Raw genomic sequence first — 288,358 nt, forward strand, 5'->3', positions numbered from 1 at the left:
AGAAAACGTGTAACAGTTAGCTTCATAATCGTTTTCTGTCCAATAGGTCATATATCAGATGCACAGTGTAGGGTGATGTTGGCGATTTGTTTGTGGTTGGCAAGCTCGTCGGTTTCCCTGCTGTAGCCTGTTGGTCTGCTGTAATAGAAGCTGGTATATCCAGTCAACGTTGCTGATATGCAGGGGCTTGCTGACGTTTGTCGCTTGTTGGTGTATATTAGCTTGCCATAGGTGGTTGTGCCCTAGCTATTAATGTCTTTGGCCGCTTATGCTTCCACCTATGGTTGTGATCATGGTTTCCCAGAGTAAGGATGAAAGGCTTGTTCGAGTGTCTCGAGTTCCTGTATAGTCTTTTGGCGTGTTTTTTCAATACTTCCTTGATGGTTTCAAGATCAAGATCATTGTGGAGATCTGCCGTGTGTGTGTAGAGTGAAGCGTTGCTAATGATGCGTAGCACTTTGTTCTGTACGATCTGCAGGCGGCGCAGGCGTGTAGGAGCTGCATATCCCCAGACGGGAGCTGCGTACGTCATCAGAGGTCCTGTCAGTGTCATGTATATGGACCTCGACACCCTCCTATTCAGTGTACTTTCCCTGTTGAGCATTGGGTAGAGTGGTTTGAGCCTCGCGTGCTCTCTGTTGGCCACGTATTCACTGTGGTCCCCCCATGTAAGTTTCCGGCTCAGCCAGACACCGAGATATCTGACTTTCTCTCGGAGACTTATTGAGCTTCTTTGTAGTGTTATCTGTCTACAGTGTTGATGTTTGTGCAGTAGTTTCGGTCTGCATGTGAACAGAACTGCTTCGCACTTGTCGACGTTTACTTTAATACGCCATCGTTCCAAGGCCCGGAAGTTCTTCATGTCGTCTGTACTCGTGAATTAATGTTCGACGGTTTCCAGTCTTCCGTAAAGATGGCCGTGTCGTCCGCGTAGATGGCTACGTCTTTTTTTGTGTTGCTGGGAAGTAGTTAATGTACAGGTTGAACAAGATGGGCCCTGGGATGCTTCGCTGGGGTACTCAAGCTTGGATACTGTGTTGTGTCCGTTCGGGAAACCAACTTCGCTTAGTTTGCGTATAAGGCCGTTGTGCTGAAGACGGTCGAAAGGTTATTCGATGTCCATGAACACGGCCCCTGTGGCTTTGTTCATGTTGTAGCCGTGTGTTATATGTTCGACTACGCGAAGGAGGTGTTTTATTGAATGGTGGTTCTTAAGGCCGAATTGCTCTGGTCTTAGAGTGTCACTGGCGATGCAGTGCCTATTGATACATTTTAATATTACCTTCTCAACAATCTTGCTGAGCGAGCTCAGCAGACAGATGGGTCATTAATTTTGTGGGAGTGGTCTTTCCCTGGCTTCCTGAACATCACGACCTTGGCCGCCTTCCAAAAGTCAGGGAAGTGTTGGTGTTTTAGGGTGGCGTTCGTTATGTGTGCAAGGTATTCTACGGCTCTGTCCGAGAACTCCTGGAGGACAAGGTTTGGAATGCACTCCTAGCGTTGGTATGGTTGATAACCCATGTAATTCCACTTGTACTAGTGCGTCTAATTTCGTCGCGCGTCGGCTGGGCTAGAACTCGTGTAACCTCCTGGCCGGTTGCCAGTGTGAATACTGGATCCGAAGGAGCCAGATTCGGCATGAAAGACGCTGCAAGTGTTGTGGCCATAAGCTCTGTCTTTTCCGTCTCGGAGTACGCTGGGCCATGTGGTCCTTGGAGGGTGGGGATGTAACGTTTCTCCCTGGTGAAATGTCTGTCTAGCTTCCACACTCCAGGACGTGTTATATCTAGCCATGCGTGTTTCTGTCCACATTGTTCATTTCGAAATGTTTGTATTTTGTCCCGCATTATACCCTGGAGTATGTTGACGTGCAGTTTATAGAACTGGCGCCTGAGGCTGTTACTCATTGAGATAAGGTTAGGATTTCCTGGAGCAGGGCCGTCGAGTGTTGTTTTGGTGTTGTACGTGGAATGGTGTCAGTCATTGCGTCTTGAACGGTATTAGTAAAAGCCTCCACAGCCTTGTCAATTTGTGGCGTGTTGTTAATTTCGTAGGTGTCCGGAATGCGACTATCTAGCGTTTCCTTGAACAGTATCAAATTCGCGCGCTTGTGGTTAAGTATCTTGCGTGGTTCTGTGTCCTGCAGTGTTTCTTCCGTGTGCAGTGTTACAGGCATGTCGTCTGAGTCCAGATAGTTTTCAGCCATAAGGTTGACTCTGCACGTGACGCCATTGATGAGGGCTATGTCTAGCACGTCTGGCCTGTGTCGAGCATGTGTAGGCACGAACGTGGGGACGTCGGGCCCAAGTAACTATAGCAAACGTCGTTAGCTATCGTCCGCCACCAAAAATGCTATTACCACTCAAAACCTTCATGAGTCAACAAGTTTCAAACGTTTAGGTATAGTTTTCCACATCTTGTGCCAATGTAACTTCTGTATTTTTCCAATACAATTGTTGTTAAAAAAATCAATGCTCGCTCCTCATTTTCGTGATCACCATGTATACCTCTATTTTTTATGTGTTGTTTCTGCGATTTATTACGTAATTTCGAAGTATTCTGGTATAGCCATTACTCGACATACTGAGTACACAGCCGTCTTTGACATATACACCAACAACTCTGTCACAACCGTTCATATCACTCCAGGAAATCCAAACAACAGGTCTCTTCCTGTCCATCGCCAGTTCACCGACTGCCCTTCCCCAGCTGGGTCACCTCGCGTATGTATACACTACTCTCGGCAAGGGGCCCTATCTCAGAACATCTTACGCACAGGTTATTCAAACTCTTTGCATAAACGTCCAGGGCTGACAGATCACGTCATGGGAAACAACGTCTGTTGACGCTGTCCTGCGATACTAAGCGTCTTTCGTAGTTAGTCACGCCCGTGAGAGGCAGTGGCACTCTGCATCGTTCGCGTGCGACGTGTGTTGCAATCGTCTGCTCTGTGTGAAAGGGCTACGTCGACCTTCTGAATTATCGGTCTCCACTTAGGGACGTTCATTCTTAAGGTTTTGCTGTCGAAAATCACTCCATCAATTTACTGTGGAAGGTAGTATGCAGATAAAACAAACCTGAGTATCAGACGCCACTAGTTTGACAGAATCTCATCGTCCAAGGCCGGAGAATTCAACAAATACACCTAACGTAGCTAGTAACCGTCATGGGACATTCTTTACGCTAACAGAAGCTGTGTTCCATGATGTAATCTATCACTTCTAGACATTTAATTCAAGACTTGCTCGCCATGTAATGAATTTTACCTTCTTCATGGAAAAGTAGCCACCACATCATTCCGTAACGGCCTCAGTCAAGGGAGTTTATATCTGAGTTTGTAAAAAATGAAACAAAGGATAATGATGAAAAATACCATCTAGTGAATTTTACCCTCTTCATGGGCATGTAGCCACCATGTCACTCCATAACGGCTTAAGTCGAGGAAGTTTATATCTGAGTTTGTAATAAATGTAACAAATGAAGGAAAATGAGAAATAACAACCATGTAAATTTTGGTCAATATTGAGTTATTGGGGCCGTTAGATGTGAATTATGAGTAAATTCTGATAGGTCGGGAGGGAAGGGAAGAGCACGTAGGACAGAAGTTACGTACGGTGAAACTCTTTCTGTAGTGCGAAGAAATCTGGAGTCTCAAGCAGAGGTTGAAAATATGCAAGGAAGTGATGTAACCTGCGATAGACGGTTGCCCAATAGCAGTATTTGCCACATGTTCATGGTTTGCTGCATATTCTATGGCCCTTTGACAATTTTGCTGTTAGTCATATAAGCGTTCTCATAGTGCAAACGTTATGTGCACGACTTCAGAAGAGGAAGCAAAAATCGGCGAATGGAGAAAGGAAAGGTCAAGATCGCTCAGATGCCCGAGTTTAGAGATGAAATTATCCATGAGAAGGTAACTCCTGCGAGTAGAAGCGTCTATCTAGATTTGTTGTGGTAAATATAGTAACAGTACTGGAAATACTCCTCAGTTTCATTTTTCCTGGATCATATAACGAGCATAACCAGCAACAGTCAGGTTCCATTACGTTACTGACAGTTAAACAGAGCGGACCTCGACGTGGCAAAACGTTGCTTAACTCTTTGAGTGAAGTTATAGATGGAAAGTTCGGATTTTCGACTTTCGAAAGATTCTTGTTATTACGCAATAGGAAACTGAATACATATAAAAGGGAGTGAAGTGAGCTGGAAATGCCTGAATTGTTAAAGAAAGCAAACACTCTTCGTTACGTAGGATGCTTAACGCCGAAATAGATCGAGCGTGGATGACCACATTAAAATCTTTAATGGTCGTTACAGTAAAATTACGTAATGAGTCTCAGGGAGTTCTCCGAGGATAGCAGCATTTTTACAACAGTCTTCTCCGTGACAAGAGAAATATTAGCAACCCGTTCATCAGTACATAATTCAAGAAATAATTAATATCCTAACGTAAGGCATCCTTAGTTGACTCACCTTATTCATTATTTTCATAGGACTTACCTGGTTTCATCAGAGGAAAAGTGAGAGACTAAAAGCAGTTCCTGCTATAGGTCATACTGATCAATAACAACTGAATAATTTAGTTATATATTGATAATCAATTATTCTGCATTTTATGTCACTACATGGCTACGTTGTTTTCCACATACACTTATGAAGTTAAATATGTTTTTAGCTATTATGTCGATCGCTTGCGTACCGCTTATTTGTAGGTAGCCGTAACGTTTAGAAATGACCGCAGTTACTGCTTACATTAGCTCAAGGTAACTATTTAGCTGATCAGAATAATCTAGGCAATATTAAATTCCTGTGCATGGTTGATTTCGTCAGACATGGTATTTCTATTCTTTTCTTTACTGGCTAAAACGTGACTATTAAATCGACTACGCTAGAGGTGCCGGAATTACATCAATTTAAAGAAAGTAAGGAACCCAATGAGAAGAGTAGTGATATAAAGCAGCGGACAGCTGGTACTGTAAGGTGTTACTAGTCAAATAAAAAGAGTCACGTGTTTTAGTTTTGGTATAATAAGAAGAGCAGTTATGAACTTCGATTCTTACAAACGTAGCGTTAACCGTAACCGTAATTGAAAAGGCTGATAAATGATGATATTTGATATAGAAACACTCTTCTCTTCATATATATGATTTTTACAGTAAATTCTCGTAATTCTTTTACATTCAACATCGTCACAAAGTTGACATCGTCGTCAGATGTTTGGTTTCCCTTCTCTTACGACAAAATTCCTAGTTTATTGACGATATAAAAGCTTTTGTGACCGTCGTTTTGGTATTTTTTTTTTTACGCTGTCTCGTCGTTTTATAATCGTAGCTGCACAGCAGTGTATTTCCGACCAAACGTTACGTTACACGGCATATTTCCGACATGACGTCCCGTACTATGAACTGACAGGTAGAGTTTTTCTTGTTTTTGTAGTAGGTTACTGAAACCAGTCATACAAAGAGTCATTCGGAATCAGGGATAGCATCATTTGTAGCTGTCGTCAATCATTAAGCGGTATTCTGTCGTTATTTTAAACAGTCAGTTACCATCCTAAGCAACAAATCTGTATTGTGATGAAGCGCTTTAAACACGCTCCATTGACGTAGCGGTGGAGACTCATTATTGTATACCATCTCCTTGTAATGAAATATATAAACGACGGAGGAAGCTTTTACTAACAGTCTGTATATTCAGAACATTATATAAAATAGTAAAAATACATAAGATACAGAGAAAATCGTTGTGACAGCAAGAAGTGCTACCAGAAAAGTTTAGAATCCAAATATGTCTTCGTTAGTTTTCTGGAAAATGGAGGATACTAGTTCTGAAGAATGTCCCTTTCCTGTGCCCATCAATAATGCAGTAGAGTCAGTGAACTTTACAAACTCAATGCAGTTTAACTTCATACATATATCCTCATGTTTTTTCAGACATTACCGACTGTTTAAAAGTATTAAGCTTTCACAATTGCATCCTCGGACAACTTCTAAAAAGGATTCCAAGAATGAGACCAAGTAGGATTTTGCCTTAAACAGTACAGAAAATTATTCCGACAAATTTTCCTTTTACTTATAGGCGGAATTCTTACCCAAACCAATTCAGGTCCACTCGTGATATTCCCGGCCCCTTTCATGCTTCTTTTTAAAACCTTAAGTGGTATCTTCAACGATTTGATTTTCACGTCTATATCCAGCTGCTCACTGTAGTTCCGTCACCCAACGACTGAATGCCACATCAGAAGAATACGATAGCCCAAAGAAGCAGTATGCGTGCACCGGACCTTTGCGGAATGAGCTGGGGCGACGTCGTGCTGCAAGACCTCCGCAATGGACATCTTCCCGCGATGTTTCACCTCGACTGCTACCTGTAACAAAGTCAGGAAATTACAGTATTATGATGTTGTGGATGTTACAGCATACAAGGATAATCTGTCAGAATTTCACCATGTCCTGTTCCTGAAGTCTTCAGCCTGAAGACTGGTTTGATGCAGCTCTCCACACTAACCTGTGCACGCTTGTTAATCTCAAAATAACTACCGTAACATACAACCTTTTCAATCAGCTTCCTGTATTCATCTCTAGATCTTCTACGATTTTTGGCCCCACACTTCCCTCCAATACTAAATTAGTGATCCCATTATGTGTCAGAACGTCTCCTACCAACTGATCCCTTCTTCTAGTCGGGTCGCGTCGCATATTTCATTTCTCCACAATACTGTTCAGTACCTCCTCATTAGTTACGTGACCTATCGATCTAATGTTCAGAATGCTTCTGTAGCACCACGTTTAAAAAGCTTCTATTCTTTTGTCGTTAAAACTGTTTATCGCCCATTGTCACTTCCATACATGGCTACACTAAATACCAGTACTTTAGAAAAGCCTTCGTGACACTTAACTGCATACCCTGTGTTACAAATTTCTCTTCTTCGGAAATGCGTTCCTTGCAATTGCCAGTGCACATTTTATATCACTCTGTTCTGTTGCCCAAATAGCAAAACTCATCTGCTACTTTAACTGTGAAATTTCCTAATCTAATTCCCTCAGCATCACATGATTTAATTCAGCTACACTCCGTTCTCCATGTCTCGAGTTTGTTAATGTACGTCTTATATCCTCAATTCAGGACACTGTCTATCCGTTCAGCTGCTCTTCCTAATCCTTTGATGTATCTGACAGAATTATAATGTAATCGGCAAACCTCAACGATTTTTCTTCTTCCCCCTGGATTGTAATTACTGCTTCAATTTTTTTTTCCGTTACTGCCCGCTCAACGTACAGATAGAATAGCGTCGGGGATAGGCTACCAACCTCTCTCACTCTCCTCTCAATTACCGATTCCATTTCATGCCCCTGTCTTCTGGTTTCTGTGCAAGTTGTAAATACCCTTTCGCTCCCTGTATTTTACCCCTGCTACCTTCCGAATTTCAAAGAGAGTACTCCAGTAAACATTGTCAATAGTTTCTCTACTTCTACAAACACTATAACTTCAGCTTTGACTTTGTTTTACCTATTTTTCAAGATAAAACGTAAGTTCCATATATCGTAGCTTGTTGCTTCATTTCATCGAAATCAAAACTGATCTTATGCTAGGTCGACTTCAATTACCTTCTCCATTCTTCTCTGAAGAATTCGTGTTACTATTTTGGAAACATGGCTTATCAAACTCACAGCTAGGTAATATTCCCACCCGCCAGTACTTGCTTTCTTTGCAACTGCAAGTATTATATTTTTCTTGAAGTCAGAGGGTGTTTCATCTGTCTCACACGTCGTGCACTCTGGATGGAATAGTTCTGTCATGGCTGGCTCTCTCAAAACTGTCAGTAGTTCTGACGGACTTTCGTATATTCCCAGGGACTTCCTTTGAATTAGGTCTTTCTGTATTCTGTCAAATTCTTCTCGCAGTATCATATCTCCCATCTCATCTTCACTTGCCTCCTCTTACGTTTCCATAATGTTGTAGAGACCCTCTATATCCTCCTTCCACCTCTCGGCTTTCGCTTCTTCGCTTAGGATTGGCTTTGTTCAAATGGTTCAAATGGCTCTGAGCACTATGGGACTCAACTGCTGAGGTCATCAGTCCCGTAGAACTTAGAACTACTTAAACCTAACTAACCTAAGGACATCACACACATCCATGCCCGAGGCAGGATTCGAAGCTGCGACCGTAGCGGTCGCGCGGCTCCAGTCTGTAGCGCCTAGAACCGCTCGGCCACTCCGGCCGGCGACTGGCTTTGTGTCTCAGCTCTTGATATTCATATAAATGCTTCTCTTTTCTCCAAGGGCCGCCTTAATTTTTCCGTAGGCGGTATCTATCCTTCCCTGGCGATATAGCTTCTAAATCTTTACATTTGTCCTCTAGTCATTCCTGCTTAGCCATTCTGCACTTACCTTCAACTGAATTTTTTGACGTTTGTATTCACTTTCACCAGCTTCATTAATTGCATATTTATATTTTTTCCTTTTATAAATTAAATTCAATATTTTCTGTCTTATCCAAGGGTCTTCATAGGTTTTGTCTTTTTACCAATTTGATCTTCTTGTGCCTTCCCTATTTCATCTCTCAAAGCTCCGTTTAGTCTTCTACTGTATTCCTATCCCCTGTCCTTGTCGATTGTTTCCTAATGCTCCCACTGAATAAATAACCTCTGGTTTTTTCAACTTATCCATCTCCCAGATCCTTAATTTCGCACCTTTTTGTTCTTCAGTATTAATCTACAGTTCGTAGTCAATTAATTGTGGTCGGAGTACACATCTGTCCCTGGAACGTCTTACAATTCAAACTCAGGTTTCAAAATCTCTGTCTTTTGATTATATGATCAACCTGAGACCTTCCGGAGTCTCCAGGTCTCTTCCATATAAACAAGCTTCTTTCATGATTCTTTAAAAAAATGTGTTTACGGTGATAGAATTATGCTCTGTGCAAAATTCTCACCATGGAATTGCGAAATAGCACTCAGTAAAATCTTGGCCGCAGTTGAATCTTCACCTGCTTCGATTGTAGTAAATGCACGTGTTTCCACTCCTTGCTTTACTGCTTCGGTTAGAGAAATTGTGTTACATAGAGCGTTCGTCCATGATTTGTTCAGAAGTTATCTGTATTGGCCGATCGTGCCTCCGTTCGGCGTGTTTTCTGAATAGGTGCGAGGAGTCGCGAAATACAGCTGGTGGAGACTTGTGTGATATTCATAGCATAGTGCAAGAAGTTGCAAACTGATCCATGAAAAATTTTTCGCTGTTTGCACTATCACCTCGTGTGAGATAAGGTGATCTCGGACCACCAGAACTATGATTTCTCTTGCAATTCCCGATTCTAAACAGAAAAATGGCCATCACGACTGTAGTCATGTAAAATTAAATTAAAGAATTATTAGGTAACTTATATGATTGGCAATCTTAGCTTAATCACCTCAGAAACATTTTTCGATTGTGCTGAAATGAGATTAATTCTTCACCTATGCTGAGAATTTTAGTAACTTTTTTCATGAATAATCACAAGGACGTACATCACTGTTGAAAACAGACACTTGGAAGATCTTTGGAAATTTCTAAGAGTATTAGGAAATCTGGCAACAGGGGCATTGTTGTACTTAGAAAATGGTGCCTGGAAATTAGGCTTCCAGCTGATCACCGCTGTTTTACATTTAACAAGATACCCGACTGCAAATGAAGTATCTGACAGTCCACCATATATGAACTTATTTGAATGAGATGCCACCGTTATCAAAAATTCTGTGCCATTGTGGCTTACATTAATGGTGCCGCCCATAAAAGCATGTGTTGACATGGTACCTCTATATCAGAACACTAGTTATGGATCAGTGTTGGAGGTATTCCAGTGTCTACCCCCACAATCCTGCAATGCTGTGGCTGCATCCTCGTATTCCTTACTGGCTGCATCCTCGTATTCCTCACCATTCAGTAATCCTTATTGATAACCACAGACATCTTCAACTACAGAAGAGATAAACTGACTATAAATTCTCTTTTTGAACGATTCCAGCAACCTTGATGGCTGCAATAAATAGCGGGAGAGCAATATGTAATTGACTGAGAAGCTCAGAATGTAGGTTGAGCAGTGTAAGTGGAAATAAATTTCTTCCTCAATGTGTCGTGGCATGTTTCCACGCGGTTTTAGGCTGTTTGTAAACAGTAACTGCTGAATATTTTATTATGTCATCAGTCTACTGACGGTTTGATACAACCCGTCATGAACTCCTGTCCTACGCCAATCTCTGAACCGCACAGTAACAGCTGAACCCAACACCCTAAGTTATATGTTGGATATATTCCAATCTCTCTTCCCCCTTCTGTTCTTCTTCTCTACAGTTCCCTAAACTGAGATGGAAGTTACTCTTCGATTTCTTAACAAAATACTATCATCCTCTATCTTTTTCATATCAATGTTTTATAAATAGACTTCTCTCCGCCCCGAAATTGCGGAGCACCCCTCCATCTCTTATTCCACTATTCCACCTGATTTTCAACCACCTTCCACTCGTATACAACTCAAACGCTTCGATTCACTTCTTTTCTGTCGCCCCCAATAGCTAATGAATTATTTCTACACAATGCTGTCCTCTAAACGTACATTAGTATATTATCATAAGCATATTCATCTAATTAATGCCGATGTTTGGAGCGGGTAATCTTCTTTTAACCAGGTACGATATGTACTCAGATGTCTCTCCATTTCGTTCAGCGTGTCCTGCAATTCTTTCTCGTCTCCACTGAGATTAGTATTTTGTATTGGTGCATAAGTTCGAAACGTTTTTCCATAAGTTTAATAAACACAGCAGATACACACAACAGAAACCACTGTCATCAGTAATATATTCACTTTCTTTCTTTGCAATAGTCTGCTAGCGCTGGTGTAACTTTTCGTCTCCACGACTAAAGAAATAACAAGATTCTGAGGCGAAGAACTCGTTGAGCCATGTACGGAGCCCATTTTCTTTCACAAAGAGGGTTTCTTGTAGGTTGTTAGACAGACAGCGAAAAAGGGGCAAAACTATGACTGAAATATTAGACGAGTATGGTGGGTGCGGAACGACTTCCCAAATCCTGTTGGTGTTTTTGACAGTCTAGGAGAATGGGGGTGGGCGTTATCCTGTAGTAGCGTAACTCCACGGTGGCTTCATGGTTGTTATTGGACTGCGTCTGCAAGACGTCTCAGTTGTTGACAGTAGATCTTAGCAGTGACGGTTGCACTCTATGAATGAGTTGGTAGTTCACCACACCGTCGCTGTCCTACCAGAGGCATAACTTTATTTCTCGTGGATGCGCGTAGATCTTACTACGTTTTTTAGGCTCAACCAGTCCTTTTTCTTCATATCTTAGCATAATGAGACCATTTCTCGCTATCATAAACGATAGAGTATACGAATGATTGGTGTTGCTCATGAGCCAATTGACGACGAACGAGAAGAGATACATATAAGTCCGTCAGCTGATTTTTTGTAAATTTGGCTTGGAGCATGAGATACCAAAACACATGATTTTTTAATCTCTCCCATTCCATGGAATAATCACAATTCATCACATTTGCCAGCTTTCAAGCACACCGACGAGGATCACTATGGATTAATGCGTTCAAACGATCTCCATCAAACCCCGATGGGCTTTCTGAACGTGGAGAGCAAAATGTGTCGGAAACGTTCGGCGTTCTCCACTTGTCAGTCCATTTTCTAGCGTCCACAGCTCCACTCGCTACCTCCAAATAATAAAATTACAATTTACGAACTGAAATACCAACAATGAATTACAAATAAGATATGACAGTCGCTAATGAAACCCACAGGAACCGGAATTCAAAAATGCAAAACAGAAACGCAATAAACTTATGCAGCAATCTATAATTTTATCACCTGATCTTATCACTGCTACTCTTTTAATCTCTCTTATGAATCTTTCTTTTATTTCGTCATTTCTTCTTTAACCACTAAACTGAACAGTAGGGGCGAAAAACTATATCACTCCTTATAACTTTTCTAAATGTGCAACGTGTTCTTAGCCGTCCATTCTTATTTTTCACCGTGTGGCGTAGGATAGAGGTGCATTGGGGTTCGGGTTGGATGTTGTAGAGCGTGGGCTCAGTTTCACAAGTACCACGTCATAAAGAAAAATATCTTCCTTTACAATTAACAGCAGAATAACAAACTGAATTCAAGTATACACCTCAGTTATCGTTCGTGAAGCACTGGGCATTAGAACAGCACAATTAATTAATAAAAATTTCTTGAGCGTAATAATAAAAAAGTTGAAATTAATACCTCCCAAAAAATGCTAAAACTATAAGCAATAGTGGAACAAAACTTTTGAGTACTCAGACTCTTGGCCCGAAATATATTGTGCACAAAATGATAAATAACCATCAGTCTAAACCAGCTTAGTAAAAGGAGTAAAATCAGAATACCTGCTCTCAGAGTTTATAAAATACAATACGTTTACAATAAAGATAATACCACGTCTGTTAATCACTTCCTTCACCAGCTACTCACTACTTGCAGCAACTGTGCCAACCAACTAGAATATTACCTATGCAAACTCAATAACATCAGTTCTCTGTGCAAGTGTATATATAGTCTTGGTTATGCTTACAGCTTAATAATTACAAACAGGGTTTACAGATCCCTCGTTTTGAGTCAACCAACGCACGCCCAGGGTGTAGGCAAACACATAACACCGTGCAGACAGTCCTTCTGTGTGTAATATGACTGTCTGGGTCTTTACACTCAGTACAGACTCCCTGCACGACACACTGTACTCTTCATATAATCAATGCGTCTCTTGTAATACAGAAATCCTTGCCTCCGGTTCTTCTGGAACCGCCGTTCTCTCCTCCAGGAAAGACACCAACCGCCCTCCTGGCCTGTTGCGACAACATCCTGCAGTCTCACCACAAGACGGCCGTCAGTGAATTCAAAGTCCTGGTCCCCCGCCACACCAGCCTTGCAGTAGACTCTGTACTGACTGGCTGTCCACTGACTCACTCCCAGTTCCGCTCGGCAGAACATACTGTAGCTACTGTGATGTCTTCGGCCTGCTACACTGCATCATACAAGTTGAGCCAATGCTGTAATTCAGGTACCACGCCACCGCCTGACTCATCAGTATCTCGGACTACGGCTACCGGCGGAGGCTAACCTTGACGTCATAGCATTTCCAGCTGTCATGCCCACACTTCAAAGAGCGCCCAACCTCGACCGCAAACAGGAGCTTGGTTGTACCCCGCAGGCTTCTCGGCTGTTCCACCCCGGCCACAGCGGTGCCTTCTGGAACCTGTTTCCTTGTGCAGAGCGGAGCAAGTGAGTGGTTTGCGATCCTTCGCGCTGCTTCAAGCCACCTCCTCGTGGCATTAGCTGCGCTGCAAACGCTGCCGAGCCCGGCCTCAAGCAGAAGACATGCGTCCAGCAGAGCAGGGCCACCGTGGCCGGCTGGACAGGCTGGAAGTACACTCTGCCACGAATTTTAAATTCGCTACACACTTCCTGGTTTTTGTACGTATTCAGTATCACTCTTCCATTCTTTGTAGATTACACCTATTTTCATGAAAATTTCAAGCACCTTGCAGTATGTTACCCTGCCAGAAGTTTTTTCTAGGTCGACAAATACCACAGATGTATCTAGAACTTTCTTAAAACTCGTCTTGCATGAAGTATGGTTCACCGTAAGATTACTATATGGCGCTCTTGACAGCCAACAAGGAGGGGAAACGGCTACCTAGCGGCGACAGGGTGTATGATTCAGCACTTAGGCTAACAGACTCCCTGGACTACGTAGAACGTACAAGCCGGAAGATCCGCAGCTTTTTTTTCTTTCAAACGATCGTGTAGAAACTATCCCGTAAAACTAAATCTTCAGATAGAAGTTATCAGTGACGAGTTTTGAGTAATATATAGGTTCTCTCCTTCGCATACTGAAATCTGATTCATCGCCAAAAAGCAGCAGAACTTATAAAAATCCATCTCACTAACATCCTAGTGCATCTGAAAATGCAGCAGAATCATAAAACAGCAGCGGACGGAAAAGCAAGTCAATAGTTCATGAAAATGACCATTCTCGGTAGCAAAATTAACCGTAATTTCTTCAGTTCTATTGATCCAAACGAACAGCAATTCTCGATTTAACAGCTATCTGTGCCCCTTAAAAATTACATTATTTCATAAAGAAAATCTGTGGTCGCATGAATATTGCACTAGATATGGAAGGTGACATATTAATCATATGTCGAAATAGTCTCATCATTGCGTACTATCACTTGCCAAAATCTTGTTTAGAAATCTCAGTCCGTTATGAGATACGAGGATTGCTATGAATATTTCATTCTGGCTTTTTCGCTGACTCTTGTTTTCGGTACGAAGCGCTTTATGTAGAATCTATTTTCTCGAGAAAGTTGTTTAAGTTTCAAGAATGGTTCAATATCTTCATTAAGTTTCACACACAGCCACATAGGTCATATTATTCACAAGAAGCAAATTCATAGCGACCTCTAATTTTCATTGGAAACTTCAAGAATGTGTTGCAGTACTTTACCTAATCTCGAAATGTCACAGTAACTATGTCCATTAATGAAATAAGAGACAGTTAATCATAAAGCAGACAAATTAAGTTATAAGATATGCGAGAATCGATTTTTTACTGAATATTTCCTTTGCGGTCGTTTGGGAAAAATTCAAAATCGGCCGGGAGCCCATCACGTTCTGTTTGGTCTTGAAGATTTTCTGGCGTTGTCTGGGAGTTCCAACCTATAGGCAGTAACGTCAGCCGTCAAACAGCACTCGTAACTGGCCAGCGTAGGTAAGATTCATGGAACCTTACAAAGACTCACGAGGAAAATAGTACAGGAGCTATCAAGGAAACCATGCACAGCTGCCCACAGGACAATCGGCTAGCAGACGACATAGCCTTCGAGGTAGCTGTTCTGTGATCCACCAAGTAAGCTTAAAGCGAAACACGCTCCATGTGATATCGGCTAACGGGTCACTTCCACGACGAAATACATCAGAAGCGTATCACTTTTCTGAACCCCAACTGACTGTTATTTAAGAGTCCCAAGACTTTATTTTTCCTTACTCTGAATATTATTCTCGTCAGCAACTGCGGTGCGTGAAGTGTGAAGCTGATTTTGTGATAGTTCTAGCTCGTATCTGCCTTTGGTATCTTTAGGGTAGTGTGGACGATATTTTCCTGAAGAATGATGGTATGTCTCCAGTCTCAAAGAGTGTACATTCCAGCTTGTATAATCATCCGGTAGCCACTACTTCCTGTGACCTCAGATATTCTGAAGGGAAGTTATCTATGCCTTCCACCTTACTTGAACACCAGTTTTGCAAACCCCTGTTAGATTATTATACTAATACTGGATTCTCATTTTTCCATATCGATTTCTATTTCTTTCTCTATCACATTATCGGACATTTCGTCTCTACCGTACAGGCGTTCAGCGTTCTCCTTCCCCCTATGTGATCTCTCCCCTGCGTTTAGTAGTGGAATTCTTCTTACTATCTTAGTATTGACACATTTGCTCTCAAATTCACCCATCGCTATTTTGGCTTTTCTGCATGGCGAATCAATCTTTTCGGTGACAATGTTTTTTTCGATGTCTTCACAATTTCTTCTGCATGCATTTGACCTTGGCTTACCTGAACTTCCTATTTGTATCATTGCTATGTTGCTTTTATTGCTGTATTCCTGTCTTTTCCTCAACATTTTTGTACGTCCTCGTGTCATTGATCGACTGGAGTTATTTTTCTGTAGGCCAAAGTCACAATTACTGTCCTTGTACCTTTATTTGTCTGTTCCACTTCTGTGACTGCCGTACAATTATATGGCTATAAAATCCAGAATCTGTGTGCTAATCAGACAAAATCCGCGTGAGCATTGAGGCAATCATCGTACCGAATGTACCAGGTTAAAGATACATGTTTGATAGAGGGTGGCCGGAATCCCTTAATGTCACCAACCCCCCCCCCCCCCCCCCACTTACGCCGCCACCAGCACCCCTCTCATCCACCCAGTACGGAATTTTTGTAACCCAACTGCCCGAGTTAAGTGTTGATAAACGTAAGGCAATCCCTCGTATGCCTCTCCTAACTTTGTTCTCATTCTGATATGCAAACCCAGTGGATAGTCCGACGAATTACGTCAGATCGATCGAATCATTCTCTGATTTAATAAGAGAGTAATAGCATTGGTTGTAGAGGTCTCATAATCATCTTCTTCTCTAATGAACTAAATCGGATTATGTAGGCGATTGATTCCGCATCTGAAACAGAATCCCTGGTGGGCACCCATAACAGTGCACGCATATAGTGGCAGGGCGGACCGCTGGGGTGCGTTAGCGGACGAATGGACGCGTTGCACCATCTGGTGTCATGGCAGATGATTGAGATGTAGCGTCACGGTGCACTTTCGCCAGGGATTATTTTGACAATACCTGGTATTTCAGCTCAGTTACTTTGGCATCCAGCGAAAACAGGGAAGACGGGAGCAAAGAGCCACATTTCTACACATGCCTGTTCTTTCTGATTATTCTAAAACAAGTAAAACATTCAGAAAGGCGTCGTATGTGCTGACGGTTACCACCAGGTGCAGATGCAACGGGTGGACGCAAAAAAAGTGGGAGGCGAGAAATGTGCTACCGACAGAAAGAAACATCCTAGGAACTTGTGAGAAAACATAGACCTTTCAGTATTTTTCAAGCACGAAATCACGCACAGAGAATATTTTGGAAACACGTATCTTCACTTAGCAGACAGACAACTCAGCAGGCAGACGACTTCTCAGGAAGATCACTTCATGAAGAGACACATGAAAACCTCTGCCGACTCAACCCCAGACTTTACATGCAGAGACCGCGGGCCGTAGTCGACTTTGAGATGCAGAGCCGTGAACGCAATATGTACAGCTAGATTGGTCGCAGTCGATATTCTGGTGATCTCCGTCTACACATTTGCAGCCATCTTGTCCGCTCACACGTATGATAAGCTCGGATAGCAGATTTGGAGAATTAAGTTGCTAGACTCAAGTAAATTCACGCATTCTCAGCATAACAGATTTTACAGGCATAGTTTATGTGTGTTTCTCATTCTTTTTCTTGAACAAGCCGTCAGTGTTTTCACGTGATGCCTTTTTGTGTAATGAATCTTCTAGGAACTGGTTTATTACTGCCATACACATCCTTATCGGAGAACCCAGATGGTTACTGTATTACTTTTTTACAGTTGAATTCACGTGTCACGTGATTGTTCAAATGGCTCTAAGCACTGTGGGACTTAACATGTGAGATCATCAGTCCACTAAGAACTACCTAAACCTAACTAACCTAAGGACATCACACACATCCATGCCCTAGGCAGGATTCGATCCTGCTACCGTAGCAGCAGCGCGGTTCCGGACGGAAGCTACTAGAACCGCTCGGCCACAGCGGCCGGCAAGTGATTATTATTGAAGTGTGTTTAACGAAATGTTGTAACGTTTTCTATTCATCTGTGCAAACACAACAACAAATAATAATACTCGGATTTACCTGGACCGTGCACTTAATTTCGGAATCAGTAGAAAATTCTCACGAAATTAGTCAATATAACAAAACTCCGTACTTGAAATTCAGTGCCAGGGCCTCCTTGTTTTTAAAACTGTGGTAAATTCAACTTCGTTGTGTAACTTTAGTTAGCATTGCGATTTGAAGGAGTGATCTGCCCCTCAGTAAGTTAAGTTGATGCAGATCAGGGACCTCACATTTCCTAGCTTCATCTTATGTGGAATTGTGCAAATGGTTTCTAAATATTTGAGACTCGTATACCTGAGACGAAATTCGGGTCCCAGTCCCACTCTCAACGAGACGGATGCGGGAAAACGCTAAAACCACATCCAAGCAGGCCAGCCCCGTGACCCTCGTCTTTTGTCGTTAATTCGCCCCTGTCCGATCCGGGACCATCGAACCAGGCCGACTCCTGGAGGCGGCGTGCTAGCACATAAGGCGCATCTTCATTTTAGAAAACTGTATTAGTTATTACCATCCGAATGCTTTCTTTCCATTTTTTTAACTCAATTTCATTCCTACTACAAAGAACCTATATTATCCCACAACTGTGTCTTCTGTTCCTTCCATTACTACACTGTTCAAACCGCCCACGATTACTAGCTTCTTCTCCCCTTTACGTACCGTACTATACGTTCAACACCGTTTTAAACTTTCTCTATTTCTTCATCTTCTTCTTGAGAGGTCCGTATGCTTAGCTGAACTATGGTTGTTGGCTTTGCGTGTGATGAGAGTAATCCTGTTACAGTTCAGTATGATGCACAGTCCTCTGTCCGATCCTCCACACTCTTCAACAAGTCTATTAACAGAACGATGTTGGCTATCATATCCGATGTGTACTGCCAAGATTACCAACTATTATTATTCAAAGTTTAAACTGTGGCTGGGTTTTTCTGTGCGATATAGCTTACTGTTACAGATGTGTGTACAGTGTGGATTCACGTTTATCTAGTATGACGAGAAAAGTCCCCATTACCAGCAAATGCCATACTCCTCGACTAGAACCAATAGGTGCGGTGAACATGAAGTCCCACACCTTCTTTCCCTACTTAAAATGAGGTTCACCACCACGCACTGTCACATGCCTTTACTACGTAAGGCACTGAGAATTGCATAATGAATCACCCTTCTCTGACATTACCTTTTTTTATACAGATAACCGATACCATGTATGCCATCGATTTTTGCGTACATTAAATTTATCTAAGCTGTTTCATTAACAGAATTTATATCATTTTGTATATGATGTATTACATTTCAGGCTAAAAAATATAAAAAGAAATTAATGTGTTACAGTCGATAGTTACTAACAGTTAAAATTACTCTTCTTTTAAAAATATTTGAAATTACCAAATTTCATTTTATTAATTGCACAATCTAACGCTAATTATAAAATTTATTTCTAGATTACTTTAGAAAATAATGACATATTTTAGCGAAGATTCTTCTGTGGTAAAGAAAGTTTGTAAACTCTTTGGAATAATGAGAGTACCGCAGAATGGAGGAAGTGGTGGGCATGCCTCTGCTGGAAGTAGACGTTTTCTAAGTTTGTCACCTACAATGTAATTATTGTTTGTTTTTATTAATGTAGAACATGTGAAAACGGTGTGATGTTGAAAGACGTAACAAAGAATAAAATACCAAAATAATACAGGCAAATCTTCATTAGTTATTTAGTCACCAAGAACGTACTAAATCGAACGTTCAGCTGCAAGAATGTACCCCTAGACAAGGCTTTGAGCCATCGACAACAACAACGACATAACGAAGATAAGTAAAAAGTTTTTCTTATGTGTGTCTTACCTCTCGAGGCTTTCAAATTTGTGCAAAGACAAAATTGTAATAGTAATTTGTCGGAGGATAAGATTACTAGTGGTATGGAATTTTCGACATTGGCACAAAGTCTGGTTATCAGGAAGTTTACGAAATTGTTTTCTCCAAATGCCGGCGAAATACTGGCAGTGGGAATATCATCCTCCATTAGGATTTGTAATACCTACCTGCGTGTCGAGCGCCAACATGTAGTCGTGCTTTAGTCGCCTTGTAAACTGAGGCAGATTTGGGCTGAGTTCATTGTGTTGTAGGTACAGGGCGGAATTGCAGAGCGCCAACGGCAACTCTCAGCTTCTTTATGTACTACTGTGGTTTGGTCATACACCCACCTCTTCACATCAACAACTTCATCAACCACACTAACGCCTACAACCACTGAACGCATCTAGAATATCGTTCATTGATGCCGTTCTCACAGCAATTGGCTAGGAGCCAATAATGCTCCAACCTAGACTAGAATTGAGGATACGTTTTGTATAATTTTTCATAGGCTTATTCAAACGAGTTTTGCTCCGATGACACGTCGCGTAGGCAGAACGGAGCACTATTGACGAGTACTAATGTTGAGCGGCTAATATTGCCTTATTGCTATGATAATTTATTCATACATGGCTTCTATTATCTGAAACAAGATACAAATTTTACTAAAGCCCTCCCTCATATTTTAAGTTTTCAGACGGAAGAATAACCATCTTCTATTCACAGTACGTTTTATCGTAACACTAACGCCACAGACTACAAAGAGGAAAGAAAATAGAATTTTCAACACAAAGAAACAATATTTTTGAAATAATTGGCTTCGTCTACGAAGACATGGACTGAGTATTGGGCACTGCAGGTTCAATAACTGACGGAAACGTGACCATCTGACATGTTTAGAAAGTATTTACTAACTCCAGTTTCTACCTTCTAGTCCTGAATTCTTTCTAGAAGATGGTCATTTACTAAGGCAGTAAGTAATTTAGCCACTGCTGTTTCTTGCACTTGGGAACACTGTTTTCCAAGTAAACGTCTGCACGCTGCAACACTTAAGTGACTTTAGAATTTGCTGCCAGAATATTTCATTGAAATGCACTATCTATTCGAGTCGCAGAAAAGGTAACGCTTCCGTCAGAAGACTTTTCCAATCTATTTCCAATCATATTGCTTATACATCAGCCAAAGAACAAAGAAGAGTCGAAAATGGCAAGTTTTATAAAAACTTCTGTGTGGGCGTAATATAAACCGAGAGCTACTGCACACAGTTCAGCCACTTTCATCTCAGTGTTTAATGAGAATAGATCGTTGCTTCAGGCGGACGATGAACTATGCAATCTGGTACTGCACACCCTCAGCAAAGTCAATTAAATGCAAATAGCGCTTGTAGCAGTCGTTGACCCCGGCCTTTCTAAGTCCAGTGCTCGGAGCATCACTCGACTACAAATGTGCTGTGTCTCGCTTCTGGCAACCCTTTCGTCGAACGTAGATGAAAGTTACACGATAGTACTAAATAAATGATCATTGTCCAATCGGTAATTCAAGCTATGCATTAAATTCTGTAGTCTTTAATCCCACACTAATGTATAAGCGTAAGGAAAACTTATTCTTTGTCACTGACATTCATAAAACAATTTATTCACCATCACGCGTCTCAAATGCCAACAGAGACGTGCTGCAGAATTTGCCATACATCGCCTGACCGCTATTCTCCCACGCAGATTCTGCTGTGCTGCATAGTATTAGAAAAGTATCTATTATAGAAAAATTGTTCATCATGTCTTCCTGTGCAATTTGGTCTGTGTAGTAGTTGACGACTGCATCTTGAAGGCAGAAGCTGCTATGAATTTTACTACGTGAAAAATTACAGACCTCCTCGGGCTTCATTTTGTCGATTTAATTGTTCATATAACATTCCTGAGTGACTGGAATATTCGTCTCATCACCTGACGTACCTAGGATACTGTTGGCATCATTATCCAATCAACGAGATATATTCATTACGTACTAGCAGGAGTTTCTGTAGTTTTCCCTGTTATCTATAAAAGTTTTCTGTGAAGCAACGACAGTCAAACCCATTCTCTTGTAAGAGGTCCGAGCAGATGTAATTTCGATGTATTGCTCATACGCTGCCTGCGATATGCAAGGTCTCTGACCAGAGAGCAGTGTTGACTGCAGTAAGAACTTTGTAGCTGTAGCAGTAAGTTGTTGCTAGTCTGCAGTCTGCTCTGCTCTGGTATGGTGTATCGTCTTGGGTGGCCCGGTCGCGGGGCAGCGATGCCGGAGCCTGAGTATTATTGTATAAGGTAAAAAGCAGCCTCGCGCATATGTAGTAATGTTATCTCAAGTGGCATGTAAATGTTTTAAAACTCTCGTAATAATAATCTTCCTCATAAAAAGTAACTTTTAACAACCATACATTTCAATTTAAGAATTTAAGAATTTCTCCCATCCATGATCATCCCGATTATTGCAATAGAAAAATCAGTTGCTCCCTTTCATAAATGACAGATAGGTCGGTCAGCACTGCACAACGCTGTGCCGGAAAAATTTATTGTAAGAGCAGATATATCCGGCGACTTCATTGAGGTAAGAATTTTTCCTTTTTTTTATTCAGAATGATCTTTCAGGGCCATGACGCAGCACTGCTGCCGTCCAACATTTACCAGGTTAAATTCACAGTGAATTATTGAAAAGTCATAAGTGAGCGACAATTTAATTGAGAGGTTAGTTACATTGTTTTATTACCAGGTTACTGAATTTTTTTTTTTTTATTGCGACGTTACACTGATTGTGAACGACATAATTATAATTATTACTGTTGAGAGGTTTAGGAATTTTTCTGTTTTGAGGTTACGCTAAATGTGAATGAATTTTGAGCATAGATTAAATCAGAAAGAATTTTGTGGGTGGATTAAATGTAAACGAATTTTGTGTGGAGGTTAATGTGAAAAGAACTTTGTAGGGAGGTTACAAATGAGAAAGAATTTTGTGGGGAGGTTACACTAAATTAGAATCATACTCATATTATTTATTTTAATTTTTGTGGGGAAGTTACACTTGGCAACACCCGGCCAGGATCGTGTTTCTTTGTGAATCTCTGAGAAGTAGTCATATATCAGCTCTTATTTACTTAAATGTAGTTTGCATCTGGCGCAACGCATTTACTAATTTGTCACTCTTTCTTTCACAGATCATCGGCAATTTATTGCTCTTTGTTGTAATTATATTTGTTCCATTTTTGCTTTGACTTAGTGTCATTTTGTGCTTAATTTTGATTAGTGAAAAATGCCGCGAAAAACTGTTAACAGTACATCGCGATGTGCAATGAGTGAAATAGCCGACTCGAATAATTTGACAGATAATACTAGCGACACTCAGTGTAATAGTGATAATCCCCTAATTACAGATAATCAGTGCGTGCCGATCACTAGTATTGAGTTAAATCCTAATGATGTGCAAACAAATTCAATAATGTCCACAGTAAATTTAATAATTGATGACGCGGCACGTTCCGATACAATGAACACTGCCCAGTTTGACACACCCGGTTTGCAAAATTTGCATAGTGAACAGATAAATTTTTCTCTTGAAGATGAACAATGTAGTCAAAATACGTCAGATTTATTTGATTCCGAGGTAGTGACTAACAGTGCACATCCAATTGGCGAACCTTTTCAAGAATCAGAAAATGACCAAATGGTTACACAAAACGTGACAATTGCAGGTACGCCATTAAACAGCACAGAGAATAGAGTAGGTAATATTGGCATGGATCAAGTTATGGCATTATTCCTACAACTTTATGAATCAAACAAACAACTTAGTGAAAATCTCAAACAACAACTTAATGAAAAACTAGACAATAATTCCAAACAGTCAAATGAAAAACAAGACAACAATTACAAACAACTTAATGAAAAACTAGATAACAATTCCAAAGAGCCTAGTGAACAGATTACAGCCGTTGCCGTGCAATGTCATTGTACTAAGAAACAATTACGTGAGGAAATTAAGGCTTGTGCTAGGAACAGTAGTGAAGAAATTAGATCTGTGGCACAAGAATTAAGTAATACACATGCAGCCACAACTAAATTACTTAGAGATGAAATTAGTGCAGTCGCTAAACAATGCTCTGAAAACGCAACACAGTTACGCGACGAGTTAAAATTAATGTCAGCAGAACTTTCACACACGCTGGATGCGAAAGTAGACGCGAAATTTGACCAACAGAACAGCCAAATTGACGAACGTTTTAATCACCACCTACACAACAGTGAAACGCGTTACAGTAAATTTATACAGGAACAGAATAAAGTAAAGCAACAAGTCATGGAAACAATTACTGTACAAAGACAGGAAGATAAGCGTAAATTGTTTACGAAAGCAAAAACATACGTAGATAACAATATTGCTACAGTATCAGACGAAATCAAACAGTTGAACACTGAATTGCGTGATGAAATCTCCGATCTTAAAACAGAAACAGACACACACACATTATAGTTTCCGATAATGACCAACAGACTTGAAAAGTTGGAACTAATACAGGATCCAGATGCCATCAAAGCAGACGTTAAAAAATTGAACAAAAACACACGTAAATTACAAAAACTAATTAATGCTTGTGATACCAAAAACGATGATCAGGTAAAAGTACTGACTGAAAAATATGATGAATTGGCGAGTCGTATTGACGTTATCGAAAGTAATAATGACACCAAATCAGACGATTCTTCACCAGTTTCGTTTAATCAAACACCCGAATTCCAAAATTTACAGCAGACAATCAGTGAGATAGGTTCGTCCAATAATACATTACGTAGAAAATTGTCATCTTTACAGCACGAAGTGACGGAGATGAAATATATTTCAGCCTTTAACACATCACAGCATACGCCATTTTCCGAACATTTGTCAGACTCACACAGCCAGTATAATTTAGGTAATTTACAGAGAGTACGTGAGTTAGATTCCGAACAGTCACAGACAAATAGATTATCGTACAATCCTGAACCTTTTCAGACATTCAGAGACGAAAATTTTAATTACAAGCACTTTCTAACCGTGAGAAAATTTAAGGTATTTAAAAATGACAGAGCACAGGTACACGCTTTGGACTGGATACGACAATTTGCTTCTTTATTTTCACCAGCTTGGCCTGTAATGCAGAAACTAGAATTGGATTGAATACAACAACTTGCTTTTGAATTTTCACCGGCATTGCCTGTAACGCAGAAACTAAAATTTGTTAGCAGCGCGTAAGCGACCTCAGGGGATTCATTACGCTTCGATGAATATGTGCCGTAGCGTGCACAGGGCCCCGAGCCGTGGGAGTGCTATTTCATCTTTAGTTTTCTGCACTGCTGCCTTCTCTTCTACTATCCTTTATTTCTATCAAAACAACTCTTCAACTATCGATCTATCTAGAATGAGGAATGAGTAAAGAAAACCTGATATGACAAATTTTACCGAAAGTGACAGTTTTCTTTAGACACTCCCGAAGCGACAAGAACTACCAGCGTAATTCAGACAAAATTTTAATCATCAGTATGTACAAAATTTTCAGCAGTCGCAAACACATTTTGGTAACAATACAGGTTTTTCCCAACAACAGCAACAAAACCAGCTGGTCAGCATAGCTAACCAAAAATGTAATGTGCAAGGTCAACCAAGCTTTAATGTTTCGTCGCCTACACGTATAGCGTCGGCTCCGCCAAATAGTAACGCGCAGCAACAAGGAAATCAGTACGTACAGAAAACACGCCATTTCAACTCATATCGCAATGCACCGTATAGAAATGACTATCATGACAGACGTAAAAGTAATGAGCACAATTTTCAGCGTATGTTTAATAACAGTCGGTCTTACCAGCAGCAAAATCATCCGCTACAACAGATTATCATGAATGAAACAGACAGTCGGTATCATCCCGAACCTAATGCGTCAGGACGAAACAACAGAACAGTACAAATAGCCGAAATGCAACAGCATCCTCCCGCAAATAATAGCACGTCAGATAGAATTTGACTAGATACAGTACAGGTCTTCCAGCAACGCAAGCAATACTTTTGACACACAGAATCTTGTTCACGAATATGTTATTACTTTTGACGACATCCGAGACACTCTTTTGCAGGAAAAACCAGTTATTCAAAAAACCATTTCCCACCCTGTCATTGAAGTAAAGATTGGATCATCCAAATTTTCAGCAGTAATCGACTCTGGATCACCAATGTCAGTTATAAATGAGGAAACTTTTAACGAATGTCACAAAGAGAATACCTATCCTACGTTACCATTAGGCAAAACTAAAGTAAAAGGAGCAATATCTGGTAAAGGAGTAAATGTAAAATTACAGACACACTTATCGTTTTTTATTGCAGGTCATACGTTTCACTCAAATTTTTGGATTGTTCCCTTATTGACAACAGACGTTATTTTAGATACGAATTTTCTGGTACAACAGGATGCAATTATTGACTTTCAAAATTCCTATTTAATGTTAAAAGATGAAAATGTACAACTGGCATTAGAATTTCAGCACTTTTTATCTGCAGAAGAACAAGCAATTAATCGGACAGAGGTCATTTCTACATCACGTAACACGGACTGTCATTCCACATTGTTCACGGATACGTAAGTTCACAACTATTATACACCAGACGAAGCCGACTATGACGTTATGCAGATGATTTCTGATAAAGTTAAACAGAGCAGTGCAAATACAGACGACGAACGCACGCAACTACACAAAATTCTTTTACAGCAAGCTCCAGTTTTTGACAACGACGCTGGTACTATGTCCGGTTTTATGTATGAATTTCAAGTTAAACAGTACGACACATTTAAAGCCAAACATTATCCCATTCCGTATATTCACAGAGAACAAGTTAAGAAAGAATTGCAAGCTATGCTTGACCAAGGAATTATTGAACCGGCAGTTAGTCCGTACATAAACCCGCTCCATATTGTTAAGAAAAAGGATGTTTCACTTCGCCTCGTACTTGATTAGCGTCACATCAATGACATTATTATTAATTAAACAGATCGCCCTCAAACACTAGAAGAACTTCTACAGAAATTTCATGGTAGTGTTATTTATTCCACATTAGATTTGAAATCGGAATTTTGGCAAATTCAGCTCCATCCGAACTGCAGAAAGTACACGGCATTTCTCTGTTTTGGTGACTGTTATCAATTTTGTAAATTACCGTTCGGTTTAACTATTTCTTCAGTATGTAGACGACATTCTTATTGCAGGAGCTAACTGGTCTGAACACAATCTGATTCTTGAACAACTGTTACGAACTTTTCGTGCACAAGGACTCACAGTTAATCTCAGTAAATCGCACTTTGGCAAAACTTCTATAAAATTTCTTGGACATGTAATTTCAGAAGAAGGCATTGCGCCTGACCCGGAAAAACTTCAAGCTTTACGTGACATTACTGTTCCTACGACGAAGAACCAACTACGCAGCTTTTTGGGTTTAATTAACTTTTTTCGTAAAATTATTCATTACTCTGCTTTAGACACCCCTAGATTTTGTCAATTGACGGGTAAAAACACTATTTGGTCCTGGGATAGCCAAGCACAGTCTGAATTTGTCTATCTCAAACAAGCTTTCTTGAATGCACCACTTTTATCACATCCAGATCTTACTAGAAACTTTTTCATTGCCACCGACAGTTCTAACACCGCTTTAGGCGTTCACATTTTTCAGGAAATTGAAGAAGATGGTTCTACAGTAATTAAAAACATCGCCTTTGCGAGTCGCACTCTGTCACCTGCTGAACGCAATTATTCTGTTACAGAACTTGAAACTTTATGTGTTGTATGGGCATTTACGAGATTCAGGCATTTCCTTTATGGAAGACATAAGACCGTTTACACAGATCATAGAGCGATACAGTTTTTACTTTTAGCAAAATTTACACATGACAGAGTAAGCAGATGGAAACTTTATTTACAGGAATTTAATTTTACAATTGTTCACATTCCCGGTACACAAAATATTGTAGCAGACGCACAATCCCGTTCTCTCAGTAACAATCAGCAAGACATCGCAACCAACTTCTGCCAAGCAAATTTTAGCATCATGTATATCCAACAAGTTGCTTTGGAAAATTTTATTTCGTAGTCATTACGAGATATAGCACACGAGCAGAGCAAAGACAACGTATGGAAAGAAATTAAACACCTTTGGCAAGACAGGAATAATGTTACCATTAGAAACCATTACACTGTACGCAATAATATTCTGTTTCACCGCTTTCACCCTGACAGCAACAATTGGTTACTATGCATTCCTGACGAGTTTGTTAACAAATTAATTTGGTATACTCATTTAAGTTACGCTCATTATGGAGCCAGAAAATGTTTTCTTATACTGAGACAGAACTGTTATTTTGCCAACATGGAGAAACGTATTCGACGAGTTTTAGCGTCATGTAAAATCTGCCGGAAAGCTAAGTCAGACACGACTTCACATATTCCTCCGTTACATCCCACTGTATCTGTTAAATTGAGACACATGGCCGCTGTAGACATTTTTGGTCCGATTCCCAGATCTAATAGAGGTTTCTGTTACATCTTTGTCGCTGTTGAACTCACTTCGAAATTTGTTACCTTCACTCCGTTACGCAAAGCTACTGCATTTGTAAAACATTTTCTATTTCATGTAGGGCATGTATTGAAAGTAATTTCCGACAATGGATCACAGTTTCGATCTGCTACATGGACACGTATGTTACGAGCTAGAAACATTTCTCCGATCTATATATCCAGGTACCATGCTTCTTTGAACCCTTGTGAACGATTAATGACAGAAATTGGTAAACTCTGTAGAATATACTGCTATAAAAAACATATTGATTGGGATACACACATACTGTCATTCCAGGATGTAATTAACTCCATACCAAATGAATCTACTATGTCAACTCCGACAGCAAAAACAGGTTTGTACACACGGTGACTTTCACATTGGACAGAAGATATTAGTACGCACACATTATTTATCCAACAGAGGAAAGAGTAGATGCAGTAAATTTGAGCTTCTATACGCAGGTCCATACAGAATTCGCAGCATTCCTCACCCCAATGTTGTACACGTCGAAACTCTGAGAACCAGAAAAAGTAAAGGCAATCACCATGTCTCCAATATTAAACCCTTTATTGAATGAACATACTATATGATTTATCACACTGTAATGCCATTTTCTGATTTTTGTATGACCACTTATGCAATTATATTTATATGACTACTTACTGATGATTATTATATTTTTTCTTGGCAAGTGCCCGGCAAGGTAAGGTTATCAGGTCGCTTTTCTTGTCGTTACACATCAGACCGTGCGCATTTCTCCAGATAAACTTTCATATTTTATGACCACTTAAGCAATTATATTTATATGACTACTTACTGATAATGATCGTATATTTCTCGGCAAGTGCCCGGCAAGGTAAAGTTAGCAGGACGCTTTTCTTGACGTTATGTATCAGACCGTGCACATTTTCCATTTTTTGTGTATGTATGATTGTTTTCCTGTTTTGTTTGTATGCACTACGAAATCTTTGAGATATAACAAACACCTGTTGACTTTAACATTTTTCCTTATGATATCTCAATATCTTGACTATTCTACACTTTTGGCTACTGCATTATAAGACTGTGTGTACATTTTTGCACCTGAACACTCTCAATGTTTTTAACATAATACGTTTTCTGTCATGCTATGCTGTATGCTTAATTATATCACTAGAAACCAGTTTTTATTTAATGGGTATATGATTTAAATGGAAGATATTAATCCTTATTCATCATTTTCAGAAAGCAATAACGTGTAAAAGAAATAACTTAAACAAACCACAGTGGATTATTATGAAATGGGAATATCACCTTCGGAATGAACGAAAGAAAATGGAATACCTTGTGATGAAGAGTAAATGGATAAGAATTAACAAGCATTAACAAGAATATACTATACACATTGTATGATAGCAGTCTTAACTAATTATTTTTCTTTCAGAATACGAGGCAATTGATGCAGGCTGTCAGACAGAACTACACATCTAAGTATTAGTGATGAAATATGCGAGAAATAAGAAACTCTATACTATGAATAGTTGTATGAGTAAATGGTAATATGAATAATGAATAATGAAGTGTCATTTTTGCTGATGATAATGAATGATGATGAATAGTTATATGAAGAATATGATAATATGAATAATGAGGTTTTTCTTTGCAGCTGATGATAGTGATGAAGTTATGGTAATATGAATAATGAACTTTTTCTTTGCAGATGATGATAATGATGATGTTTATATATTTACACTTAGTTAAGAAATGCTATGTAGTTATTTAAGTATTTGTTGCAGTTCGTTTTGACAGTATGTCTTATATTGCATGGTATAATGACTGAATGTTTTGGAAAGGACAGCTAGAGTACATACATATTGAGTACACGTTTCATTACCTGTTAATTCGAAGTTCACTACTTTTCAGCATAATATGCGTTTCTTCTTTCAGCTTAATAATCAATTTTGTATTTTTTTCCAGGAGAAGCTATTCGTGAAATTAATGTGCTATAAGCAGTTAGTTATTAAACCTGTTCTAGTACTTGCATTTTTTACCCATTTGTGTGTGTCATTCATGAATGTGATCGCATGTACTCTACTTGTTTCATAACCTTGCTACAGCTGACTCATGACGAATGACGTTACTAATCCTTATTTGCAGCAATAAGTCAAAAGCAAATATTTTCATGCCCCAGCAATTAATTATCGATCCCAACGCAATGCACTGCTGGCACAATAAAAATGTATTACCAGTCCCAAATAATGCTACTAGTTTAAGAGATATTTATAGTACTAAATATAATGCAGATTTCTGAGATGTATTGAATCCATTATGTCTACGTATTATTGGACCACGGACCTTGAGTAATAGTTACAGAGTGTTACATTTTAAATATGTCTTATGTCACTTGAATGATGAGTTCTGAGTAATACTGAATGATGTTTTCTAACCAGAGACCTTGAGTAATAGTTACAGTGTGTTATATTTTAAATATGTCCTATGCCACTTGAATAATGAGTTCTGAGTAATACTGAATGATGTTTTGTAATAATGCATAAATGCTATGCCAATAATTTCAGTAAATAATATTTTTGTTATACTCTATAAATGCTATGCCAATAATTAACTCTCATTTTGAATGATGACTTCTGAATAATACTGAATAATGTTTTATAAAACTATATGAATACTTTGTAACTGGCCAATGAATGCCACTGTTTCTTATATTTTAAATTTGTTTTATGTCACTTACATGCTATTATATATGAATACCAGTAGCTTAATGCTACACTCATTAACTCTTGTTTTGAATGATGACTTCTGAATAGTGCATAACAATGGTTTGTAACTGGCCAATGAGTGCCAATGATTACTATAATTAGATGAATTATGTTAATACTATGCCATTACTTAACTCTTGTTTTGAATACTCACTTCTGAATAATGCATAAAAATGGTTTGTAACTGGCCAATGAGTGCCAATATTTAGTGTAATCAGATGACTTATGAATAATGTTCTGTAATACTCCATACATAGCACAGAAATGTTTAGTAACTAGGCAATGAGTGCCAACAATTACTCACATCGGTTGATAGACTAGTGTAATTCTCTATGATGAATAGCATAAGACTTAATGTCCTTCACCTTCTGACATAATTACCAGAAATTACTGCAATATCCGTTTGGAAACAGACTGCTGCACATTTGAAGTGAGTGCTACCTTTTCATAATGAAATAAGAAAATTTGTTAAACTACTGTTGAAGGGCTGGGCCTGGTAAGTGCACTGAAGTAAAACATTCTCCGCTACTTTCTTTTATGTGCATTTAGGGAAAAATCCTGTACTTTGTGTAAAATACAAATGAAATAAATGACAGTTGTTTTTGGCTAGTAGTGAGTTAATCATATCTTTTAGGATTGGCCAAGTCCGGCAGGTGTCGTTGTGCTGTACCCTGTAATTAAACGACAGATACACTATGTGATCAAAAGTACCCGGACACCCTCAAAAACATAGGTTTTTCATATTAGGTGCATTATTCTGTCATCTACTGCCAGGTACTCCATCTCAACAACCTCAGTAGTCTTTAGACATTGTGAGACAGCAGAACTCCCTCACTTCGAACGTGGCCAGGTGATTGGGTGTCACTTGCGTCATTCGTCTCTACGCAAGATTCCCACACTCCTAAACACCCCTAGGTCCACTGCTTCAGATGTGATGGCGAAGTGCAAACGTGAAGGGTGCGACGGTGCGTTAAATAAAGTGTGGTTGCAGAGTTCACAGGAATATGCATACACAAATGTTCGTTAAAAATATTAGTGCAAATTTCTCTAACAATTACATTATCTTCTCGAGGACCCATTTTAGTATGCCATCTTCAAAATTAGAGCTGGTTTCTACTCTTTAAAATATTTGTTTTAAGTACTGTCAAGTTTTGTAGAAGGTATTTCTTCTACTTGTATATTTCTCTGTGGACTATTCCTTTTTAAAGGTGGCATTTGGTTTGGTACCAACTGTAGTGGTTCTTGTATTGTACGTAATCGGTCCTGAAGATTGTTTATGTGGATATGCATGGAGTTTAAACTCTGTGTAATAGCAATCTTCCTGTTGAAAAATTTCTTCGCTACATCTCCAATGGCTGCTTCCTATCGGGTAGTATATTGATCAGAGCTGTAGTAACTGCTCTAAGCAGATCATCTACTTGAACGTATTTTCCGTCAATGTCAGCTTCCTCTGTAACTGGTGTACTGACTCAGTGCACTTTGGCAGTTGTGTCAATCGATGCGGCTTCTTTTGGTCTCTTGGGACATCTAAAATAGGTTGCTAGGTGGTCTTCTCGACATGTCTGACATTTTGGTTTTACGTTTTTAGCTGTGCAGCTACTTTTAATGTTGACCTGCACATTTACCACATTTTTGTGGCTATGTGCAGTTGTTAGTAGAATGTTCGAAGCTACAGTATTTTACACATTGTACTGGTTGTGGAATAGGAAGCTTTGAAGTTTCTACTGTATATACCTTATAGAACATGTTCAAATGATTTTTAAAAGATAATCTACTGTATGCATTGCAATTTCCTTTCCTGTTTCTTTGGATTTCATTGTAACTACCCTGACAAAATTGAGATCTAGTTCCTTGACAACTTCTTCAACGTCATTAATTGTAATATCGAAGTCAACCTTTGTTACAATTACACTCAAACTTGGGAGAAAATTCCCGGAATTTCTTTGCTGTTGTTGTCTAGGACTATAATTGGGTCTCATTGCTGGAACTTTCATATCTGGTCGGAAATTTGCCTTTAGTTTTGTTACTATTAGTTCCTCAATATTTGAGTTTTACCAACAAGAATTACACTATCATTTCGACTGAATTTTAAGTCCTTTATTTCTTGCGCCAGATTTACTTGTTTTAATTTAGTGTACAATGTCTTTGTTGTTTCACCTTTTTCTAAATTTGAAACGCGAACTGCATGCTCACGATCAGTAAATTCTTTTGTAATTGTCTCTTCGTTCTGAGACTCAATGTCTGTTAAGTGGCATTTTTTCTTCAGTTTCGTGTGGGTAGTGTAGTCCTGTTCTTCGTTACCTCGAATAACTATGTTATATGTGTGTTGATTGTCCTCTTGAATGGTGTCTGTATCATTTAAGTGTTGCTCTCCATTTTGGTCAGTAACTGTTAGATCTTACTGTATGTTATCAGTTGGCTGTTGTGTTAGTGTTTCTTCATTAGTTGTCTCATTTTCGACTAACTTGTGATTGCGTTTTAGTTTTTGTGTGTCTGTTTTCTTTGTCATACTAGCATAAGGTGAAGTGATATGTCTGTTTAATTCTACGCACGGATTATTCTTTGCCTTTTTCAGGGCCTTGGCCTCTGCAAACGCGGGCTGATGGGACATGAACGGGGCCCTGGCTATTTCCAGCTGTCCAGACTACTCGCCTACTGATTAACGGATATAAATGCAGAACATGACAATTTTGCGTAGCAAATAAATTTGTTAATTTGCTTCAACAGACTTTGCGAGACTGCCTTGCGGCCTTGACAGCGTGACTGCCTGTGCCTTGACTGACCCCTGGCCAAGATGGCCACTCGCTTAAATAGGCTTGGACGTCTACGTCTGTGCTGCAAAGTTTTAACATAGAACTGCATTTAGAACCGTTATTAGACGTACTCTATAGCGATCTACACATTTCACTGCTCAATATCTTCATATCTATAATAATTAATTAATTATGGGCGATAAATGTTAATAATAATTAGCAAACAATGAAAAGTATTGCAAGTTAAGTCGTTAGTATAACTTAACTAGTTTAAAATACGTGTGAAGCCACGCAAAATATTATATAGTGCCGTTCTTTAAGTCATGAATTTTCTATTGAATTTTATAAACAGTTTTCCATCACACTTTGTTTACTGCTCTTTACGGGCTTAATTATTAATGAATCTTAACATATGACTATGGCACCCGATCCGCTAAGACGAAACGTTTTCAATGAGTACTCGCTCATCCCTGTAAGCTGTTATTTACTATTTTTATTAATCTTTCAGTATTCGTGATATAAATCGATTGTGAGGTTACTGTAACTTTTGCGTCTCGTGACTTGAAATAAAGATCGATCTTTCAGAAGGTGCATTTTGCTGACCACAATCCACTGCCGCATCGCTCTTCACCGTAACTTACATAGTTTCCGCGTAATGCGTGAAAAGCAAAACAATGCCACAAGCTGCGGGCCACGTGGCCGACCGACAGTGGAGACTTCCCACCGACCGTTGCAAATGTCGCGCGGGCGCGCCACGCGCTTCCGCGAATCGCGCATCAAGTCGCGCGCTCGCTGTCCACAAAGCAATCCTTGCATACTAGATCTGTTCGTCTAGTAACTGAGGTTTTTACCGTCACAATGGACACGTACAACACAAAAGCGTACAGGCGGACCTCGTCTGTTGACTGATAGAAGCTGCCCACTGTTGAAAAGGGTCGTAATGTGTAATAGGCAAACATTTATCCAAACCATCACAAAGGAATTACAAGCTGCAAGTACTATAACAGTTAGGTGGGAGTTGAGCCACTGGTCATAAGCAACACATCACGCCAGGAAATGCCAAACGACGCCTCGCTTTGTGTAAGGAGCGTAAACACTGGACGACTGAACAGTGGAAAACCGTTGTGTGGAGTGACGAGTCACAGTATACAATGTGGCGATCCGATGACTGGGTGTGGGTATGGCGAATGTCCGGTGAACGTCATCTGTCAGTGTGTGTGGTGCCATCAGTAAAATTCGGAGGCGTAGGTGTTATAGTGTGGTCGTGTTTTTCCCCCATGGGGTTTCATCCCTTGATGTTTTGCGTGGTACTATCACAGCACAACACCTTGTTGCTCCCCACCGTTGAAGAGCAATTCAAGGATGGCGACTGCACCTCTTAACACAATCGGGCCCCTGTTCATAATGCACGGCCTGTGGCTGAGTGGTTAAACGATAATAACATCCCTGTAATGCACTGGCCTCTACAGAGTCCTGACTGGAACCCTATAGAATATGTTTGTTATGTTTTGGAACGTCGAGTTCGTGGCAGGCCTCACTGACCGACATCGATACCTCTCCTCAGTGCAGCACTCCGTGAAGAATGGGCTGCCATTCCCCAAGAAGGCTTCCAATATCTGATTGAACTTATGTCTGCGAGAGTGGAAGCTGTCTTCAAGGCTAAGTGTGGGCCAATACCATAATGAATTTCCGCATTAGCGACAGAGGTTGCCACGAACTTGTGAGTCATTTCTAGCCAGGTGACCGGATACTTTTGATCACATAGTGTGTAGCCGATCAGAAAGCAAGACATAACGTGCAAGCGTCAGAATCAAAACCAGGAAAAATACTGTGCCCAGTAATAGTCATCTTAATGACTACTGCCCCGTTACAGGAGACTATATATGCTTGCTTTCTCATCGACTATATCAGCCGTTTGATAACAGCACAATACTGCAACACATCGACAACTGTTGCGCTTGATAATGGACTGCGAGGCTGCAGTTCACCAATCGTGAATACTTGTCAAAAACACCTGAGGTAGAGTACTTCAGTATGTCTTCTAACTAAAATATAAGGCTTTGGTCCCTATACGAAGAAAATGAGCAATTGAGGTAGACTGTAAAAGTTCGATGAAAGGATTATCATACTGTAATTTATAGAAGTTTCACAGCTGTCAAGACAAGAAAACGTTGTGGAGCATGATTTCATTCTGTAAAACTTGATGTGTGTGTTTTCATTCTCAATGGAACATCCCCCAAACCATGAAAAAATGTATGCCGATGAATATGGTGTTTGTTTTTTATGGGAACATGATCCTAATCTACCACACTGAAGTTGACTGGTGAGTAAAGGTTGTACCATTGAAGCTATCAGCTGATAATGGTCAATTTATTCTGTGAATGTAAAAGACATATCTGTAATGTGATTTGTGGATTAGTTTGGTTTTGAGTAAGCAGACGTTATTACTAAAAGATGGTTTTTGTTTCACAGCAGTTAATTTAATTCAGCGGATGTTGAAAATAAATCAGTACTCGTAGTATGTTTGGATCCTAATACTGGCAACGTAAAATTATTGTAACACCTGTCCAGTGAATTTGGGAGAGTTAGTAACAAGGATTCTAGTGACAGTATAATGTCTGCTTTACTGTAACTATACGGTATAACACTGTCTTTCAGTGCTCCTGTACAAAGCACATCTTCAAATTTCGGTGAAGACTATCTTCAATATTTGCCCTTACTTAACTGGTGTTGTATGCGAAAGTAAAACATCAGCTTTCAGATGAGCCTTCTTGGCATCGGAAGTAGCATCTAACACTCGTCACAAGAACTTCTGCTTCTGGGGAGGTGGATAAACACTGAAGAGGTGACAGGTAAGCGACATGTGTGAAATATGGATAAACAAAATGAAGTTTCAGTCGAGTCAGTACTGCATCTCTAATGTGAGTATAGGATTTTGTAGTATAAATGAAAAAAAAAGTTTAACAAGTAGGCACACTTTACAGAATTTCGCTTCTTGCCAGTTCTCTAATAAAAGGTTAATATATTTTAATTTTTTTCCGAAGTTACAAAATTTGCTCCAGAAAAGTAAGTTTTTCGAATTGTGAAAACATGTTCCAACGTACAACATTCTCATGTACCTAGAAACAAGCATTCTATTGAAATTTAAAAGCGTTGCACTTGAGGAAATCTTAACAGTGCCGGACCTAATCGCCAATCTGTAATTATTTTGGAAGCAATACTTACTGGAAACTAACATAAATTTCCATTTTCAAGACATGTGAAATTATGAAGACATTGTAGAAACTCAATTTATTTGCTACTGTCGCTTGTTCCATGCTGAAAGACCTTCTGTTTCCAGGTGGAAGTTTATTCAGGACCGATGAAGTATAGCTTAACTGTCCATATGTTATATGAACAGTTTTAAAAATACATAGCATTTTACTCATCATAAAAATTTGTACCTGAAGAATCCAATCGTCGAAATAGCTTTGGTACATTGCACAGCACAGAATAGTGTACAACGCGAAATATTTACAAATGCTGCACAGAGCACAACCTCATTTGCAACATCAACAAAATCTACAGAAAATAAGGTGTAAACTTCTTATGGCGTTCTCTAGTGCTCCTTGCTTCTTGTGATCCTCAAATCAGTCACTACACTGAAATACTGAGCAAAAGACATTACGCTTTCCTAGGTTCACTACCTTCTGTGGGCAGTACTCTTTCCGGTTCAAAACTTGCTTTTGCTATTCGAAAGTGGATCACGAATGGATCTTAGTTTATGAGTGCTACTTTAGTAATAACATTCAGCATCTCTCATAAGAATACTGACATTGTATTCTCGTGGGGACGGTGAGTATACAAGAAGAATAAAAGAACAAACTCGCGCAATTATGGCCCAATATGCCTAACATCGGTTTGCTACAGAATCCTTCATCATATTCTCAATTAAAATATTGTAAGTTTTCTTGAGACCGAGAAGCTTACGTTCACAAATCAGCATGTTCTTAGAAATCATAATTCGTGCAAAACTCATCTTTCCTTTTCTCACGAACAATGGATTCCTTACTTCTAGATTTCAGAAATAGCATTTGGGACCGCGCCCCATCCAGGCTGTTAACGAAGGTACGATAATGTGGAATAGGTTCACAAGTATGTGAAAAGGTCGAAGAATTGTTACTGTAGGATATAGAATCCAGTATGTTGTCCTCGACGGAGAGTGTTCATCAGAGACAAGGATATCGGCTGGAGTGAATCAGAGAAGTCTGATAGAACAGCTGTTGTTCTCTATAACATAAACGATTTGGCAAACTGGGTGCGCAGCAATCTGCGGTTATATGCTGATAGTACTGTGGTGTACAAAAAGGTGTCGAGGTTGATTGACTGTAGGACGATACAAAAGATTTAGATAAAATTTGTAGTTGGTATGATGAATGGCAGCTAGCTCTGAATGTAGAAATATGTGACTTAATGCGGGTGAGTAGGAAAAGCAGATCCGTAATGTCTGAATACAGCATTAGTAGAGTTGTGCTTGGCACTGTCACGTCGTTTAAACATGATGGCGTAACTTTGCAAGGCGATATGAGATGAAATGAACATATGGGGACTGTGGTAGCTGAGGCAAATGGTCGGCTTCGGTTTAGAGTGCGAATTTTAGGAAAGTGTAGTTCATCTGTGAAAGAAGCCGCATATTGGACCCTGGTGCGACCTATTCGTGAGAACTGCTCGAGCGTTTGGCATCTATACCAGGACGGATTATAGGGAGACTTCGGAAAAAGTAAGAGGCTGTCTACTAGACTTGTTACCGAAATGTTCGAACAGTACTCGTGTGTTACGAAAATGGTTCAGGTACTCAAATGGGAATCCCTGGAGGGATGACGACACTCTTTTCGAGGAAAACCGTGAACAGGATTTAGAGAACCGACGGTTGAACCTGACTGTAGAACGATTCTACCTCAGCCAACACGCATTGCGCGTAATGAACACGAAGGTAAGATTCAAGAAATTAGGCCTCGCATGGAGGCATATGGATAATCGATTTTAACTCTCTCTATTTGTGAGTGGAACAGGAAAGTAAATGACTAGTGGTGGTGCGGGATACCTTGCACCACAAGGCGTATGGCGGCTTGTCGAGTATCTACTTAGATTTACACGTAGAGTACACTCCTGGAAATTGAAATAAGAACACCGTGAATTCATTGTCCCAGGAAGGGGAAACTTTATTGACACATTCCTGGGGTCAGATACATCACATGATCACACTGACAGAACCACAGGCACATGGACACAGGCAACAGAGCATGCACAATGTCGGCACTAGTACAGTGTATATCCACCTTTCGCAGCAATGCAGGCTGCTATTCTCCCATGGAGACGATCGTAGAGATGCTGGATGTAGTCCTGTGGAACGGCTTGCCATGCCATTTCCACCTGGCGCCTCAGTTGGACCAGCGTTCGTGCTGGACGTGCAGACCGCGTGAGACGACGCTTCATCCAGTCCCAAACATGCTCAATGGGGGACAGATCCGGAGATCTTGCTGGCCAGGGTAGTTGACTTACACCTTCTAGAGCACGTTGGGTGGCACGGGATACATGCGGACGTGCATTATCCTGTTGGAACAGCAAGTTCCCTTGCCGGTCTAGGAATGGTAGAACGATGGGTTCGATGACGGTTTGGATGTACCGTGCACTATTCAGTGTCCCCTCGACGATCACCAGTGGTGTACGGCCAGTGTAGGAGATCGCTCCCCACACCATGATGCCGGGTGTTGGCCCTGTGTGCCTCGGTCGTATGCAGTCCTGATTGTGGCGCTCACCTGCACGGCGCCAAACACGCATACGACCATCATTGGCACCAAGGCAGAAGCGACTCTCATCGCTGAAGACGACACGTCTCCATTCGTCCCTCCATTCACGCCTGTCGCGACACCACTGGAGGCGGGCTGCACGATGTTGGGGCGTGAGCGGAAGACGGCCTAACGGTGTGCGGGACCGTAGCCCAGCTTCATGGAGACGGTTGCGAATGGTCCTCGCCGATACCCCAGGAGCAACAGTGTCCCTAATTTGCTGGGAAGTGGCGGTGCGGTCCCCTACGGCACTGCGTAGGATCCTACGGTCTTGGCGTGCATCCGTGCGTCGCTGCGGTCCGGTCCCAGGTCGACGGGCACGTGCACCTTCCGCCGACCACTGGCGACAACATCGATGTACTGTGGAGACCTCACGCCCCACGTGTTGAGCAATTCGGCGGTACGTCCACCCGGCCTCCCGCATGCCCACTATACGCCCTCGCTCAAAGTCCGTCAACTGCACATACGGTTCACGTCCACGCTGTCGCGGCATGCTACCAGTGTTAAAGACTGCGATGGAGCTCCGTATGCCACGGCAAACTGGCTGACACTGACGGCGGCGGTGCACAAATGCTGCGCAGCTAGCGCCATTCGACGGCCAACACCGCGGTTCCTGGTGTGTCTGCTGTGCCGTGCGTGTGATCATTGCTTGTACAGCCCTCTCGCAGTGTCCGGAGCAAGTATGATGGGTCTGACACACCGGTGTCAATGTGTTCTTTTTTCCATTTCCAGGAGTGTATAGTGTAGAGATAGCTTGTCCAAAACCACCAATACTGTTCATCAACTATTAATAATCAATTGTGACGAAGAATTATTAGCATTGCGTATTACACGTAAACCACATGAATTGCAAGGCGCGAGAATTATAACAATGGAAGTGCTTAAAAACAGGAAAAAATCGTTTCAACACATAGTACTGTGGCGTCAGTATCAAAGGCTACTGAAATTCCATTCAAATACTCCAAATATGTGGTCCAGATTCTTATGAAATGTCTGAAATACGTTTTGAGTTTCCACAACTTTTCTTACCAATTTCACTGTCATATCCAAAAAACCTCACAAATCTTTACATAAAATTTGGCAAAATCTTATAAAACATACTGTAATACCATAAACCATTAGTTTTAAAGCCTTACAATAGTAACACGGTCAATAACGTAACCACCACTCTGATCAACAACTCTCTCACCCTTGGTGGCAACTTACTACCAAAGACAACCATGACACAATGATATTCTTCAGAGATGTTACATTGATATGAGAAAGCAAATTATTACATTCATTCATGTCCTTTACTTCATCATATTACACACATCAAACCATCTGCAAAATAGTGATTTTTTTTATTTTTCTCAGGTATTATCATCTTGAAAACGATAGAATTAGGGTAATTCCGTGAAATGTATGTAATTTTGTTGCATAATATGACTGTTACTTAGCATAGCTACTGCATTGTGTGAAACTCTGCAACACACAATTATTGGTACACCAACATATTTTTCGATGCTTACTTTGTATGGCATTTTGTGGTGACTGGTATCTTGCATTTTTGTGATGACATACTTTGCCTTAGTTGCTGCATTGATTTGATGATGAATGTTTTTGTGTGTGAGTTTTCTTAGTTCAAGACAGTGTACTTCATTTTGTTTACTGGTTTACCATGGTGATTTTTTGCGTATATGCATAAGATAAGATACTTCGCTGCACTGTGTTACTAACGAAGTATTTGTCATATTCAGATGTGAATGAAAATGGATTTGCTTCCATTGCTTTTCTGATGTACCATTTTTGTCAATATATGTATAATGCCATGGCTATAGTTTCATGAGATCTCACTTAGGTTAAGTATTTATTGTTAAGTATTACAAACAGGGTAAAGAATTATGAGAAAATATACGAAGACAGTAAATCGAGAATATAGCAGTTACATCTAGAAATGAGAAAGAAAAAAGTACACGGATATGGAAATAGTAAAATGTGTGAGTAGGTAGGTTGAATGAAATTGCATATATACATTGGTCGAAAAACGCTGCTGATTGCAATGTGAATATATATTTCCTTCGGTTAATAGTTCTGACAGACGAACAATCCATTCTTACGCATCAGTTGGTTGCCTTGAAAGATTCTTCCAAAAAATCTTCTCCATCAATAGAATCAGTAACACATGTTTACAAACAAGTTTTATCTCCACAAAAAGTATTGCAGATAATTTCGCTGAGATTCAAAAATATCAAATCTTCTTCCCTAAAGGCTCGACTGATCGCTACGGTACCTCAAATAAGAATGCCAGAGCCTGCACAACTGACTGGTGACCAAGTGCACCACAAATTACATTAAACCCAGAGCCAAGAGTCCTATTCACTGCTATTGTAGCACGCTCGTTCATCTCTGTCCAGTACAGTAAAGGTGAATTACTTACAACGGCAGAAAACGTACGAAAACATCACGTTACCCCCTGCCCCAAGAAAAAAATTCGTACAGATTGTCTTAGCTGTGTTATGGCAATGGAAATGAATTTCTTTTTGCAAAAATTACAAAGATGTGTGCACAGTAGACTATAGTTATGAATAACATTACCAGTGTCAGGACTTCTGGTTTCAAAACGTACAAGAGAATACTCTGATTTGTGTTTCACATATGAATACTTTGTTTGAACAGGGAGGGAACAGACACAATATTTTCCGAGTTTTGTAGACTGTAGATAAATATTTCATCACTTACAACCATCGAAGATTTGCTTTAATGTCACTTGTCATTAATCCAGAGTAGTATGGGAATACAACTGAAGATAAAATTTTGCATCACTTAGCATCAACGAAGATAATGTTTAACGTGTTTCGCCATTAATCCTGCGCCTAAGAAAAGGAACACGACTAGCACATACTGACACGTTTCTTGAGGCTTTGTGAAGTTATATCTGTGGTAGACCCAGTAATGCAGCTGATGGTCCATTACTGACAACACTCCGGAGACCAGTACTCAATGTAGAATCAAATATGAGTAGAGTCAGGAGAGTAATTTTCCACAGCCAACTCATATGTACATTTGAAATCTAGGAGGTATCTTCGCACTGAGTACTATTACTTCATTTACGAGTGTGCAAGAATTAGTTAAAGACTTGGCAAATTCATTGAACGTTTTTCATTTTCCTTTACAATTCATTACAAAAATCTGAATTCCATATGCAGTATTGTCTCACTAGAAATGACCTATGAATATCTACAGGGTGTTACAAAAAGGTACGGCCAAACTTTCTGGAAACATTCCTCACACACAAATAAAGAAAAGATGTTATGTGGACATGTGTCCGGAAACGCTTAATTTCCATGTTAGAGCTCATTTTAGTTTCGTCAGTATGTACTGTACTTCCTCGATGCACCGGCAGTTGGCCCAATTGAAGGAAGGTAATGTTGACTTCGGTGCTTGTGTTGACATGCGACTCATTGCTCTACAATACTAGCATCTAGCACATCAGTACGTAGCATCAACAGGTTAGTGTTCATCACGAACGTGGTTTTGCAGTCAGTGCAATGTTTACAAATGCGGAGTTGGCAGATGCTCATTTGATGTATGGATTATCACGGGGCAATAGCCGTGGCGCGGTACGTTTGTATCGAGACAGATTTCTAGAACGAAGGTGTCCCGACAGGAAGACGTTCGAAGCAATTGATCGGCGTCTTAGGGAGCACGGAACATTCCAGCCTATGACTCGCTACTGCGTAAGACCTAGAACGTCGAGGACACCTGCAATGGACGAGGTAATTCTTCCTGCTGTACAAGGTAACGTTGACCACGTCACTGTATGGAGAGTGCTACGGGAGAACCAGTTGTTTCCGTACCATGTACAGCGTGTGCAGGCACTATCAGCAGCTGATTGGCCTCCACGGGTACACTTCTGCGAATGGTTCATCCAACAATGTGTCAATCCTCATTTCAGGGCAAATGTCCTCTTTACGGATGAGGCTTCATTCCAACGTAATGAAATTGTAAATTTTCACAATCAACATGTGTGGGCTGACGAGAATCCGCACGCAATTGTGCAATCACGTCATCAACACAGATTTTCTGTGAACGTTTGGGCAGGCATTGTTGGTGATGTCTTGATTGGGCCCCATGTTCTTCCACCTATGCTCAATGGAGCACGTCATCATGATTTCATACGGGATACTCTACCTGTGCTGCTAGAACATGTGCCTTTACAAGTACGACACAACATGTGGTTCATGCACGATGAAGCTCCTGCGCATTTCAGTCAAAGTGTTCGTACGCTTCTCAACAACAGATTCGGTGACCGATGGATTGGTAGAGGCGGACCAATTCCATGGCCTCAACGCTCTCCTGACCTCAACCTTCTTGACTTTCATTTATGGGGGCATTTGAAAGCTCTTGTCTACGCAATCCCCGGTACCAAATGCAGAGACTCTTCGTGCTCGTATTGTGGACGGCTGTGATACAATACGCCATTCTCCAGGGCTGCATCAGCGCATCAGGGATTCCATGCGACGGTGGATGCATGTATCCTCGCTAACGGAGGACATTTTCAACATTTCCTGTAACAAAGTGTTTGAAGTCACGCTGGTACGTTCTGTTGCTGTGTGTTTCCATTCCATGATTAATGTGATTTGAAGAGTAGTAATAAAATGAGCTCTAACATGGAAAGTAATCGTTTCTGGACACATGTCCACATAACATATTTACTTTCTTTGTGTGTGAGGAAGGTTTCCTGAAAGTTTGGCCGTACCTTTTTGTAACACCCTGTATATGAAATAACCAGACAAATATGAAGTTTGCATATGCAGTAATAATATGACCTTATTCCAAGCAAATGTGCGAATTCGTACTAATATGTTGGATGAAAATGTAAGATGAAGCTTTTGTACAAAACATGAACATTTGTAGAGTACATCAATCAATATGATCAGGTAACAGCTACATACATCGATAATTATGTAATATTTTGTGTAAGATACAGAATTGTAACAAGTAGAGCAGGTAGCAGAGCATCAGTAATTTCTAATGGTGACAAAAGGCCATGAAAATATACAAGAGAATCTAATGTGCTCACAGTAACAGATCTTATGTTACCTAATCACTCAAAAAATGTCTGGTTACACAGAACTATCGATTAACATGTAAAACATAGGAACAGTGGTAGTAAAAACACATACACAAGAATGTATATAGACCAGAATTAAAGGACAAGCAAACAAATGTATCATAGTACCTGTAAAGGAACAGGAAAGGGAACTGAGTGCCTTTCAAAGTCACAGTTTATCTGTGTGATATTTTATCTTAGTGTCGTATGCTACTGTAACGCACTGATCAGCGTTCTAACTTCTGTGCTTTCGGCATACTTCATGGATTTACTTTTTCGCTGAAATCTCATACTTTTCTCATAAGATATTTTATCTCAGTTTGCTTTTAAAATCATTGTATCCACATATCACTTTTCATGTCAATTTATCTGGCAAAAACATTATGTCAATTTACCTGCAAAAACATCGTATTCAAACTACCTGCAAATATTTCGCTATCACTTCATCAGAACCATACAATATAACCTCTATTAAACCTGCCTATACTCAAATCTTTGTCCCTCACACAGCTAATAGCATTCATTATTCGAGTTAATCCGATCCCTTGTTTTCATCATCTCATAAATAACGCAATTAGTTGAAATGTCTGTAATTTTTGTATTAAGAGTATCTCGTAACCGCTATGGTCTTCTTATGTTTGGTATTCTTTGACAATAATCTGAGTTAAGTTTATCAGGAATGACATTCTTTAATGTAAAAGCCTCCCTAATCATTCCTAGTAAAATTTTGAATATTTTGTCGTGTCCCCGTTGCACCTTACGCCACTCGAACTGCGACAGCATCCATCAAAAGTGTATCCGTTTTTGACTGCAGCCCAGCGCTCAACTCAACAATTATTGGAAATGAGCTTTTGTTATTCGAATATGATTTATTTGCGAATATTCGTCCTCGAATCTTAATTATTTTATAAATGTATTTGTAGCCTTCATTTTATTCTTGTGCGAAATCCATTTTCGTATTGTGACATTACTTTTATGACACATGTTGCAGTGACAGCTCAGACCAAATACTAGGAGCACGAAATATTGCTACCTAGAAGTAGCTTCCTTGGTTAATTATTCTGCGACGTGAGTTTTAAATAACTCAAGCGCGTCAATCTCGATCGCGCTGGCCAGTCGGACTTCGTAAGTCATATTGGTATGTGGGTCTGTATAAGTACTACAATTAGTAATCATGTCAGTGAGTTAGCCATGAGGGGGGCTAAACAGATCATGTCCTAGCCGGCTTTTTCTGATCATAAAACAAAACTCAGTGACGCTTCCAAAGCATGGGCTGTTAAAAAAACATGTTAGGCATTAGTGTCAGAAAAAAATGTTAAGTGCAATGCGATATGTCTATCTGATGGTAATTACTATTATCACAAAAAAATTGCACATTTACGTAAATAGGTACAAATAGAAGCTAGGGGGAGAACGGATAAGAAAGTAAGAAGAGGAGGAGGAAAGAGAAAAGAAAAAATATATATATGACACAGGTATTTCCTTTGCACAGCTTTGGACTCAATCAGTATTTCAAGTTCATACACTATGTGAGTCTTCCCCTTATCATAAAAGAAAATCTGATCATTCGAGAAATTCATTACAATTGTCCATGTGAAATGATTCGCAAAAAATGTGTGTTTTGAGTATCCAAAATTCGGGTTTTGTTTTCTTTGCATTTAACTCGTGGCTATGTTCCAATGCCACATTCTACTACATCACCACCTGCTCGAATCATTTCAGTTGACGCTAGTGCTGACGTTATATTTAAAACAGAGCAGCTACGTGGAATCTGTGGCCTCCTGAGTGAAGGCAGATCACGCTGAACACTGCATAATATCGGGAGCTGTGGTATAACTTCAGCTGCGTGTGTGAACACGTCTGTACTTTGCAAGTAAACAGGCTATTTGAGTCATGAACAGCTACGACAAACGCTACAGCACACGGCAAGGTTGCACATACCTATGGGCAAGGAGAGAGGTGGGTGATCCAGGCCTGTCCAGCTCTCAGTCAAAAGAGAAAATATAGTACATTCAGTTGTTTTTCCTTCAGGAAAACAATTTAAATGTCAGCATTGCAGGTGTATTAAAAATAGGTGCATCTGAATTCTTTTTACGGTTTCTTACAAGCCGCCATTCCTCTTCCAAAATTTTTTTAAAATACGCCGTACCCCAGGTCGATCCCCATCCCCCCCACAATGTGTCGTATGGGCGCCCATGACACGCGGGGCCTTCGCACGCTATCGGCCGTCAACAGCAGCGCTACGCGACGCGGTGCGCTGGACAACGGAGCGGCCTGGGCGACTCGGCCACCCGGGGGTAAACGCTGCAGGCGCAACTGCTGTCGACAGCTTAAGTGCCGTCCGCTGGACCCACGCTCGCTTCCATTGACCATCAGCCGGGCCTGGTGAAAGACACCGTTATTTTTCATAAAAAAAATGGTTCAAATGGCTCTGAGCACTATGGGACTTAACATCTGTGGTCATCAGTCCCCTAGAACTTAGAACTACTTAAACCTAACTAACCTAGGGACACCACACACATCCATGACCGAGGCAGGATTCGAACCTGCGACCGTAGCAGTCGCGCGGTTCCGGACAGAGCGCCTAGAACCGCTAGACCACCGAGGCCGGCTATTTTTCATAGTTTTACATGAAAGTTAAGGGCACATTCTGACTCAGTCGCTTACAATTCAAGGTATTTGATACATTTTAAGGTGGAGTATAAACTGCTGATTAATTTTCAACCATATTTTAATTGAAAATCAGACGTGATTTAATTTATTAACTACTTATATATTTATTTTAGGTAGCACAGAACTATAACCTAAAGTTCACTGTTCTGCAAATTACTGAACAATAAAAATTGAATTAGGGAAGTAACGTAAACAGAAACTAACGTAAGTCATTTGATTTTTTTACTCATTAGACCAAAGAGAGAATCTAGAGACACCTCTAAAGTAAAATCCTGCACTCAGTACCATGGTAAAATGTACATATTTTATACGTATGGCGGTACTGCTGAGTTTAGCTCTTAACTTTCGACATGTTACCATCAAGGGGAGAAAATAAGAGAAATCTCTTTTAAAAACCCCAAAATAAGCCTTCTCCTAAGTTGGAGATACACACTGTTGGGAATTAAATTTGCTACATCTTTAAAACTGCGTTCTACAAGTAAATAAATAAAGTTTACTAACTGAATGGGTCCGCGAATGAAGAGCATTTCAGTGCAACCTTAGAAAGCCAAAGCCAACTAGACAACTTGGTCTTACATGGCGAGTGACCACACCGGTTTCTAGCCGACAGGCAGCGTCACCCAGCTGCTCGAGTGTCATCTAGTTGCCCATGGCAATGCTAGGCTGAGCTGTCTACAGGGTGATAAAAAAAACTGTCCACCTTTTGAGAGACGGTGGTAAGGGTCAAAACAGGACAGAAAGGTTCAGTAAATATGGCCTCTGAATTGCGTGCTTCGAGAGCTACGTAAAATATTTAATCTTCGTTACTGTGACAAATATTTCTTATGCTTAAAGCTCTTTGTTCCTACGAGCGACCTAAACATTTTTACTGGTTTTACTGTAATCCGTTTTCACAGTTCTGCATAAATTTAGCACATACATTAGTTCTAATGGATTCACTTTTATTTTTTATTTCATTATTTTTGCATTCGTGAAATGGAATGTAGTGCCGTCTTTGCATGTACCAACCTATTGAAATCCTACGAGATGGGAAAAAGACGACACGATCTTCTGTTGTGGTCTGGCAAATTGAAGCTTCTATCGACCCCGTGTCGTGTAAGCCGAAAAATGTCCAGATAACTGGATACCATCTTCACAGCTATTCAGCCGTCCTTTCCAGCGACTAGTAAACCATGGCTCCGTGCCTCTAACAACGGCGGATCGTGACAGACCATTCTAGTCCTATTACAGAGGGGCGAGTTTTGCCATGGATGGAGGAACATCCTGGCACTAGCGTATTTAAGAATTCAGCGTGTATCGGGATTTTAGTTTTGTAGTGTCAGCAATCCAGCACGAAAGATTACTAGACCGGTATCAAGTACAGTGTGTCCATGGCCGTCGGTCACATGATTACTCAACCCGAATGCAGTTCTGTCGGTGTTGCAAGGAAGAAATTGGTTTCTTGCGAGATGAGATTGTCTATTTCAATAACCAGTATGCTTGGGCGGAAGCAAATCGACACACGTTTGAAGAAACAATACACCAGCGTCGATTTACATTAAATGTATGGTCAGAAATTATTGGCGATAGGATAATAGGACCTTGCACACCACGAAACAGGTTGACTGGTGGATGGTATCTTCAGTACCTATCAAACGATTTACCTGTGCTGACAACGGCTGGAGATGTTGTTCAAGTATGATAAAACACTAGCGCATGTCCTCCAATGCGTCCGAGGACATCCCACACATACATTCAATAGGCAACCGATTTGTCGGGAACGTCCAGTAAGGTGGCCAGCTTGTCCCCTCACGTTAATCTCTTGGATCTTAGGCTCACGGGGTAGGTGTAGCCGCGCGGTCTGGGGCGCCTTCCAACGGTCCGTGCGGATCCCCCGCTCCCCCCGCCCCCATGTCGGAGGTTCGAGTCTTCCCTCGGGGCATGGTTGTGTGTGTTGTCAATAGTGTAAGTAAGTTTAGTCCGGAACCGCGGGACTGCTACGGTCGCAGGTTCGAATCCTGCCTCGGGCATGGATGCGTGTGATGTCCTTAGGTTCGTTAGGTTTAAGTAGTTCTAAGTTCTAGGGGACTGATGACCACAGATGTTAAGTCCCATGGTGCTCAGAGCCATTTAAACCATTTTGTAAGTAAGTTTAAGTTAGATTATGTAGTGTGTAGCCTTAGGGACCGATGACCTCAGAAGTTTAGTCCCATAAGGCCTTACCACAAATATCCAATTTCTCTCGGATCTATGTTGTGTGGACACTTGAAATCTTTGGCGTATCCAAACCCAATTAATTATGTACATACACAACAGCAACGTAACATCAACGCCCTCTAGCGCATCCGTGATCAGACGAGTTTTCCCTGAGTCGTCACACAGTAGCTTGCCTTACTACGAATTTTTTATTCAATAATTTTTGGCTGTGGGTTGCAAAGACCATACGACCAACGGTAGTTAAAAGAGTGCAATATTAACATAATATTGCCATTTTCACATTGTATAAATAAAAGAAGTTCGATGTCCAAAATTAAGTTCTTAATGTAAAATAAAAAGTCAGACACCAGCTAGCCAGCAGTTGTACAACAGCGCCAAGTTAATATTAGTGCAATTTTCGCAGTATAACAATCTCAAGGGTGCGAATTACAGAGACAAGTTAGTATTAAACATTAAAACACAAAAATATGACACAGATTTCGAACGAGGCCGATTCCATAGTAGAATGATAGTCAAAGCAGCTTATAACTGAAAGCTGGACAACACGGTAGTTTACAAATATAAGTTCTTAATGCAAAGTAAAAACACAGACATCCCAATTTTTGAACCAGGCTAGTTCCGTGGTAGGACAACTGGTGTAGTAAAGCAGTTATACTCGTAGGGAGCGGGGAACCTCTCCCAACCAAATTTTTGTACAAGATCGCCTGTACGACCGAGTACTTCGTACACACCAATATGACGTAGCTCAGATCCGCCACCGCCGTTGTATCCTGATCACTGTATACAGAAGCGATGAATTTCAACGGTATGGGTACGTGGGGTAACACACATGTCCCAGTTTCATGCTAATGAGAGAGGCCACATAACGTCTACTAAGTTTCATCGAGGAGAACCATGACCGATAAGAGACGTTAGGTTGTATAGCCGCCAGGTGATATTGGGAAAGACATTTTACCCTCAAGACAAATACACGGAGTAAAGTAGCTGCTTGGTAGCGTCGTGCAGTAAGCAACCTCAGGGCACGCTGTGGGGAACTGGTGCACAAGAGTGGCGGCCAGCACGGTCTACAACGGGAAGATGAGTAGGTGTTGTCCGTCACTGGACGCATGGCAGCATTGGGCAGCTATGCACGTCAGTGCTCTCACGATCGAGCCGCCGGCCCCTTAGGTGATTGCAGCAAAATGCCCGGTCCAGGACGACGGTTTTAGTGAAGAACAGGGCCTTGTTTCCCACCATGCGAGACCAAGACTGCAGCTTGTGCTCATGGAATGGCCAGGTGCTGTGTGGACGCACCACTTCTAGGCAGTGTGTGGATGACTGCTTACAGGCCATCCACGAGAGACCCACGGTTGGTGGAGAGCTGGCAGTCCCCTCCTCATCCGCCAAGTAGGCTGCACTGTGTGATGATACAATCCAATTCTAACTGCAATGTCTAAAAATGTTTCTTTATTGAAACAGTATCGAGAGAAAATCGACAGAGTAAAACGATCGATCTTGTACAAAAGATTATTGTTAAGGAAACCTCTCTAACTATGTCAGTAAGAACAAGTGTAAAGTCTGTGATAAACGGTCTTTGGAAGGAGAGGGCGTTTTGTGAAAAATTAATAATTTTATGAAAAACAAAATATAAAAATGAATGTAAGTTATAATTGTACCGACTGTAACATTCTAAGGGTTTTGAAACATGTAATTCAGATGAAGCAAATGGAATCATAAAGATAGGGAATCTGCTATAGGTTTTGACCTTCAGTCATTTGGATGACCTTGGTGTGAGCACCACAAGGGAAGAAAGAACGGAAATCCAGGGAGTTGCAGTCGAACATTGACAGTGTACATATCGTGGCGTGCCGTGTCTGGCGATATGATCCTTAAGCAATAACAGTTCGGACTGAAAGTGCTTAATATTTGGTGTGGGTGAAGTATACCGTTCCTGAAGTAGTCTCCAGTTTATTTTGTATCGAAAAGCAAAAATATCCGACTGGTTTTATATTAAAGAATATGGATTAGATGATGCAGCATGTTAGTATGGTTACCGCAATTGGGTGTAAGTTATTAATTAATTCCGTAACTGGAAACGTTAAGAGCCTATCCTAATTTTCATGCAGCGAGCAACAATTTTAACACCAATACGACTACAACGAACCAGTCAAGACATTTTCGTATTAACAGTATGTAGCAGTATATCAGAATGTTACAGTCAACATCATGATTTGCCAACGCTCTAATCTAGTTTTCTTAATAGCAATTGTTATAATCATTCTCCAAAGTTATATAATGATCTAAGGTTCCCAGGCCATTTTGTTAAATGTAAACTTTGTGTCACTCGGTACGGCCGGAAGTTTGTAGTGATCGGTGTTACAATACTCTAGCAGAGTCATAAAAAAGTGACTTCCAATAATAATCGTTTACTTTCAAATTGAGGAGACAAAAAGTGTGGTCGCTTTGCTACCTCATTGTAAAGTTCAATTTAATGAGATTTCTGACCTTTAAATTTACTTTATCAGAATTTTTACTTTACGTAATTATTCAAAGTAAAGATGGCAACCATTAAGCGATGTAAGAATATCTCAGTCTGCTTCCATCTTGTTTCTAAGTGAAATTGTTACCCTAGATGTCGTTAAAGTAAATTTACTTCCGGCACTTTTAAAAAATCAACTGTACCAACGTATTGAAATTGCTCCTTCATAGCTGGCGACCAAAAGTATCTTCATAAATACAGTTTTCCATCAGTGGATCTGTCGTAAGGTAAGGCACATAGCTGCAAGTTGTTTGCTACAGGGGTGCGAAATAAACCAAATCCAGGTAGACCATATAAAGTTGTGTGTGTAATAACTTGTGTGGCATACCAGCCCTGAAAATCAAACCCCCTTATCCATACTTCGGTGTGGAGAGAAGTTTAAAACATAAATTAGTGCCTTGGTAATAACAGTATTCTGTTAGGTAGCACGTGCCAAAATTTGTGTCAGAGCTTGTTGTTAATGCTAATAGTGACAGTCTAACGTTGTGCAGTTTTAATGAAAATGCTCTACTGAGAGAACTAAAAGATGGATTATTCTGAGGTTCGACACGCAGTCAGCGTGGGAGGAGCGAAATTTCTTTCTTGCATGGTCGTCCAGGCAGACCGTGGTGTACGCGCGGGAGTGGGGAGCGTAGATCTGAGCACTAAACGGATTCACTTTCCGTAGCGTTACAGAACGATACAGAAATCATTCTGCACATTAAGCTATATTAGCGAGTCATCCAACTATATATCGTTGTAGGTAAAAAGCATCCCTTTCCCTGCTACGTAACGTTATAAACGGTTCGACTACACGCGGTTTGTACATTTTAAATACAAAGGCGAATCGCTCACACGTGAAATCTGTGCGTTCTGCTACAACTGACAGAACACGGTTGTGTCTTGCTTCGGAATGACTGCATTTCCGCATCAAAGTCAGCAAGCAGGTACCTGCAGACCATAGCCCAGTCGAAAGATTCTTTTATCTAAATGCCATGCAGTAACCCTGTGTACCTGACTAGTGTTGACATTAATGCATTATTATTTTTGTCCTACTCATGCAACTACTCTTACATTTTCTATTGTTTCTGGTTACTAGTCTTTACGCAGCAAATCGTTAACTGAGTAGAAGAAATTTTCCAGGAGAAATTATTTTAAATTAGAATTAAAATTAGTTTCACTACATTTCACACATTTTATCTTATTCCCAAACTGATAAAAAAAAATTGTTGTTTCATACTGAACTCCTTTCTGAGCCACTGACAGCCTTAACAATGGGTAGTGAAGGTCACTCTTCCCTCTAATGTTTTAGGCATGGACATCAACTGTTCTTTTCTAATTGTGACGGATTATTTATAATGAATTTGATTAGCAAATATATATGTATTGTCGTGGTGTAGCTAAAACACCCAATTTCTTGAACATTATTCGAACTGCTCGCTTTTGGGCAATGAGTACTTTGTAAGTGATGCGTTACCCCATAAAACTTTACCGTATGATATTACTGAGTGAAAATATGCAAAATATGTCAGGCGTTTGATATACTTGTTTTCGAGACTAACAATTATACGAAGAGAAAAGCAATTGAACATGTTTGAGAAGCTCAGTGATAGGCTTCTTCCAGTTGAAATTTTCTTCGGTATGTACACCCACAATTTGGTATATTCTTCTGTCTTTACTGTTGGTATGACTATTTGTTGAACTGAATACAGTGAGTTTCCTTCAAAATTTAGGAAGAGTTCACTCTGAGAGAAACACTGAATAATTCATTGGAAAATATCATTTTAACAGCTTTTCTGTTGCTTTCTCTCTAATGGGTATTATTGTAACACTAATATTATTTCGAAAAATTACCAATTTTGTTTGTTGAGTGTAAAGTTAAAGGTCTTCCCGTATATAAGGAAAAGGAAAGGACCAAAGGTTGAGCCCTGTGCGACTTCCTTAGTGATTTTTTTCTCCAGTCACTGAAATTTGGTATCTTTAGGACATTGTCTGAATAATTCAGGATTACCTGTTGCATTCTGTGTGACAACTGTAATTCAAACCAGCTGTGTGTAAAGCCATCCATTCCACAAAACTTGCGTTTTTCTAAGAGTACTTGATCTACACAATAAAACCCCTTAGAAAGATCACAAAAGGTACAAACTGGAGGTATATTATTATTTGAACTTCGTACTATTTGATGAATGATTCTATAAATAGTACTCTCAGTTGAGCAACCCCTCTGGAATTCCAAATGTGATATGCTTAGTAAATAATTGTTTCCACAGAAGTGTGTGCGTACTCTTGAATACATTACCTTTTCGAATACCTTGGAACGAGATGTCAGTAAGGAAAATGAACGTTAAAGTTTACATCTGTCTTGTCACCTTTCTTATGAAGAGATTCAACAATTGCATATTTTAACATATGTGAAAAAATTTCCTGTGCCAGTAATGCACTGAATAATACGTGACTCAGAACATTACTTATTAAGAAGGAACAACTTTTTAAAATTTTTTCTGAAAGTCCATTAACCCTTCATATACTTCCGTTTTTTAGAATTCCTATAATTATATTAATTTCAGTGAAGGAAGTTGGTGCTACTTCTAATTGCTTTAAGTTTTTTGAAATGACATTTGTAATATATTTTCTTGCTTCTTCAACTAAACCATTTAATCCTATACTAGCTGCTACGTTTGGATGCTGAATGTTAAAAGAATTTGCAGTTCGTCATTTATCAGTCACAACATTGTTATTTGAATTATTTAGTCTTCTGTACTGGCTGGCTGTCCTGGCTCCCGTATAACAATGTCCATATAGTTTAATTCTATTACATATATTATTTATTGTTGTCAGGAAGTGACTATTTCTGGACATTTTAATGACTTTCCTTAACATGCTACAGCATTTTTCGTAGTATGCAAGTAATGTCGGATCTTGACTTTCTCTTGCCTTTACAAACATTTCCCTCTTCCTCCTTCATAAAACTTTAATTCCTTTAGTTATGTATGGATACCTCTTCTTTTTAGTAGACCTTCTTGACAATATTTTAGGAAAGCCCCTTTCAAGTATTGAGAGAAATTTTCTGTGGAATAAACTGGATTTGATATTAGCATCTCTTTATGTATACCTCATTACACACCATCCCTTTTAGATTAATCACAAAAAACTGCAGCTCAGCTAGAGCCTACAACGCGAAATTGCCCTGGTTTATTAGACACGTCATCGTTCTTAGCTTCACTGAGGTGGGTCACTAACTATTCCTGACTGTCGAGCTCGGGTCTTTCTGCAACATTTGGCTGTTGCAGTGGCATTCTAGTGTTTGGAGTTACGGAGTTTTGCTTCATACTGTGTTGTTGTAATGTATTGTAGTGTTTTCTCTTATTCTTCAGTTGTTCAGAGGTTGTGTGGAAACGCTCTACTTGTACCTTCTCTTCTGCTACATTGGCGGTACGGTGTGTTGACATATCAACTGACAGTCTGGTTCCGAGTGAGCCTGCTTTGCCCTGAGTTCGCCGAGTAGAATTCATTCTAAGGTGCAACAGTGGACACACTACGATTAACAACTGAAAATAGATCGGTATATTTTCAAGCAATTACCCATTTTCGTTTCGTCTAACTGCTCTTAGTAAATATGTGTAACTTAATTCAGAACTTCTTTCGTTTGACTGTAGTGGTTATTACAAGTCGTGATCTCAGGGCAAACCATTAGTTACTACTGAAAACAAATCAAAACATTCAGAACTCGTCAATACACTGATGGGTGTAGCGTAACTGAGCACTTAATAGTTAATCGCGGATGATGGTGACATATATAATGCAGTCGCAGCGCTAGAAAATTGCAGCGAAGTGCAGGATGACCTGAGGAAGGCCGAAGCTCGTTACAGGGATTGGCAGTTGACACTCAACATAAGAAAATGCAGCGTACTCCGCGCAAATAGGTAAGAAGACAAATTATTGAGTGATTATGCGGTTGCGGAGCGACCACTGCAAACAGCCACATCCATTAAGCAACGTTATATCCACTGAGACACACAATGATAACACAGCTACGGGCTAACGAGTAATGTCGGGGTTGGCTCATATGTCTGTGTCAAGGGCTTCTGCTGGTCACTAACCACATGGGAGCTACCGTTTATTCTAGTAATGGCGGCACAAATTAAGTAAGACTAACGCCGTTTAGACCCTGTATATAAGGGAATATTTCGCAAAAGTTTCCTAATTCAGAAATCACACTTGAATTTATTTGTCAGAAGATTGTATTATGTCCCGCACAAGAAGGAGCAACGTCTAACATCAAGTGTGACAATTCAACACTGACGCAGGGTCTCATTACGTTGTCTTTTCAGGTGATCCGTGATTCTGTGCACAGTATCATTATGGATGTATGCGAGTGAGAGCCTCTGAGAAGCAAAAGCGTTGCAGACTGAACTGAACATCCACATGCACTTGATGCCATAGTATAGGAGTGAACTGGGTAGACAACACGATCTCTCTGTTCCGCAGAGCCGAATTTTTTGACCTGTTAAGGCTGGTGACTGTGCCCCGTCTGCAGAGTCTCAGAGATGTTACCTTTCATAAAAGTAAGACTGCATGTTGCTTGTGCTGTTCTCACGCAGGCCCCACCTCAGTAGAGACGCTAGATGACTGTGGCCCACGCCAGCAAATTTTTCATATGTTTCAAACATTAAAGACCACCAAGAGGCTGACACATGACTGTTAGCCAGCTTATTTAGCAGGTTGGAATCGTTGTGTCAGCTCTGTGTAGTAACTTGAACATTCTTTAAAAGGCAGAGTGGTGTACCGGGAAGATAGTATATCCAGGAACACAATGTTTCCTATTCGGTATTCCTAGTGACCAATTTTAGAATCACATGGAGAAACGAGCACTAGAGACTGTCATGAGTAGCTTATAGAATTTTCTGTTGTTTTTCTTTTCTTTTGTGAAACGTGAGACTGACTGGTGCAGCGTTTGTAAATATTAGCAGTTTTATAAATTAAGTATTGTACAACGTATTAAAGATGTTTTTACCAGAGAGTTAACTCCTCAGTTATAGAATTTAGTGCTGAATGAAGTCTTCTATTATATACAAATATGTAGCAGAGTTGGGTGTGAGTATGTGCAGGAAATCGCCGTAGCTCCTTGACTGGTTTCAACCAAGTTTCGCATAGAAACAACAGGCCACACAACTGTGGGTTTTATAACCTTATAGCTCCAAGACGAACAGAGATATGAGAAAACCATGTTTCTTACAGTCACAAGTGTAAGGCTGCCCTGCACGCCATACATTGTGTAGGAAGAGTATCAGCTGCCAGATCGATCTGCTTTGTATGACAGGGCAAGAAATTTGCTGTGTTGTATTAGTATTGACCTGTGTTATGGGCATGGTTTGCATGGCGGCATGTATTTCAGGGGCAAGAAATGATTTTTCCAATCCCTGATTGTAGGCTGCCCTGCATGGCAGGCATGTTACAGTGGTATCAGCTTTGATTTAGGAATGGACAGGGAGAGAGAGAGGTGGGCGGCAGAAGGGGATGAATGGACAGAAGGGGGAATGAGGATAGAGACAGAGATTTGGGGAGGAGGAGAAGTACAGCGAGTGGCGTAGGAGAAGACACACAAGACATGTGAAAGAGTGATAGCTGGACACCAAAGAGATCGGGTGGAGGGAGATAGACAAAGAAAAGAATTGGGTAGAGTGAGGGAGAGGAGAAGATGGTAAGAGGGTGCAAAGGACATTGAGAGAGGAGTACAGAGAGAAGCAATCGTTGGTTGGTTGCCTGGATGGTTTCAAGGAGGGGGCCATACATCGAAATCGGACCCTTCGGTTTAGGGAAGGATGGGGAAAGAAGTCGCCCATGACCTTTCAAAGGAACCATCCTGGAATTTGCCTGAAGTGATTTAAGGAAAACACAGAAAACCTAAATAAGGCTGTATGGACGCAAGTTTTGAACCGTCGTCCTCCCCCTCGCTCGGTGAGACGGAGGAAAAGGAGATGAAGAGAGAGAAGGAGAGAGAGAGATGGAGAGGGAGAGAGAGAGAGAGAGAGAGAGAGAGAGAGAGAGAGAAGGTGGAGGTGAAGAGAAGATGGACAGAGGTAGGAGGATGAGATGCACAGAGTGACGGAGGTAGATGTGTATGTTTGAGACCTACTTTCGTTATTCGTAAGCCATCCTGAACAGTGGAATGGAAGCTCTTTCTGCCAGAGAACACAAAATATTTCCAAATCAACCCATTTTGTTTAACGACTTAACAATTTTCCATGTCCCGAAAATGGAATTTTCATTTAGTTGCCAACAATTTTCATCCATACAAGTTTTTAGCTAGTAGCTTCATCTTAACTTGATTTTACTTACTTATTATTAGCATACAGCACAGTAATTATGTAACTCATAGACTATTAAATACATTAGTGACAAAATTTTCTCGTTTATAACACTTTTAAATGGAAATAGATTGGTTGGTTGGGTCGTTGATTTAGGGGTGGGACGAACCTTCTGACATAAGCGTGTTCCTAGGTAGAAGACGATGTTGTACGTTGGAAAAGTCTGGCACATTAGGAAACCCATTCTTTTCCGGGGAGATTTTTCTACTTTCAGAAAATGATTGCCGTACGCATAAAGTGAATGTTATCGCTTCAAAATGGAATAACAAATGTAGTAAATCTCTATTACACTGCTGGAAATAGGCTGAAGTCTGAACAGAAAAAAAATGTTCAAATGTGTGTGAAATCTTATGGGACTTAGCTGCTAAGGTCATCAGTCCCTAAGCTGACACACTACCTAACCTACATTATCATAAGGACAAACACACACAGCCATGCCCGAGGGAGGACTCGAACCTCCGCCGGGACCAGCCGAGTCTGAAAAATGTTCCAGTGTTCAGTACGTTCCCCTACCCCCAGACCCTCTACAAATGTAGTCTTGTCTCCTTCTTACTACACGCACAATAAGGAAAATTTCCTTGTTTACTGTCCTTCCGTGTTTAGCTTTTTAATAATGAGAACGACTTATACAGCTTGTATAAGATAGTTGTAAAGACGTACGACAATGTTAGATCACGACATGGGAAACAACTTTCGTTAGACAGAAAGTGTTCACTGATGTTTCGTTTTATTCCATTCTCCGGCCCTGGAAAAACTAGATTTCACAGAACTAGCAAGATGTCCTATGCAGGTATGTTGCACCTCCTTAAAGGGAGTCCGATATCTTGGTCAATGAGCACTCTAGCTCAGTTTCACATTTATTACGCAGTAAACAGTAGTGACATCCTAAAGTCTATTTTTTATCACGGTGTCCATGTTATTAAGTTATAGCCGCATTAGAGGACAATACAAGATGGTCCAAGTACATAAGCAGAGTAGTGGCCATCCCTTTGTATGATTTTCTGTGGAATGTCATGGACATCTTTCAAATAATCGTTAACAGAGCCCTATACAGAGCACAAAGTAACGTACATAAACGATTACCGCGCCCTTTGAATAAATGTCACGGGAATGAGTAAATGTCACGGGATATAAATGGAAATTGCCAATATATGTACAGCATCATTTTTCGACGCTAAATAGAGATTGCAATTTCCAACAACGACAAAAGCATAGTAGGCGTAATGGGATAAATAAGTGTTACAATATATAATTTGGAGAAATAGTGACATAGCTACTGATCATTATGTACAAGATAGAGCAACGTATATCAGTAAAATATAGCGGGCTTTGTTGTTACTGCTATTTTCACAAATGTTAGGTTATTCTGCGTTCTGTGCCAGTATTATTACTCGTAAGAACAGCGTGTTTCTTGCAGAATAACATTGTAATGTCTGAGTTACATAACTGGTTTGAATCATGGAGATATGGTATAATTTGAAAATTACAGAGTAAAAAAACTGCACAAAGAACAGCTGCATGTATAAGATTCTTCTTGAAAAACTTGTGAGCTCCGTATCTCCGGGGACCACTTAGAGAGCAGTCTCAGAAAGCTCGTCTTCTTGCTGTTATGCAAATGCAGGGGCCAGTCCCGTGGAGGGCACTTCGCCTGCACCCAAGCGTATCCCGGTTCAAGCCATTGCTGCGAAAGGAGAGGCAGGCAGGCGGTTTTAAGTGCTGCCCTCAAGCGCTTCTGCCTTATGGTACCGAGCGTTATGGGGGAGGCGAAGTTTCTGAAAAGTGTATTGAATGTCTCACACAGCACTGCGGTACTGCAGTCAACAAAACGTATTTTATTTTCATTTTCCTGGACACACGAAGATTAACTATGCGATAGAGGTACAAATCTAATAAAAGTGGAAGAAATTTGAGTGTCAATAATACGTCGACGAAGTTACGAAACAAATGTCTTCCCTCCTACTCTCAACGAGTCATCTACTTCCCCATTCTTAAACATGTAACTGCTCCAATCACACAGGTGACTGGCAGCGTCAGTGCATTGCAAACGAAATTTCTTCTGTAACAGAACAACACTTCTAGACCTACGACTATATAGGTTCCATAAATATTGCTGGTCTTTATGAATTTCTTATGCTCCATTATGAAAAACTAGGTTACCAAACCAGCATTGCTAAACTATTCATTTTGCCACTTTTCTATTAGAAACGAAAACAAAAAATTGAACTTCGTATGTAGTGTAACACTGAAAAATATTCATTCCAATGTATTCGTGAGAATACCTTTGGAATTATGAAACAGACGTACAAAGAAATAGGCATTATTTAGAAATGTGTACGTACAGTATTACAGGTAGTTTTGTACACTGTGCGCAGCTGCTTCGAGTGTCTACAATGCAGTTTTGTAAACGTCCCTAGGGCAACACCTCTTCGTAGCCTTATAGACGGCTGTTATTTTCGCCTACAGCCGTTTGAACTTAGGAGCTGAAAGCCGTCGAAAGTTCCGCAGGTGTCAGCGGTTCCCTTAAGCCGAATCGACTGTCGGAGTGTTTTAGTAACAAACAATAATGTATTAGAGTTTCATGCATGATGCGGTATTTTTTCACGTATCTCAGTGTTTATGACGTAATATCTCTTGAACCATATGTCGCACAACGATATATTTGTGCAGGTACAGCCGGCCGAAGTGGCCGTGCGGTTAAAGGCGCTGCAGTCTGGAACCGCAAGACCGCTACGGTCGCAGGTTCGAATCCTGCCTTGGGCATGGATGTTTGTGATGTCCTTAGGTTAGTTAGGTTTAACCAGTTCTAAGTTCTAGGGGACTAATGACCTCAGCAGTTGAGTCCCATGGTGCTCAGAGCCATTTGAACCATTTTTTTGTGTAGGTACATTCAGAGGCATATGTGGGTATTGTCTGCGATGTTTATGGCGACTAGAGTAAGTAGTTTAAAAGAAAATAAACTCTGTCCAAACAGGACTGGGAAAGCCCAACGGTGCCGACCGGCCGCCGTATCATCCTTAGGCCAGAGGCATCGCTGGATGCGAATCAGGAGGGGCATGTGGACAGCACACGGCTCTCCCGGTCGTATGTCAGAGACCGGAACCGCTACTTCTGAATCAAGTAGTTTCTCAATTTGCCTCACAAGGGCTGAGTGCACCTCGCTAGCCAACAGCGACCGGCAGAACGGATGATCATCCATCGAAGTGCTAGCCCAGCCCGGCAACTCTTAATTTCGGCGATCTGATGGGAACCGGTGTTATCACTGGGGCAAGGCCGTTCTCTGAGTAAGTAGCACACAAGTAATAAATTTAAACGCTATGCATGATGAGGCAGTTTTTCACGCATCTAATTTCTTATCACGTCACATTTCGACAACAGTGACAGGTAGGTGGCTCTTGCCCCAACAGCGAATGTTGTTTGGCATAAAGGGACGTGTGTATCGAGTTTGTGGGAAATCGGTCCAGTGATTTAGAAAATACACGGAGACATATAGACAGACACAAGCACACACATACATACATTTTATAAAATGTATGGCTTGCAATGAGGAACAAAATCGATGAACTTCCCATGAAGGACAATACATCCACATATTTCAGTCGTGATGAGAAATAGATATGGAAAATATCGATGTCTGAGATGTGCTTGCCTGCAATGAGTCAATGCTTACATCGACTGAAAAGGGATAATCAGGAAGAGCTGGTGGTAGAAAAAGAAAAGAGATGAAATCTTAGCCGCGCGTGATTAGCCGAGCGGTCTCGGCCGCTGCAGTCATGGACTGTGCGGCTGGTCCCGGCGGAGGGTCGACTCCTCCCTCGGGCATGGATGTGTGTGTTTGTCCTTAGGATAATTTAGGTTAAGTAGTGTGTAAGCTTAGGGACTGATGACCTTAGCAGTTAAGATCCATAAGATTTCACACACATTTGAACATTTTTGAACATGAAATTTTAAGGAAATGCCCTACATCCCGAAGCTCCAAGGGCAGTGAAGAACTGTTCCTACAGAAATGCAGCAAATGTGACTCTGGAAACAATTATGGAAGGGCGATTTTGCTTACATCTTAATGATGACTTAGGGAACCAATCGAGACTGATTCCCGCCACCAATCGAGACGTACATGACTTGCAGCTGTTAGTATCCCTGAGGCAAATACTTGTTGAATGACTCTGTGAGGTAGAAATATGGATGAGCTCCTCACCAACAGTACTACAGACAGAACAGTGAATCAAACAGTTGTTAACCGTTCGAGTAAATGTATTGTGGATGACACAATGACTGACTGCCGAACAACTGGAGTGTTGGTGATGCTGCTTACAACTTTTGAGCATGCGTACAGGTCGTGTTGATCCCAGGCTCTGAGATTTAAAACAGAGCTGATTTGTGTCTCCTTTGGGTATAGTTCTGTGGAGATTCAGCGTTGTGCACGTGTCTCTTTATACTGGCAGTCAGTGTAGCACGGATATGGTTTCCGATGACCCTAATGACAAATATGACTTCCATAGATATTCCTATTCCGACTCGGACGAAGGAATATTACGACTATAATCCAAGGGGAAGTATGTCAGCGACACTCGCAAGCTCTTTATCTGCTCATTTTAACAGGAAGTTTCGTTAAGTGCGTATAAACTCGGGATATTGTGGTCCAACAGTTTATATTACTTTTAGCTAGCGAAAATAAATGGCAGAACTCTTGGATACGAAAATACAGTTGTGTGCAAAATAGGATGAAAGTAACTTACGTGTGATGTGTCTCTGCCGAGTAACGTAGCCACATAGAAAGTACTGCTAATGCATATTGTTGAATGTAAATGAAAGAAATACGCAATGAGAGAAAAGGAAATGACATGTTTATTCACAGGCAATTATTACACTGAAGTAACCGCTCTTTATGATGGTGTCCTGGACGTTACAAAAGGCGGAACATCGTTCTTGATGGGGAGTGTGATCGCCACGGACGGTAATGCATGCTCTGCTACGTGAACCGACGCTGGGAGGAAGTTGTAAGGCGTTCGTGTGGTAGGGCGTTTCGTTTCTCGACCAGTGCAGCTGACAATTGCTCAACGGTCGTTAGTGTATGTGGACCACATCTGTTTGATGGGATTTAAGCTGGGGAGAATAGGAAAGCCATTTTCCGAATTTTCTCTCGTTCCAAGAGCTTCTCCACCTGCATAATTCTATACGGTTGCGAAATGTCATCCATAAACGCACCCTTGTAAAGAGGCACGTGGGGAAGGAGTGCAGTATGCATGAGCATTGACTAGTCAGTGTACCGTGTTACAAATGTGGAGCTCAGTACGCCCATGCAACATTATGTCTCACCATACCGTAACACCTTGACCATCAACAGGACCATATTCGATTATGTTCCTGGTTGCATTACTTGTCCGTCCAGCATTCTCGAACAGGATAGTTTCGGTGGTTAAGGTGTTACGGTGTCAAGAGACATAATGCTGCGTGATCATACTGACCTACAAATCCTTGAATATGCTACACTCACCGGCCAGTGTTCTTCTGACTCTGTGTTCTTCCCCATGTGCCTCTTTTCAAGTGTACATTCTACCCTTACTCAATTTTTATGGATGGAAATGCGCGATCGCATCGAGCTGTGCAGGCTGACAAGCTCTTTGATCGAGAGGTAATTCGGCGAACGGACAGGAAAGTTCTTTCCTCGACTTAAAAACCGTCGAGAACGTGTGGAATGCGTTGGGGCCACATAGTGCTGGATGTTCACATGTACCAACGACCATCTAGCACTTGTCAATCGCACTGGTGAAGGAATGGAGCTCCATACCAGCCTTGTGGTCAGAATGGGAGCACGTTGCAGAGCATACATTTCAGTCCGCGGTGATCACACACCATATTAACTACGATGTTCTGCCTTTTGTAATGCCAAGGGGAAATTAATGTGTGGGAACTTTTGTGAACAAGAAATTAATGAAAATAAATTCCAAATATGGAAGTAGTCTCCGTCAGAATAGCTAAACGTGCTTCAAAAACAAAAGTATACAGGTCCCAAGGAAATCACACTTATCTACGTAATAAAGTTGTCAAATTCAGATGACTATGTAGAAGACGTCTATGAAGAATTACGAAAGCTGATAAATGACAGAAAATCCCACTACAAAATGATAAAAGTTGAGATTAATCCGAATGTAGGCCTTCAACAAAAGCATCATTATTCTCTGGAAAATGCTGATAAGATGCAGGAAATGTCAGAGGACATATGATTAGTATCTTGCACTGCATTAGCGCTAATAATTCGCTACACATTTAAACACTTAATTTGAAAAGTAGAACTCGAGATCAAGTTTACGAATCCATGAACGGCAGCATCCGTTCTTGAATGTTCAGCAGTGCAAATATATGCTAATGATTTGGATAGAATACGAACTTTACTTTGACTCTACCATATTTACATACGTTGGTTCGATGTGACCGAAAGATTGTCTGTACTCGGATCTGAATATAGTCACTACTGAATGACATATGCCGGATAAATATTTAAAAAAGTCTTCCCTGAATCGCAGTGGACTATGACGCAACTCATGGAGTGAGTGTCCAAGCCTGTATGTGAGAGCAAGCTACATCTTAAAGGAAGTAGTGAGTCAAATTACTAGAACAAATGTAATAACTAGTAAGGACCACGAACATTAAATGGTATACAAACTGAAATCCATGAGGGGAGAAAAAGTCAACTTAACTGCCATCATTTCTAACTATATAAAGCGTGATTCAACTGACTTTTATTCCGTTTTTATTTTATTCTCAGTGTGTATAACTCTTCCAGAGTTCGCACAAACGGTAAAGTAAGGAGGATATTTACAGCAAAATAACATACCGTTTGTTAGTGAATCATAGGGAATAATTATGGATACCTGAGAGGAGAATTCTGCCTAGGTATTTGATTTACAGCTTAGTGAAACTTACCCAAAATGTTGCTCAGAGCTGGGGAATGTGAAATCTTTTAAATTTTATTGCTGGGCAACAGTTATGTCGCAGATGAAAATTAAAATTTCCATAAAATACTCCTGAACAACAGACTGCAGCATGTAAAAAGTACCAAAGATCCGGTAACTATTGCAAATAACCTTAATCTGGTCATATAGTGCTACATGTCAGATTTCCAAAACTTTGGTGTACATTACAACATGAAGCGATCGACAACATAGAAAATTTTAACGGAAATTACCTCGTGCCGCGAAAGAATCGTGCTCATTTCGAGCCGGAGTTTATCACTGAAGGCAATCCACGCCGAAGACATGTCCGGAGCTTCAACTGCTTGCGTTCGAGCTTTCCAAACCCAACAATGGCTAGCAAGGTCGCCGGATGTCTCCCCAGTTGAGAACGTTTGTAGCATTTTTGGTAGGGTCCTCCGACCAGGTCGAAATTTTGACTATCTGACGCTCCAATTGGACACAAGTTGGAATGATGTCAGTCAGGCAGACATCGAGCAACGCTGTCAATCTGTGACAAGCTGAATAACAGCTTGCATATGAGCCAGATGTGGACCAACGCGTTATTGACTTTCCCAATCTGTGAAGCTCTTACTCTTGATTAATTCACTAAATTTTTCTGAAATTGTAATGATTTGTTTGTCTCAACATCAAATCTATAGAGTTCCCCGTCACGTTCAGATAATTCAGTCCTTTGTTTTTATTTTTGGGGGGAGGGAGGGCGGGGTTCGTTGGTGTATACAGAGACTCGCTCGTCGATAGCGGCTCGCACTCTTGCGCCACTTCTACCACGTGTGATGCCGGTAGGACTGAACTACACTCCTGGAAATGGAAAAAAGAACACATTGACACCGGTGTGTCAGACCCACCATACTTGCTCCGGACACTGCGAGAGGGCTGTACAAGCAATGATCACACGCACGGCACAGCGGACACACCAGGAACCGCGGTGTTGGCCGTCGAATGGCGCTAGCTGCGCAGCATTTGTGCACCGCCGCCGTCAGTGTCAGCCAGTTTGCCGTGGCATACGGAGCTCCATCGCAGTCTTTAACACTGGTAGCATGCCGCGACAGCGTGGACGTGAACCGTATGTGCAGTTGACGGACTTTGAGCGAGGCCGTATAGTGGGCATGCGGGAGGCCGGGTGGACGTACCGCCGAATTGCTCAACACGTGGGGCGTGAGGTCTCCACAGTACATTGATGTTGTCGCCAGTGGTCGGCGGAAGGTGCACGTGCCCGTCGACCTGGGACCGGACCGCAGCGACGCACGGATGCACGCCAAGACCGTAGGATCCTACGCAGTGCCGTAGGGGACCGCACCGCCACTTCCCAGCAAATTAGGGACACTGTTGCTCCTGGGGTATCGGCGAGGACCATTCGCAACCATCTCCATGAAGCTGGGCTACGGTCCCGCACACCGTTAGGCCGTCTTCCGCTCACGCCCCAACTTCGTGCAGCCCGCCTCCAGTGGTGTCGCGACAGGCGTGAATGGAGGGACGAATGGAGACGTGTCGTCTTCAGCGATGAGAGTCGCTTCTGCCTTGGTGCCAATGATGGTCGTATGCGTGTTTGGCGCCGTGCAGATGAGCGCCACAATCAGGACTGCATACGACCGAGGCACACAGGGCCAACACCCGGCATCATGGTGTGGGGAGCGATCTCCTACACTGGCCGTACACGACTGGTGATCGTCGAGGGGACATTGAATAGTGCACGGTACATCCAAACCGTCATCGAACCCATCGTTCTACCATTCCTAGACCGGCAAGGAAACTTGCTGTTCCAACAGGACAATGCACGTCCGCATGTATCCCGTGCCACCCAACGTGCTCTAGAAGGTGTAAGTCAACTACCCTGGCCAGCAAGATCTCCGGATCTGTCCCCCATTGAGCATGTTTGGGACTGGATGAAGCGTCGTCTCACGCGGTCTGCACGTCCCGCACGAACGCTGGTCCAACTGAGGCGCCAGGTGGAAATGGCATGGCAAGCCGTTCCACAGGACTACATCCAGCATCTCTACGAACGTCTCCATGGGAGAATAGCAGCCTGCATTGCTACGAAAGGTGGATATACACTGTATTAGTGCCGACATTGTGCATGCTCTGTTGCCTGTGTCTATGTGCCTGTGGTTCTGTCAGTGTGATCATGTGATGTATCTGACCCCAGGAATGTGTCAATAAAGTTTCCCCTTCCTGGGACAATGAATTCACGGTGTTCTTATTTCAATTTCCAGGAGTGTATGATCCGTGAGCAGTTTGATGCGCGATGAGTTTCCTTTGAGTGTGCTTCCTCCGTCTGGTGCCTCGGCCTGTCATACCTTCGATGGCCGAGTATTCTGGTCCGCCACGCAGCATTTTTCAGCTGGCTACCCTTTCGTCCGGCAGCGACGCTGAGGTCCATCTAAAGGTGCGTTGTCGCCTGTGTAACTTGCTATGCTGAACTAACACTAAGAGGCCTATCGTTGTTGAAAGATTCAATTATTTGAACGCATTGAAATTTGCCTTCTTGTGACGTGTTAACACTAGGCTTTGTCCAACGAGAAACATTTGAAAAGTATTTTTGTGGATTTCCTTGTCTGTAGTTGGCTAATTACGAGGATTGTAAAGACAGAGTGCAGCGAAACGACTGTTTCCAGATCCTCACTAACATGGATAAACTGGCATCAAAAACCGTAAACTGGCAATAATAGAAGGGCTTCGTTGGTGCTTACGATGAATTGTGGTTGTAGAAGAGGTGTGATTCTGGTCCGTTTGCTGTATTGAAGCCGTCGTGGTTCCTTGACGAGCCGCTTTCATGCATAAATTGCTAGCGGCGGCGACAGCTAATAAAAGAACGCTGAAGTTGTTCTCATAATAGGAATACCTGTTTCCACTGTTATATGGGAACTCCGTAACCAAATTTTTGCCGTGAGCAGACTTCAGGCAGTGCGGAAAATTCCACTTTACTACAAAATCTCGCGCGACATGCACCCACTCTTTTCTAGAGTCCGGAAGCTGGAGGTAGACAAAAAAGGAACTAAAAGTCTCACTTAAAAGCCTTTGACATCCATCCCACACACACGCACACACACACACACACACACACACACATACACGCCACTGACGGGCTTTCACTGACATATGTGTAAAAGGACACGAGTTACCTCACAGCACTTCCTTTCTACGCCTCAAAATTCAGAGGTCAACACATATTCTTGTGCTGTTCACTGTAAACGTTAAGCTGGAAATAAATTTTTAGTTCTCCAGAGAAGTAACGTTAAATGGTATTCAACCTAATAACACAGGCTGCTAGCACGAGATCACGATGAAAAGCGGTATTCGACATGCAAATTGGGTTAGAGGTTATTGTTACTAAGTGCAACACGTTTTCTTCTGGGATACTACTGATATTGTCTAATGCAGTTTGCCTAGAAATTGTGCTCCAGGTGTTATACTGTCAGATCACTTTGTCATATTGAATAGTTGAAGACTCTTAAATCACTTCGGTGTTTCGAGAGCTGTGGAATCACGTAACTTCAGCGAGAAAGTGATTCGTTTTACCTAAAAAGTACAGTAATAAACACAAATATTTACGAAACAAGTATGAACGTACAGTAAACATATTTTCGTATACTCTTCTTTTTCGCAGTTCACAGTTAAATTTGTCTATGTGTGGAATATGATTAAATTTGCAGTTCTGTGAATGAAGTAAAAAAGCATACAAAAATAATTCATGGATGTCCATGCTACTGCGTGGACGAGAAACGTCAACTGATGATATATATGAGAAAAAGTACCACCACAGCTATATATTGAGACTCTCTTTATTTTCTCCCACGACTAGTTGCGGCGGCACATTACCGCCGTCCTCAGGTTGCATCACTGCCGAAAAAGTAATACATTTCTTTGGCGCACTTATTGTGGAGTCCTAGTCCTAGTACACATGGGCTATCTTTCCTCAGAAGTCTCTATTCGCCACCTCGTTGTCTACAATGCCTGCATGTAGTAGTAACAAGGGCTCCACAATAAATGGTCCAAGGAAATCTATTACTCTTATAGCAGTGATGGAGTCTGAGAATGGTGGTAATGTGCCACCGAAACTAGTCATGTAAGACAATAAAGACGTTATCAAGATACAGCTACGGTAGTACTTTTTCTCATATATTCAAAAGTAATATGAAGATTAAGAATATGTCTTATACAGAGGCGCAAATGTAATAGGCGGAACACAGAAAACACTTTGGAACAAAGATGGAATTACATTATATTAACTTAATTACCTTTTTCAATTTTTTTATTTTAATTTTCACTGTGAAGTACACTACTCTGACTAGATGAGATGGCGCGGCAGTCTCTAATGTCCTTGTGATTATCAATTAATGAAAGTAACAAGTCGATGGGTTAAGGCTGTGCTACGTTCAAACTTTTCACTTTTTTATGCATTGTAGGCTCAAGATTATCTGTATGGCTTCCAGCTTGCCACCAAAACTGTAACATGAAAACAACGATGGTACCATAACGCTACAGACCTGTAAGGGGTTTTTCATGGCACTGAAAGAAAGCTGTCCCAGTAAGACATTCATACTTCTAGGACAAGAGAAGAATTTCTGTGCGTCACTGATAAAAATGGCCAAACGTAAAGGATGTGTGATAGGCGAAAATCAACAAAAACGATGCAAAAGTCCACAGTGACGGAAAGTGGACGGGAGACCGAATTTCTCGAAGCTGATAAGTACATAAGTACATAAAGTTCCCGTCATATTAGGGGAGTTAAATTGCTCTACCGAACGGGGACTCGACTACAGGTAAGATTTGCTTTTTGCATACAGTCCTTTTCCCACAGAGCAACTTGACCATTTAAAGTAAAGCAAATTCATATTCAAATTGCCAACCCTCCGTCTCTTCCTCAGTTACACACATACAGGCCCTCATCGACAGTTCCAAAGATACTGGTCCTCTCTTGTCGTAGCTGTATCAATTTTTTGATGGCTGGTCTGAACTTGGAACCGTATTGACAGAAAAGCGCAATTGTCGACCCATTGCTTAAACGATCTGCTCAGCAACGTAAGGCTGGCCAAAAGCAAGACAGTTTCAGGTCAGACCTGAAGAGGGATCCTTCACATTGGACAGAATGGAAGCACATTTCATTTTACGACATGTCCGTAAGTGCAGAATTATTTTGGGATGGTAGTCGCCGTCCACAGATATCGATATGAGTGGCTAGTATTTGGCAGGGAGGTGAGAGTTAAGCCATGAGTCTGACGGAGAGGGCGGCGACACAGGTGGCTGTCGACGCAACCAGACCCAGGCGGTTGATCAGCAGCGCCAGGAGCGCCGCTGGAGCGGGTGTGGCTGCAGTCACTGGCTCCTCCTCGCTCACCAGGCCCTCAGCGTCGTCTTCTTCCTGCAAACAGACCAGCCGGGAATAGGCATGCCAAGGAATATCTGTATAACTAAGTACAAAACGGTGCTGCAAATGGACACCACAAATAAAGAAAAGAAGAAAACGATGCACCCCTAAGGAAATATGCGAATGGGACGGAAATCGGCAGATGTGATGTACATACAGAGACCAAAAAATTATCACAATATCAGAAAAATCGGATGATATGTTCAGGAGAAAGAGCTTCTCAAATTGAGCATGTCAATAACGCGTTGGCCCATCTCTGACCCTTATGCAAGCAATCGTTTGGCTTGGCTCTGATTGGTATAGTAATTGGATGTTCTCGTTACAGTTATAGTAACAAACTATGTGCACTTAACATGTTAGATCGTCAAACTCCCGAACTAGTCGGAGGCCCTTGTCCATAATGTTTCAGTCGTTCTCCATTGGGGAATGATCTCGAGACATGTGCTTCGTTTGTGATGTGGCAAAACTAAGTTCGTGATTGTAGGTAGTTGACACGATGTGTGAGGGAAGTTGAGAAGGCAGTCTGCTTTGCGAATCTGATAACTGTGTTGCCTATGTACACGTACGAACAATGTCGTTGTGATAATACAGACACAAGTTCTAACAATGAAACTTCACGACGACGCAAACTACAGCAGCGATTTGTAGTTACAAGAATTCTGCCAACCATTAGTAGGTTTCCCTATACATCTGGGACAGTGACACTTAGCAATAATATACAACAAATTCTAATGTATTCTCTGAAAACCTGTCATCGGGCACATATGTCAAGATGACAGTCAAATGTATCAACTGTACGTCCCCCTTCCCTGGTTGAATGACGGTGGTGAGTTGAGAACAAGCTATTCGATGGAGTGCCGTCCAGTAGAAAGAATTGCACCAGGCCATTTAGCAACAGAAAATTAACATATACACGTAATTATGTTTATACAGAATAGGCTTACTCGCACATACCTGGTTTTCCTTGTTCTGATTAGAAAAATGATTTACCAATCCATAAATATGTGTTGTATACGAAAACCTACATAATCATTAGGGTGCTGTCAGATGACACATTGACCGTCAGGCTCTCCCAATGACTAGACCTCGATGTGTTTTGTTCTTCACTTGCTGTTCAAAGGGAACTTCATCAATCAATAAAGGACAAATTCAGGGATGGAAAAATGACGTATCTGTCTGTCTACCAAGGAGAAGACCATTTTCTTCTCTCGGAACTGTAATGCTTATATGATGAATTCAATACAAATACCAGTGCTAAGGAACTCAAGTTTACAGAAAGCGTTGTTGCAATGGAATACGCATCCTCTATGTTGTACGAACTGTTTGTCAAGGATCTTACCGATAATTTTATCATATGGAACAGTGACCATAAGTCCAAGAAGAGGTATTTAATTCTTCCGCAAATCGAGCTAATGAAAATAATCTGACTTAAAACATAACTACTCTTAACAGGCATCACGAAAAGTAATTATGTCACATTGATGTTAGCACAATAAATGAGTTTCCAGGTGCAAAATGCCACTTTTGGGCAATTTGGACACAAACCAGCTAGCAGTCTATTTTCTCTTGCCCTACCGAAGACTTCCTCGAGCAAACGTAGTCAGCGCTTACAGTGTGCGTTGCTTGGTCTTACGTGCCCCGCTGACATACTGCCAAGGAAATGTATCTGCACACGGCAAATACGTTGATAAAAATGGGAGGTAAGTAAGGTACCTTCATGAGATGGATACCAAATGAGACAGAAGGAATTCGGCAACAATATGAAACTACAGAAAGTAACAAAGAGGTCTGTAACGGAAGCAGAGTTTTTTATCGTTTCAAATCGCCAGATAGATGGACGGAAAGACATAGATTTACCTAAGCCGTGAGTTGCAAATTTACTCTAAGTCAAAAATATGAGAAAAGGCGCACCATGAAGGAATTATCTGAATGTAATGGAGATCTGTGGATGTGATGTACATGTTCAGACAAATAAATGATAGCAGCTTCAGAAAAGCTGAATGATGTATTGAAGAGTAAGAACTTCAAAAACTGTCAAAATTCAACAACGCGTTGGTCCGTCTCTGGCCCTTATGCTAGCAGTTATTCGGCTTGGTATTGATCGACCGAGTTGTTGGACGTCCTCCTGGGAGAGGACATGCCACATTATGTGCACTTGGCACGTTAGATCGTCAAAATATCGATATGGTTGGAGGTTCATGACCATAATGCTCCAAACTTTCTGAGTTGCGGAGAGGCCTGGAGATCTTGCTGGCTGAGTTTGGGTTGACAATCACGAAAAATCGTCGTGTGCTCGCGCAAATTGTCGTTCTGGAATGTAAATACAGGATGGCTTTTCATGAAGAGCAACAAAACGGGTCATAGAATACCGCTATGCTATGAGAGTTCCGAGGATGACAACGAAAGGGGTTCTGCTATGAAAAGAAATGGCACTCTAGACCATCATTCTTGGTTGTCTGGCCATACAGCGGGCGATGTTCAGGTCGGCATCCCACCGCTGTCCTGGGCATCTCCAGGCACGTCTTCGATCTGGAGTCTTATTGACTGGAGCAGCAATGTCTTCAGTAATGAGTACCACTTCGAACGGGGACCCTGATGACCAGCGAGTCCTACCTGGGGTCATCCCAGACTGTGGTGGGATCCCAGCCTGATCGTCGCCAAGAGTGATGGTCTGAAGAGCCATTCAATTTCATAGCACCATTTCTTTGGTTGTCATTCGCGGGACTCTTACATGACAGCAGTACGTCGACGATATTCTGCACCCCTTATGTTGCCCTTCATGGCAAGCCATCTCGGGCTTACATTTCAGTAAGATAATGTCCAGCTGTAAGCAGCGAGATCTCCTACTGCTGATCTTCGTGGTTGCCATTTCCTTCCACAATATCAAACGTTCTCATGTGAAATATGAATTACGCCCAGGGAATATGCACATGCTGGAAAAATAGATCATTGTATAATTTTCAAAAAATTTTTCTGGCGTTTTGACTGGATCGTCTTCGTAAAGGGATCAACGTTTCAGTGTATAAATTCACGTTGAATTCGGCAGTGTCTATCACTACATACCCTGATCAAAACCACTAGCACTAGTGGCCGAAACGATGGCTTAACAGCAGGACACGGTCTATAGCCCATATTAATTTTAGGAATACTCTATTCGTCCACGAAAGCCTACAGACGTACAAGAATACTCAAATCCCGACAATTTAAGACTCCCCTGAACAAGATATAGATACCACATTAAGTTACAATAAATTTAAAATACAGGGTGAGCACAAAGTCTTGCCCTGATTATAAAAATTTATAACAGAATAACCGTTTGTCAATATAAGTTACATATGATGCCATTACATAGGTTAGTGTTACTAGTTGTTGTGATCAATAGACGGCGCTAGTGCTCCACAACACCGACGCGGTCTGTTAGGTGACGTTAGTTGCTGGCGAAATTGCGCCGGAGAAAGAGAAAGCGCAATGTGTGCTTTGGTTTCACGAAACGAAATCGACCATAAGCGTTCAGCGTAAATTTCGAGCTTCTTACGGACGCAGCTCTCCGGACGTTAAATCAGTAAAGCGATGATATGCAAAGATTAACGAAACATGCAGCGTTGAAGATCTTCCTCGAAGCTGCAGGCCTCGTCTAAGTGATGCAACTGTTGATCGTGTTCGGCAATCGTTTCACGGGAGTCCGTCTAAATCAACTCGTCAAGCATCACGCGAACTTCAAATACCGCAAGCAAGTGTGGTGAAGATTCTTCATGAAAGGCTTAGGTTGCATGCTTACAAAGGGCAAATCATGCAGGCCTCGACATTCTCCGAGCTACCAAGGGAGCACACGTTGAGGTTTACTAACGTACGTGGTCTTACAAAAACTAATAACACTAACCGATGTAACGGCATCAAATGTAAATTATTTTGTGAAACGGTTAATCTGTAATAAATTGTTGTAATCAGGGCAAGACTTTTCGCTCACCGTGTACATTTTGAGGTGGTATATTGCATAGTTGCCGACGGCCTTTCCGCAGTGGTAACACCGGTTCCCATCACATCACCGAAGTTAAACACTGTCGGTAACCCATCCAAGTGCTAGCCAAGCCCATCTGGATCTGCCGAGTGTTGTTGGGAAGCAGAGTAGACTCAGCACCTGTGATGCCAATTGAGGAGCTACTCGACTGAGAAATAGCGACATCGGTGACGAAAACTGATAATGGCCAGGAGAGTGGTGTGCTGACCACTACATCTGGTGACACCTAAGGACTTGGGATGAAACGCCGGCCGGTCGGTGCCGTTGGGTCTTCAATGCCTATTAGGACGGTGTTTGTTTGTTTTTATACCGCTTAATTGGCTACAGGAAATGCGATGGAATGCACAGTTTCACTTCATCAAACCACATTTTTAATGACCCAACAAATTCATCGTACTACGTATGATATTTCGATTAATTTCGTTCAAATGGAGAATATTTTTGGACTACTTGTGGGACTTTTGTCGTCTAGCATTATCCAATTTGCACTTCCTTCTCTTTGATTTATTACCCGATCTGTGATAAACTGGCCGGCCGGAGTGGCCGAATGGTTGTAGGCGCTTCAGTCTGGAACCGCGCGACCGCTACGGTCGCATGTTCGGATCATACCTCGGGCACGGATGTGTGTGATGTCCTTAGGTTAGTTTGGTTTACGTAGTTCTAAGTTCTAGCGGACTGATGACCTTCGTTGTTAAGTCCTACAGTGCTCAGAGCCATTTGAACCAATTTGTTTTTGATAAACTAGTGGACAATTGGTTCCATCAATAATTCAGTGTAACGAAGTCTAACCAAGGTACTGTATATCAACATCATGGTAACATCCGTAAAATGAATTTGGTGCTATGGTGCCCTCCCTCGAAGCCTCTACTTCAAGTGGCTCTACTTATTTGTGAATAATATGAAGAACAGCGGTATAATAAAACGGGTGGGAAGGACACGTACAATTATCTCAAAACAGAATCCTCTTAAAGACAAATGCAAGTCAAAACATAGTAGCACGATATACGAGCCTTCTCTCCACTAACAATACGAATCGTTGTTGTGATATATTTTGCTATAAACTGCACAATTAAGAAAGCGTTCACGTTAAAGAGTAGCGCTTTTTCGGACAATTCTTAAGAGTGTCACCATAATCCGAGGTGAGGTAGATACATTTAGTAGTAGGCTGAATAGCTGTGTTCATTTTATGCGTTGGACCTTCAAGCTCATGCGTGCTGGTATTTATTCTTGCCGCCTGAAGTGCTTTACGAAGACGTATTCCAGCGATAAACGTATTAACGGTAGCGGAATTTCCAAATCGGAAATTTATTGGAAATGGCCATTGCAGCGTCGCCACAAAGCCTCTGGGAGACCAATAGTAATATCTGCAGACGCCGTCGGACACCTCAGCAATATTCACGCAGCCTCGGGCAGCTCCAATAACGGCTGCCTACTGAAAGTGCAAGAGTAGCTGTGTGCCTCACTTCTTTGCGCAGTACGGCGTTCGACAAGGCAGCAGTAGCCTGCGGCAGCTACAACTTAACATTTTACGTGTCTTTTGTGCAGCGTGTTTATTTCACATAGTCACTGATCCTTAGAAAGTATCAGTTTTAGCAACGGGAGATGTGTACTACCTAATGGCCTTTGTTTTCCTGTCTTGAACATTTGTAAATGGCTTCAAATGGCTCTGAGCACTATGGGACTTAACTTCTGAGGTCATCAGTCCCCTAGAACTCAGAACTACTTAAACCTAACTAACCTAAGGACATCACACACATCCATGCCCGAGGCAGGATTCGAACCTGCGACCGTAGCAGTCGCGCAGTTCCAGACTGAAGTGCCTAGAACCGCTCGGCCACAACGGCCGGCGAACATTTGTAAGGTTAAGGATATCATGGGTGCAGCTAATCACACCGTATTCTCACATTATAAGAATGTTAGAAGCTACATGACACACACATGTAAGTACAGCAACGGTAAATACTCCATTACAGTCGAGCACTGTATACAGTGTCGCCAGAATTGAGGCCATTTACAAACAAAAACTCCAAAATAGAGAACAAATAGATTTCAACGAATAAATGTTTACAATCGACAGTAAATTTTCAGCTATATTTAATGAAATGGAATTACATGATTCCAGACACCTTTCCAACTCGTAAACATCTGTCATGTATGTATACAGACGAAGGAGACCAATGAAAATTTGTACCAAGGCGAGATTCGAATCCAGGAATCCGGTTCCCTGGGCAGATGCATCAGTCACTACTCCACGCTGACCTAGCACAGTGGTCTAGAGAGCAGAAGACCCATGTTCGAATACTGGCTTTGCCAGAAATTTTCATTGTTCCCTCAGTATGCAGGCATGCATCACGAATGTCTGAGACTTGGAAAGGTCTCTGAACTGTATATTTACATTTGATCAATGCACCTGTGTTTGGGTTTCAGGCAGGATCTCACGTTTCGTTCATTGCTGAGATACTATTACAACACAGTCGGAGATCCTGTGTAATATTCTTTGAATGTAGGGGGAGTATAAAGTCGACTGAAGGGAGAATGCGAATATGGTGTGCGGAGGGAATCGTGTTACGGTAGCCTGTGCAGTTTTGGAAAGCCACTGTGCCAGGGTGACGTAGTGATTAGCGCATTTGTCTAGTGGGCAGGACACTCAGGATGGAATTCCAATTTAGTACAAATATCCTTCGTTGCTTGAGTCTGCATGTTGTAGTGGCACTATCCACTATTTTAGGTTAAAGTATCAAACCTTTCGTGTCAGTGGCTGAATGTAGCATGGAGGCCGCCGCAACTATTGCGGTAACAGTGCTGGCTGTCAGCCACTCTACGTCCACACGAAGGGCACAATAACAATGGGCAAGTGAGCTGCGAAGCGAGGACAGGACAGTTATCTGGTCGTGACGACCACCCTCGAACGAATCTCTTTGATGTGGGCGACGTGACTAGAGTCCAGGTTTTAGAGAAACAAATTGACATAAAACGAGGCTGAATTTGAGGGAAGAACGTCATTCGACTCTGGGACTGGGTAATAGACGAGTACCCGCATTAAGACACAAAAGCAGAGGCAGACTGCAAGATGACTGGCAGCGCCAGCAACAGCAGCCGGTTCGAGACCAGGTTGCGTCTGCCACCACACTGGGTCCCTCGTGAGACTTGGCGCCACACCGCCGCCAGCCCGCTGCATGTGTCTGTTGCTGGTGAAACTGGGGCGCAGAGAGGGATTGGCGTAACAGCGTTAAGACCCTGTCCGCCGCCTGTACGACCTGCTGTCTCCGCCACAGAGGAGCGAAGAGCTGCGGGACCACCACCTGGCGTGTTCCTCAGCTGAGAAGAGTCACTGTCGCAACTGGCCGTGGCCTCGCCTTCGCCGCAGGGTCAGGGTCCTGACACAGCATCGCCTGGCGTCGCCCTAGCAGCCAACGCCAGCTGCACCGTCCAGAGCTCACGAAGAGGGGCGTGCATACCTCATGTAGAACAGGAGATCCTTTTTTCATCAATATTCCGACTGGTTTGATGCGACCTGCAACCAATTTCTATCCTGAGCCAACCTCATCTCAAAGTAGCACTTGCACCTCCGTCCTCAATTATCCGCCGCTGGATGTATCACAGGTCTTCCTCTACAGTTTTTACCCACTACAGCTCCGTCTAGTACCGTGGACGTTATTTCCTGATGCCTTACAAGATGTCGTACCGTCCCGTCCCATCTTCTTTTTCATACATTTCTTTCCTCGCCGATTACCTGGAAAATCTCTTTATTTCTTACCTTATGAGTCCATCACATTTTTAATATTCTTCAGCAACAACATATCTCAAATACTTCGATTGTCTTGTTGTAGAGTTTTCCTACAGTCCTTGTTTCAATTATACACAATTATGTGCTCCAAACGTACATTGTCATAATTTTCTTCCGCAAATTGTGGGCTATGTTTGATACTGGTACAATTCTCTTAACTAGGAATTCTTTTTGCCCACGGCTAGTCTGTTTTATATGTTCTCCCATCTACACCATCATTGGTTATTTTGCTGCCTGGGTAGTAGAATTCCTTAACTTCATCTGTTTCGTGACCATCAATCCAGATGTTAAGTTTCTCGTTGTTCTCCTTTCCTGCTACTTCTCATTACTTCCGTCTTTCTTAGATTTCCTCTGAAGCCATATTCTCTACTCATGAGATTGTTCATTCCATTCACCAGATCATGTAATTCGTCTTCACTTTACTCAGGATAGCAATGTCATCAGCGAATCTTATCATTTATATCATTTCACTTTGAATTTTAATTCCACTCCTGAACCTTTATTTCCATCATTGCTTCCTCGATGTTCAGATTGAACACTGGGGGCGAAACAATACATCCATATCTCACACCCTTTTTAGTCCGGGCACTTCGTTCTTGGTCGCCCACTTTTGTTATTCCCTCTTGGCTCTTGTACGTATTGTATATTACTCGTCTCTCCCTATGGCTTACCCCTGTTTCTCTCAGAATATTATTCTTGTCTTCAATTTGGATGCATGAGCTGTTAAGATGATTGTGCAATAATTCTCGCACTTGTCAGCTCTTGCAGTCTTCGGAATTCTGTGGATGACATTTTTGCGAAAGTCAGATGGTATGTCGCCAGACTCATAATTCTACACAGTAACGTGATTAATCGTTTTATTGCCTCTTAATCCAATTATTTTAGATATTCTGATGGAATGTTATCTATTCCTTCTGCCTTATTTGATCTTACGTATTCCAAAGCTCTTTCAAATTCTGATTTAATACTGGATCCCCTATCTCTACTACATCGACTCTTGTTTCTTCTTCTATCACATGAGACAAATCTCCCCGCTCATAGAGGCCTTCAGTGCACTCTTTCCCCCTATCCGCTCTCTCCTCTGTATTTAACAGTGGAATTGCCGTTGCACTCTCAATATTCCTATCTTTCCTTTTAATATCAGCGAAGGTTGTCTTGACTTTCCTGTCTGCTGAGTCAGTCCTTCCGACAATCATTTCTTTTTCGATATCTTCACAATTTTCATGCAGCCATTTCGATTTAGCTTCCCTGCACTGGCTATTTATTTCACTCCTCAGTAACATTTATTTCTGCATTCCTCAAATATCCTGAACATTTTTGTACTTCCTTCTTTCATCGATCAGTTGAAGTATTTTTCTGTTACCCATCGTCTCTTCGCAGTTACCTTCTTTGTACCTATGTTTTTCTTTCCAACTTCTGTGATGGCCCTTTTTAGAGATGTCCATTCCTCTTCAAATGTACTGTCTACTGAACTATTTCTTATTGCTGTATCTATAGCCTTAGAGACCTTCAAGCGTATCTCGTCATTCCTTAGTACTTCTGCATCCAACTTCTTTGTGTATTGATTCTTCCTGACTAATCTCTTAAACTTTAGCCTACTATACTTCACTACTACATTGTGATCTGAGTCTATATCTGCTCCTGGTTACCCCTTATAATTAAGTATTTGACTTCGGACTCTCTGTCTGACCATGATGTAATCTAACTGAAATCTTAATTTGTCACCCGACCTTTCCCAAGTATACCTTCTCCTCTTGTGATTCTTGAATAGAGTATTCACTATTATTAGATGAATTTTATTACAGCACTCAGCCTTTGTCATCTTTCATTCGCAGCACCAAGCCCAAATTCTCCTGGGACTCATTCTGCTGCCCCCTCCCCTACAACCGCGTTCAAACCTTCCACGACTATTAGATATTATCTCTCTCCAAGTACTGAATTACTCGTTCAGTGTTCTCTCATACTTTCCCTATTTCTTCATCTTCGGCTTGCGAGGTCGGCATGTACATCTGAAACATTATTGTAGGCGTTGGTTTGCTGTCGATTCTGACGAGAACAATCCTGTGACTGAAATCTTCGAAGTACCTCAATCTCTGCTCTACCTTCCCATTCGTAATGAATCCTACTTTCATTATACCACTTTCTGCTGCTTTTGATATTACCCTATACTAATCTAAGATGAAGTCCTAGCTTTATTGACCCGACACTATATCTAGATTGAGCCTCAGCATTTTACTTTTAATTTTTTTTTAGATTGCTTACCACGTTTAAACTTCTGACATTTCACGCCCCGACTCGTAGAACATTATCCTTTCGTTGGTTATTCAATTTTTTTTCTCATGGGCATCTCCCACTGGCAGTTCTCTCCCATAGATCCGAATGGGGGACTATTCTGGAATGTTTTGCCAATGAAGAGATCATTATGACATCTTTTTCATTACAGGTCACATGTCATATGGATATACAGCACGAGTGTTTAATGCAGTGGTTCTATTGCCTTTTGCATCCTCACGCCTTTGATCATTGCTGATTTTTCCGCCTTTAGGGATAGTTTCCCACCACAGGGGCCAGAGTAAGAGAGTACCCTCTTTCACAAGCGCATTGACAGAATGAGGGCGTCTTCCTATTTTTGACGTCGGCCGCAATTGCTGACGATTTTCATTCAAAGTTTAAACGAACCCGCGACCGAGGGCCGTTTGATTAGTAATCAAACACGATACCTCCCCCCACCCCCCTACAGAGGCACCACTACAGAGTGGTCCATACAGATTGGTGTCAGAAGAGCCGACGTCGCAGTAATCGACAGCGGAGGGTCTCCAACCCCTGAAGCACTTCGTTCCAGGCACATCTCGAAGTACGGTGACTGGAGTGAGTTAGACAACTTGGTTCTTGTGTGGTGGTAACCATGAAGTCGAAGTTTGGAAGCTGTGTTTTATGAAAATTACATTTTGAAAGCAGAGAAATTTATGAGTAATGGTAAAGATGAATGGTTAGTACCGTACGTTACATTCATTGTAATTTAGTTGGGCATTCTGCACCTTGTGCCGAATCAGTAGCGGAACAACTTTACTTGTAACCGTTTTGGGCACACGGCTAGGCAGAGTTCAGAGTACAGGTGTCTCAAGACTAGACAGATTAAATAATGTTGTAGAAGACTTTGGGGCTTACGATTCTGTGTGTATTGTTTTGTTGTAGTTAATTTTTATCGTGGATAATGGACGCAGAGGCGAAATCAGAGACGCGAGGTGTTACCAGCGAAGAAGCGATCCAGTCATTAATGGATCAGGTGGCTCAGCTGAGAGTGGCTAATGTTAAATGTATTAGGAAGAAAGAGTCGCGAGACAGAAGTGTTGCAGTCGCAGAATCTAGGAGTGGATGAGACTGTGGTGAATCTTGTATCTCCTGTCTCTGGTAGAGCGTCTGACAATATATTGGCATTGATAGAGGATCTTAAGTCATCAGCTGACATAAGGGGTTGGTCAGATGAACAAATGTTGCAGATCGCAAGTTTACGTTTTTGATGAGAAGCAAAATTATTCGTAAGGTGCCTTGACCAGCTGATACAGATGTTGGAACAACAATGCAGGAAGAAAAATAGTGCACGGTCTTTTACGAACAATTAGAGATGGCATCCAGGGGACATAATGACACAGTTGGTGACTTTGCGGATAGAATTAGGAAAATGAACGTTCACATGTACGAGCTCTCATTAAAAGAGGAGGTAAATAAAGTGGTGCTGCAGGAGGCCGAGTAACGTGCGCTCAATCGTTTTTTAAGGGGTTTGACACTGGAAATGTCTAGGAGAGTGCGCAAGGCGCCGCCTAAGGATCTCAATGAAGAGGTTGGGTGAGCTCTGGAATACGAAGAAATCGACAAGGGTAAGGGAGCGAAACAGGAGTTTACATCGAATATTACGTATTTTAATTGCCGTGAAACAGGACATGTACTAATACAATGTTACCATTACCGGAGCCCGCAACACGAGTAACGAGGGTCGCCAACAGTTTGGTAGATATTACAGTAGAGGAGGTTTTGATGAACTGCAAAACTATAGGCATAATGGCAGAGGTAGTCCAGGAAATAAGAAGGGTCCTTTAAACTTAGAAGGGAGCTCCAGGGCCGCCGACAGGAGTTCCTAGTAGGAATAAGTTCACTCAAAACGAATGCAAAGGTGGAGTGTGCCAAAGTGGGTGCTGTGGATGGAAGAGAGTATGAAGTGTTGTTGGAAACGGCAGCATATGTGTCAGTATCCTCGAGAAAATTACTGGGTAGGAGGCAGTGGAGCCCACCACGATAGGATTTGCGTGTTGTAGGAGATATTGATATACGACCTCTGAGGTCTGTAGTGATGAATTTCATAGATGGGACAACCACTTTAGACAGTGTGTGGAAGTGATGTCAGATGTAAGCGACGGGTACTGCATGGTCCTGGGGTTAGATTTTCTGCGTCAACATCATGCCACAATGGACCTCCCAGGAGGTATAGTAGAACTGAGCATAGCGCGATGTTCTTTGGAGGCATTACCTTTACAAATAAACAGACGTGCTGTTGAGTAACAGCCTTTTTTTCAACTTTGTAATGTGGCGACCGCTCACCTGACTGCATATTCATACGATTCTCGAGAGAATCTGGCACATTACATGATAGGGAACTTGCTGCGTGCAGTGGCAGGTGCACATTGATGTCTTGTGACTGCCACAGGAACGCTGCCGAGTCCAGTTACACTGTGTTGGCCACTAGTCAGAGATTTCTTGAGGAAGAGGAGATTAGTGTTTAACGTCCCGTCGACAACGAGGTCATTAGAGACGGAGCGCAAGCTCGGGTGAGGGAAGGATGGGGAAGGAAATCGGCCGTGCCCTTTCAAAGGAACCATCCCGGCATTTGCCTGAAGCGATTTAGGGAAATCACGGAAAACCTAAATCAGGATGGCCGGAGACGGGATTGAACCGTCGTCCTCCCGAATGCGAGTCCAGTGTGCTAACCACTGCGCCACCTCGCTCGGTGAGATTTCTTGAAACTGGATCGAAAAATTTGTACCTAATATCCAATGCTGTCAGGGTGGAGTTGCCCAACACTGACTCATCATTGGTGAAAATGTACTTCATAGGGGCTAACAACTGCAGGCACCGGATCTGGGAGGGGAAAGGTTGGGGGGCGCAAACCGGGTTATCTGCCACGGGCAGCACTATTGGGGGCGCCAATTTCATATTCTTGAAGGAAAAAGCCTCGTTTCACGAAGCGCCTAGCATACACGGAACGTTGGTCTATTTGTCATGTGATTTTGAAACGCCTCCCCGTATATTTGAAAATTTTGGAAGCTATCTAGGTTGATATCTGAACGATTCATAAGTTTATTTTTGAATGCGTGATGCCTCTGCCGGAGGAATCCCCGTCGCATCTAGAAATGAAAAAACTTGGGTCAGTCCTAACGGCCGATTCCACCCGTCGGCTTTGAGCAATGACGTCAAACCTAAGTCAAAGACTCTATACAGAGGCAATCTTTGAAAGCAACCATCATATTCGTAAACAAACGAATGTAGTATACGATAAAATTACAATCACAATTAACGGGATTAATTACTCAGCCACGAATTATATCGAAAGGATACGAAGGTAATGAAAGTAAGAAAGAATAAAGGAAGAGGAATAGACGTGTCTGAAATAAATTATCATTGCAATTTATGCGAGTGAGAAAAGTACATGGAACCTTTATATCCATTACAGTATATGACATTGTGAAGTTGTAATATTCTGATATAGCATTAATTTATTATTAAATAATTATTGAATTAACTATAGTAGGAAAGAGGGGGTTTTGGGCTGAGAGAAACTAAAATGTAACACAGCAACGAAAGAGGGGGTTTTGGGCTGAGAGAAACTAAAATATAACACAGCAACGGGAAAAATTAAATCAACAATAACATATATAAAATAATTTTAAAAAAACAAGAGCTTGAAAAGTTGAGAAACCGACACATAAATCGTAAACGAAACTCCACTACACAAATAATGAAAATTCACAAAATGTAACAAATATTGGAATCGGTAACTAGAATTAAGCTGTATAGATCAACTGTAGTTACCGATTACAGCCATTCCACATTTGATATTTAGAACATTTTTGAAACAAATGTGTGCACTACAATGCTAATTGTTTTATACATTCGGTATTACTCTCTTCGGTAACCTAGTTATCGACTCCAACATTTCCATGATTCATTAGTTAGATTGTTTTTCTAGCAGGTGTGTACACTGAAATGTAATAGGATTTCTAAGTTTGTAACTGCTCTCGAAAATAGTGGGATAAGGAAGAAACATTGGAATCGGTCACTAGAATTAAGCTGTATAAGAGGTCAATTCTAGTTCTTCTAGTTCTAGGACTTCTAGAGGTATGTGCACTGAAATGTAATAGGATCTCCACACTTGTTACTGCTCTCTGAACTCCTGCGAAAAAGGGAATAGTATTGGAATCGGGAACTATAAGTAACGTTTATAGGTCATTCTCGTTTTCCAGTCCAATAATTGTTACTTTTTGTGAATTTTTTAATTTTTGTACTCGCTTCTTTTAGGATTTTTGTGTCAGTTTCTCCAAATTTCATGCTACAATTTCAAACTTGTTACTTATTTCATTTTCCCGTAGTTTTGCATTTTAGTTTCTCCCGGCCCAAAACCCCCACTTTCCAGCGGTAGCCCTGTTAGATTCAATAATTATAGTTATAAATTAACGCTATACTAGTAAGGGCTAGTTGTACAGTCCCCGGTTAGTAGCCGCTTAGTTCTATTCACGGAATGACGCGGAAAACGCGTTGCACGAACGTGTGATCACACATAACAGGTGAAAAAACGCGGGATAACTAAACAGGTGATTCTGTCATGGTTTGTGAAGCTAATAGGAGTATAAGTTCTGACAATAGCAGGAACAATTACAGAATCAGTGATTCCAAGATTGTTTGTTAGAACGAGTAAGGAGAAGAAACGGGGACTTTAAACATATTATGTGGAAGAATATGACGATTCGAAGTTTATATAAATATTTCGTACTACTACTAATTTTCCATCTCATCCTTGAGAAACTGGAGCGTATGAATGAAATGTGAAACTGTTTCCTAAAATAAAACTTATTGCTTGTAGAAGGATTAACGCGCATTTGATATTGGTACTTCGCGAACTATAATCTGTCGTGTTATTTATGCAAATGAGGTAGATAAAAATGACCATTTGTGCCAAAACAGTCACGCTTATTAGGAGTGTGTTAGAACTGCCGTAATTTTAGAACGGGCTACTTCGTTTTAACTGGCAGTCAGTGACAAAATAGTCGTAATCAAACTGAGAAACCACACCATTCTTGGGTTGTTGATGTTGTGGTCTTCAGTCCTGAGACTGGTTAGATGCCGCTCTCCATGCTAATCTATCCTGTGCAAGCTTCTTCATCTCCCAGTACCTACTGCAACCTACATCCTTCTGAATCTGCTTAGTGTATTCATCTCTTGGTCTCCCTCTACGATTTTTACCCTTCACGCTGCACTCCAATGCTAAATTTGTGATCCCTTGATGCCTCAGGACATGTCCTACCAACCGATCCCTTCTTCTAGTCAAGTTGTGCCACAAACTTCTCTTCTCCCCAATCCTGTTCAATACCTCCTCATTAGTTATGTGATCTATCCATCTAATCTTCAGCATTATTCTGTAGCACCACATTTCGAAAGCTTCTATTTCCTTCTTTTCCAAACTATTTATCGTCCATATTTCACTTCCATACATGGTTACACTCCATACAAATACTTTCAGAAACGACTTCCTGGCACTGAAGTCTATACGCGGTGTTAACAAATTTCTCTTCTTCAGAAACGCTTTCCTTTCCATTGCCAGTCTACATTTTATATCCTCTCTACTTCGACCATCATCAGTTATTTTGCTCCCCAAATAGCAAAACTCCTTTACTACTTTAAGTGTCTCATTTCCTAATCTAATTCCCTCAGCATCACCCGACTTAATTCGACTACATTCCATTATCCTCGTTTTGGTTTTGTTGATGTTCATCTTATATCCTCCTTTCAAGACACTGCTCTACCAAGTCCTTTGCTGTCTCTGACAGAATTGCAATGTCATCGGCGAACCTCAAAGTTTTTATTTCTTCTCCCTGGATTTTAATACCTACTCCAAATTTTTCTTTTGTTTCTTTTACTGCTTGCTCAATATACAGATTGAATAACATCGGGGACAGGCTACAATCCTGTCTCACTCCCTTCCCAACCACTGCTTCCCTTTCATGCCCCTCGACTCTTATAACTGCCATCTGGTTTCTGTACAAATTGTAAATAGCCTTTCGCTCCCTGCATTTTACCCCTGCCACCATCAGAATTTGAAAGAGAGTATTCCAGTTAATATTGTCAAAAGCTTTCTCTAAGTCTACAAATGCTAGAAACGTAGGTTTACCTTTCCCTAATCTTTCTTCTAAGATAAGTCGTAAGGTGAGTATTGCCTCACGTGTTCCAACATTTCTACGGAATCCAAACTGATCTTCCCCGAGGTCGGCTTCTACCAGTTTTTCCATTCGTCTGTAAATAATTCGCGGTAGTATTTTGCAGCTGTGACTTATTAAACTGATTGTTCGGTAATTTTCACATCTGTCAACACCTGCTTTCTTTGGGATTGGAATTATTATATTCTTCTTGAAGTCTGAGGGTATTTCGCCTGTCTCATACATCTTGCTCACCAGAAGGTAGAGTTTTGTCATGACTGCCTCTCCCAAGGCCGTCAGTAGTTCTAATGGAATGTTGTCTACTCCAGGGGCTTGTTTCGACTCAAGTCTTTCAGTGCTCTGTCAAACTCTTCACGCAGTATCGTATCTCCCATTTCATCAACATCCTCTTCCATTTCTATAATATTGTCCTCAAGTACATCGCCCATGTATAGACCCTCTACATACTCCTTCCACCTTTCTGCTTTCCCCTCTTTGCTTAGAACTGGGTTTCCATCTGAGCTCTTGATATTCATACAAGTGGTTCTCTTTTCTCCAAAGGTCTCTTTAATTTTCCTGTAGGCTGTATCTATCTTACCCCTAGCGAGATAAGCCTCTACATCCTTACATTTGTCCTCTATCCATGCCTGCTTAGCCATTTTGCACTTCCTATCGATCTCATTTTTGAGACGTTTGTATTCCTTTTTGCCTGCTTCACTTACTGCATTTTTATATTTTCTCCTTTCATCAATTAAATTCAATATTTCTTCTGTTACCCAAGGATTTCTAATAGCCCTCGTCTTTTTACCTACTTGATCCTCTGCTGCCTTCACTACTTCATCCCTCAGGGCTACCCATACGACTTCTACTGTATTTCTTTCCCCCATCTCTGTCAATTGTTCCCTTATGCTGTCCCTGAAACGCTGCACAACCTCTGGTTTAGTCAGTTTATCCAGGTCCCATGTCCTTAAATTCCCACCTTTTTGCAATTTCTTCAGTTTTAATCTACTGTTCATAACCAATAGATTGTGGTCAGAGTCCACATCTGCCCCTGGAAATTTCTTACAATTTAAAACCTGGTTCCTAACCTATCCATTTCCCTTTTTAAATTTTCTAACCTACCTGCCCGATTAAGGGATCTGACATTCCACGTTCCGATCCGTAGAATGCCAGTTTTCTTTCTCCTGATAACGACGTCCTCTTGAGTAGTCCCCGCCCGGAGATCCGAATGGGGGACTATTTTACCTCCGGAATATTTTACCCAAGAGGACGCCATCATCATTTAACCATACAGTAAAGCTGCATCCCCGGGAAAAATTACAGCTGTAGTTTCCCCTTACTTTCAGCCGTTCGCAGTACCACAACAGCAAGGCCGATTTGCTTAATATCACAAGGCCAGATCAGTCAATCATCCAGACTTTTGCCCCTGCAACTACTGAAAAGGCTGCTGCCCCTCTTCAGGAACCACACATTTGTCTGGCCTCTCAACAGATACCCCTCCGTTGTGGTTGCACCTACGGTACGGCTATCTGTATCGTTGAGGCTCGCAAGCCTCCCCGTCAACGGCAAGGTCGATGGTTCATGGGGGGAAGCATTCTTGGGTACTATTCGTATTAACAGCTTTTTTTAGTGCTGGACAGTGACATTTTGATTTTTCATGATGCAAAACGTTTGAAGAACTTTGATGGCGTAATAGATGATCTCGCATAAAGAAAAGCACGCCGTCTAAAACTGTAGCAAGATTAGAGAGAAAAAATGCTGGGACCTAAGGATTGAAGAAATGTGCACTGTCCTGCTTGTCTCTTGTCTTTACTGATTTTATGTTTGCTATATTTAATTTTATGTCACACGAAACGTAAGTTTTTAGATAATAGGCAGTAAATAGTACACATCTTCTGAAGAATTCTCATTCTCCCGGTCACAAGATATCACACCCATTATTAATTGTGAGTTTTTTTTAAAGGGGCTAGGATGTCAAAACCAATTATTGGATGCAGTAGAGGCACCACAGGGCATATTAATTTCCACTGTCCTGAATGTAGGTTTGGTGGTTTCCATTAAAACATATACATATTTGAATTCCACAGAGCGATATACGGTGACGTGCGATAAAAGAATGTGAAGAAGCATGGCACGGTACTTGGGCTCATCTATGACCAAATACATGTCTTACATTTCCGCGTGACCGCTACGGTCGCAGGTTCGAATCCTATCTCGGGCATGAATGTGTGTGATGCCGTTAGGTTAGTTAGGTTTAAATAGTTCTAAGTTCTAGGGGACTGATGACCTCAGATGTTAAGTTCAATAGTGCTCAGAGCCCATTTCTTACATGTTTTATACATTAAACTCATCAGGAATATGTGCGCTACAAAATGAACACATTTTTGAAAAATCGATTTTTCGTAAATTGTTGAGGTGGTATCTCAAACGCGCCAAAGGTGGGTGGTGGAGAGGGCGGGGGGGGGGGGGGGGTGCCACTAAAATGTCATAGCTCCGGGGCTGAACAATTGTAAGACAATACGATGATGAATTGGGTCCCTGAGGGACAAGAGATGATATATAAGAAAAAAAATCCGAAACAGCGACGTTTGGGAGACTAATTAAGTTGACTGGAGGTCATACTAAGGTATGATGTGATTCTGTTTCGTACAGGATATTCAGACTTTGCGTTCGTGGTGCATGTTAGTCTGTCTTCTTCTTAGTCTTCAGACTTCGAGTCTGATTCCTGTATCCATTTCGAAGTCTGTTATTATTTTCTGACATTCTAATTTTACAATCCGTGTTGGACGGTTTTCCTTGTGTTCCAATGTCCACGTCCATGAACATTCAACTGTGTTCCTGCCACCTGACCTACACTTCGAAAAATATCTTCAACTTCACTTCTACAGTCTAATTACCGTAGACGAAAGATGCCGCATGATCATTGGGGCACAGATTTTGTCCACTGCAGTTGTAAAAATAGCGCAGTTCTGACCTCCAGGTGACGGTTTAATTGGAGAGCAGTTAAGGAGGAAGCAGTGGACAGATTCTTAGTTAAGTTGCTCTGAGCGTCTCCTGTAAAACCACTGTTACATAGGGATGAGGAGCTACAGTCAGTGGGTGTCAGTGACGACCACACGACCCTTTGCCAACCCACTTGAAGATCGATATGTCGCACCACGCCAGACATCTAGAATTTGGTGCATCGCTGATGGCATCATAGAGGTGGAATAGGATTAATCTCTCTATTTACCTGCCATTTACTGAGTCATGTCTACGTCCAATCTAATCATCTCAATGAAATTTTTATATTCCGATTGCGCCTCCTAAGCGTCGGCAGGGGCATTTTCTCCGGTGGTTCAGCAGGTATTTGCAATTTCGTTTCTGCATTGTGTAACGAGAGTGAGCCAAAATACGATGGCAGTTCAATAAGTAATGCAACACATTTTTTTTCTCGGCCAATTTTGGTTGAAAAAACCGGAAATTTCTTGTGGAATATTTTCAAACATTTCCGCTTCGTCTCGTATAGTTTCATTGACTTCCGACAGGTGGCAGCGCTGTACGGAGCTGTTAAAATGGCGTCTGTAACGGATGTGCGTTGCAAACAATGGGCAGTGATCGAGTTCCTTTTGGCGGAAAACCAGGGCATCTCAGATATTCATAGGCGCTTGCAGAATGTCTACGGTAATCTGGCAGTGGACAAAAGCACGGTGAGTCGTTGGGCAAAGCGTGTGTCATCATCGCCGCAAGGTTAAGCAAGACTGTCTGATCTCCCGCGTGCGGGCCGGCCGTGCACAGCTGTGACTCCTGCAATGGCGGAGCGTGCGAACACATTCGTTCGAGATGATCGACGGATCACCATCAAACAACTCAGTGCTCAACTTGACATCTCTGTTGGTAATGCTGTCACAATTGTTCACCAGTTGGGATATTCAAATGTTTGTTCCCGCTGGGTCCCTCGTTGTCTAACCGAACACCATAAAGAGCAAAGGAGAACCATCTGTGCGGAATTGCTTGCTCGTCATGTGGCTGAGGGTGACAATTTCTTGTCAAAGATTGTTACAGGCGATGAAACATGGGTTCATCACTTCGAACCTGAAACAAAACGGCAATCAGTGGAGTGGCGCCACACCCACTCCCCTACCAAGAAAAAGTTTAAAGCCATACCCTCAGCCGGTAAAGTCATGGTTTCAGTCTTCTGGGACGCTGAAGGGGTTATTTTGTTCGATGTCCTTCCCCATGGTCAAACGATCAACTCTGAAGTGTATTGTGCTACTCTTCAGAAATTGAAGAAACGACTTCAGCGTGTTCGTAGGCACAAAAATCTGAACGAACTTCTCCTTCTTCATGACAACGCAAGACCTCACACAAGTCTTCGCACCCGAGAGGAGCTCACAAAACTTCAGTGGACTGTTCTTCCTCATGCGCCCTACGGCCCCGATCTCGCACCGTCGGATTTCCATATGTTTGGCCCAATGAAGGACGCAATCCGTGGGAGGCACTACGCGGATGATGAAGAAGTTATTGATGCAGTACGACGTTGGCTCCGACATCGATCAGTGGAATGGCCCTCATTTCAAGGTGGCGTAAGGCCGTAGCATTGAATGGAGATTACGTTGAAAAATAGTGTTGTGTAGCTAAAAGATTGGGGAATAACCTGGTGTATTTCAATGCTGAATAAAACAACCCCTGTTTCAGAAAAAAAATGTGTTGCATTACTTATTGAACTGCCCTCGTAAATAGGGCTCATCACGTCTTTCATGCGACGCCCCGTATCGACGGAAAATGTATGTTTGTTTTCCGTTACAAACAAAATGGTTTTCCGTTCGCATTCGATAGAGGGGTCCCTAATTAGTCTATTTCGATATTCCTATCCTTGATATGTATTAACAGGGCAGTAAAACATGAAGAATAGACAACAGTCCAGCTGCGACTCACTGTCAGTAGCGCTGCAGGGCGGTGTTGTTGCTGCTGGAGCACTGGTAACTCTTCGAGTTACAAATCGCCTATTAACACATAACGATAAAACAGATATCGCCCTGGACTAATCAGGACCGCTCTATTGAGTGGGCACTTAATATTACGATTTAAAACTCATTTGTTTCCAAAGGAAAACAAACCTAAACTGGGCGTCGCATGAAAGACGTGATGAGCTCTGTTTATTTTGTCTGACTAGCTACACAGTGCAGAAACAAAATTGTAAACATCTGCTGGAACACCAGAGAAAACGCCCCTGCCGACTCTTAGGAGAGACACCCTATGTAATCTATATGTTGGAAGCAAAGAAATAAACATAATTATGTTTTACAACCTGCCTGTGTCATTTTATTTGAATTTACAACATTTTAGAGACCAACATAAGAACATAGCACTACTTTTGCATACTGAGTTATAACAGTACACTACATTAAGAATAAACTATTGCAGTACAGCTTAGTGCTGTACATGCTTACATAGGCTTCATTTAATTTAGTTAATTAGAAAGAAAGCTGGTACATTGAACATATTGGTTGTCTCCTAAGTTGTAGCATGTGGACTGTTTATTTGACGTTATCAGTGTAATATTACTTGATTATAATTGTGTTTTTCAAAGGAAAACCTGCATCTGCTAAGAACTGAGACCTATTTACAGTGCATAAAGCCGCGCAGTCTTAACAATAACACTACCACTTGCCAAATAGCATACTCAGTTTTTTTGAATCCTTCGATCTACATATTCAGGGAATTTTGTAGGTTGGTTGATTTGAGGGAAGGGACCAAACAGCGAGGTCATCGGTCCAACATTTGATTCAGAAAGGATTGGGAAGGACGTCGGCCATGCTCTTGCAATGGAACCAACTTAGCATTTGCCTGAAGCGATTTAGTGAAATCACGGAAGACGTAAATCAGGATGGCGGGATGCGGATTTGAACCGCCGTCCTCCAGAATGCAAGTCCAGTGTGCTAACAACTGCGCCACCTTGCTTGGTCAGAGAATTTGTAGACTGAATGAAGTACGTTTTTTTTAAACGGTTACGGAAGCAAAAGGCTATCTTTATATTAGATGAAAGCTTGTTAAGCACCTATGAAAGTACGTAGCTCCATTCTGAGACCCAGTTAAAGGTGCCTGTCTTCTATTAGGCATGTGTAAATCAGCTGAAAATAATTTTCATTCTCAACGACAAAACTGCTAATGAGTAAAAGTATTGGGAAAGGAGTATAAGAATTATAACACCCTTCTAACAAGTGAATCGCATACAGCATTCTTGTTGTTTGTGTGTGCTAAATAATTTCATTTACGACTACTTTTGTCCACATCCCCAGAAAACATACAAAGTAAGAAAAAAATCGTGTCTTCAGGTAAACACAATGGCCTACACGTCTAAAGGAAAAACTCAATGAACTTAGCTTCGTCATTATTTGATATACATGTCAAGTACATTTTAACTTACTGGAACGCAATGACTTTTAATTGCAGTGATCCACTTGGAAGTGCCTACTTCTGGTGGGTACTCCTCATAGTAACAGGTCTGAGACCTCGCGATCAGCTTCGAACCGCTTAAAGGGATTTTTAGCTATCATCTGATCCCCCAAAAGTGAGTTTGCACTCCTGATTCATAGGCTTGTGTCACCATCAAACATTGCAGTGGAAGAACCGCTCTTTAAGGACATTGTCTGAAAATTTATCTAGATTATTAACTAGAATGGACCCAATAGCGATCCTTCTGCGACCACCACATGCTATGCTCCTTCATTTTTAAATTAGCTCCATGCATGTAACAGTTTGTCAATGAGACCCTCTGTTTCCTGTTATGAATGTAAGACTCCATCCATGGAAAAGAATAGTAAATAATGCTGTAAAACTTCGCTAAGTACAAATTTGTGATCCTGTTTTTGGTGAAGTTATAAAATATACTTACAGGAATTTTTTTCTTCTTTAGCTCTGCATCGCCAACACTTGAGGGAGCATGTTTTGCTTTCACTATCGAGAATCATTTACGAAAGTGAAACGGAGAAGCAGTTAAACGTTCTGCTCATCCAAATGAGTCAATTCACTTTTCAAATTACTTTGGAAATGACTGGGCGGAATGAAATAAGTCTGTAAACAGAAGTGGCATTTTTATCTTCCAGTTTTATTTACAAGCGTCATTACATAACACTTAAGTCTGTAGGGAAATGTGACGTGTCTCACTCACTGAATACAAAGGTAACTTGAGGGTGACTGTGCCAATTCAGCACAAGCTTTTGATGTTCTGATAGTCTCCTCAAGTTTGCTACCGGATTCTAACGAAATTTCGGCGCTCTTTCTATTCGCCATCTTCCGCAGAACGTAGCTGCTGCTTAGTCTCGCTATCAGCTTCCAGTGGCACTCAGCAGCAGAAGCAGCATTCCATTAAAGATGACGGAGAGATGGATCACTGAGATATCGAATCATGTTGATTTCACGATCCGGCAGGATATCTGAGGAAGTTATCAGGCATTATTTAGCAGAGAGAGTCTAGGAAGTCATTTTTAATATCCCGTTAGAAACACCACTACAGCCATCCCCTAAGTGATATGATGAACTTTTTAACACTTTCGCTGCCATGTAGCTTATAGGACTGTTGCACTCCAGGCCAAGAAAGAAAAAATATTTTTTGTTTATAACTATGTACTGAATATTTTATAGCGTTGCGAAGTGTACCCCGAATGTATAAAAGCTCGAAATGCTTCAAAAGACGGCTTAAATTGTGGGGTAGCCGGCGTCCTAATGGGTCAGAGGCGAAACCAGCTTCAGAGAGATTGACATTGTTAGCCGTGAGGACGACGGCTACCTCACTTTCTTAACAGGACATGATACAGAAACTGGGTACAAATTATTTAAAAGCGCATCCAGTTTACTGTTATTTATTGGGTGTGTGTAATCAATAGCAACTAAAATTGTTTTTCTTACAATCTGTGTGTTTTTTTAAAAACGGGAAATGCAGGAAATTCATGACATTCCTTACAGAGTGTGGTTGTTGTGGCTGCGAGTTTCTGCCTTTCATTTCTTCCTTTATTTCTTGAAATCTTCAAATAGCAACTTCTGTACGTCTTCCACATTTTCAATTTCGCTTGTCTCACTGCATGCTCTCTACAAGTGTATGGCTCTGGAAACATTTAGAAGATCGGATGGGAGTCGGTGTATCGATGTTGCTCTCCAAGAGACTCGTGATTATTTCCTCCCTAAAATTCTATAGAGGAATATTTTTCTCGGTAAATATTTTGTACATAAAAGGAGCGTTTACTACTGCTGTGTGGAACATAATTTAAAAAGCCACTTTATGGTACCATCTTAGTGTTTTCCTCAGTGGCAAGAAATAGCTTGACACCTGGTCTGACACATCGATTCCTTGGTTTGCCGCATTATAATCCAAAATGGCAGCTGGCTTAAATATTTCCCGTTTTTAAGTCTAAAGCTACTATTTCTCAGGATTTCTATTGACACTGTACAGCCGTCCTGTGTAAACAATTTTTCTCATCGTATAACCAGCCTGGTTACAGTCCGCAGCACGTGGTTTAGTAGCTAGCGTTGCTCCCTCTGGATCACGGCGTCCCGGGTTCGGTTCCCGGAAGGGTTGGGGATTTTCTCTGCCCAGAGACTGGGTGTTTGTGTTGTCCTCATCATTCCATCATCATTCGTGAAAGTGGCTAGATTGGAGTGTGTACAGATTGGGAATTTGTACGGGCACTTATGACGGCGCAGTAGACAGCCCCCGAATCCAAACATCATCATTATCAACATGATCATCAGCTTGGTTACCAAGTTTGAGTATCTTGGTTCCATATCCATGGGTCTTACTGCGGATGTACTGACGAAATAAAAGTCATCCGTGAAAGGGCACTATCGACTCGTCCACTGTTAGCATTTTTCTCGGTTCATATTGCGACCAAAATTTACTCTCGATCCTATCAAGGAGTTTTCGGATCTTCAGTACAATCATTTGTATGTGCAGTTGCGTTTTTCTCGAAATGGACGAACCTCAACAGCAGGAGAAATCGATTATGGGACATCGGCCTAGCGAATGGGTTGTGCCTGTAAAGAACACTACTGCTCAAATAGTTGGTAAAGTGTGGGTAGTGAATAAGCCCCATGTACATAATCACACCAAAGAACCTCGGCATCTCATCAGCGTTTGTCTCCTTCCAAGCCGTAGCCCTCGCTTTATCACGGGTCTGAGCAGTAGACAAGAACTGTACAACATTTTTGTTTCTTTTTAAGTTACAATTAACGTTACAGTATCGTCCCCGATGAAAGCTCTGAAGATTTGTATAGGCTTCAGATCCTTCCGATTCTAAGGGTAATGTGGATCATTAAATTCAAAGGTTTCTATCCTTTTGAATTGTATGTTCCTCAACGTGATACAGCCGTCCCAGCTTTCATTTTGACTTCCTTTTAGAAATTGAGGAGAAATAAGTATTGTAATGAATAGCTCATTATGTCCTTCCAATACCTCGTCACATTCATTCTCAGGCACCAATTGTTGCTTGGGTGAGGAAGTTTCATTGAGTGCGTAATGATCATCACTGTCGTCACTCAAATCACAAACATCAGATAAATCACCATCATCAGCACTGAGAATTTTCAACAGCTCTTCCTCTGTCGAAATATCTGACTTACCTTTCAGTCGCTGTTTACCATTAGAGGGACTGGGGCTTGTATCTCCACCGCGCTTCGTCCGTGGTCTACCATTAGACCGCGCCATTTACTGTACAACAGAGGGCAAACTAATGGTGTTAAAATATATTTGGTATTTAGCAAGTGATTACAGAATAATTCGTAGCCTACCAAATAATTGCCTGAGATTTTCTTCAGTTTCTTATACCTGACTTACAATCTCTCTTCCGCATAGTTATTCACGAGTGTTTCTAAACAATTAAAACCAAAGTATGAAAACAATGAATCCTAACCATGTCACACGGAGGGCAGAGTTTTACAAGTAAATGAATCTGTGATCTAGCGGCCATTGCACGAACCATTACTATGTTACCCGTAAGGCCATTGAAAAGGCAGATTTTGGTTTCCTGCCAGGCCAGCCTGTTTCAGAGCTGACTGAAAGCAAATGAAGCTGAAGAAGCCGGCACCCTCGTGGCCTGTGAAGAACACACTTCTGAGGTTACCGGCGCCCTCACATCTGTACTGCGATCTAGCGGCCATTGCACGTACTATTACAGTGTCACTCCATAAGGCCACAGAAAAGGCAGATACGGGTTTCGTGCAAAGCCAGTTCCAGAAATGACAGAATGCAACTGAAGCTGAGGGAGACGGCGCCCCCATGGCCTCTGAGATACCCACTTCTCAGGTTACCGGCACCATCATGGCAGCGAATGTGTTTCGCCTCAGCTCTTGCACTCCTGAAACTGAAGAGACTTTCTAAGCGTTAGACATATATTTTGTGTTAACAAATTTCCAGTCTGCATTTTATATCCTCTCTACTTTCATCATCATCATTTATTTTACTACCTGATTCAATCCATCTACATTACACTCTTCTTGATTTTGCTTTTGTTGCTGTTTGACTTATGTGCTCCTTTCAAGAAACTGTCAATTCCATTCAGGTGTTCTTCAGAGTCCTTCGTTGACTCTAACACAATCAAAATGTTACTGGTGTATTTCAGCTTCGTGTAATAGTTTCAGTTGCAAAATTCTACATCGAAAAAGATATGATTGTCGGAAGGACAGAGTCAGCATACAGGAAAGTCAAAACAACCTTTGGTGACATTAGAAGCAACGGTGGAAACATTAAGAGTGCAACGGGAATTCCACTGTTAAATGCAGAGGAGAGAGCAGACAGGTGGAAAGAATACATTGAAATCCTCTATGAGGGTGAAGATTTGTCTGATGTGATACAAGAAGAAACAGGAGTCGATTTAGAAGAGATAGGGGATCCAGTATTAGAATCGGAATTTAAAAGAGCTTCAGAGGACTTACGGTCAATTAAGGCAGAAGGCATAGATAACATTCCATCAGAATTTCTAAAACTATTGGGGGAAGTGGCAACAAAACGACTATTCACGTTGGTGTGTAGAATATATGAGTCTGGTGACATACCATCTGACTTTCGGAAAAGCATAATCCACACAGTTCCGAAGACGGCAAGAGCTGACAAGTGCGAGAATTATCGCACAATCAGCTTAACAGCTCATGCATCGAAGCTGCTTAAAAGAATAATATACAGAAGAATGGAAAAGAAAATTGAGAATGCGCTAGGTGACGATCAGTTTGGCTTTAGGAAAAGTAAAGGGACGAGAGAGGCAATTCCGACGTTACGGCTAATAATGGAAGCAAGGCTAAAGAAAAATCAAGACACTTTCATAGGATTTGTCGACCTGGAAAAAGCGTTCGACAATATAAAATGGTGCAAGCTGTTCGAGATTCTAAAAAAAGTAGGGGTAAGCTATAGGGAGAGACGGGTCATATACAATATGTACAACAACCAAGAGGGAATAATAAGAGTGGACGATCAAGAACGAAGTGCTCGTATTAAGAAGGGTGTACGACAAGGCTGTAGCCTTTCGCCCCTACTCTTCAATCTGTACATCGAGGAAGCAATGATGGAAATAAAAGAAAGGTTCAGGAGTGGAATTAAAATACAAGGTGAAAGGATATCAATGATACGATTCGCTGATGACATTGCTATCCTGAGTGAAAGTGAAGAAGAACTAAATGATCTGCTGAACGGAATGAACAGTCTAATGAGTACACAGTATGGTTTGAGAGTAAATCGGAGAAAGACGAAGGTAATGAGAAGTAGTAGAAATGAGAACAGCGAGAAACTTAACATCAGGATTGATGGTCACGAAGTCAATGAAGTTAAGGAATTCTGCTACCTAGGCAGTAAAATAACCAATGACGGACGGAGCAAGGAGGACATCAAAAGCAGACTCGCTATGGCCAAAACGGCATTTCTGATCAAGAGAAGTCTACTAATATCAAATACCGGCCTTAATTTGAGGAAGAAATTTCTGAGGATGTACGTCTGGAGTACAGCATTGTATGGTAGTGAAACATGGACTGTGGGAAAACCGGAACAGAAGAGAATCGAAGCATTTGAGATGTGGTGCTATAGACGAATGTTGAAAATTAGGTGGACTGATAAGGTAAGGAATGAGGAGGTTCTACGCAGAATCGGAGAGGAAAGGAATATGAGCCGGTCGGTGTGGCCGTGCGGTTCTAAGCGCGTCAGTTTGGAACCGCGTGACCGCTCCGGTGGCAGGTTCGAATCCTGCCTCGGGCATGGATGTGTGTGATGTCCTTAGGTTAGTTAGGTTTAAGTAGTTCTAAGTTCTAGGGGACTGATGACCTCAGTAGTTAAGTCCCATAGTGCTCAGAGCCATTTTTGAGGAAAGGAATATGAGGAAAACACTGATAAGGAGAAGCGACAGGATGATAGGACATCTGCTAAGATATGAGGGAATGACTTCCATGGTTCTAGAGGGAGCTGTAGAGGGCAAAAACTGTAGAGGAAGACAGATATTGGAATACGTCAAGCAAATAATTGAGGACGTAGGTTGCAAGTGCTACTCTGAGATGAAGAGGTTAGCACAGGAAAGGAATTCGTGGCGGGCCGCATCAAACCAGTCAGTAGACTGATGACCAAAAAAAAAAAAACTACTACACTGCGATTAGCTGCATCAATTGAATATTCAGCTGAGATTGGTTGTACAGGGTGGTGGAAGGGGATAAAGGGTGGAGAAGTGGAAGGGGAGGGAAAGGGCGGGGGTGGAGAGGGGGCATAGCCTGTCATGTGTCGATGATGATGATGGTGATAGGATTCACAAGTCTGATGATGCCACTCATGTGTGGTGACATCTTTGATATAAGTGGAGTGGGGTTTGGTATATCATTGGTGGGGCAATGACCTGGAACACATATCAAAAATTGAAAATAAGTGGTGTAGTTAATTCCTAGATATACTACATGCTATGGTCAGACTGGATGTTTCTAGCAAGCAAGTAGTCTCTTACAAGAAGCATTCACGTGACACTTGACCTGTTGAGGGATGATGCCTCAAAAACACCATCTTAAAAGTATCTTTCCCATTTCCTATTCACAATCTCTGCATTAATATGTTCCACAGAATGGTTCATGCAGATCTACATCTACACCTACATCCACATGTACATGGATACTCTGCAAATCACATTTAAGTGCCTGGCAGAGGGTTCATTGAACCACCTTCACAATTCTCTATTATTCCAATCTCGTAAAGCGCACGGAAAGAATGAACACCTATATCTTTCCGTACGAGCTCTGATTTCTCTTATTTTATCGCGGTGATCGTCCCTCCGTATGTAGGTCGGTGTCAACAAAATATTTTCGCATTCGGAGGAGAAAGTTGGTGATTGGAATTTCGTGAGAAGATTCCGTCGCAACGAAAACGCCTTTCTTTTAACGATTTCCGCCATAAATCCTGTATCATTTCTGTGACACTCTTTCACAAATTTCACGATGGTACAAGCTGTACTGCCTTTCTTTCAATTTTTTCGATGTACTCCGTCAGTCCTATCTGGTAAGGATCCCACACCGCGCAGCAGTATTCTAAAAGAGGACGGGCAAGCGTAGTGTCTCCTTAGTAGGTCTGTTACATTTTCTAAGTGTCCTGCCAACAAAACGCAGTCTTTAGTTAGCCTTCCCCACAACATTTTCTACGTGTTCCTTTCAATTTAAGTTGTTCGTAATTGTACTACCTAGGTATTTAGCTGAATTTACGGTATTTAGATTAGACTGATTTATGGTGTAACCGAAGTTTAACGAGATCCTTTTAGTACTCATGTGGATGACCTCACACTTTTCGTTATTCAGGGTCAATTGCCATTCAGATATTTTTTCTAAATAGTTTTGCAGTTTGTTTAGATCTTCTGATGACTTTATTAGTCGCTAAACGACAGCATCATCTGCAGACAACTGAAGACGGCTGCTCTGTCTCCAAAATCGTTTATATAGATAAGTAACAGCAAAGGGCCTATAACACTACGTTGGGGGAACGCCAGAAATCACTTCTGTTTTACTCGATGACTTTCCGTCAGTTACTACGAACTGTGACCTCTCTGACAGGAAATCACAAATCCAATCACATAATGTAGACAATATTCCATAAGCACGCAATTTCAATACGAGCCGCTTGTGTGGTACAGTGTCAAAAGCCTTCTGGAAATCCAGAAATACGGAATCGATCTGAAATCCCTTGTCAATAGCACTCAACACTTCATGTGACTAAAAAGCTAGTTGTGTTTCAAGGGAACAATGTTTTCTAAACCTATGTAGGACTGTGTGTCAATAGACAGTTTTCTTCGAGATAATTCATGATGTTCGAAGACAGTATATGTTCTAAAATCCTGCTACATATCGACGTTAACAATATGGGCCTGTAATTTAGTGAATTACTCATACTACCTTTCTTGAACATTGGTGTGACCTGTGCAACTACCGAGCGAGGTGGCGCAGTGGTTAGACACTGGACTCGCATTCGGGAGGACGACGGTTCAATCCCGCGTCCGGCCATCCTGATTTAGGTTTTCCGTGATTTCCCTAAATCACTCCAGGCAAATGCCGGGATGGTTCCTCTGAAAGGGCACGGCCGACTTCCTTCCCCATCCTTCCCTAATCCGATGAGACCGATGACCACGCTGTCTTGTCTCCTTCCCCAAAACCAACCAACCTGTGCAACTTTGCAGTCTTTGGGCGCGGATCATTCGTCGAGCGAGCGGTTGTATATGATTGTTAAGACAGGGTTGTAGCCTCTCCCCGACGTTATTCAATCTGTATATTGAGCAAGCAGTGAAGGAAACAAAAGAATAATTCGTAGTAGGTATTAAAATCCATGGAGAAGAAATTAAAACTCTGAGGTTCGCCGATGACAATGTAATTCTGTCAGAAACAGCTAAGGACTTGGAAGAGCAGTTGAACGGAATGGATAGTGTCTTGAAAGGAGGATACGCTGAACATCAATAAATGCAAAACAAAGACAATGCAATGTAGTCGAATTAAGTCGGGTGATGCTGAGGGAATTAGATTAGAAAATGAGGCAATTAAAGTAGTAAAGGAGTTTTGCTATTTGGGGATCAAAACAACTGATAATGCTCGAAGTAGAGAGGATATAAAATGTAGACTGGCAATGGAAAGGAAAGCGTTTCTGAAGAAGAGAAATTTGCTAACATCGCGTGTAGACTTAAGTGTCAGGAAGTCGTTTCTGAAGGTATTTGTATGGAGTGTAGCCATGTATGGAAGTGAAACATGGACGATAAATAGTTTGGAAAAGAAGGAAATAGAAGCTTTCGAAATGTGGTGCTACAGAATAATGCTGAAGATTAGAAGGATAGATCACGTAACTAATGAGGAGGTATTGAATAGGATTGGGGAGAAGAGAAGTTTGTGGCACAACTTGACTAGAAGAAGGGATCGGTTGGTAGGACATGTTCTGAGGCATCAAGGGATCACCAATTTAGTATTAGAGGGCAGCGTGAAGGGTAAAAATCGTAGAAGGAGACCAAGAGAGGAATACACCAAGCAGATTCAGAAGGATGTAGGTTGCAGTAGGTACTGGGAGATGAAGGAGTTTGCACATGATAGATTAGCATGCAGAGCTGCATCAAACCAGTCTCAGGACTGAAGACTACAACAACAACAACAAGTATGGAGTTAATGCATCAGCATACTCCGAAAGGAACCTAATTGGTATACAATCTGGACCAGAAGACTTGATTTTATTAAGTAATTTAAGTTGCTTCGCTACTCCGTGGATATTTACTTCTACGCTACTCATCTTGGCAGCTGTTCTTGATTCGAATTCTGAAGCATTTAAGTCGTCTTCGTTTGTGCAGGCATTTATTGTCATACAGCTTCCATTGTGACGGATCCGACACTAGTGTGAGTAGCAGTTTCAGAAATGTTAATAAGGAGGTTAGGCGTTGTGAGGTTCAGATATAGCGAACTCACCTGCAGCCTGAGAGAGCCATGGGGCGAGCAGAGCAGGAACCGCGCGGGCCCGGACTCCAGCAGGGAGGGCAGCCACACGGGGGTGTCCAGTGTGCGCAGGCTGCTCAACCTCCGCAGGCCCACGGCAGCCATGAAGGACGCACACGCCACTACCAGCAGGTCGCGATACATCAGCGCTGCCCAACACAGACAGATTCAAACGTACACTAGAATCACAAGTTAGAACACGAAACAGTGGATATCTCAGTGTTGTTGTAAAATAACCTAATGGAAGTGGAAGCAAATTATGAGCAAAAAGGCGAAGAAGCGCTAGAAGTGAGGGACAATAATTTACAGTCATAAATGTCAACTAAGCGGTTGTATCGTACCTCCTTGCATATGTAGAAACGAGATGTCATCCTTCTGAGTCTACCTCGTATAGAATACGTCATTATGGTGCATGGATTCTTGCTCCAGCGAGAAGACTCTCCAATGTGCTGTGCTAGTGTGGTAGACATAACGGTTCCCCATAGTTCTCTGTGTTATATTGTCGAACTAGAGGGCAATGGAAGACCGACATTATTTTAGCTAACATTCGTATGAAATAGATAATGGGGAAAGAAAGGGAAAAGATGAGTGGGAATTCATGACCTCCAACCGCACAGGGCACTGTGGTAATGCAATGCCAAAAGTTGAAAATTTGTACCAGTCCAGGAATCGATCCCATACGTACATCTCATGACCAGTTACCTCAACCGCACCGGGCCGCCGGACATCGTCCATGAACAACTCAAATTTATAATACTGCAATACATTCTCCCTCATGTATTATCTCTCTATTCCCAAATTATTGATTCCCATAAAATTCGCACGATATTACTGCAACCGAACTGAAACAAATGTCAAGGAACTGTTGACGTCTTACAGGAGTTTGAGTGGTGTCTTCTGCCAGACACTTACGACAGAAAACAAACCACTAAACTATAAACATTTTACATAACGGTAAGAACGAATGTGGTATTATTCTTAAGACTCTTTGAGATCTCTCAATTGCTCCATAAAATGTCACGGAGTATTTCGTAATCACTCATTGTGTGGCTGGCCTATCAATGTGTTTTGCTAGTGATCGGTTAACCATGTGTATCTTTGTAGATATTTTAGACCCCTTATTGTCCTATCTGTGTTTCAATAGAACATTTTAAAATATTTTACAAAATTTGTAATATTTTCTAGGATTAGTCATAATATGATTGTGCTGGTGAACATGATTGAGTTTGGGAAACAGAGAAAGCAGTTTTAAGTAAGGTTATCTTTTCTATCTTTCTAATTTTTCATGTTATTAACCATATTCGTTTCTACTTATTTTAAAAGGGGCTTTGATAACACCATCTCTGACAACCTGCGACTGCAGCGAATATATTCAGCAGTGTTTCAGCGCACTACCAACCTCTCTGCACGCCTGTGGCGTTGTCACACACCAGTGAAGGTTCCATTTTTCGTCACTTATCCAACTATTTGACTTTATATGGACTAGGCGTCCTGCTAACAGGTAAATCACGTGAAATTTATTACAAAGTGTGAAGATAGCTGTATATCTAGTCTACAAATTTAGACAATGGAATGTTATCTCTCTAGGAAGACCACTGAGTTAAAAATTTTGTATCTGCCATCCATTATTGGTGCTCGTTTATACACTGATGGAAATGGGACATGTCGCACGATAATCAACTTGACCAACGCTAGCAAATTGACTATACTATGCATTTGGGATATTTTAATTACAATTCCATCCTTATTTTCAGACTTTTCAGCAGAGGAAAAAGTCATTCCTACCGGTTAAGAGTGGTGTGAATACATGGTGGCTATTAGATGTGTCTAAGGGTATGGGAAATTTTCAGGTTGATTCTGAAACACAGTGTTCCTGGAGAAAGTGTTAATTTCGGACTTTTAGAATGATAGAATAATAGGAATGGGGAACATAGGATCATCATACCAGCAGATCACATAGATGGTTGGTTATAAGGCAGTGACGGCAGAGATGGAATCGGGACAACAGTTTTGACCCGTACGAGTGTGTGTATCGATGGTCATAATGCTCGCTTATCTTTGATGAGAGAGACGTGTGACTTCTCTGGCCTGCCAGGAAGGATACTGACGGTGATGGCGATTTAAGCGACTACGCCGATTAGCAAAAGGAAGTCTGGGACTGCAGCGAGTATGATCAGTTTTCTTCATTCCTTCATCACAACATCGGATGGCGCCTTGGGTGGTAACAGTGCTTATGACCGCATATCAGCCTTGCATCCACTTTCGTATTGTTAATTAATGTTGTTGGCTTTATAATTACCCTTGTTTTGAAGGTATTGGTGGCCGACTATCAAAGTACCAATCAGTTTGATGTTGCCAGTGTTGATAAGCTCATGAAAGGTTATTGGTTGTTATTCATGAATTCGAATGAGGTTTTGTGTTGTCTGTAACAAGGGAATTCCAATTTATGGTGAGTGGGTCCTGAACGAAAAAATATTAATAATTTTACTATTCATCTTCACTTGTTATGGCATTTTCACTTCAGCTTGCTGCAAGTTGGTATTTCGCATAATTATTTAGTATCTATGCTATGTTTCCTTGCAAAAATAGAGGTGACTAAGTTCTCTGTATTCATTTGTTACATTCGTAACATAATTCCTTAACACAATAAGGCACTTTCTCTGCACACCTTGTAATTTTGCACCTAACGAAATTTGTCTTTTAAAGTATTGTTTATTTTCTTAAATATCATTCCTCGTTTAATTGTTATTGGAATTCCAGTGCCTTCTTTCTCATTTGATAGCCTTCAGCGTGATCAGTTATTGCTTATTTTTAATTTTCATTAGTAGTTTATTTTTTAGATTATAGCTTTCTTTAAATTTTTTGTAAGTGTGTTAGAACAAATATCAATAGAATCTTGTATAGTGTTTCTGGCAAATAAATTTATCCCTGACAGTACCCACTCCAGTTCTCTTCCCCTCTGCCATTCGCCTTACGAATGATAACAAGCGCTTATATAACTGACCATATCAGGAAAAGCGCGGGATCTGTGATAATTGTTTAAAACAAATTGTGATTTTATATTCTTTCGTAGAATTTGGTTCACAGGTACGTCTTTTATCATGTAGGCTCATAACACTGAAGGACATCTCAGAAGAGAACAAATGGCCTATGAATTGAAATTACTGGAGTGTAATGTTGCCAGAACCATTGCTGAAATGAGTGAATATTTGAGAAGTGCAGTCAGCCGTCTGGTACAATTTAATGTCCAGGCACTCGGCAAGGTGAGTGACACAGTTCTTCTTTGCTGGGAGTCTCTTGCTGGTGGCCAGGCTTCTATAGAATTTTTGCATAGTAGTTCCACGTCAGTTATTCAGCTTGTTCAGATTAATGCACTGCTAGACTATATCTACATTGTATATGAGATATATGAAGGGCTTATTTCAATAGTGGTACAAGTCCATTACCTCCACTTCACTGTCTATAATTAATGAGCCAAACAAACAGAAAGAAAGGTTCATCTCTAGCAAGAAGCCATATACTTGAATATTTCTGGTATCTCAACTGCAGATTTTTCAGCGCTCATTTAACTTTACGACTCTGTATCTCAATATGAACAAATGTGGACTGGTACCACTACTGAAATAAGCCCTTCATATAGTAGATTACTGGCGATAAGAGAAGAAGAGGACGTCTATGAAATTTCTATAAGCCCATTGAGTGGTCCACGGGCAGTGGGATATAGTGATGTTGACCTGCGGCAAAAGTTTAGTCTTAGAATGGTTTCCTCATGTAAATTCTGCAAGGGCTCCACGAACTATGTATTAGTGGATTTCAGCTTGTTCTTTTTAAATTCATCAGTGGAGATGCATCGAATTTCTGGTTTTGTGTAGAGTGTCTGAAGTTCTTTTTTCTTTTTTTTTTCGTGTTCTATATATTTACTCTGGCTAAAAGGCGTTTATGAAATATTCTAGAACAGGTAATTGGGGATGAAGGTAGCTTGAAGAAGTTGAGACAAAGAATTGTTTATATAATTTGTCACACGGGTTAAGAAATCAGCTTGTTAATAAAAAAATACTTTCATGTGCAAGATTGCAAAGAATATCTTTTTCGCTGAGTGTAGAGTCTTAAGAAAGCTCATCTTGCTTTTCACACTGAAGCTAATGAGAGGGAGGTTCAAAAAAAATGTTCAAATGTGTGTGAAATCTTATGGGACTTAACTGCTAAGGTCATCAGTCCCTAAGCTTACACACTACTTAACCTAAATTATCCTAAGGAAAAACACACACACCCCTGCCCGAGGAAGGACTCGAACCTCCGCCGGGACCAGCCGCACAGTCCATGACTGCAGCGCCCTAGACCGCTTTTTTTTTTTTTAATTCTCATTTTGTTCGCTTTTGTTCGTTGTATCTGCTTGGGGCGGACGTCGTAAGACATCCGATTAAGTTCGTTGATGATCGATTAACTCAGTTTTATCCCGCACGGCCAGAGTGAGGTGGTTGACACTGTTCATGACATGCGACCTTAGGGTCGCTCTTGAGTGGTATTTACTAACAAACCTACAACCTTCACTGGACTTAATGAAATCCCTGTTGATTTTGATAGCATTCATTTTTCTGATCAACAATAGTAAAAACTGACACGTATTGGAAGTATTCAGCAAAGTGAATCTCCGGTACGACAGGAGAGCAGAGAAAAACGATTCAGGTGCTTTGACTGTGATGGGATCCGCCATTTTGCACGCAGTTGTAATATGAGCCGACAAGGACCAAAGAAAGTGTTGTGTACATAGTTCCGCGTAGTCAGCGCGTACACAACTTTCCCACTAGAGCGCATCCCGCTAAGCACAACAGCATAGGTTCAGCGCTCGTCCGTCTCTGCACTACGAGATGGCGCTGCCATAGAGACGGACCAAATTCAGCTTCCGCCGATCCGCGTATTAATATGTAATGCAGCCAATGAGATTGCTGCTAACATAGAACCTTTTCTCCTCGTGGATCACACTCGCACAGTGATACATGAACGCGCGAGGTATTATAACGAGTGTACAGACCTCCGATTAGCCAGCTGCATTTGTCTGCACCAGTGTGTACCAGTCTGCATTAGTGTACCAGTCTACAGTCAAGTTTCAGTCCGTGCCTAATAAGATTACCATATCCCTGTACTGTACATAGCCATGAAGAGAAATTTATAGACGCCGGCCGGTGTGGCCATGCGGTTCTAGGCGCTTCAGTCTGGAACCGCGTGACCGCTACGGTCGCAGGTTCGAATCCTGCCTCGGGCATGGATGTGAGTGATGTCCTTAGGTTTGTTAGGTTTAAGTAGTTCTAAGTTCTAGGGGACTGATGACCTTAGAAGTTAAGTCCCATAGTGCTCAGAGCCAGAAATTTATAGACACTTTTGTCAAGTCTCAGAGATATGTGAGAATAAGATTACCGTACCAGTACCAAGAGAACTTCAGATTGTCAATTGTAAATAGCATCCAGAACCAAGTTAAGTAATTTTTATACTTGTTATTATTTTAATAAATGTGTCTGAAAATTAATCAAGTTCTGTTGAAAGTTGGTCACCGACAATCTGCTACTCTAAGCGTGCAAGTGGCATTTCTATCGTCTGACCTAACGGCAGAAGATAAGCACGCGACGATAAGACAACGAGACACACTGCTGACACTCGCCTACTTGGTTAGAGCGACAAGTCAAATAATTTGATGGTGTGTGTACTGAAGATCTTACAGTACGCACACCACAGAAAGTAAGGCGGTTTCGGAAACGGAGCCTAAATAGAGGGGCGCGCAGAGGTTGTAATAACCTTATGGAAAACGGATGACGGTGGCAGTACACCGATCCTTTCCTGGGAAGCGGGCTGGGAACCGCGCTGCGGTACTCACCGACCTGCGGCGCGCTGCGTCCGTCCTCTGGCATGGCGTACGACAGGCTGTCGATGACGGCGCAGTGCAGGAAGACGGAGAGGGTCGCCAGCAAGAGGCGCTCGTCGCAGCTGGTCGGCAGGAACCAAGTGCTCACCGTCAGCAGAACCAGCACTGTGGACACAACATTGTGAGAGACATCTACATCTACATCTACATTTATACTCCGCAAGCCGCCCACCGGTGTGTAGCGGAGGGCACTTTACGTGCCACTGTCTTTACCTCCCTTTTCTGTTCCAGTCGCGTATGGTTCGCGGGAAGAGCGACTGTCTGAAAGCCTCCGTGCGCGCTCGAATCTCTCTAATTTTACATTCGTGATCTTCTCGGGAGGTATAAGTAGGGGGAAGCAATATATTCGATACCTCATCCAGAAAGGCACCCTCTCGAAACCTGGCGAGCAAGCTACACCGCGATGCAGAGCGCCTCTCTTGCAGAGTCTGCCACTTGAGTTTGCTAAACATCTCCGTAACGCTATCACGGTTACCAAATAACCCTGTGACGAAACGCGCCGGTCTTCTTCGGATCTCCTCTATCTCCTCCGTCAACCCGATCTGGTACGGATCCCACACTGATGAGCAATACTCAAGTATAGGTCGAACGAGTGTTTTGTAAGCCACCTCCTTTGTTGATGGACTACATTTTCTAAGGACTCTCCCAATGAATCTCAACCTGGTACCCGCCTTACCAACAATTAATTTTTTATGATCATTCCACTTCAAATCGTTCCGCACGTATACTCCCAAATATTATACAGAACTAACTGCTACCAGTGTTTGTTCCGCTATCATATAATCATACAATAAAGGATCCTTCTTTCTATGTATTCGCAATACATTACATTTGTCTGTGTTAAGGGTCAGTTGCCACTCCCTGCACCAAGTGCCTATCCGCTGCAGATCTTCCTGCATTTCGCTACAATTTTCTAATGCTGCAACTTCTCTGTATACTACAGCATCATCCGCGAAAAGCCGCATGGAACTTCCGACACTATCTACTAGGTCATTTATATATATTGTGAAAAGCAATGGTCCCATAACACTCCCCTGTGGCACGCCAGAGGTTAGTTTAACGTCTGTAGACGTCTCTCCATTGAAAACAACATGCTGTGTTCTGTTTGCTAAAAACTCTTCAGTCCAGCCACACAGCTGGTCTGATATTCCGTAGGCTCTTACTTTGTTTATCAGGCGACAGTGCGGAACTGTATCGAACGCCTTCCGGAAGTCAAGGAAAATAGCATCTACCTGGGAGCCTGTATCTAATATTTTCTGGGTCTCATGAACAAATAAAGCGAGTTGGGTCTCACACGATCGCTGTTTCCGGAATCCATGTTGATTCCTATAGAGTAGATTCTGGGTTTCCAAAAACAACATGATACTCGATCAAAAAACATGTTCTAAAATTCTACAACAGATCGACGTCAGAGATATAGGTCTATAGTTTTGCGCATCTGCTCGACGACCCTTCTTGAAGACTGGGACTACCTGTGCTCTTTTCCAATCATTTCGAACCTTCCGTTCCTCTAGAGACTTACGGTACACGGCTGTTAGAAAGGACGCAAGTTCTTTCGCGTACTCTGTGTAGAATCGAATTGGTATCCCGTGAGGTCCAGTGGACTTTCCTCTGTTGAGTGATTTCAGTTGCTTTTCTATTCCTTGGACACTTATTTCGATGTCAGCCATATTTTCGTTTGTGCAAGGATTTAGAGAAGGAACTGCAGTGCGGTCTTCCTCTGGGAAACAGCTTTGGAAAAAGGTGTTAAATATTTCAGCTTCACGCGTGTCATCCTCTGTTTCAATGCCATCATCATCCCGGAGTGTCTGGATATGTTGTTTCGAGCCACTTACTGATTTAGCGTAAGACCAGAACTTCGTAGGATTCTCTGTCAAGTCGGTACATAGAATTTTACTTTCGAATTCATTTAACGCTTCACGCATAGCCCTCCTTACGCTAATTTTGACAACGTTTAGCTTCTGTTTGTATGAGAGGTTTTAGCTGCGTTTACACTTGGAGTGAAGCTCTCATTGATTTCGCAGTAGTTTCCTAACTTTGTTGTTGAACCACGGTGGGTTTTTCCCGTCCCTCACAGTTTTACTCGGCACGTACCTGTCAAAAACGCATTTTACGATTGTCTTGAACTTTTTCCATAAACACTCAACATTGTCAGTGTCGGAACAGAAATTTTCGTTTTGATCTGTTAGGTAGTCTGAAATCTGCCTTCTATTACTCTTGCTAAACAGATAAACCTTCCTCCCTTTTTTATATTCCTATTAACTTCCATATTCAGGGATGCTCCAACAGCCTTATGATCACTGATTCCATGTTCTGCACTTACAGAGTCGAAAAGTTCGGGTCTGTTTGTTATCAGTAGGTCCAAGATGTCATCTCCACGAGTCGGTTCTCTGTTTAATTGCTCGAGGGAATTTTCGGATAGTGCACTCAGTATAATGTCACTCGATGCTCTGTCCCTACCACCCGTCCTAAACATCTGAGTGTCCCAGTCTATATCTGGTAAATTGAAATCTCCACCTAAGACTATAACATGCTGAGAAAATTTATGTGAAATGTATTCCAAATTTTCTCTCAGTTGTTCTGCCACTAATGCTGCTGAGTTGGGAGGTCCGTAAAAGGAGCCAATTATTAACCTAGCTCGGTTATTGAGTGTAACCTCCACCCATAATAATTCACAGGAACTATCCACTTCTACTTCACTACAGGATAAACTACTACTAACAGCGATAAACACGCCACCACCGGTTGCATGCAATCTATCCTTTCTAAACACCGTCTGTGCCTTTGTAAAAATTTCGGCAGAATTTATCTCTGGCTTCAGCCAGCTTTCTGTACCTATAACGATTTCAACTTCGGTGCTTTCTATCAGCGCTTGAAGTTCCGGTACTTTACCAATGCAGCTTCGACAGTTTTCAGTTACAATACCGATGGTTGCTTGGTCCCCGCATGTCCTGACTTTTCCCCGCACCCTTTGAGGCTGTTGCCCTTTCTGTACTTGCCCGAGGCCATCTAACCTAAAAAACCGCCCACTCGACGCCACACAACCCCTGCTACCCGTGTAGCCGCTTGCTGCGTGTAGTGGACTCCTGACCTATCCAGCGGAACCCGAAACCCCACAACCCTATGGCGCAAGTCGAGGAATCTGCAGCCCACACGGTCGCAGAACCGTCTCAGCCTCTGCTTCAGACCCTCCACTCGACTCTGTAGCAAAGGTCCGCAGTCAGTCCTGTCGACGATGCTGCCGATGGTGAGCTCTGCTTTCATCCCGCTAGCGAGACTGGCAGTCTTCACCAAATCAGATAGCCGCCGGAAGGTAGAGAGAGTTTCCTCCGATCCATAGCGACACACATCATTGGTGCCGACATGAGCGACCACCTGAAGATGGATGCACCCTGTACCATTCATGGCATCCGGAAGGACCCTTTCCACATATGGAATGACTCCCCCCGGTATGCACACGGAGTGCACATTGGTTTTCTTCCCCTCTCTTGCTACCATAGAGCCACGTCACGACGTAAACACCTCGGTCCACGTGTTACTGTAAATTATCTACTGTTTAGGCTGTATCGTTTATAGTTGCTTATTCATCACATTACAGCCTATTGTCTAATAAACCAACATACGTTATGTGATGTCACCGCCAGACACCACACTTGCTAGGTGGTAGCCTTTAAATCGGCCGCGGTCCGTTAGTATACGTCGGACCCGAGTGTCGCCACTATCAGTGACTGCACACCGAGCGCCGCCACACGGCAGGTCTAGTCTAGAGAGACTCCCTTGCACTCGCCCCAGTAGTACAGCCGACTTTGCTAGCGATGGTTCACTGTCTACATACGCTCTCGTTTGCAGAGACGACAGTTGCTACGACCTAGCAAGGCGCCATATTCAGTTGCTATAATTACTATCTTTAAGAAAATATTCTGAACAGATAGTATTGCGAATGATATACCGTGAAGAGCGACGTTCATCATTAATGGATTAAAGTTAAGTATCAAACTAATTACGTCCTCTTTCTGGATTCTCATTCCTTTTCATGTTCCAGACCTCACGTCAGTGTAGTTCTTCCCTCCTCACGCCAGCCTGCATGAGCTAAAACGCGTGCATTTCCGCCTCCACCTCAGTCCGGAACCGCGCGACCGCTACGGTCGCAGGTTCGAATCCTGCCTCGGGCATAGATGTGTGTGATGTCCTTAGGTTAGTTAGGTTTAAGTAGTTCTAAGTTCTAGGGGACTGATGACCACAGATGTTAAGTCCCATAGTGCTCAGAGCCATTTGAACCATTTTTCGGCCTCCAATCGTAACACGGTGTTGGCTCTTCTGCTAACACAAAACGTTATACAACTCACATTTTTGTGGATGATAATAAGTGTCCATATTAATTATTTATTTCTGATCAAACAATGCGAAGAAGAATAGCTAATTCTAGAAAATGCTTACACAACAACTACATCGTACAACTACAAAACTTCAGTAAAATCGCTTAAACAGTTACTGAACTACTGCTGTTAGTATTATAGATTTTGTTCTGTTTATGTTTATTTATTAGAGTGCATATTCATTGTAGGTGATTTATTTCCGTTAATTGATCCGCGCTAGTACTATGCTAGTGAACAGCCATTGTCTGCTGTATTCCGTGGCCACAGGACAGCACGTCAGCGGTATGTTATTTCAAGTAGGCTGTAACGCCCCAGAAGCGGCATTCCGGCTATCACTTGGCAGCAATCCAATATAAACTCTATATACCATTTCGTTCAGTGGCCGCTGACCTCAGTTGCCTCCTCTCCATCTACCGAATGCACTGAGGTGACAAAAGTAATGGAATACCTCGTAATATCGTGTCGGACCTCCTTTTGCCTGCCGTAGTACAGCAACTCGACGTGGAATTGACTCAACAAGTCGCTGGAAGCCCTCTGCACAGATACAGATCGACGATGCCTCTACAGCCGTTTTTAATAGAGACAGTGTTGCCGATGCAGAACTTTGTGCACGAACTAACCTCTGGATTGTGTCCCACGTATGTTCGCTGGGAATAATTCCGGGTGCTCTGGATGGCCGAATTATTCGCTCGAACTGTCCAGAATGTTCTCCAATTGCGAATACTTGGAGCCCGTTGACACGGCGCATTGCCAGCCATAAAAATTGCATCGTTGTTTGGGAACATGGAGTCCACAAATTCAAATGGTCTCAAAGTAGTCAGACATAACATTTGCAGGCACTGATCGGGTCAGCTGGGCCAGAGAACCAAATCTATTCCATGTAAACACAGCCAAAATCATTACGGAGCCACCACTGCCTCGCACAGTGCCTTGTTGACAATCTGAGTGCATGGCCTCGTGGGGTCTGCGGGCAGTTCTTTTTTTTTTTTGGTCATCAGTCTACTGACTGGTTTGATGCGGCCCGCCACGAATTCCTTTCCTATGCTAACCTCTTCATGTCAGAGTAGCACTTGCAACCTACGTCCTCAATTATTTGCTTGACGTATTCCAATCTCTGTCTTCCTCTACAGTTTTTGCCCTCTACAGCTCCCTCTAGTACCATGGAAGTCATTCCCTCATGTCTTAGCAGATGTCCTATCGTCCTGTCCCTTCTTCTTATCAGTGTTTTCCACATATTCCTTTCCTCTCCGATTCTGCGTAGAACCTCCTCATTCCTTATCAGTCCACCTAATTTTCAACATTCGTCTATAGCACCACATCTCAAATGCTTCGATTCTCTTCTGTTCCGGTTTTCCCACAGTCCATGTTTCACTACCATACAATGCTGTACTCCAGACGTACATCCTCAGAAATTTCTTCCTCAAATGAAGGCCGGTATTTGATGTTAGTAGACTTCTCTTGGCCAGAAATGCCTTTTTTGCCATAGCGAGTCTGCTTTTGATGTCCTCCTTGCTCCGTCCGTCATTGGATATTTTACTGCCTAGGTAGCAGAATTCCTTAACTTCATTGACTTCGTGACCATCAATCCTGATGTTAAGTTTCTCGCTGTTCTCATTTCTACTACTTCTCATTACCTTCGTCTTTCTCCGATTTACTCTCAAACCATACTGTGTACTCATTAGACTGTTCATTCCGTTCAGCAGATCATTTAGTTCTTCTTCACTTTTACTCAGGATAGCAATGTCATCAGCGAATCGTATCATTGATATCCTTTCACCTTGTATTTTAATTTCACTCCCGAACCTTTCTTTTATTTCCATCATTGCTTCCTCGATGTACAGATTGAAGAGTAGGGGCGAAAGGATACAGCCTTGTCTTACACCCTTCTTAATACGAAGACTTCGTTCTTGATCGTCCATTCTTATTATTCCCTCTTGGTTGTTGTACATATTGTATATGACCCGTCTCTCCCTATAGCTTACCCCTAATTTTTTTATAATCTCGAACAGCTTGCACCATTTTATATCGTCGAACGCTTTTTCCAGGTCTACAAATCCTATGAAAGTGTCTTGATTTTCCTTTAGCCTTGCTTCCATTATTAGCCGTAACGTCAGAATTGCCTCTCTCGTCCCTTTATTTTTCCTAAAGCCTAACTGATCGTCACCTAGCGCATTCTCAATTTTCTTTTCCATTCTTCTGTATATTATTCTTGTAAGCAGCTTCGCCGGCCGCGGTGGTCTAGCGGTTCTGGCGCTGCAGTCCGGAACCGCGGGACTGCTACGGTCGCAGGTTCGAATCCTGCCTCGGGCATGGGTGTGTGTGATGTCCTTAGGTTAGTTAGGTTTAAGTAGTCCTAAGTTCTAGGGGACTTATGACCTAAGATGTTGAGTCCCATAGTGCTCAGAGCCATTTGAACCATTTTTTTGTAAGCAGCTTCGATGCATGAACTGTTAAGCTGATTGTGCGATAATTCTCGCACTTGTGGAATTCCCGTTGCACTCTTAATGTTACCACCGTTGGTTTTAATGTCTCCAAAGGTTGTTTTGGCTTTCCTGTATGCTGAGTCTGTTCTTCCAACAATAATATCTTTTTCGACGTCTTCACATTTTTCCTGCCGCCACTTCGTCTTAGCTTCCCTGCACTTCCTATTTATTTCATTCCTCAGCGACTTGTATTTCTGTATTCCTGATTTTCCCGGAACATGTTTGTACTTCCTCCTTTCGTCAATCAACTGAAGTATTTCTTCTGTTACCCATGGTTTCTTCGCAGTTACCTTCTTTGTACCTATGTTTTCCTTCCCATCTTCTGTGATGGCCCTTTTTAGAGATGTCCATTCCTCTTCAACTGTATTGCCTACTGCGCTATTCCTTATTGCTGTATCTATAGCGTTAGAGAACTTCAAACGTATCTCGTCATTCCGTAATACTTCCGTATCCCACTTCTTTGCGTATTGATTCTTCCTGACTAATGTCTTGAACTTCAGCCTACTCAACATCACTACTATATTGTGATCTGAGTCTATATCTGCTCCTGGGTACGCCTTACAATCCAGTATCTGATTTCGGAATCTCTGTCTGACCATGATGTAATCTAATTGAAATCTTCCCGTATCTCCCGGCCTTTTCCAAGTATACCTCCAACTGAAATGAGGACTCACCGGATCAGGTCACGGTTTTCCAGTCGTCAGTTGTCCAACCGATATCGTCAAGAGCCCAGGAGAGGAGACAGAGGCAATGTCGTGCTGTTAGCAAACGCACTTACGTCGGTCGTCTGCTGCCATTAACCACTAGCGCCATAATCGCCACTCCGTCCTAACAGATGCATTTGTCGTTGATTTCTGCGATTATTTTACGCAGTGTTGCTTGTCTGTTAACACTGACAACTCTACTGAAACGTCGCTGTTCTCTGTCGTTGAGTGAAGGCCGTCTACCACTGAGTTGTCCGTGGTGGGAGGTAATGGCCGAAATGTGGTATTTCCGGCACATTCTTGACACTGTATAATCTGGAATATTGAATTCTCTAACGATTTCCGGAATGGAGTTTCCTATGCATCTATCTCCAACTACCCCTGCGCGTTCAAGGTCTGTTAATTCCTGTCGTGCGGCTATAATGAAGTCTGGAACCTTTCCACACGAGTCACCTGAGTACAAACGATAGCTCTGCCAATATGCTGTCCTTAGGTTAGGTTAGGTTAGGTCAGGTTAGACCCTGTGTACGCATTACTGCAGCCATCTGTAGGTGTGCATGTTGCTACTCCATGACTTAAGTCACCTCAGTGTAAATTGGCTAGCTGGGACAGCAGCATGCTGACGTGTAAAGTCTTTCTTGACTATCCTGGATACTGCGGCTGCAGTATCGTCCAAGATGCACCAGGTTGACTCATTCCTCAGTGGACGTTTGGGATCCAGCATCTTTAATGCTCGACGACCACTACCCGCTCAGTCTTCGTGCAGGACTCAGTCGCATAGTTTGTGCTTTGGTTTGTGCACACTGCCGCAGGCGTAACTATCATTCATGTTTTGACTTTGTAAAGATACATAGCATACGGGTTGCAACCGGTCAGGTACTCTATCAGTCCACTCGACGGGTTAATAAGTCTAATTTTTAGTGTTTCCTTGTGCCTGAAGGGTCCCATTCATATTTCCTCGGTTGACATGTGTTATCTTGCATTAACTGTAAATGTGATGGCTGAGAGAAGCGTAAAGGTATATGGAAGACTACAGTAAATGATTCACAAAAGAACACAAACAGTACAGGCTTTTCATTCGAGCTGAGTATCGCTCTGTTTCCAAGGCATAGAAAGAAACTCAATCAGTGACTAGATCCTGAAAAAGTCGATGGCACGTAAATGAGAGGAACGGACATCAAGGCAGCCTAACAGCTCACAGTTCAAGTTAATAACGAGAATAATATGCAGAAGTGTGAATCAACATTGAGGATCTGTTAGACTGGATATTTAATGAAGGTCCAGGCACCAGAGGAAAAGGAATTAAAACTCAGGGAGAAGGAAAAAAACTTTGAGATCTGCCAATGACACTGTAATTCTATCAGAGAGCTGGCCGGGGTGGCCGAGCGGTTCAAGGCGCTACCGTCTGGAACCGCAAGACAGCTACGGTCGCAGGTTCGAATCCTGCCTCGAGCATGGATGACTGTGATGTCCTTAGTTTAGTTAGGTTTAAGTAGTTCTAAGTTCAATGGGACTGATGGCTTCAGATGTTAAGTCCCATAGTGCTCAGAGCCATTTGATCCATTTTTTTCTATCAGAGACAGAAAGAATTTGCGAGAACGGTTGATCGGAATGGACAGTGGATGTATACAGCCCAGTCACACCGATGTGACCAACGCCTATGTCAACGTGCAATAACCACCACTCAGGTTGGCGGATGATAGCCCTAGCAGTGGAATAGTGCAGTCATTGCAGAAACAGAGCAATGTATCTAACGAATGGGCATGGTCATTAGCTTTCGGGCCAAGGGTGGGAGTGTTTCCAAACCGGCTAGCGGGGATAGCGTGAATCGCGGAAATACGCTATACAGACCGGCTTCTAAGCAACTGTGGTGCACGAAGCGCCATAGGTGACAGGGATAAACGACGGCTGCAGAGATGTGTACGGGTGAACAGACGTGCAACTGTCGAGCAGCTGATCGCACAGGTGAGCCGAGGAGCTACCAACCTCAACGACCGTTCAGCGAACGCCTGGTTCACGCACCCATGCTGATTGCTATTCATCGGCAACGAACCTGGAATTTACAGGCCAGTACCGCAAATGGACTTCCACTTAGTGGCAATAGGTGACCTTTTCAGACGAACCACGTTTTATGCTTCATCGTACAGGTGGCCTTTGACGTGAAAGACGTGAAAGTCTGAAGGCCAACACCCAGCAAGCGGTATGGCCTGGGGAATGTTTTAGTTTATTCTCTGGGTGATATGGCTACTCTGGAAGGTACAATGGATCAATACAAACATGTTTATCTTCCTCGGGACGATGTCTAACACTACATGCAATCCGTTTTCGGCACTATAGTTTCTACCAACAGAACACTGCAACATGTCACCCAGCTCGCAGTGTACGTGATGGTTTGAAGAGGCGCAGGATGACGATAAAATCTTCTCGGGTTGACAGCTGAGTCAATGTGATGTTCTCCAGCAACGTTTCAGCAAGTCTCTTACTTTTCATCTTCAGGTGAAGTGTCGGGTGCATGTCTCGTCCAGATGTTTATAGCTGCTGGACCACGGGCTTCTCTGCATCCTCGGCGCCGATCGGGCCAATCAGGCGCGAGGGGAATCGGCGTGGCAGGGCCTGGTTGGGGGGGAGGGGGGGGAGCCGCGGGGCCGGGTCATGGCGTCTCGTCTCGGTGCGCCCTGTTTATTCCATCCGCCGCCATCGACCTGCCTCCATCGGTGAGCTCCTGTCTCATTCTTGATAATGTTGTGTTCCATGCGCTACTGAGTTGGAAGCCACAATCACGATTGACCATGTTATCACTGACCCGTATCTCCACTGGCTCTTTAATAACAGAGTCCCAGAAACCTTTCGCTCTACACAGTCTCTTGGTTTCTTCAAATTGGAACGTGCGTTCTTCACTGAGGCTATGCTCCGCTACCCGAGAAGTTTTTATCATCGAGATTCGGAGAGGAAGGATACGTTCTCGTAAGGCGCAGGATGAGATTACCGTACTTCCCTGGCCACCAAATCCGCGGATATAAATGCAGTCTAGAATCTGTGGAACTACCTCGATCGGGTTGTTCGCACCACGGATCGTCAAATGAGGACCCCAGCGCAGCTGCAGTCTGCTGGGCTCCACGTACCTGTCGCTACCTTCCAGACCCTCACTGACTGTTCGTGCACGTCTCTTATACAAGTTCGGCCATATCGGCAGTAAAATGACTTACGACGGCCGAAGAAGAGAGGATAAACTATAAAATGGAGGCTAGCTATGATGTTTCTGAAGGAGAGAAAGCTGTTAATGACGAATGTAACTTAAGTGTTGAGAAGTCTTTTCTGAAGAGATTTTTCTGTATTATAAAGTGGTACGGAAGTGAAAGGCGGAGAATAAGCTGTTTAGACAAGAAGCTTTAGAAACGTGCCGCTGTAGAGGAGTGTTGAAGATTAGATGGGTAGATCAAGTAACTAATGAGAAGGTACTGAACAGAATTCAGGAAAAAAGACTTTCGTGGGCAAAAGTGACTATAAGAAGGGATTGGTTGATTCGGCTCAGTCTGAGCCATCTAGTAACCGTCAGGTTGGTATTGGAGTGACGTTCGGGGGGAGGTGGGGGTTGGTAAAAACTGTAAGGGCGACCAAACCACGAATACAGTAAGTTGGTTCAAATGGATGTAGGTTGTGGTAGGTATTCCTGATGAAAGGGCTTGTGCAGAACGAAGTAGCATGGACATCTGGATCTAAGTTGTGGTAGGTATTCCTGATGAAAGGGCTTGTGCAGAACGAAGTAGCATGGACATCTGGATCAAACCATATGTCGGACTGAAGACCACGACAACAAGGCCGACAGGGAGCAAAAGTTATACAGCTCGAAGAACGAAGACCAACGCACACAAAGAAAATCAGCATTTATATTTATGCAACTGCAACTTCTCCCTAAGGCTTCCCAGCAACAATGTCATACCATTTTATTTGAATACTTCTTAGCAAACTGAAACCGAGAGCCCGAACGGGCTCCAACGAGGAACATCACTTTTCTCTGTGTAATGCTCAGGACTGAGCTATCTCTTATTACTTTTTTCACGTCTCAACACTATTTACTATATTTTCTTGTTTCCAGATTATTTGCAGATGTGAAACAGATCTGAAAACTATGAAAGTGGCAGTTCCCCAAAGGAGTCCTCGTATTCACGTAAGGCATATATTAAATAAAATGTTCTGAAATCCTGTTTGCGACTTCCTGGTCTGATCAAGTGCTCAGTATCCGGCTCGTTCACAGATAATGCGTAGGACATAAAATGTCCAGGCATCCATGTGTGAGATTACGCTTGGATGATGAGCAAAAATCCCACCCTTCAATTAGTACGTCATTAAACGATATCATCTGTGACACTGACCTACTAATATGAAGGAGTTATCTCTGGTTTCAGTTCCAGATGTTTTGTTTGCTTGGTGAAAGTAAGACTATTGGATAAGGGTGCTATTGTATTACACGCCTTGCAGTATTGGTATGTCGTTATGTGGAGTCCAAAATTTTTCTCCTTATTAGAAATTGTGTCTGTGAGCACTTCGTACCAAGTGGAGATGGCCGCTGCCAGCAGTCCTTTGTGATTAACACTCCCCAAGATTCGGGACGAATTACGTAAGGGCTGTCGCCACAGTAACGGGTATGGAGTAAATGCTCCACGATCTAGTTACATGTGATGTACGAAGCGTTTGTTGTCGTATGTAACTAACTACCAGATAGTAATACTATAAATATTAGAAAATATGAACTGACAGGCTCACGTTGACGGGCCGACGGGGGCGAGCACCTCGAAAACATGCTTAGTTATCGAAACCTCTACGCTTTCTAAAATCGTATAGACTCACCTTAGGTATGGCGCCTCGTAATATGTGCCCGTAGAGTTTAGTCAAAGCCCACATATGCTAAGAGACGCAGTGTTGGTGACTACTTGTACTTCATAAAAAGTTCACAAACCAAATGTGCCAATTCTTTGGGTAATGGGAAGACAGCAGCCGTATGCCGAAATCTCGTGCGTACATGGTGGATAGCGCGATAACTTTCCTGCAAGTTGTGTGATGCCACACTGTACGTCTCGAGTTTGGAACGATCTATAAATCCAGTTGCTTCTGTAACTACAAAGTTTTCAGCCAAGAGTCATTGCTGAAATTTGGATTCGTCTTGATAGGCAAAATGATTTATCCGTGTTCTGCATCTACTCAGTCACCTGTACCTATTCCTGAATAGTCTTACTTGTTATTTTAATATTCTCTTCGTCTGCGCAGGCAGATACCACCAACATATTTCCGTTAAATTAAACCCATTTATTGTAGGTCCCAATTTCTTCGTTAATGGATGAAAGGCGATCGCTTATAACGTGGCTGATAGGGAACAACTGTGACGAAAATCTCTCCGGATTGATGGAAGAAAATTTGGAAACAGCAGTCGAGTTCATTGTAAAGATCTATTGAATATGCTACGGATTTCATATACGTCATGTGGGCGCAGTTACCAATCCACAGTGCAAATAAAGAATGTAACTGATCATTACTGTGCAATCACCTCTGTCCGTGACCATGTAAAATTTTCTAGCCTGAATATACATTAACCAAAGAGAATAAAATATACTAAAAACAGCATTTTTTGTGGAGGAATAAAACTACAAAAGAAAATGTCCAAAGGGAGTTAAGAGATTATTAAAAGAGACATTTGGAAAAACGCAGTTATGGCGAGCAATATATTCTATATAGTGGAGGATTAAGTAGCTAATATAAATCTGGCGTTTGGTAAAACAAAGTAACACTAGTGAATAATATAATCAACAGCATTAATAAAACACCTGTCATTTCACAAAACACTTTCAGAATACCTTTCTTTCCTTTTAGTTTCTTTTCTTCTTTTCTAGAAAGCCGGTCGCGGTGGTCTCGCGGTTCTATGCGCTCAGTCCGGAACCGCGCGACTCCTGCGGTCGCAGGTTCGAATCCTACCTAGGGCATGGATGTGTGTGATGTCCTTCGGTTAGTTAGGTTTAAGTAGTTCTAAGTTCTAGGGGACTGATGACCACAGATGTTTAGTCCCATAGTGCTCAGAGCCATATGAACCATTTTTTTTTTTCTAGAAACCCTTATTCCCAAAGTTACGCATCGCATAATACGGGATATGGCACATAAAATTAGCTTGTGTAAGTGTAAAGAAAATGTAGTGAAATTGCAGAAACGAAGAGCTGAAATGGACTTACGATTTATTTACAATGTAAAACATGGTGAAAAATATATTTACAGAAGATGCTGAAAGTGGTCCCCTGCAACATCAATATACAACTGTGCACGTAAGAGCATAGTATGCAGATGCACCCGGCCTAAGTTTGGATATCGATGGCGGAAACTTCAGGGCTGATGTTGGCTTTCAGTTCCTGTATTGTGTGTGAATTTCTTTCATGGGCCTTGCTCTTCAAGTGTCCCTATAGCAAAAATCATATGTTGTTAGATCCGACGAACGTGGTGAACATAAATGTTTGCTTACAATTCGTTCCTCGGTGAGGAAATCATGGACCCGTTCCAGGGAGGCCTTAGACGTGTGGCACGCTGCTCCATCTTGCTGGAAGAAGCAGTATTGCCTTCCATATTCAGTGAGTTAAGCACAAAATGTCTCAAAAAAATCCATACGTGCAACTGTGTGAGCACCTGTGTCGAGGGTAGTGCCAAAAAATTATCGGTTCAATTACGCGCGTTCCTGTTACACCGCACCTAATGCCTACTCTTTCATCACATAGTACGCTGCTGACACACCATGTTCTGGTCCCTCATTGCCCAGTACCTCGTCTTCTGTGAATTCAAATGACCCGAGATGTGATAACATAGTTCATCACTAAGGATGCAATAGAAGGGGTCTAACAAAAGAAATGTACTATAATCTACAAGTTTTTTTTAGTCACATTCCCGTTATTGTTGCACAACCGTCACACGATATGCCTTCAAATTAAGGCTTTTCAATATCTGCAGGCAACTCCTTTTAGTTACATGCGCCTGTTGGGCCAATTTACGTGTAGACTTCTATGGGCTCTGAGTAATTCTTCGGTGAATGTCTGCAGTAACATCTGGTGTGTGAACTGAAGGAATTCTTTGTATTTTTACGTTTTGCACAGATCGGAAGGAGCGCCAGTTTTCATAGACTCTATATTGCTCTCTTTTCTGGTAGTCTTCTATCCGGATAATTGACCACAAAAATTTTGAGATTTTCGTTAACCGAACCTGTTTTCACGTATGGTTCCATAATTTCAATTCTTACTTCTACCGAGAAAGTAATTTTGTAGACCGAAAAGAGAAACATCTAACTTCACTAATGAAACAAACTGAATTGCAGACAGCCGGCCGAAGTGGCCGTGCGGTTAAAGGCGCTGCAGTCTGGAACCGCAAGACCGCTACGGTCGCAGGTTCGAATCCTGCCTCGGGCATGGATGTTTGTGATGTCCTTAGGTTAGTTAGGTTTAACTAGTTCTAAGTTCTAGGGGACTAATGACCTCAGCAGTTGAGTCCCATAGTGCTCAGAGCCATTTGAACCATTTTTTTGAATTGCAGACAGAAGAATGCTAACAATCGATTATTGCATAAAACTGTCTGTTGTGGTAGCTTTTACCCTATTTCAGAAGTCGAAATATTGTATTCACATTCAAAGGGCAGGCCGGCTATTTTTAACTGCGCCATCCTGTATAAAGGATGCTGATCTAGTTTTTCAGGCTATTAAATGGAAAGCTTCATTACGTAAAACGTGAAGCAAACAAGGACGTTATGATACCCATACCATTTGACAGTGTATGTAGTGTTACATAATGAAAGAATGCGTGTGCAGTTTGTTTAGTGTGTGCGGTGAGTGCGAGTGAGAAATGAATGAAACGCGTAGTACTAGACCTTTACTCTTCTAGAACCAAACAACCTCAGTGAAGAGCAGTATTTTTAGTGAGGGAAAAGGCAAACTGGCCTTGTATTGAGGGGGCTGGAGTTTCCAAATCTCATCCAGCCATCTAGATCATGGTTTTGTATGACTTCACTAAGTTACTTCAGTAAAATACAGGGATCGCTTCTACAATTAAGGCCACAGCCGATATCTCTCCCTCTCGTGTCAAGTACTGCAAGCGGCTATATGTATAAAGTACGTTTTTCTTACGAGCCTGAAATCGTAAAACCACGAAGTGTCCAATGTCCTTGTAAAACTGATATATGGATTAATGAACCTGCTACTACTGCTATTAGTACTATTAGCACCACTCCTGTAGCGTAAATGCAAATGACTGTGCTCTAAAAGTAAATGTGTACGATGTTGATATGGACTGCTGCAAACCCAACGCATTAAAAAAATCTGAGACGTTAGAATGTTGAATGGTCTCACATTCATTTTGCAAATCTACATAATCTAAGCTCGCCGGGGTGTTCATTGTTCAAGACACGCAAACCGGTTACCTAGAGGCGCTTAACATTGATCCACGAGGAACTGACGGGCAGGCATGACGGAACAGCTAATTCTCGTCAGCCGATTGTTGTTTAACCGTATGTAAAACCTAAAGTCGGCGTTCAACAAAGTTATGAACCTGCACATTTCAGAGATCTAGGTTCTGCCACTAGTAGGTCAACGACAGAAGTTCATAGCACGTTATGTGCAATCGATATGCCCAAGTCTTCTATAAAATTCCACTAGAATACTATTTATATCATAAGACTCATTTTTCGGCGCAACTATGGTAATTTTCAACAACTCTTCTGACGTAAACGGCCCGGTGAGACCTGCATTTTGCTGCTGCTAAGGTGTTGAGGGAAAAACGCCGGATTTTAACTCTGACATGAATAGTGCTGACACACCATAAGCAAAAGAACTTTGTTATTATTGCTAGGGGGCAGTGTGCTGACATAAGCGTTGTTCCATCCTTGAAGAACAGGGCATGTGGAAGAAATGGTAACGGTAGATGAAGAGTCAACGCAAACTTGTTGCAACTAATTAACTATGTCATACCGAAACAGGTTCACGACCCATCAGCATGTGGGGAACATTAAGGACTCACGTCCTGTCGATGTCGAGGTCGTTAGAGATGGAACATCATCTCAATTTGCAGAAGAAAGCCATCAACTTTCTTTTCTAAGAACTCTCCCTGGGTTTCCTTCAAATGGTTTAGGAAAGCCATGGTCATCCTAAACATGGATAGCAGGAGGAGAGTAGGGACCTACATTATTCTGTCATGAGCCACCAGTCAACAGCAACTCATTATCTGATACGTGTTGTTGTTGTTAACTGCATAATGACCAGCTGTGCTCACGTTTTATTCAGTAGTGCTATCGTCAAAAATTCTCACATTAACTCCTTCTATAAAAACTTCAGGGTTTATTGGAAATAATAAATGTTTATGACGAATTTCGCAAACGTCCTGAAAAACGTAAGCCAGAAATATAACTGTTTTCAAAACTTTACGTGTCATTTACATTACAAACGACATTGAGGTAAAGTGTTTTAAATATGTTAACGGAAGTTAATCATTATACATTGGAACAGAATTAGGTTTCGTATGAACAGCTACTGTACTACAATTACCGCATCCAATAATTTATTGGCAAGCACGTTTCCAATTCTTTAAGCAATAACTAAGTGTGCACGTAACTCAAAATATTGAGTACAGGATCTAGAAAGAACTACTTACAATTTTTTCCACTTTCGTTGGATATGCAAGGGCCTGCTGGTTCAAAGACCGTAATAAATGAAGCTATTCCAAAGAATAATTTAACTTCGGTCGAGAAGAGAATATGTTATTCGAGAGTGAACACACTTTGTTTAGGCATTACAGCTATATACTTGACAATGAATCACAACTATTCACTAGAGTACTTGTTTTCTTGACAAGCAATATAGTAGTGATGGTTCCATAAAATGGAAGGTCATTAACGACTCTTCTCTTACTTTTGAGGGAGTCACTTTCGAGCTGCAAGAAAGTTAATTGTTTATTCAAACACTAGCAGTGAGGTACGACTGCGGCTACCTAGATGTAAATTCCAACTGCATTAGTCAAAGTAATTGCCCGTCTTGATCTCTGTTATATCTTTTGTCTTCCAAGACACGTTTTAATACACAATTCCTCAGATGCATTCATACTAGGATAGAAACATGACGTTAATGATAAATGAATGTATCCTACGTATAGGTACAGAGTTCAGATAGTTTGCAAAAATTCTGAGGCTTGAACTTGGGTTTTGAAGTACGCAGCTTGCCATACACAGCATTCGTAACATACTGAAGTCTGATGAAAATATAACACCAGAACCTTCTCCAGCTGGTGTGAAACAAAATAAAACTTTTATTCGTCAAACTAAGAGCAGTGCTGAATAACAGATGAACTAATTTAATGCCACTGTGTTAAAGCTTCTTAATTTAGGTTGTTCTGAAGCAGTGCACTAAAAACAGCATTATGGAGCGCTTTATAACGTATTATAATCACGTTTGTTCTCATTTCTTCTAAATTTTGTTTCATGCTGATACATTCGGTATCATAAATCATTTATCATACGTTCTTTTACGAGAAAAACATTTAAAACATCTAGATACAGGTAACCTGTCGAATGTAAGTCATTAAAAATTGTTAATTACTGGAGTTGTAACCGATGCAAAAAGTAATAGTTGAACAGACCAGTGCGGAAACTCTCTCATATTTATCCCTTATTAGTATTCACATATCTCAGCTGCCAAAACGTACAATGAATATCTTAAGTTTTGTATTTTCCAATCGCTCGTCCAACTATCGCGAAGGGCGGACGACCTACCCTCTTTTATGGCTCTTTAAAATTCGGAGAATCACAATATAGGTCAGTGTGCTTTCTAGGACTGAAACACTATTTCACTGTCAGCCATTAAACAAAAATTACTTCCAGAACGCTAGGCTCTTCTTTATTGCTCTGCAATACAGCTTGATGGTAACCCATTAAAAGTTTTACAGATCTAACAGAAGAAACTGGGTCACAAGTGACAAAAATATATGAATCGAGATCATTATCACTGGTCAATGTAGCTGTGCGTCTCGACTGCTACTACTTCTTTCTTTTTTTTTAAAAAAAAAAAAATACATTTCAACGCTGAATGTCCACAGTCATAATTACATTTAATTCACTCGATCACTAAATCTCGTCCGTCCTCACGTACAGCTATACCATGATTAGTCATTGTACAATTGTGTGTGTGTACTGACCAGAATGTTGTTTTACTTCGTTAGTGCTTAGCACGTCAGGACGCCGTTTTCTGCAATTTTGAAAGTATACTGCACTTCATCCAATTCACTACCACTACTGCATTTCGATAAAAACAGAATTGTGTCTACAAACAAAAATGGTGTGTCAGGTACCCAATGCGCATCGCAGCGATTGCTTCACTAAAATAACACTGTATTCGCGCTCCAGCTACATGGTTTGGAATTTCGTGAGAAGATTCTGTCGCGACGAAAAACGCCTTTCTTTTAATGATGTCCAGCCCAAATCCTGTAACATTTATGTGACACTCTCTCCCATATTTCGCGTAATACAAAACGTGCTGCCCTTCTTTGAACTTTTTCGATGTACTCCGTCAGTTCTATCTGGCAAGGAACTCACACCACGCAGCAGTATTCTAAAAGAGGACGGACAAGCTTAGTGTAGGCAGTCTCCTTAGTAGATCTGTTACATTTTCTAAGTGTCGTGCCAATAAAACGCAGTCTTTGTTTAGCCTTCGCCCCAACATTTTCTACGTGTTCCTTCCAATTTAAGTTGATCGTTATTGTAATCCCTCGGTATTTAAATGAATTTAAGGCCGTTAGTTTTGACTCATGTCAATGACTTCACACTTTCCGTTATTTAGGGTCAACTGCCAATTTTCCCACCATTCAGATATCTTTTCTAAATCGTTTTGCAATTTGTTTTGATCTTCTGATGACTTTATTAGTCGATAAACGACAGCGTCAATAGAAAACAACCTAAGACGGCTACTCAGATCGTCTCCCAAATCGTTTATATAGATAAGGAATAGCAAAGGACCTATAATACTACCTTGGGGAGCGCCAGACATCACTTGTGTTTTACTCGATTACTTTCCGTCAATTACTACGAACTGTGACCTCTCTGACAGGAAATCACAAGTCAAGTCACAAAACAAAGACGATATTCCATAAGCCGCTTGTGTGGTACAGTGTCAAAAGTCTTCCGGAAATCCAGAAATACGCAATCGATCTGAAATCCCTTGTCAATAGCACTCAGTACTTGATATGAATAAAGAGCTAGTTGTGTTTCACAGGTACGATGTTTTCTAAACCCCCGTTGACTGTGTGTCAATAGACTGTTTCCTTCGAGGTAATTCATAATGTTTGAACTCAATATATGTTCAAACATCCTGCTGCATATCGACGTTAACGACATAGGCCTGTAATTTAGTGGATTACTCTTAATACCTTTCTTGAATACCTTGTGACCTGTGCAACTTTGCAGTCTTTGGGTACGGATCTTTCATCGAGCGAACGGTTGTATATTATTGTTAAAAATTCAAATGGCTCTAAGCACTATGAGGTCATCAGTCCCCCAGACTTAGAACTACTTAATTCTAATCAACCTAAGCACATCGCACACATCCATGCCCGAGGCAGGATTCGTACCTGCGACCGTACCAGCAGCTCTGTTCCGGACTGAAGCGCCTAGAACCGCTCGGTCACAGCGGTCGGCCTATGCTGTTATGTATGGAGCTAATGCATCATCATATTCCAAAAGGAACCCAGTTGGTATACAGTCGCCGGCCGGAGTGGCCGAGCGGTTCTAGGCGCTACAGTCTGGAACCGCGTGACCACTACGGTCGCAGGTTCGAATCCTGCCTCGGGCATGGATGTGTGTGATGTCCTTAGGTTAGTTAGGTTTAAGTAGTTCTAAGTTCTAGGGGACTGATGACCACAGCATTTAAGTCCCATTGTGCTCAGAGCCATTTGAACCATTTTTTGGTTTACAGTCGCGACTGAGGAGCAAAGGTTACTGGAACCTCTGGGCCTTCCATGGTATCCAAAATAAATTCGAGTGCTTGTCGTGTGAATCAGTTTCCGCTTCCTCTGTGTGTTTCACAAATCGGAATATAACGTCATATGAAATTAGTTTATTTTATTATTATTATTATTTTGTTTTTAGAATGTATTAAATACGGATGTATGTTAGGTGATCATTTGTAAACGTCGCTTTCATTCTGTCATATAAAATATAAATCCATACATATAAAAATAGATGAGTGAGTATATGTATGTAAGTAGGTATGTTTCACATCTTCTCCTAAGCCACTGGCCTGAGTTGAAACAAACCTGGTTCACATATACCTTAGTATCAGGCAGCAGTCGTTGTAGGGATAAGAACCACCAATCTTTCAGAGGGGTGTAGGGATAGGGGTGAAAAAAAGGAGTGTATCCCTTGAAGCGTGAATTCCTAGATTTCATTAATCCATTATCTGAGAATGACAGTACTTAACGATTTGCAACAAACTTTACACATAATTTTAAAACCTTACAAAATTCTTTTCTCGCTGACTACCCCTGCAAAATGATGAAATGGTTCAAATGGCTCTGAGCACTATGGGACTCAACTGCTGAGGGCATAAGTCCCCTAGAACTTAGAACTACTTAAACCTAACTAACCTAAGGACAACACACACATCCATGCCCGAGGCAGGATGCGAACCTGCGACCGGAGCGGTCGCGCGGTTCCAGACTGTAGCGCCAGAACCGCTCGGCCACCAGCGGCCGGCAAAATGATGAAAGGACAATTATTTATCACTTACTATTTTTCCGGTGTTCAAGCAACAAAAGTACATGCGTGGGGCATGATGTTATAATTTATTACTTCTTTACTAATATTTGAATTCGTGATGCATTTTACATACCACTGAATGTAAACGATAAATCACTTCATTGTACGATACATAGTTCAGGAAGTATGATGTAATAAATATATAGATGCATGAAAAACTACCACATCGGTGATGAATTCCTCTCGGGTCATCAGCCGAGTGGTAGCGTCGTCTTGTCGCAACGTTTCAATGAGTTTCGTACACATCATCTTATGGCGAAACTCATCGAAACGTTGCGAAAAGACGACGCCACCACTCGGCTAATCACCCGAGAAGAATTCATTAGTGGAAAACGCCGAGAAAGACTGCAATCGCATACTGCCACATCTGCAATCGCATACTGCCACATCGTGCTTGACGTTAAAATTTATTCCTTCTTCGCCGCCGCTGACCGTAACTACAAAATTATATCTTTGCACGACCGATAATCCGAGCGATATGACGTCGTAAACACTAAACACAATGCCAGATATTGCGTGGTATAGGGGTGGAAGCACAGCTTTAAATAAATGCCTGGAAAACGCCATGTTACTCCGCTAGTATACAAATAATCTCGCAGCTGATAACGTCACTTCAGTAGCTGGAGAGGAAGGAATGAACATAAAGGTTTAATTTCCAGCCCTCAGTATAGTTTGACCACAAGTTTGGGTACGAGAGAAATGGGGAAGGTAGTCAGCTATGCCCTTGCGAGGGAACCTTACTGGCATTTGCCTTAAGCCTTTTAGAGAAATCACAGAAAACCTAAATAAGAGTTGCCGCACTGTTTCATCCGAATGGTTGTCCTCCATAACACAATAATCATATCGCTGCTGCCCGTAGCTAGGCCATTTTGCAGTAAAGTATGAGAAATATTCACATTACATTCTCTTGTAGAGTATGGTTTATTGAGTAAGCGGAGGAGTAGAATGAGATTAGTGTTCAACGTCCCGCCGACAACGTCATTAGAGACGGAGCACAAGGTCGGATTAGGAAACGATGCAGAAGAAAGAGGCCACGCCTTTTTTACGACACAGTCCCGGCATTTACCTTTAGCACTTTCGGTAAATCACGGAAAACCTGAATCAGAACGGCCAGACGTGGGTTTCAACCATCGACCTCCGGCATGCGAGTCCATTGTGCTGTGACCACTTTGCTACTCCGCTAGGTAAGTTTACAATTTATGAGACGAGTGTCTAAGAAAACGACAGTTTTAACCCAAGGTGTCTCAGCCAGCACAGACTGAGCGACCTACTACATGAATTTGAGTATTCCTTCACCTTTTCAAGGTGTTTTCCCATTCGGCTACAGTCATATCAGGGCGTTTTTCACAGGTCCTTCTGAATTCCAAAATATCCAGAGTACGTTAAAAGCAAGTTCCGGAACGAATTGACATTCCAGTCAGGCACACCAGTTTGCAAAGCACTAACACAAATTAGCGCTCTCTCCACTATACGTGGAAAGATTCATTCTGGAAACAACCCCATGTTGAGCGTAAACCACATCTCCGCGATATAGTTTCTTCCACAAGTTTTAGTCTAGCAGTGTACGTAAGAAGTCTTCTGTAAGGCTTGGAAACTAGGAGACAGCTACTGCCAGGATTGGAACTTCTATATGGAGAGAGTGGGGTCGTCTGGTGTAACTGGATTACTTAGCTGGTAAGAGAAGGCTCCGGATTCCTCTTGTGCTGCTGCACGTAATTTAAATCTGCCACAAGGTTTGAAAATAGCGCACAACCCGCTGAAAAAAGATATACTCATTTTAACCGGGTGTCCAAAGCAAACATTTTCTACCTCCCATGGACGATATTCATTTGGGTACTACTGATTTCGTCCGCGGAGCAGGTCTCGCTGCGATCTAGCCAGACCGAACATGGTAACTAACATCTTCTTGTTGTTTTCATTTACCGAATTTAACGAAATGTTTCCTTTCGTTCTACTGTATCTGGGAACGAATTAAAAACTACCTCAAAAAGAGTAAATGAAGAAATAAATCGCGTTAAACGATTAAACTTTTAGAAAGAAGAGAGATTTCTATCTTTCTTCCGAACAAAACTACTTTTTTGCTACATCGTCAAAAATATATTGTTGGACGCACAATATAGCCAGCATCGGCAGATGAAACGTGTATGAGTAAGTCTATACGACAGTGTCTGTGGAATTCGTAAAGATAGGGCATGTCAAAGAAATTACAGGTATTCCGAATAAACTTCAGGTTTAGGTTACAGCAGGTATAGATCATCTAGCTTGCTTATATTTAAAAAAAATAATGTTCTTACAGTATTTTGCTTTTAAACTATTTTAGAAGCGCAGTTTTGTAGTAATCACTGTTTTCACTTACGAAAACTTCATTAACAATCTCTGAGAACCAAATAAGCAGAAAATCTATAACATCTCCCTCAGACCTTAATGAGCAAACGAATATGTTTAATCATTGCTGCAGTTTATAAACAGTGAGTGGAGATAACAATCAAATGCTGCCCGCTCGAGGAAACCTTACAAAGTACATACAAGGGAGCTGCTGATATATGCGGCCAGATGACTGCAAGAGCATATCACCTGCAATAACATCGCTTGCACTTCAGCATTATGGAGTCCGATTTCGGATATACTGAGCAAGTTTCTTATTTTACGAATCCGTCATATGTTTCCTTAAATGCACAGATGTGTATCAAACTGCTTCATTATTTTTTACATCGTCGTTTTCCAGGGATAACGCGCCTAGCCCATCGTAGTTACCGAGCATTTAAGTTTACTAACTGGCTGCGGAAGGTTTATTTTATTTGTAGTTAGAATACACAGACAGAGAAGCAACCTATAAAAAATTAGGTGGTGGCTTCCGATATGACAAATAGAAGCACATTCGCCTTAGAGTAATGTGATAAACTATGGGCGTAATTGGCTTTACGCCCTTTTTCCGTCAAAGTGCTAAATCGATACCTCCACATTTGAATTACTCGCCCTCAAAATTTCAGCTGGACGTCTTTCATATAGGCTAAGAAATCATCTTAAGAAAGCAGTGGATTACAGGCAGTTGTCACCTTGTTTACTTCATATAAGTTATGTGTTGACTATGAATTACGCTGTGTGTTACAATGAGTGAAGTGAGTGGTAATGAATCTGAAAATAACTTTACAGACAAAATGAAGAGAAGAAACGGCGAGAAAATTTGTAGAAACTAGAAAGGAATGGTTTTGAGTGCAAAAAAAAAAAAAAAATTAAGCCTGTACATCGATGTTGCCCAAAAGAGTGTAGTGCAATAGTGACAGACGAGATCCAACGAGATCCTACAGCACTATTGAGTCTCTTGGGGTGATAAATCTCAACAGGAAGCATTTGTCTCAGGATGTGTGGAGTGACAGGGTGTTAAAGAAATAAAGAAGATGCCCAAAACTAAAAACACAGAAAATGTATGGGTACATTTATTTTTTGACCAAGGTTGTAGAGTGCCTGTGTGCAGAAATTTGCTCCTTAGTGTGCTGAACATTTCTGAAAAGCGTTTAAGAAATGTGCGGAAGATGATTCAGCTAGGTAATAGCTCTGAAGAAAGAAAGTGTAAGTATGAAAATAGACCCCTTTAAATAGGTAAGGAAATTTTGGAGTGCATTAAGGAGCATTTAGTAACAATTCGCCACGCCAATTTACATAATATAGCATAAAAATTGAGCAAGTTGTATTTTGAGAACCCAAATTTAAATGTCTGGGTATTATTCACCCTCATTAAAGAGGACTACCGGGCAAAATATGATAATCAAGTTAATATGAAGTATCTTGCACTGAACTTTACATTCGGACAACCTAGGTTAGACATTTGGGACATTTGTTCTGAAACTACTACAAGACTTGAATGTGAAGAAAACAAGGATCTCGAATATCGTTTAGAGTAGCACAAGCAATCTGTTGAGGCCTATTATGTAGAGAAAAGCAGGTTATTGCACATTGTAAATCAGATGACAATATACTGTGCTTAAAATTTGATTATACACAGAGACTTCCACTACTAAAAGTGATGATGCACGCACAGTTTTGTAAACTCTCATTTGGATATACGTTTTTAATGCACACTGCCATAATGATGGTTCAAGTGCTCTTTATTATTTTATGGAGTTCGAAGATAAGAAGGATCCAAACTCTGTCTTCTCATTGCTCCATGACTTTACATTCAAGAAGCTTTAAGACTTAAAAATATTAGGAAATTCAGCAAAAACACTTGGAATATGAGTATCATACATTTTCCAAGAAGGGAAACTGTACATTCAGTGAAAGAGTATGTCCTAGTCCTTAAACAATACAGGGAGAAACCAGAGCCATTTCAAGTCATTGATGAAAGTGAGCTTATGAAAGATTGGAAGAAAAGTTTAATGGACTTCTTCTCATAAAAACCACATGGGAAATTTCCTTTCCAGTTGCAGTCATTTATGAGGATGCACTTCGGCCGTGATGGCACAATCGGATATTCATAATCATATTTTAAGGTCTGTATGCCCTTTAAGTTCATTAATAAGTCAACAAAACTCTCAGAAGATACTTAATATTTGTCATTAATAGAGAAACCAGCTGTAGGAGCAGCAAAGTTGAGGGACATTCAAGACCTTTTGCGCTTCTTTCCTGATATAGTAAAAGGCCGGTATGAAGAACTTCTGGAGAGAGTAAACAGTGAAGAAGCTTCTGATCCTGAACAGGAACATAAGCTATAATGGTGTTGAACATCAATTTTTTTATTAATATGCTGTTTAACTAGATAATAAAATGATTAAAGCAATACTTCAGATCAATTTTCATGATACTTTGTACAGGTATCATGGTTTCATGGAAAAAGGACGTAAACCGCTCATTACATTTTGGATAATATATCAAAAATAGAAGAAATATCTTCAGTTGTAAGGAATGATTCTGGATGTTAAAAGTGTGGTCTAAGATAGAATTATTACATCATTGAAATATCATTGTTCTTCAATAAGATATAAATACGCAAAGCTTCAACTCAGTCTTACCGGAAACGCATTTTTCGGGCCTACGCCCACAGTCCATCAAATTTCTCTGAAGCTCGCTCACGAACAGAGATTTGTATTTGGTTCTCTGTGCTTTAAAACTGCAAATATGTTCGGAAAATGCAGCTGAAATACGTATATTACACACAGACGACAGCCAATATATATTTAATAAACTGTTATTAGCATGGACTGTTATTAGCTTTGTATCTCTATATGAGGCCCTATTATGAAGCATTCCTGAAATTCTCTAAGAGATAAATTGGTTGTGAATTAAACTACTTCCGCTTTTAACTACTGAATTTTACTAAACTGCATTAGCGATGTATTTAGAACGAAATACAATTTGTGGCAATTGCCTCCACGATACATACTCTTCAGAGAAGAATTTAGATATAGTGTAAAACTAATAATTGTAGTTAATTAGTTCGGCAGTTCAGGATTGTTTCACCGTTGAGAACTTCAATCTAATAAAATTTCACTGAATATTTTAGGTGGGAAATAAAATTGGCGTTATTTCCTGCGAATATCTCATAGGCTCCAGATTGATATTTTGACTCTACAGAGGAGTGTATGCTGATATGAAACTTCCTGGCGGATTAAAACCGTGTACCGGACCGAGACTCGACATCGGGGACTTTACCTTTCGCAGGCTACCCTCGGAGGACGCACTATCCATCCTCACCACTATACTTCCGCCAGTAACTCGTTTCCCATCTTCCAGATTTCACAGAAGCTCTCTTGTGATACTCGTGAGGCAAGTACTCCTGAAGTATGGAAGGTGGGAGATGAGGTAACGCCAAAGTGAAGTTGTGGAGACGGGTCGTCAGTCGTTGTTGGGGACCTAAGTCCGGCTGTCTGTCTTCGTCGGCGAAGCGATGAGGACAGGGCTGTTTACGTCTTCGCTGTGGCGCGCGCTTTCGAGTTGTTTGAACCATTTTTGACTGTGGATCATGTGGGTCTCGGACTTAGGACAATCTGCATATTCGAACTCCCATTCGAAGTGCCGGCGGACGATGCTGTGGCTGCCCTCAGGCCGTAAGGAAAGATTGAAGCCATGTCACTAGAACAGTTCACCAATTACCCCGTGTTGAATTAAGTGCAACAGGTATGCACTGAACTTAGTGAGCTGTGGCGGTTCTAATCTCGGCGGTATGGCATTCCACTGGCACCAGTAACTACTTAGGTTGCCGATATCGGTTCGATCGTCTGTCGAGTGCTAAGGTGTTCGGTCAAAGTGTGTGTGCGGTGGGTTTGGTGACGCCTGGAGAGTCATTTGGCTGAGGGACATGTGGCTGGCATGTTGTGGCTTTTGGGGCACTCCGACTATCCGACACTGGTCTCGAGAAGTAGCGTTACCTTAAATCGGTCGGGGGCAGGCCTAGCCTGCTCGCTTAAGAATTGGTAGCGGCTGTCGGCGCGAACACAGACGGACGTCGCGTGCAACCTGGTCAGCAAGTTCCCGACTTACTCTGGAAACTGAAGGTTTCCGGCACCTCGACGATCACCTAGTGTGGGTTGGAAGCAATAACGCCCCGGCTGGAATCTTGCAAGTCGCGGCTCCTTCACCCCTTAGTGGAGTTAAGTGTTGCTTTCTTACTCTGATTCTTGATGTTGTAAGGCCGTATCTGTGTTTTGTAGAACTGGGACTTTTTTTTAACGCGCCTACCAGTGTTTTAGCGCATGACCATCGGTCAGTGTTACTAATTGCAATATGTTTTCTAGGCCATATGTCGTGCAAGTGTGAGATTATTCTCTGTTGTAGGTTTCGTGATGGAAGTAAATTGTGTCTGGATCTATGTGGGAGGCAAGGTGGTACATTTGCATGTTTCTGTTACTATACAAGCAGGCGCTGATACGTGTACCACTAATTTATAAGAAGTGTTAACTTTAACAGAATTGGTACCCGCTTTCCCTTTAACTAACTTTTATTTCACCGTGGCCATTCTTCTGAGAGTATTTGCACAGTAAACTGTTCCCTTTTCATGTTTGTTGCCAGGGTTGCTTTGGCGCAAACGACACGTTCCTGTTCCCTGGGAACGGAGGCGTGTTTGTCTGTTGGCTAGGAGGCACTCCCGTCGTCGCACGACGTCCGGGTTGACCGGTAGTTCAAAAGGTTCAAATGGCTCTGAGCACTATGGGACTTAACACCTGAGGTCATCAGTTCCCTAAACTTAGAACTACTTAAACCTGACTAACCTAAGTACATCACACACATACATGCCCAAGGCAGGTTTCGAACCTCCGACCGTAGTGGTCGCGCGGTTCCATACTGAAGCTCCTAGAACCGCTCAGCCACAGCGGCCGGCTTTACCGGTAGTCTGCTGCCCTTAGCAGTCACGTTATGGTGGCTCACGTTAAGTAATGTTGAGCGTTTCATGCTTGCCACTGTGGAGTGTCGCCGTTTATGCGGGATCCAGTAGTTAGATCTGTTTGGTGAATTTAAAGAGCTGAGGAGGTTAAGACGTGTTTGTCAATCTTGGCGTTCATCATCGTTATAACTCTGTAGCTATTCTTTTAAAGCTGGCACTCTATTACGACTTCTCAGCTCGTTAAGACCTGTTACTTATCAATATAAACTGCAGAACCTTACCTAGATCCACAGTCAATAGCTACTATACTTGCTGTGAAATTTGGCTGCTCATTCCTTGTTGGCCTTGATAGCATTGTCCTGTAGCTCTCAGCTTACTTGTAATTTGGGACAATTTTATAGTTATTAAAGCTTTTGTCATACTTTCTGCTGGTGTGTACTTGTTGAAGTACATTTCAGTTGCATGTACTTTAACTTACCTTGAAATCTGGGAAATAGTACAGTTATTAAAGGGTGTTTCAATGTTTCTGCTCGCCTGTGCCATTTGAAGTAACTTTCAGTTACATGCATTTTTATAAAGGGTTGTTGTTAATGTTTGGTTGCAATATACGGGTGAGCATTTATGTTTATATGTTATATCTTCCCAGTTGGGCTGTTTGAGGGACTGTGTATTTTATTGCTCAGTGGATTTTCTTATTAATGGTTATGCATTGCTAAGCAGTCTTCCTACAGCTCCAATCAGTGGCGTTTCTTGTAATCATTACAGTATTTGGATGAATGTCGTCCGACTGTGTAACGGATACCAAAGCTTGCAATTTGTTAGTACACTTTACAGAGGTAAATTATTGTAATTAATTTTGTTGATAAAATTTTTTGTTGAACCTGACTGTATCCACGCCAATTGATGTGACTTTTCTTGTACTTAGGACTCTGTAATTCCCATTTTGTTGCCCTGCTCCTAATGGTACGATTGTTAATGTCGATCTTTTTTTAAGAAGAAGGAAATGAGCAATTGTAAGTAAATCTAACGGCTTTATTGTAATTCATTTGGTTGATAAAATTCGTTATAGAACCTACTTGCAGCCACACGCAGTTGATGTGATTTTTCTTGTGTTGGGAACACTGTATTTTCGATTTTCATGTCCTGCTCTGTATGGTGCAATTTCTGAGATTATTTTTTAAATATTTGAGCCTTTTCAAGCTTTAATGACTACTCTAATCCTTTTAATAAGTTTAAATAGCAATGTTAACGTTGTTGTAAGGCCATAAAGTGTATTATGTGAAACAACAAATGACAAATATGTGGGTCCACCTTGCGTGTTTTTCCCTTAAGTCAATCGCAGACCAAGATGTGAGGTATCACTCGGTAAGCATGTTCTGTCCTACCTCTGTACCGGCAGATGCATAGTGATCATCATGTATGACAGCGATCCAAAGACTTTCTTGGATAGCAGAAAAGAGGGTAGCTCGCTCAGAGCGTTGCACCGATGGATTGCCAGATCCGACCTACAGATCTGATGCCTCCTACCAATATCTCAGATATGTAGTGGCATTCCGGCTGGACCCCTGTAAGACTCATGTGCCTGATCACCCACAGGATCGTTCTCATCATCCAGCTACGTCAATTGGGGATGAGGGGGGGGGGGGGGGGCAACCGACGTCTAACTCAGTTCCGCCAGCTCCAGAAGAAGGTAAGTAGAAGCCCCGTGAAGGTACAGAAATTGATGGGATGGTTGTGCCCACGGCCGTATACCCGTTATCTGACATATAGACGTATGAAGTTGAACGTTTTATACGGAATGAAATGCGTCTCCCGCTGTAAGACGTTGTCGGAATGCATTTTTCAACCCTCAGTACTGTGCACATAAAGCTGGCGAATGACGAGCTGTGCACCGACGTTGTGCGTAATGTGTCCTCTATGGTGTCCGTCAGATAAAAATTGAACTACGGAAAACACATGCCTTCCTACGTGGTTATTGCCGGCTGCAAGGTTGTCGTCATGTGTTCAGGTTGTGGCCAGGAAGACCATGTCCGTTCTGAAAGTCTCCGACGTAGACTGGTTCAGACGCCGATGGGAGACGTCGCTTCTCCTGCGGCACGCACTGTGTTACCTCTGTCTCACACGTCTGCGGCGGTGCTGCCTGCTACTCCCCCTCTGAATCGATCTGTACCCGTGTTAGCTTCTCTCGACGAAGCGACGGACGATTCGCCTGTCTCTCCTACACCCCTGTCGGAGACAATACAAATGGACGACGACCGTCAGCAGGCACAAGCTGTCTGTCCCGACCCAATGGTTGTTGATGATTGATCTGTACCTACCTCTGCGTTTCTGTCGTCTGGTCACATGTCGGACGATTGCCGCCCGCAATCCGACACGGGACAGTATCTTAGGAAGCAACGGTCGCCGAGGAAACGGAAGAGACACGCCGTACCCCTTTTGATGACTGCATCCATCGGATGTGTGCACAGGATGACGACCCTGCTACTGATGGTTCGGTGTCCTCTGACGCCATGACACCTGACGACGCGACGTCCTTCCCTGCCTCCGTCTCCAGTCAGCGTCCATCTCCGGACACCGACGTTCCCCCGCCTGTGTCTGATGCGGGGGCCTCCCTTTCTGTGTCTGACGATACCTGTGTGCGCACCTCTGATAATGTTCCATTGAAATGGCTCGGTGACGCGTCTTTCTCCTGGGTGGTCGACGTCGATGCTGAGTAAGGACATTCTGGAAGTGTACAGGGCGATGGAACCCCCCCCCCCCCCCAACTTGGTGGGGTCGGCTTCCTCCCAGTCACAGTGGTGTGCCCGTCCTTGGGGCCTAACAGGGAGTTCTCCGTGCTTCCCCCATGTTTGCATCGCCTGTCCACCTGGCGATGGCACCTTTCCAGACTTATCGTATAGCCACGGTCAATATCAGCACTATTCGCGTACACCGCAAACTGATTTTACTCCATGATATGCTGTCCGCCGCGAACGTTGATGTAGGTCTCCTCCAGAAGGTGCATGATACAACTTTCTGTGCTCCCCATGGTTTTACAGCACATGTCTCTCATGCTTCCCCTACTGGTAGTGGGGTGGCGATCCTCTTACGTGACCGTATCCCCGCTGATGCATTTACCTATCTCCCTGATGCCAGAGGTATGGCTCTCACGTTTAGTAGCATCAGGATCGTCAATGTCTATGCGCCATCTGATTCGGGTCCCCGCTGTGAAATTTCCACCTTCTTCTCAGTCACGTTTCTCTTCCTGGGTCGGCAGGATGCATTGATCGTGGGGAGGGGAGGGGGGGGCATATCAATTGCACCCAGGCACCCAAATACCATCTGCCACGTAACTCTTCATGCACGGCGCTAGCGACAATTCTCCAGCACCTCAGCCTCGTGAATTCTTGGGAGCATGTTCATGGCGATCGTCCGGGGTTTACACATTTCACTAGCCATTCTTCCAGCCGACTCGATCGTGTTTACATCTCCCGTGATATTGTCAGTGGGGTGCAGGGTGCTGAAGTCTGGCCCGCTGAGTTCTCTGACCATGACGCGTATACCTGCGCCATCGGTCTCTCCCGCAAAGGGTGTGACTCCGCCATGGACCATGGAAACTGAACACAATCCACCTTACTTCTCCAGACTTCCGGCAGGTCATCGAGACCACGTGGGCGCCTTGTCGTCGACGCCGTGATGCCTGTTAGACTGCCATGTCACGGTGGGTGCTCTCTGCAAAGTCTGTCCTCCGCAAGGCCTTTACTGGTTACGGAAGGGGGGTTGTGGCGTGGCGGCGACGGACTGAGCAATTCTATTTCACCCCTCTCCAGGAGTGTAGTATGATGCTGCATTCGCCAGAGCGCCAGACGATAGCGACTCGTGCCAAGGCACAGTTCACGTCCCTCTCTCGTTGCCATCTTGAAGGAGCTATGGTCAGGGCGCGCACGTGCGATGAGTTAGTGCAATAGTGTCCATCTATGTATCACATCGTAGCGGAACGACGCCAACGTCGGAGGATTTTGATTAATATTCTTACGACATGGTGTGCTGCGTTTTGATACCCAATGGGACGTCGGGTCTGCCCTCCATGCACACTATGTTACGCTGTACTCTGAACAACTTCACCGCCCTACCGACGCTGCGGCGGTCTCCATACTCTCGTTTGGCTGGGTTGCCGTGGATGCGACGATGGATCTGTTTATTAATGTCAAGCCGGCAGGTGTGGCCGAGCGGTTCTAGGTGCTTCAGTCTGGAACCGCGATACCGCTACGGCCGCAGGTTCGAATCCTGCCTCAGGCATGGATGTGTGTGATGTTCTTAGGTTAGTTAGATTTAAGTAGTTCTAAGTTCTAGGGGACTGACGACCTCAGATGTTAAGTCCCATAGTGCTCAGAGCCATTTGAACCATTCCATGACGCTGTCCAGGCGTGTTCTACGAACAGGTCGCCTGGCCCTGACAGCCCCCCATTGGAGATTTCCCTGACATTTCGTCCCCATCTGGCGCCAGTGTGGACGGAAATTTGTCAGGAACTTATGTCACCTTTCATGCCGAGTTCAGACTGTTTCCTCAATGGTTTCCTCATTCCCACCCACAAGCCTCGCAGTACCTCACGGATATGCAATTACAGCCCCTAGACGTTACTCAACAGCGATACAAACATCCTTACCCGGCTGTTGACTAGGCGGCTTAAGCTGAAAATTTGTGATAAGGTCTTATACAGGGTGTTTCAAAAATGACCGGTATATTTGAAACGGCAATACAAACTAAACGAGCAGCGATAGAAATACACCGTTTGTTGCAATATGCTTGGGACAACAGTACATTTTCAGGCAGACAAACTTTCGAAATTACAGTACGTACAATTGTCAACAACAGTTGGTGCTGCGGTCTGGGAAACTCTATAGTACGATATTTTCCACATATCCACCATGCGTAGCAATAATATGGCGTAGTCTCTGAATGAAATTACCCGAAACCTTTGACAACGTGTCTGGCGGAATGGCTTCACATGCAGATGAGATGTACTGCTTCAGCTGTTCAATTGTTTCTGGATTCTGGCGGTACACCTGGTCTTCCAAGTGTCCCCACAGAAAGAAGTCACAGGGGTTCATGTCTGGCGAATAGGGAGGCCAATCCACGCAGCCTCCTGTATGTTTCGGATAGCCCAAAGCAATCACACGATCATCGAAATATTCATTCAGGAAATTAAAGACGTCGGCCGTGCGATGTGGCCGGGCACCATCTTGCATAAACCACGAGGTGTTTGCAGTGTCGTCTAAGGCAGTTTGTACCGCCACAAATTCACGAAGAATGTCGGATCTGAAAAATGGGCCAATGATTCCTTTGGAAGAAATGGCGGCCCAGACCAGTACTTTTTGAGGATGCAGGGACGATGGGACTGCAACATGGGGCTTTTCGGTTCCCCATATGCGCCAGTTCTGTCAGGTAAAAATAAGCTTCGTCAGTAAACCAAATGCTGCCCACATGCATATCTCCGTCATCAATCCTGTGCACTATATCGTTAGCGAATGTCTCTCGTGCAGCAATGGTAGCGGCGCTGAGGGGTTGCCGCGTTTGAATTTTGTATGGATAGAGGTGTAAACTCTGGCGCATGAGACGATACGTGGACGTTGGCGTCATTTGGACCGCAGCTGCAACACGGCGAACGGAAACCCGAGGCCGCTGTTGGATCACATGCTGCACTAGCTGCGCGTTGCCCTCTGTGGTTGCCGTACGCGGTCGCCCTACCTTTCCAGCACGTTCATCCGTCACGTTCCCAGTCCGTTGAAATTTTGCAAACAGATCATTTATTGTATCGCTTTTCGGTCCTTTGGTAATATTAAACCTCCGTTGAAAACGTCGTCTTGTTGCAACAACACTGTGTTCTAAGCGGTGGAATTCCAACACCGGAAAAATCCTCTGTTCTAAGGAATAAACCATGTTGTCCACAGCACACTTGCACGTTGTGAACAGCACACGCTTACAGCAGAAAGACGACGTACAGAATGGCGCACCCACAGACTGCGTTGTCATCTATATCTTTCACATCACATGCAGCGCCATCTGTTGTTGAAAATTGTAACTACTGTAATTTCGAAAGTTTGTCCGCCTGAAAATGTACTGTTGTCCCAAGCATATTGCAACAAACGGTGTATTTCTATCGCTGCTCGTTTAGTTTTTATTGCCGTTTCAAATATACCGGCCATTTTTGAAACACCCTGTAGGAGCAAACTGCTGTGGTTATCGGTCTCGAAGCCTACACACTACTTAACCTAACTTAAATTAACTTAAGCTATGAACAACACACACACCCATGCCCGAGGAAGGACTCGAACCTCCGACGGGGGGCGCCGCACGGACCGTGACTAGCCGCCCTCAGACCGCGTGGCTACCCCGCTGCGCGGCTTAAACGGACAGCTCGGTACGAGGTTTCCCCAAATCAAACTTGTTTGGGAGGTACCAACAACATCCGCACTGCCCTCTGCCGCTATCGGGACATAATCGCTCTTGCTCACGCTCGTCGTATGCCTGGTAGCTCTTGACTTCAGCCAGGCGTTCGATTGCGTCGGTCGCGACTTCCTGGAGGGGGTGCTCTGCAATATGGGCTACCCTGATACTATCGTCTCCTTCATGGAACTACTTTTCGTGTACCCTACAGTGGTCGTCTTACTCCTATCTCGATCTGTCGATCAGTGCGTTAAGGTTGCCCGCTCTAATCACCGCTGTATGCAATCGCCATGGAACCGTTGCTATGCTACCTCTGTCACCGCCTCTCTGGGATGTCTCTCGGTGTAATGTCTGGCTATAGGTGCGGGACTTCCAGCGGACAGTGCTGCTCCTTAGCGTGTAGCTGATACTGTTCGATCTCTCGGAGTCGATTTCGCAATTGGCCTCAACTACCGACGTCTACTTTCCAAACTACGAGCTGGGCTCTTAGATCACCGTTTTCGAGCGCTCGATTTTCTGCAATGCACACTATACGTAAATGTGTGCTTGGCGTCACGTATCCCCCCACGTGGCGCAGACACCTTCTATTCCACAATCCATGGCCCGCCCCATGCTAGTGGCATTGGGTCCGTTTCATTCGCCACGGTTTGCTATTCAAGATAAGGTATGAAACCCTCACTGCCCGGCGGTGCAAGGGCGGTTTAGGTATGTATCATGTGTCTGAGAGAGCGGTAGCCCTTTTCATTGGCTCTCAAATGACGTTGTGGCGCCGTAGTGCTACGTGCCCTTGCACCAAACTCTCTCTGAACACCCATCCAACTTTCAGAAGTCTCGCCGTCCTTCTTTTACTTCCACCACATTTTCGTTGAACTGAACTACGTCCGTACTGTAATTCTTCCGGCGCGATTGGCATCCACGAAGGCGATCTATGGTTTCCTTCAGCAGCACAGGTCACCGAATGTGATTGAGGGGAAGCTTCCCCACGTCGACTGGCGTGCCGTTTGGCGATCGGTGTGCGCTCCTTATTTTGACACTGACGTCCTGTCGGCATGGTACTTTACTGTCAATGGGAAGCACGTATGCCGGTCACGCCTTCACAGGATTCACCTCTCAGACACCCCGCTGTGTGTCGACTGTGATGTTATGGACACCCCGACGAGCACCGCCTGGTTTGCAGATCGGTGAGAGGTGTCATCTGATACCTACTCAACTGCTCTTCTTTCCGGACACGGCATACTTCCCGCAATCAAAGATGAGCCCTATGAATCGAATTTGTGGACACGCAGCACACTAGTTGTTGGCCGATGGCGACAAAAATATCCCTGACTTTTGGCAGTTCCTTAATGAATGCCATTGTGCAGTAGTCCTCAATCCAAAATACAATCTTTCTCTAATGCAGTGTCTTCCTAAACCTAAGCCAGAGCTGGGGTGTTGCTGTCAAGAAGAGTTGATCCTCGCCTCTTACACACTTAGAACCGATATGTTCACTAGTAATCGAAACGTTCATCTTAGTCTGACGTCTTGCTACGCCCTCCTCCTCGCGTGACTCTGGTTTCCTGATATTCTCGGTGGTAGTAATGAGAAAAATAAGTAAATAAAGGAAAGAAAAGAAAAATAAATAACTAAACGATGTTATTGTACTCCTACTCCACGTTCCCTATGCTATGTTTGGTTCCTCGAGGGTGGGAACGGGACGTGGTGGCCAGGCCTCGGGTTGCGCCTCTGCCCACATTGCTCCCACACCTCCCTTTGGGCACCGGTAAGGTTCCCTTAAAGAAAAAAAATTATGAGGTGACCGCTCGCTGTAAGCGAGAAATCGGGGTTCGAGTGCCGGTCCGGCACAAACGTTTAGTGTCGTTATTCCATTATAGGGCTGATGTTAGTCGATATTCACAGCTGTGAATGCATTCCATGATTTCCGGTGATCGACGGATCACAAACATACAGCTCACTGCATAACTGGACGTCTCTCTTGGTAGCGCTGACTCACTCTTGCAACAGTTGGGACAGTCAAAGGTGTGTACCGCTGGGTTCCTCGCCGCATAACAGGAGGCCACAAGAAGCAACGACGGACCATCTGCACAGAATTGCTTGCGCTGATAGTGACAATTTTTTGTCGAACATCGTCACAGGCGATGATGCATTGGTTAATCACTTTGAACCGGATGCAAAACAGCAATCGATGGAGTGACACTACACCACCTCTCCTCCGAAGAAACTTTTTAAAGCTGCACCCCCGGCCGGTAAAGTAATGCAACGGTGTTCTCTGGATATAAAGAGGTGGTTTGTCTGATGTCCTCTCTCATGGTGCAACGATCAGCTCTGAAGTGTATTGTCTTCCCCTCAGGAGATTGAAGAAACGATTTTAGTGTGTTCCTTGCCACAAAAATGGAAACGAACTTCTTCTACATGATAACGCAAGGCCTCAAGCAAGCCTGCGAACCCAGGAAAAAAGCACAAAACTTTAATATCTTCAATATTTCGCGGCACTGTTAGCAACTGTGTAAATATTAATTTTAATTTTAATAATCAACAGCCTCAGTTGCACCGTTTACATAGAATTTACCTAGGTTTCAGTCAGGATAACCCAAATTTCTTGAGTTCCTGTACAGCATTCTTGGCTGTCGCATCACGGTCGCGAAGTGGGGCCGAGGCAATTCCAGATAAGTTCTATAGTTTGACGATAATTTATGGATTTGTAGTCTTAGCTTGACGATGTCCATTATGGACAAACGCTAGCTACTGTTATTCTGAAGAAGGGTGGGTTATCCCGACTGAAACGTAGGTAAATTCTAGGTAAACGGTGCAACTGAGGCCGTTGATCATTAAAATTAAAATTAGCACATTTGGTCGTTATTCCTCATCCACCTAGAGCCCGGATCTCACACCTTCCGACTTCCATCTTTGGCCCAATTGGAGAGTGCACTCCACGGGAACCAGTACGTGGTTGGGTGGCTATTTATGCAGCAAGACGTTGGCTCCGACAGCTACCAGTAGAGTTGTCCACCAACTCCCAGTAAGGTGGCGTAAGGACGCCGCATTGAACAGAAATTACATTGAAAAATAGAATTCTTTAGCGAAAAGAGTGGGTGATAGTATGGTATATTGGAATCGAGTATAAAACCAACCTGCTTTCAGAAAAGAAAAGGTGTCGTGTTACTTATTGGACGCCCCTAGTATACCATGACAAATTCCAGAAATTTGAACTGGATCATTATTATCTCAGTGAGCTGGTCTTTAACTGGGAAACGCAGTTAATAATATTGGTAACATTGGCTGAAGAGGTCCAGAATTTCTGAGAGTAGCCATCGAAGAAGCAGAGGAAGCAACCCCCCCCCCCCGCACAAACACACACTCTACCCCCCCCCCCCCCCCCCCCATTTTGGCACAGTTATTATTGTTAAGTGTACTCAGAGCCGTTTGTCGTGAAGTATCAAGACTATTTCGCCTTCCGCAGCGAAGTAGTCACCCCAACCTCGTCCCAGAATCATGCGATAATCATGGCTGCTCACCCGACAAGTATAGTAAGATCAAGATGTGGCATGGAGAAGTACCTGATCACTGAGTCCTATTCGTAATTATCAGTGGCTTTCTACAACGGCCAACACATACTTTCCTTGGGAATAACGTAAAATAGCGAGACAACGGCTGTGAACATTTCATTATTGTCACCCTCAACATACTCCCGTCTTATACCTCTACAACGCTCTACGCCAATTGTCCAACGATGAAAACAGTGCTGGACGTGTTCGTCTGTGAGCTCCTTGTTGGCAGCTGGCGCTTTATCTTTCACTGTTTCAGCGCACTGTAATCTTGTTCCTTTCAATGCAGACTTGATCTTGAGGAACAGATAAAGTCACATGGTGCTAGGTCAGTCGAACAGGGTCGGTGGCCTAGCACTGGTATGCTGTACATCGCTATAAAGCTGCCGGCCGGAGTGGCCGAGCGGGTCTAGGCGCTACGGTCGCAGGTTCGAATCCTGCCTGGGGCATGGATGTGTGTAATGTCCTTAGGTTAGTTAAGTTTAAGTAGTTCTAAGCTCTAGGGGACTGATGACCTCAGATGTTAAGTCCCATAGTGCCCAGAGCCATTTTGCTATACACCTCTTAAAAGACAACGCGCTAGGAGCTGGTGCGTTGTCTTGATGCAGAACCGCTTACTTGTTTTTCCCGACTCGGGTTATTTTTTCTTATTTTGTCGCGGGATTGACCAAGTATCGCATCGTAGTAATGATGATTTATAGTTTGAATACAGGAACTCTGTGAGGATAAAAGATATTATGACTACGGAAATAACAGTCGTCAACGCTTTCAATCTTGATTTGCTCAACTGAACTTTTTTCCCCCTCAGTGAGACTGGGCTCTTCCAGTGCATGGATTAGATCTTAGTTTCTGGATCATAAGTGAAAAAAGTGAAAAACCAAAACTACTCATGTGCTGTCAATCTTTTCATGAAATCAGGATCATTTTCAGTGGTGTTCAAATCGCCGACAAACATTTTCACGTGCTGCTTTTTGTTCGATCGTGAGAATTTTCGGCACCAGTTACGCAAATACGTTCCTTATGATAAATTTGTTATGTAAAATTTTCTATTATGATTCTTTATCAATTTATAAAGCTTCAGCAATAAATCGAATAATCGACCGACGGTCAGATCAAATCACATTACCTACTTTCTCCATAATTTCGTCCGTTCTTGATGTTGAAGGGCGTCGCAGGCTTGAGTCATTTTCAAAGTCTTCTAAGCCATCCGGCGAACGCTACAACTAATCAGAAACTCACCATACATTTCTGTTAATAAACAATAGGTTCTAGTAGCAGTTTTTCCAAGTCTCATGTGAAACGTGCTCCATTTTTTACACTTACCATTTTTCCGGAGAAACAAAATAATACCTCATACACAAACAAAGGCTATGGCCACAATGATTTGTCGATAGACACCAGAGATGGCGCATTCGACTGAGAATGCGTCATGCCTCACAGCTATTGGTCTTTCATCTTTGGCGTATGTGTACTCACTCTGTGACAACATCAGTCCCGTTGTTTTATAGTCATACCTCGTAAACAATGAGTCACTCGTCCAGGTAATACTTTCTGTCATGGAGTACACCATTCATATGCTCTCAGCACCAGTCTTGTAAAGGTATTGTGTGGTGTAAAAAATAATTTTGATGCTGCTACTACGCCATTAAAGATTGTCGCATTTAGTTCGCATTATTTCGGTGGTATATGTTGCTGAAGGTGTGAATTAAACTCATTCGTTATCTTAGATGCTATTGTCATGTGCCATCTGTCAAAAATACTCTTCAAACAACTCTTGACATTATGAGCCAGATTCAATTTTAGAAAACTGGCGCTTGGCAGATAATATTTTCCCTTTTAGATGTAGACTGTCTTGTAGTCGTTTACGTTAATGACGCCATAACTAAATCTTGACACAACACTGTATTTCGCATCGACGCTATCACTGATAATTATGAACTTACGTTAACACAGTCTCCTCAGTAGGGAGCACGCTTGAACACCAGAGAGACAAAGAGTAAGCTACAGATTCTACTACAGATTTTCTTCGAGTTGGGATCAGTACAAGAAGACTGCCAAAATCTCCAACACAGATAGGGGAGAAACGGCTTGGTAATAACGGCAAAAATAGGTAGGGTACGTCGAATCCACCAAAAGTATCCCGACAACCATAGGTCAGAAATGCACCACTGTGGAGCTAAAGTCATAAAACAACAGCCAATCGACAATGAGAGCGTGGAATTTTGAGATTTTTAACTAGCGTGTCCCAGTTATTCCCTGCTATGTTAAAGAAAGCAGTTGCTGATTACATTAGTTGAAGTTAATGGTGTCCGCTAAACAGTCAAAATCCCAGGCGAGGTCCACATTCCTATCCATGTCTCATTACGTGCGATACGATGTTTCCGTGATGTTTACTAGGAAACGATTGACTGTTAAATCACGTACGCTAGAAGTACCGCAATAACAATAATTTGTTGCGTTAGAGCTGCACTGCTGAAACAGAACTGAAATAAGACAGTCGCCATATGGTACCGAAGGTGAAATTTTGTTAATAATCAAATCTAATGGCCACATATTTTAATTTTGCTAATGCAACGATACCATTAACGAATTTTTGTTCTAACAGAAAACAAACTCCATCTGAACAGACTTCGATGGCCTAAAGGATTCCGACCGGCCGCCATGACATCTTCAGGCCGCTGGCGTCACCATATGTGGATACGCAGGGGCATGTGGTCCGCACACCGCTCTCCCGGCTGTTGTCAGGATCTGTGACAGGTGCCGTTATTTGTCAGTCAAGTTGGTCCTCACTCGGCCTTACAAAGGCTCAGCAGACCCGGACGGTGACCGGTCCACATGTTAGCCAAGCTGACCGTGCTTAATTTTGGTGATTTGACGGACCCAGTGTTACCACTGCGGCAGGGCCGTGGGCTTTGTTCTAATAAGGCCAGTAAGGAAGGGGCAGTAGAGCATACCCACAGCAGCTCACGTCTCTGCGTGGCCGTACCAGCACAATGGTACGTTTCGCTTCTGTAGCTTATCTGGAAAATTTTGCTCGTTTGGACACTCCATGCCCTCCTCTGTTTTCATTATGAAGTTGTTTTTATCCAACATATGTAGGAATGAACGTTTTGATCCTATAAATTACAAAAATTACAAAATATGCGGAATCCTAGTTAACTACGCAACACATCAAAACATGTTTCCTCAAGTAGCTTCAATGAGAAAGCCAAATTAACTGTATGTATTGTACATACCAAATGCTGGAGCGACGAAAGCTGCTATCTGTATCAAGTTATGTCTCTTCAATTCAAACGATACTACCACATTAGATCTCCCCCCGACCTCTTCAGCGTACGACGAAAGTTGCAAATTGTCCCAGTTCCGCGAAGCAAGCTCGTAAACGAAAACGACCTGGAATACACATAAAATAATTTGTGACTAGTGCTACTTGTAACAGAACACTGTAAATACAAGGAATTTCAGACTTATGTGTGACTCTAAACAGGAAATGGGAGTAATTAAGACCAGTACTTGCCGCCCTTCACTACATTTGGGAAGAGCAACTTGGGAGAGATTCACCATCACACTGCAGAACGGAAGGTCTATATGCAAACTAATAGATTTCTAACGTGCTGTGGGTATTAGGTATCATATTTTTACCTTCTTATAATGTTTCCTGCTTTGTATTTTATTACTGTCACTTAATGAGTATAGTGTTGTAAGGAAAGCCACAAGTATTATAATTCCGAGGCTCACATACATGTAAGCTCATCTACATGTCTTTCATCACTGTAAAAGACATATCAGAATTATATTTCTCTCCGTCTGATGTTCACGTGTCCCTTTAACATTAGTGTGACCACGATATTTTTAACGCTTTTACTATATTTCCGCACATACAGTGTAAGTAAGTAAGTTGTTGATTAACTTCGTATATTTTAAAAAAGTCAGTAGAAGTTGTGAATGATCGGTCACGAAGAAGTAATCGTGCCTTACAGTCAAATGCAGCAGCGATTATGGTATCGAGACCAGGCCAGAAACTCCTATGCTATTCCCACATCTACCCAAATATTAAATCGCCTTGCATTATACGACTTCTTTTGCTGGGCAAATAGATTATATTTTATGTTTAGCGTTGTCAAATTAACAGACAGCTTAAAGTTCATATTCGGAAAGTAATGTGTTTTTTCATTTTTATGTAGAAGATTTCAACATGACAGTAAAAGTTGTCACGAGTGTTGCATTTATGAAATTTCTGAATACTGGGTGGTTATTATTAAAGTGCAGCGACTCACAAAGATCCCGTGTGGGCTATAATTGTGGTATGACAGCGAACCTTGGTAGGTGTTCTGATGCGTTAAAGTGGGATAGGTTTACGACGGAAAAAAATTATTCCCAACTTTGGCCAGCAGATATAAATCTGTCGTTGTCAGTTCAAGAAAGACATAGAGAAATGTACTGTAGTCTTCTTTTTAAAACCAAATCATTTGACACGATCGCTTTGTTACCACAATTACTGGGTTACTAGTTTCGGTTATATGTATTGTTACCCTCAGATCCATAAGGCCAGACAGATGTAGTCACTTCATACAATGGTTAACGACTCTGTAACGTAAGCGCTATACAATATGCATACAAAAGTAGAGGTATTACAGTGACATGCCACGTGTGCCAGGTGTCATTCTAATGCCTCGACTTTTTTTATGCATGTTGTATAGGCCTCATTATATGATATAACTACCACTAATCGACTTAATAGCCCTGAAGATGGCAATACATATTGCCGAAACTGGTGATCCAGAAACTGCGTTAACATGGCGGTCTTCATACATAAATTGGTTTTCAAAAGAAGACTACAGTACAAAATTACGGATCTCCTCCTGCACTGAATGATCTTGTCAGGTAACTACAACGTAAAGTAATGTTTCCGTATGTAACGGATTAGGAACTGGACATGGGCAGAAAGGCGGGAAAGACATAATGTTGATTTGATTATTAAGCGCCGCTTACACAATTTGTTTATTACTAGAACCGGAAACGTCGACTAGACGCTGCACCCGTGAAACAACTTTATCAACAATTGCTCACAGCAATTCCGATGCAATCTGAAGAACGTGAACCTGTGTCCTGTCCTTCAGGTCAGGTAGAAAATGAACGCATTCTTTTAGACCCCAAAGCCAGGTGTCACATGGATTTAGATCAGTTGATGTTGCAGGTCATGCGTCTTAAAAACCTCTGCAGATAATGGCCTACGTTCTTGGAAGTTGGCGTTAAGCAGATCTTACATTAAAACGGAGGTTTCAACACAGTTGCGCTCTTGCAAAGCAGAAATACAGGGCTATTACAAATGATTGAAGCGATTTCATAAATTCACTGTAGCTCCATTCATTGACATATGGTCACGACACACTACAGATACGTAGAAAAACTCATAAAGTTTTGTTCGGCTGAAGCCGCACTTCAGGTTTCTGCCGCCAGAGCGCTCGAGAGCGCAGTGAGACAAAATGGCGACAGGAGCCGAGAAAGCGTATGTCGTGCTTGAAATGCACTCACATCAGTCAGTCATAACAGTGCAACGACACTTCAGGACGAAGTTCAACAAAGATCCACCAACTGCTAACTCCATTCGGCGATGGTATGCGCAGTTTAAAGCTTCTGGGTGCCTCTGTAAGGGGAAATCAACGGGTCGGCCTGCAGTGAGAGAAGAAACGGTTGAACGCGTGCGGGCAAGTTTCACGCGTAGCCCGCGGAAGTCGACCAATAAAGCAAGCAGGGAGCTAAACGTACCACAGCCGACGGTTTGGAAAATCTTACGGAAAGGGCTAAAGCAGAAGCCTTACCGTTTACAATTGCTACAAGCCCTGACACCCGATGACAAAGTCAAACGCTTTGAATTTTCGGCGCGGTTGCAACAGCTCATGGAAGAGAATGCGTTAAGTGCGAAACTTGTTTTCAGTGATGAAGCAACATTTTTTCTTAATGGTGAAGTGGACAGACACAATGTGCGAATATGGGCGGTAGAGAATCCTCACGCATTCGTGCAGCAAATTCGCAATTCACTAAAAGTTAACGTGTTTTGTGCAATCTCACGGTTTAAAGTTTACGGCCCCTTTTTCTTCTGCGAAAAAAACCTTACAGGACACGTGTATCTGGACATGCTGGAAAATTGGCTCATGCCACAACTGGAGACCGACAGCGCCGACTTCATCTTTCAACAGGATGGTGCTCCACCGCACTTCCACCATGATGTTCGGCATTTCTTAAACAGGAGATTGGAAAACCGATGGATCGGTCGTGGTGGAGATCATGATCAGCAATTCATGTCATGGCCTCCACGCTCTCCCGACTTAACCCCATGCGATTTCTTTCTGTGGGGTTATGTAAAAGATTCAGTGTTTAAACCTCCTCTACCAAGAAACGTGCCAGAACTGCGAGCTCGCATCAACGATGCTTTCGAACTCATTGATGGGGACATGCTGCGCCGAGTGTGGGAGGAACTTGATTATCGGCTTGATGTCTGCCGAATCACTAAAGGGGCACATATCGAACATTTGTGAATGCCTAAAAAAACTTTTTGAGTTTTTGTATGTGTGTGCAATGCATTGTGAAAATATCTCAAATAATAAAGTTATTGTAGAGCTGTGAAATCGCTTCAATCATTTGTAATAACCCTGTAAGATGCTGTACACGTAAAAGTCTCGATAACGTGCAGATGTCGCGATACACCTGAGAGGCTCTCTGGATGTGTTCTCTTTAAAGACGAACGACCGAGAAAAGTGGTGGTTGCGAATCCACACCACACAGTCACATAGGGGGAGTGCGATGGTTCGTCATGTACAACACGTGGTATAACAGTACAGCAAATTGGGCAGTTCTGTGTATTCACTACACCCTGTAGTGTAGAATGTACCTCATCAGTCCATAGAATATTGCCCAGCCACGTGTCATCAACGTAGACCCGTGCCAGAAACCGAAGAGCAAATTCAGGACGTTGCTGCGAATCTTGAGGTTTCAGTTCCTTCACTGTGCGGGTACCAGTGTAAAATAGACCCCTACCAGGTGCACGTGATGCATCGTCAGCTACAGGAACGACAAGCCCGTCAGTAACTTCCACCGGGATAGGACGGCTTCCTCTCCCGGGTACCACACCAAGCGCGCCCGTCTTATCGAATTTCAAATCATCTTCTTTAAACCCGTTAATGACACCGGGACCCTCATCAGGTCATTCAATCGGCGATACTCTCTGAGTGCAGCATTGTAAATGCTGCCGTTCACAGTAATAAATTTCACTAACAGCCCGCGGCTTCTCTTCTCGATAGCCATATTGTTCAGTCACGTTATGGCGTGTCAAATGACAGCGTGGATACCGTCATACAAACTGTGTATAGTGTCAGATTTGCACCTGGTGGCTCCAACTGGAACTGATTTGTTTTTCGGCGTAAATCTGTTCCGCATTCACGAATTAGCGTATCTACCAATATTCGCTGCCATACGACAATAGCTGAACAAATTACACTTCCGCCAATAGCAGTACTTTAATTATAACCATCCGATATTTAAGAGCGTCCAATAACTTTAAGTATCTTACAACTTCTGGGATAACTAACATATCTAGAACGTAGATTATTTATGAAAATTCGAAGCGAAACTGAGTGCGTTACTGCCGTATCATTGCACGCTTGTCTTTCTCTATTTCAAGAGAGCTTCAAAGGAATCGAAAACTGTTTACCAGCAACGTCATGCAAAATTCACTTATAAATACGTATTCAAACTTGTAGTGATGTAAGTGGCCCGACTATCCTGGTGCAGCCGTTATTACGCGATTAAAGGGGGCACTGGCAGCAGAATATCGAACAATACAGACTACTAAGTGATATGATGATCACAAATTCCAGAATTCGAATCAAGAACAGCTGCCAACATGAGTAACGCAGAAGCAGATATCCTCGGAGCAGTGAAGCAACTTAAACAACTTAACATGAGCAAGTTTTAATGTCCAGACTGTACCAGTTAGATTCCTTACAGAGTATGCTGATAGGATAGATCCATACATAACAATCATATACAGCCATTCTAAAGACGAAAGATCCGTACCTAAAGACTGGAAAGTGCCACAGGTCACACCAATATTCAAGAAAGGTAGTAGGAGTAATCCACTAAATTACAGAACCATATCATTGACGTCGATATGCAGCGGGATTCTGGAACATATATTGTGTTCGAACATTATGAATTACCTCGAAGGAAACGGCCTAGTGACACACACAACTAGCTCTTTACTAACACGAAGTGTTGAATGCTATTGACAAGTGATTTAAAACTGATTCCGTGTTTATTCATTTCGAGAAGGCATTTGATACCGTACCATACAAGCGGCTTGTAGTGAAATTGCGTGCTTATGGAATATCGTCTCAGCTACGTGACTGGATTTGTGATTTCCTGTCAGAGAGGACAGTAGTAACTGACGGAAAGTAATCGAGTGAAAACAGAAGTAATTTCTGGCATTCCCCAAGGTTGTGTTATAGGCCCTTTGCTGTTAATTATCTATGTAAACGATTTAGGGGACAATCTGAAAGCTGTCTTAGATTGTTTGCAGATGCCGCTGTCGTTTATCATCAAGTGAAGTCATTAGACGATCAAAAACAATTGCAAAACGATTTAGGAAAAATATCTGTATAGCGCGAAAATTGGCAATTTACCCTAAAGAACGAAAAGTGTGAGGTCATCCACGGAGTGCTAAAAGGAATTCGATAAACTTCGGTGACACGATAAATCAGACAAACCTATGCCGTAAATTGAACTAAATACCTAGGAACTATAATTACGAAGAACGTAAACTGGAAGAACATAGAACGTTGTGAGGAAGGATAACCCAAGACAGCATTTTATTGGCAGAACACTTGGCAAATGTAACAGATCTACTAAAGATACTGCCTAAACTACGCTTGTCCGTCCGTCTTTTAGATTATTGCTGCGCGGTGTGGGATCCTTACAGATAGGACTGTCGTTGTACATCGTGTCAGTTCAAAGAAAGGCAGCACATTTTGTATTATCGCGAAATATCGGAGAGTGCTTCACTGAAATGATGCAGGAGTTGGGGTGGACATCATTAAAACAAAGGCGTTTCTCGTTGCGGCGGAATCTTCTCACGAAACATCAATCACTAAATGTTTTGTTGACGCTGACCTACGTAAGGAGAAACGATCACCACAATAAAGTATGGGAAATCAGAGCTCGGACGAAAAGATATAAGTGTTCGCTTTTTCCGCGCGCTGTACGACATTGGAATAATAGAGATTTATTGTGAAGGTGGTACGATGAACACTCTGCCTGGTACTTAAATGTGATTTGCAGAGTATCCATGTAGATGAATACTTTCGGAAATATTGCATTGTTGCATAAGTTCGTAGCGATTTCCCTTAAACGGATACACGTAACAGTCGTCAGTAATATTTTCTCGTTCGCTGTTTTCAACAGTCTGCCAACGCTTGTGTAACTTTTGTATTCCGTCACTGTAGAAATCACATGGTTTTTGGCGTGGAAGTCGTCGAGTCATGTTCGGAGAGAATTTTTCATCCGGAAAGGAAAATCCTTCAAGAATGTTCGATAGAGAGCCTAAAAGGAGAATATCTGAGGGCCAAATATCAGGTGAATAAGGTGGCTATGGAACGACTTTCCAGCCAAACTCCTGTATGATGCTTTTTTTTTCAGTCTAGCAGAATCCAGACGGGAGTGACCGTGTAGAAGCGTCACTTCAGGCAGTCTTCTTGGTCGTTGTTCTTGGGCTGCGTCTGCAAGACGTCTTAGATGTTGACAATATCGTCAGCAGTGAAGGTCACGTGGTAGGGACGCAATCAGAAGTACACCACAGTCTCGCTGTTTCGCAATAGCATAACATTGTCTTTTGTTGATGCTCGCAGGTCTTTGTATGGGGAGTGGTTGCTTTTTTTGGGTTTAACCATTCCTTTCTTTTTCCTCATTTTGGCATAAAGACACCATTTCTCTTCACAGTAACGATACAGGATGGGAATGATCTTCGTTCTTCACGAGTCAATTGCTGACGAACAAGCAGAGACGCACACATGGGCACCTGCTGATTTTTCATTTTGGCTTAAACCACGTGATACCCATATACCCGACTTTTGAACCATCCGCGTTGCGCCCAAATGTCACAAAATGATGAAAAGATCAGAAATGGCCACATTTGCCAGCTCACGAGTGCACCAGAGTGAAACATTGTGCATTAGTGTTCTTTAATCCATGAAGGTCTTCCTGAATGTGGAGAGTCGCTAATGCAAAACGATCATTCTTAAGACGACAAAAGCATTTTGTGGCCATGCTCTGCCCAAAAGCATTATCTCAGTACATAACGAAAATGTTTCTGGTAGCCTCCGCTGCTGTCACCTCTCTATTGAACTCAAACAGAAGAATATATCGAAAATGTTCAGATTTATCCATTTTTAGTTCAATTTTCTAGTGTCCATGGCTCCACCCACTACTTTCGAATGAGAAAATGACATTATTTAAACTCAAATCGTAACATCGAACTACAAATAAAAGTAAATGATAATTTATTGAAACCGTCAGCTGTCGATAGGTGTTGTTGATATACCTCGATGGGGACAGTTGAAAATATGTGCCCCGACTGGGACTCGAACCCGGGATCTCCTGATTGCACGGCAGACGCTCTATCCATCTTTTTTTCTTTCTTTCTTTCTTTATTTCTTATTAATTTTCTTCGATATAGTTCGTTGCGTTTGGTCTAGGCGGATGTCACAAGACATCTGTTCCAGTTGATCGATGATTTCTTGACTCAGTTTTTCTTTTTTTAATTACAGAGAGCATGCAGCCCTCTGACCGAACACGCTGAGCTACCGTGCCGGTTATCTGAGCCACCGAGGACACAGATGAATAGCGCGACTGCAGGCACATATCCCTTGCACGCTGCCTGTGAGACCCACATTCTACATAGGTAATGTACCTAATAAGATATTTGCCCATTCACTCATTACTCGCGCCCTCTAAGGTGACGATTCCCGTAAGAGTTCGGGCAACCTGTGCGCATTCGCATAGACGAAGTTCAATGGCCGGGTAGCCTTTAACTGTATATGAAGATAGCAACTGTTCTCTTCATATATAGTTAAAGGCTACCCGGCCATTGTCCTTCGTCTGTGCGAATACGCACAGGTTGTCCGAACGATTACGGGAATCGTCAACTTAGTGGGCGCGAGTAATGAGTGGATGGGCAAATATCTGTTAGGTACATTACGTATGTAGACTGTGGACGGTTGGGAATGTGGGTCTCACGGGAAGCGTGCAAAAAAAAAAAAAAAAAAAAAAAAAAAAAAGGCTCTGAGCACTATGGGACTCAACATCTGAGGTCATCAGTCCCCTAGAACTTAGAACTGCTTAAACCTAACTAGCCTAAGGACATCACACACATCCATGCCCGAGGCAGAATTCGAACCTACGACCGTAGCGGTCGCGCGGTTCCAGACTGTAGCGCCTAGAACCGCTCGGCCACACCGGCCGGCTCGGTGGGAGCGTGCAAGGGATAGGTCTGTGCAGTCGCCTTTTATCTCTGTCTCGGTGGCTCAGATGGATAGAGCGTCTGCAATGTAAGCAAGAGATCCCGGGTTCGAGTCCCGGTTAGGGCACACATTTTCAACTGTCCCCATCGAGGTATGTCAACAACACCTGTCGGCAGCCGAGGGTTTCAATTAATTATCATATATTCTAACGATGCTGCACGGTCATCAGTGGTATCTGTTCATTCGAGAACAGTTACTGTCTTCATACTAATAAAAATGACAATCAATCAATTAACTCATGGTAACTAGAAAACCAACATGCAAAACAAAAACACGGTGATTTTATGCATCAACCTAACCTACTATGTACAGAGAAAAGATAAGGGGAAAAAACTTCAGATTTTTCTATGCCGCTTTAAAACACATGATGAAAACTACTCATAATTCAAACTTAGGTTTCCGGGTTGCCAGCAGAGTCAAGGATTTTCCATTCATGCGCAATATTTAGCCGTTTGTCACAGTCTTCTTTTTCATGCTCTTTGAACGGGAGTCATTTGAGACTTTTTAGTGCTACGTCCGATTTTTAACCGACCCGAGAGTTTCAGCTCCTGCAACGTCCTTTGATGCCAACGTGTTTTTCTGCGACCCCACTATTAGTACGTAAGCCGCACGATGTTTCTAAGCTATGACTGCGCGAAAAGGAAATGAATGCTAGTTACCAACCCGCGCTTATATTGGTTTTTAGTGGACCTAAAGATGGCATAAGTGTTGACCAAAATCTAGTTTTTTGAAATGAGTTTCTTCGATGATATGGCTGTAGTGGTTCGATTTCATTATCTGTTTCATCAGCCGCCGTCCCATGTCCCCGAGAACGATGGATTTCGAGAAGTCCTAGAACGGTCATCGGAAGAGTCCAGGCCGCGAAAAAGCGTTATGGCTTGGGCAATTGTTAAGTAGCATTCCGTGGGTGATCTCGTTACTCCGAATGGCACAGTCGATCTACACAAGTACGCACCTGCCCTTACAGACGATGTCTACCGCTGTATGTGGTTTGTTTTTTCTGGTACGACGGCATCTGCCATGGGGACAAGAACTGTGTCACATGGGTCGCAGTGTATGTGCGCGGTTCAGAGAGAACCAGAATGAGTTTATTGTACTCCCCTGGCCACAAACGTCTCTGATATAAGTCATCTCTAGAAACTGTGAGACCACCTCGACTGGGCTGTTAGCGCCATTAATCCTAAAACGAGAAATCTAGTGCAGCGGGGCACGGCGGGGTAGTCGGCATGGCTGCACACGACCGTGGATCGTAAACTGTAAGCTTTCACGTCCGGAGATATCACAGTTAATAAAATATGTCGGGCATTAACGAGCCAGGGTGTGAATAGGACACACGAAGGAGCTGCGATCCGTACTGAAAACATCCTTCCAAAATTGGTATGAAAGGTAGGGTTTTAATGTGAAACCCATACGACTTCGGCATAATTGGTTCAAATGGCTCTGAGCACTAAGGGACTTAACATCCGAGGTCATGAGTCCCCTACAACTTAGAACTACTGAAACCTAACTAACCTAAGGACATCACACACATCCATGCCCGAGGCAGGATGTGAACCTGCGACCGTAGCAGTTGCGCGGTTCCAGACTGAAGCGCCTAGTACTTCATTAAGTTGTCTCAATGGTATTAAGTTACTTTACTTCCAAACGTATTAAAGTAGGTCGTGTTTCAATGAACATGTCAATTGGTGAATTTGTGTACTTTATTTACCTTCTTCACAGATGTACCAAATAGAATTATCCCCGCACTAAAACACAGTGGTCAGATGAGCAGAATTTGTTAAACGTTGTGTTTTGCATAAACATCTATACCTCGCAAACCATATCATGGTGGGTGGTGGATGGAACTATGTGTATCACTGTAAATTCCCCCCTTATCCGTCCCGCGAATAGTGCGTGGGGACAATAGTTCTTTTCTTTTTTTTTTAATTTATCGGTTTTCGAGACGTGCCCATAGAGCCGTGTCAGTAGCGGAGGGTCCCTCATGACGATACGAAAGTGAGGGCAACATTGTACCCAGTCCTCGAGAGGAGGAAATCTCCGACCCGACTGGCAACCGAATCCAACAATAGTTGTCGGTAAGATTCAGTGTGAACAGGTATCTCTTAACTTTTATGGTCTTTCCTCACGGAAGTAACCCACTGGTCGACTCCTCTAAATATGTACACTCTTGGAATTTTTAACAGTAAACCACACCGTGATACGTGCTTGTGTTTTAGCAGCTGTCACTTGGAGTTCAATGACACTTTCTCGTTTGCTAAGCGAACCTATAAATCTTCTGTTTCTTGTGTCAGTCCTATTTGTTAGGCATATTCAGGTACTGGTCAAAAGAGGGTACGCTGTACCTCCTGATGATTCTTCCATTGATTTACGTTAAGAAGTCTGACTAGGTTAATTTTATGTAGTCGTTTCATTTCAAATCGATCGTATGCATGCATCCTACTCCTAGATATTTAATTGTGACTGCTTCCAGTGATTGTTCGGCAATTATGAACTCATACACGAACTGATAGTTTCGCCTTTTAAAATTATTGTCTTATTAATATTACAACTGTTTGAGGGCCAACTGTCAATCCCTACACCTGCCTCGATCCTCTGCAGGTGTTCCTGAATTTTGCTTCATCTTTCCATCGCAGCAGCTGCTCTCTATACAGCATCACCTAGTTACAGCCTCATATATCTTCTTCCATTGCCCACTAGGTGATTTATATACGCTGTGAACAGTGATGAGCTTATAACACTCCTCCTGAGATACTCACGAATTTACTTTTATTTTTACCTCCACAGTTTTTCCTACTGTGTGTGATATAAGGTCAGTGACACATTCCACGAGCTCTTCATCCCGATCACAAACGTGGTCTGATATTCTGCCTGCTCGCTTACAGAGCAGAATTGTATCGAACACCTTCCGGAAATCATCCTGTGTCCAGCATATCCGGCCTTCTTGATCTCGTGATGGAACAAAGTTAAGTGGGTTTCTCTAGTTTGTTGTCTGTGGAATGCAAGTGGACTCCTACAGAAGAGAATTTTCGGTCACTAGAAACATAAAGGGAAAAGTGTTTGGCGCAAGGCCCTAGCGAGTCAGCTAGCCTGATTGCGGCACTAGGACAGGGACGGTAGTCAGACCATTCATTGCCCCGACGACCTTTATACCTCCGAGATACGTCCCCAGTAATTATTTAATAGCAGACTGAGTCGATCTGGAGAGACTGGAACGAGGAATAATCCCCACCCGTACCCGCCTGCAACTGGAACCTTAAGGGTGGAGTCCAGTGTTCAACTAGCTAGACCAGAGATCACCAGGGGGCGGTCTCTAAGCTACGTCAGTTCATCCGAAACGTATGGAACACCAGACTCTGTGATGCAGTTTAACTATAAATATTATATTTATATTACTATTAGGTCTTTAGCACCTACAGAGAGCTCTCGGCTCCTACGTTCCTTAAATGAACTACAATTTGAAAATGTTGTAGTGACATATTCTTGTTTATTAATATTTTCTTATTTCGCGCCGTCCCAAGATTTTAAATATGTTTGTAATTCAATGTCTCTTTCATTTTCGGATACTGTTTCCATCAGTTTTCAGTGTGGCTTCCAACGATGGAAAAATTGACGACGGGTTTTGCGTTTTCATTTCTTTATGGGAATGAATACTCAGAATCTTAATTGTGTAATATGCAGCGGAAGTCTGTCGTTTCGAAAGTACCCTTCACAATGGCGTCTGTAAGTGAGCTGCGTCCAAGGCAGAAAACTGTCACTGAATTTCATTTGATAGGAAACCAGAGCATCGCAGATGTTCATGGGGGATTTCTGAATATCTACGGTAATGTAGGAGAGAACAAAGGCACTGTGAGTTGCTCGGTGAGGCGTCTGTCATCATCGCCACAAGATCACGCAAACCTATCCTATCTCTCGCATTCCGCCCGGCCGCACACAGCTGTGACTCCTGCAATGTGCGGGCACTCCCGTTCGAGGTGAGCGGTGGATCACAATCAAACACCTCGCCGCTCAACTGGACGTCTTTATTGGTAGTGCTGACATGCTCGTTCACCGTGCGGAGGCGTCAATGATCGAACTTGGGACTCTTGGACCCACCGCGCCGCTTACACAGGTTACACAGAATAATTACAACATCGCTTCCTGACTGGCCCCTATAAGTGTAGACCGGACTCTGGACTGACCTGGCACACACTTGTCTCTAGCTAAAATTGCCCGTCTATCTATACTGCTTTTCCCTTCTGACGTATTGTCAGAGACAGAAACTATGGCAGGGGTAAATTCCCATACGTCAACCATTTACACATCGCCCTCCTAGCTCTGGCCTAGTGCCCTTGCCTCATACACTGCAATAACTTCAAGCAACGCAGCAGTTCCCTGCCTAGCTTTTGCTTCACACCAAACACATCGTGGCCGGCCGGTGTGGCCGAGCGGTTCTAGGCGCTTCAGTCTGGAACCGCGCGACCGCTACGGTCCCAGGTTCAAATCCTGCTTCGGGCATGGATGTGTGTGATGTCCTTAGGTGGGTTAGGGTGAAGTAGTTGTAAGTTCTAGGAGACTGATGACTTCAGACGTTAAGTCCCATAGTGCTCAGAGCCAAACACGTTGTGCATGTAATAACGCCGCCGCAGCTAGCGCCCTGTTTACCCTGCCTGGCCTATTGGCTGCAGACTATTACTACACACTGCCAGCAGCCCCAGACTTCATCGCCCAACCGCGAATTTACTGAATTATAACAAAATTCCCCTTTACTACGACTAAGACTAATGCTAGTGCAGCAACCAGTTCAGGTACTCAAAGGTATGTGCCCGCTGGGTTCATCGCCGCCTACAGCACACCTTGATCAACGAGGGACAACCTCTGTAGAATTGCTTGCGCGTTACGAGGCTGACCGTGATAACTTTTTGTCGAACATCGTCACAGGCAATGAAACATGGGTTCACAACGTCCAACCGGAAACAAAACCGCAACCCATGAAGTGGCGCCACACAACCTCTCCTTAGAAGAAAATGTTCAGAGTGGCACCCTCAGCCATTGCGACAGTCTTCTGGGACTTTGAAGGGGCTGTTCTGTTTGAGGTCCTCCCTCATGGCGCAACAGTCTTCTGGGACTTTGAAGGGGCTGTTCTGTTTGAGGTCCTCCCTCATGGCGCAAACATCAATCCTTAAGAGTATTGTATCACCCTCGCCACAAGAATGCATACCAAATCTCCTTTCCCACGACAACGCAATGCTTCACTCAATTCTACACGCCCGAGAGGAGTTCACAACATTTCATTTGAGTATTCATCCACATCCACCCTACAGTCGGAATCTCGCACCTTGTCATTTCCATCTGTTTGGCTCAATGAATGATGCATTCGGAGCCGGCCGCTGTGGCCGAGCGGTTCCTGGAGCTTCAGTCCGAAACCGAGCTGATGCAACGGTCCCAGGTTCGAATCCTGCCTCGGGCATGGATGTGCGTGATGTCCTCAGGTTAGTTAGGTTTAAGTAGCTCTAAGTCTAGGAGACTGATGACCTCAGATGTTGAGTTCCATACTGCTTAGAGCCATTTGAACCATTTTTTATGCACTCCGCGGGAAGCAGTACTTGGGTGATGTGGAGATTATTGATGTAGGAAGACATTGGCTCCAACGTCGACCAGTGAGTGATAGCATGCTGACAAACTGACCATCTCAATAACGTGGCGTAAGGCAGTTGCATTGAACGGACATTATGGTTGGAAATCGGGTTTTTTAGCTAGAAGTGTGGGTAGTAATACGATGTACCGCAATCCGAAATAACACCAACCTGCTTTCAGAAAAAAATGCGTTAATTATTAAACGCCTCTAATTCAACCAGTCGGAACGCCATATTCTGCCACTGAGCCAGGAGAGTTCCAAATTCTTTCGCGTACTGTTTTAGGTATGCCGTCATGACCCGCCGTTATCCCTCTGTTGAGCGGCCTCAGCTCATTTTCTAGCTAATCTTTCTTTTGAGCGTATTCAGAATACTCTTTCTCTAACCAGATGGAATAGAGCCGCTAATAATGGTGCAACGTATCCTCAATGCACAATGACTTGCAGAATCTGTACAGATAATGTAAATTACTCGGTAATAATATGTTGTACTGGAACTTCGAATAAAACCAGCCTGCTTTCAGAAGAAAAATTTGTTGCACCAATAACGAATACCCCTCGTACAACCACTCGGAACGCCTCATTCCTCCACTGAGTAGATAGCGTCAGACTTTATGTCTTCAATTGGTAAATTACTAGCGCACACGAAGTGTCAGTCCGTGCAGTTTAATAACTACGATCGTTCACTTATCTGAGAATTCAAAACAAATGGTCTGCAGTTTTGAAAGATGGCAGCCAATCCACTTTTCATGAGATTTTGTAGTTTTGTCAAGTTCTGCAGAGTGTCTCTGCCTGTGCTCTCTCATTTTCTTACGAAGCCAGGGTGGAAGATCATGTGCCAGAAGTCGATATGAGTGAGTTTTATCTTCATTTTCACAACGTTTGATAGTCAGCAGCACATGTATCTCTAGCTACCTTCGCTAAAGACAGTTTTTATAAACGGGGGTGTAACTAGAATCACTAGTGCGTTGGTGAATTCCTACAGAATTTAGTAAAAGTTGAAAACAGTCTTGGTTGCAATTTTAGTTTCTTTTTTATTTATCAACTACGCGTTTCACCTTATTTAGACATCTTCAGGCTGATTTTAATTTGGTATTTCTTAGGACGAAGCTTTAGACAATGTAGCTAAAGGGCATCGTCGAGTACATCAGGCCAATATCGCCTTTGTAAACCGCAGTAAATACTTTCTAGATGGACGTGAGTGACTCAAAGACCTACATAAGGCGTACACGTTCACAGGAGAAAATAATAGAATAAGATGGGGCTTAAGTAGTTAGCATAAAGCGAAGCCACATCTTCTTCTATTATTTGCTCCTGTGAACTTGTACGCGTTATGCAGGTCTTGGAGTCACGTCCATCTAGAAAGTATTTACTGAGGTTAACGAAGGCGATATTGGTCTGAGAGTACTCGACGATGCCCTTTAGCTACATTGTCTAAAGCTTCGTCCTAAGTAATACCAAATTTTTCCACTGTGCACAGCTTCATGCCGTCCTGCCTCCTGTGCTCATTAACCGCATGTACTCTTCGAGAGAAGCTTATTAGAAACCATTTGGCAAAGATCGATTCGTAATTGATCGATCTGAAGTCCTGAAGTCAGATTTCCCTTGTGTGGTTTCTTGCGATAGAACTAGGACTAAATTCAGTTAATATTTATGTGACTGCAAGCGACTTAGTTTTCAAGGAGTTAGAGAACGATAATCACTGATTCGCTGAACAGGAAGCTCATGGTAGCGAAAAAGTCCATTTTACACGGTGAAAGTGCGTTCCGACGAAGCCACATTTACCACTATTTAGACGTTTTCGATATTTTATAAGCAGTGGGCACTTTTTACTTTCGTTACACATCATCTGGAAAACAAATAAGCAGCCAATTCATGCAAATGTGGCTCATTGAGGAACTAATTACACTCATGCTCATGAATTAAGGATAATGCTGATACATGATGAAACAAAGCTCTGGTGGGCGGTATGTGGGTTTAAATCACCTCGGGGTATGACCATATGGTGCATGTGACCTGCGGTCGTCGCATGGTGGCGCTGGCAGCAGTCAACATACGCAGTAGTGCTTTGGTGCATGTCAGAGTACGGTGCACCGAGTAAGTGTGCAGACGTTTTCAGACGTGCTAATGGTGACTGTGTGTTGAAAATGGCTCAAAGAACACATATTGATGACGTTATGAGGGGTTGAATACTAGGGCGAGTGGAGGCTGGTCAAACACTGCAGGTCGTAGCACGTGCCACAAAGTGTGATCTCACGATTATGGCAACGATTCCGGCAGACTGGAAACGTGTCCTGGCGCTACAGTACGGGACGTCCACAGTGTACAACACCACAAGAAGACCGATATCTCACCATCAGTGCCCGCACACGGCCTTATTCGGGACCATATTTCAGCACCTGGAACAGTTATCTCCACACACACGGTCTACAGACGACTGAACAGACGATTATTGGCCCGGAGACCTGCAAGGTGCATTCCACTGACGCCTAGTCACAGGAGAGCCCGTAAAGCCTGGTGTCAAGAACAAAGTACATGGTCATTGGAACAGTGGTCCCAGGTTATGTCCACAAACGAGTACAGGTATACTGAACAGTGATTCTCGCCGGATTTTCATCTGGCATGAACCAGGAACCAGGTACCAATCCCTTAATGTCCTTGATAGGGACTTGTATGGAGGTCGTTGTTTGATGGTGTGGGGTGCGGTTGTGATTGGTACACTTACACCCCTGCTTATCTTTTACGGAGGAACTGTAACGGGTCAGGTGGATCGGGACATCATTTTGCACCAGTATGTCCGCCTTTTCAGGGGTGCAGTGAGTCCCACCTTCCTCCTGATGGATGACAACGCACGGCACCACGAGCTATCATTGTGAAGGAGTACCTTGAAACAGAAGATAAGAGGCGAATGGAGTGGTCTGCCTGCTCTCCAGACCTAAACACCATCGATCACGTCTGGGATGCTCTCGGTCGACGTATCGCTGCACGTCTTCAAACCCCTACGACTCTTCTGGAGCTCCGACAGGCACTGGTGCAAGAATGGCACGCTATTCCCCAGCAGCTGCTCGACCACCTGATACAGAGTATGCCAACCCGTAGTGCGGCCTGTGTACGTGTGCATGGTGATCATATCCCATATTGATGTCGGGGTGCATGCGCAGGAAAGAGTGGCGTTTTGTAGCACATGTGTTTCGGGACGGCTTTCCCAACTTATCACTAATACCGTGTACTTACAGGTCTGTGTCGTGTGTGTTCCCTATGTGCTTCTGCTATTAGCGCCAGTTTTGTGTAGTGCCACATTTTGTGGCACCACGTTCTGCAATCATCCTTAATTTATGAGCATGAGTGTAGGACAATAAGGTGAAAGTGGTTCCACATTCCCTTATAGCCATCCAGGAGCTAGCGAAGTGCGAGCGCTACGTAAATGGCAGAAGTACTGACCTCCATAAGTTCGAACTTGAGCTTCTGGACCGGCAACTTGGAGGCGAGCCGCAGGGTGCAGTTGTGCCTGCTGTAGGGCCAGCGAGAATTGTCCTGCTTGCAATGCGAGCGGAAGTAGGCAGGCGGCATACACTCCACGTAGCCAGTAGACGACAGGAAGCACCTTGTGTTGACCAGAGACGATTCTTCTGGGTCGTCCTGCCACCTGCAAAACACACAATTCCGTTGTCGTAACTGTAGATCTATGTTACAAGCGTAAACACACACAGACACACACACATGCACGCACGCACACGGAGCCGTTCACGGGGGCATTCTGGTACCTGTTGCTACTCACAACAGCTTCCTGAACTGGCTGCAAACGTACCCGTGGATATGAAGTTAGTCGTTTAGACCGAAACCGGTTACTGTAATTAATAAAGAAGTAACTACTGCCATCTGCACTGATTCTTTTCATTTATACTTTACATGCGATCGCTCTCGTTCCGATATGGCATCAAAACCTGTACGTCATTTATACGAGGAGCGGAAGCGTTTTTGTGGAAAGTAGGTTGATTTAATTCATGATTCTAATAGACCATGTTATTCCAACACACTTTTGGCTACAAGACCTTATTTTTCAACATAATCTCCGTTCAATGCGACGGCGATACATCACCATACAGGTAGGGCATGTATGCTCGCACGGTGCCACTCTGTTGGTGGATTTCGTAAGCAACGTCTTGCTGCATCAATAATCTCTCCATAATCCACGTAAATGAATAAAATGTTCTTTGTTTTCAATCCGCGTCAGATCGAATAAAATCCTCGAGTTTTCGATGCCCATCTCCGCCATCGTCGTCAGGAGTTCACTGACTGCCGGGGCTGCTACCGCTGGACATCGAAAGAAAGCGAAAACAGATGCGCGACGCTGGAGCGGCATTTTCAAACGTGGCGCGTGCCCCTGGCTCCACCTGACGTCACCGGTGCTGCCAGGGGCGATAGCCTCGCTAACAGCCCGAGTCGACTTACGCACACGATCCACATTGGGTCTATCTGATTGGCTGCTGGTGATGTCATCATGCCTATATAAGCGATAACCGTAGCAGCCCTGGCAGCCCTGGTCATCGAAAGCTCGAGGAGTTTATTCGAATTGCCGCGGTTTGAAAACCGAGAACGTTTTACTCATGTATGCCGTCGCGAAAGACTCCGAGGACACTATCCACTTAAAGCTTCCAGCGGAATCGCTCATTCATTGGGCCAAAGGGAGGGGGACGGAAGGTGCGAGATCCGGGCTGTAGTCCAATTAAGTTTTGTGAGCTCCTGTCGGAGTTCCCCGACTTGTGTGACGCCTTGCATTGTCATGGAGAAGAAGTTCGTTTGCATTACTGTGTTGACTAACACACTGAAGCCGTTTCTTCTATTTCGTGAGGGTTTCACAGTACACTTAGGAGTTGATCGTTGCACCATGAAGGAGATCCAGACGACCGTCACTATCGCTTTACTGGCTGAGGGTGTGAGTTTGAACATTTTATTCTGAGGAGAGACGATGTGGCACAACTCTACGTTAGACAAAAATTGTCACGATCAGCATCGTGACCCACAGATGGTCATTCGTTGCTCGTTATGGTCTTTTGTTAGGCGACGAAGAACCCCAATGGAGGACGAATTTATTAGTACTGCTAACAGAAGGAAGGAAGAAAGATTGGCTTTAACGCCCGTCGATATTGAGGTCATCAGAGACGAAACACAAGCTCGGATGGTGTCAAGGATGGGGAACGAAACAGGCGGTGCCCTTTCAAAGGAATGATTCCGGCATTTGGCTGGAGCGATCTAGGGAAATCAGGGGAAACCTATATCGGATGGCTGTACGCGAGTCTGAGCTGTCGTCCTCCCAAATGAGAGTGCAGTGTGCTAACCACTGCGCTACCTCGCTCGGCCACTACCACAGGGACGTCTAACAGAGCAGAGAGGTGCTTGATTGTGAGCCGTTGATCACCTCGAATGAGAGTGTCCTCTCGCACGTTCCAGCACTTTAGGAGTGACAGATGTGAGCCGCCGGCCGGCACGCGAGGGAAGAGGTTTGAGCGACGTGGTTGCTATGATGACGGGTGCGTCGCACGACGACTCGCCGTAGTTTTGTTCACTGCCAGATCTCCGTAGATATTCTCCAAGCGCCTATGAATATTTGCAGTGTTCTGATTCTCCGCTAAAGGAAACTAAGTGACAGCACTCTGCTTGGAACCCGTTCTTCGTTGCAGACGTCATTTTGAAGGCAATGTATGGTGCCACAAATTATCGGAACTTCGTGATATGCTAGGGGCTGAAGCAGGAATACTCCATGACGTTCCACAACAGATTCCGCATTTTTTCAGCGAAAGCTGGCCGAAGCAAATGTACAAATGTATTCCATTCTTACTGAACACCCCTTGTTACCTTATTTATATGTAGAGTAATACATTTTCATCGCATCAAAATTAAAAACGTATGGCCTAAAAATGCAGTTTCTTTTTAGGTCTTTCTGTATGGTAGTCCAATCAGCGGGCCACTAATGCTGACATGACGTTCAATCAGGGAAAAGTGGCCACACTCGTCGGCATGAAAAGTGTCCTACATGTGTAACTAGTAATTAGTTACTTCCGTACACTACTTATAATACTACAGTACAGACTGAGCTCAAACCCGTTTTGTAAAGAAAGCTATCATCCATCATTCTAAATCTGTATGACAATTTTTGATTAAATAGTTTATATTAATTTTATTTACAGCTGTTTTTGTTCTCTTATATTTGGTCTAATACCAAAATCCGATTGAAAACGATTTGCTCCTGCCGCTTGGAATGGCTTTAGATATGAGGGCATCAAGATGTGTAGAAAATATGTCTGTGAGCCCTAACCACAGACATTGGATGTAGTGTCGTTGGCTGTTGCCATATCACTCGCCCTAGGAAGGAAAAAGTGGCCACTGTGTAAGCATCAGAAAGAATGGGTATAGTTCCTGAATCTGCATCTGAATAAATACTCCTCAGACCGCATGAAGGTGTGTATTGGAGAGTACTTCTGGTACCATTAAGTGTTCATTAGTGAATGGAGCGTGGGAAGAATGACTACCCATAAGTCTGTGTATTAGCCTTAATTTCTCTTCGTGGTCATTTCGGGAGACGTATGCCTCTTCCCGTACACTCTTTCCTTTTTAACTTAAAAATATTTAATGTAATACCTTGCAATATGTAAATTCGAAATGTGTAAGAGGCAATATTCTATTAATAACCATGATTTGGTCAAATACATCAATGGACAAAAATTGGTTACATGGAGGAGACGTCACCCAGATAGCGTGAAACACCACCGCTCCCCTCTATAATTGCATCAGTTATTCATTTCACCGAGGAAAAGAATGAACAAGTTTCTGCAAAGCTCAGTTACTCTGTATACCGTTGAAGCTGGTCGTTGAGAGTTAGATTCCGTAGAGCTGCCATTTTGCAGGGACGTTGACTGCTGTCTTTAACACTTACTTCCAATTTTTTATGTTATTAAGGTTAAGTGATTTAGTGAGCCAGTCGAGAAGGCAAAGTTGGCTTATATAGAAAACAGGGCTGCACTTGGTTTCTGAGAATTTTCACACAAACGTCCTGGTTCATATTTATGATAAATTAAATGACTATAAATGTAACCTGAATAAAGCCGCAAACACCTGTTAACTGAAGATATATTCACCACCGGTTTCGTTGCGTTAAAGCAGCCTCTTAAGGTGAATCTGCATCGAAGTCTATATGTATTTAAAATGAAGATCAGACAATAAAAATAAACCCAAATAAAAAGTAATAAAGTAGTGTCACATAGATCAACAAATGGAGACGCTCCCAACGTTCGTAGACACAGAATCCAACCCCATGCAGAAGGGAAGTGGTCAAAAAACAATAAACGGCAGAACAATGGGGCAAATAATATAGGGGATGAGGCACTGTATTAGAAAAAAAAATCGTCGGTACTGTAACAAATATGATAAAAATGTAAAAATACAAGAGGCATAAAATTAGATATCATCAACGTACCATATGACTGAGAAATGGAACCCATTAAGTAGCCCCATTATTACAAAGATAAAAAAACCCTCCAGGACGAAAATGTTATGTAAGATAAAAAATCGGGAAGCAAAAAGTTGATTAAGCTGTGGGGCATACATGAGCGTCCATGTGGAAATCGAATGCAGATCAAGGACGAAAGGTATTAAAAAACTCTAATGTGCGATGGAAGACACTAGCGCCTTTGTTCATATGGCGATTCCCGTCAGTTTAGTATGCAGCTGACCGCCTCCAACTACATAGTTTGTAAATTTCCTGTTGTTTTGGTGTACTGAAACGTTCAGTTTATGTTAGGTGGTTCATTAATCTGTTATTCTGGTTTCCAGGTTTAGCCATTATAAATGGGGGTCTCCTGTTGTCTGATATTCACTCGCGTTTCTGACTAGTTTGTCGCCGGTAAGTTGCCTTAGGTAAGATTCATTACCTTAGCAGATTTTTTATAAATTTTTCGTCTTTCTTCCGTATTCAATTTGTACTAGGATGCACGTCTAGGCAAAACAGCCTAATTATCTGATTGCTTTCCGATTTTTAATCTTGTTTAACATTTTCTTTCTTGGGGCGGCGTTGGAGGGGGCTTTTAGATTTGTCGTAACGGGGATGTTTAATTGGCTACTTTTCTCCGACAGACGCTCCACTGAAGGTATTTTATGCTTCTTGCATTACATTTTAATCAAAATTATTACATTAACTACGGTTATTTTTGCCACAGTGTCTCATTTGCCACGCTGTTCCACCCAATGCTCTACCGGTTACTATTTTTTAATCACTTCTCCTCCTCGTGGGGTTGGATTCTGTGACAAGAAACGTTGTTGGCTTCTCTGCGTGCAAATTTACGTGAAACTACTGCAAGTATTTTCATTTGGCTTTACACCTGTTGGCTGTGCTTACTTTTGTATATATATATATATATATATATATTACGTTTTCCTTTCTTTGTAGAATCATCTGAAGATGCTGCTTTAATGCAGCGAAAACGGTGGTGACTAAATCAGCAGTTAACACCAGTTTATTCAAGTTTACCATGAATTTCTACGGATGTGGCTGTCCATATTACAGAGTTGTATGTTGAAGGATTGTGTCCAAGATGTGATACGAAATATACCCCTAACACTCACGTTAGATTAGATTAGATTAATACTAGTTCCATAGATCATGAATACGATATTTCGTAATGATGTGGAAAGCGTCATATTTTCCAATACATGACATAATTAAGTTAATATAACAACTTTTTACTTTTTTATAATTTTCTGTTTTTTTTTTTCTTTTTTTCTTAATTTATATCTAAAAATTCCTCTATGGAGTAGAAGTTGTTATTCAGAAATTCTTTTAATTTCTTCTTAAATACTTGTGGGTTATCTGTCAGACTTTTGATACTATTTGGTATGTGACCAAAGACTTTATTGGCAGTATAATTTACCCCTTTCTGTGCCAAAGTTACATTTAATCTTGAATAGTGAAGATCATCCTTTCTCCTAGTATTGTAGTTATGTACACTGCTATTACTTTTGAATTGGGTTTGGTTGTTAATAAAAAATTTCATAAGAGAGTATATATACTTAGAAGCCACTGTGAATATCCCTAGATCCTTAAATAAATGTCTGAAGGATGATCTTAGGTGGACTCCAGCTATTATTCAGATTACACGCTTTTGTGCGATAAATACTTTATTCCTCAGTGATGAATTACCCCAAAATATGGTGCCATATGCAAGCAATGAGTGAAAATAGCCGTAGTAAGCTAATTTACTAAGATGTTTATTACCAAAATTTGCAATGACCCTTATTTCATAAGTAGCTGAACTCAAACGTTTGAGCAGATCATCAATGTGTTTCTTCCAATTTAATCTCTCATCAATGGACACACCTAAAAATTTTGAATATTCTACCTTAGCTATATGCTTCTGATTAAGGTCTATATTTCTTAATGGCGTCATACCATTTACTGTACGGAACTGTATGTACTGTGTCTTATCAAAATTCAGTGAGAGTCCGTTTACAAGGAAACGCTTAGTAATTTTCTGAAAGACATTATTGACAGTTTCATCAGTTAATTCTTGTTTGACAGGTGTGATTACTATACTTGTATCATCAGCAAAGAGAACTAACTTTGCCTCTTCCTGAATATAGAATGGCAAGTCATTAATATATATTAAGAACAACAAAGGACCCAAGACCGACCCTTGTGGAACCCCATTCTTGATAGTTGCCCAGTGTGAGGAATGTGCTGATCTTTGCATATTATGAGAACTCCTTATTTCAACTTTCTGCACCCTTCCAGTTAGGTACGAATCAAACCATTTGTGCACTGTCCCACTCATGCCACAATACTTGAGCTAGTCTAGCAGAATTTCATGATTTACAGTCAAAAGCCTTTGAGAGATCACAAAAAATTCAAATGGGTGGTGTTCGGTTATTCTGATCATTCAAAATTTGATTGGTGAAAGCATATATGGCATTTTCTGTTGGAAAACTTTTCAGGAAACCAAACTGACATTTTGTTAGTACTTCATTTTTACAGATATGTGAAGCTACTCTTGAATACATTACTTTGGACGGTAATTGTTGACATCAGATCTATCCCCTTTTTTATGCAAAGCTATAACAATAGCATATTTCAGTCTATCAAGGAAAATGCCCTGTTTAAGAGAGCTATTATACAGGTGGCTGAGAATCTTACTTATCTGTTGAGAACAAGCTTTTAGTATTTTGCTGGAAATGCCATCAATTCCATGTGAGTTTTTGCTTTTAAGCAAGTTTATTATTTTCCTGGTTTCAGAGGGAGAAGTGGGTGAGATTTCAATTGTATCAAATTGCATAGGTACAGCCTAGCATCTTCTAATGAACACCTGGATCCTACTATATCCACAACATTTAGAAAATGATTATTAAAATATTTTCAACTTCTGACTTTTTGCTCGTAAAGTTTTCATTCAGTTTGATGGTGATACTGTCTTCCTGTGCCCTTGTTTGACCTGTTTCTCTTTTAATAAAATTGTTTTAATTTTATTATTAGAGTTGCTGATTTCAGACATGATACACATACTTCTGGATTTTTTAATAACTTTTCTTAATATAGCACAGTAGTTTTTATAACGTTTGATAGATTCTGGGTCACTACTCTTTCTTGCTGTCATATACATTTCCCTTTTCCGGTTACAAGATATTTTATACCCTTAGTAAGCCATGGTTTGTTACATGGTTTCTTATGAGTATATTTAACTATTTTCTTGGGGAAGCAGTTTTCAAATGCATTTACAAAAGTGCCATGAAATAAATTATATTTTAAATTGGTATCAGGTTCATGGTACACCTCATCCCAGTGTAACTGCTGTAGGCTTTCCCTGAAATTTGCAATTGTTAAATCGTTGACTGAACGTACTACTTTGGAGGACTGTTTAGTACTGCTGAATGGAGCTATGTCATATATTGTAACTAGCTGTGCACCATGATCAGAAAGACCATTCTCAATAGGCTGAGCATTTATCTGGTTAAACTTATCTTAGTCTATAAAGAAGTTATCTGTTGTTGTTGTTGTGGTCTTCAGTCCTGAGACTGGTTTGATGCAGCTGTCCATGCTACTCTATCCTGTGCAAGCTTCTTCATCTCCCAGTACCTACTGCAACCTACATCCTTCTGAATCTGCTGAGTGTATTCATCTCTTGGTCTCCCTCTACGATTTTTACCCTCCACGCTGCCCTCCAATACTAAATTTGTGATCCCTTGATGCCTCAAAACATGTCCTACCAACCGATCCCTTCTTCTAGTCAAGTTGTGCCACAAACTTCTCTTCTCCCCAATCCTATTCAATACCTCCTCATTAGTTACGTGATCTACCCACCTTATCTTCAGCATTCTTCTGTAGCACCACATTTCGAAAGCTTCTATTCTCTTCTTGTCCAAACTAGTTATCGCCCATGTTTCACTTCCATACATGGCTACACTCCATGCAAATACTTTCAGAAACGACTTCCTGACACTTAAATCTATACTCGACGTTAACAAATTTCTCTAACGCTTTCCTTGCCATTGCCAGTCTACATTTTATATCCTCTCTGCTTCGACCATCATCAGTTATTTTACTCCCTAAATAGCAAAACTCCTTTACTACTTTAAGTGTCTCATTTCCTAATTTAATTTCCTCAGCATCACCTGATTTAATTTGACTACATTCCATTATCCTCGTTTTGCTTTTGTTGATGTTCATCTTATATTCTCCTTTCAAGACACTGTCCATTCCGTTCAACTGCTCTTCCAAGTCTTTTTGCTGTCTCTGACAGAATTACAATGTCATCGGCGAACCTCAAAGTTTTTACTTCTTCTCCAAGAATTTTAATACCTCCTCCAAATTTTTCTTTTGTTTCCTTTACTGCTTGCTCAATATACAGATTGAATAACATCGGGGAGAGGCTACAACCCTGTCTCACTCCTTTCCCAACCACTGCTTCCCTTTCATGCCCCTCGACTCTTAACTGCCACCTGGTTTCTGTACAAATTGTAAATAGCCTTTCGCTCCCTGTATTTTACCCCTGCCACCTTCAGAATTTGAAAGAGAGTATTCCAGTTAACATTGTCAAAAGCTTTCTCTAAGTCTACAAATGCTAGAAACGTAGGTTTGCCTTTTCTTAATCTTTCTTCTAAGATAAGTCGTAAGGTTAGTATTGCCTCACGTGTTCCAACATTTCTACGGAATCCAAAATGATCTTCCCCGAGGTCCGCATCTACCAGTTTTTCCATTCGTCTGTAAAGAATTCGCGTTTGTATTTTGCAGCCATGACTTATTAAACTGATAGTTCGGTAATTTTCACATCTATCAACACCTGCTTTCTTTGGGATTGGAATTATTATATTCTTCTTGAAGTCTGAGGGTATTTCGCCTGTCTCATAGATCTTGCTTACCAGATGGTAGAGTTTTGTCATGACTGGCTCTCCCAAGGCCATCAGTAGTTCTAATGGAATGTTGTCTACTCCCGGGGCCTTATTTCGACTCAGGTCTTTCAGTGCTCTGTCAAACTCTTCACGCAGTATCTTATCTCCCATTTCGTCTTCATCTACATCCTCTTCCATTTCCATAATATTGTCCTCAAGTACATCGCCCTTGTATAAACTCTCATATACTGCTTCCACCTTTCTGCCTTCCCTTCTTTGCTTAGAACTGGGTTGCCATCTGAGCTCTTGATATTCATACAAGTGGTTCTCTTCCCTCCAAAGGTCTCTTTAATTTTCCTGTAGGCAGTATCTATCTTACCCCTAGTGAGACAAGCCTCTACATCCTTACATTTGTCCTCTAGCCATCCCTGCTTAGCCATTTTGCACTTCCTGTCAATCTCATTTTTGAGACGTTTGTATTCCTTTTTGCCGGCTTCATTTACTGCATTTTTATATTTTCTCCTTTCATCAATTAAATTCAATATTTCTTCTGTTACCCAAGGATTTCTATTAGCCCTCGTCTTTTTACCTACTTGATCGTCTGCTGCCTTCACTACTTCATCCCTCAGAGCTACCCATTCTTCTTGTACTGTATTTCTTTCCCCCATTCCTGTCAATTGTTCCCTTATGCTCTCCCTGAAACTCTCTACAACCTCTGGTTCTTTCAGTTTATCCAGGTCCCATCTCCTTAAATTCCCACCTTTTTGCAATTTCTTCAGTTTCAATCTGCAGTTCATAACCAATAGATTGTGGTCAGAGTCCACATCTGCCCCTGGAAATGTCTTACAATTTAAAACCTGGTTCCTAAATCTGTGTCTTACCATTATATAACCTATCTGATACCTTTTAGTATCTCCAGGATTCTTCCAGGTGTACAACCTTCTTTTATGATTCTTAAACCAAGTGTTAGCTATGATTAAGTCATGCTCTGCGCAAAATTCTACAAGGCGGCTTCCTCTTTCATTTCCCCCCCCCCCCCCATCCATATTCACCTACTATGTTTCCTTCTCTCCATTTTCCTACCGACGAATTCCAGTCACCCATGACTATTAAATTTTCGTCTCCCTTCACTACCTGAATAATTTCTTTTATCTCGTCATACATTTCATCTATTTCTTCATCATCTGCAGAGCTAGTTGGCATATAAACTTGTACTACTGTAGTAGGCATGGGCTTTGTGTCTATCTTGGCCACAATAATGCGTACACTATGCTGTTTGTAGTAGCTAACCCACACTCCTATTATCTATCAGTGGGAAAATCAATAACGGGTGTCAAATTGAAAGAACCGAGTAATACTTCATTGTCATTTTTCCTATTACCCTCTTTGAGAGAATCTACATTGAAATCCCCACAAATAATAATTTGCTTCCCCCCTGTCTGACAGATAGCAGAACAAAAAGTCCAAATTTTTCAGAAATAGATGAAAATTTCCCGATGGGGACCTATATACAGTTACAACTATAAATGTGCCTTCATTTAATTTAAGCTCACAGGCACATGCTTCTATATGTTCCTCTACACAAAACTTTTTTGTTTCTATACTTTTTGCACAATGATAACTTTTGACATACACTCCTGGAAATGGAAAAAAGAACACATTGACACCGGTGTGTCAGACCCACCATACTTGCTCCGGACACTGCGAGAGGGCTGTACAAGCAATGATCACACGCACGGCACAGCGGACACACCAGGAACCGCGGTGTTGGCCGTCGAATGGCGCTAGCTGCGCAGCATTTGTGCACCGCCGCCGTCAGTGTCAGCCAGTTTGCCGTGGCATACGGAGCTCCATCGCAGTCTTTAACACTGGTAGCATGCCGCGACAGCGTGGACGTGAACCGTATGTGCAGTTGACGGACTTTGAGCGAGGCCGTATAGTGGGCATGCGGGAGGCCGGGTGGACGTACCGCCGAATTGCTCAACACGTGGGGCGTGAGGTCTCCACAGTACATCGATGTTGTCGCCAGTGGTCGGCGGAAGGTGCACGTGCCCGTCGACCTGGGACCGGACCGCAGCGACGCACGGATGCACGCCAAGACCGTAGGATCCTACGCAGTGCCGTAGGGGACCGCACCGCCACTTCCCAACAAATTAGGGACACTGTTGCTCCTGGGGTATCGGCGAGGACCATTCGCAACCGTCTCCATGAAGCTGGGCTACGGTCCCGCACACCGTTAGGCCGTCTTCCACTCACGCCCCAACATCGTGCAGCCCGCCTCCAGTGGTGTCGCGACAGGCGTGAATGGAGGGACGAATGGAGACGTGTCGTCTTCAGCGATGAGAGTCGCTTCTGCCTTGGTGCCAATGATGGTCGTATGCGTGTTTGGCGCCGTGCAGGTGAGCGCCACAATCAGGACTGCATACGACCGAGGCACACAGGGCCAACACCCGGCATCATGGTGTGGGGAGCGATCTCCTACACTGGCCGTACACCACTGGTGATCGTCGAGGGGACACTGAATAGTGCACGGTACATCCAAACCGTCATCGAACCCATCGTTCTACCATTCCTAGACCGGCAAGGGAACTTGCTGTTCCAACAGGACAATGCACGTCCGCATGTATCCCGTGCCACCCAACGTGCTCTAGATGGTGTAAGTCAACTACCCTGACCAGCAAGATCTCCGGATCTATCCCCCATTGAGCATGTTTGGGACTGGATGAAGCGTCGTCTCACGCGGTCTGCACGTCCGGCACGAACGCTGGTCCAACTGAGGCGCCAGGTGGAAATGGCATGGTAAGCCGTTCCACAGGACTACATCCAGCATCTCTACGATCGTCTCCATGGGAGAATAGCAGCCTGCATTGCTGCGAAAGGTGGATATACACTGTACTAGTGCCGACATTGTGCATGCTCTGTTGCCTGTGTCTATGTGCCTGTGGTTCTGTCAGTGTGATCAAGTGATGTATCTGACCCCAGGAATGTGTCAATAAAGTTTCCCCTTCCTGGGACAATGAATTCACGGTGTTCTTATTTCAATTTCCGGGAGTGTATATGTCAACTCCTACTTTCTCCATATTTTCTCTAATTTCATGTGCAGAGAGCTTATATCCACTTAGATTTACCTTATCGATACCAGTAACAATGTAATGCTCGGACAGGCATAGTATATCTATTTCATCCTTAGCTTCTAAATCTTCTAAACAAACCAGAAGCTCATCTATTTTATTCTTTAAACTCACAATATTTTGATGAAATATACTTACATTATTTTTAATTATACTTTTATGAGAACCTTTCCTTATTCCAACATTTGCAGTACTCTCCTGTCTGAGTTTCTCATTGTGCTTAGGCCTAGTTCCTATACCAGTGGTCACATGGTGTTCAGAGAGGAAAATTATGTCAACTGGGTTTCGCGACTTTAATTCATCAATTAATTCAATTACCTAGGACTGAGATACAACTTGGTGGGGATAAAATTTCTGCTGACTGGTGAAAATTTATAATTGACAGCTGCGATTGGTGATCCAATGTGCCAGAATTTTGCTGTTTAATTTCTTTCCTAAACTGAAGATTTGTTTCAATCAACGTACCTACCTCCAGCGAGAATTACACCCCATACACATTGCAACATAAACGTCTCATTTGGCCGTCGCTGCCTTCGATGGCTTTCAGCATTTGGAAACACATATATTTATGATTCGTCCCACCTCACTACACGCCTCCAGACTCGTAACGTCCACTTTCTACGTTTGTTTGATTCATACAGGGCTTGCAGTGTTGTCTGATACTGTGAGCAATAGCCTTTTACGATATTTCCGACGTGTAGTGTGTGTAGATCCCATCCCAGTGTTCGTTGCGTAAATGTTTGAGCTGGACATACCTCCACTGTGAGCAGCAGTTCATGTGGTGGGTCGAAACTTATTGCCTTTCAAAAGCCTTCTGAACTCTCCTCAGCGAGGAGCCATTTACGATATCTGTTCTTACGCAGTTTTACATTGATGCGAGTGATGCATTGTATACACTTTGGACAGTATACTTCGTTTTACACAGAGCAATGTGATGCAGTGGTTAGCACTCTGTAATCGCTTGCGCGAGGATGATGGTTCAAATCACCGTCCAGCCCTCTCCCCTTCAGATTCCCGTGATTTCCCGGAATATTGCCTTTGAAAAGGCATTCTGCAATCGGTGCTTAGGACACTAAAGGGCAAGGTCATCAGTATCCCAATCGCGAGAAAACATTCTCATTTCACGGTATGACGCTTTAAGCCGAATGTTACCAGATTCCGAATTGTCACGTATAGTTTGATGTTGAAGTACATATCTACCATAATTTGATATACCGTAGCAGATATACTTGTAAGTGTGTGCTTTTCTGTGCCAAATTTCTTGAGTTGCCTGTGGCCAGATTGCGGTTTAGTTTGATACTGGCTTCTAAACATTTGTATATTACAGCGGGAAATCAGTAGTTTATCTAACTACTAATGACTAGTACGTCAGTTTAATACCCAGCATCACCTTACAAGTTTCCACTGTACACTTAATCAGTGGAACACACTATCATTACATGGAGAAAAAAGTTAAAGAAGATTATATTCCCACACAATATTTGGCCTTCGCAAAACATACAAATAACGGTTCTGACTTGATAGATCTTGCTTGCAATAATGTTTTGAAACATCATATTACCACGTACAACTTAAACTACAGAATTATTTGAGGATTAGATGATTCTACATTACGTCCAGTGGCTTCTACATCTACATCTACATGCATACTCTGCAAATCGCATTTAAGAGCCTGGCAGAGTGTTCATCGAACCACCTTCACATTTCTCTATTATTCCAATCTCGTATAGCGCACGGAAACATCGAACACCTATATCTTTCCGTACGAGTTCCCATTTCCCTTATTTTATCGTGGTGATCGCTTCTCCCATTGTTGGTCGGTGTCAACAAAATATTTTCGCATTCTGAGGAGAACGTTGGTTATTGTAACTTCGTGAGAAGTTTCCGTTGCAACGAAAAACGTCTTTCTTTTAATGATGCCCTGCCCAAATGGTGTAACATTGCAGTGGCACTCTCTCCCACAGTTCGCTATGATACAAAACGTGCTGCCCTTCTTTGAACTTTTTCGATGTACTCCGTCAGTCCTATCTGCTAAGGATCCCACACCGTGCAGCAGTAATCTAAAAGAGGACGGACAAGCGTAGTGTAGGCAGTCTCCTTAGTAGATCTGTTACATTTTCCAAGTGTCCTGCCAATAAAACGCAGTCTTTAGTTAGCCTTCCCCACAACATATTCTACGTTCTTCCAGTTTACATTGTTCGTAATTTACTTCCAAGGTATTTAGTTGAATTTACGGCCTTCATATTTGACTGATTTATGGTGTAACCGAAGTTAAACGAATTCTTTTAGCACTCATGTAGATGACCTCACACTTTTCATTATTTAAGGTCAACTACCCATTTTCCTACCATTCAGATATCTTTTCTAAATCGTTTTGCAATTTATTTTGATCTTCTGATGACTTTATTAGCGAAAAACGACAATGTAATCTGCAAACAACCAACGCGGCTGCTCAGATTGTCTCGCAAATCGTTTATATAGATAAGGAACAGCAAAGGGCCTACCTTGGGTAACGCCAAAAATCACTTCTGTTTTACTCCATGACTTTCCATCAGTTACTACGAACTGTAACCTCTCTGACAGGAAATTACAAATCCAGTCACATATCTGGGACGATATTCCATAGGCACGCAATTTCACTATGAGCCGCTTGTGTGGTAGAGTGTCAAAAGCCTTCCGGAAATACAGAAATACGGAATCTATCTGAATTCGCTTGTCAGTAGCACTCAACAGTCCATGCGGATAAAGACCTAGTTGTATTTCACAAGAACGATGTTTTCTGAACCCATGTTGACTGTGTGTCAACAGACCGTTTTCTTCGAGGTAATTCGTAATGTTCGAACACAATATATGCTCCAAAATCCTGCTGCATATCGACGTACATGTTATGGGCTGTAATTAAGTGGATTACTCCTACTACCTTTCCTGAATATTTGTGTGAACTGTGCAACTTTCCAGTACTTGGGTACGGATCTTTCGTCGAGCGAACGGTTGTATATGATCGTTAAGTATGGAGCTAATCCATCAGCATAAGCTGAAAGGAACCTAAATGGTATACAGTCTGGACCAGAAGACATGCTTTTATTAAGTGATTGAAGTTGCTTCACCATCCCGAGGATGTTTGCTTCTACGTTACTCATGTTGGCAGCTGTTGTTGATTCGATTTCTGGAATATTTACTTCGTCTTCTTTTGCGAAGGCATTTCGGTAGCCTGTGTTTAGTAATTATGCTTTAGCAGCACTGTCCTCGATAGTATGTCCATCGCGCAAAGAAGCCAGCTTTCATCACAAAACACAACAGACCTCTTGCCCGCCCTCCAATGACCTCTCGCTTGATACCACTGAAGTTGCAAATGGCGATGATGTGGGGTCAGTGGAATGCACGCTATAGGCAGTCTGGCACGGAACGGTCCTTGAAATATCTGATTTGTAGCAGTTCGTTGTGTCACTGTTGCACTAATTGCTGCTCAAATTGTTGCTCCAGATACAGTACGATGCGCCAGAGCGATACGACGAACACGGTAGTGCCACGTTGGAGTCCGGAGCCTGGTCTTCTTCCGACCGTGTATTCTAATGATCACCTCTGTCAGCAGTCATGTAAAATGGCTACATCACTGCCACACTGCCAAGTCTTTCTGCAGTCTCGCAGAGGACGCATCAAGCTTGTGGTGGTCCTATTACACGATCTTGTTCAAACTCGGTGAGGTGTTGATAATGGTGTATTTGTCACCTTAAACGCATTCATGACTAACATCAACTCATCTAGTGCTGTATTAAAGGTAATTTACGCTCACGACCAATACAACGTGTATTTTAAAGCAAACCTGATTTTCATCCCCATAGTGGCACTACTAGCGCCACTCTTACGCGACTTGCGCTACACTGGGATAGACATAATGTTTCAGATGTAAGAACACGCCAACTAACTTTGATTTAGGTCGCACAACTCCATCTTGGTTTTGTGATTTTTTTCCTTCAGTGTAATTTTTGTTTTGTTTTTGTTTTTTCGTTTAGACTAAGAAAAGGGTTAAATTAGGGCCTAGAGTGGGCTTAAAATTCAAAGTGAAAGGATATCAGTGATATGATTCGCTGATGACTTTGCTATCTTCAGTGAAAGAGCAAAAGAACTTCAGGACGTGCTGAACTGAATGAACAGTTGAACGATTCAAGATATGGATTGTGAGAAACCGAAGAAAGACGAAAATAATGAGGAGTAGCACAAATGTGACTAACGATAGGGTTAAAATCAAAATTGGGACTACGAACTAATTAATTCGGCAACTTAAGCAAAATTCCTCATGACGGACGAAGTAATGAGGACGTAAAAGGCAAATTAGCGCAGTCAAGGACGGCACTCGTTGCCAAGAGAAGTAACTAACACTGGCCATATTCTAAAGGAAGGTATTTCTAAGAATGTACATTTGCAGCATAACATTATATGGTGCTTAACCACGGAGTGCGGAACATATAGGAAGGGAGAAAATTGAAGCCTCTGAGAGAGGGTGTTGAAAAATGGTTTTTCCAGTGTTTGTGGTCTAGTATGATAAGAAAAGAGGAGGTTGTTCGCAGAATCGGCGAAGTAAGGAAGATTTGGAAAACACTGGCTAGAAAGAAGGACCGGATTTTATCACATGTGTTAGAACTTCCATGGTAGTAGAGTGAGCTGCAGAGTATTAAAACTGAGTGGGGAGACGCATATTTGAATATTTCCAATCAATAACTGAGGCTGTAGGTTGCAAGTGCTACTCAGAAATGAGGAGGATTCAATGCGTCTAGCATCACGTTTGCGGTCCATGTGAACCTTGTTTGTTTCATAAATTGAAGTGTGTATCAGACGAATTATTTCGATAAGTGACTTCACGCTTAGGAAGGAGTTTGTTTCTGTGTAGATAAAGCTCGTAACGAGGTAAATTTCCTTGTATACGGAATAATATAGTTACGAATGTCAATTAGTATCCTTTTAAGAGAGGTGTTTAGTGGTAGGATGCAGCTGAAGTTCATAGTGGAAGGACAGGAATCGTGCTAGATATGAAGTCGAAGATTCCCGACGGGACACCAGTACGCAATGCTTTTCTAGTCAAGGATTTGAATTGTGAAACTGCACTGTATTGACAATCCGAGTGTTCATATTTAGAAAATATCTCGATTTCGTTTTAAAGACAAGAGATCAAGTAAATAACTAAACTGATTACTACTCTTGAGAACAGTAAATACACAGGGTGTAAATTTTAGGTTGACAAACCAGAATAATTCGAAGAATAAGCCTCACACGAAAATATGTGTAGAATCCAAAGTTGATTATTTTCAAGGGGGACATCTGCTGGTGCTAAAATTAGCCCGCCACCCCAGCCCCCTGGGGGTGTGGCGGGATGCAGTTTTAAAATTTCAAATGGGAACCCCATTTTTTATTGCAGAATCAGATTCTACATAAAAAGAACTACGTACATTTTGTTTTAAAGATTTGCTTTCATTCTTGTTATTAGGCGCTGTAATTCAAGAAAATCCATGTTCTCATTTTTGCGTGGAAAATGGTTACGGATAAATAAAAAATACTTATTTACTTCGTAAATTTTGATTCGCTAAAACTAAAACTCTCCCTCGCTCCCCATAGGGTGGAGCTTGAGAGAGGGGAATTAGAGTTTTACAAATGTTGACCCAAATACTGTATTAATTTTTTCCTCATATTCGGATAAGTTTTGTCTGTTTCGTGGTCAAGAGGTCACACAACTTTTAATTATCAAACAAACATCTGAGTAGCCAACTAACTAACCAAACATCCTACTTACTAATTAGTGAAATCATTTTTATTTATTCGTAACCATTTTCCATGCAAAAATGAGAACATGGATTATCTTGAATTACAACGACAAATACCAAGAATCAAAACAAATGTTCAAAACAAAATGTACCAAGTTTTTTTTACGTAGAATCTGATTCCACAATAAAAAATGGGGGTTCCCATTTGAAATTTTAAAGTTGCCTCCCGCCGCACCCCCAGGGGGCTGGAGTGTCCGGCTAATTATAGCACCAGCAGATGTCCCCCTCGAAAATAATCAACTTTGGATTCTATAAGTTTTTTCGTTGTCGAGTTATTCTGGTTTGATAACTTAAAATTTGCACCCTATATACATTTCGAAGATGTATTTGAGTTTTTGTTAAAATTTGGTAAATGGAAATGCCGCATGGCTAGGGCCTCATGTCGGGTGTACTGTTGGACAGGTGCAAGTCTCTCGAGTTGACGCCACTTCGGCGACTTGCGTGTCGATGGGAATGAAATGCTGATGATAAGGACAGCACATCACCCAGTCCCTGAGCGGAGAAAATCTCCGACCCAGCCGTCAATAGAACCCAGACCGTTAGGCACGACATTCCGTGGCGCTGACCACTCAGCTACCAGGGGCGGACGTTAAAATTTGATATTAAGTTATAATCGATCAGTTTGTGCGTGTCTGTGTGTGTGCGTTTCCTTACTTTTGATTAGTTTTATGCCACTGTACTTATATAGGTGCTAACATTAATGTCACTGAAATTAAAGTTAGAAATTACTTACAAATTTGTGGAAAGGATACATTAATGCCTTCTGTCGAATGGCAACCCTGTACGTTTCAACTGATTGTACTGATCTACCAAGAGGCCAATGAAATAAAAAAATGGAAGCTCCACAGTTACTTCGATACTTCAAAATATATGAAGTTCCAAATAATTACCATGCGATAAATAATAACCCTTAAAATGTTAGCATTCTTTATTTATTTATTGGCTCATTAATGCTGTTTTTTTTTAATGTCTACAAAGTTTTAAATGCGTATTCAGTGAAGCAGCATTGTGGTGCTCATGACTGGACAAAATTAACTTATTGGTCTTAAATATGTTTTGATGGTGAGAGGGGTGCATTTATTTGCTACTAGAAAGGGAAAGTGTAAGAAAATTAGGAGAATGGGGATGCACTTAATGAATATTGTTTTTAGTCCCTGTGTCATCGAACTCACCTATGTAAAACTCCTAGGTCAGGTGTCCAGATCTCGTCAGTATAAACGTAAACAGTTTTTACTACGTCACTACCTGTCCAAGATAAGCGTGAGTCCGTCCAAGCCTGTGGACAGAAGTACAGCACTATTACTAGATCTCACTAGGATTTGGAAATATTAAATAATTACTTACGTAATTGAAGATATAAATATTACATGTTCTACTCACAATGTAAATAAGGCCTTCAATCTCCATTACCCGCGCGTATCCATACTGAAACATTATTATAATAAGAAAAATCTATGGATAAACAGGAGACATGACTTACAATTTACAAGAATTTTATATTATTCTTTAAATTTGCTTATTTCCTTTTTAATGGCAGCAGACTTACGATCAAGACAGTAGATCTACACCGAATGAATATAGCAGAAACGTACAACAAGTGCTTACGCTGATACATACTTACATAAAATATCATAACTGTTATTTAAATACTTTAAATAATTTCTTCATACTGTGGGCCAAAGCCTGCACAATATTGTTACGTCACAGAAAATATATTTGGGTTAACCACATAAAAATTAACATTTCTTGCCTGGTAATGCAAGAAGGCTTATAACGGATAAGTGCTGAGCAGTGCCCTAGCCCAGGACGTTGAACTGTCTAGCGCCAGTACACCAAAATGATGTCATAGAGAGAGGTTCCGTCATTGCGGTGACAACGCACCCTGAAGTGAGAAAACTTTTTCAAGAGGCAAGTACTCTCACCGAGGAAACTGACGTAGCGGAAGGAGCTAGCCAACGACTCTGGTTGGTTGGTTGGTTGGTTGGTTGGTTGGTTGGTTTTTGGGGAAGGAGACCAGACAGCGTGGTCATCGGTCTCATCGGATTAGGGAAGGACGGGGAAGGAAGTCGGCCGTGCCCTTTCAGAGGAACCATCCCGGCATTTGCCTGGAGTGATTTAGGGAAATCACGGAAAACCTAAATCAGGATGGCCGGACGCGGGATTGAACCGTCGTCCTCCCGAATGCGAGTCCAGTGTCTAACCACTGCGCCACCTCGCTCCAACGACTCTGAAGCGTGTAGTTGTATAATACTAAAGCTCTGGGTTGTTTCCTTCATGAGCTGACGAAACAAGAAGAGCAGAGGTAATGAAGTCATCGTCAGTCAGTGGCGACGACCAGCTATGTCGACGTACTGCTTTTTCGGGGATGAGGGTGCTGCTGTGGAGGGGAACTGGCCAGCAGCCACGCCCCCTTCCCGCCGGCAGCCTGCGCGCTGCCTGCTGAGGACGACACACCACGCTGCCTCGCATCACTCGCCCCCGCAGTGACTCATCAGTGGTGATATCTTTACATTTTCAACTTATTAAAAAAAAAAGACTTTTACTTCATCCTATCAACAAGAACCCTTGGCATGTTTACCTCATTCACATTATTATGTTTTATTCTAATTTTGTTTTGATGTTTTATGCTGTTTTGATGTTTCATGATGATTCTTGTATACACACAATATTGTTGACGTAAGTCCCTTTGTGACCTCAAGGAGGTCTTTAGAGTCTCTACACCATCCCATAGGTTACGACCCCTGCCATCTTCCGTGAGGACCATTCTTAATCAAGTGATGTTTACTTTGTTTTGCAATCTAATATTGTTTACATTCAAATAATAATTACATTGAGCGATTTCACATACATTCTCCGCTCCCACGGAAGGAGGAGGAGTTCAAAGGATGAGCCAGACAGTAGGAGGTTTTACTTTATTATATGAGCTTCCAAACGGTAACTTTCATTTTTGCATTGCGGCCAAGCCACGGCCGTCAGTGTTAGCTGCCTGTAAATTCTTTCGTCCCATGGTTTAGCAACAGAATGTCAGCACCGATGAAGGGCACTTTGTTCACACAGTCTTCAGGTGTGTACATGATGCCGAACTACGCCGCCTGTGCCAGACTTCCGAGCCGTTCTAGGCGCTACAGTCTGGAACCGCGCGACCGCTACGGTCGCAGGTTCGAATCCGGTCTCGGGCATGGATGTGTGTGATGGCCTTAGGTTAGTTAGGTTTAAGTAGTTCTGACTTCTAGGGGACTGATAAACTTTTTTTTGTGCCAGACTCTGAGTCGAAGACCACGCACAGTAGACAATGACACCACCAGTCACCTATTCCGGATTTAGGCTCCGGAAGCATCAAGTATTCCTCTGAACAGAAGATTGCACGCAGACTACGTGGCGTCTTCGTACTGTCAGATCACTTACTGGCTCACTGCTTCCTGAGAGTGTACGCTTCCTGGTGGAGTGTATGTTCTGATACAGACCGGTAGCTGCCTGCTACCTTGCTGTTTCTCACCAGTCCAGGTGCTGATATTCGGCCAGAGCAAGCGCACGCCTTCGAAAATGAGAATTCTGAGGTCTGCGGTTCGAATACTATCCTCTCCCGAACTGTATTCTGTGCTCGAGTTGGGCTAACAGTCTGGTCGGGACTGTTGCGCATCAACGCAGGATCTGTGCCAGGGCCGGCTTTCTGATGACTACACCGTATGACAAAACAGGTTAGTGTCATCGACGTACATCACACGTTATGTCAATTGTGGCTTACATAGAGGGATATGATCCTTTCTTAGTGTGGGCACAGAGGGGTATGAACCTATCTCAGTGTGTACCATCAGGGAGGTGTCAAATGTCAGAATTATTCAGGTAAAGTCAGTAGTGCCCACTATTAACCTTACGGTTGTTTTTGAGGGACGGATATAGAGGTATTAGCGGTAGTTGTGGTGGGATGTCAGGATAGGTGGTGTAATTAGATATATCACCATATAAGGCAATGATGGGGTGAGATTATTATCTGGGCCACCAGACTGAAGCCAAGTTCATGTCCACTGATAAATCGTAAATATATGACAGTCAAGTATTACTACATCAGGCGAGGGATCTGTGTTGTGTAGTGAGTGTCCAGGATAGGACGCCTGTGCTGAAGTTAACATGTGGCCCTCGCCAACGTTGCCAGCTCGCAGAAGTAAGCGAGGCACAGTTCTGTTATCAGGACTATGGTAGCGAGGAAGAGCGGAAGAGCAACATCAGACTACAGACTTCGGTGGCAGCCTGCTGTACCGACCTCTACAGGAGTCGGCTGAGGTGGCTAGCACACACCTGTGGCTCAGTACTTCAGTAGCTGGCGCACAACTAGGGCTCAGTAACTGAACATTTTTTTGAGTCATCTGTCTTTTGACTGACTTGATGCGGCCAGCCACGAATTCTTCTCCTGTGCCAACCTCTTCATCTGAGATTAGCACTTGCAACCTACGTCCTCAGTTGTTTGCTGTATGTTTTCCAACCTCTGCCTTCCTCTCCAGTTTATACCCTCTACACCTCCCTCTAGTACCTTGGAAGTCATTCCCTCATGTCTTAACAGATTTCCTATCATCCTGTCCATTCTCCTTGTTAGTGTTTCCTCTCCGATTCTGCGCAGAACCTTCTCACCTTACCAGTCCACCAAATTTTCAACATTCGTCTGTCTCAAACCCTCGACTCTACTCTGCTGCAGTTTTCCCACAGTCCATATTTCACTAACATACGATGCTGTGCTCCAAACGTACATTCTCAGAAATTTCTTCCTCAAATTAAAACCTATGTTTGATACTAGTAGACTGTTCTTGACCAGAAATAACCTTTTTGCCATTGCTAGTCTGCTTTTGATGTCCTCCCTGTTCCATCAATCATTGGGTATTTTGCTGCGTAGATAGCTGAATTCCTTAAACTTCATCTACTTGGTGACCATAAATACTAATGTTAATTATCTCTCTGTGCTCACTTCTGATGGTCATTACCTTCGTCTTTCTTCGAATAACTCTCGGTCCAAATTCTGTACTCATTAGACTGTTCATTTCATTCAGCAGATCATGTAATTCGTCTTCACTTTCACTCAGGATAGCAATATCATCAGCGAATTGTATCATTGATATCCTTTCACCTTGAATTTTAATTCCGCTGCTGAACCTTTTTCTTATGTCCATCACTGCTTCTTCGATGTAGAGGTTGAACAGTAGGGGTGAAAGTCTACATCGCTGTCTTACACCATTTTTAATCCGAGCACTTCGTTCTTCGTCGTCCACTCTTATTTTTCCCTCTTGGCTCTTGTAGTTATTGTATATTACCCGTCTCTCCCTACAGCTTACCCATTTTTTTCTCAGAACTGCTAACATTTTGTAGCATTTTACATTGTCAAATGTATGTGTCTTGATTTTTCTTTAGTCTTGCAAGTGTCCCTCTGTAATATGTTAGATTTTAAGCACAGAACGAGGATAAGGTGTTATTATTACATATCTCAGAGCTTTGGGAGTAACGTTTTCCAGAAAACTCTACAGAGCGAAAGTCTAATGTGACATGATAGAGATGATTTTAATTGTTTACGTGTGTTAAATTTTTCACCAAACCTGCAATCTTTGTTATCCAAGTTATTGTTTGTTGTATAGACTATATTGCTTAACTGGAAGTTGTTAACTGACTTTTCAAATAACTGTTTTAGTAAACTCTTTCATTTCATTGATAAATTTATTATTCATCTGTGTTCTGTGGCAGAAAATGCTGTTTTGAGTTTGTATTCTTTCTTAGTAAATGTAAGTTCAGACTGTATCTTGTTCCATGGTCAAGGACCGGTCTGGCTGTGCAGTACATGTCGGAGTTATTATGATGTTCATTACTGGTCCATAGATGTATCCACATGGTGTAATTAAAGTACTCATGTTTAGGAAATATCCTTACAACGACATAGATTAACATTTTTGGTTATTACTCTGATGGTCCATATCTGTATATAGAAAACTGAATTCAAATTTTGTGAATTTTTGCAGGCTAAAAAGTTCTTAGCACAGTATTGACTGTACCTGAATAGTTTGTAACTTAAAGACACTGGCTGCTACACACTGATGCCACAAGGCTAAGGTGTAACATGTCGGTGACACTATGTGTGGCTTCAGACCACTCAAACTGACAATTTGTATTCATTCCTAGAGCTTCTGTATTCGTTACGATGTATCTGTCATTTTATTCCTTAAAGGAAATTAATGGTTTTTATCCTTACATTGAATGTAACTTTATTGCGTATTTGCCGATTGAAAACTTCTTTGAGAGTTTCAGTTCCTTTCTTTGCAAGGAGTTCTCCAGTTTTCTCAAGTGCTTCAATATTACTGTCATTGGCGAAGAGAATTTTTTACCACTGTACTGTAAGCTTGCTGTGGTTCACAACCACATGGGTCCTGATATGAAAAGAAGTGGCACTCCGGACCATCACTCCTGGTTGTAGGTCCATATCCCGCCACTGTGTGGGATGTCTCCAGAAACGTCTTCTCTGCTCGGCAGGGTTCATTTCACAGCGAGACTCATCACCGAGGACAATTCTATTTCAAGCAATGTCTGCTCGTTATTCTGACGATCTAACGCGCCACTTAGAAGTAGGCGCCATATCCCTCAGGAGGACACCCAACTCTTCCGAACGAGGAAAAGATGACTGTAAACTGTAAAGTTAGGAACATGGTATGTTGTAATATACAAAGTGCAAGAGGTCAAGGATGGCTGGTGTGTGCAATTATCCCATGATAGACTGGGATGAAAGACAGGATGTTTGGCGCGGAGGCTGGTACACTGTGTCAGTTGGATGGCAATTGAAAGTCACGGGAACACTGAGATAACCATACTGTCTTTTTTGCTAACAAGAGCAGTACGGGATTAGTTGAGGTGATGTCTCGCTGCGGTCAGCACCTGCAGCACAGTTAGCCTTAAAAAGTGGTGCGTGCTTACCTCACCATGCGACCCCAGACGGTGATCGGCTTATGGAGTCACTCTGGCAGACAGGCGTACAGCGGTGAAGTCATGATGTTAGCATCTCAGTGAGAGTGGTGTGGCACAGATGCACTCCTGCAGTAGCAGAGTCGACGTCCGCAAGGTTACGTACACTTTGTGATCAAAAGTATCCGGACACCTGGCTGATAATGACGTACAAGTTCGTGGCGCCCTCAGTCGGTAATGCTGGAAATCTGTATGTCTTGGCCCACCCATAGCCTCGATGACAGCTTCCACTCACGGAGGCATACGTTCAGTCTGGTGCTCGAAGGTTTCTTGGGCAATGGCAGCCCATTCCTCACGGAGTGCTGCACTGAGGACAGGTATCGATATCGGTCGGTGAGGCCTGGCACTAAGTTGGCGTTCCAAAACATCCCAAAGGTGCTCTGTAGTATTCAGCTCAGGACTTAGTACAGGCCAGTCCACTTCAAAGATTTTATTGTCATGTAACCACTCCGCCACAGTCAGTGGATTCTGAACAGGTGCTCGATCGAGTTGAAAGATGCAACCACCATACTCGAATTGCTTTTCAACAGTGGGAAGCCAGAAGGCACTTAAAAGGTCAATGTAGGCCTGTGCTGTGATAGTGCCACGCAAAACAACAACGGGTGCAAGGCCCTTACATGATAACATAACCACACCATAACACCACCGCCTCCGAATTTTACTGTTGACACTACACACGCTGGCAGATGACGTTCACCGGGCATCCGCCGTACCCACACCCTGCGATCGGATTGCCACATTGTCTACCGTGATTCGTCACTCCACACAAAGTTTTTCCCCTGTCCAGTTGTCCAATGTTTGCGTATCTTACACCAAGCAAGGCGTCGTTTGGCATTTACCAGCGTGATGTGTGGTTTATGAGCAGCCGCCCGACCATGAAATCCAAGTTTTCTCACCTCCCGCCTAACTGTCATAGCACTTGCAGTGGATCCTGATGCAGTTTGCCATTCCTGTGTGATGGTTTGGATAGATGTATGCCTATTGAACATTACGACCCTCTTTGACTGTCGGCGGTCTCTGTCACCCAACAGACGAGGTCGGCCTGTACGCTTTTGTTCTGTTCGTGTCTCTTCATGTTTCCACTTCACTGTCACATCGGAAAACAGTGGACCTAGGAATATTTAGGAGTGTGGGAATCTCGCGTACAGACGTATGACACGTGACACCCAATCACCTGACCTCATTCGAAGTCCGTGAGTTCCGCGGATCGCCCCATTCTGCTTTCTCACGACGTCTAATGACTAAGGTCGCTGATATGCAGTACCTGGCAGTAGGTGGCAGCACAATGCACCTAATATGAAAAAAACGTATATTTTTGAGAGTGTTCGGATACTTTTGATCACATATTGCAGCATCTATACAGTGAGTGACCCCCAGGTGCGAACCCCATGAAGGCTCAGACAGGCCACCTGAAGTAGGTACTTGTCAACCAGCAAACGATCCGCAGCTGGAAGGGTGCCGTTCTTTTCCTGACAGCGTCAGGCATAGGCGCAGCCCACAGTTTCGCATGCCACGGAGGCAGCATCTACGTAGTAGCCGCATGTTGGAGCACCCACAGTGGGTCGATAACTGTCGCGGAGTATATCTCGGAAGTGATTGCAGACAGTGACAGCACTTATAGCAGCGGCGTGCAGTGTTTATGGTCACTCGTGCTGACCATGGTTTCACAGGACATAATTTCTAAACACATAGGTTATGGAAGCGGTATAGGACCAACACGTATGTGGTGTAATCCCGGTCGGCCCTGCGACAGTCTGATCCCTCACATTATGCTTTGGCGACTATATCCCAGCCCTAGCAACACTTTCAAGGCTGTATGTGAGGTAATCACCCTTGCTCTAGTGCGAGGTTGGTGCCTTCAGTCACAGCAACTGTGTACCATGTTTCCGCCACACAATTTTCTCTATAATGTATTTCCCATATTCCACTCCTAACGTGCAACTTTACCTGCATCTCCTATGCCTCCAAGTATGACTTCCAAAACGTTCCAGTATGTTTTTACTCATACGAAAGTCATTATATTGAATATATCGGTCACTTTCCACGCATAACTTCAAAATTTTACTTGACGTACTGTCTCCTAGTGCGTACACCGTTTTTTACCGGTATTCATCACTGATTATCATATTTATCCTCATGTTCTGCAGTCACGGGTTTTAAGACCATTGATGGCCCTAACAAGCTGCTTTTAAGCCTCTTGTTTTACTGCACGCTACTATCATCTCGAAAAATCCCCTCTGAAGTCCAGATGGGTCGTTTTATGAACCACCCCACCGAAAAACCTTAATATGCGAAAAGGAGGCGATTTATATGTCTGTCCTTGTTATAAACCTTGGTATATCAGGGTATTCCTCACCCTTAAAACACGGTTTCCCCTTCTTGTGTCTTATCAATTTAATCCAAGTTAAATTCAACGGCTATGGTACTCGTATTTGTGCACTGGTTTTAATCTGCGTAGTGCTACCTGTTGGCTTGATAACGACTAGGTCTCCGTCTTACTTACACTGATCCACATTTGCAGCTTGCTACATCGTGCCTTCTGTTCTTTCCACGCTTAATCAAAATTCTGTAGGCTTTATAATTCGCTTACATATATTTCTCCTGCACGTTTTTCTTACTTTCGCACACAAGGACTATCCCATCTGTTCAGGTGAGAGCTAGTTAATGTTATCGTCGCGAATTTAATTCCATTGAGACATACTAAGTATGATGGCACGCTGAAAGGGAATACCTCCTAATTTTTTGTTGTTGTGACAACTCTTAAAGCATTTTAAATTTAACGAACGTTGTTAGCTTTCTCTATATGTATTATTCGTGTCTATATATTTATTTCTCAACATAGTCATCCTGGTGACGAACACATTTCTCCCGACGAGAGATCAGTTTGTTGATACCGTCATCATAGAATGTTTGACTTTGTTGACGAAGCAACAACCTAACCTGTGCTTGTATCGCTTCACCACTGTCGAACTCAAGTTCTCGAAGGCGTTCTGTAAGTTTTGGAAACAGATGAAAATCGGATGGGGCAAAGCCTAGGCTGTATGGTGGATGATCAATGACACTGAACCCAAGACTTGAGATTGCTGCAGATGTTGCAGGGCTCGAGTGTGAACTGGTATTTGTCACGCTGAACAAGAGGGTGCTCCAAGTCTGGAGGAACGCTTCAAATTTGAAACTCGGTTAAAGCACACCATTTCCTAAGCAACGACATAGTTACATTGCACACCGATATGTTACAGGCTACAATTTGGAACTCTCTAGCGGCAGAGAGCTGCAGATACCTAGACATGTTAACAACTTAAGTTTTATTTAAAAAAAAAACTTTAAGCGTTTCACATTAAAAACTCGGAGACATTACTTTCAGCGTGCCATTGTGTTTATTGGGGAAGAAGAGAATCTGATAAATCCAGGATGTAGTGATCACTGCACAGATGTTTCTTAACCGAGCGATACGATCGATTTGCAGGAACCTCACCAGATCCACGTTGAGGAGGTCAATGTAGAGTCTCACTTTCAGCTGGTCACCAGGGGGCGGCAGTGCGCGATCGTAGTTCTTGAATAAGGCAGACCGCACTGCCGCTATCTGGGACGCGGAAGCCGAAACCGCTTCCACTGCACGCCGTTCACCTGTCGAGGAAGGAGTATCATACACTGCTGCGTAAAACAGCCCAACAAGTGACATCAGTAAGACTAACACATACATAAGCAGCTGAGATAGTATAACGATTTCTGCAAATCATAACGTGAGGAAGGTGTTACAAAAATTAAGAACACAGAAATAGCACCTAAATTATTTGATAAATGCTATCTAGAACAACAGAAACAAATTACATCTGTTTACATTTAGAGCAATGTAAATTGGAAAAAACACACTTGTGGCTCCGTTTATGGAGTAGGATAAAAATGGTCAATAGATCTTTTGAATCTGACGGAAAACAAAGAGGGAAAACTAATGTTTGACGTCCTGCCACAGATTAATTGATCAAAAACGTGGCAAAGGTTGGTACTGAACACGGTTGGGGAAAGAGATCAAAATGTCATTTTCTAATCAACGGTCCCGGAAATTAACTTACAAGATGGGTAGGGAAAACAAGAAAAGTGTACATACGGATAGCTGGACGATGATTTAAATACTATTGCTACCTAGCATTCGAGCCTATCTATTGACCCGACATCTCTCACTGGATTAGAGTTTAGTTACATGTGTGTCTTAATGAGCTCCTTGTAGTTGGTGATCAAACTAAAGTTTGTTGGGACCAAATTTTTGCTATACAGTGAATGCTCGTAAACAGTTGTAGTTTGTTCGTGAAGCTATGTTAAAGAATCTCAGCATGAGACGAGGATATGTTCGTGCTGATGACTCTAATTTCCTGTGTAGTATTGTTGTAATGGAACAGACCACAGATAGTGCAACAACCGCACAAAGTTGCCACTAATAATCTGATGCCGAGAATTTGATGTTTACACTACATACCAGTATTTTCACTATTGTTGTCAGTCAGAGGGGGTTTAACCTGACTTAATGTTGAACTTTGAGAAGCGAGTTCGTTTGGGACCTGAAGATTCCGGTGAATGCCACTCTAGAAATTATTGCTCGAATCTAGCCAGTTAAGAGTTTTATCTGTAGTAAACACTAATATCATTAAATGTGGCAAAGAAATCTACTGCAAGTATCGTCCGTATAATATTCTGCTTGTCATAAAGTTTGTGAGGTGCAGATCTCAAATAGATCTGCTTATCCTAAATCTATTTATGACACTGTTAAAAGATCTCCTCAGGTAAAATGTGTTAAAGATAGTGATAACATTACATATCTCATCGATAGTAGCTGATTTAGTACCACCATCTGTAGCGCTTGTTGCTTTCTGTCATTTCGCTCGTTGAAAGTGAGTAACGAAATTTTACACATTAGTCGTCAACTAAAGAAGTCGAATTCCGCACAGCAGATACGACTCCACCGAGCCCAAATGTATCTCTATGTTTGAAACAGATAAAATATTGTTTCAGTCAAAACCCAGAGCTTTGATAGAAAACTTTATATAACTAGCCAAGATACTGTTAAGAACTCCATTTTGCCGGCCTGAGTGGCCGTGCGGTTCTAGCTGCTACAGTCTGGAACCGCGAGACCGCTACGGTCGCAGGTTCGAATCCTGCCTCGGGCATTGATGTGTGTGATGTGCTTAGGTTAGTTAGGTTTAAGTAGTTCTAAGTTCTAGGGGACTGATGACCTCAGAAGTTGAGTCCCATAGTGCTCAGAGCCATTTGAACCATTTTTTGAACTTCATTTTTCTGTAACTAGTTTCGACTATTGCCTCATCATCTGGCAGACTTTAAAGCATTAATCAGAGTAAAGCCTACGTATCTGTAGGTACAAACTGTGTTATATTAACAACTAATGTTTTAGAAGCAAGTGATCGCACCTTTTTTTCCACAACATTAACTACAAATTCGGCACATTTTGTGAATATGGATACCTGGAATAAATTTTGATTTAAGCTTCAACGTTTTCCAGATAATGAGACATTTGCAACAACAAACAAAAAGACCCAGTAAAGTGCAAGTATGTCATTAACAAATTAAGTAAAACATTTATGTGAGCAAATTTATAATTTCGAACATGTTCTTATTGAAACGTTCTGGAAATACGTTTGTCAGTTGTATCCCCATCAACAGGGCACCGGGTTTCAACTGAGCAAGGCCTGTAAACCATTATTAAACGCCATCAAAGAGCAACGGCACGAGGGGACGCGAGATCCTTCCGCCACGGCGGACGGAGATGAACTGCGCCTACCACCGGGCGTGGCTGCAGCTACCCCCACCCCTCCCACCACGCGGCGTCCCGCAGGCCGTCCGCGCCGGGATACGACTCGGGACCCCGCGAACATAAATACCACGGACACAGCGCCGGCAGATCATTCCATCAGCACCACCTGATGATGGCAGAACGGTTATTCGCCGAAATATCGTGGAACTTCCACGATCGGATCCGGCTGGACACCCGAGAACCTTGGATACAGCACATTCACCGGGAAAGCCTCAGTTCAGATGTGTGTCTGTTACTGATGACAAGCTATTCACTTCACAATTTGTGACGGCTAAGTCACGAACCATGGACCTTGCCGTTGGTGGGGAGGCTTGCGTGCCTCAGCGATACAGATAGCCGTACTGTAGGTGCAACCACAACGGAGGGGTATGTGTTGAGAGGCCAGACAAACGTGTGGTTCCTGAAGAGGGGCAGCAGCCTTTTCAGTAGTTGCAAGGGCACCAGTCTGGATGATTGACTGATCTGGCCTTGTAACAATAACCAAAACGGCCTTGCTGTGCTGGTACTGCGAACGGCTGAAAGCAAGGGGAAACTATGGCCGTAATTTTTCCCGAGGGCATGCAGCTTTACTCTATGATTAAATGATGATGGCGTCCTCTTGGGTAAAATATTCCGGAGGTAAAATAGTCCCCCATTCGGATCTCCAGGCGGGGACTACTCAAGAGGGTGTCGTTATCAGGAGAAAGAAAACTGGCGTTCTACGGATCGGAGCGTGGAATGTCAGATCACTTAATCGGGCAGGTAGGTTAGAAAATTTAAAAAGGGAAATGGATAGGTTAAAGTTAGATATAGTGGGAATTAGTGAAGTTCGGTGGCAGGAGGAACAAGACTTCTGGTCAGGTGACTACAAGGTTATAAATACAAATTCAGTTAGGGGTAATGCAGGAGTAGGTTTAATAATGAATAGGAAAATAGGAATGCGGGTAAGCTACTACAAACAGCATAGTGAACGCATTATTGTGGCCAAGATAGATACGAAGCCCACACCTACTACAGTAGTAAAAGTTTATATGCCAACTAGCTCTGCAGATGACGAAGAAATTGAAGAAATGTATGATGAAATAAAAGAAATTATTCAGATAGTGAAGGGTGATGAAAATTTCATAGTCATGGGTGACTGGAATTCGGTAGTAGGAAAAGGGAGAGAAGGAAACGTAGTAGGTGAATATGGATTGGGGCTAAGAAATCAAAGAGGAAGCCGCCTGGTAGAGTTTTGCACAGAGCACAACTTAATCATAGCTAACACTTGGTTTAAGAATCGTGAAAGAAGGTTGTATACATGGAAGAACCCTGGAGATACTAAAAGGTATCAGATATATTATATAATGGTAAGACAGAGATTTAGGAACCAGGTTTTACATTGTAAGACATATCCAGGGGCAGATGTGGACTCTGACCACAATCTATTGGTTATGACCTGTAGATTAAAACTGAAGAAACTGCAAAAAGGTGGGTACTTAAGGAGATGGGACCTGGATAAACTGAAAGAACCAGAGGTTGTAGAGAGTTTCAGGGAGAGCATAAGGGAACAATTGACAGGACTGGGGGAAAGAAATACAGTAGAAGAAGAATGGGTAGCTTTGAGGGATGAAATAGTGAAGGCAGCAGAGGATCAAGTAGGTAAAAAGACGAGGGCTAGTAGAAATCCTTGGGTAACAGAAGAAATATTGAATTTAATTGATGAAAGGAGAAAATATAAAAATGCAATAAATGAAGCAGGCAAAAAGGAATACAAACGTCTCAAAAATGAGATCGACAGGAAATGCAAAATGGCTAAGGTGAGAAACAGAATTTATTCCATCAATAATAATCAGATTTAGATTATTGTTAAAGATTGGGGCTGCACCTTTTCATTTCTGATTTCCAGAAGTAATAGGAGCATCGAGATGAAATAATTGTTCAACACTAATAACATGACAAAAAATTGCCCCAATAATGATATTATCTTATTATATTCAACTAAGAACTTTCATTTGAACAATTATCATTCTAAGAATTATTATTGGGGCAATAGGGGGTTTAAATCAAACATCTTTACGCCAACTTCTAGCATATTCTTCAATTAGACATTTAGGGTGTATAATTAGATCCCTAACAGTCAGAGAAAACATCTGAGAACTGTATTTTATTATTTACTCACTATTAGGATTAATCATGGTTTTATTATTATTGAAGCAAATAAACCTATTTTTTTAAAACCAAATTTATTCAGGCAGAAATATAAAAACTGAAATTAAATTCATAATATTCCAATCTCTCTTATCCATAGGTGGTTTACTGCCATTTCTTGGATTTCTACCAAAATGAATTGTAATACAATCATTAATAGAAAACAACATAGCAACTATTATAACCATTATGGTTGTATTAACTACAATTACACTTTATTATTACATATGTATTAGATTTTCAGCCCTAATTATGTCATACACAGAAAATTCATGATTTATAAAAATAAAGTCTCAAAAATCAAGAATTATTCTTCCTATACCAGTAATAATTTCAACAATAGGATTGATCTCAACATCAACCTTAATTTCATTATACTAAGGACTTAATTAAACTAATGACCTTCAAAGTTATAATTAAAAGAATAATCTTTTAGGCCTTAGTAAAATTTTACACCTCTAGAATTGCAGTCTAGAATCATAATTCAATATAAGGCCTAAAACATGGTAAGAGAGAAAACATCTCATAAGTAGATTTACAGTCTACCACCTAAAATTCAGCCATCTTACCGCAAAAATGATTATTCTCAACCAACCATAAGGACATTGGTACTTTATACTTTCTATTTGGAGCATGAGCAGGAATAGTAGGAACATCAATAAGAATACTTATTCGTGCTGAACTTGGTCAACCAGGATCTCTAATTGGAGATGACCAAATTTATAATGTTATTATTGCAGCCCACGCATTTGTAATAATTTTCTTTATAGTAATACCTATTATAATTGGTGGATTTGGTAATTGACTTGTACCATTAATAATTGGTGCACCAGATATAGCATTCCCACGAATAAATAATATAAGTTTTTGATTACTACCACCTTCATTAACCCTTCTTCTTACATCTTCTATAGTAGATAATGGCGCTGGTACAGGATGAACAGTTTACCCTCCTCTAGCAGGAGCTATCGCACATGGGGGTGCATCTGTAGACCTAGCTATTTTCTCACTCCACTTAGCAGGTGTGTCATCTATTCTTGGTGCAGTAAACTTCATTACAACAGCAATTAATATACGATCAGAAAGTATAACTTTAGATCAAACACCTTTATTTGTATGATCTGTAGCTATTACAGCCCTCCTCCTCCTTCTTTCACTCCCAGTTTTAGCAGGAGCTATCACTATACTATTAACAGATCGAAATTTAAATACATCGTTCTTTGATCCTGCAGGAGGGGGTGACCCAATTTTATATCAACACCTATTTTGATTCTTTTGACACCTAGAAGGTTTACATTTTAATTCTACCAGGATTTGGGATTATCTCTCCCATTGTATGTCAAGAAAGAGGAAAAATTGAATCATTTGGAACATTAGGTATAATTTATGCTTTATTATGAATTGGACTAATAGGATTTATTATATGAGCACACCACATATTCACAGTAGGAATGGATGTTGACACACGAGCATACTTTACATCAGCAACAATAATTATTGCCGTACCTACAGGAATTAAGGTATTCAGATCATTAGCCACACTATATGGAACTAAATTCAAGTTCAATCCACCATTATTATGAGCTCTAGGATTTTTTTTTCTATTCACAATTGGTGGATTAACAGGATCAGTATTATCAAATTCATCACTTGATATTGTATTACATGATACATATTATGTAGTAGCCCACATCCACTATGTATTATCTATAGGGGCAGTATTCGCAATTATAGGAGGCGTTATTCAATGACACCCACTATTTACAGGATTAACTATTAATAATACATGATTAAAAATCCAATTTACAATTATATTCAAAGGAGTAAACTTAACATTCTGCCCTCAACATTTCTTAGGGTTAGCAGGAATACCACGACGATATTCAGACTACCCAGATGCATATACATCATGAAATGCGGTATCAAGAATTGGGTCTACAATTTCTATTGTAGGAATCATTATATTCATTGTAATTATATGAGAAAGAATGGTTACAAACCGAGCAATCATATTCAGGGCTAATATAAGAAGATCAACAGAATGGCTACAAAATAACCCTCCTGCAGAACACAGTTACTCTGAATTACCATTAATTTCTAGATTCTAATATGGCAGATTAGTGCAGTAGATTTAAGCTCTACAAATAAAGGTTTGACCTTTTATTAGAAAAATTCATTAATGGCAAGATGATCAAATTTATCCCATCACGATGGAGCTTCACCATTAATGGAGCAATTATCATTCTTCCATGATCATACTATGGTCGTATTATTATTAATTACAATAATTGTAGGTTATGCCCTAAGTTATATATTATTTATTGCCTATACAAACCGAAACATACTTCATAGACACTTAGTTGAAACAATCTGAACAGCATTACCAGCAATTACGCTAATTTTTATTGCACTTCCATCATTATGACTATTATATTTACTTGATGATTCAGTAGATGCAATTATCATAATCAAAACCATTGGACGACAATGATACTGAAGATATGAATATTCAGACTTTATAGATGTAGAATTTGACACTTATTTAAAACCAGAACAAGACCTAGAAAATGACGGATTTCGACTTCTAGATGTAGATAACCGAACAATTCTACCAATAAATACAGAAGTACGAGTATTAACAAGAGCATCAGACGTTCTACACTTATGAGCAGTTCCTGCATTAGGAGTTAAAATTGATGCAACGCCAGGTCGACTAAACCAAGGAACATTTACAATAAACCGACCTGGATTATTCTTTGAACAATGCTAAGAAATTTGTGGAGCAAACCACAGATTCATACCAATTGTAATTGAAAGGACTTCAGTAAACTTATTTATCAAGTGATTATCTAAGATAATCTAAGGAGTTAGTTAAAATATATAACATTAGAGTGTCAATCTAAAATAACTAAACAATTAGTACACCTTGAAATACATCAGATGGCTGAAAGTAAGTAATGGTCTCTTAAACCAAACAATAGTAAATTAACGACTACTTCTGATGGGGAAATTTAATCCAAATCCCTCAAATATCCCCTCTTATATGATTCTCCCTGTTCATCATATTTTCGGCTAAATTAATTCTATTTAATCAAATAAACTTTTTCTCATTTAAGCCAAATCTTATTAAAAGAGCAGAAAAAAGAACAATTGACATAAAAAACTTAAATTGAAAATGATAACAAACTTATTCTCAACATTTGACCCATCAACTAACATCTTCAATTTATCATTAAATTGAACTAGAACATTCATAGGACTATTATTTATCCCATCAATGTTTTGACTTACACCATCACGAATTAATATTATTTGAAATAAACTAAACTTAACCTTACACAATGAATTTAAAACATTACTAGGACCAAAATCATTTAATGGAACAACATACATCCTTATCTCAATTTTTATTATAATACTATTTAATAATTTTATAGGATTATTCCCTTACATCTTTACTAGAACTAGACATTTAGCATTAACATTTGCAAAGCTCTACCTATATGATTAAGATTCATGTTATTTGGATGAATTAATCATACCAATCACATATATACACACCTTGTTCCACAAGGAACACCTCCTGCATTAATATCATTTATAGTTTTAATTGAAACAATTAGAAATGTAATTCGACCAGGTACACTAGCAGTACGACTAGCAGCAAATATAATTGCAGGACACTTACTATTAACATTACTAGGAAATACAGGACCATCTATAGCAATAAACTTAATTTCACTATTAATTATTGGACAAATACTTCTATTAATTCTAGAATCAGCAGTAGCAATAATTCAAGCTTATGTTTTCTCAATTTTAAGAACTTTATATTCTAGAGAAGTATACTAAACCTATGTTAACAACTCACTCAAATCACCCATTCCACTTAGTAGATTATAGACCTTGACCATTAACAGGAGCAATTGGAGCAATAGTTCTAGTATCAGGATTAGCAAAATGATTTCACCTATTTAACATTAACTTATTTATAATTGGATTTGGAATTACCCTACTAACTATAATCCAATGATAACGAGATGTAGTACGAGAAGGGACATATCAAGGGCTACATACAGGATTTGTATCAATTGGATTACGATGAGGAATAATTTTATTTATTGCATCAGAAGTATTATTCTTTGTTTCACTTTTCTGAGCATTTTTTAGAAGAAGACTAGCACCAACTATTGAACTAGGAATACTATGACCTCCAATAGGAATCCAACCTTTTAATCCTATACAAATTCCATTACTTAATACAGCTATTCTTTTGGCATGAGGAGTAACAGTAACATGAGCACACCATAGTTTAATAGAATCTAATCATACTCAAGCATTACAAGGACTATTCTTCACAGTATTACTAGGACTATATTTCACTATACTTCAAGCATACGAATATTGAGAAGCACCTTTCACCATTGCAGACGCAGTTTATGGGTCAACATACTTTGTTGCAACAGGATTCCACGGTATACATGTAATTATTGGAACAATTTTCTTATCAACATGTCTACTTCGACATTCAATAAACCAATTCTCACCAAGACACCACTTTGGATTTGAAGCATCAGCATGGTACTGACACTTTGTAGACGTAGTATGATTATTCCAATACATTTCTATTTATTGATGAGGTAGATAATTGTTTCTCTAGTATAAATAGTACATTTGACTTCCAATCAGAAAGCTTGATATAAATCAAGAAAAACAATCCTAATTCTATCTACAAGAATTTTTATTAGATTTATTATCCCAATAATTGTTATAATCCTTGCAACAACATTATCAAAGAAATTAATTAATTACTGAGAAAAAAGATAACCATTTGAGTGGGGTTTCACCCAAAAAGATCAGCACGAATACCATTCTCACTGCGATTCTTCTTAATCGCAGTAATTTTAAAAACCTCAGATGATATAATCTGAAGAGTATCAACAATATTTTTTATCCTAGTATTATTAGGTGGACTATACCATGAATGAAATCAAGGAGCATTACAATGAGTGGAATAAAGGGTTGTAGTTAACTATAACTATGGGTTGCATTCAAAAAGTATGGATATAATCAATCAACCTTAAATAGAATAAGAAGCGAAATATTGCAGTCAGTTTTGACCTGGAAGATTGGTAAATAAAATACCCTTATTCTTATTAATTGAAGCCAAAAAGTGGCGTATTACTGTTAATAACATAATTGAACTATAAAGTTCCAATTAAGGAAATGTAAAGCCAATATGAAAGGTGCTAACTTTTTATATTAGCGGTTAACCTCCGTTTACATTTCTAAAATTTATATATTTTAAATAAAACATTACATTTTCACTGTAAAAATAATATATCTATATTTATAAATACCTAAAAGTAAAAATACTTCCGTAACATCTTCAGTGTCATGCTCTAATTATAAGCTATTTAAGTAAACGAAAAATAATATCACCAAAATAAATATTCAAAAAATAAAAGTTAAAAGATAAATCTTAAAATTTGAATCATATCAACCCTGAATATAACCAATTAAATAAATAAATAGTCTATATAAACCTTGACCACCAAATAATTCACCTCAACCATAATCAAATGATTTAGATGAATAATAACCTAATTTTAAAGGAATATATCTAATAAATTTAGACGAAAGAAAAGGTATAAACCATATAAACCAGCAAATCTGACAAAAGAAAGTATACTTAAAGAAAATAAATTTGAGAAAAATCAAAATTAGAAATAAGATAACCCAAATAAGAACCTAAAACAACTACAGTAATAGTTAAAAACTTTAAATAATAAGGTAAAGGAATCACATGAGGAATAGGAAAAATTAACCAAGACAAAAGACTACCACCAAAAACAGCAACAAACAATAAACCAATTATACCAAATGACATATAATAACCCTTATCATCAAAAGAAAATCTAGAATAAAAATTATTATCACCAGATATTGAATAATAAAACAAACGAAAAGAATAAGAAGCAGTTAAACCAGCAGAAAAGAAATAAAGAAAAAAAGTAAAACAATTAATTCATCTTAAACAAACCATTTCAATAATTAAATCCTTTGAATAAAAACCTGCTAAAAAGGCATATACACAAAGACAAACTAGAAACATTAAAACAAACTGAAGTTAAAGGTATAAAATTAACAACCGAACCTATAAAACGAATATCCTGAGAATCCTTTAAATTATGAATTATCAAACCTGCACACTTAAACAATAACGCCTTAAATAAAGCATGAGCTAATAAATGAAAAAATGCAAGTTTTGGATAACCTATAGCCAAAATTCTTATTATTAAACCAAGTTGTCTTAAAGTAAAAAGAGCAATAATCTTCTTCAAATCAAATTAAAAATTAGCCCCCAACCCAGCCATAAATATAGTTATACAACCAATTAAAAGTAAAAATCAACCACAATTATAAGTATCTAATATTGCTCTCAAACGAATTAATAAATAAACTCCAGCAGTAACAAGAGTAGAAGAATGAACTAAAGCAGAAACAGGAGCAGGAGCAGCCATAGCAGCAGGAAGTCATGAAGAAAAGGGAATTTGATCTCTTTTAGTTATAGCTGCTAAAACAATTAATATAGTAATAAGCTTTATTTCAAAAGAATTAGAAATAAAATCATAATAATAAATATAATTTCAACCAGCAAAATTCAATATTCAAGAAATAGAAATTAAAATAGCAACATCACCAATACGATTATAAAGTGCAGTTAATATACCTGCACTATAAGATTTTACATTCTGGTAGTAAATTACTAAACAATAAGAAACTAAACACAAACCATCCCATCCTAATAAAATTCTAATCAAATTAGGACTAATAATTAAAAAACCTATAGAAAGAATAAATATTAAAACAATAATAATAAAACGATTAAATATTCTTTTCTCCCGAAATATAATCCTCTCTATAATAAATAACCAAAGAAGAAATATACACTCCTGGAAATTGAAATAAGAACACCGTGAATTCATTGTCCCAGGAAGGGGAAACTTTATTGACACATTCCTGGGATCAGATACATCACATGATCACACTGACAGAATCACAGGCACATAGACACAGGCAACAGAGCATGCACAATGTCGGCACTAGTACTGTGTATATCCACCTTTCGCAGCAATGCAGGATGATATTCTCCCATGGAGACGATCATAGAGATGCTGGATGTAGTCCTGTGGAACGGCTTGCCATGCCATTTCCACCTGGCGCCTCAGTTGGACCAGCGTTCGTGCTGGACGTGCAGACCGCGTGAGACGACGCTTCATCCAGTCCCAAACATGCTCAATGGGGGACAGATCCGGAGATCTTGCTGGCCAGGGTAGTTGACTTACACCTTCTAGAGCACGTTGGGTGGCTCGGGATACATGCGGACGTGCATTGTCCTGTTGGAACAGCAAGTTCCCTTGCCGGTCTAGGAATGGTAGAACGATAGGTCCGATGACGGTTTGGATGTACTGTGCACTATTCAGTGTCCCCTCGACGATCACCAGTGGTGTACGGCCAGTGTAGGAGACCGCTCCCCACACCATGATGCCGGGTGTTGGCCCTGTGTGCCTCGGTCGTATGCAGTCCTGATTGTGGCGCTCACCTGCACAGCGCCAAACACGCATACGACCATCATTGGCACCAAGGCAGAAGCGACTCTCATCGCTGAAGACGACACGTCTCCATTCGTCCCTCCATTCACGCCTGTCGCGACACCACTGGAGGCGGGCTGCACGATGTTGGGGCGTGAGCGGAAGACGGCCTAACGGTGTGCGGGACCGTAGCCCAGCTTCATGGAGACGGTTGCGAATGGTCCTCACCGATACCCCAGGAGCAACAGTGTCCCTAATATGCTGGGAAGTGGCGGTGCAGTCCCCTACGGCACTGCGTAGGATCCTACGGTCTTGGTGTGCATCCGTGCGACGCTGTGGTCCAGTCCCAGGTCGACGGGCACGTGCACCTTCCGCCGACCACTGGCGACAACATCGATGTACTGTGGAGACCTCACGCCCAACGTGTTGAGCAATTCGGCGGTACGTCCACCCGGCCTCCCGCATGCCCACTATACGCCCTCGCTCAAAGTCTGTCTGTGGTGTCACCGCTAGACACCACACTTGCTAGGTGGTAACTTAAATCGGCCGCGGTCCTGTAGTACATGTCGGACCCGCGTGTCGCCACTGTGTACTCGCAATCCTAGCGCCACCACATGGCAGGTCACAAGACACGGACATGACCTCGCCCCAGTTGTACGGACGACATAGCTTGCGACCACACGTATCACGTCTTCCTCTCATTTGCCGAGAGACAGATTAAATAGCCTTCAGCTAGTCCATCGCTACTACCTAGCAAGGCGCCATGTGTATCATTGCTAATTGCTTACTACTATGCAAGAGATGTATTTCAACAAGAACAAGACTACATTAAAGTTAAGTATATTAAAATCTCTCTTCTTTTCTTTATAGTTTTCATCCAGTCTCCTGTTTCAGAATTTACGCCCGTCTGCGTTAGTTTCGCGTGCTTCTAGCCACTCATTGTGTCGAGACCTTAGGGAATCGACACAACACTGTCAACTGCAAATATGGTTCATGTCCACGCTGTCGCGGCATGCTACCAGTGTTAAAGACTGCGATGGAGCTCCGTATGCCACGGCAAACTGGCTGACACTGACGGCGGCGGTGCACAAATGCTGCGCAGCTAGCGCCATTCGACGGCCAACACCGTGGTTCCTGGTGTGTCCGCTGTGCCGTGTGTGTGATCATTGCTTGTACAGCCCTCTCGCAGTGTCCGGAGCAAGTATGGTGGGTCTGACACACCGGTGTCAATGTGTTCTTTTTTCCATTTCCAGGAGTGTATATAACAAAAGACATAAAAATAAGAGACATTCAATCCAAAATTAAAGTCATAAGAACCATAGAACCATTTAAATTAAAAAGTTCTCATTCAACAAAAACTGTATAATCAATTATTAAATAATAAATACTTAAAATAAAAATTATGGTTCTAGAAAAAAATAAAGAAAAAAAACTCAAAGAACAAATAGAAAATAAATTCACGGCCTAAGATGAAAAAATTCATATCATTGATTCCACAAAACAACGTTTTTAATTAAAATCCTTAAGCAACCTAAACAAAAAAATATTCACCCTTTAAACAAAGAATATTTAAAGGCAATCAATGTAAAAGTAAAAGATGATATTCACGAAAATAACCAAGAGAACAAGTATAAACACCAGAATAATAATTACCATGCTGAGAATAGGAATACATATATAAAGTATAAACAGCTCTAAAAAAAGACAAAAAAATTAAAACAAAAAATCTAAAAGATCAAGACATAATTCTATTTAATAATCTAAGTTCACCTACCAAATTTAATGAAGGAGGAGCAGCTATATTTGATGATCTTAAAAGGAATCACCATAAAGCCATTCTTGGTATCAAATTAATTATACCCTTGTTAATTAATAATCTTCGTCTACCTAAACGTTCATAAATAATATTAGATAAACAAAATAACCCAGAAGAACATAACCATGACCTACAGGAAAATTAAAGAGACCTTTGGAGAGAAGAGAACCACTTGTATGAATATCAAGAGCTCAGATGGCAACCCAGTTCTAAGCAAAGAAGGGAAGGCAGAAAGGTGGAAGGAGTATATGGAGGGTTTATATAAGGGCGATGTACTTGAGGACAATATTATGGAAATGGAAGAGGAGGTAGATGAAGATGAAATGGGAGATACGATACTGCGTGAAGAGTTTGACAGAGCACTGAAAGACCTGAGTCGAAACAAGGTCCCCGGAGTAGACCACATTCCATTGGAACTACTGACGGCCTTGGGAGAGCCAGTCCTGACAAAAATCTACCATCTGGTGAGCAAGATGTATGAAACAGGCGAAATACCCTCCGAAGAATATAATAATTCTAATCCCAAAGAAAGCAGGTGTTGACAGATGTGAAAATTACCGAACAATCAGTTTAATAAGCCACAGCTGCAAAATACTAACACGAATTCTTTACAGGCGAATGGAAAAACTGGTAGAAGCCGTCCTCGGGGAAGATCGGTTTGGATTCCGTAGAAATACTGGAACACGTGAGGCAATACTGACCTTACAACTTATCTTAGAAGAAAGATTAAGGAAAAGCAAACCGACGTTTCTAGCATTTGTAGACTTAGAAAGCTTTTGACAATGTTGACTGGAAAACTCTCTTTCAAATTCTAAAGGTGGCAGGGGTAAAATACAGAGAGCGAAAGGCTATTTACAATTTGTACAGAAACCAGATGGCAGTTATAAGAGTCGAGGGACATGAATGGGGTGCAGTTGTTGGGAAGGGAGTAAGACAGGGTTGTAGCCTCTCCCTGATGTTATTCAATCTGTATATTGAGCAAGCAGTAAAGGAAACAAAAGAAAAATTCGGAGTAGATATTAAAATCCATGGAGAAGAAATAAAAACTTTGAGGTTCGCCGATGACATTGTAATTCTGTCAGAGACAGCAAAGGACTTGGAAGAGCAGTTGAATGGAATGGATAGCGTCTTGAAAGGAGGATATAAGATGAACATCATCAAAAGCAAAACGAGGATAATGGAATGTAGTCGAATTAAGTCGGGTGATGCTGAGGGAATTAGATTAGGAAATGAGACACTTAAAGTAGTAAAGGAGTTTTGCTATTTGTGGAGCAAAATGACTGATGATGGTCGAAGTAGAGAGGATATAAAATGTAGACTGGCAATGGCAAGGAAATCGTTTCTGAAGAAGAGAAATTTGTTAACATCGAGTATAGATTTAAGTGTCAGGAAGTCATTTCTGAAAGTATTTGTATGGAGTGTAGCCATGTATGGAAGTGAAACATGGACGATAAACAGTTTGGACAAGAAGAGAATAGAAGCTTTCGAAATGTGGTGCTACAGAAGAATGCTGAAGGTTAGATGGGTAGATCACATAACTAATGAAGAAGTATTGAATAGGATTTGGGAGAAGAGAAGTTTGTGGCACAGCTTGACCAGAAGAAGGGATCGGTTGGTAGGACATGTTCTGAGGCATCAAGGGATCTCATAGTATTGGAGGGCAGTGTGGAGGGTAAAAATCGTAGAGGGAGACCAAGAGATGAATACACTAAGCAGATTCAGAAGGCTGTAGGTTGCAATAGGTACTGGGAGATCAAGAAGCTTGCACAGGATAGAGTAGCATGGAGAGCTGCATCAAACCAGTCTCAGGACTGAAGACCACAACAACAAGTCGTCCTTCCAGAGAATCTGGATGACTGGAACTAAATGGTTAAAAAGCTGCACACAGGTTATCTTAAATGGAGTTTAAGCATTAACTTATAGGAAATGGAGTATCTGTTTATTGAAAGAGTGGGTCAAGGCCTGATGTTATGTTTCCAACCAGTGAGGTCTGTGAAATCTTCTTAATATGTGGCAGTCATTATTAACAGTGATGGATCCAATAAAATCAAATTTAAGAACCACACTGGCGAAGGCATACTAGCAACCAACACCTCCAAAATGCCTTCTCCATTGCCAGGAAGTTCATTTTAATTCTTTCTGTTACTTCGTATGTTTCTGCTCTGTACATTACTATACTTTCTACAATAGTTTAAATATCATAACTTCGTTTCTGATGTAATGTGTGTGTGTGTTCCATAAATCATTGACGTCATAATCAAGAGAACAGGAAAGACAGTAAAAGTGGAGTAAAACTTCCGCTGTTAAATCCAGTAAAGAGAGCAGATAAGTGAAATGAATACATTGAAGGTCTCTACGAGGGGAGGAATTCCTCATAACGTGACAGAAGAAGAAACGAAAATAAAGTTTAAAAATAAACAACTCCTGTTTTACAGTCAGTGTTTCAGAGAGTTTTGGAAGACTTTCTGTCCAATATAAGAGAAAGTGTAAACAATACTCATTCGAAATTTCTAAATCAAAACAAGCATTATTCAACTTGGTGTGTAGAATCTGCCAGTCTGTTGTAAAATTATGTCCCACACAGTCCCGAAGGTATCGAAGATCGATAAGTGTGAGAGCTGTCACACAATAAGTTTAACAGGTAATGTGTGCATGTTGACGATAAGATTAACATACAGAAAAATGGAAAACAAAAGTCAGGATCTGTTCGACAATAAATAGTTTGGCTTTAGAAAAGGAAACGGCAACACAGATGGATTTCGGCCATTGAACTCGGTAACGTGAGCAAGTTCAGGAAAATATTAAAAAAAACATTCATAGGACTTCCTGATTTAGAAAAGAGCGTTCAGCAGTGCAAAATGGTGCAAGATGTTAAAAATTCTGATACAGTGTTAAACTATAGGGTAAGACGAGTAATATGCAATCTGTATAAGCCCCAAGAGGGAACAATGAGAAGGGAAGACAAACGACGAAGTCCTTGGATGAAAAATAGGGTTAGAGCAGAGATTCGATCATTGTCTGTTACAGTTCTACCTATACATCCAAGAAGTGGAAACAAACAAGAGGGAATTCCTGGCTAACACAAGTCTACTAGTATCAAATATTGGCCTTAATTTGGGGAAAAAAGTGTGAGAATGTATGTTTGGAGCACTTTTCTCTATTACAGTGAATTCATGGTGAAAGGATTGCTACATTGAGATCTGCCGATATCACTATCATCAGTGAAAATGAAGAAGATTACCAGAACTTGTTGGATTAACAGTCCAATAAATGCAGACTGTGGATTGAGGATAAACAAAAGAAAGGTTAAATTAATGAGGAGTATCAGAAATGAGATATGCTATGAAATTACAGTGACAGTAAGCGACCAAGAAGTAGAGGAGTTAAGGAATAATGATGCCTTGGGTGTTAAATTACACAACGTGAACGACGAAAGTAGGGCATAAAAAGCAGACTAACACAGGCAAGAGATAATTCGTGCCAAGCAAAAGTCTGCTAGTATCAAACATTGGCCGTAATATGAGGAAAAAATGTATGAGACTCCATGTTTGGAGCACATTACTGTATGGTAGTGAGTCGTGGATTGAGTGGACACCAGAAAAAAAGAGGATCGAAGCATTTGAACGGTGAAAATTGGGATGACTAGTATGAGGACATTCTCCACAGAAGAAGTGAAGAAAGAATTAAACGGAAATCACTGACAAGAAGAAGTTATTTGATGATGGGACATGTTTTGAGACATCAGGGAAAAACTTCCACGGTTCTGGATGGAGCTGCAGAGGGTAAGAAATTTTTGGGAAGAGAGAGAGACAGGAATAAGTAAAACAAATAGTTGAGAACTTATATTACGACTGCATCTCTGAGCTGAACAGGTTAACACAATAGCGGAATTTGTTGAGAACTTTATCATTCCGTCAGAAGACAAAAAGTTCATCTAGGGTCAGTACCTTTAGTGTGCCTAGGAGAGTATATGATGTCTTAAAATTAGTTATCCATGGTTTATTTTACAGAATGAATTGTTGTTAACGTATGTTCATTATATTTCCAGTACATGTAATTGGTGTCAATTTTTTAAATTACAGAGTGAAGCTACAATAAAATTTTCAGTTGTTATTCTCTTTTTTTTCTTTAGGTTGTGGTTCCTGAGTGGCTGAACATTTGATAATGCCATGCTTAATTAGAATCCAAGTTAGAGATTTGACATTGGTTAATATTTTTCTCCTATAAGATTATAGAGCAGGCGACTTACTGCAGTGGTTAATCCAAGCCAAATGAATAAAGCACGGAGCTGTAGCTCTCGGTACCCTTAGTCTAATAATACCGATATGACAAGAAATCGTATGGATGTCTAAATATTAAAAAAATCATAGAATTAATTAGTAGCTTCAGTGATAATTCAGCACAAAGATTCCAATTAATCTCTGTGCGTTCTTGTGCCTCTCTCACTTTGAGATGATGCCACTGAAGTTATAGTTCATTGGTTGGAAGCAGTAAGATGGTCATTGTCAGATGTCTGCCATTACAAGATGGCTGATTTCAAGGTTTCCTTCTTCCTAATGTGCTGCTTCCTGGACTCGGGTAGCTGCGCTGTCCCCGGATCTAATCCGCCCGGATGTGGTTTTTAGGCGGTTTCCCGCATCCTACTAGGTGAATACCGGGCTGGTCCCCACGTCCCGCCTCAGTTACACGACTCGCAGACATATGAAACACATTCGAGCTATTTCACGACTTACACACGACGCCGACAGTTGGGGTACACTAATTCCGTCCCGGGGGATAATGGGTGGCGGCAGGAAGGGCATCCGGCCACCCCTTAAAATGAACATTCCAAATCCGGTTAACCATGGCCAACCCTGAGTCACCGCGGGACAAGGTGCAAGAGATAGAGAAATATTTCTAAGAAGTTTAGTTTTTATGATACGTAAGTGAATGTAAAATATACAGGGTGTTTCGAAAATGACCGGTATATTTGAAACGGCAATAAAAACTAAACGAGCAGCGATAGAAATACACCGTTTGTTGCAATATGCTTGGGACAACAGTACATTTTCAGGCGGACAAACTTTCGAAATTACAGTAGTTACAATTTTCAACAACAGATGGCGCTGCAAGTGATGTGAAAGATATAGAAGACAACGCAGTCTGTGGGTGCGCCATTCTGTACGTCGTCTTTCTGCTGTAAGCGTGTGCTGTTCACAACGTGCAAGTGTGCTGTAGACAACATGGTTTATTCCTTAGAACAGAGGATTTTTCTGGTGTTGGAATTCCACCGTCTAGAACACAGTGTTGTTGCAACAAGACGAAGTTTTCAACGGAGGTTTAATGTAACCAAAGGACCGAAAAGCGATACAATAAAGGATCTGTTTGAAAAATTTCAACGGACTGGGAACGTGACGGATGAACATGCTGGAAAGGTAGGGCGACCGCGACAGCGGCCTCGGGTTTCCGTTCGCCGTGTTGCAGCTGCGGTCCAAATGACGCCAACGTCCACGTATCGTCTCATGCGCCAGAGTTTAGACCTCTTTCCATACAAAATTCAAACGCGGTAACCCCTCAGCGCCGCTACCATTGCTGCACTAGAGACATTCGCTAACGATATAGTGCACAGGATTCATGACGGCGATATGCATGTGGGCAGAACTGGCGCATATGGGGAACCGAAAAGCCCCATGTTGCAGTCCCATCGTCCCTGCAAATGGCTCTGAGCACTATGGGACTCAACTGCTGAGGTCATTAGTCCCCTAGAACTTAGAACTAGTTAAACCTAACTAACCTAAGGACATCACAAACATCCATGCCCGAGGCAGGATTCGAACCTGCGACCGTAGCGGTCTTGCGGTTCCAGACTGCAGCGCCTTTAACCGCACGGCCACTTCGGCCGGCCGTCCCTGCATCCTCAAAAAGTACTGGTCTGGGCCGCCATTTCTTCCAAAGGAATCATTGGCCCATTTTTCAGATCCGAAACGATTACTGCGTCACGCTATCTGGACATTCTTCGTGAATTTGTGGCGGTACAAACTGCCTTAGACGACACTGCGAACACCTCGTGGTTTATGCAAGATGGTGCCCGGCCACATCGCATTTCCTGAATGAATATTTCGATGATCGTGTGATTGCTTTGGGCTATCCGAAACATACAGGAGGCGGCGTGGATTGGCCTCCCTATTCGCCAGACATGAACCCCTGTGACTTCTTTCTGTGGGGACACTTGAAAGATCAGGTGTACCGCCAGAATCCAGAAACAATTGAACAGCTGAAGCGGTACATCTCATCTGCATGTGAAGCCATTCCGCCAGACACGTTGTCAAAGGTTTCGGGTAATTTCATTCAGAGACTACGCCATATTATTGCTACGCATGGTGGATATGTGGAAAATATCGTACTATAGAGTTTCCCAGACCGCAGCGCCATCTGTTGTTGCAAATTGTAACTACTGTAATTTCGAAAGTTTGTCTGCCTGAAAATGTTCTGTTGTCCCAAGCATATTGCAACAAACGGTGTATTTCTATCGCTGCTCGTTTAGTTTTTATTGCCGTTTCAAATATACCGGTCATTTTTGAAACACCCTGTATAAATGCTGCACGTGATGAACGATTCACAGTAAGCCTCAATCTGAACTTGAAATTTTTCGGTTTCCTTGTTATCGTCAATTCGCGAGTTGTGCTATGAAGAAGGTAGCACGTTGCTTCCCTCTTTTTGAGATGCATTCTGTCGGAATTTTAACAGTATACCTCCCGGCGACCCATAGCGCCTCTTTTCCACCTTCTATCAGCGGAATCTGTTTAGGATCTCCATGGAATGTTTCGCAGTTATTAAGAAAAAGTGAGAGAATATATCTTTCTCATTTGAGTCTACTCTGTCTTCTATTAATCGTACGTGGCAAGAGTTCCAATCTGACGAACATTCCTTAATGATCATTCGCAGTTGAATCTTGTAATACACTTTCCGCGAGGGTGAACTACTTCTCTTTCACGATACTTCGAATTAATCGCATCCTGCCATCTGCTTTTGCTACAGGTAGTTTATATATGGCTGTTCCACTTCAGGTCTTTCGTGAATAATTCTCTTCGAATGATTACAGTATTCAATATTTCTAGCGAGTTGTAGTCTAGGTTGTAATAGAAAGGTAATGGGTAGATTGCTCAATACGTTACATTTTTGTATGTAGAGGGAAACTGCCAGTCCAATCCCAGCACGAGATGTCAACCTTCTGAAGGTTTCCTGTATTTCGATACATTTTCCTCGCGTCACGACTTTCCTAGATGCAAAAATAAGCGAACGGCGACATGGGGCTCAAGCGTGTTTGTCGTCTTGCAGAAAGAAAGTGTATATATTAAAAATTATATTAGTTTCTCGAATATGTTGCTTCATTGTCTCGGTAAAAAAGCTTGTACGAATCATTGACGCACAAAGACCTTTCTTACTCCTACCGGGAATATCACTTGCAGAACGCAGTGTTTTGATGTTTCGGACAGTTCGAGAAAACGTTGGAGATGTACGTTGCGCGAAGAACATTGTGTTTCGTACAATATTACGGCACGCCAACGAAACATTTATTGGAAATTACGCTAAATTCTAAACACGTGTTTTGATAGTCTTACAGAGACCACACATCCGATTTTTCCCTGAAAGTCACATATTTTAAAGCTAGAGAGCATGGAAATATTGTCACCGAGCCTCTACGTTTAAATATGGGATTACTATTTCGCCGTAGGAGATCGATCTTCATACGTGAGGGTGGAAATGAAATTAAAAATCCCAAAACAGTATTGTTAAATTTCACACTCTCCTGCTTTCGTGATTCTCATTGAACTGGATGCAGGGAAATCACACTTGATGATAAGAGATTTAGACAGAATTATGTAAATAGATAAAACAATGGATGTTTAGAGAGGCAAACCAAAAGGCAATTATCTAACAAGTGTACTTACATTCACGCAAACAGCAAATCCTGGATGAGAACGAAGAAAGCAAATATTAAGGCATCTCAAATCGAACATGTCAGCTGTTAAAGAAAATTCAGGATGTCACAGAAATAGCGTCTAAAACATCTTACAATATGTTGCATTATCCCAGTTTGTTAGTTAATGTCTTCGAGAGAATTTGACAATATGTAATCAAAATACGGTCAAGAGAATCAACTGAAAACTATACAAGTGTGGAGATAAAAGTTATGTTGAGCATACTCTACATTTCTTCACATAAGGTAGCAGATAGCCGAGTAATTAAAAAAATGGTAAATTATCCCACCATTTTTAATTTTATTTTAAAATTTTTGTACAATTAAGAGATGAATCAGAAACACTAATAGTTGACCACGACAGTTAAGACATTCCGGAAGTAATGACAGGTGAAGGGCGTGTATCTATTTGCGTTGCGAAGAAATGAGACCCCCAAAAGATAATTTCAAGAGAAATACTTAAAGCCAGAGGAAAAGTATTACAAAAAGATCTCGCTATGAACGATATTATACATTGGAGCAATGAATATTAATTGAATTACCAATTTCGCCAGAAATTCATAGAATTTGAGAAATATTATGATTCGTCTTCAATCAAATCGTTACAAACGGTCTTTTAAATACAAGGCATTGACTCAACGTGTTAATATACAGAATTATATATACGTCGATACTACAAATTGCATTACACTTCATCAGTGTAATGAAGATTTCGTTGCTGACAGAGGAGTAAGGGAAGAAGATTCTGTTTCCTGGTAACTATTCCTACTGATCCTAGAGGAGGATTTTCATATCATTCAACTCAAAAATCAAAGAACAAATACATATAAATGTGAAATCCCTGAAACACTATCCTGTTCGTGAACACATTTTATGTTTCGTTTCTAGTTCAGCTAAACTTCGACGACGAGTAAAGGAAGTAAACAGAGTAAGTTCAAAAGCAGATATAATATTCAGTTTAATTATAATATGTACTATTATATAAATTATATAATATGTACTATTATATAAACAGTACATAAACAGCAGATCGGCAAGAAAATAGTAGAAACGCATAATTAGTTTCGTATTAGTAGAAGCTGAAAACAATGACAGGCTGGATTGCAAAAGAAATAAGTAGAAGACCCCAAATAGCTCTGTGCCCTTTTGGTAACTTGAAAAATGATTGCAAAACTAGGACCTCCGTGTATCTAAAATGAAACTTTTACAGTTAGTGCGTATTTATAGTCCTGACTTACAGGATAGACACATTAAGCTGAATACAGTGCGGACTTTTCGAAGAATAATGTAGATACGAAATCTCGGATATTGCTGGAAGAAACTTAAAGCAAGAAAATTGATCAGCCAACAGACTAGTTGGGAAATCGTGATTGTGGCTATAATGAAAACGAACTGCAGTAGGAGAGACACGTATTCAGGCAGGGGATGATATAGTTCTTTGCCGCATTCCACAAAACAGGGAAAAACAGAGAGAAGGAACTAGCGGAAGGAAAGTAGGTGATCTTGTAAAATATTACAGGAGCAAGATGATGGATGCTTTTCCATGTCGAATGGCTGACACTGGTGGTGATGACAGCTTAAGGATTAACGCAGCTAAGACAAAGATGATGAAGAACAGTAAGAGCTGTTGAACAGCAATTCCGAAAGTCCTGAGGCAAAAGAGGCGAAATCAGTAGTCAGATCATCATTGGTGAATGCAAAAATCTGACGTTCCTTCTCATCTCAGATGTACGTTTACACATAGCGGTCAAAAAATAAATAGGTATCAGAAGTATACTCGAGCAGGAGGAGAGAGTTTTCTTGAGTCAGAAAAGGTCCTTTCGTATAAAACCCCGCTATAGTATGTTTCATTTATTTATTCTTAGCGTATGGCGCAGTGTGCGAGTGAAAGTGCTTCTAGTGAATGCCACTTCAGCGACTTTTGTGTCCCTAATGCAGCCATGTTATTCAACCGAGGAAGTGAGGACACATATTTTGATGTGGAATGCGAACTACTTATTGTTTCTGGCGGATTTTCACATAGTTGACAGGTGAAGGCTAGATTAAAGGCAGCCTGATTCGATCCCGTAAACTCTCGGTTTCCAGGTCCACACCTCATCGCTAGACCACGAAGTTCCACGTTATCAGAAGTAAGGGGAAGTTTCACAAGGTGCAGTTCAGGAGCACAGCACTCTAGGAAAGTGAAACGAGAGCTGTTAGAAATCCAGAGAAAAAGGAGATGGAAGCATGCGAAATATGGCGGTGTCAAATAATATTAGAAAGCAAATGGACAGGAGATGTACGGAAAGACGATGCACTAACGTTAATAGACGAGAAATATCTCTATGGAAAATTCATAACAGAGGAGCCGACAGATTGGCAACATTGACCTACTGGAACCAAGGAATAATTAATTTTGGCTATAATGAGCAATAGACGGAAATAATTGTGTATAAAGACTGAACAGGCAAAATAAAATACATAGAACCATAGGTATAGTAACTGCATGAAAACATTTGTCCATGGCAGGGAAAGGTGTATGACTTACGAAACCAGTCGAAAAGCTTGAACTCAACAAAAAGGAGTTCGGAAATTCCCGTTACAAACTTGTAGCAGTTGAAGTGTGATAGCACTTGTAGAGTAGAGTACACAACATTTTGAATAGGAACACAAGTCTGGGAACGTAACGTTTCCGTTCTACGACGATTTGATTTTAGATGTTCATTTCACCACCTATGATTGAAAAAATGAATTACGCGTGACCCAATAGAGTTTTTACGTTGCAATTCGAAAGGACGCACGATGAAACATCCATTTATCACATAAGCACAGTTTTTGGAATAATGATGCCATCATTTGACTATAATAATTTTTATTTTGTTCTCATACGATCCAGATTTCGGTCTTAAACCATTTACAAACACAAAAATTGCCTGAACCCTAAATCTCCATAGTATAACAATAAAATAAAAATTATTACAGTCAAATGGCGGCGGCTTAGTCCAAGAGTTTTCCATGACTGCAGCTCCAACCAAAATAAAAATTAAGCACACTTGTTTGTATTAACACTTTAACATTACGTGTTTACATTATTCCAAAACATAAGAGAACCAAGCGTACTGTACATACAGATAGGTACGCGTGCATTACAGCAGCTGCTATAAGTGTGACCACCAACTTTGTTACAGACATTGTACCTACGAAGCATGTTCTGGTACACACTCTCCAACCCATCTGGCGTCTCTTCAGTTTCTAGTACAACGCCGAGAACTCATATCAGTGGCTGTGTCTCTAAAAGGGTCTCGTAAATTAAAGTTCAAGGACAGGCAACTCTGAGACTTTTCTGATTCTTTCAGTAGACGTGGACGCATTACACATCTAAAGTGAAATCGTCATGAAAGGAAACGGTACATTTCAGAATATGTCTTCCTATTGTTAATGTTATTTACTCACCTTCTCTATAAGTCTTAGAAGTTTCTAACGGAATATCCGAACACCTTGTATAATGATAATCCAATTGGCGCCCCAGTGACCCATCTCGCGCCGTGAAAATACCAGAACGTGTAAACTGTGGTACTACAGTTTCTTGCCAACATTGTAATTCACGTACGGAACGGATAAGTTTCACTCGTCTGGACCCTATACTTGCGCTAGAAGGCCGAAAGCATTGTATTTCATTCCATATTTTAAATTACACTCTGAACACCTAATCGATTTCTGTGAGATGGCGAAGTGGCTGGAACATTGGATTTGGGGGAGAGAGGCTCGTATTTCTGATCTGTCATCCTGATGTAGATATCCCAGGGCTCCACACCTCTGTTCTATCATATTTAGTGTCCGCCCCAGTAGCTGAGTGGTCAGCGTGACGGATTGCCGTCCTCTGGGCCCGGGTTCGATTCCCGGCTGGGTCGGAGATTTTCTCCGCTCAGGGACTGGGTGTTGTGTCGTGTTCATCATCATTTCATCCCCATCCGGCGTGCAGGTCGCCCAATGTGGCGCCGAATGTAATAAGACCTGCGCTATGGCGGCCGGACCTGCCCCGCGAGGGGCCTCCCGGCCAATGACGCCAAACGCATTTCCATTTCCATTTCCATCATATTTAGTTCTCGGTCTGTAGAAACCTCCTCACGTTAAACGCTAATAAATCTATCTTGACACCGCTACCTCTAGATGACAAGCAAGAAGCGCTAATTAACATGGTATACTTCCAGAGAATACTTCAGTATAATTATTATTGTTATGGCGAGAGAGTGTTTAATAAAACGTATGATCGTCATTATTTTGCCAAACGTTACTCTCCTTAATACTCGTATTTTGTACGGAGCAACCGTTTGACAGGCGGGTATAGTTCACGTCTGATCCGCTACAAGCCCTGATAGTCAGCCTGGTGTTCTAGGCTGCTAGGTGAGTCCTATGTAGTATTTAGTCGTAGCGCAGTGAAGGTCACGTGCCTTGTCCTGCCGATTTATACAAACAGAACTTGCTTCCATTCGTGATCCACACTGGATGTTCCACGCGAGACCAAATATTCTCCCGCCTTACGTGTGACCAGGGCCTCCCGTCGGGTAGACCGTTCACCGGGTGCAAGTCTTTCGATTTGACGCCACTTCGGCGACTTGGGAATGAAATGATGATGATTAGGACAACACCCAGTACCTGAGCGGAGAAAATCTCCGACCCAGTCGGGAATCGAACCCGGGCCCTTAGGAGCGACAATCTGTCGCGCTGACCACTCAGCTACCGGGGCGGACTGGTGTTACTAAACTCGCACTGATGTGCCTCAAAGGCGTATAATCCAACTTTTCTTTTAAGTTCTTTTACATGATATTTTTAGTTACCTGAGTATACTACAGCTTAAATTACGTTTTAGCGAGGGATCTGGGATAAGTAACTTTGTTCAGAAAATCAAATCTACTGAAGAACACATTTTCAAGGGCGATTTCAGTTCTTTGTGGTGCGGTTCTCTTTCTTTATCAACTACCGTTTTACTCGTTCGAAATACTTTATATATATATATTGAAGAGCCAAAGAAATTATTACACGTGCCTAATATCGTTAGGGCACCCGTGATCACGAGGAAGTGCCGCAACACGACGTGGCATGAACTCGACTAATGTCTGAAGTAGTGCTGGAGGGAAGAGACGCCATGAATCCTGCAGGGCTTCTGAACAGCACGTTGCAAGGCATCCCAGATATGCTGAATAATGTTCATGTCTGGGAGTTTGGTGACCTGCGGAAGTGTTTAAACTCACAAGAGTATCCCTGGGGCCACTCTGTAGCAATTCTGGACGTGTGGAGGGTCTCATTGTTCTACTGGAACTGTCCACGTCAGTCGGAATACACAATGGACATAAATGTATGCAGGTGATCAGACAGGATGCTTTTGTACGTGTCACCTGTCTGAGTCGCATCTGAAAGTATAAGAGGACCCGTATCACTCCAAAAACACACACCCGACACCATTACAGAGCCTCCACCAGCTAGAACAGTCCCCTGCTAACATGCAGGGTTCATGGTTTCGTGAGGTTGTCTCCATATCCGTACACGTCCATCCACTCGGACGATTTAAAACTAGACTCGTCCCACCAGGAAACATGTTTCCAGTCATCAACAGACCAATGTCGGTATTGACGGGCATGGGCAAGACGTAAAACTTTGTATCGAGCAGTCATCAAGGGTATATGAGTGGGCCTTTGGTAGCGAAAGCCCATATCTATGATTGTTCGCACACTGACACTTGTTCATGGCCTAGCATTGAAATCTGCAGCAATTTGCGAAATGGGTGCACCTTTGTCAAGTTGAACGATTCTCTTCAGTCGTCGTTGGTCCCGTTCTTGCAGTATCTTTCCCCGGCCGCAGCAATGTCTCAGATTTGATGTTTTACCTGATTCTTGATTTTTACGATACACTCGTGAAAAGGTCGTACGGGTAAATCTCCAGTTCATCGCTACCTCGGAGAAGCTGTGTGCCATCGCTTGTGCGCCAGACTGCAACACCACGTTAAAACTCACTTAAATCTCGATAATCTGCCATTGTAGCAGTAGTAACCCATCTGACAACTGCGTCAGACACATGTTGGGTTATACAGGCGTTGCCGACGGCAGAGCCGTATTCTGGCTGTTTACATCTGTTTCAATTCGAATATGCATATATATATATATATATATATATATATATATATATATATATATATATATATATATATATACAGGGTGGTCCATTGACAGTGACCGAGCCAAATACGTCACGAAATAAGCATCAAACTAAAAAACTACAAAGAACGAAATTCGTCTAGCTTGAAGAGGGAAACCAGATGGCGCTATGGTTGGCCCGCTAGATGGCGCTGCCATAGGTCAAATGGATATGAACTGCTTTTTTTTAGATAGGAACCCCTGTTTTTTATTACGTGTTCGTGTAGTACGTAAAGAAATATGAATGCTTTAGTTAGACCAGTTTTTCGTTTTGTTATACATGGCGCTGTAATAGTCACAAGGCGAATAAGTACGTGGTATCACGTAACATTCCGCCAGTGCGGACGGTATTTCCTTCGTGATACATTACCCGTGTTAAAGTGGACCATTTCCCAATTGCAGAAGAGTTCGATATCGTGTTGATGTATTGCTATTGTGATCAAAATGCTCAACGGGCGTGTGCTATGTATGCTGCTCGGTATCCTGGACGACATCATCCAAGTGTACGGAGCGTTGGCCGGATAATTACGTCATTTAAGGAAACAAGAAGTGTTCAGCCACATGTGAAACGTCAACCATGACCTGCAACAAAGGATGATATCCAAGTAGGCGTTTTAGCGGCTGTCGCGGCTAATCGACACGTTAGTAGCAGACAAACTGCGCGAGAACCGGGAATCTCAAAAACATAGGTGGTGAGAATGCTACATCTACATCGATTGCACCCGCACCATATTTCTATGCACCAGGAATTGCATGGCGACGCCATTGAACGTCGTGTACAGTTCTGCCACTGGGCACAAGAGAAATTACGGGACGATGACAGTCTTTTTGCACGCGTTCTATGTAGCGACGAAGCGTCATTCACCAAAAGCGGTAACGTAACCGGCCAAATATGCACTATTGGGCAACAGCAAATCCACGATGGCTGCGACATGTGAAACATCAGTGACCTTGGAGGGTTAATGTATGGTGCGGCATTATGGGAGGAAGGATAATTGGCCCCCATTTTATCGATGGCAATCTAAATGGTGCAGTGTATGCTGATTTCCTACGTAATGTTCTTCCGATGTTACTACAAGATGTTTCACTGCATGACAGAATGGCGATGTACTTCCAACATGATGGATGTCCGGCACATAGCTAGCGTGTGGTTGAAGCCGTCTTGAATAGTATATTTAATGACAGGTGGATTGGTCGTCGAAGCACCATACCATGGCCCGCACGTTCACCGGATCTGACGTCCCCGGATTTCTTTCTGTGGGGAAGCCGGCCGAAGTGGCCGTGCGGTTAAAGGCGCTGCAGTCTGGAACCGCAAGACCGCTACGGTCGCAGGTTCGAATCCTGCCTCGGGCATGGATGTTTGTGATGTCCTTAGGTTAGTTAGGTTTAACTAGTTCTAAGTTCTAGGGGACTAATAACCTCAGCAGTTGAGTCCCATAGTGCTCAGAGCCATTTGAACCATTTTTTTCTGTGGGGAAAGTTGAAGCATATTTGCTATCGTGATCCACCAATAACGCCTGACAACATGCGTCAGCGCCTTGTCAATGTATGTGCGAACATTACGGAAGGCGAACTAATCGCTGTTGAGAGGAATGTCGTTACACGTATTGCCAAATGCATTGAGGTTGACGGACATCATTTTGAGCATTTATTGCATTAATGGGGTGTTTACAGGTGATCACGCTGTAACAGCATGCGTTGTCAGAAATGACAAGTTCACAAAGGTACATGTATCACATTAGAAAAGTCGAAATAAAATGTTCAAACGTACCTACGTTCTGTATTTCAATTTGAAAAACCTACCTGTTTCCAACTGTTCGTCTAAAATTGTGAGCCAATTGTTTGTGACTATTACAGCGCCATCTATCACAGAGCGAAAAATGTGGTCCAATTAAAACGTTCATATTTCTTTACATACTACACGAATATGTAATAAAAATGTGGGTTACTATTTTAAAAAACGCAGTTAATATCCGTTTGACCTATGGCAGCGGCATCTAGCGGGCCAACCATAGCGCCATCTGATTTCCCCCTTCAAGCTGGACAAGTTTCGTTCTTTGTAGTTTTTTCGTGTGACGCCTATTTCGTGAGATATTTGGCCCCGTCACGATCAATGGACCACCCTGTATGTATGTGTGTGTGTGTGTGTGTGTGTGTGTGTGTGTGTGTGTGTGTTTGTGAAAAAAGCGATATTCGTCTGTCAGATGGATGTTACAACTTGCTATTAGCCTCCCAGGTGGATGTTGCCCAGAACGTACTGCTTATCATGTTCGTTTCTAAGCGTTAGGTGCCTTTCCAACGGTCTTTGCATTTAGCAATTACCTGAGAAGGTCACGAGCAACAGCGTCAGCACGAGCAGCGTCAACGCAGTGTTCATGGCCATGATGCGGCAGCCACTGTATGGGGCTGGCGTCCGCCGCTGTCCGTCCGTCCGGCTATCTTATCCCGGGGCCGGTGACGCCCACCGGCCGGCCCACCGTCGTTCCATTCTGCAGCACGCCGCGCGGGTAACACGAGCTTCTCACAGCTACCGCTGACAATGGTAGCAGCAACATGAAAATGATAACTTTTACACTACTATCGGGCGGTTATTATTAAAGTGCAGCTACTCACTGAGGTCCGGTATGGGCTGTAATTATCATATGGGAGCGAAACTTGGTTCATATGATAATGGGTTTAATGCGCTACCGACTTACGATGGAAAGAAGAGTTCAAGTGTTCCCTACCAGATGCAAATATGGCTATGTACACTGTTTATATGACGGTATGACACACACGCTGTCATTTGAGAAGCGTTAGCAGTGTGACTGTCGAGATGAGAGACTTGCTCTGTTAGTGGAACTGTTGCAAGTAAATAGCATCGATTACAATTGCTGCACTGAGAGAGTACCGCTGACTGTAACGTCCGAGGAGAGGCCAGTTGTCATTAAATGGTTTAGGGAAGATCATAATGAAATTCTAAAACATGCGTGAGTTTTTTCTGCCACCTGGTGTCCTATACCGGTGTAAGTTTAATGACGAAATTACAGTTGCTGTAACTGACAATGCAGCTAGTGTCCCTGGAAGTGAAAGCGCTCGTGCAGCGTTACGGGAGGCGTCCATCCCATGGTCAACAGTACGAAAGGTTTGCGGTCTATTTTACAGTGGTACCCGTAACAGATCCAGGTGGTGCAGTAAGTAACACCTTGAAATCCGCAGCAATGTTCTGAATACGCTCATCGTTTTCTGGCATTCATCGAAGGTCGTGACAAGTGAACGGGCAATACTGTCTGGGGAGATGAGACATATTTTGCTCTGCATTGTGCAATGAATACACAGAACTGTCGGGTGTGGGGTACTGTTAAACAGCGTTATGTGTACGAAGAATTATTTCACTCGCCAAAAGGGAATATTTGCCGTGGATTCACAAGCATCTTTATTCTCTGTCCATTCCTCTTTGAAGAGGATGCACCCATAGTGCGTGTCAGGTGTACCGTGACGTCAGCACGTTACAGAGACCTCCCTGTACAACACGTGACTTTTGCTTTGGAAGAGCACAGTTGTGCGGAAAGCACTGTTTTTATGCAAGCTGGGGAAACACCTCATGTCGCTGACGCAGTGTAAGTTCTGCTTAATTGCAATGCTCACTTGAGGTTTTCCAGAAACCGGCGTGCTAGATCACCTGATCTAAATCCTTGTAACGTCTTTTTCTGATGATATCTAAAAGAATGCTTTTGCAAGGCAAATTTTCGGTCTTTAAGGCTAGTGGGCAGGAACACATTCCTCAGATTTCACCGGAAGTACTGCGAGCAACTGTTGATCATGTAACTAACTTTTTATACCTGAGATTCACAGTCATGCATAACTTCATAAGACATCATATTTACGCCAGTTACTGTAACTCTTTATCTCAAGATTTCAACTTCGGCCTTAGGCCATTATCAAATGAAGATGTTATAGCTATGCCGTTTCCCCGAATCGGCATCTCTTTGACTTTTCAGGTACAAAGTTGAACAAATCGTAGTTGGTAACAAAATCAAAATTATGACTTTCTCATTGTTTGACCTTTTCTGACTGTATCCAGTGGCACAGTATGTAAGCTTCATTGTGCAACAAGGTAGTAAAAAGTTGTTTCAACACCATTATAATACGCAATCTCGCGTTGGAAGCTGCATGGCCTGGCCTCTGTCTGGATATACAAGGTGTACCAGGTATAACTGCACATATTTCTATTGGTGGTGCACTGAATAAAATTACATCGTTATTTACGTCATCTGAAGATTAATAATTACGTCTATGACAAGTCGTATATTTTTACGTTGGTTGGTACCTCCCAGTACATTTTGCAAGAGCAAGCCGTTAATGCTTATTTTTCCCCTGGGCAGCAGGTCCGGTGTTGAAGGGTGGAAGCGTGGACGCAAAACGATTGGTCTACACTGACAGACGTAGTCCACTTGGTGGTGCAGATACGGTCATGCAAAAAACATCAGGTCGTGAAGTTTGTGATATATTTGTGGGACGACACAGAGAAATAACAGCGAACACAACTGAAAAATAGCACATATTAAGGTAACACATATAAAAGTGTCTGCACTTATATCCATTACGCACTGTATAAAACTAGTTCTCCCGAACAGGCCATGAAGGCCCAAAGGTACTGACCGACCGCCGTGTCGTCCTCAGCCCACAGGCGTAACTGGATGCGGTTATAGAGGGGCATGTGGTCAGCACACCGCTCTCCCGGCCGTACGTCAGTTTCCGAAACCGGAGACGCTACTTCTCAATCAAGTAGCTCCTCAGTTTGCCTCACAAGGGCTGAGTGCACCCTGCTTGCCAACAGCACTCGGCAGCCCGGATGGTCATCCACCCCGACAGAGCTTATCTTCGCTGATCTGACGGGAACCGGTGTTACCACTGCGGCAAAGCCATTGTTGTATAAAACTAGCCATAGAAGGAAAATTTTTCACGCATGCAAATCATTGTCGATTGAACTAAGGGGTATTGTTGCAAGATAGCTTAGGAATGGCTTTTTGACATCACACGAAACTGCTGTTCGAATATTCAATGTTTGAAGGTTTTGAGATTGTTACAAACAACACAATACAGCCACCAAATCAGCAAATTTTGTAGTTAGTAATTTTCATCAGACAATCGTAGACCTCACCCACATCTCCCTCACAGGGATACATTTAAATAGTGGTTTCATAATCACTAATACGGATCCTGCAGTGTTGTTAATCTTCCGTGTTGTAAAAGTTAGCAAATAACAGGATGAAATTCTCCATTCTCTGCCTGATTTATAGTGTAAACGCTCGCATTAAGAACAGTTCATTTACTCAAGTCGCAGTTTGATCATTGAGCAAAAGTGCTATGCCAAACTCAATGACATAGTTTTGCGAACGATAAGCTATTGTCGGCGTGTTCTTCGAAACATAGGTCAAATATTTTGTCGTTCTTCATAACGGCAATGCTTTATTTTACTTGCGAAATGTTTCAAGCCTTAAATAACAAAACAACTCTCAAATAACCACGTTTTCACGTGATATATAATGGAAAAAATGAGATAATTTGACCCATCACTACTCATGACTGCTCTTGGGTAAAAAGGTTTCTTAATGAGCCATTGAATAATTTACTAAACGATCTATGTGCTGTGTATTAGACCACCGTGAACTCGATAGTGTTCTTCTTTGGTGAAAGAAAAAAGGAATCACACCTATGACTCGTACATGAGTGGTATCTAAGGGGTTTTTAAGTAATAATCAACTGTATTTGTATATCATACAAATCATTTCGAATTATTGAACGAACTGTAGTTCACAGATTCTACTACTCAAATAATTGTACCTAGCGTGAAAAAACTACGGCTAGAAGTATTTTGAAGGAAGCGTGTGTGTGTTACTTTGATGGATGTCTCAACCAAATTTTGGGCACATGCAGGTATATTAATTCAGTTTATGCATAGATGCTGCTGAAATAACCAACAATTAGTCTAAAGTCTGTATATAGCGAAAACAAGCACAGTCGCTAGGGATATTGATATTCTATCTACGATTTTAATGTCCAGAACGACATGAAACGTAGCAATTTTGCAAGAGCTAGATCGTGGGCGGAAACGTGTTTCGCATTGCTAGTGTTGTTTCTGCACCCTGCGGATGTTCCCTTCGGCAGGTTTCATATGTATTTCCGCCCTAGAATGTCATAGTGCCTGGGTTAGCGAAATTTACTCCTGTGTGGGTATGGCCTATTATTCACTCTTTCCTAGTGTAAGATAATTTTGAACTATGTAGCACAAATTTTTCGTTTTTCATCAAATATACTGACGTACGGAGGGAGGGTAGACAAAAAATACGGGAACACAAATTAAACAAACAAAATACTTTCACACGTATGCGATGAAGAAAAACCGACGTCATTCAAAGCGGCTTCTAGTTGTCTCGGAATGGATAAATACAAGTACTTTATGTTTTTAAATTGAGTCTTACGCCATTCGCCCTATAAAGTAGTGGCAAGTCCAAGCGACAGTGATGGAGGGCGACAATTCTGTTCAAAGAAGGCCGCAAAAGCTCGCTAATATTGAGATCTGGTGGCTGTGGGGTCCAGGGGAGATGCGAAAATTCATCCTGGACGATGAAAACCGTGTGAACAGACCCCTGTCTTCGTGGTACACAGCTTTATACCGGGGACAAAAATCGTACCGTGGCATGGATCCCATCAGGCTAAATGGTCACTTAATCATCAGCAGTAATGTGACATTGCGCTGCAGCCATGGGGCCGTGGAATACCACGATACGGCTTCAAAAATCATCACCGAACCTCCGACAAGTTTCACTCTTATCAGCAAGCAGTCTACATCATAGGCTTGGGGCGGCGTACGCCACACGTGAACTAGGCCAGAAGTTCGATACAGTGTGAAACAAGACTCGTTCAAGCAAATTAATTTCTTCCATTGTCCGTAGTCCGTGTCTTTTGGCTTCGTCATCAAGTTTTCCTGCTACGTGCATTATGCATAACCGATGGGTGGCTTCAGAATTCCACCTCGCCCTTCATTTCGCAGCTTACAGAGCTCCCTTCTTGCTGTTTTGATGTTGACTGGGTTCGCGAGTAGGACACTCAATTTTTCTGTGACTTTTGAAGATGTAGTATTCTTATTATTCGTCACAATCCACTTCAATGACCGTCGGCACTTACCACACACTTTTATTCACGTTGTCACTTAGCGGATGATGTTCTTCCGCCTGCCGGCATATGGTATAAATCTTTGATATGGCGCCTCGTGAATCACCTAACACGTCGGCTACCTTGGTTACGGAAACAGCTGACATAAAAGCACCAACAGTTTGGCCAATTTCGAATCATTTAGCCCCAGCACGATGCACTCAAAAGTACCCAGATCACTGTTCAGATCAAGACCACCATTTGCAGACTTGGCTAGCATCTACATAAGTCCAAGTAAGTTGTGCATTTCTCTTGGTGCTTCCATATTTTTTTCCAACCTGTGCACTTTTCAAGTCATAAGTTTTAATTCCTTTCGGACACAGTGTCTTCGCCTGTTACATCAATTGCTTTGAACAGTTTTAACAAAACAGAACGTGGCTATGCTCTGTTATTTAAGGCCAGCGGTATTTGGTGAGTAGATGCTTAAATGACAGTACTACTCATTTTGTTGATTAAGCGTTTCTGATCTTTCTAAATGATATATTCAGTGTAAGTTTATACTGACTGTTTGTCGTATTTCATCGAGATATGTCTGTGCTTATCCTATTAATGCTCCTATTGTTCAGAATCATTAACTGCCTAATAAAATTACTACATTCAAGGAAATACGATGATTGGTCAAAATTCCAGATACAGAATTGCAAATTGCACGACGTGTACACCATTCAGTGATACCTGTTTCACCTGTTCTGAACTATATCTTAACAAGAAGTGATGGTCCGGGTGATGCTCCACTTTGTGGAGAATAAGACAGAGCCTTTACGACTATACTTTTATCCACTTTTCTGCCGCGCTGGAATCTGGAATTGGACTTTATACTAATATGGAGCAACTTGTCTTGCCGTATCCTTGCTTGGAGTTCATAGTAATGTGGAGTAACTAGTCTTGCCTAATTCTTCCTACACTGTTAGACCAGCTGTTGCATTGTTTGATAACAGTATGTAATTAATATCCCTTTTGTATATATTGCCTGTCAGTAATGTACAACTCATTTTAGCTTTACGAAACTTGACAAGTCTTATTTTAACCCTCCCTACTCATTCTTTTTAGCCCCATTAGTAACAACTATACTAAAGGCCTGCTAATGATACAGTTATCGTTATATAGAAAGTGAAGTTAAAAATATTTCTAAATTTAAACGGAGTTTTGATTTTTTTTTCTCTATACCTTTTACAGTTGTTAAGATTATTTATATACTACAGTAATATTCTGGAATTATTCTAATATTACAAGTAGTTGATGTGCCGACTAAATTTTAGCTTTTATATCTTTTTCTGTAGTTATATTATTCCTTAGTTTTATGCAAAGATAGTTTCAGTCCATGGATTTTCCACGTCTTATTTTACTGAGTAAAACTTAAACTGTCTTAATCTGTATTGCGGTATTTACGCTTCTTAATCTGTATTGTGGTAAACGATTTTTTCTGCCATTAATTATTATTCTTCTTATATTTATGGTTTCATAAAACAAATACAAACTGGTAATTGTAGTGGCGCGATTGAACCTCTTCCAGCTCCAGCAACTCGTGCCAGAGTTAGCCTGTATCTATCACCTACAACGCTAGTAGTATGACTACTGCTGAAATCAAAAGCCTTTCTAAAGCCAGTTAAGGCACATTTAAAAACCTGTACGTCATTCGTTTCTCTTCCCTTTCATTAGTTTACTTAGTGTGTGTAATGTGTTGTACGACAACCAGTAGCCACATGATTTTTAATGATGGGACTCCCACGTATAAAACAGTTATAAACGTCTGATTACCTTATAAATGACTAAATGTGTTAAGACCCCCCCCCCCCACCACCACTCCATGAACCATGGACCCTGCCGTTGGTGAGGAGGCTTGAGTGCCTCAGCGACACAGATAGCCGTACCGTAGGGTCAACCACAACGGAGGGGTATCTGTTGAGAGGCCAGACAAACGTGTGGTTCCTGAAGAGGGGCAGCAGCCTCTTCAGTAGTTGCAGGGGCAACAGTCTGGATGATTGATGATCTGGCCTTGTAACACTAACCAAAACGGCCTTACTGTGCTGCTACTGAAAACGGCTGAAAGCAAGGGGAAACCACAGACGTAATTATTCCCGAGGCATGCAGCTTTACTGTATGGTTAAATGATGATGGCGTCCTCTTGGGTGAAATATTCTCGAGGTAAAATAGTCCCACATTCTGATCTCCGGGCGGGGACTACTCAAGGCCGTTGTCAGGAGAAAGAAAACTGGCGTTCTAAGGATCGGAGAGTGGAATGTCAGATTCCTTAATCGGGCAGGTAGGTTAGAAAATTTAAAAAGGGAAATGGATAGGTTAAAGTTAGATATAGTGGGAATTAGTGAAGTTCGGTAGCAGGAGGATCAAGCTTTTTCTCAGGTGAATACAGGGTTATAAATACAAAATCAAATAGGGGTAATGCAGGAGTAGGTTTAATAATGAATAAACAAATAGGACTGCGTGTAAGCTACTACAAACAGCATAGTGAACGCACTATCGTGGCCAAGACATACACAAAGCCCACGCCTACTACAGTAGTACAAGTTTATATGCCAACTAGCTCTGCAGATGACGAAGAAATTGATGAAGTGTATGATGAAGTAAAAGAAATTATTGAGGTAGTGAAGGGAGGCGAAAATTTAATGTTCATGGATGACTGGAATTCGATAGTAGGAAAGGGTGAGAAGGAAACGTAGTAGGTGAAAATGGATTGGAAGCCACAGAGCACAATTTCATCATAGCTAACACTTGGTTCAAGAATCATGAAAGAACGTTGTATACATGGAAGACGCCTGGAGATACTAGAAGGTATCAGATGGATTACGTAATAGTAAGACAGAGATTTAGGAACCAGGTTTTAAATTGTAAGACGTTTCCAGGGGCAGATGTGGACTCTGACCACAATCTGTTGGTTATGAACTGTAGATTAAAACTGAAGAAACTGCAAAAAGGTGAGAATTTAAGGAGACAGTACCTGGATAAACTGACTAAAACAGAGGTTGTACAGAGTTTCAGGGAGGGCATAAGGGAACATTTGACAGGCATGGGAGAAAGAAATAAAGTAGAAGAAGAAAGGGTAGCTTTGAGGGATGAAGTAGTGAAGGCAGCAGAGGATCAAGTAGGTAAAAAGATGAGGGCTGGTAGAAATCCCTGGATAACAGAAGAAATACTGAATTTAACTGATGAAAGGAGAAAATATGAAAATGCAGTAAATGAAGCAGGCAACCAGGAATACAAACGTCTCAAAAATGAGATCGACAGGAAGTGCAAAATGCCTACGCAGGGATGGCTAGAGGACAAATGTAAGGATGTAGAGGTTTATCTCGCTAAGGGTAAGATATCTACATCTACATCCGGACTCCGCAAGCCACCTGACGGTGTGTGGCGGAGGGTACCCTGAGTACCTCTATCGGTTCTCCCTTCTATTCCAGTCTCGTATTGTTCGTGGAAAGAAGGATTGTCGGTATGCTTCTGTGTGGGCTCTAATATCTCTGATCTTATCCTCATGGTCTCTTCGCGAGATACACGTAGGAGGGAGCAACTGCTTGACTCTTCGGTGAAGGTATGTTCTCGAAACTTTAACAAAAACCCGTGCCGAGCTACTGAGCGTCTCTCCCCCAGAGTCTTCCACTGGAGTTTATCTATCATCTCCGTAACGCTTTCGCGATTACTAAATGATCCTGTAACGAAGCGCGCTGCTCTCCGTTGGATCATCTCTATCTCTTCTATCAACCCTATCTGGTACGGATCCCACACTGCTGAGCAGTATTCAAGCAGTGGGCGAACAAGCGAACTGTAACCTACTTCCTTTGTTTTCGGACTGCATTTCCTTAGGATTCCTCCAACGAATCTCAGTCTGGCATCTGCTTTACCGACGATCAACTTTATATGATCATTCCATTTTAAATCACTTCTAATGCGTACTCCCAGATAATTTATGGAATTAACTGCTTCCAGTTGCTGACCTGCTATTTTGTAGCTAAATGATAAGGGATCTTTCTATGTATTCGCAGCACATTACACTTGTCTACATTGATATTGAATTGCCATTCCCTGCACCATGCGTCAATTCGCTGCAGATCCTCCTGCATTTCAGTACAATTTCCCATTGTTACAACCTCTCGATACACCACAGCATCATCTGCAAAAAGCCTCAGTGAACTTCCGATGTCATCCACAAGGTCATTTATATATATTGTGAATAGCAACGGTCCTATGACACTCCCTTGCGGCACACCTTAAATCACTCTTACTTCGGAAGACTTCTCTCCACTGAGAACGACATGCTGCGTTCTGTTATCTAGGAACTGATCAATCCAATCACACAATTGGTCTGATAGTCCATATGCTCTTACTTCGTTCATTAAACGACTATGGGGAACTGTATCGAACGCCTTGCGGAAGTCAAGAAACACGGCATCTACCTGGGAACCCGTGTCTATGGCCCTCTGAGTCTCGTGGACGAATAGCGCGAGCTGGGTTTCACACGACCGTCTTTTTCGAAACCCATGCTGATTCCTACAGAGTAGATTTTTAGTCTCCAGAAAAGTCATTATACTCGAACATAATACTTGTTCGAAATTTCTACAACTGATCGACGTCAGAGATATAGGTCTATAGTTCTGCACATCTGTTCGACGTCCCTTCTTGAAAACGGGGATGACCTGTGCCCTTTTCCTATCCTTTGGAACGCTACACTCTTCTAGAGACCGCTGCAAGAAGGGGGGCAAGTTCCTTCGCGTACTATGTGTAAAATCAAACCGGTATCCCATCAGGTCTAGCGGCCTTTCCTCTTTTGAGCGATTTTAATTATTTCTCTATCCCTCTGTCGTCTGTTTCGATATCTACCACTTTGTCATCTGTGCGACAATCTAGAGAAGGAACTACAGTGCAGTCTTCCTCTGTGAAAGAGCTTTGGAAAAAGACATTTAGCATTTCGGCCTTTAGTCTGTCATCCTCTGTTTCAGTACCATTTTGGTCACAGAGTGTCTGGACATTTTGTTTTGATCCACCTACCGCTTTGACATAAGACCAAAATTTGTTAGGATTTTCTGCCAAGTCAGTACATAGAACTTTACTTTCGAATTCATTGAATGCCTCTCGCATAGCCCTCCTCACACTACATTTCGCTTCGCGTAATTTTTGTCTGCAAGGCTTTGGCTACGTTTATGTTTGCTGTGAAGTTCCCTTTGCCTCCGCAGCAGTTTTCTAACTCGGTTGTTGTACCACGGTGGCCCTTTTCCATCTCTTACGATCTTGGTTGGCACATACTCATCTAACGCATATTGTACGACGGTTTTGATCTTTGTCCACTGATCCTCAACGCTATCTGTACTTGAGACAAAACTTTAGTGTTGGGCCGTCAGGTACTCTGTAATCTGCTTTTTGTCACTTTTGCTAAACAGAAAAATCTTCTTACCTTTTTTAAAATTTCTATTTACGGCTGAAATCATGGATGCAGTAACTGCTTTATGATCGCTGATTCCCTGTTCTGCGTTAACTGTTTCAAATAGTTCGGGTCTGTTTGTCACCAGAAGGTCTAATATGTTATCGTCACGAGTCGGTTCTCTGTTTAACTGCTCGAGGTAGTTTTCAGATAAAGCACTTAAAAAAATTTCACTGGATTCTTTGTGCCTGCCGACCGTTATGAACGTTTGAGTCTCCCAGTCTATATCCGGCAAATTAAAATCTCCACCCAGATTTATAACATGGTGGGGAAATATACTCGAAATATTACTTCAGGTGCTCAGCCACAACAGCTGCTGAGCCAGGGGGCCTATAGAGACATCCAATTACCATGTCTGAGCCTGCTTTAACAGTGACCTTCTCCCAAATTATTTCACATTTCGGATCTCCGTCAATTTCCTTCGATCCTATTGCACTTCTTATCGCTATAAACACGCCTCCCCCTTCCCTGTCCAGCCTGTCTCTGCGGTATACATTCCAATCTGAGTTTAGGATTTCATTACTGTTTACGTCTGGTTTCAGCCAACTTTCTGTCCCTAGTACTATATGGGCGTTGTGACCGTTTATTAATGAGAGCAGTTGTGGGTCCTTTCTATAGACGCTCCTGCAGTTTGTAATGTTGTTACTTTAATTTGTTATGAAAGCGGTGCTGATATTCAAGACCATAAAAGTGGGTTAAAAGCTGTGAGCTATGTGAGGAAGTTAACCTTGCATTACTGCGCAACTGTTTCACCAGGTATCCAGTCTAACTTACCAAATTCCCAACCAGACTAACATTAATTACAATCTTTTAGTATTCATCTTACGACAACCGGTGATATAAATATAAAAAGACAATTTAAATAAAAAGAAGTAAATCAGTTTATATTTGGACATTTATTTTAACATTGATCATTGTTCCGTTAAAATTTCAGCATATCAAACTTGATTCATAACTAAACTGGTGCCTTATTTAGGGTTGTGAAAATGTGAGTTTGTAATCTTACGGAACACATCAAATAGGGAGCCAAGATTGGGAGACTACATACAACACTGCATTCATAAAATAACACACGAAGAACGTTATAACATATCCAAGAGGAAATTGACCACAGCCAACCGATTCAATTTTCACTCACAGAAGTTACGTTCGTAGCGCAATCCTGTCCGTCATGAAATTACCACACACTAGTATACTAAATTCATACTAACTCTCTGTGAAATCTTCCCGAAAAGAATAGCTGAGGGCTACTTTGATGATTACACCACATGCTTCACGTGGTCAACTTGGTTTACACAAAGAGTGTAACTCCACAATAATTTTGATAATTAAAGTAAATTAGATCGAAAAGCAATTTACAAAAGAAAAACCTCAAACTGGTTACTATCGTCTCACTATTAACCTGATGGGTCCAGCAATTGTATAAGCACGTGGTTCTGGTCTCACAAAGTACACCACATGTGGGTTGAACATAAAGAAAAGCTGTTATACTGAAAAATATTGTCAAGACGAGACGTTATAATCTCACGCACATTCGCATTTAAGATTGATGATCTTAGTTGGAGTTACTGATCAACATGTGGTTCCACTTTACTCACAAAGTAGTGACAAAGCAACTACCGGAAGATATTCTGAACTTCACACTCGAAATACACTGCGTTGCAATTTAAGATAACATTAGATATTTTAGAGCTAAACCTGAAATAAAGGTGATTTAATTTTCAGTTAGGCTGAACTTAAGAAATCCATTGTCCTACGGACTTAGCAGACACGCGCTTAGCCGGAGATCTTACCAGTTCAGATGCTCGCCGCGGACAGACTGACCTGGGCCACTACCGAGCGTGCTTAACAGATACAAATGGAAGTGACCAGAGAGGCAGCTTCCTATGCCAACATGACAAGGGACGGACAGGACCATACAAAGAATAGAAACCTCTTTGCTTTTAGAAAAAGTAGGTACCTGTTCCGACGTTGGTCCTACTGTTCTCTAGCAGACACACTTGTCTGCTACCATCAAGCATGCAACTAGAAATACATTTGCTCATTCATCCTCTCACACAGAAGGGAAGGGGGATGACAGTATCTTATCATTTACAGTATATAAAAGAAAGCGGATGTATGTTCCGTATGACACTGTGTGACATGAATTACATATAAACTGTGTTTTAAAGTGTAGTAGTGTGACAGATAGTTCTTGTTTATGTGTAAAAGTAACACGTTTCACTGCTCAGTCTCCCCCCAGATAGTCAGAACACCACAGTAAATTTAGAAGAGTAATTTATGCCGTAAATGACAACAGATATAAGAAATTAACATGAAAGTAATCCTACAGAGACCTTTCAAGTTTACTATGAGCACATTAATATTGCTATTCCCTGTTGCATTTTGCCGACTCCTACCTCGCCGCGTCTCAGGAGGCGTCTTGTCGGGCCTAGGGAGGGAATTCTCTAACCTAAAAAACCTCCATGTGCACTCCACACGTACTCCGCTACCCTTGTAGCCGCTTCCGGCGTGTAGTGCACGCCTGACCTATTCAGGGGGATCCTACATGTTTCCACCCGATAGCGGGGGTCGAGAAATTTCCACCCCGGATCTCCGCAGAATCGTCTGAGCCTCTGGTTTAAACTTTCCACTCGGCTCCAAACCAGAGGACCGCAATCGGTTCTGGGAACGATACTACAAATATTTAGCTCAAATTCCTCCCCGCGAGCGAGGCTTTCCGCCTTCACCAATTCCGCCAACCGCCTGTACGAACTGAGGATGACCTCTGAACCCAGACCGCAGGAGTCACCGGTGACGATATGAGCAACAATTTGCAGTCAGATGCACCCAGTGCTCTCTATCGCAGCCGGCAGGGCCTCCTCCACATCTCGGTTGAGACCCCCCGGCAAGCAGACAGAGTGAACACTGGCCTTCTTCCCCGACCTTTCCGCTATTTCCCTAAGGGGCTCCATCATCCGCCTAACGTTGGAGCTCCCAATAACTAATAAACACTTCCCCCCGTGTGCCTGCTCGGACCTTGCTGAAGGAGCGGCCACATGTCCACTCACAGGCAAGATAGATACTGCCTATAGGAAAATTAAAGAAACCTTTGGAGAAAAGAGAACCACTTGTATGAATATCAAGAGCTCAGATGGAAGCGCAGTTCTAAGCAAAGAAGAGAAAGCAGAAAGGTGGAAGGACTAAATAGAGGGTCTATACAAGGGCGATGTACTATAGGACGATATTTTGGAAATGGAAGAGGATGCAGATGAAGATGAATATGAAACAGAAGATATAATACTGCGTGAAGAGTTTGACTCAGCGCTGAAAGACCTAAGTCGTAATGAGGCCCCGGAAGTAGTCAACATTCCATTAGAATTACTGACAACTTGGGAGAGCCAGTCATGACAAAACTCTACCATCTGGTGAGCAAGATTTATGAGAGAGACGAAATACCCTCAGACTTCCAGAAGAATATAATAATTCCAATCCCAAAGAAAGCAGGTGTTGACGGATGTGAAAATTACCGAACTATCAGTTTAATAAGTCACAGCTGCAAAATACTAACGCGAATTGTTTACTGACGAATGGTAATACTGGTAGAAGCCGACCTCGGGCAAGATCAGTTTGGATTCCGTAGAAACATTGGAACACGTGAGGCTATACTGACCCTACGACTTATCTTAGAAAATAGGTTAAGGAAAGGCAAAACTACGTTTCTAACATTTGTAGACTTAGATAAAGCTTTTGACAATGTTGACTGGAATACTCTCTTTCAAAATCTGAAGGTGGCAGTGGTAAAATACGGGGAGCGAAAGGCTATTTACAATTTGTACAGAAACCAGATGGCAGTTATAAGATTCGAGGGACATGAAAGGGAAACAGTGGTTGGGAAGGGAGTGTGACAGGGTTGTAGGCCTTTCCCCGATGTTATTCAATCTGTTTATTGAGGAAGCAGTAAAGGAAACAAAAGAAAACTTCGGAGTAGGTATTAAAATTCATGGAGGAGAAGTAATAACTTTAAGGTTCGCCGATGACATTGTAATTCTGTCAGAGACTGCAAAGGACTTGGAAGAACAGTTGAACGGAATGGACAGTGTCTTGAAAGGAGGATATAGGATGAACATCATCAAAAGCAAAACGAGGATAATGGAATGTAGACGAATTAAGTCGGGTGATGCAGAGGTAATTAGATTAGGAAATGAGACTCATAAAGTCGTAAAGGAGTTTTGCTATTTGGGGAGCAAAATAACTGATGACGGTCAAAGCAGAGAGGATATAAAATGTAGACTGGCAATGACAAGGAAAGCGTTTCTGAAGAAGAGAAAATTGTTAACATCCAGTATAGATGTAAGTGTCAAGAAGTCCTTTCTGAAAGTATTTATATGGAGTGTAGCCATGTATGGAGGTGAAACATGAACGATAAATAGTATGGACAAAAAGAGAATAGAAGCTTTCGAAATGTGGTGCTACAGAAGAATGCTGAAGATTAGATTGGTAGATCACATAACTAATGAGGAGGTATTGAACAGAATTGGGGAGAAGAGGAGTTTGTTTCACAACTTGACTAGAAGAAGGGATCGCTTGGCAGCACATGTTCAGAGCCTGCGCGGATAAAAAAAGTGCGATCCGCATCCGCACCGCATCCCCAAGGTACTAATCCGCAACCGCATCCGCAGCAATTAATCCGCATCCGCAAGTTCCTTATCCGCATCCGCATATATTTAAGTTTTGAATGAGTAATTAATAGTAATAGACAGTAGTACTTAGAATCATGGTATGTAATGACATAGTTATTGTTAGGGTGTCATTTCTGCGACGATTTAACTACTTTTGACTTCTTAAATCACAGGAAATGCTCTATACCTACTCTAAAGCAGACCATTCCAAACAGGAAAGCATTGGCGCTCCGGAGCACACACAGCAGCGGCTCGGATCTCGTGAGATTGGAAACGCTATTTAAAAAAATAAAATTCGATGTAATAGTATTAAATGATAATAATACGGGTATAGAAACAACTGTATTTCGCTGCTCTTGTGCCAAGGCAGCTGAAAATGACGACGGTTTTAAACTGTTACTAGCACATTGCATCATTTACCGACAGTTGTTTTGTACTCACTGCTTGGATGTGTCAAATTTTGAAAGCCATTCATGTCAGCTGATGATTATATTATAAGCTTATGCGTTCAGTCCTCGTCATTTCCAGGTGAAAATATTTCCAGTATTAGGCCTACACTGCAAAACGCTGGCGCACCTGTGAAAAAGTTAAACTGCCAGCAATAATTGACGTTGTCTGGAAGAAATAACTCGTCTTCCGAAGAGTGACAACAAAATCGTTGGTTATAGAAATTAGGAGTCCATTTAGCTTTAGCTAAAAATACGATTGAAATCTCGAACCTCACCTTTTGGCTGATTTCTCGAATTAAGACCTAGCGATAAATGAAACGTCTGTTTCATTCTCAACCAAACAAAGTTTTTCGCACTTTAAAACATCCTCAACATTGGTCTAAATTACTAAGACAAAATTTGCAGTAGAATACTTTCAATGTTAAAAATAATTTTTTTCAGAGTTTAATGGAACTGCAAACGATTTCAAGATGTCTATATAAGAACCACTGTCCCATAAGTTCTAATGTTAGGCACTGTTTCCTGTTAAGCAATACCGAGTTACAGTTAAAATGTTAATTTTGTTACGAATTTCAGCCCTTATCCTTACTAATTGTCTGGTAAATTGAAAGACACATTATTATTTTGGATGATTTAAATTTTTTGTAAGTTTTCAGTGTGATCAGAATAATCTTTAACGGGCTATCGCAGTCACAGCTGGTTGGTGGTAGTGAACCGTAGTTTGAAGTCCCACTTGTAATTAATTACAAGGCCCGCCGTACCACCTCTCCGGCTGGGCTGTTTCACTGTTCACAAAGAGCGACAATTGTCGGCGGCTGCGAATGTTACTGTAGTGCACGCTAAAATTTAGGTAGGCACTTGTGAGATCATCATTACCTACTTTAATAATATTGACGTGTTAGCTCTTCAATGTTCTTGTTGCGAAGAGTAAAAACTTAAGATTGAGCTCTTTAATATGAAAATAACAGCAAAACAATTTGCTTGTTAATATTTCCTTCTCTAACCTAATTCTACTTAAATGTTCTTGTTGGGAATAGCAAAAATACTAACAATATGTCGAGGAAATTCTTTACTATAAATATTACAATAAAAACTCTCAGGCTTCAGATTAAATATTTTCATCTTCTGCTTGCTTCTGATTCCAATTCTGTAAAAGAAAGAATCAGATGAAAAAATATTGTAACTGATTCAGATAAGCCCAAAAAATACAGTGAAGTAAGAGAAGCTGTACAAGTACCTTTTTACTTTGGTAGATTACTACGCAGGAACATAATGTCATCAATCGTCTGTGCCTTCAAAGACGTGCGTCGGTCCTGCATTATTTGTCCCGCAGTACAGAAGCTTCTCTCAGATGGCGCGCTGGACGCTGGAATGCAGTACACGAAGTATGCGAGTTTGGAAAGACGCGGATAGACGTTTTCACGTCCATGCCACCAAGCTATCAGATCGAAGACTTCCGAAAATTGGACTTTATCATTCGTATATCTGAGAATTTCATCTGACGCAAAGTCAAGATCTCTCGTCGAGTCATCTTCTGAGGAATCTTCAGATTCATTAATTTTTTTTTTACAGGGATTCCAGATGTTGTTTCCTCCTTATCTTTTAACTATGGACAATATCTCGCAACACAATTTTTCGCTTCCTTTACAACTTCATCTTTTTCGGCACTGCTAAGAAACTTTGTTTGTATGTTTTGGATTCAAAAACTTTGCAAGTTTATGGGTTACTGTTATGTCCCATTTGCTGATTAAAATAGATTTGGCGGTACTCTTTAAATCTATCAGAAATGGGCTGTCACCATCATTTTTTTCAAGGAAGGAGAGAAGTTTTAACTTCCACAACACACATAAATAAAGCGTAGGGGGTTTTGGAGGCTTCGAGATCACAAGAAGCTATTTTAAATGGTGTCAGAAAGGTTATTATATCTTCCAACATTCTCATGTCTATAAAATCAATCAAATTATCTTGATTTTTCACTGACAAAATTGACAGAACTTCAAACCATTGTGAATTAGTAGACTCAAACATTTCCAATTTACTGTTCCATCGTGTGTCTCCTTTCAATGACTTCTGAAGGCGATTCTGAAGACCAGATCTTTTAAAGAAAGTTGTGATAGCTCAACAGGAATTTATTAGTCGCTGTACGTCACTCTTCTCATCGTTCGCGTCTCCTCGAGTCGTGTGGTCCAGCACAGTATTAAGAATGTGTGCTGAGCACGAGAGCCTCTTGTATTGGCGAAGTGCTGCCACAATATTTGGACCTCTATCCGTAACAAACACGATGTTATTCACAGCACTGAATAAATAGAACGACCGTAGTATCTTAATTAATTTAAGTTTAATGTTTTCTCCTGTTTTTTTAATCTCACTCTCAAAATTTCTGGTGCACAACACTTCTTCATAATTAACATAATGTGCAGTCACTCCCATATAGTTTATTTTACGGTACGAATCAGTCCATATATCGACAGTTAGTGCTCCACCTATATCTCTGAATACATTCTTCCCTTCTGCAGAGATAGTTCCACGCAGACGATCGGCCGTTTCCCTCAAATTTCTGGATATGGTGGTTGGATGAGGTAGTAGTTCCTTAGCACTCACTGCACCGTACTTGGCCCCCACATCAATAAGAAACTATGCTGTCTCGAGAAACCCAGATCCACACGCAACTTCTAATGGTAAAATGTCTTTGCTGACAATATTGATAAGTTTTTCTGTCACGGCTGTCTTCAAATTTGGCGGAACTTCAAGAACTTCCACGTCTCTCGTGGTATTTAAATAAGTAATTATGCTACTTTGTCCAGCCTTACAGGAATGTTTTAGCAAATTGGAAGTTCCACTTTTGTGTCCAGTGTAGGAATTTACTTTTTCACATGCAAAACCAGCCACTATATCTTTTATCTTTTCGTTGCCGTCAAATACGTATCCGAATTTTTTCCAAATTGGCGATTTAAATTTGTTTTCCTTCGCTAATGTAAAATCACTTTTTCTCACCTTACACGAAATTGAATCCATCGATATAGTGCTCATTTGAAGAAAGAACTCTCACTGATATTTGCTACGATGCACGTTGTCACTCGGTCACTACAAAGCGCTCACTGAAGGCAGCGGAAAATTGCAACGGGCACCTCTCTGGTAGACAGTGAGCAGGTTTGCCACCCAGAGAGCACTTCACAGTCCACACAAAAGACACGGTCGCGGAAACGGATTAGACGCAGGTCTCTTGGGTACAGCTACGTCGGTCGTAGCCAGGGGATCAGGACAAGAGACATCCTCTCTACCCGGTCCCTGCAAGATTCCAAAAATGTCAACAGACTTGAAGTTTTCAACTAACATTGCAATATACGTACTGGGCAGATGCCTTGCTCATTATCCGCAGATGACCCGCGGATATCCACGCCGGTCGCGATTTTATCCGCCAAGTAAAAAATACCGCGGATATATCCGCGGATATCCGCATCCGCGCAGACCTCTATTATATCTGAGGCTTGAAGGGATCAGCAATTTAGTATTGGATGGCAGCGTGGAGGGTAAAAATCGTAGAGGGAGACCAAGAAATGAATACACTAAGCAGATTCGAAAGGATGTAGGTAGGAGTAAGTACTGGGAGATGAAGAAGCTTGCACAGGATAGAGTAACATGGAGAGCTGCATCAAAGCAGTCTCACGACTGAATACCACAGCTGCAATGTGTTAAGTATTTGACATCAAGCTTGTAAGCGAGAAAAAGTTTCCAAAACGTCTGAAAGATGCGTAAAGTTTGTCGAAAGTGACTAATTGTTCTCTTTATGAAACACTGGATGAATATAGTCAGGGTAATTTGCGCTCCCTTTTAAGTAAAAGCTAGGGTCCTCGCGGATCTCAGTGTTTAAGGCATCATGTTTTCCGAAATACGTCATACATTGGCGCGAAACATAACTTTCCGACTGCCTCTATGTTGTGCCTTTCTGCGACACATTATCTCCGCTGTATGTCGTACATTGATATAACTATACATTTACAATCAGAAATATATGTAAACACTGTCTGGGAAGTGTGTTGCGAATACAGTTAGTAATAAATAAGTAATAAACTAAAGTGTAATTCCTCATGAAGTTTTAGTGCCGCCATTTGAAGCAGCAGCTAGTTTTTCACTCATATTAACATCTATGACCTCCTGAACTAAGAGTAATACAGAGATATAATTTTGCAAATACACTCAGTGATAAATGTAGATACGATCTGCAAACGGCGATGCGAATAGCGCCGGTAATGAAGAGGAAATAAATAAACATGTCATGTGTGATAGATGAAGTTTTACTGCATGGAGAGCGAAAATATAGTAAGCGATAAACATCCTACCTCTCATCATTTTGTGGAGAGGGGGGGGGGGTCAACAAAAAAAGCTTCGTAGGGGTTTTAAATTATGTGCAAAGTTTGTTATAAGTCTCTAGATGCTGTTACTCACAAGTATTGGATGAATAATATCCGCTAATTTGTGCACCGTCAGTTACACTGCCACGAGACAAACATACGGTTTCTAGTTGAAATACTTGTTTTATTCTGTTAAACTTTTAACATGACAATATACCTTTTAGCAAGTACATTATGACAGCATTTCAGAGTTTTTAACTTGGCCAATAATTGCGTGAAATATTGAAAACATAATTTTTGCTGCCCGTGTAAGTCGTTATACAGGGTGGTCCATTGATCGTGATTGGGCCAAATATCTCACAATATACGGGTCAAACGAAAAAAACTACTAATGAATTACTTTTGAATACATTATGGGAAAGGCAGTGATCAATGTCTTACAAATATTTACTATTAAAAACAATCGTGATCACGATTTATTTATCAAGGTGACCGGTTTCGACCGCTACTGTGGTCATCTTCAGACCTACAAGTTGTATACAAAGTTTTAATTAGAGGGCTACAAACATTAAAGAAAATACATAAAGCTATAAAACGATGAATTACCATTGAGTAGGAACCTCTTTCTGTTGGAGAATCACTACTGGAGAAACCAGTGCACGTCTTACTATATATAATGGTGGGTCCACCCACTTCTGACTGCATGACGTCATTACTAACCAATGAGTTATAAGTCGAATTGCAATTTGAAATTTCTTAGTTAAAAGAACATTGTCAAGAATTAAAAATACACACTAAATTTAGTTTATTAAACAGCTATTTTCAATTAAGAAGCGTTAAAAATATTTAAATATGTAGGAAAAATGAACTTCGGTTTGGCATTGCATGGGTTGCCCTCTCAAGGCCTGTTAGTGAACCACTTGGAACCACTGGTTGCCACGGTGAAGTTGGACGCCGTTGCAAAGATGAGGCAGCAGGCTTCTTTCCACTGAACTTGTTGTAAAGCCGATAGTCGAAATAGTGGTTGCCATGGTGAGGACAAACGCCAGTGCAAAGATGTGGCAGAAGGCTTCTTTCCAACGACATTGTTGCGAAGTGGAATGGCGAAGACTGTCGCGTCAGACGATGTATTATTGAGCAGCAACATGTCGTTATTGAAACGATTTTCAATGAGTAAGCAGGTGTTGACAGATGTGAAAATTACCGAACTATCAGTTTAATAAGACACAGCTGCAAAATACTAACACGAATTCTTTACAGACGAATGGAAAAACTAGTAGAAGCCGTCCTCGGGGAAGATCAGTTTGGATTCCGTAGAAACACTGGATCACGTGAGGCAATACTGACCTTACGACTTATCTTAGAAGAAAGATTAAGGAAAGGCAAACGTACGTTTCTAGCATTTGTAGACTTAGAGAAAGCTTTTGACAATGTTGACTGGAATACTCTCTTTCAAATTCTGAAGGTGGCAGGGGTAAAATACAGGGAGCGAAAGGCTATTTACAATTTGTACAGAAACCAGATGGCAGTTATAAGAGTCGAGGGACATGAAATGGAAGCAGTGGTTGGGAAGGGAGTAAGACAGGGTTGTAGCCTCTCCCCAATGTTGTTCAATCTGTATATTGAGCAAGCAGTAAAGGAAACAAAAGAAAAATTCGGAGTAGGTATTAAAATCCATGGAGAAGAAATAACAACTTTGAGGTTCGCCGATGACATTGTAATTCTGTCAGAGACAGAAAAGGACTTGGAAGAGCAGTTGAATTGAATGGACAGTGTTTTGAAAGGAGGATATAAGATGAACATCATCAAAAGCAAAACGAGGATAATGGAATGTAGTCGAATTAAGTCGTGTGATGCAGAGGTAATTAGATTAGGAAATGAGACTCTTAAAGTAGTAAAGGAGTTTAGCTATTTGGGGAGCAAAATAACTGATGATGGTCGAAGTAGAGAGGATATAAAATGTAGACTGGCAATGGAAAGGAAATCGTTTCTGAAGAAGAGAAATTTGTTAACATCGAGTATAGATTTAAGTGTCAGGAAGTCGTTTCTGAAAGTATTTGTATGGTGTGTAGCCATGTATGGAAGTGAAACATGGACGATAAATAGTTTGGACAAGAAGAGAATAGAAGCTTTCGAAATGTGGTGCTACAGAAGAATGCTGAAGATTGGATGGGTAGATCACATAACTAATGAGGAAGTATTGAATAGGATTGGGGAGAAGAGAAGTTTGTGGCACAACTTGACCAGAAGAATGGATCAGTTGGTAGGACATGTTCTGAGGCATCAAGGGATCACCAGTTTAGTATCAGAGGGCAGCGTGGAGGGTAAAAATCGTAGAGGGAGACCAAGAGATGAATACACTAAGCAGATTCAGAAGGATGTAGGTTGCAGTTGGTACTGGGAGATGAAGAAGCTTGCACAGGATAGAGTAGCATGGAGAGCTGCATCAAACCAGTCTCAGGACTGAAGACCACAACAAGAACAAGCTACAATAATCCGTAGCTGACATGTATACTACATGCTGCACAAATACGATACGAAGTAGTTTTCTGTATACATGAAATATTGTCTACGAAGTTGGTATGTATATTACATGTGACTATTTTTAAAGGCATTGCCATTCTTCTAGTTGTATGCCAGTCTTATAAGCAAATAAAAATAGTGAAAAAGGAAGGAATTCAAAATTATAAAATTATGAGCCATAGTGCCAAAAATAAAAGGATGTGAATTAGCAATATGCAGTCTAAAAGCGTATAAGCAAAAATTCTAAAACAGATAGTCAGTCATAAAATAATGTTTGGTAAAATAAAATTACAATGTAAAGGTAAAATATTTGCTAAAACTCTTAATAACTTAAAAGAAACAAATTTTAAAAAACCTTTTTAAAAACATTTTAAAACAAAGGACAGAAGAGTAAACATTCTAAAGTAGATCATCGAAAAGCTCAAAGAAATGTTTGTCTTTGAACTGAAGTTGTTCATTTAAAACAGATAATGGATTACTTTTGTGAAGTGAAAAGATTTCAATTTTCTAAAGTATTTAGCAGTGGTCCTTTTGGCACAGTATGTAATATTTTCAAATTGCTAGAAATGCAACCCACAGAATGATTGTGTCCATCAAGATGTTGACCAAATATTGATTTGGTACGTGCAGTACCAGTAGTATGTTCTTTGAAACGTGTTAAAAAGTTACAGCCAGTTTGGCCAATATACTGTTTCTCACAGTCATTACATATTATTTTGTAAACGCCTGACTTTTGGTATATATTTGATTCTCCAATTGTGTGTTTCAGTTTCATCTGTAGGGGGTTATTAGTTTTAAATGCTATTGTCACACTTGTGTTTTTAAATAATTTATTTATTTTATCTGAGATAGGTTCCATGTAGGTCATTTTTGTAAATCTCTTCTTGGAATTTATAACAGCATCATTTGTTTCTTGTAATTTTTGTTATAACAGATCAACTTGATGGGAATTATAATTGTTAGCAACTACTATCTGTTTTATTGTATCAATTTCCTTCTGGATTGCATCATGTTGGAGAGGTAATTTCAGTATCCTATGTATCATAGTTTTAAAAAATGCCATTTTGTATCTTGATGGATGGCATGATGTAGCATTTATTATTACTTCGGTTGATGTGGGTTTTCTATAAATAGAAATATTATGTTTTCCATTCTTATTTGTAATTGTGAGGTCCAGGAAATTAATACTATTGTTACTTTCGTGTTCTACTGTAAATACAAGTTTTGGATGTAAATTATTTAAGTTGTTAGCGAAAGCATCAATTTCTTCTTTACAGCCGTTATATAATAGCAGTGTGTCGTCAACATATCTTTTGCAGTATATAATTTTATTTGTTATTTCTGGATTATTTTTGAAAAATTGTATTTCAACGTAGATGACGAAGATATCTGCTATAATGCTAGCCAGGGAATTCCCCATTGCAAGTCCATCTTCTTGTATGTATATTTTATTATTAAATGAAAAATAATTAAAATCTAGAGTAATTCTTAACAGTTCGATGAATTCCACTATTTCTGTGGGGCTCATGATTAAGGTATCACAACGTGTTGTTCAGAAGGGGTCTCCATCCCATCGTACCGTTATGGATTTATGGACAGCCCTACAGGATTCATTGCGTCAATTCCCTCGAGCACTACTTCAGACATTAGTCTAGTCCATGCCACTACGTGTTGCGGCACTTGTGCATGCTCGTTGGGGCCATATACGATATTAGGCAGGTGTACCTGTTTCTTTGACTCTTCAGTGTATTTCGCTATGGTGTATATAATTTGATTGGACACAACTCGTATGTAAAAATTCTTTGATCCAGTAGGAAAAGTTTCATCTGCGTTAAGTTTCTGCTAAAGAGGAAGCAACAAGTGAAAGGATGCTGGGATTCTTAGTGTAACAGCGGACGGGCAAGAAACGTTTAAGTAGTGAGAAGAGTGCTAAAATGTAGGAAAAGAGGGCTGTTTTACTGATGGTGAAATTCAGAAGGTTTTAAGAGGAGAAGACACTTGCAGCTGCAGAATGCACTTAAAGCACGCGGATGCGGCCAAAATGCAGAAGCCACTAAGAAATTATTGTATCAGCACTGGTGCAGTAAGACATCAAATCTTGAGACGAAATTGGATTCTGATATTTCCGCGAAGAAGAGGAGTTACGTGACAGGAAGCGTGCAAGAGAGAAGAAAAGAAAAATTTCCAAGAACTGGAATTCAGCCAGAGACCAAAGCAGAAGAATGAAATTATCAAGGCATACAAATACAGATAAGAAACATTCATCTTCACAAAACTCAAGTGCACGATGGATTCTATGACACAGCGTACTAAATAGTTGTCATCTTTACTTTGGTTGAGGAGAACCCGCTATTCTCAACTGTAATATTGACTGTGTTACGAAGTGTGTCATTTTATAGATTTTCTTATTTAACGAAGTGATCTGTGAACAGATTATGAAACTGTTAATTTACTTGCTGGAAGAACCAAAATGTTCACCATGTTTATCAGTAGAAGTGTTAATAAAATTATCGCCACATTACTGAAATACATTATATATTATATGTTAGTTGTTATATGCATAGAACAGTGTCCATACCTAAGCCCTATCAAATTACAGTTCCATATGCTATGTGAAGAGTTGAGACAAGTTTCAACAGTGAATTCTACGATGGGATGATTCATCGAAGCAACAGCGGAATCATTTGGTATTTTTTAATAATAGTTTTCACTGACAAGATAGTATCCACCATCTTGTCCTTTTACCATGGATGGCCAATCATTTGCTATATAGCGACGCCAGCGAATTGTCAGTTACAGCAACAGCATCCCAGCTTCACCAAGTAGTCATTGTAGTTATTCATCTACGGCTTTGAGCGTTGTATCACATCCAAGTAAACATTTATCTCGTAGCAGCCTACTTTGACTTCCGTAGACAAATGCAGAGGGCAGCAAACATTAAAAACTGTTATCAACTGGAACAGCAGTTAAACGCAGTATACTTGGTTGTCGGTCTGACTTAAGTTATCTTACAGTTAAATGTTGTCGTCACACCGTTTAAAGTGACAGTGAAATCAAACTTACTCGATTGCAAGTTCCAAGAATAGAGTATCGATCTATAATAGTATTCAGTTTGTGAGTAAATCCATTTGTGATACTTCAGCAGTAAACATAAAAGTAACCATAACATGGCTGGGTAAATATGAGCGCAACCACAGGGAAATATTACCAGGTTTTCTACAAATAGTCTCTGTTGTTGGATTGATATGAACGCAACCACAGGGATATATTAACAATTTTTTTTCTAAACAGTCTCCGTTGCAATATCCACTAAAATTGTCGTATATAGCACAGATCTGCCAATACAATTTTATAATACACTCAGTTCCAAACACAACAAAGTGCAATAAATATATCGCTACGTAGCTATTCACTGGAATACTGAAAAACAGTATATCTTTTCAAGTAGTTATATTCACATACTGTGCCACTGGAATTTCGTATTTGTATCTGTTGTCATGTAAGTGTTAGTTTTTGTATGTACAGTCGTGGACAATAAAAGCGAGACCCCTCGCCTTTTCGTTATGCTGATCCGCACAGCCTTGAAGTCTGCTACACAGCATGAAATGCAAGGCGACGAAGTGCTACCAGCATACTATGCACAAGTGTGAAATTGACAAACTATCCGATTTCTCAGACTGTTTTCAATCATGTGTATGACTATATTAAAGCTGATTAGTGTGTTAAACACAACACGTAAATATAAAATATAAATGAAAGAAGAAATGCTAATTAGTATGAACTGTTCTAATAAAAATAAATTTCAGCTTATCGAGATAACATAACTGTTTTAATAAGAAAAAGTACCCCAGATCGTTACGAATTAACAAAACGGGTTTAAAGGTCTGGGTAGACAAACGGTCAAGAAAGTGAGACTAGTAGGGTTCCATTTTTAACGATTTAGGTGACGAACTCCTAACAACGAAAATAGCTACAACAGTTACTGAAGATGAGGGCCGCATAAATAACCCCACTTACTCTTCATTTGAAATGTTCTAGTGGCAGTCGATACATCAGAATCATACTCGTAGCTACGCTTTCGATCCAAATCGCGTTTACAGAAATGCAAATAAAATCCATTTGCCTATACACGTGCTAATTCAGATCCCAGTATTAATGCCACTGCGTTTTAGAAGTGCGAGCACTCCCATTGCTAGCTAGCTTAAAAAACACTTCGGCCAATGAATGTTTTCTGGCTGTTGAGAGTCTAATGGAGAATTCCACTGTTAAATGCAGAGGAGAGAGCAGATAGATGGAAAAAAATACATTGAAAGCCTCTATGAGGGTGAAGATGTGTCTCATGTGATATAAGAAGAAACAGGAGTCGATTTAGAAGAGATAGGGGATCCAGTATTAGAATCGGAATTTAAAAGAGCTTTGGAGGACTTACGGTCAAATAAGGCAGAAGGGATAGGTAACATTCCATCAGAATTTCTAAAATCATTGGGGGAAGTGGCAACAAAACGACTATTCACGTTGGTGTGTAGAATATATGAGTCTGGCGATATACCATCTGACTTTCGGAAAAGCATCACCCACACAATTCCGAAGACGGCAAGAGCTGAGAAGTGCGAGAATTATCGCACAATCAGCTTAACAGCTCATGCATCGAAGCTGCTTACAAGAATAATATACAGAAGAATGGAAAAGAAAATTGAGAATACGCTAGGAGACGATCAGTTTGGCTTTAGGAAAAGTAAAGGGACGAGAGAGGCAATTCTGACGTTACGGCTAATAATGGAAGCAAGGCTAAAGAAAAATCAGGACACTTTCATAGGATTTGTCGACCTGGAAAAAGCAGACTCGCTATGGCAAAAAAGGCATTTCTGGCCAAGAGAAGTCTACTAATATCAAATACCGGCCTTAATTTGAGGAAGAAATTTCTGAGGATGTACGTCTGGAGTACAGCATTGTATCATTTGAGATATGGTGCTATAGACGAATGTTGAAAATTAGGTGGACTGATAAGGTAAGGAGTGAGGAGGTTCTACGCCGAATCGGAGAGGAAAGGAATATGTGGAAAACACTGATATGGAGAAGGGACAGGATGATAGGACATCTGCAAAGACATGAGGAAATGACTTCCATGGTACTAGAGGGAGCTGTAGAGGGCAAAAACTGTAGAGGAAGACAGAGATTGGAATACGTCAAGCAAATAACTGAGGACGTAGGTTGCAAGTGCTAGTCTGAGATGAAGAGGTTAGCACAGGAAATGAATTCGTGGCGGGCCGCATCAAACCAGTCAGTAGACCGATGACAAAAAAAAGAAAAAAATAGTGTCTTCTCCCATGGGGAAGTGGTGAATTGGCCAAGATGGCAGCTCTTTGAAAACTGTCTTCTTAAATCAAAAGCAGAAATGAAAGCGAAGAAGTGTTGTCTTTGTTGATGAATGGCTCTAAGTAAGTGTACTTTCTTTGTTTTCTGTTTGGTTTACAGCTGACAAAAACTGTTCACAAATGTATACAAAAATATACATAACACAATGTTTATAGCGTATTTTTTGCAACTTAGTCTGAGTTGAAGTTACTAATTCAGCATACTGGGTGGTAAACTTTTGTGGCAGCCTGTCCTAGAATTTTAGTTCTTGTGGTGTGCGTACTGTAAGATGGTTCAAATGGCTCTGAGCACTATGCGACTTAACTTCTGAGGTCATTAGTCGCCTAGAACTTAGAACTAATTAAACCTAACTAACCTAAGGTCATCACACACATCCATGCCCGAGGCAGGATTCGAACCTGCGACCGTAGCGGTCACGCGGTTCCAGACTGAAGCGCCTTTAACCGCACGGCCACACCGGCCGGCCGTACTGTAAGACCTTCGGTACACACACCATCAGTTTATCTGACTTGTCGCTGAAACGAAGTAGGCGAGTGTCAGCAATATGTCTCATGGTCTTATCGTGGCGTGTTTATCTTCTGCCGTTAGGTGAGACGATAGAAATGCCACTTGCACGCTTAGAGTAGCAGATTGACTGTGGCCAACTTTAAACAGAACTTGATTAATTTTCACACACATTTATTAAAATAATAAAAATCATAGATTTTACGTAACTTGATTCTGGATGCTGTTTACAATTGAGAATCTGAAGTTCCTTCGATCTTGGTACGTTAATCTTATTCTCACATTGATACTTGACAAAAGTGTCTATACATTTATCTTCATGGCTATGAACAGGAATATGATAATCTTATTAGGCGCAGACTGAAACTTGACTATAGACTGGCACAGACAAATGCAGACTAATACAGACTGACTAATCGGAGGTCTGTACACTCGTTATAATACCTCGAGCGTTCAGGTATCACTGCGCGAATGTGATCCGCGAGGAGAATAGGTTCTACGTTATCAGCAATCTCATTGGCTGCGTTACATATTAATACGCGGATCGGCGGAAGCAGAATTTGGTCCATCTTTATGGCAGTGCCATTTCGTAGAGCGCAGACGGACGAGCGCTGCGTCTGCGCTGTTGTGCTTAGCGGGGCGCGCTCTAGTGGGAAAGTTGTGTACGCGCTGACTACGCGGAACTATGTACGTAACAGTTCTGCACACTGGTGTGTCTGTATACACCATTCGGATCACAAGGGCTGCCACTTCCTTTTCTGAGTCACTGAGTGCTCACTCCGTGAAAGGATCTAGCTCTTTGAATCAGTTCAGGAGTGGCTCGCCCGTCTCCTCACTGGGCACTGTTTCTGTAGATGTGTCAGTGTTAACCTTAGTAAATGCCATCCTGATGGTCATGGTGCTCCACATATCCTCACACTGTCTGAATGGAATTATTCCTGCTGCAAACAAGTCCATTTAATGACTTAATGTATATGAAATGGTTGTTGACTGAGCAAACAATATGTATATCCTCCTGAGCATTGGTCATGTAGGGTCATGATGTTGAGTACGGCCCTCCAGAGCCCACGGATGCAATTTTCTCACGACAGTCATGAGATCCCGACCAATAGGATGAGCATTATCGTGGGACCACAAACCACAGTCTTGATAGGCCACAACCTTTCGAGTGAAATGTCTTGTAGCAAACACCCTGCAACCAACGTCGAAAGGATCCAGGCCGCAGGAGGGAGCGGTATGGCCTGAACAACCTTTTCTTCTCATTCCCTAGGTGGTCTCATCATTCTGGATAGCACAGTGGATCAATGCAAGTCTGCATCTACCTTGCAGTGGGCGTGTGTGGATCTAAGAGCTAAGAGTAGCAGGATGAGTATACTGTACTCCCTCAGCCACAAACTCCTCGGTTTTAAATCCTGTCAGGAATCTGCGAAACCATCTCGATCCTACTGTTTGTGTCATTGATCTGCAACTGAGAAACCTAGCACAGGTTGCCACAGCACTGGAGTCGACCAGGCTCCACATCCCTGTCAGTACGTCAGTATCTTACAGAAACTCACTGCCCTCTACCTGCACATCCCGCAGTGGTCCACACAGCAGAGGACGGGTACTGAGGCTTCTGACAGGTAGTCACATTAATGGGATTGAACAGTGTACCTCCCTGCACGGTTGTGTCTAATGCTATAGACAACAAAGAAAATCTGGAAACAGTTAAATGTCTCGCAGGATACGTGAGATGTTCAGTAAAACCGCCACGTCACTTCGTTGTTTATTCCGATTGTAGCCAATATAAATACTTTCTTAAGGCTTTTGAGAGCACGCATTCATTAATTTGTCATACATTTTCTGGATTTACGAATAGTCTTCCCTCTATAACGTCTTTGTAAGGTAGTCTTAGGTTTTAGGGCATCCTTAGTTTTAACAGCTACTATATTTCGTAGCTTTATAGCTAACTTAAATATTACGAATTAGTAATGGTCTAAATTGGGGACCTTACCTATCGTCTAAATTTTGTGTAAAGCCAGATAGTGGGTCATTTTGTTAGTATATTAGGTATCCCGATTTCGTTCTAGAATACCGAGGAACAAGTCAAAATACGTACCTTAGGGGAAAAGGAAGATATGGAGCAAAGCAAATACGACCAAGGCGATTTATATGGTCAGAGATGAAATTACATGGGCACTGAATGCCGCTAAAATGTTTAGCGTACAACTATCGACGTAAGAAACATTTAGGAAGGCTGAACCCTCTCCTTGAAAATTAATTTCAAGGAAAATTGGAAGAAAACTTGTATGACGTGAAGAACTGGAAAAGGGACTAGTATGTTATATATTCCACACAGAAGAGAAAGTATATGGCTTCATATGTGGTGACCAACATCGATTATCTTGCCTGTTTCCGACAAGGAATCGTCATAACATTTGTTTCGATGAAAGATGCAGGAAGAGCTTCAGTGGATAAATTTTTCGAAAATCAGAAGAATTGGACAAGAATTATGGTATAACGTGTGGGCTAAAGTAGGACCATAGCAGATGACTGTCCCAAGTAATCAGATGTCACCAAGGGAGAAATTCGTATAAACTCTGCAAGAAAGAAAAAACGAAGGCGCACCACAAAGGAATTATGGGGATGGGACGCAATCTCATTAACTAGAGTAGCACTTTGAATCTTCAGTTTCTCCCGGCGTATTTCTTGCTCGAACAGTCCACGGGTGTACTACAAATCTATAGTTCCCAACGGGCACAATATTTCAGCGATCAAACATGTCGCCATGGTGAGGTGCGCTGACGAACTCAGCTCCTGAGGGTGGGTGGCCATCTTAAATCCCCTCCCCCTGAGAGGCGTTCTCTCCACGGTTCCTGAGACGCTGGCGTCAGCGTCTGTGGTGGCGTCTGTGTAATTGCCTCGTCCGTCCTAGTCGCCCGTTCGTTTTCTTTGCTGAGCGTCTTTTTAATCAGACTCAAAGCTGGTTCCCACGTCTTGCTGAGGTTGTAGCTCCAATCTCGGTTGATGAGTCCGTCCCTGGTACGAATTTCGATAGCCTAAGTAGTTCCTGGGAGTTGTACTCAAGGCTACGTCTGGAAAAGTGCACCCTCTCACGAACCAAGGCGAGGCTAGAACGCTTCTTAATTCTCTTAGCTGCTGCGGAATCGATGTGTTGCGTGCACTTTATCAGATGCAGCCTACCAGGAACTACTTAAACTACATCTACAACTAGCCAATCATTTTAATTCCGGGACCTGGGATGAGTGATGGTGTTACCTGGGTGACCGCCGATTCTGCACGTAAGTATCTTAATTCTCTCGTCTCTCTAACAATCCATCGCTGGAGGTCCCACCCAAGACTGTCAGCAATCACGCCGACATTGATCTGACTGGGGAGTTTGTTTCTGTTCTGGAGAAGGGGCTTCATTTTGCTCCCATACCTAGGTTCACGCCAGCAGCGGACATTTTCAGTGGAGTTGAACAGGTTGCTGCGCGACTACCGCCTGAAGCAGCTGAAGAAGTACGCCGGGAAACCTGCCTTGCTCTGACGAGAACTAAACCGATGAAGTCGAATATTACCAGCATGGAGAGGGCATCCATTCGAGACCTGAGACTGAGCCCTGAGACTGTGGTCTTACCAGCTGACAAAGACAATGCTACGGTTGTTCTTTCCCATAAGGACTACATTGAGAGATGCAGAGACTGCTAAATGACGAATCTTATAGGAATATCAACGCTGACCCCACAATGAAGTTGGAGAACAGGATTGGGGCAATTCTCAAGGACCCGGATTTACCAGAGGGTGTCACCAAGAAATTGACACCTGAAGGACCTGTACAGCCAAGACTTTATGCAGTCCCTAAAGTCCACAAAGAAGGAGTGCCATTACGCCCTATTGTCAGCAGCATTAGGACACCTACATATTTGCTGGCCAAATACCTGGCAGTATTATTAAGCCCTTATTTGGGTAAATGCCCTCATCACGTTCGTAATTCTGTGGATTTCGCAAAACGTCTCGACAACTTCAAGCTGACAGTCTCAGATATCCTGGTGAGTTTTGACGTTGTTTCATTATTCACCAGGGTGCCTCTTCGAGAGTCAGTTGAGCTTATTGCACAGAAATCTGACGAGAAGACGACCGACGTTTTCAGGCACGTTCTGACCTCCACGTATTTTCTCTTTAATGGAGAATACTATAATCAAACAAAAGGAGTCGCAATGAGGACCCCACTCTCGCCTGTGGTCGCGAATTTATATATGGAGTACTTCGAGGAGGAAGCTTTGGCGTCATCCACATGGAAACCTACGTGTTTTCTCTGTTATATGGATGACACGTTCGTGATCTGGTCCCATGAAAGGGACAAGCTCCTAGCCTTCCTTACACACCTGAACTCCATACATCCGAACATCAAATTCACTATGGTGAACGAAGCAGAAGGAAGTTCACCATTCCTGGACGTCATGGACACAAGAAGAGCGGATGGCACCCAGGACCACGGGATATACAGGATGAAAACGAACACCGACCTGTATTTGCATGTTAATAGCTGCCACCACCCTTCGCAGTGGAATGGGATGCTAAAAGCACTGGTGCACAGGGCGTGCACCATCTCTGACGAAGAGAGTCTGCCTCATGAGATGGAACACCTCAATACTGTATTCCGGAAAAACGGGTACTCTGAATGACAGATCAGACGCGCTCTGCTCCCCACCTCTACAGTACAGCGTTTGGAGACGAAAGAAGTCACGGAGGAAGAGATAACCACTGCCTATATATCGTATACTGGCGCACTATCGGGGAAAATAGGACGAAAATGGAGGAAACGCCGAGTGGGGACTGTCTTTTGTCCATCCAATAAAACACGAGAACTATTGGGAAGTGTCAAATACGATTTCGGTTTGCGGAAGGCCAGCATATACCAGATTCCGTGTCAGTGTGGGAAGACTTATATTGGACAGACAGTGCGCACCAACGAAGATCGTTGCCGAGAACATCAGAGGCACACAAATCGGCGGTCGCAGAGCACTGTTTGTCCGAAAATCGCGAAATGAACTACCAACATACCAGGGTCTTGTCACTGACATCTAAATACTGGGACAGCGTCGTTAGAGATGTAATCGAAAAGCGTCCAGGGACACAATCATCAACCGAGATTGCGGCTACAACCTCATCAAGGCATGGGAACCAGCATTGAGTCTAATTAGAAAGACGCTCAGCAAAGCAAACGAACGGGCGACCAGGACGGACGAGGCAGTTATAGCGACGCCACCACAGACGCCGACGCCAGCGCCTCAGCCACTGCCGTCGCGCGGACGCGGACTGCGGAGAGAACGCCTCGCACGGGGAGGGGATTTAAGGCGGCCGCCCACCCTCTGGAGAAGAGTTCCTAAGCGCACCTGATGATGGCGACATGTCTGATAGCCGAAATATTGTACCCGTTAGATACTTTGGACCGACAGTACATCTGTGGACTGTTCGAGTAGAGTAGAATTCAGTGGTGAGTCCCGCTGCGAAATGAGCACTGATGTCCAATGAAACTGTGTCTGGAGATGCCCCAGAAAGCGGTGGGATACCGACTTGACTGTTGTCCGCCATATCGCCCTAGAACCAGGAGTCATGACTTGGTGTGCCATGTCTTCATGTCTTTCCATAGCAGAACCCCGTTGGTTATCATCTGCAGCATCCCTGCAACATAGTGGTTATTCGACGATATTCTACGCCCCGTCCCTTTTTTTTTTTTTTTTTTTACGTTCTCTGGAACCATCAAGGTAATACCCGCCCATACATAGCGAGAGTTTCTACTGATCGGCTTCGTGCTTCCCAAAGCCCACCTTAGCCAACAAGGTCACTGGGTCTCTGCTCAACTGATAAAGTTGGGAGCACTATGGGCAGGGCCCTCCAACAAGCTCAGGATGCTGACGATCTAACGCAACAGTAGGACAGAATCTGTCACAGTAGTCCTCCGGAGGATCAATGACAAGCTGTATAATTTCTTGTTGAGGACCAGAGGTGCTGAATTTGTGAAGCTCTTTCTGTTCATAAATTCATCCAGCGTTTCAAAGTTGTCATTCTTTTGTCTGGAGATGTACATCACATCTAATGATTTCCGTCGCATTCCGTTGATTTCTTGGTAGTGTGTCGTTTCTCTTGTTGTTTATAGGCCTGCTTTTATCGTTAGTATTTCGTTTTTCTCTCCATCAGTGTTTGACACTTCACTGAAGCAGTGCTATCTCCATCGATATTTTATCGCGTCACATGAGTTTGATAACTTGCATTAACCTGTGAGAGAATATAGGTTTCAGTATTACTGAAACCTATTATTTTCTACTTTTAGCAATATTTCACTAGCAGTAATGTATGGTCTAAAACGCAGCGATCGGTAAGCTGCACACTATTACACTTTTTCAACAAAAGATTTGTAAATCAAGTGCACATTCCTGCCAAATGGGGTCGTTTAATAATGACTCTAACGAATTATGGGAAGTTAAACGGTTTATTAAGAAGTTAAGATTCAACACTACCATGTGTGAAAAAATCAGTTTTACCTGTGTACATTCTTCAAACTGGATTGAGAAACGTTAATGGAACTAAAATCAATGCGAAATGGAAATCAGAAATTTTTCTTTCACTAGGAAAACAGCGACGAAAAAAAAAATCTCAAAACGGTAGTCCATTGTCTTATGTACCTACAAGAATCTTTCCCAGAGTGGGAGGTCGTGTCATTCGAGGATGGGATGCTCGAATAAGCGTGAGGGAAGCTGAATGCAGTTGCTCCCTGCGTGCAAAACGACTGCATAGGCATCTGCCTTTCACGGAACTACGAGCGCAGAACAGTTCTAGTGAGCATAAACGCCAGATGCTGACCTCTGATGCAGATGTAATTTCTGAAAGGGAAATCAGTTGTGGAATTTTGTCTCATAAATAGAATTTAGATGGTATTATTTCTACCTAGTCCGTAAGGTTGTGTGTAAATGATAATTATTTACATATTCAAACATGTAGTTTACTTCATGACAACCTAATGTATGTTAAACGCCATTCATGGTATTGCAAATTTAATGTTTCGCAACGGAGACAAGCTGCAGAGGATGAGTACAGCGTTTGACTGTTGTCTTTTCGACGTGCATTCAATGGCATTCGAATTAAACGCTTCAGAAAAATCACGGCACAAACAAATCATAATATCTGGACGTGAATCTGTGCATTACAGATCCTGACTGTGAGCTCACCGCACAGCGCCCACTCTCTTCTTTTTAATTTCAGATGCAATTTTGTTATTCGTAACACTACGTGATCAAAGGTATTCAGACACCCATATGCAATGCGAAAATGACGGCTAGATACCGTGAGATGCGGACCCGCCTGTATACAAGGAAGCAGGGAGTATTGTGTACTCAGTAAAGAAGCAGTAACAGCAGAATCGGTCGGTCAGGAAAGAACAGCGACTTGGTTCAAATGGTTCTGAGCACTATGGGACTCAACTTCTGAGGTCATCAGTCGCCTAGAACTTAGAACTACTTAAACCTAACTAACCTAAGGACATCACACACATCCATGCCCGAGGCAGGATTCGAACCTGAGACCGTGGCGGTCGCTCGGCTCCAGACTGTAGCACCTAGAACCGCACGGCCACTCCGGCCGGCTACAGCGACTTCAAACGTTGACTAGCAAGTGCATATCACCTTTCAACACTTCTAAAGTTGCCCAAATCACCGTTCTTGATGTGACCGTGAGCCCGCATCTCGTGGTCGTGCGGTAGCGTTCTCGCTTCCCACGCCCGGGTTCCCGGGTTCGATTCCCGGCGGGGTCAGGGATTTTCTCTGCCTCGTGATGGCTGGGTGTTGTGTGCTGTCCTTAGGTTAGTTAGGTTTAAGTAGTTCTAAGTTCTAGGGGACTTATGACCACAGCAGTTGAGTCCCATAGTGCTCAGAGCCATTTGAACCATTTTTTTGTGACCGTGAAGTGGAATCGCGAAGGAACAACCACAGTAAACCGCATGCAGTTTACCGACGAAGCGGGACCGTTGAGCACTGGGGAGGATGTCCGTAAAAATGGCATTAAATCAGGAGAAGGAATCACTCGTGATTTGCAAAGTGTTCCCACTATTGAAGATAGGGCGCAGAATGTGTTAAAAATGGGTTACAAAGATCGAGCAGCTCCTCATAAGCACATCTCTATAGTCAATTCGAGGTGGTATAATAACCGATGCCACTGAACAGTGTATGGCTGAAAACGAAAGATTTGGAGTGATGAATGAAACTACACCCCGTGGCAGTCCATGGAAGGATTTGGGTTTGGCACATTCCTGGAGCATGTTACCTGCCCTCATCCATATGGTCGAAAGTGTTATACAGAAGAACGCCAACGTCCCTGCCGCAGTGGTAACACCGGTTTGCGTCAGATTACCGAAGTTAAGCGCTGTCAGGCTGGGCTAGCAGTTGGATGGGTGACCATCCGGTCTGCCGAGCGCTGTTGGCAAGCGGGGTTCACTCAGCCGTTGTGAGGTAAACTAAGGAACTACTTCATTGAGAAGTAGCGGCTCCAGTCTCGGAAACTGACATACGGCCGGGAGAGCGGTGTGGTGACCACATGCCCTTCCATTTTTGCTTCGTCTTTGTTTCATTTTGTGCTTAATTTTGATTTGTGAACAATGCCGCGAAAAACTGTTAACAGTACATCGCGATGTGCAATGAGTGAAATAGCCGACTCCAATAATTTGACCGATAATACACTCCTGGAAATTGAAATAAGAACACCGTGAATTCATTGTCCCAGGAAGGGGAAACTTTATTGACACATTCCTGGGGTCAGATACATCACATGATCACACTGACAGAACCACAGGCACATAGACACAGGCAACAGAGCATGCACAATGTCGGCACTAGTACAGTGTATATCCACCTTTCGCAGCAATGCAGGCTGCTATTCTCCCATGGAGACGATCGTAGAGATGCTGGATGTAGTCCTGTGGAACGGCTTGCCATGCCATTTCCACCTGGCGCCTCAGTTGGACCAGCGTTCGTGCTGGACGTGCAGACCGCGTGAGACGACGCTTCATCCAGTCCCAAACATGCTCAATGGGGGACAGATCCGGAGATCTTGCTGGCCAGGGTAGTTGACTTACACCTTCTAGAGCACGTTGGGTGGCACGGGATACATGCGGACGTGCATTGTCCTGTTGGAACAGCAAGTTCCCTTGCCGGTCTAGGAATGGTAGAACGATGGGTTCGATGACGGTTTGGATGTACCGTGCACTATTCAGTGTCCCCTCGACGATCACCAGTGGTGTACGGCCAGTGTAGGAGATCGCTCCCCACACCATGATGCCAGGTGTTGGCCCTGTGTGCCTCGGTCGTATGCAGTCCTGATTGTGGCGCTCACCTGCACGGCGCCAAACACGCATACGACCATCATTGGCACCAAGGCAGAAGCGACTCTCATCGCTGAAGACGACACGTCTCCATTCGTCCCTCCATTCATGCCTGTCGCGACACCACTGGAGGCGGGCTGTACGATGTTGGGGCGTGAGCGGAAGACGGCCTAACGGTGTGCGGGACCGTAGCCCAGCTTCATGGAGACGGTTGCGAATGGTCCTCGCCGATACCCCAGGAGCAACAGTGTCCCTAATTTGCTGGGAAGTGGCGGTGCGGTCCCCTACGGCACTGCGTAGGATCCTACGGTCTTGGCGTGCATCCGTGCGTCGCTGCGGTCCGGTCCCAGGTCGACGGGCACGTGCACCTTCCGCCGACCACTGGCGACAACATCGATGTACTGTGGAGACCTCACGCCCCACGTGTTGAGCAATTCGGCGGTACGTCCACCCGGCCTCCCGCATGCCCACTATACGCCCTCGCTCAAAGTCCGTCAACTGCACATACGGTTCACGTCCACGCTGTCGCGGCATGCTACCAGTGTTAAAGACTGCGATGGAGCTCCGTATGCCACGGCAAACTGGCTGACACTGACGGCGGCGGTGCACAAATGCTGCGCAGCTAGCGCCATTCGACGGCCAACACCGCGGTTCCTGGTGTGTCCGCTGTGCCGTGCGTGTGATCATTGCTTGTACAGCCCTCTCGCAGTGTCCGGAGCAAGTATGGTGGGTCTGACACACCGGTGTCAATGTGTTCTTTTTTCCATTTCCAGGAGTGTATTTGCGACACTCAGTGTAATAGTGATAATCGCCTATTTACAATCAGTGCGTACCGACCACTAGTAATGATTTTAATGCCAATGATGAGCAAACAAATTCAGTTGTGTCCTCTGTTAATTTAACGACAATTGATGATGCGGCACGTTCTGTTACAATGAACGCTTTCCACTTTGACACGCCTGATTTGCAAAATATACGTAGCGAACAGATAATTGTTTCTAACGAAGGTGAACAATATACACAAAACACGTCAAGTTTATTTGATTCCGATGTAATGACCAACAGTGCACATCCGATTGGCAAGCCTTTTTGTGATTCAGACAATGACCAAATGGTTACACAAAACGTGACACATGCAGATACACCATCACACAGCACAGAGAATACAGCAGTTAATTTTGGCATGGATAGAGTTATGGCATTATTGCTACAACTTAATGAAAATTTCGAACAACAACTTAATGAAAATAATGAAAATCTCAAACAGTTGAATGAAAAACTAGAGAATTTCAAACAGTTGAATGATAAACAAGACAACAATTTCAAACAACTTAATGAACAGAACAAACAACTTAGTGAACAGATTGCAGTCGTTGCCCCGCAATGTCATGATACTAAAGAACAATTACGTGAGGAAATTAAGGCTTGTGCTAGGAAAAGTAGTGAAGAAATTAGATCTGTGGCACAAGAATTAAGTAATACACATGCAGCCACAACTAAATTACTTAGAGATGAAATTAGTGCAGTCGCTAAACAATGTTCTGAAAACGCAACACAGTTACGCGACGAGTTTAAATTAATGTCAGCAGAACTTCCACACACTCTGGATGTGAAAGTCGATAAGAAATTTGAACAACAGAGCAGCCAAATAGACGAACGTTTTCAAGTGACAGAAATAAAAAATGTTTCAGTCTCTAACACAACACAGTATACGCCACATTCCGAACATTTGTCACACTCACACAGCCAGTGTAACTTAGGTAATTTACAGAGACTACGTGACTTAGAATCCGAAGAGTCACAGACAAACAGATTCTTTTGCAATCCTGAACCTGCTCAGACATACAGAGGCGATAATTTTTATTAAAAACACTTTCTATCTGTTAGGAAATTTAAAGTGCTTTATAATGACAGAACACAGATTCACGCTTTGGACTGGATACAACAATTTTCTTTTGCATTTCCACCAGCTTGGCCTGTAATGCAGAAACTAAAATTTATTTGCAGCGCGTAAGTGACCTCTGGGGATTCATTACACTTCGATGAATATGTACCGTAGCGTGCACAGGGCCCAGAGCCGTAGTAGTGCTGTTTCATCTTTAGTTTTCTGCACTGCTGCCTTCTCTTTTACTATCCTTTATATCTATCAAAACAACTCTTCAACTATCGATCTATCTAGGATTAAGAATGAGTACAGAAAACCTGATACGACAATTTTTACCTGAAAGTAAATGCCCAGAACTAACAGCATAATTTTAATAACAGACGCAATTTGGTAACAATAGAGGCTTTTCCCCACAACAGCAACAAAACCAGCCGGATTGCATACCTAACCAACAATATAGTCTGCAAGGTCAGCCAAGCTTTAATGTTTCGCCGCCTGCACGTATAGCGTCGGCCACACCAAATAGTAACGTACAGCAGCAAGGAAATCACTATGTACAGAAGACACATCATTTCAACTCGTATCGCAACGCGTCGTATAGCAATGACTATCAAGACAGACGTAAAAGTAATGAGCACAATTTTCAGCGTACGTTTAATAACAGTCGGTCTTACCAGCAGCAAAATCATCCGCAACAACAGATTATAATGAATGAACCAGACAGTAGGTATCATTCCGAACCTAATGCTTCAGGACGAAATAACAGAACAGTACAAATAGTCGAAATGCCACAGCATCCTCCCACATATAACAGCACGTCAGAAAGAATTTGACTAGATACAGTGCAGAATGAATCTTCCAGCAACGTAAGCAATACTTTTGATACACAGACTTTTGTTCACGAAAATATTATTACTTTTGACGACATCCGAGACACTCTTTTGCATGAAAAACCTGTTATTCAAAAAACCATTTTCCACCTTGCATTGAAGTAAAGATTGGATCATCCAAATTTTAATTACCGTTCGGTTTAACTATTTCTTCAGCAGCATTTATTCGCGGTTTGAATAGTATACTTCCGACAGAATTAAAAGTCCGAATCACAACGTATGTAGACGACATCCTTAATGCAGAAGGTAACTGGTCTGAACACAATCTGATTCTTGAAGAACTGTTGCAAACGTTTCGTGCACAAGGACTCTCAGTTAATATTAACAAATTGCACTTTGGCAAAACTTCTATAAAATTTCTTGGACATGTAATTTCAGCGGAAGGCATTGCGCCTGACCTGGAAAAACTTCAAGCTTTACGTGACATTACTGTTCCAACGACAAAGAAACAACTACGCAGCTTTCTGGGTTTAATTAACTTTTTCCGTAAATTTATTCACTTCTCTGCTTTAGACACCCCTATATTATGCCAATTGACGGGTAAAAAACGCTATTTGGTCGTGAGATAGCCAAGCACATTCTGAATTTGTCAATTTGAAACAAGCTTTGTTGAATGCACCACTTTTATCACATCCAGATCTTACTAGAAATTTTTCCATTGCCACTGAGAGTTCTAACACCGCTTTAGGCGTACACAGAAAATTGAAGAAGTCGGTACTACAGTAATTAAAAACATCGCCTTTGCGAGTCGCATTCTGTCACCTGCTGAACGCAATTATTCTGTTACAGAGCTTGAAACATTATGTGTTGAATGGTCATTTACGAGATTTCGGCATTTTCTTTATGGAAGACATACTACCGTTTACACAGATCATAGAGCTATACAGTATTTACTTTCCGCAAAATTGACACACGACAGGTTACGCAGATGGAAACTTTATTTACAGGAATTTAATTTTACAATTGTTCACATTCCCGGTACGCAAAATGTTGTAGCAGACGGACTATCCCGTTCTCTCAGCAACAATCAGCAAGACATCGCAACCAACTTCTGCCAAGCAAATTTTAGCGTCATGTATATTCAGCAAGTCGCATTCGAAAATTTTATTTCGGCATCATTACGAGACATAGCACAAGAGCAGAGCAAAGTCAACGTATGGAAAGAAATTAAACGCCTTTGGCAAGATAGGAGTAATGTTACCATCAGAAACCATTACACTGTACGCAATAACATTCGGTTTCGCCGCTCTCACCCTGACAGCAGCAGTTGGTTATTATGTATTCCTCACGAGCTTGTTAACAAATTAATTTGGTATACTCATTTAACTTACGCACATTACGGAGCCAGAAAATGTTGTCTTATACTGAGACAGAACTGTTATTTTGCCAACATGGAGAAACGTATTCGACGAGTTTTAGCGTCAGGTAAAATCTGCCAGAAAGCTAAGTCAGACACGACTTCACATATTCCTCCGTTACATCCAATTGTACCCATTAAATTGAGACACATGGCCGCGGTAGACATTTTTGTCCGATACCCAGATCTAATAGAGGTTTTTGTTACATCTTTGTCGCTGTTGAACTCACTTCGAAATTTGTTACCTTCACTCCGTTACGCAAAGCTACTGCTAAATCTATTTCTAATGCATTTGTAAAACATTTTTTATTTCATGTAGGGCATGTATTGAAAGTAATTTCCGACAATGGACCACAGTTTCGATCTGCTAAATGGACACGTATGTTACGAGCTAGAAACATTTCTCCTATCTATATATCCAAGTATCACGCTTCTTCGAACCCTTGTGAACGACTAATGAAAGAAATTGATAAACTATTGTAGTGGGACGAAATTGAAGCGTCACCCATCCACCAGTGTCAGCCCAGTTTGCAGGTGAATATAAGTTTAATTTAGTTTTGTTTATGTATTTTTTGTGATATTTGTAATGGTTGTGAATTGTCTAAAGTTTTTGTATTTTTGTTTATGTTTCATGTACGGAGAGGGCGGCGCAACGAACGGAGACAGCATCTTCGCTGCCGGGACCAGAGAGAAAATAGCTGGCCACTATACGTCGCGGGTCGACAGCCAAAGAGCAACAGAAGATCCTGAAACCGAGTTGTTGCGTCGTGCTTCTAAAAATCAAATAAATGAGAATTTGTAATGTTTTGTTCAACAATGATATCATAGGAAGTTTAATCTTATTGAAAATTTTAGTTTTGTCTCGTCAAGGCTCAGGTTCACGTCTGTGTGTAGGAAGATAATAAACTAGTGGATGCTACTAAAGCTGAAATACGTGTTCCGAGGATTTATTTATGAAGAATTATGTGAATGAATTAATAATATATTTGACAAGATTATTGAATTTCGACAGCGTTCATCGCGACTTTGAATCTCAAAAGTTTATTCAATGTGGTTCTAATATCGATTAAATCAGATAACGTGTATCAATATAATTTCTGAGGAGAAACAAACGACATCTAAATTGAAAAAGTTTACGCAAACCAATTGGCCCGAGTGACGTAATTCTGCGCATACGACTCAAATGATGTTTTACAGTATCGTTCAAGAACCATTCTGAGACAATTTAAAAAGAATATAAATAGTTTTGAAGTGGGTTGTAACTGACGTAGGTGACGAAGTCTACACATGGTTATATGTCGAAAGAAAATCATTTATAAGAAACTTACGTCGTTACACTACACCGTGGCGACCTTGGAAACAGGACTTATGTGCATCTAAGGCACACAGGTACGAAACAAAACATCAAGAGTACTTCGGAAGTCGACGCGAGTCTTCGTGGAGCCTTCACCAGCCAGCGGCGACTTCGCGGGTGTGGGCAAGCTGACGGGGCGCAGCCAAGCAGTACGGTCACGCAGTTATTCCACGAGAAGGCGCATCTGTTGGGCAGCAGCTGAACGCTGCAAACCCCGACAACCTTTTTCTCCTAACTAACAGGCCCAGTACGTCAGCTGGGGGGCGTTCCTCCGGCTGGTATTAGAGGTGTTGCTGAGGGTTTCGCCTGTCAACGGGGGGTCGGGCGTGGTTGCAGCCAATGACGTCTCCGGTGTTCGACTCAGCGTCCTGCCGGTTGCGGAAGCGGGGTCGCAGCATCTCAGCGGCTGCATAGACGGCTGTTACTTCTGCAGCCCATAGCAGCACACTGATCACCGAGAACTACAAACTACAACATTAGTGTCCGGTGAGTTTGTTTCAAGTTGGAAGTGGAGTGTTGTACATAGGGAGTGTGCTCTTACAGGATTGTTGATTACAAGTCTGCGTGTGTAACTAGTTAATATCTTACAATAATGTCGGGAAGTGAAATGTCAGACGAAGAGCAATCTATGTCCGATAGGAGCATGAGATCCTTTTTTAGGGCGATCGCTAAATTGAAACAATCTAACGAAGAATCTACTGCTAGATTAAAAGAGGAATTAAAACAGTCTAACGAAGAATCTACTGCTAGATTAAAAGAGGAATTAAAACAGTCTAACGAAGAATCTACTGCTAGATTGAAAGAGGAACTGCACAGGAATTAAAACAGTCTAACGAGGAATCTACTGCTAGATTAAAAGGGGAGCTAAAAAAATCTACAGACAGGTTACAGGAACATCTTAATGAAACCAGTCGAGAATTAAGTAATAAAATAGAGGCTTCTAAAGTTGAAATGCAGGAAAAACTAGTAGGACTTAGTAATAAGATTGCTGATAATTGTAAAAGGTTTGAAGAACATATCCAGGAATCGCGTGAGGAAAAAGCTCGCATGCGAAACGATATTACTGACTTAACCAAGAGACTAGATAATGTCAATGTCTTAGTTGTAAATTAAATAGAGAAAAATAACGATGAGTTACGAGATGAATTTTCTATGCAAACAGAAACTGTTCGTAGAGAATTATTAGAATCTATTAAAGAGGTTTCTACCAGACCTGTAGAGATTTCTTCAATAGATAATGTAGAATTAGAGATACTAACTCATCGAGTAGAAAAAGATCATACTGAAATAGAAAACATGAAATATTTAATTACCGAAATATGCAGTAACCTTGAGACTTCCAAAGATAATAACATTGATGAAGGTACAGAGCGTTCACATCGTGAACACAGTGAAGAATCGATATTAGCTAATCGTGTATCCAATACAGAAATGCGAATACAGGAAATTACTAAACGGTTATCGGAATTAGATAATAATGAAAACATTTCAAGTAGTAGAAGCAATAAAGTAATCAGAGACAACAGTCGCATCGAGTTTGCTAGCTCGGACGACAACAATACACATAAAGAAATCACGGCAAGCTAATCCGATGCAACTCCGTCTCTGCAATCTAAACAAAATCCAACTCTGTCTATCGCAGAATGTTGGGATGATATAACGACAAATTCAAATGTAGCAAGTCGATTTCCTGTATTCAAACCAGGAGGCGAACTTCACCCTATAATCTTTATAAAAGCTTTTGAAACTTCATTATCTCCTAAATGGAGTAATGAAAAACGGATTCAATTTGTAATAGGACATTTACAAGCAGAAGCTGCGGAATGGGCAGTACTGCATAGAACTGATTTTAGGGACTGGGATGATTTCGTTAAGCAGTTTAAACTAAATTATTGGTCAAGAGGAAAACAAAAACACTTAACTTTTGAGTTGTTTGACCCTCCTCCATGTTCTAAACGGTGGGGAGGTTATAGGAATTATTTCAAACGGCATTTAAACCGTGCTAAATTAATTGAAGAACCAATTATCGAAAGTCAGCTAATACGAGTCCTAATTAGTAGATTACCGTATTATGTAACTGAAAGGAAAATGTTATTCTACGAATTGTCCATCCAAACGAAAAAGTTTGCGAACAGATTGTTAAAAATGCTGAACGGAGAATTAAAAGTTGTAATCAACATGCTATAGAACCCTCATTTCAGGTAGGAGATCTTGTGTTAGTACGATCTCATCCTAAAAGTTCTAAGATCAATAAGGAATAAAAAAATTCTTCTTTATCGTTGAAGATTCATATGTTGTACATAAGATTGTACATCCCAAAGCGTTACTTCTTATGGAACCTTCATCAGGTGTCATGAAAGGATTATATAGTGTCGATCAAATTAAACCCTTCATTCCTAAATAAGTTAATATTTAGTATATGTTACATAGGGAAGAGCGTTCATAGTTTATTCATGTGAAGTTTTTCGTGATAGTTACGTGTTATTTTAAAGATATAACAGAAAGTTTAAACAAGTGATCTACAATAATCTACCGGTACTTCAAAAGGAGAAAGATAGCTAAAAGGCGATTTATATGGAAGAAATTTTGTTATTAGGTCAGAAGGAATTTTGTATATTTTTATATTTACTTGGATAGTAGGAACCAAAGGGGATAGTTAATAATTTTAGGGACCATGGGCGTCCAGAGCTATATGGCTCACGAGAACATAGCAGAGTGCCTTTAATAGAGATTTGTAATAGTGTTAATATGGAACACTTCAAATGGGGCTCTCTCGCTTGTTTCTCCTAAATAAATTGCCATTACCCAACAGGGTGTCCAAAGGTAAAGAAAGCCGTGCCGAGATTCTAAAGAAAGTTCTGCTTGATTTCTTCTTGACCTCAGGCATAAATAAGGCATTAGGGAAAAGAATGACGTAAAGTAAATAGTACTATTAGTTATTGTGAGAAACTCATTAGTAATATACATTTTTGGAAAGAATAACTCTAGTAAATGAATAAAACTGAAACTAATCTATCACAATTTGAACGCTCTGTCCTAATGTAACAACGTTAAAGAACATACTAAATTAGTTTTTACTAGCAACTATTAAATGAAAAGGAGTAATCTCCATATATTTCGGTTATGAATTACCATAATAGCACAATTAAGAATAAATGACAAATAGTCATAACAATATCGTGGTAAAAGGATTAACTATCTAAGAGCAAGGACTGTAGATTACGTAAAATGTGAGGAAAATGTTTTAACAGTTAAATATTGTATATACAAAAAGTTTTATTTTCGGTTAAAACCTGACAAACTGAGCTTGTGGGTGGGGTATGTAGTGGGACGAAATTGAAGCGTCACCCATCCACCAGTGTCAGCCCAGTTTGCAGGTGAATATAAGTTTAATTTAGTTTTGTTGATGTATTTTGTGTAATATTTGTAATGGTTGTGAATTGTCTAAAGTTTTTGTGTTTTTGTTTATGTTTCATGTACGGAGAGGGCGGCGCAACGAACGGAGACAGCATCTTCGCAGCCGGGACCATAGAGAAAATTGCTGGCCACTATACGTCGCGGGTCGACAGCCAAAGAGCAACAGAAGATCCTGAAACCGAGTTGTTGCGTCGTGCTTCTAAAAATCAAATAAATGAGAATTTGTAATGTTTTGTACAACAATGATATCATAGGAAGTTTAATCTTATTGAAAATTTTAGTTTTGTCTCGTCAAGGCTCAGATTCACGTCTGTATGTAGGAAGATAATAAACTAGTGGATGCTACTAAAGCTGAAATACGTGTTCCGAGGATTTATTTATGAAGAATTATGTGAATGAATTAATAATATATTTGACAAGATGATTGAATTTTGACAGCGTTCATCGCGACTTTGAATCTCAAAAGTTTATTCAATGTGGTTCTAATATCGATTAAATCAGATAATGTGTATCAATATAATTTCTGAGGAGAAACAAACGACATCTAAACTGAAAAAGTTTACGCAAACCAATTGGCCCGAGTGACTTAATTCTGCGCATACGACTCAAATGATGTTTTACAGTTTCGTTCAAGAACCATTCTGAAACAATTTAAAGAGAATATAAATAGTTTTGAAGTGGGTTGTAACTGACGTAGGTGACGAAGTCTACACATGTTCATATGTCGAAAGAAAATCATTTATAAGATACTCACGTCGTTACACTACACTATGTAGAATATACTGCCATAAAAAACATATTGATTGGGACACACACATACTCTCATTCCAGGATATAATTAACTCCATACCAAATGAATCCACTATGCTATCTCCGACTGTTATATTGAAAAATGTTGAACCACCCAACAAAATTAAAGAACTAGTATCTTTTCCTATATCTCGTCGACTAAGTCACCATGAAATAATTGACATTGCGCTCAACAACATCAAATGTGCCGCAGAGTGCCGGAGAAGACAGCAAAAACAGGTTTGTACACGCCGTGTCTTTCACGTTGGACAGAACATATTTGTACGTACACACTATTTATCCAACAGAGTGAAGAGTAGATGCAGTAAATTTGAGCTTCTATATGCAGGTCCATATCGAATTCGCAGCATACCTCACCCTAATGTAGTACACGTCGAAACTTTGAGAACCAGAAAAAGCAAAGGCAATCACCATGTCTCCAATGTTAAACATTTTATTGAATGAATATACTTTATGATTTATCACACTGTAATGCCATTTCCTGATTTTTATATGACCACTTATGCAATTATATTTATATGAACACTTACTGATGATTATCATATTTTTTCCTGGCATTTGCCCGGCAAGGTAAGGTTAGCAGGTCGCTTTTCTTGTCGTTAGACATCAGACCGTGCACATTTTTCCAGATAAGCTTACATATTTTGTGACCACTTATGCAATTCTATGTATGTGACTACTTACTGATGATTATCATATTTTTTCCTGGCATTTTCCATTTCGTGTGTATGTATGATTGTTTTCCTATCCAAAGTAGAATATTTGTCTGTATGCGCTATGTAATCTTTAAGATATAACAAACACCAGTTGACTTTGACATTTTCTTATATCTCAATATCGTAACTATTTTACATTTTTTGCTACTGCATTATGAGACTGTGTGTACACTTTTTGCACCTGAACACTCTCTGTTTTTGACCTAATACGTTTTCTGTCATGCTATGCTGTATGCTTCATTATATCACTAGAAACAAGTTTTTATTTAATGAGTATATGATTTTAATGCAAGATATTAATCCTTATTCATCATTTTCAGATAGCAATAACGTGTAAAGAAATAAATTAAACAAACCACAGTGGATTATTATGAAATGGAAACTTAACCTTCGGAATGAACGAAAGAAAATGCAATATCTTCTCATGAAGAGTAAATGGATCAGAATTAACAAGCATTAACCAGAATATACTATACACATCGTAAGATCGCAGTCTTGACTAATTATTTTTCTTTCAGAATACGAGGCGATTGATGCAGGCTCTCAGACAGAACTACACATCTTAGTTTTAGTGATGAAATATGCTAGAAATAAGAAACTCTATAGTATGAATAGTAGTATGAAGTAAATGGTGGTATGAATAATGAATAATGAAGTGTCCCTTTTTGCAGATGATAATAAATGATGATGAATAATTATATGAAGAATATGCTAATATGAATAATGAGGTTTTTCTTTGCAGGTGATGATAGTGATGAAATTATGATAATATTAAGGGGCTCCGGAAAGGCTCAAAATCATGAAAAGTTCAATTTTTACTTTTTTGCGTTTTCTGAATCTGCGGACTATTACCTTTTAATAGATATATAATTTATTCAATTCCGAAGACTACAACTATTTTTAAATTTTTTTTATGTGTTGACATGGGCGTGACCCACTGTGGCGCTGTTAAACTGCTGTCAAATGGTGTTATTATTAACGTCCGTGTTCATCAGGTACATTTTAGTTATGTGAGATAAAGTATTTGTTGTGGCTTACCTGTGATGGTTCAATATATATCGCTGGTGTGATTGTCGATTGTTTCATGTTTATTTACTCTGTCGTTATCTCGAAAATATTCGTAATTAATTCTGTTTCTTGAGTCTCTGTTTTGTTATGGTATAATAATGAGTAAAAGTAAAGTTATTAGAAATCCTCTGAAGGCTTTTAAGAAAAGGAGAAATGTTGGAAAGCCAAAGGTATTTAGAAATTGGGAATGAAGATAGGTTCTAACATGGTACGAGCGATGCTTGCTTTAGACAAGGAACGCCTTCGGGCTGCAGACAGGGCTGTAAAGAGTCTAGAAATACAAGCAAGAGTAAACAGGAGGAGGAACAAGAGGAAGCTGGAGGAGGAGTTTGCAGAGGATGAAGATAATCCATTCTATGGACCTGGAATGCACTAAAAAGTTAATCCAATCTTTGTTGCACGATTCCCAAAACTTTTATTTTCTCATACTAATTACATGTTTTCTAAGGATCTTCCAAACATATTTGTTTCAAACTTTCAGTAAATGTTACACAGTACCTTCTGCATAATTTAACACAGCCTTTTTCCAAAAAACTGTATATTTTTAATATATAAATAAAAAATTGCAAAAAAGTGTTGTGAATTTTCATTACAATAGAAAAAAATTATCTTTAATAACTGAACTAAAATTTTGTAAAATCCCTGTGTTAAGTTGTAGCCCATATTCCAATAAATAATCTGTAAAAAGTTCAACTTCCTACCTCAAATACTTTGTGAGGAAAGATGTAATTTATAAGCGTTATTTTAACATTGCAAGTATAGGGCGTTCCGGAGCCACTTAATAATGAAGTTTTTCTTTGCAGATGATGATAATGATGACGTTTATATATTTACTGTTAGTTAAGAAATGCTATGTAGTTATTTAAGTATTTGTTGCAGTTCCTTTTGACAGTATGTCTTATGTTGCACGGTATAATGACTGAATATTTTGGAAAGGACAGCTAGAGTACATACATATTGAGTACACGTTTCATTACCTGTTAATTCGAAGTTCACTACTTTTCAACATAATATGCGTTTCTTCTTTCAGCTCAATAATCCATTTTGCATTTTTTCCAGAACAAGCTATTCATGAAATTAATGTGCTATAAGCAGTTAGTCATTAAACCTGTTGTAGTACTTGCATTTTTTTATCCATTTGTGTATATCATTCATGAATGTGATCACATATACTCTACTTGTTTCATGACCTTGCTACAGCTGACTCATGACGAATGACGTTATTAATCCTTATTTCCAGCAATAAGTCAAAAGCAAATATTTTCATGCTCCAGCAATTAATTATCGATCCCAACGCAATGCGTTGCTAGCAAAAAAAAAAAAAAAAAATTACCAGTATACAACCAAATAATGCTACCAGTTTAAGATATATTTCTAGTTCTAAATACAATGCAAATTTCTCAGATCTATTGAATCCATTATATCTATGTATTTTTGGGCCACAGACCTTGAGTAATAGTTACAGTGTGTTAAATTTTAAATATGTCCTTTGTCACTTGAATGATAAGTTCTGAGTAATATTGAATAATGTTTTGTAAAACTATATGAATACTTTGTAACTGGCCAATGAGTGCCAATAATTACCGCAATCAGATGAGTTATGAATAGTGTTTTGTAATATTCAATACTTGCTACATGTTTAGTAACTGGCCAATGAATACCAATGATTACTATATTTAGATGAATTATGTATAAATGCTATGCCAATAATTAACTCATTTTGAATGATGACTTCTGAATAATGCATAAAACAATGCTTTGTAATTGGCCAATGAGTGCCAATATTTACTGTAATCAGATGACTTATGAATAATGTTCTGTAATACTCCATACATAGTACAGAATTGTTTAGTAACTAGGCAATGAGTGCCAACAATTACTCAAATCGGTTGAAAGACTAGTGTAATTCTCAATGATGACTAGCATAAGACTTAATGTTCTTCACCTTCTGACCTAATTACCAGAAATTACTGCAATATCCGTTTGTCCTGTCCATCCTCATGATTACGGAGCACTATATTTGGTTTTTGCACTAATTCTCTGTTCATGTGAGAGTATGGATTCTACAAGAATGTGGTGTTGACACATCATGCTGTCCACCACCCTGTGCGATGGAGATGTTATTATGGTCCTACTGTTTGGAGTACCTAATGTACTACCAAAATGATAACATACAATATTAATACAACATTTCAGTGTCTTGGCTACACTGATAAATACTTCATGGAAGAGAACTTCAGATTGTCTTACTTGGTGTTGTGCTCCTGTAGAAAGATATGGACTTTCGGTGCAACTACGTGCAACCTACTGTGCTACAACCATGATGCAATCCTTCGCATTCCTTTCCTAGTTCTTGAAATATGCTAAAGACTTTTACAGTGCGTGTGCACTTAATTTCATTTGTTAATAAGATCAGTTGTCCTAAAAATATTAAAGACTTATACAGTGTGTGTGCACTTTATGTCATTTGTTAATATATTTTGTATTCAGTGCGTGTGCACTTTATTTCACTTCATGATATGTTATGTAAAAATGCTAAAGACTTATACAGTGCGTGTGCACTTCGTCGTTTGTTAATATCTTTTGTACTCATTGCGTATACTTTTTGTCATTTCTTGATATATTGTGTACTCAGTGCGTGTGCACTCTGTTTCATTACTTAATATGCTCTGCACTTATCAATAATGCATATACTCTGTGACTGTTGACTTAGTAACTAAATAGATGTTAGAAAAATTTGTTGCTCATGGCAAGTCAAATTGACTCACCATCGCTGCCAAATTTTTGCCCCCACCCCCCAGAGGAGGGTTATGTAAGAGGTCCGAGCAGATGTAATTTCGATGTATTGCTCGCGCGCTGCCTGGGATATGTAAGGTATAAGAGAATCTCAGACCATAGAGCAGTGTTGACTGCAGTAGGAACTGTGTAGCTGTAGCAGTAAGTTGTTGCTAGCGAGCAGTCTGGTCTGGTGTATCGTGTTGCTGGGCCGGTCGTGGTGCAGCGATGCCGGAGCCCGAGCATTGTTGTATAAGGTAAAAAGCAGGCTCGCGCATATGTAGTATTGTTATCTCAAGTCCCATGTAAATGTTCTAAAAATCTCCTAATAATAATCTTTCTCATAAAAAGTAACTTTTAACAACCATTCATTTCAACGACGCACAAATAGCCGGAGTACATTCATCCGCTACTTGAGAGTGAGAGCGCTTAGTCCCTTGCAAGAAATTATTTTACACGTAATTTCCTATGTTTACGAGACTTTTTCACGCTAACACCCCCCACAAAATGAAGAAAGGAACAAAGCTTTTCGCTTACTACATTTTCGCTGTTCGTGCACTAAAACTGCTGCATCAGATATGGCTTTTTAATTTATTACTTCTTTACAAATAACTCTATTTCCAACACACTTCACAGACTGTATTCATTTATACCATTGGATGTACCTGCTGAGTTATGTCATTGTATGGCATATAGTTCAGAAGAGATAAATTCATAAGTCTTGAGCTGTGTTAATGGGGAACTGCATCACAAAATGCGCGGGAGAGAGACGTGTGAAAATGTATACAAACACAAGCATGAGTATTGTACGCTTATTCTACGTGCCATATACCGTATGCGACAAATGCATACGCGGCAAAAACTGTGTGTGGAAAGCGCATCGTAAAATCCTGAATCGATTTCAGCCAAACTTAGTTCACATATTACTTAAGGAAGAGGAGGAAATGAGCAGAGAGACGGGGGAGATTAGGTGACGGAGAAGGGACACAGATTTGAGAGAGAGAGAGGAAAGATTATGTGATGGAGAAGGGAAAGATGAGGAGATGGACAGAGAAGGGGGAGGAGCCGATGGCCAGAGAGATGGAGAAAGAGCAAACAGACAGAGAGAGAGGAGGGAGGAGAAAACGTACAGGGTGATGGGGAAGACACAACACTCAGAGAGAGAGGGCGAGTAGACAGGGAAAGGAGGAGCGGATAGGAGGTGATTAGAGGCACAGCGGAGGAGGAGACAGCCTTAGGAAGTGTGATGAGGAGTTGGACTGTGATTAATTGTGTGAATTCAATACTAACAATGCATCTGAGCATTTCGTTACAGATCTCAGGTAAAGGCATGAATCCAATTTTTTTAAATATCTAAATGTCGTATTAAAACACTGAAAAATATTGAAATAACAATAGACATGTCTTGGATTTAGTGGATGTGGTCATTAAATATCTGAACGATGTGTTAACATCTCTGTCGATACCACCTATCCAAAGACATTACAAGGAAAAGAAATAAATGTGATAGGCTTACACTTTTCTATCAAGAGTTGTGTCACCTGAACACATACCTTATCGCCTTCCAGGAAAATATTCCCATTCAATTACTGTTTCAGCTTCAGAACATAGGAACATATTTCAGTTCCTATTTGCGACCATCTGTTTCGGGTGGTCGTAAGAGTTTTTGCAAGACCACATTTCTCTCCTTTTATACTGTGTAATTCAGCGCTATTTTCGAGACGTTCTGCTACCGCTGAGCGTCCTCCAGACAAAACCTAACCCTTTACTGTATATATCCTTTCTATAAGGTAGGTCTGACCCAAATTCCGATATTTTCTCGACGACTGGTGTGTCGGCGTTAATATCGGTGCTCTACTGCTGATTACTTAAAACTATGTGATCAAAAGTATCCGGAAACCTGTCTGAAATGACTAACAAGTTCGTGGCGCCCTCCATCGGTAATGCTGGAATTCAGTATAGTGTTGGCCCACCCTTAGCCTTGATGAAAGCTTCCACTGTTGCAGTCATACGCTTAATCAGGTGTTGGAAGGTTTCTTGGGGAATGGCAGCCCATTCCTCAAGGAGTGGTGCACTGAGGAGAGGTATCGATGTCGGTCAGTGGGACCTGGCACGATGTCGGCGTTTCAAAACATTCCAAAGGTGTTCTATGGGATTCAGGTCAGAACTCTGTGCAGGCCAGTCCATTACAAGGATGTTATTGTCGTGTAACGATTCCGCCATAGGATGTGCATTATGATCAGGTGATACATAGTGTTGAAACATGCAATCGCCATCCCCGAATAGCTCTGCAACAGTGGAAGCAAGAAGGAACTTAAAACTTTACTGTGGGCACTACACACACTGGCAGGTGACGTTCACCGGGCATTCACCATATGCACACCCTGCCATCGGATCGCCACGTTGTGTACAGTGATTCGTCACTCCACACCACGTTTTTCCACAGTTCAATCGTCCAACGTTTACGGTCCCTAAACCAAGCGAGGCGTCTTTTGGCATTTACCGCTGTGATACGTGGCTTATAAGCAGCCGCTCGACCAAGAAATCCAAGTTTTCTCTCCTCCAGCCTAATTGACATAGTACTTGCAGTGGATCCTGATGCAGTTTGGAATTCCTGTGATGGTCTGGATGGATGTCTGCCTATTACACATTACGACCCTCTCCAGCTGTAGGCGGTCTCTGTCAGTCAACACACGAATTCGGCCCGTACGCGTTTGTGCTGTACGTGCCCCTTCACGTTTCCACTCCACTATCATATCGGAAACAGTGGACCCAGGGATGTTTAGGAGTGTGGAAATCTCGCGTATAGACGTATGACACAAGTGACACCAAATCCCCTGACCACTTTCGAAGTCCGCGAGTTCCGCGGAGCGCCCGGTTCTGCTCTCTCACGACGTCTAATGACTACTGAGGTCGCTGATATGGAGTACCTGGCAGTAACTGGCAGCACAATGCACCTAATACCAACAATGTATGTTTTGTGGGGTGTCCGGATACTTTTGATCACCTTCTCAGACAATGAGTTCTATTTTCTGTCACAGTGATCCCCATAAAATCGTATCATTGTTTCTTTACTTCGTGATTTGGACAATCTTCGGAATGTGGAGGTCGATGTAGCCATTTTGAACTGCTATTTCTGAGGCTTGGCACGGTCGACCACGCTCCAGCTTCGATCGGGGTTCGATAACTCGCGTTAAATTGCATCTCGCATAACAGAGAAACTCTGGCGCGTCTAGTTTTAAAAGGGCGCGGACGGGGTCGCTAGAGAGGAGACAGACAGAGAGACAGAGAAAGAAGACACGGACAGGCAGTGAGAGAGAGAGAGAGAGAGAGAGAGAGAGAGAGAAAGAGAGAGAGAGCTACCATACAGTGAGTGCATCTTCTAGTGTGGTCTTGCAGCGTAGCTATTGTGTGTGAGAATGGTATTCCAGCACTATCGACGATGGACCCATTGATGGTTTTACATTTGGTAAACACTTTTCCAGCTCTCACAATTTGTACTATAAAAACCTGTGTGAAATAGGACACACTGTTTACCGGACATTGGTTCAGTTCCAGTTAGAACGTAATAGCACAGCGGAAAGGTCTCCTTAAATTATAAGAATATATTGCACCAAGCAACTGAAGTTCTTTTTTCTTGTTAAGTAATTTTCTGTTAAGTTAAATTCTTTGCTTTAAATTGAGATATGTGTTTGTTCTAACATTTGCATTTGTCGGCATGTTTGGCGATTAACATGTGTAACTGCTTCTCCAGTTAAGTAACATCTTTCGGTAAATTAAAAGCTTCAAATCAGCTAATTACTCTCTGAAGTTATTAAGGGCCAAGGTGTTTTATTTAGAGTGCTTGGTTATTATAAGTGCTCAAGAACTGTTGTGTCGCATGAGCTATTATTACTATGTGCGGAAACTGTGTTGATGTGAGGCCAAACTAACTAACAATCGCGGGGATGGCATGTTGGAGTGGTACCAGCCTACTGGCTAGTCTAAAGTTAAGTCACCACGTAAACGGAGATCTTTTCGGAACGTCACGCTTGACGTTCACATATTGTCAGAGGTATTGGCATACTTTCCATCTCATTGTTTACCGCTCAAGTGACTTAACTTGTTGATAACTGTGCATATTTGTTTCCTTAAAATTTATTTTAGAGTTAACCTAAATAAATTTTTAACACTGATGATAGTTATGAGAATTTTAAAATTGACTTTTTAATTTGTTTTGAGGCTATTTAATTTTTGGGGGGTTTGGTTTTATTGCATGGTATTGCGCAAATATAAATTTAAGCTGTCATTGTTTTGCGAATAAAAGCAATCCTTCCCTACAGCCCATTAGATGTCAGTACCTGTGATTTGAAATTACTGTCCTTCGGGTATTTAGTAAAGTAAATAAGTTTTTTTAAAAAAAATGTGTTTAATATTTGTTGTAGCAGCAACTCTCCTACTCCACAGGTTTGGAACATAGGAACAGCCTGTTTGGTCTAAAATTAACTATCGTTAGGTTAATTTAAACTCTGTGGAAGAATTTAAATAATAATTTGTTGTCTAAAGCACAGCGCCAGACCAATTTCGAGTGCAACACTATTGCACTACTTCACATCTATTGTACACATTGTTCTACGCTTAGATTACAGTATACGGTGTGTTTGTATCAGTTAATCTCTGTTCAACCGATCAACCCAAATGCATGGGTGGTAGGAAATTACTTAACCTATTGCAGGGGACTCCTGTTATGATAAAAGAGCTTTATTTCTAAAGATTCACGATCGTCCAAATTCAACGTATAATGCGTCAGTGCTGCTCGTATGGGAAACTTTACCTGCACCACAATAACTAATTAGTTAGTTGCGTCAGAGTAGTTTTAGCATCTCATCCGGAGCTACATATGCTGCAGTATCATCGAAGATAATTTTTTGTTATGTATCTTGCGTGCTCAAACCTATACATCATCACAGACATTAAGCAACAGTTTCGGCACAGCAATTTTGCAATACACTGAGTAAAGGAGAGTTGGTGATAGCTTAATTACTCAGAAACTTAAAGTCTTGAATCTCCCACGTACCTATCTAGAGTAGATGACAGTGAGCATGTTGAATGTCAAATAGTGTCTTCGTTTCTTTGTAAAGATGACTTATTCAATGGAAATTGCTCCACTAGATTAGCATCAAAGGAACTGTGAAGTTTAATAATACAATTGTTATGTCCGGCCGATGATTTGTAATTTAACTCAAAATATTGTCACACATTCTGGTGATTAGTTACTGTACGACTCCATATTTTCTATTTGCCGCTCAGATATTGGTGGTGAAAATGGTTTCCGCCACCGGGATGCGAACCGATCACTTTTCTCACTGTATCATTCTACTAGAATGTTTCATCAATTACCGCCACCAAGGCGGATAGAGAGCTATCAGTAACTGGTGCACTTGCGTGGCTCGGAACTACGGTATCAAAACCGAACTACAATCATATCATCAGTACGAGAGATAGAAATAGAATTTTTCGATTGAGATGAAAGTTAACTGCCACGAGGACGTTGTAGTAAATGACCTGCAACGAAAGCACAGCTACGGCACGTTCTCGATTCGGCTGATAGGTCATTTAGTTGGTTACCATGTTAACTATGACATTAACTGTTACTAAAGTGCTATTGACAACGACTCCTACTGGCGTTATATTGGCATACAGCGCAGCGGAATATCGTTCATTTTAGTTGCGGAAGTGATTTTTCAGCGCATCTGCAAAAAAAAAAAAAAAAAATTCTATTCTTTTAAAACGTCGTTTATAGCTGCGTTTCTGTGCTCATGGCCACAGACTGTGCCTCCAATATAAAACCAATCTTTATGTAAATGGTTTTCCCTTCACGGGCGCTCGTTGTATTGGAGAGAAGCTTTCTCGCTCAATTAAAATTCTGAATGCTTTTATATGAAATGCATTCCATTTTATTGAGTCCGAAATCAGTTTTTATAAATGTCCGTTATGAAAAGGTGAATATAGGAAACGATTTGTTGAATTACTCTTCCTTTGCCCTCGGACGAGGATAGTTGCAATGTCCGTAACTTTTGAATCTCCTCTAGAGCTTTACTCTTCTGTTATTAAATAACGTTGGTTATCAACGTCAGAAATTCAATAGACGAATACGTACGCTTGCAGTGTACTAGGCGCTTCAGTTTATCGCACGAGGTGAATCAGCGATTGAGGAAATAATTAAAACTTTGGAGTTGCATTCTGGTGGATGGCGTTTCAGATTCCTGTTCGGTCATAAATATTTAGGGCTCTTTCTCCTTTTACTACATCGCGTCAGAAAGCTATCCGGATGACTACATTTACAACGGCACTATCAGTTTCCTACCCTGATCCTGAAGTATTCCGACATTGTCCTAAGTTTCTAACGACATCGTCGTCGACAGGAAGTAACAGGTTGGTGTATAAGTTCGTAGCATTTTTGATTTTCTTGTCGATGTATCGCTTGCTTTAGGTTTATCTATCGATTGTCATCTTTATTCTGGGTTCACTGTTGCCATTTAATTTTACATATTGTCATTCGGTCATTTTGAGATAGGAAGTGGTGCTGTGGACGATATGGAGTGCAAGCGGAGAAATTGGAGCATTACCGACAAAATCTTCGATTTGAATTTAATTGGGGAGGAACAGCAGCGAAGGTAGCCAGGAACATTTGCGCCTTGTATAGGGTTACTATCGTTGGACAGAGCACGAAAATAAAAAGGGTTTTCTCATTTTGAGGGGGATCGTTCTGACATTAGTGACACTCCGTGGTCAGGAAGAATTTCGGGGTTTGATGTAGATCGTTGAAAAGGATTAATGAACAATAATACAGGTCAGTGTACTCGAGAGCTGGCAAATGTGATGAAATGTGATCGTTCCACCATCGTGCGACGTTTTGCATGCAATAGAGAAGGTTCAAATATCGTATGTATGTGTACAGCGTGCGCTAAGCCCAAATAACAAAAATCATCTCTGCCTGCTCATCATCAATTGGCTCGTGGACAACACCGACCATTCCTATCCTGCATCATTATTCGTGACGGGAATTTGTGTCTTTATGCTAAGTCAAGGAGAAAAAAGGAATGTGGAGCCCAAACAATGCGCAGATCCCCATACAAAGACCTGCGCGCATCCACAAAGGAAAGTTATGTACCTGGTGGTGCAGCAACTGCGTGCTGTACAACAAATTGCTTGCCTACAGTGTAGCCATCATTGCTGACAGTTACTGTCAACAACTGAGACGTCTTGCACATGCAGTCCAAGAACAACGACCAGGAAGAGAGCGTGAAGACATATTGCACCATGATAATGCTCGTCCGCATTTTGCTAGACAGAAAACGCTTTAAAGGAGTTGGGCTAGGAAGTCATTCTGCATCCACCTTATCGACCTGGTCTTGCACCCTCACACTTTCAACTTTTCCGCTCTCTTTCTATCAATCTTCAAGCATTTTTCTTTCCGGATAAAAATGCGCACCGAACATGGCTCTACGAGCTCTTCGCCTCAAAGCCACGTGACTCATACAGCTGCGGAATCGAAAAGTTACCTCAGCGTTGGCAGACTGTTTTAAACAGAATAGGGCGATACATTATTGATGACTAATGTCTCTGTTGATTTTATTAAAATTGTGAATCTGTTGATTTTATTAAACTTATGGGAAAACGCTACGAAATTATGCGCCTAATTAACAAAATCTTAATCCCCCTCCTTAATTTATGGCCGATATCTGAACGAGTCAACTGTTGTAGAAGGAAGAAAGATTAAATTTGAACGTCCTGTCGACCACAAAGTTGTTAAATAAGGACCGCATGGTCATGCTGGACAAGGGTTGTAAGTGTATCGCCGAATATCTGAATCTAGAATTGTTCTTGGGTATTCAGCCAGGTGGCGTCATCTGAATGATGCGATATTTCGGCAGACTGGTTTGTTACCATCCTCAAGCGGTGGTGATTAATGATTACAGTCATCATCACAACCTCATGGAGCCAACGAGCTTTTGCCGGAAATTGCAACACCTGGGCTACGCCACGTTGTTAAATATCCGAGAGCAGCACAAGCTCATCTTATGTCGAAAGAAGCCGAAGGTCCCGTAACATAATCCTACACGTCCGGTCGCGGATTTGACTCCTGCTGTTATTGAATCCAAGTCTACCGTCTTACCCACCACATTCGCTCTAGTGTTTTCTAGATCATTGCGTTACACCAATAATTCCACTATAGATGGTCATTCTTCTACAGGGAGACAGACTGCAAGACACGAATCTGAAAGGTTGAGGAGCAAAAATGATCAAACGGACATACGGGTCGAAATACATCTCAAGGGGGCCACTTCATGTGAGCCGTAGATCAAAGATATTTGCTATCATACCTGGATGCTTACTTTCCCCGGCCGGTGAGAGGGGACTTTCAGCCTGGCAGCAAGTGAGTATTTAAGTACGTGGGAAGGAGATGGAATAAGGTTTTTGCATCCGGCGTACGACGACAGTGTAAAGGAGGTCGTGCGGTCAGAACTTTGTGAGCGGTCATCCAGGGCTGCCGAAAAAAAAAAAAAAATAAATAAAAATAAAAAAAAACCGGATAGAAAATTAGGCATAATAAAGAGAACATTTTTCATTGTACGGTATACAAGGAGCGCATCTAGGGAGGAAGTTACCTGGTTTACGCCGGTGAAGAAGGACGAACAATTAAATAAATTGGCAACGAAAGGGATGGAGGTTCTTGCTAAGTTATGTTGGTAGCCGGCCATTGGACGCAGAGTCGGAGACGTCTGATCTGCTGAAGGTCTGGATCACATGAGAGATAAGTAACTGTGTTTGGCACTGCAAAACGCTGCAGCGTCCTCACACGTGACCTGTACCCCAAACACGTTACTGGCTAAAACCGATTGCGTGAATTCGGTAGCAGTTTCAGCAGAGGGTTGAAGACGTCTGTTGTCAGCAACTTTAACTGGTCGGAACTGCCTCTGCTGTGAAAGGAAGACAACTTGTGCCACGAAGGAACAGCCGAGGTTGCTCTGGGAGAAAACTTGTCAATATTTGACAGAGCCTTTGAAATAAATTGTTTAAACCATTTCTCTAAAATATTCCTTGACTGGCTGCCACCCTGTACACATAGCTCCGGTCGCTTCTACGTGCAGGGAGACTTCCACCTTCGCATTTAGCTCAATAGGGCTGTTGTTAGTAAATCGATACACACCTGGATGTCAGCAGACTGCTTGCGGCGTCACTCCTTCAGGCAGGGACGAACTATTGGCTATGGGACTGGATGGCCATTTCCGGCCCGCAGCGTTGGAGAGCGTGGTGTAAGCGACGCTGTCGTACACCCAAGACGGCTGTCATGAGACGGCTTTGAACTATTAAACGTAGGACTTAAGGCGTCGTCTGTTGAATCTGGAGAGAAAACTTTATAATAGTTTTCAAAGCTGGTACTCTTGTAATGCTTGTGGCACTGTTCCAACGGCGTATTGTATTTTCTTGAGGACTAGGCAGGGAACTAGTTGTTCTATCTAGTTTAAGTGTTACGTGGCAGTACTCCAGACAGTCAGTTTCCAGACTTGTGTTTTGCTTTTGACAATGCTTTTAATGTCAATTTGTACACAACGCTGGTAAAATTGTCTGTCGTGGTCCAGCAATCGCGCAGCATCTGTAGAGCTGATTGCCATTCTTGTAACTTTGGTTTCTGTGCATTATAGTAAGCGGACTGTATATATATATATATATATATATATATATATATATATATATATATATATATATATATATATATATATGTGTGTGTGTGTGTGTGGGTGGGTGGGTGGGTGGGCGGGTGTGCTTATGTTTGTGTGCGTGTGTTTGGATCTTACGGCAAGATCGTTAGCACCCTCATACTTATCAAAACAAAAACTCTAAACTGTTGCAGACTCGTGCACTCAAAATGACCACTCAGTTACTGTATCTCACATGCGCTAAAATAAATTAC

The 288,358-nt window shown here is 41.6% G+C and overlaps 1 protein-coding gene across 1 annotated transcript; it reads right to left on the minus strand.

Annotated features, from left to right (window-relative positions):
• Positions 1-69,339: 69,339 nt before the first annotated feature.
• On the minus strand, positions 69,340-226,680 carry LOC126259491 (neuronal acetylcholine receptor subunit alpha-3-like). Its single transcript, XM_049956331.1, has 9 exons — positions 226,606-226,680; positions 196,225-196,376; positions 187,140-187,184; positions 186,932-187,035; positions 167,882-168,086; positions 150,493-150,649; positions 108,547-108,699; positions 102,651-102,826; positions 69,340-70,462 (listed from the first exon to the last, which is right to left on the minus strand). The coding sequence occupies exons 1-9, from the start codon at positions 226,664-226,666 to the stop codon at positions 70,304-70,306; spliced, it is 1,212 nt and encodes a 403-aa protein (XP_049812288.1). The 5' UTR covers positions 226,667-226,680; the 3' UTR covers positions 69,340-70,303.
• Between the last annotated feature and the right edge of the window lie 61,678 nt (positions 226,681-288,358).

The sequence above is a fragment of the Schistocerca nitens genome, chromosome 5 (assembly GCF_023898315.1).
Source record: "Schistocerca nitens isolate TAMUIC-IGC-003100 chromosome 5, iqSchNite1.1, whole genome shotgun sequence".
In the NCBI taxonomy this organism is placed as follows: domain Eukaryota; kingdom Metazoa; phylum Arthropoda; class Insecta; order Orthoptera; family Acrididae; genus Schistocerca; species Schistocerca nitens.

Bases quoted from the DNA above. Each gene is read 5' to 3' on its own strand.
- LOC126259491 (XM_049956331.1), bottom strand. From the start codon at position 226,666: ATGGCCATGAACACTGCGTTGACGCTGCTCGTGCTGACGCTGTTGCTC. The intron at 150,650-167,881 runs GTCAGTACTTCT...TGTGTATTCCAG, and splicing joins TCAAGTTCGAACTTATGGAG to GTCGTTTTCGTTTACGAGCT. The intron at 70,463-102,650 runs GTGAGTTCGCTA...GTCTGTTTGCAG, and splicing joins ATGGCTCTCTCAGGCTGCAG to GAAGAAGACGACGCTGAGGG.